This window comes from Neoarius graeffei, chromosome 1 (assembly GCF_027579695.1).
Source record: "Neoarius graeffei isolate fNeoGra1 chromosome 1, fNeoGra1.pri, whole genome shotgun sequence".
Classification (NCBI taxonomy): Eukaryota; Metazoa; Chordata; class Actinopteri; order Siluriformes; family Ariidae; genus Neoarius; species Neoarius graeffei.
Genome location: NC_083569.1, coordinates 123,809,127 through 124,070,291, shown reverse-complemented (window position 1 = coordinate 124,070,291; position 261,165 = coordinate 123,809,127). Strand labels below are relative to the sequence as shown.

At 43.7% G+C, this 261,165-nt stretch overlaps 1 protein-coding gene across 3 annotated transcripts; it reads right to left on the bottom strand.

Annotated features, from left to right (window-relative positions):
• Nucleotides 1-52,461: 52,461 nt before the first annotated feature.
• Nucleotides 52,462-243,663, bottom strand: LOC132889736 (corticotropin-releasing factor receptor 2). 3 transcript variants are annotated; one of them, XM_060926535.1, is made up of 12 exons: nucleotides 243,560-243,663; nucleotides 243,348-243,475; nucleotides 172,467-172,552; nucleotides 172,060-172,166; nucleotides 169,697-169,814; nucleotides 160,051-160,204; nucleotides 125,908-125,968; nucleotides 124,013-124,085; nucleotides 105,585-105,670; nucleotides 71,085-71,220; nucleotides 63,995-64,036; nucleotides 52,462-52,602 (listed from the first exon to the last, which is right to left on the bottom strand). In XM_060926535.1, the coding sequence occupies exons 1-12, from the start codon at nucleotides 243,661-243,663 to the stop codon at nucleotides 52,462-52,464; spliced, it is 1,236 nt and encodes a 411-aa protein (XP_060782518.1). The 3 variants fall into 3 exon arrangements, with proteins under 3 accessions (XP_060782518.1, XP_060782526.1, XP_060782535.1); XM_060926543.1 differs by having other exon boundaries at nucleotides 243,348-243,470; nucleotides 243,567-243,663; XM_060926552.1 differs by having other exon boundaries at nucleotides 243,348-243,470; nucleotides 243,573-243,663.
• Nucleotides 243,664-261,165: the final 17,502 nt, after the last annotated feature.

Sequence of the window (261,165 nt, the reverse complement as noted above, 5' to 3'; positions counted from 1 at the left end):
AAACGAACAGCTGATCACACCGAGGTGCTCGCTGAGCGCCAATATTTATTAGTTTGGTCCTGTGTTTCCTTTCCTTTGTATATAACATAACATCTTTTGTTCTCGCTTTCCGTTACTGTAGTCGCTCTTTCACATTTCATTCGTACACTCACGTCCTCCATTTTTTTCTCCTGTTTCAAACTTGTATCCCAAAATGCCATGCACGAGTGGAGAAAGCCCACAACGTGATGCATGACATAGTATCTTGAATTGGGTCATGGTGAAGCAGGAAAAAATAGTGGAGAATTTTGGGTCACATTGCCCTAAATACATTACCTGTTCTATTAGGGGGAAAAAAGCCTAATAAAATTAGAAGACTGTGATTCGAATTCAGTAGCTTTCAGCCCACTAAACAAAAATAATTGGGTGTTGGGAAAATTCTTTTTACGACCTACACTTGAAAAATCTGAAAGGCAGTATACCTTTAACCTGACATTTATTTCTTGAGCTATTTCTTTCGAAAGTTTTTTAGATTGCATCAAAGTTTTTGTGCTTCTGCCACGTGATTGGCTAATGAAATAACTGCATGAATGTGCAGGTGTTCCTAATAAATTGGAAATTGAGTGAGTGATCATCTTAATAATAAATAACAGCTTGTCTTTTCCAGGTCTTCTAAACACCACCAGATTCAGGATGCACATATTTTGTGTGGACTTTCACCTTGCAGTGAATTTCCCATTCTGCTTTTGTCCTTTGTCAGTAAAAGATTAGACTATGTTAGATTCGATTAGATTTATCTTGATTGTCATTGTGCAAAGTACAGGTAGAGAGCCAATGAAATGCAGTTAGCATCAAACCAGAACTGCAGAATACAGTGTTATTTACAGATAAGTGGCAGAAGTAAGTACTGCAACATAATGATGTGATACAACCCCGATTCCAAAAAAGTTGGGACAAAGTACAAATTGTAAATAAAAATGGAATGCAATAATTTACAAATCTCAAAAACTGATATTGTATTCACAATAGAACATAGACAACATATCAAATGTCGAAAGTGAGACATTTTGAAATTTCATGCCAAATATTGACTCATTTGAAATTTCATGACAGCAACACATCTCAAAAAAGTTGGGACAGGGGCAATAAGAGACTGGAAAAGTTAAAGGTACAAAAAAGGAACAGCTGGAGGACCAAATTGCAACTCATTAGGTCAATTGGCAATAGGTCATTAACATGACTGGGTATAAAAAGAGCATCTTGGAGTGGCAGCGGCTCTCAGAAGTAAAGATGGGAAGAGGATCACCAATCCCCCTAATTCTGCGCCGACAAATAGTGGAGCAATATCAGAAAGGAGTTCGACAGTGTAAAATTGCAAAGAGTTTGAACATATCATCATCTACAGTGCATAATATCATCAAAAGATTCAGAGAATCTGGAAGAATCTCTGTGCGTAAGGGTCAAGGCCGGAAAACTATACTGGGTGCCCGTGATCTTCGGGCCCTTAGACGACACTGCATCACATACAGGCATGCTTCTGTATTGGAAATCACAAAATGGGCTCAGGAATATTTCCAGAGAACATTATCTGTGAACACAATTCACCGTGCCATCCGCCGTTGCCAGCTAAAACTCTATAGTTCAAAGAAGAAGCCGTATCTAAACATGATCCAGAAGCGCAGACGTCTTCTCTGGGCCAAGGCTCATTTAAAATGGACTGTGGCAAAGTGGAAAACTGTTCTGTGGTCAGACGAATCAAAATTTGAAGTTCTTTATGGAAATCAGGGACGCCGTGTCATTCGGACTAAAGAGGAGAAGGACGACCCAAGTTGTTATCAGCGCTCAGTTCAGAAGCCTGCATCTCTGACGGTATGGGGTTGCATTAGTGCGTGTGGCATGGGCAGCTTACACATCTGGAAAGACACCATCAATGCTGAAAGGTATATCCAGGTTCTAGAGCAACATATGCTCCCATCCAGACGACGTCTCTTTCAGGGAAGTCCTTGCATTTTCCAACATGACAATGCCAAACCACATACTGCATCAATTTCAGCATCATGGCTGCGTAGAAGAAGGGTCCGGGTACTGAACTGGCCAGCCTGCAGTCCAGATCTTTCACCCATAGAAAACATTTGGCGCATCATAAAACGGAAGATACGACAAAAAAGACCTAAGACAGTTGAGCAACTAGAATCCTACATTAGACAAGAATGGGTTAACATTCCTATCCCTAAACTTGAGCAACTTGTCTCCTCAGTCCCCAGACGTTTACAGACTGTTGTAAAGAGAAAAGGGGATGTCTCGCAGTGGGAAACATGGCCTTGTCCCAACTTTTTTGAGATGTGTTGTCATGAAATTTAAAATCACCTAATTTTTCTCTTTAAATGATACATTTTCTCAGTTTAAACATTTGATATGCCATCTATGTTCTATTCTGAATAAAATATGGAATTTTGAAACTTCCACATCATTGCATTCCGTTTTTATTTACAATTTGTACTTTGTCCCAACTTTTTTGGAATCAGGGTTGTATGTTTCAGTATATACAGTGATGGACAGTGGAGAGTTACAATATACAAATATTTTGTTTGTAAATATTTAAATGTATTTATTTCAGAGGTAACATGGACTGGATTAGAGTGTCTGTAGGGTTGAATGTACAGTTAGCAGTACTGAACACGTATGTACAGTTGTTTATTTGTACAATTAGGTGTCAGTGTGTGCAGCTCAGGCTTGTAATATTTAAGTCCAACTCGTGCCCTAATTTTAAGGACTTGTGACTTGACTTGGACTTGAGCACTGATGACTCGGACTTGGACTCGGACTTGTGCATTAACTTCATTTGGACTCATAAATTGGAGACGAGGACTTTGATTTTTTCTTTATTTTTTGTAACATGCCATAATAATTTGGCCGAAGATGTTTGTATCTACATTCATTTTTGTACTAATTTCGTGCAAGAGTGTCACACCTGCACACCTTGGCACATGCATCAGATAGACTCTCGGGCACGCTCTGGACAGCACGCATGCCAAGCAGACTCTCATGCATGACACAAACAATTCGCACCTGCACAGGATTATGGTATAATCTGTGCACTGATATAAAATATATGAAAACACACTTACTTTGTGAAGTATTGAGTTACGTTGTTGACACGTTACCAAGCCTTATTTCCTTGTCATTTTCTCCCTTCCCCCTCCCCCCACTCTGTCTGTCCCTCTGAGTTACATGTCAATCCTGGGATTGAGATGCTGAACCTCTTCTGCTCCTCGGACCTGCCTGATCCATCCTGGTGCCCTGTGTCTGGTCGGAGTCTCATCACATCACTCCTGTGGAGGATGGCCCCATGTGGACAGTTGAAAGTCATGCTTGGAGGACGCTCTGGACTCTTACAGTAATGCTTTTATGGCTGAGGACTACAGTTGACTTGCCAATGTTAGGACTGCAGTTGTCATGAACAGTTTTGCACTCAAGTTTCCATCAGTGAAGCGTTTACAACATCAACGAAACACACTTCATATTAAAACTGCTAAAAATTTTAGTATCACATTATCTGTTACCACCCAAATGAGGATGGGTTCCCTTTTGAGTCTGGTTCCTCTTGAAGTTTCTTCCTCATGTCGTCTGAGGGAGTTTTTGCTTGCCACCGTCGCCACAGGCTTGCTCATTGGGGATAGATTAGGGATAAAATTAGCTCATGTTTTTTTTTTAACTTTATTTTTAAGTGCAAAGTTTCAGTGTCTTACACAGACAAACAAGACATATGAACCAAACAAATCAGAACATACATGTCACCGAGGGAAATCAATCATTTTGTCTCAGAAAAAAAAATCCACACTACAAAGTAGGGCCACAATAATCCATAGGTGAGAGGTTAAGAGGAAGGGGGCCTATGTGGAGCCAGCACAGTCCAACCGGTCAGAGGAGGGAGTCCTTCCAGAGTAAGTCCATCAAAACATCAGTCACAGCACCAAGGACAAACAATGCAATATGAAAAGGGGAGAAAGGAACTGCTCTATTCTGTTTTCTCATTTACATACAAAAGCCATTTCGATCAATACTTTTGGGCTTTATTATGGTTCATTCTTAGGCTACATCCACACGACAACGGCAACGAGATTTTATTAAAAAAAATATTGCGTCCACATGGGCAACAGATCAGTAAAATATCAGGTACATATGGCAACGCAACGCTTGCTGAAAACGATGCAATACACATGCCACACCTCTACGTGCGCTGTAAGACGGTCCCATTGGAGACACCAGAACAATAGAAGAAGTAGGACGCATGCGCATAAACCCCTTCTTCTACCCGACGTGAATGAGTGAGTGCTGCTTGTTCTAGTCATGTGGTTGTGACATCATAAACAATTCCGTTCTACTCATCCAGACGACTTCACAACGGCACCGTTGCCAGATTTTTCCACTCTGGAACCCGTTATCAAAAAATATCGTTTTGGGGCACCCAAAATGCCGATGCCGTGTGGACGCCAGGCCGAAACGATAAACAATTTTATCAGATTCACCTGAATCCGTTGCTGCGTGGACAGGGCCTTAGAGAAAAAAGTCAACATCTCCATTTCATGTATATCTTTTAGAGTGGCTGACCACTCTCCCACCGTCGTCGGCTCTCTGTTAAGCCATTTCCTAGTTATTGGTTTCTTGCCAGCTGCCAGTAGTATCTTCAATAAGTATTTATCCTGGGACATAAGGTCAGTTGGTAGATTGCACAGATATACAGTTTGAAAATTATACTCAATGTCAAAACCGAGGATTGAATTTATTTCTTTAACTACATCTAACCAATAATGTTGAATTACTGGACAGCACCAAAAGATGTGATTATGGTCAGCCATCACATTATTACGTCTCCAGCAATGCCCAAATTCTTCTCTGCCACTCTGTAAATATTTTCTTCTTGGGGTTATAAAAAATCTGATAACATTTTTCCATGCAAATTCCCTCCATTTCCCTGAACTGGTGGTGGAGGAGTTTATTTCGCATATGTTTAGCCAGTCGTCTTCTGTCAAGGTTATATTTGCTTCCTTCTCCCATTTACATTTTATATATGATGTTGACATTTTTTTGTGAAGTTGTAGGCATAGGTATATTCTGGAGACTACTTTCTTATGAATTTTACCTTTGTATGCATCCAAGACAATGTTAATGAGGTCCATGTCACCTTCTTTTAGAATTTTTATATTTCTATCAAAATGATGCCTAAGCTGCAGGTATCTGTAGAAATCCTGTTTGTCTAAATCATGTTTTTTCTGTAGTTGTTGGAAACTATCCAGGCCTGTATCAGATGTACACAGTATGAAGTAATACCTTTTCGGGTCAGTTCCTTAAATCTCATATCCAGCTGGGCTGGTAAGAAATCTCTGTCGTGTTCGACCCACCTTAATAGCCGAGCTTTCCTCTCTAATTTTGAGTTGCTGACCTCCTTGAACCAGATATTAAGGGGAGTTTTTGTAAGGTTGCATAATTTACTCAAATATATATTCTTGAGGGTTTTGTCCCCCAGTAAAGATTGAAGAGGAATATCAAGTTGGTTTAACTCTAGCTCCATCCATTTTGCATCATAATCCTCTTTGCACCAATAAACAACATATTGCAGTTGTACTGCTTTGTAGTAGTCCTCCAGACATGGGAGTGACATCCCACCTTTCTCTTTTGGCAAGTGTAATGTTTTGTAGTGTACCCTTGGTTTTTTGTTCTGCCATATGAATCTGGAGATGATCCGATTCCATTTGTTGAACTGTTTAGTTGGTATTTCTATGGGCAGCGATTGAAAAAGGAATAACAGTTGAGGTAATATAACCATTTTTATAGTTTCAATTCGGTTGTATAGATCGAGTGACAGGGGAGTCCATCTGTCCAAATCGTTTTTAATTTTGTTTGTGATGATACCGTAGTTTGCATTATATATACCTTCATAGGTCTTGGGAATGTTAACACATAGATATTTCAAAATTCTGGTTTTCCATATAAATTTAAAGGTTTTATGTATGTTTTCCTGAGGTGAGTAATTAAAAGAAAGAGTCTGAGTTTTCTCTATGTTCAGTTTATATCCCGAATAGAAACCATATTGGTCGAGGCTGGACATTAGTTTAGGGAGACTGGTATCAGGGTCGGACAAAGTCGCCAAAATATCATCTGCGTATAAACATGTCTTATATTCTCTTCCCTTAAATGAGATTCCCATAATTTCTGGGTCTTCCCTGATTTTTTGAGCAAGTGGCTCTATAAATAGAGCAAACAGGATGGGGCTCAGTGGACAGCCCTGTCGGCATCCTCGTTCCAAAGGGATTGTGCCTGAAAGACTGCCGTTTATTCTGATTCGGGCAACTGGTGAATTATATATTGATTTAAAACATCTTATAACCATATCGTTAAAGCCAAAGCGTTGTAGGACCAAATATAAAAATTCCCACCGCACAGAGTCGAAAGCTTTTCAAGCAAGTCCAGTTGCTCTCTTCTACCAACCACAGATTACTATGTACCTGGATGACTGAGTATATTCACAGATATGTTTCTACGCACTTTGGGATGAGTTCCCTTCGACTGGTGCGGGAGTATGAGAGGACTTCCAGAAAACTGGCAGACATCTTAGCCAGAGAGGATCGTTCATTTTTGTCAACCTGGAACGACCATCACTGAACAGAGACAGACAGAACTGAGGATGCCTTTCGGATGAGAGGCGAAACATCTTCAAGACTTTTCAAGCAAGTCCAGTTGCTCTCTTCTACCAACCACAGATTACTATGTACCTGGATGACTGAGTATCTTCACAGATATGCTAGGGACCTCATGTTACTTCTGCTCATAGTGTCTACCAGGTGTATTGCTCACCTAACATTGTATTGTGTGTGCCTGTTTTTAACAAATCCCATCTGGTCCGTGTCAATCAGATCAGGGATAATATTTTCTAGCCTACTAACAATAATTGAGGTAAATATTTTATAGTCAGCATTCAAAACAGAAATAGGTCTGTACGAGCTGCACTCTGTTCTGCCTTTTCCTGGTTTCGGTATTACAGATATTATGGCTTGTCTCCAAGATGGTGGGGTCTCGCCCCCCTTTAGCACATAGTTAAAACATTTTAATAACAGTGGGGTCAAGGAGTCCCTAAAAGACTTGTACCACTCTGCGGGTAGTCCGTCTCCCCCTGCTGTTTTGTTTGTTTTCAGTTTAGAAATGGCCTTATGAACCTCTGCTATTGTAATATCTGCAGTTAACTGCTTGTTTTGTTCTGTGCCAATAGATGGCAAGTCAAGAGATTCCAAAAACTGCTTTACTGTGGTGGGTTCTGCTCATTTGGGTTGAGCATATAAATTCGTGTAGTATATTTCAAATGACTTATGTATTTCTTCTGGTTTAAAACACATCTGGTTGGTGACAGGGTCCTTTAATTTATAAATGGATCTTTCAGACTGCTGTTTCCTCAGTCTCCAGGCCAGTATTTTTTCGCTCGAGGTCCGTTTTCAGACTAAGTTTGTTTGACATACTTCAGTTTGAGTTCCACCTAGTCGTTGAGTTTCTTATTTAGTTCTGATTTTACAGCAGATATTTGTTCTAATACGGCAGGGTCATTAGACTCTATATGTTTCTGCTCCAGTAAGTCTAGTTTATTTGTCAAGTCATTGAGTCTCTTAAGGTTTTCTTTTTTCTTTTGTGATGTCCACATTATAATTTTCCCACGCAATACTGCTTTTCCAGCATCCCATAAGATACTTGGTGACACCTCTGTGTTACTGTTAAACTCGATGTAGTCCCTTGTTTCTTTTTTAATGAAGTCCTCAAATTGATTATCATTTAGTATGGAGGGTGTTAAGTCTCCAAATGGTATTTTTGTGTCGGACGTCCAAATGTATTTTCATGTATACTCCCGAGTGATCAGATATATCTCTAACACCGATGTTACAATCTAGCACTCTGTGTCTGTCTGCTCTAAACATAAAAAAAAATCAATTCTAGAAAAGACTGCATGGGGGTGAGAATAAAAAGTAAATTGTTTAACACATGGATGAAAGTCCCTCCATACATCGATTATACCTATCCCTTTAATCATTTTCTTAATATACTGAGACTTGGAGTTCATTCTCTTTGTCGGGTTTGTGGAATCTAGGGTGGGATGTGTCTGTGAAGATTCTCAATCATCCAGGCCATAGTAAACTGTGGGTGGTAGAAATGGGCAACTGGACTTGCTTGAAGATTCTTGAAAACGTTTCACCTCTCGTCCGAAAGGCTTCCTCAGTTCTGTCTGACTAATAGGGAATATCAGATATTTATCCTCTCCTGGATCAGAATCAGAATCAGAATTCTGATGACCAGCTCATCTAAGGTGTCATTGAGGCATCATGTTGGTGTGGGTCACTGGAGGCTGGGTGTGAATGGCGAGTCATTAGGGTGATCAAAGGATAGCCCGTTAGGGTGATCAATGGCAATCTGACTCTCTCTGTCCTCCTGTGAGTCACCGAAAACAACTGGGTCCTGGCGTACACCCAGCCGTCTGGGAAGAATGTCCAAGACCGCACTGTAGATGGTTGACAAATGATGTCTTAGACCCCCACCTCTGTTCAGTGATGGCTGTTCCAGGTTGACAAAAATGGCTTATTTAACTCCTCGCTCATACCAACGATCCTCTCTGGCTAAAATGTGTACGTTACAATCCTGTGTCCTTTGTTGTTAAGATGAATGTAGACAGCCGAGTCCTGGCCTGAGGAACTGGCTCTCCTGTGTTGAGCCAAGCACCTGTATAGCGGTTGTTTTGTCTCCCCAATATATGAGTCCGTGCAATCCTCACTGCACTGAATTGCATACACTATGTTGTCCTGTTTGTGTCTGGGTATTCTGTCCTTAGGGTGGACCAGTTTCTGCTTCCGGGTGTTACTGGGTCTGAAATGTACCGGAATGTTGTGTTTGTAGAAGATCCTCCTGAGTTTCTCAGATAGACCAGAAATGTAGGGAATGACAATGTCCTTGCGTTTGTTCCTGTTATCATCCTTGTCAGTTATGTTCCTTTTTATGCTCTTTAGGAAAGCCCAGTTGGGATAACCGCAATTCTGAAGTGCTTTCTTGATATGATTCTGCTCCTTCTCTTTTCCCTCTAATGTTGTAGGAATGTTCTGAGCCCTGTGTTGCAAGGTCCTAATGATACCCAATTTATGTTCCAGTGGGTGGTGAGAGTCGAAAAGTAGGTACTGGTCTGTGTGTGTGGGTTTCCGGTAGACCTTGATACTAAGGCTTCTGTCTTGTCTAATGTGTACATCACAATCCAAGAAGGCTAGATTATTCCCACTGACATCCTCCTGAATGAAGTTGATGTTGCTATCCACTGCGTTTATGTGTTTTGAGAAAGCTTCCACCTCATGGATTTTGATTTTAACCCAGGTATCATCCACGTATCTAAACCAATGGCTGGGAGCAACTCCTGCAAAAGTGGTCAAAGCTATATGTTCCACTTCCTCCATGTATAAATTGGCCACAATAGGGGACACTGGTGATCCCATGGCGCATCCATGCTTCTGTCTGTAAAAACTTTCATTAAACTGGAAATAAGTGGTAGTCAGGCAGAGGTCAAGCAGGGTGCAAATCTGATCCATGGTGAGTTTCGTTGTATCCAGTAAGGAGCTATCCTGAAGGAGTCGTTTTCTTATAGATTCGACTGCTTCTGTGGTGGGAATGCAGGTGAACAGAGAAGTGACATCATAGGAAACCATGGTTTCATGTGAATCTAGTTTGAGGTCTGCAACTTTAGTAGCAAAATCTTGGGAATTTTTGACATGATATGGTGTATTCCCAACCAGAGGAGCCAAGATGGTGGCTAGGTGTTTGGCAATGTTATATGTGACCGAGTGTATACTGCTGATAATAGGTCTGAGAGGAGCTCCTTCTTTGTGAATCTTGGGGAGTCCGTATATGAGAGGCACGGCTTCCCCAGGGTACAATCTGTAGTAAAGAGATTGGTTGATGGCTTGGTCCTTTTCTAGTTGTTGCAAACAGCTAACAACTTTCCTTTTGTAACCACTTGTGGGGTCCCTCCTCAATGTTTCATAAGTGGTTGTATCACTGAGGAGACTGGTCATCCTGGAGTGGTAGTCCGCTGTGTTTAGCACCACTGTGCATCTCCCTTTGTCAGCAGGAAGGATGGTGATGTTCCGGTCTCTTTGAAGCACTGTAAGAGCCCTCCTTTCTTGGCTGGTGAGGTTGGAGGGGGGTGCTTTCGCACTGGATAGAGCAGCTGATATCTTCAGTCTAAGTTGTTCTGACTCCGTGTTGGTCAGGTTGTTGTTCCTGATGGCTGTCTCTGTGGCTGTGATGAGTTCTACTACCGGTATCCGCTCAGGTGAAACTGCAAAGTTAAGACCCTTGGATAAGACATCTCTCTCTGGTTGGGTGAGTACCCTGTCGGATAAGTTCTTCACCCATTTCTCTTCTATGTCTGGTTGTGTAGCCTGGTCAGATTTCTTCCTCCAAGTCAGCCCTTCTGTCTTGCCGGAGGAGGTGGTTTTAGACAGCAATTTTTGAAATTTGCACATCTGTCATTCCTTACCTTTGGTGTGTTGTGAAAGCTGTGCCTTCTCAGTGAGATGAGTCTCTGGTGAGGGAGTTGTGGGCATATTCCACCCAGAGCAGATGTTGAGCCCAGGCGTGGGGGTTGCGTGAAGCCACACACCTAAGTGCCTTCTCCAGTTCTTGGTTCATGCGTTCTGTTTGGCCATTTGACTGTGGGTGAAATCCAGATGACAGACTGGCAGTGGCCCCAAGGAGGTGGCAGAATTCTTTCCAGAAACTGGCGGAGAACTGCAGTCCCCGGTCAGACACAATATCCCTGGGCAGACCGTGGACTCGAAAGACGTGTTCTAAGATGACCTGGGCAGTCTCCTTCGCAGTTGGCAGCTTTGGGAGAGGCACAAAGTGGGTCATCTTACTGAAGCAGTCCACAATGGTGAGGATGACCGTATTACCTTCTGAAGGAGGAAGACCAGTAACAAAATCCAGGGAGACATGGGACCAGGGACACATGGGTACTGGCAGGGGCTGGAGTAACCCGGCTGGGGGCTGACTGGGGGATTTGTGCTGGTTGCAAGTGGGGCAGGCTCTCACAAACTCCTGGATGTCCCTCCTCATCAACGACCACCAGAACTGCTGGGACAGCAGATGGAGGGTGCGTGTGACCCCGGGGTGACAGGCCAGGCAGGAGTCATGTCCCCACTGAATCACCTGAGACCTCAGACCGGCTGGGACATAGAGACGGTTGGAGGGGCAAGCGCTGGGGCTTGGCTGGTTCCTGATGGCTTCTCGAACCTGCTCCTCGATGTTCCAGGTCAGGGCAGCAATGACACAGGGGCTCAGGAGGATGGATGTTGATTCCTCCTTGGATGCCTCATCCTTCTGAAACATCTGGGAGAGTGCATCGGGCTTGATGTTGTGGGAGCCAGGACCATAGGAAAGGACAAAGTTGAATCGGGTGAAGAATAATGACCACCGGCGCTAGCAGGAGTTTAGTCTCCTGGCTGTCCGGATATACTCCAGGTTTTTGTGGTCAGTCCAGACCACAAACGGAACCTTAGACCCCTCCAACCAGTGGCGCCACTCCTCGAGGGCGAGCTTGACAGCCAGTAGCTCGCGGTTGCCGATGTTGTAGTTGCTCTCTGCTGGGGTCAGTCTTCAGGAGTAGAAGGCACAGGGGTGCATTTTGCCATCCTCTGCTGCTCGCTGGGAAAGCACAGCCCCGACTCCCACTTCCGAAGCATCTACCTCCACCACAAACTGCCGCTCGGTGTCAGGCATCCGGAGGATGGGAGCTGAAGTGAAACGGGCCTTGAGGGTTTCGAAGGCTTTGTCAGCTGCTGCAGTCCATTGGAAAGGCTGTTTGATGCTGGTCAGTGCGGTGAGTGGGGCTGCCACGGTGCTGTAGCCCCAGATGAATCTCCTATAAAAGTTGGCAAACCCCAGGAACTGCTGCAGTTTCTTATGACTCTCTGGAACCAGCCACGACGTCACTGCTGACACCTTCGCAGGGTCCATTTGAATGCTGCCCTCGGTCACCACATATCCCAGGAACGAGACAGACTGAGCGTGGAACTCGCACTTCTCTGCTTTCACAAACAGCGAGTTCTCAAGCAGGTGGCGCAGGACCAACTGGACATGGTGGGTGTGTTCTGACAGGGTTTTTGAGAAGATCAAAATATCATCCAAGTAAACGAAAACAAACTTATTGAGCATGTCTCTGAGGATGTCATTTACCAGCGCCTGGAACACTGCTGGGGCATTGGTGAGACCGAATGGCATGACAAGATATTCATAATGTCCCGTCGGGGTGTTGAATGCAGTCTTCCACTCATCGCCTTCTCTCACTCACACCAGATGGTAAGTATTCCGGAGATCTAGTTTGGTGAACACTGTAGCCCCTTGCAGCAGTTCAAAGGCGGAGGAGAGTAGTGGCAGAGGGTAGCGGTTCTTAACTGTAATGTTTTTCAAGCCCCGGTAATCTATGCATGGGCGAAGAGAACCATCCTTCTTTCCCACGAAGAAGAATCCAGCTCCGGCAGGAGAGGACGATGGACGGATTATGCCAGCAGCCAGAGAGTCGTTTATGTAGTCCTCCATGGCCTTTCTTTCCGGGGCTGACAGGGAGTAGAGACAGCCCTTCGGGGGTGAGGTGCCTGGCAGGAGGTCAATGGCGCAGTCATATGGTCAGTGTGGGGGCAAAGACATGGCCTTGGACTTGTTGAACACCTCTCTCAGGTTGTGATAGCAGACAGGAACCTTGGATATGTCGGGGGCGAAGCTGGTGGTTTCCTGGTTGGTTGGCAGGACGGCTCCCTTTAAGCAGGTCTGATGGCAGCCCCTTCCCCACTCTTGTATTGTGCCAGTCTCCCAGTCAAGTTGGGGGTTGTGTTGACGGAGCCACGGGTAACCTAGGATGAGTGGTTGGCCGGGTGAGTGTAGGAGGTGGAACTGGATGGACTCCTGGTGGTTTCCTGACAGCAGCATTGTCACAGGGGCTGTGATGTGTGTCATTGTGCCGAGTCAATGTCCACCCAGCACTCGTGCGGGAACGGGTGGAGTGAGATGGTGACGGCCCACACCCAGCTGCCGTGCGAACTCTGTATCCATGATGTTTGCTTCGGCTCCAGAGTCCACCAGGGCGGCCAGGGTATGAGTGGTGTCGGGAAGCTGAAGGCGGAGCTGAAGCAAGGGTTTTCAGATGGAGGGAGACTGGATACATCTTGAGCTCACCTGGATCTCCCCTACGCCTGGTGAGCTCTGGCTTTTGCCAGGCAGGTGGTGACACTGTGACCTTCAACTCCGCAGTAGAGGCACAGGTTTGAGGATAGGCGGCGCTGTTGCTCTTCGGGGGTGAGGGAGGCGCGGCCGATCTCCATGGGCTCAGGCTGATTATGTTGGCTTTGGGGCATGACAGGTGGGAACTGGGCAGCAGAAGACTCACCCCGAGTGTGGGTGGCAGGTTGACTCGGATGCCCCTTCTCTCGTCTGCGGATCTGGATACGGTGATCGATGCGTATGGCAAGGGCAATGGCCTCATCGAGTGTCGGGGGTTGCTCATGGGAAACGAGCTCGTCTTTGACGTAGTCCGCCAAACTGTGGAGGAAGGCGGCCACTTGTGCCACCATGTTCCACGAACTGCGCCTCGCCAGGGTACGAAAGTCAATGGAGTAGTCCGCCACCATCCGGTTGCCCTGACAGATACTCATCAGTGCTCATGACGCCTCTGTTCTTAACGAGCCCAGGTCGAACACCTTTAACATCTCCTCGGCGAAGGCACTGAAGGAGGCACAGGCCGGGGTCTGCCGGTCGAACTCTGCTGTCCCCCACAACCGAGCCCGGCTGGTCAGGTGAGTGATGACATACCCCACATTGGCTCCCTCCGTCGAGAAAGTCCTGGGCTGCAGAGAAAACTGGATATGGCAACTGGTCAGGAATGGCTGGACCTGGTTTGGATCACCATTGAAACGTTCCGGATTACCAATCTTCGGTTCCGGGTCACCGGGAGCTAGAGGCTGTGCTGCCAGGACTGGAGCAACTGGATTTCGAGGGGAGGCCACAGCAGAGGGGCTTGGTGGTGCAGGCGGAGCTAGAGCAGGTGGAGCAGGAGCAGATGGAGTGGTGAGGTTGGTGAGTACTTGCAGGACTTGGGTTAGCTGATGCTGCTGCTGTTGGAGCTGTTGCTGCTGAAACAGTTGTTGCTGCTGGTTGAACTGCTGTCGTTGTTGGTGGCCAAGCTGGAGCAGAGATGCAATGTCGCTGGACATCCAGTTTATGTCTCCCTCTGTGCATTCCAGTTGCTGCAGAGCAGTCATTTCAGGCTCAACTCCCATGCTGGTCGGGAAGGGCGCTGGGTCCATGATGTTCAGATTGTTCTGTCAGGACAGACAGACGAGGACCCAAGAGCCTAAGTTGAATGTTGAGTTTATTGATAGCCGGGGAAAGGGGGTTGGGAAGATGTGTGTGTGAAGCTCAGTGGCAGGGGGACTGAGAGGCGGAGATGGCTGGTGGGAGCATGGATGTGGCATCTGAGGGTTCCCAGTGAGCAGTCTCTCAGCAGGTAGACCAGACAGCACGACAGACAGGAGTTTGGGAACAGGCTGAAACACAGAGTCACAGGTCAGGTAGTGAGAATGGAGACAGAGATACAGGGTCAGGTTACCAGGGCTGAAGAGTTGACAGAGTCAGTTCTTTCAGGGTTGGCAACAGGGAGTCAGATTGGGCTTGCCATCAAGCAGGGGAACCATACTTTGAAGATGATCTGACACTGAAGCTTGGGAGGACTGCAGTTTAAATACACAGAGAAGGCAGCAGGTGATAGGCAACAGCCAATGACAGCCACTGAAAGTCAATGATGGTAAATTGGCAGCAGGTGAGCCTGATAGAGAAGGAGCATGTGGGCGTGGCCGGTGATACTGAGTGGAGTGGAGTGGAATGTTACCTGATGAGAGGAAAACCACAGGTAGGACCATGACAAATTCCCAAGATTTTGCTACTAAAGTTGCAGACCTCAAACTAGATTCACATGAAACCATGGTTTCCTATGATGTCACTTCTCTGTTCACCTGCATTCCCACCACAGAAGCAGTCGAATCTGTAAGAAAACGACTCCTTCAGGATAGCTCCTTACTGGATACAACGAAACTCACCATGGATCAGATTTGCACCCTGCTTGACCTCTGCCTGACTACCACTTATTTCCAGTTTAATGAAAGTTTTTACAGACAGAAGCATGGATGCGCCATGGGATCACCAGTGTCCCCTATTATGGCCAATTTATACATGGAGGAAGTGGAACATATAGCTTTGACCACTTTTGCAGGAGTTGCTCCCAGCCATTGGTTTAGATACGTGGATGATACCTGGGTTAAAATCAAAATCCATGAGGTGGAAGCTTTCTCGAAACACATAAATGCAGTGGATAGCAACATCAACTTCATTCAGGAGGATGTCAGTGGGAATAATCTAGCCTTCTTGGATTGTGATGTACACATTAGACAAGACAGAAGCCTTAGTATCGAGGTCTACCGGAAACCCACACACACAGACCAGTACCTACTTTTCGACTCTCACCACCCACTGGAACATAAATTGGGTGTCATTAGGACCTTGCAACACAGGGGTCAGAACATCCCTACAACATTAGAGGGAAAAGAGAAGGAGCAGAATCATATCAAGAAAGCACTTCAGAATTGCGGTTATCCCAACTGGGCTTTCCTAAAGAGCATAAAAAGGAACATAACTGACAAGGATGATAACAGGAACAAACGCAAGAACATTGTCATTCCCTACATTTCTGGTCTATCTGAGAAACTCAGGAGGATCTTCTACAAACACAACATTCCGGTACATTTCAGACCCAGTAACACCCGGAAGCAGAAACTGGTCCACCCTAAGGACAGAATACCCAGACACAAACAGGACAACGTAGTGTATGCAATTCAGTGCAGTGAGGATTGCACGGACTCATATATTGGGGAGACAAAACAACCGCTATACAGGTGCTTGGCTCAACACAGGAGAGCCAGTTCCTCAGGCCAGGACTCGGCTGTCTACATTCATCTTATCAACAAAGGACACTCGTTTCAGGATTGTAACGTACACATGTTAGCCAGAGAGGATCGTTGGTATGAGCAAGGAGTTAAATAAGCCATTTTTGTCAACCTGGAACAGCCATCACTGAACAGAGGTGGGGGTCTAAGACAGGGGTGTCCAAACTGATCCATAAAGGGCCATGTGGCTGCAGGTTTTCATTCCAGCCATGCAGCAGCACACCTGACTTGGCTCATTCAATCAACTGAACTGTCTTCACACAGTCAAATACTTGCAGCCACACCCACCCTTGATTAAAGGGTGGGTGTGTCAGTTGATTGAATAAGCCAAATCAGGTGTGCTGCTGCATGGCTGGAATGAAAACCTGCAGCCACACGGCCCTTTATGGATCAGTTTGGACACCCCTGGTCTAAGACATAATTTGTCAACCATCTACAATGCGGTCTTGGACACTCTTCCCAGACGGCTGGGTGTACGCCAGGACCCAGCTGTTTTTGGTGACTCACAGGAGGACAGAGAGAGTCAGATTGCCATTGATCACCCTAACGGGCAATCCTTTGATCACCCTAATGACTCGCCATTCACACCCAGCCTCCAGTGACCCACACCAACATGATACCTCAATGACACCTTAGATGAGCTGGTCATCAGAATTCTGATTCTGATTCTGATCCAGGAGAGGATAAATATCTGATACTCCCTATTAGTCAGACAGAACTGAGGAAGCCTTTCGGACGAGAGGTGAAACGTTTTCAAGAATCTTCAAGCAAGTCCAGTTGCCCATTTCTACCACCCACAGTCTAGGGTGGGATGCAACTGTACATTCCAGTCCCCCCCACAGATCAAGACACCAGAGACTTCTGTAGCTATCAAATCAAATATTCTATTAATTAATGTCCTATCCTGTCCTGGTGGTCTGTAAACGTTGAGTAATGTTAGTTCTTTTGAGTCCAGTGTTCCCTTCACCAAGACAAAATGTCCTTCCTTGTCCACAATCTGTTTGGAGAGCTGAAAGTCTACCTTATTTGCAATACATAAGTGTCACAACTCCTCTCACATGTCCATTTGCATATGAAGAAAAGAATGTATTTTTAAAACCTATTTTTTTCAGTTTCTCGTGTTCAGTTTTTACCATATGAGTTTCCTGCCAAAATATTATGTGTTGCTGCTCTCTTTCCATCTTGGCTATGAGCTTTCCTCTTTTAATTGGATTCTGTAAACCATTAAGTGTTATGATTCTATATTCTTGCTGAGGCATTTATCATTAGATACAATTGTCCCCTCCATTATGTCTCCCCATGGTGACCTTAACCATTGAACATAAGTAGTAACAGAAACAAAGTACTTGTAACTTGAGAACACACAGGTAAAGGAAATGAAAGAAAAAGAAGAAAAAACGGCTTCCATAACAGTCTTTCCTCTTAAGAAGGAGTCCAAATTGGAGAGGAAAACCTCCAGAAAATGGAGGGCCTCTCCAGTGCAAAACTGGGATAACTCAGGAGTGAGTATCAGCTCAGTGCATGCCCAGAATAACTAAAACAGGCTCCCAGTCCAATGGTCTGATATTTTGATCTATTAACAGTAAACTAAAGCATTCCTCCCAGATAAGTATTTAGATTACAGAGTACAGGGTTATGAAAATAAAGATGGACACAGTGTCTTAATTTTGAAAGGGGTCAGTTTTTACTCCTGTGCTGGTTTAAGTCGCTGTGTAGGCACGTCTTACCGCGGGGATGACCACTTGTTAGAGTGGTGTTCACCTTGGCGTGGAGGCTGTGTCTGCCATGTTGCGGCGAAATCCGCTGAGCTTTTTCTGCACCCTCTCTCCGTGTGTGTCCGGGTTCTGTCGTTTGGCTTCCACCATCTCCCATGATAGTTTCCTCAGTATCTCTGCTGGTGTCGCAGTGGAGAGTCCCTCTTGGATGATGTTGTCCGGTGCAAGTCCCCTCTTTCTCAGGTCCTCCATGGCTTCCACTGTGCTGTTGTAGATGGCAGGGCTGCTGTCAAAAAACACCCTGAGTCTGGCCAGTGGTGGGGTTTGAAAACGGAGACCCTTTTCCTTTAGAAGCTTTCTGATAGGGGCGTAGGCTCTCCTTTTCTTTTGGATCTCTGTCAGGTAATCTTGGTCAAAGTATAACCTCTGTTGGTCGAGGCGAATCTCTCCTTTTTTCCACGCGGAGCGGAGCACCAGCTCCTTGGTTCTGTACTCCTGAAAATAAATCAACACCGAACGGGGGCTGGCACTCTGTGGTGGTTTAGGACCCAGTGTGTGGTGACAGCGCTGCATGCCCAGATCAGTGTCTTGAAGTGGCAGCTCCGCTTTAATAAATCTTTCAATAAACTTTTGCAAGTTGCCTCCATCCACGTCCTTGGGGATCCCGTAAATGCGAATATTATTTCTTCACAAGCGTGCCTCTAAGTCAGTCAGTTTGGCTTGTATTTGGTCTTGGTTTTTCAGAGTTTGAGCTAGCACCTCTTTTGCCGCAGCAGTCCATTCCTTCATGTCAGCTACTCGCTGTGTTGCCTCCTCAGCTCTGTCTCTGGTTTCTTTCAGATCGGTCACAATTTCATTCAGTTTTTCATTAATGTCCTCTCTGAAACTAGCCAAATCTCTCTTCATATCTCTGGCGAGGTTGTTTATTGTAATTTTGAGATTATCCTAATCTCAAAATTAGCTCATGTTTAAAGTAATTAAAATTCTGTAAAGTTGCTTTGCAACAATGTCTATTGTTAAAAATGCTAGAAAAAATAAACTTGACTTGACTTGTTTGGGTTCCTGATCTCTGATCTCCTGTTTCTCATCTTTGATTCTGCCTAGTCTACGATAGCCTGTTTGTGCCTCGCTCGACCTATTGCCTGTTTGACTGTTTTACGATTTTACCTGCCACTCTGGATTGTTTACCGTCTTCACATGATTTAATAAACACACCTTCTGCACTAACAGAAGATGTACATCCATCTCCCAACCATGTCTGACAGAATATTTCACACTCCCTAACAAAGAGAATGCACATTCATCTGTTCATATGTCATGTTCAGGACCAAACTAATGTTAATGGCTCAAAAACAGACACCGTCAAATGGTGCGGATGGAGTCTTGTTCTCGGACTCAACTCGGATCAATAGTGGACTCGACTCAGACTTGACTCAAAATTTTTTTGAATGACTTGGACTTGACTCGGACTTGAACACTGGGGACTTGTGACTGGACTCAGGCTCGAGGTTTAGTGACTCGACTACAACACTGGTACAGCTACAATGTGCAGGAGTAAGTAACACTGGTAAGATGCCAAGCCTTGCAATGTGAACGCACTGCCATCTTGGGTTGTAAGAAATAAAGGAAATAATAATAATAATAATATTATGCCCCTCCTAGAACTGCCACCTTATTGTGGTGGAGGGGTTTGTGTGCTTGAATGATCCTAGGAGCTATGTTGTCGGGGGCATTATGCCCCTGTTAGGGTTTCCCAAGGCAGACAGGTCCTAGGTGACAGGCCAGACCAAGAGCAGTTCACCAAAAACCCCCTATGGAGAAAAAATCCAGGACTGTGACGTCGCCCGGTAGGACGCAGCCGGGGCCCCACCCTGGAGCCAGGCCCGGGGTTGGGTCTCGTATGCGAGTGCTTGGTGGCCGGGCCTTTGCCCATGGGGCCTGGCCAGGCTCAGCCCAAAGAGGTGACGTGGGCCCGACCTCCTGTGGGTTCACCACCCACAGAGGTAGCAGTAGGGGTTTGGTGCAGTGTGGATTGGGTGGCAGTCGAAGGCAGGGGCCTCGATGACCTGATCCCCGGACACAGCGGCTGGCTGTTGGGACATGGAATGTCACTTTGCTGGGGGGGAAAGAGCCTGAGCTTGTGCGGGAGGTTGAGAGGTACCGGCTAGAGATAGTCGGGCTCACCTCCACGCACAGCTTGGGCTCTGGAACCCAGCTCCTCGAGAGGGGCCGGACTTTCCACTTCTCTGGAGTCGCCCGTGGTGAGCGGCGGCAGGCTGGTGTGGGCTTGCTTGTAGCTCCCCAGCTCAGCCGCCATGTGTTGGAGTTTACCCCAGTGAACGAGAGGGTCACCTCTCTGCGCCTTCGGATTGGGGAGAGGGCTCTTGCTGTTGTTTGTGCCTATGGGCCAAATAGCAGTATAGAGTATCCGGCCTTCTTGGAGTCCCTGGGAGAGGTACTGAGGGGTGCTCAGACTGGGGACTCCATTGTGCTACTGGGGGACTTCAATGCTCACGTGGGCGACGACAGTGACACCTGGAGGGGCGTGGTTGGGAGGAACGGCCTCCCCGATCTGAACCCGAGTTTTGTTATTGGACTTCTGTGCTAGTCACGGTTTGTCCATAACGAACACCATGTTCGAGCATAGGGGTGTCCATAAGTGCACGTGGCACCAGGACACCTTAGGTCAGAGGTCGATGATCGACTTTGTAGTCGTTTCATCTGATCTCCGGCCCTATGTCTTGGACACTCGGGTGAAGAGAGGGGCTGAGCTGTCAACTGATCACCACCTGGTGGTGAGTTGGATCCGCTGGCGGAGGAGGAAGCTGGACAGACCTGGCAGGCCCAAACGTATGGTGAGGGTCTGCTGGGAACGTCTGGCCGAGCACTCTGTTGGGGAGGTCTTTAACTCCCACCTCCGGGAGAGCTTTTCCCAGCTTCCGAGGGAGGCGGGGGACATTGAGTCTGAGTGGACCATGTTCTCTACCTCCATTGTGGACACAGCTGTTCGGAGCTGTGGCCGCAAGGTCTCCGGTGCCTGTCGTGGCGGCAATCCCCGAACCCGGTGGTGGACACCGGAAGTAAGGGATGCCGTCAAGCTGAAGAAGGAGTCCTATCGGGCCATGTTGACCTCCGGGACTCCTGAGGCAGCCGACGGGTATCGGCAGGCCAGGCGTGCTGCAGCTCGGGCAGTTGCGGAGGCAAAAACTCGGAACTGGGAGGAGTTCGGGGAGGCCATGGAGAAGGACTATTGGTCGGCCTCGAAGAAATTCTGGCAAACCGTCTGGCGCCTCAGGAGGGGGAAGCAATACTCTGCCAACACTGTTTACAGTGCGGGTGGGGAGGTGTTGACCTCGACTGGGGACATTGTCGGGCGGTGGAAGGAATACTTTGAGGATCTCCTCAATCCCACCATCATGTCTTCCACTGAGGAGACTGAGGCTGATGACTCAGAGGTGGACTCGTCCATTACCCAAGCCGAAGTCACTGAGGTGGTTTGCAAGCTCCTCGGTGGCAAGGCACCGGGGGTGGATGAGATCCGCCCTGAGTATCTCAAGTCTCTGGATGTTGTGGGGCTGTCTTGGTTGACACGCCTCTGCAACATCGCGTGGCGGTCGGGGACAGTGCCTCTGGAGTGGCAGACTGGGGTGGTGGTCCCTCTTTTTAAGAAAGGGGACCGGAGAGTGTGCTCCAATTATAGGGGAATCACACTTCTCAGCCTCCCAGGGAAAGTTTACTCCAGGGTACTGGAGAGGAGAATTCGACCAATAGTCGAACCTCGGATCCAGGAGGAACAATGCGGTTTTCGTCCTGGTCGCGGAACACTGGACCAGCTCTATACCCTTCATAGGGTGCTCGAGGGTTCATGGGAGTTTGCCCAACCAGTCCACATGTGCTTTGTGGATCTGGAGAAGGCATTCGACCGTGTCCCCCGTGGTATTCTGTGGGGGGTGCTTCGGGAGTATGGGGTTCGGGGCTCTTTGCTAAGGGCTGTCCGGTCCCTGTACGAACGGAGCAGGAGTCTGGTTTGCATTGCCGGCAGTAAGTCAGACCTGTTCCCAGTGCATGTTGGACTCCGGCAGGGCTGCCCTTTGTCACCAGTTCTGTTCATAATTTTTATGGACAGAATTTCTAGGCGCAGCCAGGGGCCGGAAGGAATCCTGTTTGGGAACCACAGGATTTCATCTCTGCTTTTTGCGGATGATGTTGTCCTGTTGGCTTCTTCAAACCAGGACCTTCAGCATGCACTGGGGCAGTTTGCAGTCGAGTGTGAAGCGGCTTGGATGAGAATCAGCACCTCCAAGTCCGAGGCCATGGTTCTCAACCGGAAAAGGGTGGCTTGCCCTCTCCAGGTTGGTGGAGAAGTCCTGCCTCAAGTGGAGGAGTTTAAGTTGGTCATCAGCTTTGGGTAATGACAAAAAGAACAAGATCGCGGATACAAGCGGCTGAAATGAGTTTCCTTCGCAGGGTGGCTGGGCGCTCCCTTAGAGATAGGGTGAAAAGCACAGTCACTCGGGAGGAGCTCGGAGTAGAGCCGCTGCTCCTCCACATCGAGAGGAACCAGCTGAGGTGGCTCGGGCATCTTTTTCGGATGCCTCCTGGACGCCTCCCTGGGGAGGTGTTCCAGGCATGTCCCCCCCGGGAGGAGGCCCCGGGGAAGACCCAGGACACGCTGGAGGGACTATGTCTCTCGGCTGGCCTGGGAACGCCTCGGTGTTCTTCCCGAGGAGCTGGCCGAGGTGTCTGGGGAAAGGGAAGTTTGGGCTTCCATGCTTAGACTGCTGCCTCCGCGACCCAGTCCTGGATAAGCGGAAGAAGACGAGACGAGATGAGACGATAATAATAATAATAATAATAATAGAATGAGCGGCAAAACATTCTAAATTTGGATTCCTTGACTTCTGTGAATGTGTTTAAAAATTTCTTAAACTCAATTCTCATAGAACGGTGTCAGTGTTTCAAATAAGTGTCTCTTTTTTTATCTTTTCCATGGTTCATTTTAGTCATTGACTCCCTTATGTCTCTTGTCTGTTTTGAGATTTAGAATGTTTGACTCTGTTTCAGTCTGTGTTAATGTTACCTGTCTCTCTTTGTATATGTTTATGAAACTTTATTTTATTTGCTGCCATCTTGGCCAGGATGCCCTGGAAGAAGAGATATTGTATCTCAATAGGACCATCCATCCATTATCTGTAGCCGCTTATCCTGTTCTACAGGGTCACAGGCAAGCTGGAGCCTATCCCAGCTGACTATGGGTGAAAGGCGGGGTACACCCTGGACAAGTCGCCAGGTCATCACAGGGCTGACACATAGGTGGTGTTTACATTAGACCGTATCAGCGGATCATCAGATTAACATTTTTAAAACGATTCGCGTGCACACAGCAATGCCAATACACGATTCGCGTGCACACAGCAACGCCAATACACGGATACGCTAATCACATGACTAATTAGACGGCACGTCACATGATCCCAGTGCATATCGGGCATGCGCAAGTCACTCACCACTTGCAAGTGGAAGGATGGCAAGCGAACACCTTCTCCAGCAGATAAACACACCTGGCTGTGATGTTCATGTTCTCACTGAGTTTAAGTGCCTGAAGGAGGTAAATAAGTTGAAATGTGTAAATAAACCTCAGTGCGGCTCAGCGCTTCCTCCTGCACTCCAAATCACTCCGCCCTGAACAGCGAGTGCCCTCTGGAGGGTGCGCACTCCGGCCCTGCGCAGCTCACAGAGCGTGCGAGTGAAGCGCACGAGCAGTGATTCGGGACTGAGCCGCTGTGTGTGTGATCCCAACGCCAGCGAATCAGGAAGGTGGATGTCACAGTGACGTTGTCCAATGACGATGTCAGCTAGAGCTCAGCACAGCGTATCCTCGTTCCTCAATGTTTACACAGCACCGGATCAGATACGTAATGGATTGAATACGTGGGCCCTGGCGGATTCAAGTTGTTCCACCTGTGGAGTCGTTTCCTGGCGTTTTAATGTGAATGGACAGTGCATCTGCGACGAAAACAAGACGGATACGGTCTAATGTAAACACCACCATAGACACAGACAACCATTCACACCTACGGTCAATTTAGAGCCACCAATTAGCCTAACCTGCATGTCTTTGGACTGTGGGGGAAACCGGAGCACCCGGAGGAAACCCACACAGACACGGGAAGAACATGCAAACTCCACACATAAAGGCCCTTGCCAGGACTCGAACCCAGGACCTTCTTGCTGTGAGGCAACAGTGCTAACCACCACACCACCGTGCCACCCCTCAATGGGACCATCCTTGTAAAAAATAAAGGATAGATAGATAAATAAATAAAATAAAAAGGAAATAAATCTTTCACAACAACACACTAAGACTGTCATCTTCCTTTAACACACTCATTACAACTCAGGAAAAGGTCCCTCTGGACAGAAGGAGCAGCTTAACTCTATTGTCTCAACAGGTTTAACCAACACTGGCTGAGCATTTGAGTTAACCTGGTTAACACTAACTATTCTAGCACATGTTATGGCTAGCTTGCAAAAAAAAGAAAAATTGTTCAAATATGGTGTTTCTAATACAGATTCATGAGCAGTCACATCTCCAGTCTACTGTCATTTTAGCTCTGAGTTCTACATTTTTATATTTTTCACTGTGTTTATCTGGATAATATCTGACTACAAGACTTTTTTTTGGTCTGTATTGGCCATGCCCCCTCAGCCAGTAGGTGAGGTGGACCAAAAAAAGCCCAGCAGAGGAGTGAATGTACGTTCTGTGGCAACTCAGAAAGTCTGGTTTGTCACAGGAGCTGCCGACTCAGTTCTCCACCACAGACACTGGACAGGAATAGGCTGCAGCAAACAATTCAGACAGCAGAAAGGATCATCTGGACTCCCCTGTCCAGCCTCCAGGATTTGTCCATCTCATGAACCAGAAAGCAGGCAGAGAAAATTATTCAGGACTCCTCACACCTTGGACACAACCTTCTCCAACTCCTCCCCTCCAGCAGGCTCTATAGAGCACTGCACACCAGAACTACTAGACATAGGAGTAGCTTTTTTCCCACGCTCTCATCCTGATAAATAGCTGATCTGGTCCAGCTTTGCCGTATATTATTGTACCACTTGTGCCATCTCTTGTTTGTACTACCACACTGCACTCTATGTATACTGACTGTCTTATGTGTATACTCTTTGAATGTTGTATCTTGTCTGTAGATAACCTGCATATTGGCTGCATTTTGTATACTGTTTATATTATGTATATAGATGGCATATATAGAGTTGTGGTCAGAGGTTTACATACAGTGACATGAATGTCATCTTGGATATGAATGTCATGGTAGTATTTGGGCTTTCAATAATTTCTTTGAACTGTTCTTTTTCTGGGGCAGAATGTACAGCATACATCTTTAATTAAAAACACTAGAATTTGGTGCACAAGTTTTAATTTTCCTTGGGTTTTCTGAAATCAACACAGAGTCAAAATGATACATACAGGGTCAAAAATATACATACAGCACACCTAATATTTGGGTAAAATGTCTCTTCGCAAGATTCACCTTGACCAAACATTTTTGTTTACCATAAACAAGCTTCTGCACTGTAAAAAAAAAAAAAATCCGTTGTTTTTACGGAAAAATACTGGCAGCTGTGGTTGCCAGAATAATCCTGTTAAAATTACAGTGAAATGTAAACAACATTTAATAATAATAAAACTTGTATGTTTCACTGGGATTCCATGTACAATTAATGATAACTAAATGTAAATTTTACAGGTATTCAATGTACAATAATCAATACATAACTGTTAATTTTACGGATATTCATTGTACAATAAAAAAGCATCTAGGAATGAATTGCGAGTGTTCTCGATTATTGGTTTTTGTGGCTCCAAAATGATGGTTACAAGCAATGATCTACTAGACAGATATTTTATTTGATTTAGAGTTTTACGAAATGTGCCGGAGAGCCTCTACTGACATTTTTTTTTATTTTTTTAACAGGGCAATGATGTAATTTTAACTATCACATTCTGTTTTAGTATTACAGTTTGTCTGTGTTTAAACTACAACAATTTGTAAATTCTACAAAAAATATGATCAATTCAACATATTCTTACTGTTAAATTAACTGTGGTATTTGGTTAGGAGTTTTACAGTATATTGATGTAAATTACACACTGCTTCATTGTTTTTGTATTTACAATTTTTTTATGCCGTGATTTTACATAAATTCACTGTTAATTCTACGGACATTTTTTACAGTGTGGCAGAATTCTGGTTGAATATTTCATGACTCTTCATGGTAGAATTGGTAGAGTTCAATTTTTTTTTTTTTCTTAGCATGAACTCAACTTAGAAGCACGGTCCATATATTTTCAACAGGGTTGAAGTCAGGACTTGTTTTAAGCTTAATATTAGCCTGCTTTATCCTCCACAACCATCTCTTATGTGTGTTTGGGTTCATTGTCCTGTTGTAACTCCCAAGTCCCAAATCGTGTTCAAATTTCTGATGGTTTATACTGAAGAATTCTGAGGTAGTCCTCCTTCTTCATTATTCCATCCACTTTGTGCAATGAACCAGTTCCACTGGCAGCAAAACAGCCCCAGAACATGATGATCCTACCACCACCACCAGCTGGTACAGTGTTCCTCTACAGTGTGACCATCCAAACCAATTTCCTTTCAGCTGAGGGTGACAGTTTGGTTTTCTTGAAGCAAAGTGGCTTGGCAAAGTTACTACACCTCACAATAACTTGGATACAATTGTTTGAACTGATCTTGGAATTTGCAGTTGTTTAGAAATGACTCCAAGAGACATTCCGGAGTTGTGTACATTTGCAATCCTCTTTCTCAGATCTGCACTGAGCTCCTTGGACTTTGCCATTGTATTGTGTGTTGGTCAATCCAAGGAGTGCTGTAAACAAACCCTTTTTATGAAGGCACAGAGAAGCTACCAGCTGTAGTCAATCATGATCACTAACAGGAAGTAAAGAGTCCTCTGCCTTGGCAAGATAAAAGACATTTTGGAAGTTTCAGCACCTCTGACTTAATAATCTAACTGAGCATATGTAGATTTTTGACCCTGTATGTATAATTTTGACCCTGTGTTGATTTCAGAAAACCCAAAGAAATTAAAGCTTGTGCACCAAATTCTAGTGTTTTTTTTTTAAATTAAAGATGTTTGCTGTACAATCATTCTGCCACAGAAAAATAACAGTTCAAATAAATTACTGAAAGCCCAAATATTGCCATATCTATCTATCTATCTATCTATCTATCTATCTATCTATCTATCTATCTATCTATCTATCTATCTATCTATCTATCTATATTGTAATGTCTATATTCCACATTACATATAGAGTGGCAGCTACAATTATCAACAGTCCATAATTATCAACACCTTTTCAGATTTATCAATAAAAACAATTTTACAAAGGTGAGTTTCAGTTACAACAGTTATTATTAGTTAATTAATCAACCGGAAGACCCCCCACTCCACCCTTTGATCTTGTCTGATGACACAGCTCATTACCTGAGATGGAATTTTTTTCAGCACAGTCAGCAATTTGAGGAAAACCCGGATGTTATCATCGCAGGTAAGCATGGTGGAACGATCATGGACATGTTTTTACTGATCAAATTCACCGATATTTCATGATATCCTTGTCAAAACCTACTTTGTTTCTCACTTTTTCATTTGACAGTCGCCATTTTGTATTTAAGCACGCGCTTGAGAAGTCAAGTGAGGTGTCGATAATAGTGATCACTTTCACCAGTGTCCACCATTATCGACACCCTGTGGAATTAAGGGACATTTACAACTGTTATGGATCGATCTTTGTGTAACATTGTTGAAGTAGATGAAGTACTTTAAAAATAAAAGTGCTGTGATTTATAATATTTTTTTTCTGATTCATAACAGAATGGAATGTTAATAGAGTATTTGGAATCCAATTGCAATAAATAGATTTAGACCAGAATTAAATTCCTAACATATAAAAAATTACATGCTTGAAATATCCAGATTTTTCTATTCCATTCAGAAAATATATTTTTTTGTTGTTTGTTGTAAATATCTACCACATATTACAATATCAGTTGTAATACTGCACTGAATCAGCACTGAAACAGCGCTGGTTAGGTTGACCAACGACCTGCTCATGACAGCTGATGCCGGTTCCCCATCCCTCCTCATTCTCCTGGATCTGTCCGCCGCCTTTGACACTGTTGATCACAACATCCTGTTGCACCGTCTTCATACAACCATCGGCCTCTCCAACTCCGTCTTCAACTGGTTTTCCTCCTATCTGTCGGGAAGAACAGAGCACGTTGCCCTGGAGGAAGCCAAATCAGAGACCCACGCTGTCACCTGTGGGGTTCCCCAGGGCTCAGTACTTGGACCAACTCTCTTCACCATATATCTGCTCCCTCTTGGTCATGTCATCAGTAAACATGGACTGTCATTTTCCACTGCTATGCCAACGACACACAGCTCTATTTAAAAACGGATTCTAACCACCCCAACCACTCTGCACTCTCGCAATCTGCCACACTCACCACTTGCCTGGAGGAGATAAAGGCGTGGATGAAGCTCAACTTTCTGCAGCTAAACAGCTCCAAAACTGAAGCCATCCTAGTCGGCACTCCACACCAGGTTGGCACTTCCACCATCACCAGCATCACCTTCTCTGATCAGGACATTCCACTATCCCCAGTCATCACCAATCTTGGTGTAAAAATGGACCCCCACCTTACCTACGACACCCACATCCAACAACTCTGCAAAACCTAATTCTACCACCTCAAGAACATCGCCAAACTCCGTCCGTCTCTCACCCTGGCAGATGCAGAAAAGCTGGTCCACGCCTTTGTCTCCTCCAGGCTGGACTATTGCAATTACAACTCCTCATCGGGATCCCTAGCAAGTGCATTCAAAAGCTCCAATACATTCAGAACAGTGCTGCTAGGATCCTGATGAGGGTGTGAAAATTCAATCACATCATTCCCATTCTCAAAACACTCCACTGGCTTCCTGTCTCATCCCGCATTGAATATAAGGTCTCCCTCCTCACCCACCAGTGTCTCCATGGAACTGCCCCCACATACCTCAAGGATCTCCTTACTCCTCAGACATCCATACGTTCCCTCCGTTCCTCCTCCACCCATCTCCTTAAAGTACCAAGGACTAAGCTCTGCACAATGGGAGATCGGGCTTTTTGCTCTGCTGCCCCCCGCCTTTGGAATGCCCTCCCAGACCATCTGAGGGCACCACAAACTATTGATGCTTTTAAATGTGGCCTGAAAACCCACCTTTTTAAAAAAGCTCATGATTGTTGATTTTATATGTTGAATTTACTCTGTAGCACTTTGAGATTGTTTTCATGAAAAGTGCATTATAAATAAAAAAAAATTATTAATATCAGTAGACATTTTATATTTTGGTTTGAACAATGACATGCGACCTTTGACCTGGATTTTCATGTGATTACAACTCATTTTTTCCAGTGGAAGGTTGAATAATTATTCATGTACAATTTACATATTGAAAGTCTTTTCTACTTTTGCAATGGCCAAAATATCATTAAGGTGTCGATAATTGTAGCTGCCACTCTACATATATAATTTTTTTCTTCTTTTGTTTTCTGTATCACTTGAGACACACCAACTGCCAGAACCAACTTCCTTGTGTGTGTCAACAGACTTGGCCAATAAATCTGATTCTGAGTCTGAAAAGCTCAATTCTTTATCATAATAATAATAATTTGCACCACAGCACTCAGTTTAATTAAAGTTTAACCCTTTAATGTGATGAAATGTGAGTTACATTAAATTCTTACTCCAAGAACAGGCATCCCTGGATGCCATGCACCTGAATGCCACCTCCAAATCTTGATTCGCCCGTTCTGCCTGGCCATTGGTTTGGGGATGGAAACCTGAGGAGAGACTACAGGGGGCCCCAATGAGTTTGCAGAAGGCCCTCCAGAACTGTGCAGTGAACTGAGGACCCCAGTCAGAGGCGATGTCAGTGGGGAGTCCGTGTATGCGGAAAATGTGGAGGATGAGTAATTCGGCAGTTTCTTTAGCTGTGGGAAGCTTTGGCAAGGGATGATGTGGACTGACTTGGAGAAATGGTCAATGACTGTGAGAATGCATGTGTTGCCACCTGAGTTGGGGAGTCCTGTGACAAAGTCCGGGGCAATGTGTGACCAGGGTCAATGAGGAGTCGGGAGGGGTCTTAGCAAGCCAGCAGGGGGTCGATTGGCTGTCTTGTTCTGGGCACACATGTTGCAAACTGCCACAAACTCCTGGATGTCTTCCTTGATTGATGGCCACCAGAAGTGCTGTTGGATGAGCGCCAGGGTCCGAGCAGCTCCCGGGTGACAAGCCAACCTGGAGCCATGACCCCAGCACCTGGGTTTGCACAGAACAGGGAACAAACAGATGGTTACATGGTATGCTGCTTGAGTTACCTTCTCTGGGGTCCTGCTCCAGGGCCTTCTGCACTAATGTCTCTACCTCGAGTAGGGTGGCCCCCACCAAACAGCATGGAGGGAGAATGGTTTCAGGCATTCTAGACTCCTCCTGGCAGGAAGAGAATATCCTGAACAGGGTGTTGGGTTTGCCATTCTTGGAGCCTGGGCAGTAGGAGAGCGTGAAACAGAACCAGGAGAAGAAGAGAGACCATCGGGCTTGCCGTGAATTGAGATGTTTGATGGACTTGAGGTATTCTAATTTTTTGTGGTCGATCCAGACAAGGAAGGGGAGATCCGACCCCTCGAGCCAGTGTCTCCACTCCTCCAAGGCCAGCTTGATGGCCAACAGCTCTCTGTTGCCAATGTCATAGTTTCGTTCAACAGGGGACAGCCGGCAAGAGAAGAAGGAGCAGGGGTGGACCTTGTCACCACTGGCCATCTGGGAGAGAATGGCTCCAACCCCTGACTCGGAAGCGTCGACCTCCACAATGAACTGTTTGGCCAGATCGGGTATGGTGAGAATGGGTGCTGTGGTGAATTTGTGTTTATGCATGGAGAAGGCTCTCTCTGCTTCCTCCCCCCCCCCCCACTTGAACGGGCTCTTGATTGAGGTCAATGCTGTGAGAGGTCCGGCCACCGTGCTGAAGTCGTGGATGAAGCGTCTGTAGAAATTGGCAAACCCCAGGAAACGCTGGAGCTCTCATCGTGAGGATGGAGTGGGACAGTCAGCGATTGCTTCAAGCTTGAGGGGGTCCATCTGGATCCTTGCCAGGGAGATGATGAACCCCAAAAATGAGACAGAGCTCTGGTGAAATTTGCTTTTTTTCACCTTGACAAACTGCTTATTTTCTAGCAGACACTGGAAGACCTGCCAGGCGTGACCCCGATGTTCCTCCAGGGAGTAGGAGAAGATCAGCATGTCATCCAGGTACACAAAAATGAAGATGTTGAGGAAGTCCCTTAAGACGTCATTAACGAGTGCCTGGAAGACTGTAGGTGCGTTGGTCAGGCTGAAAGGGACCACAAGGTACTCGTAGTGACCAGTGGTGGTGTTAAAGGCCGTCTTCCACTCGTCCCCTCCCTGATCCTGATGAGATGGTAGGCATTGTGTAGATCCAGCTTGGTAAATACCTTGGCTCCCTGGAGTAGTTCAAAGGCTATGGTCATGAGCGGTAGTGGGTAACGGTTCTTGACCATGATGGTGTTGAGACCTTGATAGTCAATGCAGGGGCACAGCAACTTGTCCTTCTTTTCCACGAAGAAGAATCCTGCCCCTGCTGGGGAGGAGGAAGGGCAGATGATCCCAGCTGCCAAAGATTTGGAGATGTACTTCTCCATGGCTTGCCTTTTTACGGGAGAGACAGAGTAGAGTCGCCCTTTGGGTGGTGCTGTCCCAGGCAGGAGGTTGATTCCACAGTCATAGGGTCTGCAAGGAGGGAGGGACACTGCTTGGGTCTTGCTGAAAACGAGTTTTAAGTTCAGGTATTCTGGAGGTATGTGAGGGAGATCAGGAAACTCGCTGGCTGAAGGCTGCAGTGGTTTGGCGGGAGGCAGAGCAGAGTTCAGGCAGGAAGCTAGGCAGGACTGGCTCCAGCCTAGGATGGTGTTGTCGGCTCAGTTTAGGTGAGGGTTGTGCTGCGTTAACCAGGGTAATCCTAGGATGATGGGTATGTGGGGGTCATTCATGATGTGAAGTTGGATGGTTTCTGAGTGGTTACCGGAAATCCTCAGGGTGAGCGGGGTGGTAAGGTGGGTAATGGTGGTCAAGCCGGTGCCATTGAGTGTCTGGACAGTGAGAGGAATGTTGAGAGCGAGTAACGGGATTCCCAGATGCTTGGTGGTGGTGTAGCAGATCAGGTTCCTGTCTGCCCCTGAGTCGACGAGTGCCTGGAGGTGGTGATGCTGGCTGTCACGGATGATGATGACAGGGAGTAATGGTTGATCAGCGGGGGGCTGGTTCTGAGCATTGCCCACCAGGGCCCCTCAATTCACTAGTGGGCTCGTCCTTTTAGTGGGCAGGCTCAGCAGATGTGTCCTAGCTGACCACAGTAGAAGCAGGCCCCTGTACTCCACCGGCGCTGTCATTCCTCCGCTGACAACCAAACCTGGTCTACCTGCCTGGGTTCGATGGACGAGGCAGGAGGTGGAGAGGAGGTGAAGCTGGGGCGGGTCTTTTCTTTCCTCCGTTGCTGGATCTGGGTGTCAATATGGTTGGTGAGATCCATGAGGCTGGAGAGGTCCGACGGCAGTTCCCGCAATACCAATTCATCCTTAATGGCATCAGACAAGCCGTGCAGGAACACATCAACCTGGGTGCTCTCATTCCAACCACACGATGCCGCCAACATCCGGAACTCGATGGTGTAGTCTGAGGTAGACCGGGACCCCTGCCGCAGCTCCATGAGTTCTCTAGCCACCTCCTAGATGGACAGAGAACGGTCGAAAGTTCACCTCATCTCCTTGGAGAAATCTTTGAAATTGGAGGAAAAGGGTGCATCGGCATCCCAGACTGCTGTTCCCCACTCCCTGGCCTTGCCAGTGAGGAGCACGATGGTATATGCTACCCAGGAGCATTCTGTGGGGAAGCCCAGAGGTTGCAGCTCTAGGATCAATGAGCATTGAGACAAAAACGATCTGCAAGTACCTGGTTCTCCATCGTAGGGCTGAGGCGCTGGGAGTCTCGGCTCTCGGAGAGAGGCAGTGGCAGGCGCTGAAGTAGGAGACGGCTGGGCAGGGTTAGGCATGACTTGATAGTGCTGCATCTGCATGGTGAGGAGGTTGAGTGAGTTGGACAGGGTAGCGAGGTTCTGAGTAATTTGTTGTAGGTCTTGTTGGTGGGTCCTGAGGAGAGTCCCTTGTTGCTGGATGGCCGTTCTCAGATGGGCAAGTTCTGCTGGATCCATGCTGGCCAGAACATACTGTTAAGGATGCTGGAGGTGTGGTGAAGTTTGGATCCAGAAGCTGAACACATACACAGACAGTAATCCAATAAATAAGGTGGGTTTAATCCAGGGAAAGGGCATGGCAAAAAGGTAAACAAACTAGACAATGAAACAATAGTAAAAATAGTCCAGGTAAAAAAAGGAAGCAAAAACTTGACAAAAAATGAGGCAGGCAAGGACAAGAAAAACACTAGTGCAAAAAAACATGAACAAGAAAACGCTAGAGAGAAAAACCATGACAAGCATACGAGGCACAGAAACAGCTAGAGTAAACAAATGAGACATTCTGGCAAAGTCTGTTTCTGAGAACGGCATTTATAAAGGCAGTAGTGAAAACCAGGAAGTGAATTCAGGTGAGCGCTTGCTGAACGGGGAAGCAGGCAGGATGGAATTCCCATCCCGGATCCGGATCGGCGTTGACGCAGGAGATACACAAGCTCTGGAGCGGATGTCCGGGGCGGAGCATGACATCATCAGGGGACTCATCAGATTCCACGTCTTCCTTTCCAGTCCTCTTCAACTTCCTCAGCAAATGTGGTTCTGAAATGAAGAGCATCGCAGCGACACTCACACAGGCAGCCACCAGGAAAACTTTCTGGAAGGGTCTCATTGGGATGAATTATTCACACTGTTCAGAAGTACAAAATGTGCAGAGAGAGAGAGAGAGAGAGAGAGAGAAAGAGAGATGCCCTATATTTATACCTTATCCGATGACTGACGTCATCACTATTTGTTGTGCCATAGTCTTTTGCAGAGGTGGACAGTAATGAAGTACATTTATCAGAATACTGTACTTAAGTACACTTTTTGAGTATCTGTACTTTACTTGAGTATTTTTTTTAAACTTATGACTTTAACTTCACTTCATTTGAAAGGCAAATATCGTACTTTTTACTCCACTACATTTTGATCAAGGTCCTCATTACTCGTTACTATGAAGCGGCTTTAAAAGTGGATGTTTTTTCTTTTCTTTTCTAAATTTTTTTTTTTTTTGCAGGTGACACTGAGACAGCCTATCAGTAATCACTAGGGTCACGTCACGCCCACAGATTGGATAAAATCAAGTTCAATGTTTTCTCCGCAGCATTATTTAACATGATCAGTTGATGGCAGAATGGAAGGAGGTGGTTCTTCTGGAGAATGCACACACCCATGGCCCATGAACCCATGTTTCAGTTTTCTGAAAGGATTAAAGATTCGTTTCATTTTAAATGTTTGCTTTGTTTGCTGAATATGAACCACATCACGGCCTACAAAAACTCGCCATACAACCTGTGGAAGCATATTGAGATATATAAACATTTTATTTCAAGAGAAAGCTTGCAATGAAGTTGTCTGTGCTTTTAGAGCTAGCGATAACATTGCAATAGCTATGCAGTCTGGTTAGTCAAATGACTTTCTATGGATTTGCCCACCAAGTTGCCATCGCCTTGTCCACGGCTAACATTTACACATAGCAAGTTAACTTGGACACTGTTAGTTAGCATGTAAAAATGGAGTTACGCTAACATGGATAATGTTAACTTATCTGAAGTGGTTTCAGAAATATTTTAGCATAATCTTGCCAAATAAACAGGATGTAGAAATCTTTCTTTTCTAATAACATTAGCTACCCAATATGATTTTGAGTTTGAAAAGAGTTTGCTAGCATGTCAGGTGGAGTTTCACTGACTATCTAGCTTAACATTAAACCACCATGATGGCACAGCATGCATTCATTTTGTGAATTCACATTTCTGTCTTTGGTAACGGCATTAGGTTTTGTAAGCACTGTGGCAACATGTTGACAAAAAACATACTTTTAATACTTAACTATGTTTAAAAGCAAGTACTTCAGTACTCGAACTGAAGTAAAAAACTGACTGGACAACTTTCACTTATGGTGGTGTAGTGGTTAGCGCTGTCGCCTCACAGCAAGAAGATTCGAGCCCAGTGGCTGGCAAGGGCCTTTCTGTGTGGAGTTTGCATATTCTCCCTGTGTCTGTGTGGGTTTCCTCCGGGTGCTCCGGTTTCCCCCACGGTCCAAAGATATGCAGGTTAGGTTAACTGGTGACTCTAAATTGACCATAAGTGTGAATGTGAGTGTGAATGGTTTTTTGTCTCTGTGTCAGCCCTGTGATGACCTGGTGACTTGTCCAGGGTGTACCCCGCCTCTCACCCATAGTCAGCTGGGATAGGTTCCAGCTTGCCCGCGACCCTGTAGAACAGGATAAGTGGCTACAGATAATGGATGGATGGAACTTTCACTTGTATCGGAGTAACATTTGACCAGTGGGATCTGTAGTTTGACTTAAGAAATGAAGTTGGGTACTTTGTCTACCTTTGGTCTTTTGTGGCATCATTGCGCTTAGGATCACTGACAAGCCTAAAGTTGAAATTTGTTTCGGAAAAGGGAGGAGCTCCTGAATGTTATTCTTTAATCAGTGCAGTTCTGTCAATGTCCAGTAGGAGGCAGTGTGTGATTTACTAAAAGCACCGTGAGCAGCTTAGGAGCTCAGATCTGCTTCAGTTTGAGGAAGGGGTAGACTTTTATCTCATCTTCACATCATCATCATCATCCCTCTTCAATCCAGTATAATACATACAGTGGACTTTTTATTTCCAAACTGCAGGGTTACAAGTTAGTTATTTTCACATGTAAATCTCTTTCATGAATAATTTATTTCAGTAAACACATGGACATAACGGGCGGCACGGTGGTGTAGTGGTTAGCGCTGTCGCCTCACAGCAAGAAGGTCCGGGTTCGAGCCCCGTGGCCGGCGAGGGCCTTTCTGTGTGGAGTTTGCATGTTCTCCCCGTGTCCGCGTGGGTTTCCTCCGGGTGCTCCGGTTTCCCCCACAGTCCAAAGACATGCAGGTTAGGTTAACTGGTGGCTCTAAATTGACCGTAGGTGTGAATGTGAGTGTGAATGGTTGTCTGTGTCTATGTGTCAGCCCTGTGATGACCTGGCGACTTGTCCAGGGTGTACCCCGCCTTTCGCCCGTAGTCAGCTGGGATAGGCTCCAGCTTGCCTGCGACCCTGTAGAACAGGATAAAGCGGCTAGAGATAATGAGATGAGATGAGACATGGACAGAACAAAATGGACAGTTGAGGACTGTTGCACTGAAGCGGCTAATCTTCAGTTAAAACAGTTGTAAATAAAGCTGAGGCAGTCACTGGAGTCAGTGATATTAAGAAACTCGAGTAAATAAAGTCTCAGGTTCCTGATAACAGCAGTGAATCATCGTTTACTGAATAAACAATTAGAATCATTGGCTTGTTTGATTCACTTGAGGAATCGATTCAGTAAAAATGATTCTGGAGGCTGATAAATGTAACACATGAATTAATAAGTATAACGCACATTTACTTGAAACTATTGAGTTATAGAGTGCAGTTTGTGATGTGGGGTAAAAATCTACAGCAGGTATTGAATATTATGAAGAAAAACACATTCATCACAGCCCATGCTGAGGGAAACCCACAGGAAACCGGTTCTGTCTGGTTCTGTGGCAGTGGCGGCTGCTGGTTTTTAAAACAGGGGAAGCCCATTTTACGCATTCATCGTAAAACCTGTAGGCCGGATATCAAAGCATAGAAAAGTGTGCCCCATTAGCACAGTGAACTAGACAACCCTACCTAGTGGCAGAAAGTATTTTTGCTTGTACATTTCATGTTATAGTCTGGCTTGCCAGGCTAGTGCCTCATATCCTTAATCAAAAATATCAAACATCCAAAAATCACTGGCTATTCAACGAAGAGCCTTGAACATCATACCCTGATATGCAACACAGAGTATTTAACACATCACCCAGCTGTGCAACACATCCTTGAACATCTTCTGCAACACAGTCTGGAAATTCATAACCAGGTAGGCTATGCAACACACAGAACCTTGAATATTATACCCAGGTATAACCTATAACACAGAGCCCACCATTCTCTTAACATTACTGAACAATATACACACTTCACATTCATGAACATGAACACTATTTATACACAAATTCTGCACTCCGCTCCTTTTCCAGAAAATGGTCTGTGACCCTGTCATACCAGCTGGTTGTGCTTTCCAGAGACTTTACCAATTTCTGTTAGCAGCTAGCACTGCAGATCCCAATAAGGCTCAAGCTAGCCTACAACCAGATTGAACTACAAATGAAATAAACAAGTGAATTCATGAATGATCAAACTGATAGAATGGATGAAAGTTAACAGAGCACAACGAGTAATATTTACATTTATTTACAGAGTAATGTACAGAGACATCAATGAGAAGAAACGTTTATATGAAAAGAAATTCGGACAGCACTTTGGCACACGACTACACTTTCTCGACATCCGCTAGAGACTGACTGATCATACTTCCGTGTTCCTCGCCGAAGTACCGCCCTCCTCATGTCTTTCAAACACTACCTCCAATAATCCTTCATCAGCCCGGCTTCTTGTCCCTCCCACTGTCTCATTTAGTCCCAGAGAAGCCCGGCTTCCCTGGAAGTGACAATTTTGTTGATTTTAACCAATAACAACTAGCCAAAATTGGCTGTTCAGAGCCGTCTCGTAGACTGCAACGGACACCCGGCTGCCAGTCAGTGTTGCCAGATACTGCTGACGTTTTCCATCCCAAAATATATTCAAAACCCGCCAAAATGCACTTAAAACCGCCCAATCTGGCAACACTGCTGCCAGTCCATAGAGCCCATTGAAATAAGAAAGGTTACAGCCTGGCAGCAAAGGTGATTCTCGTAGCGAACTGCAAGTTCGTCAGACATCACTCAAATAAGTTACAGGATAGTTATGAACATAAATACAATCTTGGGCATATATTATGTTATGCAAGTTATTGTTTTAATGAGAATTCAACGTCGTAGACGCCGCAGTTTGGGGAGAGAATTTTAGGAGAAGCTCGGCTTCCCTTGTTATCTCTGAGAAATCGCCCCTGTTCTGTGGGGTTCTGGTTCTGTCTGGTTGTTCAGTTGGAGTTTTTGGGTACACCGGATGTTCACGGGACATGACATTCAGAAATCTGACATATTTTCCTTCTGTGAACAAAAAAAAAGCTTCATTTCATTTGTGAATGTAAAATTAAAGCTAGCTAAATTGTTGCTAAGCTAATAGGAACTTGGTGGTTCGTGCTAGTTTGGTGTACATTGTGGTTTTGTTTAGAGAAATAAATGTAGCAACCTCTTCTGGAGCTCTGCAACTCAGATTTATGTGAACGTTACGAGTCAAGCACAATCATACACTCCTTGCCACTTTACTAGGAACACCCCTACATCCACCTGCTGTTTGATGTCATTCTTTAATCAGCTGATCCCTCAACAGCAGCATGATGCATCAAATCATGCAGAGACAAATCAAGAGCTTCAGTTAATGTTCAAAATATTGAAACATCAGAATGGGAAAAATTGTTTGGTTTGTGTATTTCAGAAACTGCTGATCTTCTGGGGTCTTCACACACAACAGTCTCTAGAGTTTACACAGAAAAAAAATGGCACGAAAAACAAACATCGAGTGAATGAGCGATAGTTCTATTGGTGGAAACAAATGCCTTGTTGATAAAAGAGGTCAGAGGAAAATGGCCAGATTGGTTTAAGCTTTATTGCCAGGAAGGAACTCACAGCACCTCATATAATCATTCTTTACAACTGTGGTGAGCAGAAAAGCATCTCAGCATGGAACAGTAGAAAAGAAGAACAAATTGGGTTCCACTCCTTCAGCCAAGAACAGAGATCTTAGAATCAACAACAAGTTCCTATTAAAGTGGCTGGTGAGTGTACACATACTTCTAAATAAATTGCGAATGAGTTTTTTGTAAAATAGTGAACTAACATAATATTTTGTGGCTGACTCAGTCATGTCTACTACTGATCAGAAGGTCATGAGTTCAAATCCCAGCACTGCCAAGCTGCCACAGCTGGGCCTTTGGGCAAGGCCCTTACCCCTCAACAAGACATAAATGTAAATCACTGTGTATACAGTGGTGCTTGAAAGTTTGTGAACCCTTTAGAATTTTCTATATTTCTGCATAAATATGACCTAAAACATCATCAGATTTTCACACAAGTCCTAAAAGTAGATAAAGAGAACCCAGTTAAACAAATGAGACAAAAATATTATACTTGGTCATTTATTTATTGAGGAAAATGATCCAATATTACATATCTGTGAGTGGCAAAAGTATGTGAACCTTTGCTTTCAGTATCTGGTGTGACCCCCTTGTGCAGCAATAACTGCAACTAAACGTTTGCGGTAACTGTTGATCAGTCCTGCACACCGGCTTGGAGGAATTTTAGCCCGTTCCTCCGTACAGAACAGCTTCAACTCTGGGATGTTGGTGGGTTTCCTCACATGAACTGCTCACTTCAGGTCCTTCCACAACATTTCCATTGGATTAAGGTCAGGACTTTGACTTGGCTATTCCAAAACATTAACTTTATTCTTCTTTAACCATTCTTTGGTAGAACGACATGTGTGCTTAGGTTCGTTGTCTTGCTGCATGACCCACCTTCTCTTGAGCTTCAGTTCATAGACAGATGTCCTGACATTTTCCTTTAGAATTCGCTGGTATAATTCAGAGTTCATTGTTCCATCAATGATGGCAAGCCATCCTGGCCCAGATGCAGCAAAACAGGCCCAAACCATTTAGATTAGATTAGATTAGATTAGATTAGATTAGATTAGATTAGATTAGATTAGATTAGATTAGATTAGATTAGAGTAGAGTAGAGTAGAGTAGATTCAACTTTATTGTCATTGCACATGTCACAGGTATAAGGCAAATGAAATGCAGATTGCATCTAACCAGAAGTGCATAGCAGTAAATAACATAAGTGTAATATACAAATATAAATGTACAGGAATTACAGGGTATGGAATGGTATAATGACATGATAGATATTTACAGTATGTACAAATGTGTGATATGAATGTACTATAGTGCAATGGTATGATATGTTATTAGGAATTACAGGGTATGGAAAGATATTACCACCACCATGTTTCACAGATGGGATCAGGTTCTTATGCTGGAATGCAGTGTTTTCCTTTCTCCAAACATAACACTTCTCATTTAAACCAAAAAGTTCTATTTTGGTCTCATCTATCTACAAAACATTTTTTACAATAGCCTTCTGGCTTGTCCACGTGATCTTTAGCAAACTGCAGACAAGCAGCAATGTTCTTTTTGGAGAGCAGTGGTTTTCTCCTTGCAGCCCTGCCATGCACACCATTGTTGTTCAGTGTTCTCCTGATGGTGGACTCATGAACATTAGCCAGTGTGAGAGAGGCCTTCAGTTGCTTAGAACTTACCCTGGGGTCTTTGAGACCTTGCTGACTATTACACGCCTTGCTCTTGGAGTGATCTTTGTTGGTTGACCACTCCTGGGGAGGGTAACAATGGTCTTGAATTTCCTCCATTTGTACACAATCTGTCTGACTGTGGATTGGTGGAGTCCAATCTCTTTAGAGATGGTTTTGTAACCTTTTCCTGCCTGATGAGCATCAACAATGCTTTTTCTGAGGTCCTCAGAAATCTCCTTTGTTCATGCCATGATACACTTCCACAAACATGTGTTATGAAGATCACACACCTGATTGTCATCCCATTGATTGAAAACACCTAGCTTAAATTTCACCTTCAAATTGCCTGCTAATCCTAGAGGTTCACATACTTTTGCCACTCACAGATATGTAATATTGGATCATTTTCCTCAATAAATAAATGACCAAGTATAATATTTTTGTCTCATTTGTTTAACTGGGTTCTCTTTATCTACTTTTAGGACTTGTGTGAAAATCTGATGATGTTTTAGGTCATATTTATGCAGAAATATAGAAAATTCTAAAGGGTTGGTTCACAAACTTTCAAGTACCACTGTAACAGCGTCTGCCAAATGCCATAAAAGTGCCAAGACCAATGGGTTTATTTTGGAGGAAGTGGGAAATGATGAGTTATGACCTTAAGTCGAATGCAGCACATCCCAAACTCCTGTTTTATAGACTACAGGAGAAAACACTCTTGTCTTATGTAAATAATGTCATTGAAAAGGATTCGGAACCACCAAGCTATCGACAGGTCTCTGGGAATGTGAATAAAAACCTTGGTTATTTGAATTTTTATTTATTTATTTATTTATTTATTTAAAACAGCATCGGTTCTTTCTTGTTTTCTTATGTTTTCCAGATATTTGCTCACGATTTGTGATGTCACAATCCATTATTGTTATAACTGATTAATCGACCATTTCTTTTATTAATAACAATCGAGTAATTGATGTCATATGCTGCCTTAAAACCTCATCTCATCTCATCTCATTATCTGTAGCCGCTTTATCCTGTGCTACAGGGTCGCAGGCAAGCTGGAGCCTATCCCAGCTGACTACGGGCGAAAGGCGGGGTACACCCTGGACAAGTCACCAGGTCATCACAGGGCTGACACATAGACACAGACAACCATTCACACTCACATTCACACCTACGCTCAATTTAGAGTCACCAGTTAACCTAACCTGCATGTCTTTGGACTGTGGGGGAAACCGGAGCACCCGGAGGAAACCCACACGGACACGGGGAGAACATGCAAACTCCACACAGAAAGGCCCTCGCTGGCCACGGGGCTCGAACCCGGACCTTCTTGCTGTGAGGCAACAGCCCTAACCACTACACCACCGTGCTGCCCCACCTTAAAACCTACTTGGACAAAATTTTTTTAATATTTATTGTTGTTGTTGTTATAAAGAAAGTAGACCCTCCTTCAATTCTGTGGTTTTTTTTATTTTTTTTATTATGCATCAGAGCCGAAATAACAATCATGTTGTCTTCAGTAACTTCTAGAAACAACCAAATAATCTCAGGTGACAATAATAATAATAATAATAATAATAATAATAATAATCCACAACAGATTTCAATATGGAGTCATTTCTCCCCAGAAAGTAAACTGACATTCAGAAAAAATAAGTACACCCTTCCGACTTCTATAATCCTTAAGAGACTAATTAGCAGCTAGGTATTTCTAATGACATGCACAAGGTTTTAGAGAGAGAGAGAGAGAGTCTATTCCCAGTATTTATATTTTAAAATATTAGTTTAAAATATGTAAAAATACTCAGTATTTAATATTGATGACCATATATTTTTTAAACCAATTTCCATTTTCATGAAATATGATAAAACATGAAATCACCCTGATCAAATTGGATTATACTTGGTCAATTATTTATTAAGGAAAATGATCCAATATTACATATCAGTGAGTGGAAAAAGTATGTGAACCTTTGATTACACTGTCTGGTGTGACCCTCTTGTGCAGTAATAAGTGCAGCTAAACGTTGGTGGTAACTGTTGATCAGATCCTGGAATTTTAGCCTGAATATTTTGAGGAATTTTAGCCCGTTCCTCAGTACAGAACAGCTTCGACTCTGGGATGCTGGTGGGTTTTCTCATGGGAACTGCTTACATATTTTTGGATTAAAGTCAGGATTTTGACTTTTTTCCATGTTGTAGATCATATTTATGCAAAAGCATAGAAAATACTAAAGGGTTCACAAACTTTTAAGCAGACACTGTAGAAGAGCTTCAGTGAGGTCTGGGGTTCAGTCTGTGTTCCAGTTCATCCCAAAGGTGTTCAGTGGGGTTGAGTTCAGTCAGGGCTCTGTGCAGGACACTCAGGTTCTTCACTCCAGCCTTCACACACCATGTCTTCATGGAGCTTGCTTTGTGTACAGGAACATCTTCATGCTGGAACAGGTTTGGACTCAGTTCCAGTGAAGGGAAACTGTAATGTTACAGCAAACAGAGACAATATGTGCCTCCAACTTTGTGGTAACAGTTTGGGGAAGAACCACATCTGGGTGTGATGGTCAGGGGTGCCCAGTTTTTTGGCCACAGAGATTAGATTAGATTAGATTAGATTAGATTAGATATAACTTTATTGATCCCTTTGGGAGGGTTCCCTCAGGGAAATTAAAATATTGATATAAACACCACCAGGGATTGGCCAACATGACTTTAAATTGCAGAAGAAAGTAAATAAAGAAATAATATTTCAGCACATTTGGGCTTTCAGCTGAGAAATTAATAGTAGGACCAAACCTTCTAAGCAAGATGCACCATTGGGAGATGTATGCTATTCTTTCCATATACCATTATTTCCCAATAAATACTTTCCTTTTCACTGATTTTGCTTAAAAAAAAGTTCTCCAGCTTTTTCTTCAGCACCATCATTTGTTGTTGCTTGAATGACAGCATGATAAAGACAGGTCTGATTTGAGGACGTCACTGTTTCCTGAGACCTGTCAGGGTGTATAATATCAACATGTCCTTACCCATAACCTCACATTCCAGTTTATTCCACATTCCTCTTGTTCTGTACGATACAATAAACAATAATGTCTACAAGAACACCAGCAAAGAAAAAAAAAAGAAAATCTGGAGACTGATTTACTTTGTATAAAGATTGATCTCACCCTGGAAAAGTCAGAGGCATTTTTTTTTCCAGCAAGAATTTGCCCAGACCAGCTGCTGAATCAGTTCCTTTTAAGTCTCCTCTGAGAGATGTTTTACTTGATCATCTACTACAGTTAGACAAATTGCTTTTCTTTCCAGCAATTTACACTTTGTGAGGACATGACCTTATGTTGCTGAGTTTTGTTCATCAGTTATATGATTGGTGTAGCACTCAGACAAGGAACTTTCCCTGGATTCTTTTACTGATTCCAGATCATTATGATGCAGCTACCTGGAAACAACAACAACTGAGTTTAGAGCCTCCCCAGCAAATTGCTGACCATCTTTCCAGTAATAGAATTTAGTCTTTGAGTGAATGTTTTTGTAAATGTGCATGAGGCAAATGCAGTAAAAGTTCACCATGCCTTGGGAAGGAACATCTAAAAGATCATCAGTGTCATCATTAAGATTTCCACATCTTCCAGTATGTCTCTTCTATTATTGTCATATGACCTAAGTTATGGGATGGATCTGTTCATGAACTCTGGGTGGGAATATACCCTGGGTGGATGGCTGGAGCCTGAACATGGGGATATTCACCTGTAGGGTCTTGACTTAAGAGATAGGGTTGCATGGTGGTGTAGTGGTTAACACTGTCACCTCACAGTAAGAAGGTCCTGGGTTCGAGCCCAGTGGCCAATGGGGGCCTTTCTGTGCGGAGTTTGCATGTTCTCCCCGTGTCTGCGTGGGTTTCCTTCGGGTGCTCTGGTTTCCCCCACAGTTCAAAGACATGCAGGTTAGGATAATTGGTGGCTCTAAATTGACCATGAATGTGAATGGTTGTTTGTCTCTTTGTGTCAGCCCTGCAATGATCTGGTGACTCGTCCAGGGTGTACCGCCTCTCACCCATAGTCAGCTGGGATAGGCTCCAGTTTGCCCCGTGACCATGAACAGGATAAGTGGTTATGGATGATGGATGGGTCTTGCCTTAAAGGGTCTGCTTTAATTAATGGAGGTTTATTATTATTATTATTATTATTATTATTATATGAGATATTTCTGATTTTCCACAATGCAAGTTGTGGACAGTCACACATCATTGACAATGAAAACTCTTTCCTAACATGCAAGACTGATGAACAGTTACTGGAAACGTTTATTTGCAGTTATTGCTGCAGAAGGGGGTCACACCAGATACTCAAAGCAAAGGTTCACATACTTTTTCCTCTCACTGATATGTAATATTGGATCATTTTTCTCAAAAAATAAATGACAGAGAATAATACTGTTGGATCATTTGTTTAATTGGGTTCTCTTTCACTACCTTTAGAACTTGTGTGAATGCAGAAATATAGAAAATTCTAAAGGGTTCACAAACTTTGGAATGGGATCTTTAAAAAGCAGCATGATAATCAGGTGTCCACAAACTTTTGGCCATACAGTGTACATAACTGAGCACTTCTCAGTGACTTATAAGTGTATAAAAATCACTGTTCCCATGACATCCAGCAAAGTTAGAGTATTAACAGCAGAGTTGGCACCTCATGACCATGATCCTAACCTCAAGTGTGAAGCCTATAAATGGTCCCCGCTACATCACACTCATTCCCTTGGCCAACCTCCTCAACTCGAGAGAGCCAGATGACCTGATAGTCCTCCAGTTCATCATAGAACCATGCATTCATACATAACCTACTGTATTCTGATGCTGTGAAGATCCAGAACATGTTCAACTGAAATTGGACTAAGGGAAGGGGACAAAAGGATGGATGAAAAGTACAGTGCTCAGCGTAAATGAGTACACCCCCTTTGAAAAGTAACATTTTAAACAATATCTCAATGAACACAAACAATTTCCAAAATGTTAACAAGACAAAGTTTAATATAACATCTGTTTAACTTATAGCATGAAAGTAAGGTTAATAATATAACTTAGATTACACGTTTTTCAGTTTTACTCAAATTAGGGTGGTGCAAAAATGAGTACAGCCCACAACAAAAACTACTACATCTAGTACTTTGTATGGCCTCCATGATTTTTAATGACGGCACCAAGTCTTCTAGGCATGGAATGAACAAGTTGGCGACATTTTGCAACATCAATCTTTTTCCATTCTTCAACAATGACCTCTTTTAGTGACTGGATGCTGGATGGAGAGTGATGCTCAACTTGTCTCTTCAGAATTCCCCATAGGTGTTCGAATGGGTTCAGATCAGGAGACATACTTGGCCACTGAATCACTTTCACCCTGTTCTTCTTCAGAAATCCAACAGTGGCCTTAGATGTGTGTTTAGTCATGTTGGAAAAGTGCACGACGACCAAGGGCATGGAGTGATGGTAGCATCTTCTCTTTCAGTATAGAGCAATACATCTGTGAATTCATGATGCCATCAATGAAATGCAGCTCCCCGACACCAGCAGCACTCATGCAGCCCCACATAAGGACACTGCCACCACCATGTTTCACTGGAGGCACCATGCATTTTTCTTTGTATTCCTCACCTTCGCGACACCATACAATTTTGAAGCCATCAGTTCCAAAAACATTTATCTTGGTCTCATCACTCCAGAGTATAGAGTCCCAGCAGTCTTCATCTTTGTCAGCATGGGCCCTGGCAAACTCTAGGTGGGCTTTTTTGTGCCTGGGCTTTAGGAGAGGCTTCTTTCGTGGACGGCGTCCATGCATGCCATTCCTCTGCAGTGTACGCCGTATTGTGTCACGGGAAATAGTCACCCCAGTTTGGCTTTCTACTTCTTTAGATAACTGCAGTGAACTTGCATGCCGATTTTCTTCAACCCTTCTCATCAGAAGACGCTCCTGTCGAGGTGTTAACTGCCGTGGACGACCTGGATGTCTCTGTGAGATGGTTGCAGTTCCATCTTTCTTAAATTTTTGTACCACTTTTGCTACAGTATTCTGAAAGCTTTGCTGATCTTCTTGTAGCCTTCACCTTTGTGGTGGAAAGAAATTATTTTCTTTGGGGAATTCTGAAGAGACAAGTTGAGCATCACTCTCCATCCAGTATCCAGTCACTAAAAGAGGTCATTGTTGAAGAACGGAAAAAGATTGATGTTGCAAAATGTCACCAACTTGTTTATTCCATGCCTAGAAGACTTGGTGCGGTCATTAAAAATCATGGAGGCCATACAAAGTACTAGATGTAGTAGTTTTTGTTGTGGGGTGTACTCATTTTTGCACCACCCTAATTTGAGTAAAACTGAAAAATGTGTAATCTAAGTTATATTATTAACCTGACTTTCCCATTATACTGTAAGTTAAACAGATGTTATATTAAACTTTGTCTTGTCAACATTTTGGAAATTGTTTGTGTTCATTGAGATATTGTTTAAAATTTTATTTTTCAAAGGGGGTGCACTCATTTACGCTGAGCACTGTGTATCAAAGACAAGACCCCAGAGGAAATTACTACTTGGGAGAAGTGGGAGAATTTGGGAGGAATAGGATTAACATATTTTAGTTTAGAGCATGTGTAGAAGAAGGGTTTTCCCCTGGTGCCACATGTCCTGTAAATGTACATCAAAAATAATGTTCTTTTATTTCATACTCTAAAGCCTTTTAGGCATGGGTAAAGCTACCCAAGGAGCGGCCGACGCAGACCACTTTCCATGAATTTTTATGAACTATGTAAGCTTATCAAAAGAAAGGACTGGAATGCTCTCTCTCATTCAGAGAGCGTAATTTGAGGAGGGGAGTCATTCAAAGGGAGCAGTCATTGAGAGTTATTCAGAATTCACATACAGATTTTTTTTTCTACCGAGAGAGCTAACTGTGGTGATTGTCACAGCTGTGTATATTCCACCTGACGCCTGTGTAAACACAGCGCTCTCTCTCCTGCTGAACACTGTTAACAAACAGCAGCGAGCCCACCCCGACGGTGTTCACATAATCGCAGGAGACTTTAATAAGGCCAACTTAAAGACTGTACTGCCGAAGTTTTACCAACATGTTAAGTGTTCCACTAGAGGGGAGAACACTCTGGATCATGTTTACTCCAACATCAAGCACGCATACAGAGCCATACCCCTCCCCCACCTTGGCCAGTCAGACCATCTTTCCCTCTTGCTCTCCCCAGCCTACACCCCCCTCAGACGCAGAGCCAGGCCCACCACAAGGACTATCACAACCTGGCCTGACAATGCACTCTCCAAACTACAGGACTGCTTTAAACAGACAGACTGGGACTTATTTGAACACCAGGAGCTGGAGACATTCACAGGAACGGTGCTGGACTATATCAAGTTCTGCATCGGGAATGTGACAGTGGATAAAAACATCCGGGTCTTCCCAAACCAGAAACCCTGGATGACCAGCCAGGTCCGCTCACTCCTCAGGGCTCGCGACGCTGCCTTCAGGTCAGGTGATAGAGCTCTGTACAGAGCCACTCGAGCTGATCTGAAAAGAGGAAGAAATAAAGCCAAGGCGGACCATAGGCTGCGTATAGAGTCCCACCTGTCTAGCAACAACACACGGGAGGTGTGGCGGGGCATGCAAGACATCACAAACTTCAGAGACTGTGATACATCAACTGGAGACTGGAGTGCGCTGCTGGCAGAGGAGCTAAATTGCTTCTTTGCTTGCTTTGAAACATGTCAGGAGCACTCATCTGCTCCAGCCCTGCTCCCACCAACACACAGTTCCTTCACCACTCCTTTCACTGTACAGGAGCACGATGTCAGACGAATGCTCCTGACAGTGAACCCCAAGAAAGCTGCCGGCCCAGATGGTGTACCTGGTAAGGTACTCAGAGCGTGCGCCCACCAGCTCGCCCCTACCTTCACCAGGATCTTTAACGTCTCCCTGGCTCAGGCAGTCATCCCGCCCTGCCTAAAATCTGCAACAATAATCCCAGTGCCGAAGAAGTCTCCCGTCACCAGCCTGAATGATTACTGTCCTGTGGCCCTCACCCCAGTAATCATGAAGTGCTTCGAGAGACTAGTTCTTCAGCACATCAAGGACCACCTCCCCCCAGACTTCGACCCCTACCAGTTCACATAGCATGCGAATAGATCCACAGAGGACACTATCGCCGTAGCTTTCCACTCTGCGCTGAACCACCTGGAGCAGCAGCAGAGGTACGTCTGCATACTCTTTGTGGATTACAGTTCAGCTTTCAACACAATAATCCCGGACATCCTTATCAGTAAACTGGACACTCTCTGCCTCCCCCCTCTCACATGCGCCTGGATAAAGGACTTTCTTACCAACCGGCCCCAGACTGTGAGACTTGGCCCCCACTTCTCCACCTGCACGTTAAGCACCGGCTCTCCACAGGGCTGTGTGCTGAGCCCCCTCCTGTACTGCCTCTACACCCACGACTGTAGTTCGACCCACAACAACAACCTTATCGTCAAGTTTGCTGACGACACCACAGTGGTCGGACTCATCTCAAAGGAAGATGAGGCAGCCTACAGAGAGGAGGTCCTGAAGTTGGCAGCCTGGTGTTCAGAGAATAACCCTGCTCTGAACATCAAGAAAACCAAAGAGCTTATCGTTGACTTAAGGAAGCACAGCACCGACCTAGCCCCCCTTTACATAAACAACGAGTATGTGGAGAGGGTCCACACCTTCCGGTTTCTCGGCGTCCTCATCTCCGCCGACATCTCCTGGTCAGAGAACATTACAGCAGTCATTAAGAAGGCGCAGCAGCGGCTACACTTCCTGAGAGTCCTCAGGAAGCACAACCTGAGCCCCAACCTGCTGCTGACCTTCTACCGCTCATCCATCGAGAGCCTGCTGACATACTGTATCTCAGTATGGTACGGCAGCTGCACTGCTACAGACAGGGAGAGGCTCCAGAGAGTAGTAAAGGCAGCACAGAAGATCATTGCCTGCCCTCTCCCCTCCCTGATGGACATTTACACCTCCCGCTGCCTTAGCAGAGCTAACAACATTATCAAGGACAGCTCCCACCTTGGCTTTGATCTGTTTGACCTGTTGCCCTCAGGGAGGCGCTACAGGTGCATCAGGACAAAAACAAATAGATTCAAAAACAGCTTCTTTCCAAAAGCCATAACCACCCTGAACTCGAATATGCTCTGACTTTATAGTCTAACCCCCCGTGCAATACTTTATTTTATAATGTGACTATCTTCGTGAAATAATTTATAATGTGCAATACTTTATAATATGACTCTCTTGTGCAATACTTATAATATACAATACCTCATTCCATAATGTGAAACACAACACATACGCCTCAGGACTGTGCACCTTACACCCTGTGCAATACTTTATAATGTGCAATACCTCACTCCATAATGTGAAACATAACACATACGCCTCAGGACTGTACACCTTACACCCTCTATTTATTTATTTATTTATTTATTTATTTATTATTTCTTTCCCCACACACACACGCTGTTTGCACTGTTATTGGAGTTGCTTTTAATCTCATTGTACATGGGTATAGTGACAATAAAGGCATTCTATTCTATTCTATTCTCTAAATAGTATGGAAGTGTAGAAATGAGTGAGAGGTGTCATTCAGGGAGGGGAGACATTCAGGGACAGGAGTCCTTCAGAATGAGGAGTTGTTCAGACAAGAGAGTCATATACAGAGTGAGATATTCAGAGGAGACATTCCAAGTAAAGAGTCGTCCAGAGAGAGGAGTCATTCAGAATTCACTCACAAATTAAACTGTATGGCAGTGTAGAAATGAGGCTAGTGCTAGGTTTATTACAAAAATCTGCTAGATGAGTAGTTCACAAATTATTCTCTATATTTTCTCTACATCATGTATCTGTAATAATTTTGTGAATTCTGTACAATTATTCTCATTGTAGAATGGTGAATTTCAAACTGTTTGGAGATGGCCTTATACCCCTACCCAGATTGATGAGCAGTATCCGTTGCCTCTCTGAGGTCATGGCTAATGTTCTTACTTCTTGCCATAATGTACACAACACCTGAGTGCTCCAGAACACCAAACTGAGAAAAGTTCTGATTTAGAGTTGGTCACACTTCTTGAAGCTGAACTAATCTTGTGCAATGCATTAGTTACTCCAAGCTGCTAATTACTCTCTTAATGACTGTGGAAATAGGAAGGGTGTACTTATTTTTTTCCAATCTGGTTTCTGTTTCAGAGTAGTTGAGATAGAGAGAGAGAGAGAGATTTTATCCGATTTATTTTACCAAGTTTATTTTATAATCGTCATTTTTTTGGTTTGTCTCTTCTACTATTTTTACACTGTAGCACTTTGCCTCAAATGAAAAGTGCAGTATGTACATAATATACTGTATATGATTATTATTGTTTACTTCAGCAGATTTAGTTTAGAAAAATGGAGACTGAAGACAAGGAAAAAGAAAAAAGTATATTTACAATTGTATATATTGTATGTTTTATATATACATTTTAACAGTTGCACAAAATGACTTAAAATATGACTGAATCCTTTATCATAAATGTCCACAAAATGACACATGAATCAAAACTGATCACAGAGTCACACAACTGCCATGTGACCAATTTACCTGTTCCAGCTTTGTAATTACATGTTTTGTTTTGTTTTTTACCTGTTCCAGGTGTGTAATGGTATGTGTTTCCTCTTCCAAGTGTTCAGTTCTATGGGTTTTTACCTGTTCCAGCAGTGGAATTGCATGCACTTTTTTTTTTTACCTGTTCCAGATGTGTAATAGTGTGTGTTTCCTGTTCCAGGTGTATACTGGTGTGTGTATGTGCATGTTACTTATTCCAGGTGTATATGAGTGTGGGTGTCTAATGGTGTGTGTGACCTGTTGCAGATGTGTAACTTTCTGTGGTTCCTCTTCCAGGTGTGTTAATGAGTGCATTAACTGTTCCAGTTGTAGAAGGGCGTGTTATCCATTTCAGGTGTGTACAGATGTGGGTTATCTACTTCAGGTGTGTAAGTGTGTGTGTTATCTGTTCCAGGTGTGTAAGGGTGTATGTTATCTATTTCAGGTGTGTAAGGGTGTGTGTTACCTGTTCCAAATGTGTAAGGGTGTGTGTCACCTGTTCCAGGTGTGTAAGGGTGTGTGTCACCTGTTCCAGGTGTGTAAGGGTGTGTGTTACCTGTTCCAAGTGTGTAAGGGTGTGTGTTACCTGTTCCAAATGTGTAAGGGTGTGTGTCACCCGTTCCAGGTGTGTAAGGGTGTGTGTTACCTGTTCCAAGTGTGTAAGGGTGTGTGTTATCTATTTCAGATGTGTAAGGGTGTGTGTCACCTGTTCCAGGTGTGTAAGGGTGTGTGTTACCTTTTCCAGGTGTGTAAGGGTGTGTGTTACCTGTTCCAGGTGTGTGAGGGTGTGTGTTATCTATTTCAGATGTGTAAGGGTGTATGTTATCTACTTCAGGTGTACAAGGGTGTGTGTTACCTGTTCCAAGTGTGTAAGGGTGTGTGTCACCTGTTCCAGGTGTGTAAGGGTGTGTGTTATCTATTTCAGATGTGTAAGGGTGTGTGTTAACTGTTCCAGGTGTGTAAGGGTGTGTGTCACCTGTTCCAGGTGTGTAAGGGTGTGTGTTATCTATTTCAGATGTGTAAGGGTGTGTGTCACCTGTTCCAAGTGTGTAAGGGTGTGTGTCACCTGTTCCAGGTGTCTAAGGGTGTGTGTTACCTGTTCCAGGTGTGTAAGGGTGTGTGTTACCTGTTCCAGGTGTGTAAGGGTGTGTGTTATCTATTCCATATGTGTAAGGGTGTGTGTTATCTACTTCAGGTGTACAAGGGTGTGTGTTACCTGTTCCAGGTGTGTCAGGGTGTGGGTTATATATTTCAGGTGTACAAGGGTGTGTGTTACCTGTTATTTGTGTGTAAACATTGTTTGCGTAACAGTGTGTACTTGTGTGTATGTGTATTCTAGGTGTGTGTGTGTGTGTCACACAGCAGTAGTATGTTTAATGCTGTGGAAGCTGATGCGAGTTGGTGATGTTGGGATAGACATTGCCCTGGCAACCCGAACACGGAGGGCGTGGTTATCCTGCCATCGGTGCCAACGTTTTCTTACTGCAGAGCGTACCTGAAAAACACACACACACACACACACACCACACACAGAATTACATCAGGGACACGTGTAAATATAACACACAGTTTAAAACAGGAAGCACAGAGGAGTCAAGCTGGCAGAACAGCTCTTTTGGAATTTAATGTTCTTTAAGAAAATACATTCACATGTATGCAGATGCACACAGAACATATTTATTCAAGTGTGTGTGTGTGTGTGTGTGTCTGTGTGTGTGTTGGCTATTTTCACTGTACTTTATTGATTAGCTCAGGGATCAGAAACATCCTTGCTGATTCTAACTCATAACATACATACAAATGAAATTTGTGATCTTAAACCTCTTGTGTCAGAAAGCAGGGGATATCTAATCAAACACACACACACACACACACACACACACACACACACACACACACACACACACACACACCTAATCACAGAGCCAGGATTCCTCTTGAGTTTGGCAGGATTTAATAAGTGAAGCTGCATACTAGTTTTTTTATTATTATTCATTTCCGCTGGTGTGTGATTGTAAAATAAAACATTTAGAATCATTTATCCATCCTCTGAATTTCAGATGTTTTATCATTTTACACACGAGATGTGAAAGCCAATTCCTCGCTGTAAAATAATAAACCTGTAATGTAAAAAAACTGCTCAAGCACTGACACAACAATCAGCCATTACATTATGACCACTGACAGATGAAGTGAATAACACTAATTATCTCATTACACAGGTTGGATGTGAGAATGAAGAGAAAGAGTCTTTCTGGGAAAAGATGGATGAAGTGGGAGAAAGCATACTGAGGGAGGAGCGCGTGCTGATCGGAGCAGATTTCAACGGACATGTTTGCAAGGGAAACAGAGGAGATGAGGGCGTGATGGGCAGATATGGTGTAAGAGAGAGAAATGTGGAAGGGCGAATGGTGTTTGATTTTTCAAAGAGGATGAATCTGGCAATAGTCAATACATACTTCGAGAAGAAAGAGCAGCACAGGGTGACATTTAAGAGTGGAGGAAGATCTACACAGGTGGACTACATACTCTGCAGAAGGGGTAACCTGAAGGAGATTGGAGACTGTAAAGTGATGGCAGGGGAGAGTGTAGCTCGACAACATCAAGTGGTCGTGTGCAGGATGAGCTTGAAAGTGAAAAAGAGGAGGCGTGAAATAGTGGAGCCGAAGATTAAGTGGTGGAAACTAAAAGAGGTTGAACATCAGAAGGAGTTTAGGGAAGAAATGAGACGAGCATTGAGTGGTCATGGAAGTCTGCCAGAAGATTGGGATACTACTGCTGTACTAGTAAGAGAAGCAGCAAGGAAGGTGCTAGGGTGGTCATCGGGAAGAAGGAAGGAAGACAAGGAGACGTGGTAGAACAAAGAAGTGCAGGAAATTATAAAAGAGAAGAAGCTAGCAAAGAAGAATTGGGACAATCAGAGAGACGAGGAAAGCAGGTGACAAGAGATGAGACAGAAGGCAAAAAGAGGTGTAGCGAAGGCGAAAGCAGATGCATACCAGGAGTTGTACAAAAGACTGGAGACCAAAGAAGGAGAGAAAGACCTGTACAGACTAGCTAGGCAGAGAAACAGGGAAGCGAGGGATGTACAGCAGGTAAGAGTGATGAAAGATGGAAATGGAAATGTGCTGACAAACAAAGAGAGTGTATTAAGAAGGTGGAAAGAGTACTTTGAGGATGTATTAAATGAAGAGAATCCAAGAGAGAAAAGGTCAGATTCATTGGAGACAGCAAATCAGGAAGCAGAGTTGGTTAGTAAGGATGAGGTGAAGGCAGCCATGAAAAGAATGAAGACTGGGAAAGCAGTCGGACCAGATGGTATCCCGATTGAGGCTTGGAGCTGTTTGGGTGAGACGGCTGTGGAGTTCCTAACGAGATTGTTTAATAAGATCCTAGAGAATGAGAAAATGCCGAATGAATGGAGAGTGTGCTAGTCCCAATATACAAGAATAAGGGAGATGTACAGAGCTGCAGTAATTACAGAGGGATAAAATTGATGAACCACACCATGAAGCTATGGGAAAGGGTATTGGAGGCAAGATTGAGAAGAGCTGTAGCAATCTGTGAACAGCAGTACGAGTTTATGCCAAGGAAGAGCACGTCGGATGCAAGTTTTGCTTTAAGAATGTTAATGGAGAAGTACAGAGAAGGCCAGAGAAAGCTACATTGTGTGTTTGTAGACCTGGAGAAGCCATGCGATAGAGTGCCGAGAGATGAGTTATGGTATTGTATGAGAAAGAGTGGAGTGAATGAGAAGTATATCAGAGTGGTGCAAGACATGTATGAGAACAGTGAAACAGCAGTGAGGTGTGCAGTTGGAACGACTGAATGGTTCAAGGTGAAGGTGGGACTCCATCAAGGATCTGCTTTGAGTCCTTTTTTGTTTGCCATCGTGATGGATAGCTTGACGGACGAAGTGAGGCAAGAGTCACCATGGAACATGATGTTTGCAGATGATATTGTGATATGTGGTGAAAGTAGAAAGGAGGTTGAGTTGGGTTTGGAGAGATGGAGGTATGCATTGGAACAAAGAGGAATAAAGGTGAGCAGGAGCAAAATAGAATACATGTGCATCAATGAGAATGGGGATGAGAGTGTAGTGAAGATGCAAGGAGCAGACGTAAAGAAAGTTGGTGAATTCAAGTACCTGGGGTCAACTGTGCAGGAAAATGGGGGCTGCGATAGTGAGGTGAGAGAGAGAGCGCAGGCAGGGTGGAGCAGTTGGAGAAGGATTTCGGGAGTCATTTGTGATAGGAAAGTCCCAGCAAAAGTGAAAGGTAAGATGTATAAGACAGTAGTGAGACCAGCTGTGATGTATGGATTGGAGACCGTACCCTTAACGAAGAGACAGGAGGCAAAGTTGGAGGTGGCGGAGTTGAGGATGTTAAGGTTTGCGATGGGAGTGACAAGGTTGGACAGGATAAGGAATGAGCACATCAGAGGGACAGCACATCAAGTCAAGTCAAGTCAAGTCAACTTTATTGTCAAATATGCTATACATGCTCGACATACAGCACAGATGAAATTTCAGTCCTCTCTGACCCACGGTGCAAACAGGCAATGCAATAAATAAAAATAAAAATAGAATAATTGAAAAAACAAACAGCATAAACACTCTAGATAGGAACTAGACATAGACTAAACACTCAGACAAACAATATAAACAGTATAAATAAACAGTATAAACACTAGATAAGAACTACCGTATTTTCTGGACTATAAGCCGCTACTTTTTTCCTAGGTTTTGAACCATGCGGCTTATACAAAGGTGCGGCTATTCTGTGGATTTTTCTTCCACCGCTAGGGGCGCTCTAACCGGAAGCAGAATCAAAAATAAGATAGACAAAAAATCAATGCAAAGAAGAATTAGCAGATCTTTAGCAGATAGAACACGCACGACAAATTACTTACTGGTAATTATTTTCAAATCCAGCGAAGATGATTAAAGTGACTTGTGGTTTCAAACACAGGAGAAATGAAGGTAAATAAATACCGGTTATTTTCTCTTGGTTCTGTTCCGTTTTAATCAGCAAAGTTGCTGCCTGTGTTAAAAGGCACTGTTCGGAAAGAATCTGTTCAGGTACATACATGTACATTTACAGTACAAAATCGTTCTGTACATGCAGTAAATATCTAATTTTTCAACATAGATATCTGCGGCTTATAGCCCGGTGCGGCTTGTATATCTTTTTTTAAATTTTTTTTTAAAAATAGAGCGGATGCGGCTTATATACAGGTGCGCTCTATAGTCCAGAAAATACGGTAGACATAGACTAAACACTCAGACAATATAAACAGTGCAAACACTAGATAAGAACTACACACAGACTAAACACTCAAACAGACAATATAAACAGTATAAAACACTAGATAAGAACTAGACATAGACTAAACACTCATATATACATACACACACACACACACACAAAACACACACACACACACACACACGTAAATTGGTGCAAATAAACAAACAGTCAAGGGCACTTGAGGTATAGCAGGTAAACATGAAATAAGCAGTATAAACAAACTAGCAGCTGTTAAGGTGAGGTCGTGCGGAATAGTGCAAATGAGCGAGGTAAAGTGAGATGTGCGGTCCCTGAGTTCAGTGTGTTAATGAACGATGTATGCATGTATGTATGTATGTATGTGTGTGCGTGCGTGTGTGTGTGTTGGGGGGGAACTGTGAGGATGACATGTCAGATGCTGAAGGGGGGGTGGGGGGTGTGTGAGCAGAATCTGTGGCAGGGGGCCCGGGGGGGGAGGAGGAGCAGAACAGGGAGGGAGTTGAGCCTCCTGACTGCCTGGTGAAAGAAACTGTTCTTGAGCCTGCTGGTTTTGGCCCGGAGACTCCGCAGTCTCCTCCCCGACGGCAGCAGACTGAAGAGGCTGTGAGATGGGTGGGTGGGGTCACCTGCAATCCTGATGGCTTTGCGGGTGAGGCGGGAGTTATAAATATCCATTAGAGAAGGGAGAGAGACACCAATGATCCTCTCAGCTGCTCTCATGATGCGCTGCAGAGACTTGCAGCAGGACACGGTGCAGGCGCCGTACCACATGGTGATGCAGCTGGTCAGAATGTTCTCGATGGTGTCTCTGTAGAAAATGTGCATGATGGGGGCCGGGGCTCTTGCTCTCCTCAGTTTGCAGAGGAAGTACAGATGCTGTTGGGCTTGTTTGGCCAGTGATGCGGTGTTGTTGCTCCAGGACAGGTCTTCAGAGATGTGCACACCCAGAAACTTGGTGCTGCTCACCCTCTCCACTGCAGCACCATCGATAGATAGTGGAGCATGCTGGGTGTGCTCTCTCCTGAAGTCCACAACAATCTCCTTCATCTTCTCCACGTTCAGACGGAGATTGTTGTCCTTGCACCACATGGCCAAGCGGCTCACCTCACTCCTGTAGATTGTCTCATCGCCATTGTTGATGAGACCCACCACAGTCGTGTCATCCGCAAACTTAATGAAGAGATTTGAGCTGGATGTTGGTGTGCAGTCGTGGGTCAGCAGAGTGAAGAGGAGGGGGCTCAGCACACATCCTTGGGGGGCCCCCGTGTTAAGTGTGATGGTGCTGGAGGAGTTGCTGTCGACCTGTACAGCATGTGGTCTCCCCATCAGGAAGTCCAGCAGCCAGTTGCACAGGGAGGTGTTGAGTCCCAGCTGGTCCAGTTTGTGAATGAGCTGCTGAGGAATGATTGTGTTGAATGCTGAGCTAAAGTCTATGAACAGCATTCTGACATATGAGTCTTTTGTCTCCAGGTGGGTGAGGGCTGAGTGGAGGGCAGTGGAGATGGCATCATCAGTCGAACAGTTGGACTGATATGCAAGCTGGAAAGGGTCCAGGGCAGGGGGGAGGGCAGACTTGATATGCCGCATGACTAGCCGCTCGAAGCACTTCATGAGGATGGGAGTGAGTGCGACAGGGCGGTAGTAGTCATTGAAGCAGGAGGGAGACGGCTTCTTCGGGACCGGGATGATAATGGTGGTTTTGAGGCACATGGGGACAACAGCCTGGCTCAACGAGATGTTGAAGATGTCTGTAAAGACATCTGTGAGCTCCTCGGCACAGTCTCTCAGGACATGACCAGGAATGTTATCAGGGAGAGCTTGGGAATTAAGCTAAGAGAGATGAGACTGAGATGGTATGGGCACATCCTGAGAAGAGATGCAGAGCATGTGGGAAGGAGAATGTTGAGGATGGAGCTGCCAGGCAAACGAAAACGAGGAAGGCCAAAGAGAAGATACATGGATGTGGTGAGAGAGAGGACATGAAAGTGGCAGGTGTGGTAGAGAAGGATGCAGAAGACAGGGAGCAATGGAGATGAAAGATCCGCTGTGGCGACCCCTAATCGGGAGCAGCCAAAAGAAGAAGAAGAAGAAGAAGATCTCATTACAGTGGCACCTATCAAGGGGTGGGATATATTAGGCAGCAAGAGAACAGACAGTTCTTGAAGTTGATGTGTTGGAAACAGGGAAAATGGGCAAGCATAAGGATCTGAGTGACTTTGACAAGGGCCAAATTGTGGTGACGAGATGACTGGGTCTGAACATCTCCAAAATGACATCTTGTGGGGTGTTCCTGGTATGCAGTGGTTAGTATCAACCAAAAGTGGTCCAAAGAAGGACAACTGGTGAACCGGTGACAGGATCATGGGTGTCAAAGGCTCACTGATTTGTGTAGAGCATGAAGGCTAGCTCATATGGTCCAATCCCACAGAAGAGCTACTGTAGCACAAACTGCAGAAAAAGTTAATGCTGACACCTTTTGGTTTTAGGCAACATTCACTTTTTCAAGCTCACACGTCCTGTTAGAGCAATGACTCTCATTTCTGTTCATGCTCTTCTGAAGTGCAAGACTTCCATCATATTTAAAGAGAAACAACAACAGCAAGTCAAATGAGTCGAAAAGCTTGATGTTGCCAAACCCTCAGTGCCAACACCTCAACTGCCTTAAGAGGCATCTTAAACACCAACTACGATTCAGTAACCAAGCACTGGGGAGACCTACATGCAAGAGTCTTTTGAGCTTCAGCCGATTTGAATGGATTTGTCAAAAGGACCAATAAAGACTGGTTCGATAAAAATGATGACTCAATCAACTCTGTTCAAAGAACTCAAATGCTCCACATCGAATAAATAGATAATAAAGACTCACCATCAAAGAAAAAAACAAATACAACAAAGCAAAACAAAAGACACCAAAGAAGCTCCGAGAAACGAATGGTAGTCTAATAGATCTAATGAGCTACAGGCAGGTGCTGATGCCAACAACACAAAAAAGTCCTTCAATGTACTAAAGGCTGTTTATGGGCCATCATCAAGATGGACTACTCCATTATTTGACCTTGAAGGAAGAATTCTGATTAAAGAGCCAGTGGTCATAACGGAAGGATGGGTGCAGCAGTTTAAAAATCTTCTCAACTGCCCATCGACTATCTCCATGGATGCAGTAGATGAATTACCTTAAAGTCCATTGATTCAAGAACTTGATACAATCCCCATGACTGAGGAAAAGCTATAAAAGCAGCTATCATGTGGAAAAGCACCTGGCGATAATAGTATTCCTCCTGAGATTTTCAAACATGGTGGTGATATGCTCACTGAAGAACTAGCCCAATTTATGAACAGATTTGGATAGCAGCAGAAGTTCCACAAAACTTTAAAGATGCTTCAATTGTACATCTTTACAAGAACAAGGGTGATCGGTGGATATGTGATAATCACCGTGGCATAGCCCTTCTGAGCATTGCAGGCAAAATCCTGGCCCAAATTATCATAAGTCACCTCATCTAGTATGTTGACAAAACCTTCCCTGAAAGCCAGTGCTGCTTCAGATTTGGTCGGGAAATGACTGATATGATGTGTGCATCCAGACAAGTTCAAGAAAAATGCAAAGAACAAAATCTTGACCTGTACATGGTTTTCATTGACCTCACCAAAGCATCTGGCTCAGTCAGTCACGAGGGTCTTTGGAAGATCCTTGCAAAGACTGGATGCCTACCCAAAAGTGATTAAGATCATCCATTCTTTCCATGAGGGCATGAAGGTACAAGTACAAGACAATGAGAAAACATCAGAAACATTTCCGGTGACAAAGAGAACTAAACAAGGGTGTGTTATGGCTCCACTGCTATTTTGTGTTGCTTTCTCAGCAATGCTCTATGAAGCCTTCAAAAACTGTGATAGCGGTATCATGATCCGGTTCAGAATGGATGGGGACGTATTCAGCATTTGCCACCTCAAATCAAGTACCAGGGTCATGCTGATGCTCATAAGAGTGCTCCTCTTCATGGTTGATTGCTGAAGAGTACCTGCAGAGCATTTTGAACAACTTTGCCAGAGCAGCCAATCACTTTGGCCATACCATCAATATCATGAAAACCGATGTAATCGTTCAACCAAGACCTGGCCATATGCTTCAAGACCCAGTCATGACAGTTGGTGATAATCAACTGAAGGCAGTTGTTGTCATCAGCTATCCATCACTAGTGAAGATGACTGTTCATTAGGAAGCACAGAAACGCAGATGGGCTGCGAGGCCCACACCAGAGCGACAGAGTTGCCCGCAGCAGCAGCATGAACTGCCCGGCCAAGCTGCCATGGAATGTCTGGTCTTGTGAGCTCTCACATACAGTGGTGCTTGAAAGTTTGTGAACCCTTTAGAATTTTCTACATTTCTGCATAAATATGACCTAAAACATCATCAGATTTTCACACAAGTCCTAAAAGTAGATAAAGAGAACCCAGCTAAACAAATTAGACAAAAATATTATACTTGGCCATTTATTTATTTTGGAAAATGATCCAATATTGCATATCTGTGAGTGGGAAAAGGATGTGAACCTTTGTTTTCAGTATCTGGTGTGACCCCCTTGTGCAGCAATAACTGCAACTAAACATTTCCAGTAACTGTTGATCAGTCCTGCACACCGGCTTGGAGGAATTTTAGCCCATTCCTCTGTACAGAACAGCTTCAACTCTGGGATGTTGGTGGGTTTCCTCACATGAACTGCTCACTTCAGGTCCTTCCACAACATTTCAACTGGATTAAGGTCAGGACTTTGACTTGGCCATTCCAAAACATTAACTTTATTCTTCTTTAACCATTCTTTGGTAGAACGACTTCTGTGCTTAGGGTCATTGTCTTGCTGCATGACCCACCTTCTCTTGAGATTCAGTTCATGCACAGATGTCCTGACATTTTCTTTTGGAATTCACTGGTATAATTCAGAATTCATTGTTCCATCAATGATGGCAAGCCGTCCTGGCCCAGATGCAGCAAAACAGGCCCAAACCATGATACTACCACCACCATGTTTCACAGATGGGATAAGGTTCTTATGCTGGAATGCAGTGTTTTCCTTTCTCCAAACATAACACTTCTCATTTAAACCAAAACATTCTATTTTGGTCTCATCTGTCCACAAAACATTTTTTCAATAGCCTTCTGGCTTGTCCACGTTATCTTTAGCAAACTGCAGATGAGCAGCAATGTTCTTTTTGGAGAGCAGCGGCTTTCTCCTTGCAACCCTGCCATGCACACCATTGTTGTTCAGTGTTCTCCTAATGGTGGACTCATGAACATTAACATTAGCCAATGTGAGAGAGGCCTTCAGTTGCTTAGAAGTTACCCTGGGGTCGTTTGTGACCTCAGCGACTATTACACGCCTTGCTCTTGGAGTGATCTTTGTTGGTCGACCACTCTTGGGGAGGGTAACAATGGTCTTGAATTTCCTCCATTTGTCCACAATCTGTCTGACTGTGGATTGGTGGAGTCCAAACTCTTTAGAGATGGTTTTGTATCCTTTTCCAGCCTGATGAGCATCAACAACGCTTTTTCTGAGGCCCTCAGAAATCTCCTTTGTTCATGCCATGATACACTTCCACAAACATGTGTTGTGAAGATCAGACTTTGGTAGATCCCTGTTCTTTAAATAAAACAGGGTGCCCACTCACACCTGATTGCCATCCCATTGATTGAAAACACCTGACTCTAATTTCACCTTCAAATTAACTGCTAATCTTAGAGTTTCATATACTTTTGCCACTCACAGATATGTAATATTGGATTATTTTCCTCAGTAAATAAATGACCAAGTCTAATATTTTTGTCTCATTTGTTTAACCGGGTTCTCTTTATCTACTTTTAGGACTTGTGTGAAAATCTAATGATGTTTTAGGTCATATGCAGAAATATAGAAAATTCTAAAGGGTTCACAAACTTTCAAGCACCACTGTACTATTATTCTCTATTATCAAAACACCTTGCACAGTAAGGTAAGACAAACAATGTCATGCCCCCATCGTGTTGTCTCTCTGGACCTCCAGACCTGATGCCAAGCAATGCACAAAAGTGCCACAGACCTGACGGGTATGGAAGTTGCCCCGCAGTGACAACTGACTTGCCGAATGATGCCATCCATTGGCCATTTGATTGGCTTTTCCACATGCCATCATGTGGTGTGCCACTGACCCTGTTGGGTTCATCTGCCACATTGCACCGAACAGCGCCCTGCTGCCAGGTGATGTACCGTATTCACTGAAGGTAGTACAGAGATTCCGCTACCTAGGTGGGCTCCTGTCTCAGAATGCTTGCTGTGGCAGCAGGGGTGTGGCCTAGTGTCAGTTTGTGAATGGAGGGCGGGACCAGGGAAGGTGAGTGGCAAAGTCAATGCACCTGTTGTTAATTAATGTTGTGTGTCTGTGTTGTTGCAGTGACAGAGGATCGAAAAGGAGGGAGAGAGCAGAGAGAGGGAAGCTCTTCTGACCAGAACACGTGTGTGTTACATGTGTGAGCAGCAAGTGAGTAAAGCTGAAAAGCAGGAAGATAAGGAAAAGAAAGTGTGTGTGTGTGAACATCAGCTCCCGCCTGCCATGCTTCTGTACTCCACCCACATCAAGGACATATTACACTCGCATTGACGATGAGATCACAGCTCAGATTGGCAAAGCTAGTCCTGCCTTTGGCAGACTAGAGCACAGGCTTTGGTCAGATTGAGGAAGCTGTCTCAGTACAAAGATCACTGTGTAACACACAGTCATATAGCCAACGCTTCTTTATGGGAGTGAAAGCTGGACTTGCTATCGTCGTCTCATTCAACAGCTCTGACGCCTTCGTAAGATCTGTGGCATCTTATCGAGGAACAGGATACCAAACGCAGATGTGCTGGAGTGATGCAAGATAGAAGGAATAGAGGATTTTCTGATCAAAGGGCAACTCCGCTGGGCAGAGCACCTTGTGTCAGAATGGACGACACCCATATACCATATACGCTATATGGTGATCAGTGCATGTTTAACATTTGGGAAAATAACAAACATGGTTTGCTAGTTTGAAAACAAAGCAAACACAACTAATGCCACAGTTCCTCATTAGTTACTGTGTGATGGCTTATATAGATGATAAAGCAACGTCGTCATGGAAATGGAGAGTACAGTTCGTACTTGTGTGATATTACACCACACATTCGCATAAGATTTTTTTGGCAGCCAACATTGCAGCCATCTTGTGTGTGTATTGTTAAAAATATGTATAAAGTAAAAAGTTTGAAAGTGAAAGTGCAAAAGGCTTTTATTCCCTGTTTCAGGTTTAATAGCAGGCCACATTCATGACCAAAATGTGTCTCTAATGTCATTTCTAATTGCATTATAAATATTCCAGTTCTGCTGACATTTGGTTATTGTTATTAGTCTGGAGATAATTAGAGACTCTGCACCTTGGCGTGTGTGTGTGTGTGTGTGTGTGTGTGTGTGTGTGTGTGCGCACGCACATAAGTAAATATCCTCCCCTGGTAATAATGAGTGTTGCCCTTTGGTAATGGTGTGGCTTTTTTTTTTTTAAACCGGAGCAGCCACCGCAGCGTGAAATGAACTTCAGTGTGGACTCACCTCACCGTTGAGGAAGCAGTAAAACACAGAGACGAAGAAACCCTGTAGAGAAACACACACACACACACACACACACACACACACACACACACAGCTAAACAACTGTAACATTTATATGTAAAATTCTGCAAATCATCTTCTAATCGTCTGATCAATAGAAACGATCCCGATGGAAACAGAGCCCTGCATCCCTCCATCTCTAACGCTGAGCCCCATATGTGAATCAATGCAAAATCCATTTTAAAAAATATCCTTAAAAAGTTACTTTTTGTGGAACTGGCTCATTACAAGCTAAAATCTGTCTGTCTGTGTCTCTGTCTGTTTTTCTATCTGTCTGTTTCTCTGTCTATCTGTGTGTGTGCCTCCGTCTCTGTATGTCTATCTGGCTATCTCTGGCTATTTCTGTCTGTCTGTGCCTCTGTCTGTATTTCTGTCTGCGCATCTGTCTGTCTGTTTCTATCTATAGCTCTGTCTGCCTGTCTATCTATATCTTTGTCTCTCTGTCTGTCTCCATCCATCTGCCTTTCTGTCTCTATATCTGTCTCTACCTTTGTTTAACAGCACAGTCCAAAGTGTGTTACATCATAGGCATTTGCCTCTGATCACATTTTTAAAACTTGTTTTAATTAACATATTTAATGTTGTATAAACAGTCATTGGGCAGCACGGTGGTGTAAAGGCCAATTTATGCTGACAACGCAGTCCTCGCAGATGGCGTCGCAGACAGCGTCTGCGTAGCCCCCCCACCTTTGCAGACGCTCTGCGCGCACCTCCCAAAAATTGTGACCACCGCAGAAGCCTCGCAGACAAGAGGGCTCCGATTGGTCCACTCTACATCCGCTGTACACGCACTTCCGCTTCCCTACTTTCCCAGTTTGTTTTGTTTTCACGACCGCCATTTTTAAAAACACGAGCGAAGATGGAGCAGCACGAAGAGCGGTTGATCGAGGAAGTGAGGAAGTACGTACATCTATACGACTCCAGTTCTAGTCATTATAAGTAACCGGAGGATAAACACTCCACTAACCACACCCACCAACTACTCCTAGCGATTTCGCGACTTCGTGCCCCCTTGCGTTGTGTCGGTGAATAACATCGCGCACGCCTATTACTCCCCGCTCAACGATAAATTACAACTGTCTGCGAAAAGCTATCTGCAAAAGCCTTGTTGCAAGAGCATGCAGAGGCCTTAAGTGATTAGCACGGTTGCCTCACAGCAAGAAGGTTCTGGGTTCGAGCCCAGCAGTCGGCAGGGGTTTTTCTGTGCGGAGTTTGCATGTTCTCCCCGTGTCTGTGTGGGTTTCCTCCAGGAGCTCCGGTTTCCCCACAGTCCAAAGACATGCGGTTAGGTTAATATAGGATGGCCTTGGGCTGAGGTGCTCTTGAGTGAGGCACTGAACTCCCAGCTGCTCCCCAGGTGCTGTTAGCATGGCTGCCCACTGCTCTGGGTATGTGTATGTGTGTGTGTTCATTGCTCACATGTGTGTGTTCACTGCTTCAGATGGGTTAAATGCAGCGAGGAATTTCACAAGTGTGTGATGAATAAAGTTGTTGTTGTTGTCATGCTACAGAGAAACTGCAAAGAAGTGTAAACTCCTTTGTCCTGAAGATCTCATAAAGCCTAAAGTTCCAGGTTCACCTCTGACTGTTACAGCAGTAACACTGGAGACTCCTTCCAGAAACATTACATGAACACGTTTCTCCTTACAAAAGAGTTTTTTAGTCCATTTAAAACAGGCTTTGGTGCTCTCACACAAAGAACAGGAGTGAATTTGTTAAGTCTGTGATGACTGACCTCCCACATGGCCTTTTACCAGTGGCCATGGCAGTCAGCCACAACACACACACACACACACACACACACACACACACACACACACACACACCCTGTCTCTGTTAATATGAATTATTATGTCATGAAATTCGCTTCATGCATCATCTCTGTCCAAAGGGCATTTCATATCCCTCAAACAATATTTCATCATTCTTTATTAATAAAGTCTGACACAGTGTTTTTTTTAACCTAATTCTCAGTTCCATATATGTTCTAGTAAAAATTAGGATGAAAAAGCTAAATCTCTTCCATATTCAACAGCCAAACCGAGTCCTACCAAGGTTATACCCACTTTCATTTTGTGTCACCTCACACTGACCTCCACGACCCACCTCTTAAGACCAGAAAAGGGTCGACTTCAATGTGAATGGGATGACACAATTCTCACAGGTTCTCATTGTCCATAAACAAAGGTGCGATGCAGGCAGGAATGTTTTTAAATACATTATTGGTGAATGATCAACATGGAGATCTGGCAAGATTTCAAAGTGCAGGAGCCGCATGATTATGGCTACAGATATAATTTTCTGCACCAGACGACACACAGAAAGGTTTTGTGAGTGGTGAAATTACTGGATTTTTATCACTGGTAATATGGAGGAGACGCATTTCACACATTTGGTTTCAGGCGTCAGTAGGTGCTATAATAAAAGAACACAACTGTGTGACACAGTGTTCTAAAGAGACCTGCTGAAAAACCAGCGTGATTCTGCTTTATTTCTGTTAATGAAGCATGGGACCAAAACTGGATACGGTGCGCTGATATTTTTGGTCAGTGTAGTACAGTATGTGTGCAGGTTAGAAGGCGTATATATCTTATTGTACAAAAGAAAATAACATACTAGGTTTAAGTCTTGATTTGTATTTATTTGCATTTGTGCAGGAAGTAGATAACATTAGCTGTCCTGTGAATATGCTGCGTAAACCCCACTGAGCTCGATATAAAATCTGGAGAGCTCAGAGACTATTCCCCACTGTAGAGACGAGTAAAACCATCTGGCCGCCATCTTACCACTCACATCACGTGTATTTGACTCGTGTTAAACCGTCATATCCTATCAAACTTGCCCGAAGAAAAGTGACTCCTGACTTTTTTTCCCCCTTTCATTCCCATTCATTCACTCTTATTTTCTCCACTTTACCCCCATTCCTTACATATCTTTATAGCGCTCCCCTTCACTGTTATTGGTTTTTTTGTGTCTGAGGGAGTTTTTCCTTGCCACCGTCGCCACAGGCTTGCTCACTGGGGATAGATTAGGGATAAAATTAGCTCATGTTTTAAGTTGTTCAAATTCTGTAAAGCTGCTTTGCGACAGTGTTTATTGGTAAAAGCGCTATACAAATAAACTTGACTTGACTAAAAGTAGATAAAGAGAACCCAGTTAAACAAATGAGACAAAAATATTATACTTGGTCATTTATTTATTGAGGAAAATGATCCAATATTACATATCTGTGAGTGGCAAAAGTGCGTGAAACTCTAGGATTAGCAGTTAATTTGAAGGTGAAATTAGAGTCAGGTGTTTTCAATCAATGGGATGACAATCAGGTGTGAGTGGGCACCCTGTTTTATTTAAAGAACAGGGATCTATCAAAGTCTGATCTTCACAACACGTTTGTGGAAGTGTATCATGGCACAAATAAAGGAGATTTCTGAGGACCTCAGAAAAAGCGTTGTTGATGCTCATCAGGCTGGAAAAGGTTCCAAAACCATCTCTAAAGAGTTTGGACTCCACCAATTCACAGTCAGACAGATTGTGTACAAATGGAGGAAATTCAAGACCATTGTTACCCTCCCCAGGAGTGGTCGACCAACAAAGATCACTCCATGAGCAAGGTGTGTAATAGTCGGCGAGGTCACAAAGGACCCCAAGGTAACTTCTAAGCAACTGAAGACCTCTCTCACATTAACATTAGCCAATGTTCATGAGTCCACCATCAGGAGAACACTGAACAACAATGGTGTGCATGGCAGGGTTGCAAGGAGAAAGCCACTGCTCCAACAAAGATCACTCCAAGAGCAAGGTGTGTAAGAATTGGCAAGGTCACAAAAGACCCCAGTGTAACTTCTAAGCAGCTGAAGGCCTCTCTCACATTGGGTAATGTTAATGTTCATGAGTCCACCATCAGGAGAACACTGAACAACAATGGTGTGCATGGCAGGGTTGCAAGGAGAAAGCCACTGCTCTCCAAAAAGAACATTGCTGCTTGTCTGCAGTTTGTTAAGATCACATGGACAAGCCAGAAGGCTATTGGAAAAAAAATGGTTTGTGGACAGATGAGACCAAAATACAACTTTTGGTTTAAATGAGAAGCGTTATGTTTGGAGAAAGGAAAACCCTGCATTCCAACATAAGAACCTTATCCCATCCGTGAAATGTGGTGGTGGTAGGATCATGGTTTGGGTCTGTTTTGCTGCATTTGGGCCAAGACGGCTTGTCATCATTGATGGAACAATGAATTCTGAATTATACCAGTGAATTCTAAAGCCACTGACCGGGAATTGGCCTAGTGGTTAGCGTCTCTGCCTCTCGTTTGGGAGATCGCAAGTTCTACTCACGGTTGGGTCATACCAAAGACCATCATAAAAATGGTGCCTTCTGCCATCTGGCAAGGCACGCTGCAATACAGATGCGTGTGAGGAGTCAAACTTTCGTGATTACCAGAGGACTAGCCCCCCCCACTCTAACCCTAGCTATGTAATATAGGTGAGAGGGCTACGAAATGGAGATTGGTGCCACCAAACGCACCATGAATGGTGTGGGAAGGACTTTGACTTGACTTTGAATTCTAAAGGAAAATGTCAGGACATCGGTTCATAAACTGAATCTCAAGAGAAGGTGGGTCATGCAGCAAGACAACGACCCTAGGCACACAAGTTGTTCTACCAAAGAATGGTTAAAGAAGAATAAATTTAATGTTTTGGTATGGCCAAGTCAAAGTCCTGACCTTAATCCAATCGAAATGTTGTGGAAGGACCTGAAGCGAGCAGTTCATGTGAGGAAACCCACCAACATCCCAGAGTTGAAGCTGTTCTGTATAGAGGAAAGGGCTAAAATTCCTCCAAGTCAGTGTGCAGGACTGATCAACAGTTACCGGAAATGTTTAGTTGCAGTTATTGTTGCACAAGGGGGTCACACCAGATACTGAAAGCAAAGGTTCACATACTTTTGCAACTCACAGATTTGAAAAAGTAATGTTGTCCCTTTTTTTTGCCTGATATACAATTTCAGTTGCTCAACAATTTGGGGTCTCCTTTGTCATATTTTGTGCTTCACAATGCACCACATGTTTTAGACAGGTCTGGACTGCAGGCAGGCCAGTTTAGCACCTGGACTCTTACTATAGAGCTGTGCAGTTTTAATATGTGCAGAAAGCGTTTTGGCATTGTCTTGCTGAAAGAAGGAAGGCCTTCCCTGAAAAAGATGTTGTCTGGGTGGCAGTGTGTTACTCCAAAACCTGTATATATCATTCAACCTGGATGGACAGTTCCTCTCCTCTTTAGCCTGGAGGATGTGGTGTCCGTGATTTCTAAAAAGAATTTCTACTTTTGATTCATCAGACCTCGGGACAGTTTTCCACTTCACCTCAGTCCCTTGTAAAAGAGCTCGGAGCCAGAGAAGGTGGTAGTGTTTCTGGTTATTGTTTATATCTGGTTTTAACTTGCATTTGTGGATGCATTAATGAACTGTTTTCACCGATGATGGTTTCCTGAAGTGTTCCTGAGCCCATACAGTGATTTCCACTACAGACATGTGTCTGCTTTTCATGCAGTGTCTCCTGAGGTCCTGAAGATCACAGGCATCCAATGTCAGTTTTCAGCCTTGTCTCTTGCATGCAGAGATTTCTCCAGATTCTCTGAATCTTTTAATGATATTATGGACCATAGATGATGTGATCCACAAATTCTTTGCAGTTTTACATTGAGAAACCTTCTTTGTAAATTGTTGCACTGTTTGCCCATGCAGTCTTTCACAGAGCGGTGAACCCCACCCCATCTTTACTTCTGAGACACTCCGCCTCTCTGGGATGCACTTTTTATACCCAATCATGTTACTGACCTATTGCTAATTAAACTAATTAGGTTTTTTTTAGCATTACACAACTTTTTCAGTCCTTTGTTGCTCCTGTCCCAACTTTTCTGAAATGTGTTGCTGACATCAAATTCAAAATGAGCATAGATTTTTCAAAAAACAAATTTTTTCAGTTCAACATTTGATATGTTGTCTTTGTACTATTTTCAATGAAACACAGGGTTTCCATGATTTGCAACTCTTTACACTCTGTTTTTATTTATGTTTTACACAGCGTCCCAACTTTTTTGGAATTGGGGTTATATTTCAACCCATCCTATGATTTTATTTATTTTTCATTTGTAAAGTGTCTCTTTCTTTTATGTTAAAACAATCACTACAAAAAAACATTAGTTACTTCTGCAGTCTCCATTTTTTTCCCCCAGGTGTAAAGGTGCATGTTTGTGTTTAAAGGCAGTGGTCTAGACGCTTGTGAAAAACTCCAACTCAGATGCTTCCAGTCAAGAAAAACCTCATGACCTCGGAGGTGTGAACTCTGTACAGGAGATTTTAATAATCTGAATGCAAAGACCAAAAATCCTTTAAGTAGCTGCGTAACCCATCTCTGAGCACCAGGAACTTCTCATCTCATCATCTCTAGCCGCTTTATCCTGTTCTACAGGGTCGCAGGCAAGCTGGAGCCTATCCCAGCTGACTACGGGCGAAAGGCGGGGTACACCCTGGACAAGTCACCAGGTCATCACAGGGCTGAGACATAGACACAGACAACCATTCACACTCACATTCACACCTACGGTCAATTTAGAGTCACCAGTTAACCTAACCTGCATGTCTTTGGACTGTGGGGGAAACCGGAGCACCTGGAGGAAACCCACGCAGACACGGGGAGAACATGCAAACTCCGCACAGAAAGGCCCTTGCCGGCCACGGGGCTCGAACCCGGACCTTCTTGCTGTGAGGCGACAGCGCTAACCACTACACCACCGTGCCGCAGCACCAGGAACTTTCCCCACTTAAATAAGTCTCTGATTCTAAGACTAATTGTTCTCTAGTCTTCTTCCTATTGGCTGTTTGCAAGGAGATATTTGGTTGGTGAACTGTTTATAAACCCAGCACTGACACCGAGATGTTTTAAAAAATCCTAGTATGATGTATACTGTGTGTATTCTGTGAATGTGCACACACACACACAATGGTACATCATTGTGTGTGTACATCATACCTGAAAGGACTGCAGGAAGGAATTGAAATAAATAAAGACGATCTGTGAGATGTCATCATCTCCAGGATTCACAAAGAACAGCATGTATGTGATGCCAAGCAGAGGAAGCAGCACTAACGTTGCCTTCACTGCTTTCCTAGAGAGAGGGAGAGAGAGAGAGAGAGTTAATTAGATTAGCTGTCAATCTGACAGACTCCAATTCAATAACTAATAACCAGCATTAGACTTAATGAGGAACATTACATCTGATAACATCAGAGTTTATGTTTAACCCACTTCTGCACAACGTTGTCCTAAAGCAACAGAAAGAATACTGGGGTCCAAGAATTAATGTTTTCTGAATGGATTAGTGCATGGGCTGATGGATGGATGAATGAATGAATGAATGAGTGGATGAAGTGGATTAGTGCATGGACTGATGCATGAATGTATGGACTCATCAGGGAGTTGATGGATGGATGGTGGATAAACAGAAGGATGGATGGAGGCATGAATGGATGGACTAATAGGTGGGTGGATAGATGGATAGACAGATGGGTATATGGATGTATGGATTAAAAATGTCATGGAATCTAAAATGTTATGAATCATGTATTAATGTTCTGTTAATGGATGAGTGCATGGTTGGATGGAACAATACTTCAATGGGTAAATGGTAGTGAAAAATGCCATGGGGTCTACATGTCATGGATGCGATGAACTGAGTATTAATCAGTTGTTCATGGAGAGATACACAGATGGATGGATGACTATCCATTTATAACCCCAAATCAGAACATTTGGGACAGTGTGGAAAATGCAAATAAAAAATGAAAGCAGTGATTTGTAAATGTACTTTGACTTGTATTTCTTTGCAGACATAATGAATCCAAGATATTTCATGTTTTATTGGTCAACTTCATTTAAAAAAAAAAATGGAGAATTCATGACGTCTTTGAGATGTTTTTAAGACAAAAAGTTTTAATTAACAGGTTCATTTTTATTTATTTAGGCTCTGAGAACAGCAGATGTCCCTGTATGTGACCTTTATTGACCTCACTAAGGCGTTCGATCTAGTCAGCAGAGACAACCTGTTCAAGAAGCTTCCAAAGATTGGCTGCCCATCAAAACTGCTGAGCTTGATCGTATCTTTCCACTCCAACATGAATGAGACTGTGCAGTTCAACAGCAGTGCCTCTGAGCCCTTTGATATCTGCAGTGGCATCAAACAGGGTTGTATCTTTGCTCCCACACTCTTTGGGATCTTCTTTACTCTACTAAAGCATGCATTTAACGCTACAACAGAGGGACTCTACCTGTGGACTAGATCAGATGGCAGGCAGTTTAATCTTGCCTACCTCAAAGCCAAGACCAAGGTATGTGAAGTCCTCATCAGAGACATGCTTTTTGCTGATGATGCGGCTGTTGTGGCCCACTCTCAGCAGGAACTGCAGTCACAAATGGACTGCTTCTCCCAGGCCTGTAAGGACTTTGGATTCATCATCAGCCTAAAGAAGATTAACGTCCTTGAACAGGATACAGAGGGACCACCAATCATCATTATTGATGACTATGAACTTGATGTTGTCCATCAGTTTACCTACCTAGGCTCCACCATCACTGACAATCTTTCCCTGGACACTGAAATTGACAAGAGGATTGGGAAGGCAGCTACAACACTCACACGCCTTACAACTAAAGTATGGACAAACCCCAAGTTGATGGTGAAAACAAAGATGGCAGTATATAATGCTTGTGTCATCAGCACACTGCTCTACAGCAGCAAGACATGGACCACATATGCCAGACAGGAGCTTTCATCTGAGAAGCATTCATCACATCCTGTGTATTACCTGGCAGGACAGATTGTCCAATGCCAAGGTCCTGTCCTGTGCTGTGCTAGTCTCCCCAGCATGCATACCATGCTCATAGTGCAGACTCCGCTGGAATGGGCATGTCCACCGAGTGGAGCATGGCCGTATCCCAAAAGACATCCTTTACGGCAAGTTGGCAGCCAGGAAGAGAAGCACTAGCTGCCCAAAGCTGTGATACAAGGATGTTGTGAAGAGAGACATGAAAGCACTGGACATCGATACCGAATCCTGGGAAGGCCTTGCAGCTGACCCCACAAGCTGAAGAAGCATCCTGAAGCAGCACCTCAAGTTCGGGGAAGAAAAGTTGATGAGTGCGGCGCGAAGAAAAGAACAAATCAACTCTAACAGACCAGCGACCACACACACAGATGTGACCTTTGTGACAGAGACTGTTACTCCCGTATTGGTCTCTACAGTCACAGGCGGCATTGTTCTACCCATACAGACAGAACAGACAAGACATGACAAATACAGACAAGAATCGACAGAATGGACAGAAACGAAGATGTATTCCATGGTCATCCTTGACTGACGGAGGCCCACAGAGATGTGAGAAGGAATGGAAACATTATAAAGTGGTAAATGCTTCACCATCCCAACTTTTTTTTTTTAAATGTGTTGCAAGAATCAAAACTGAAATGTGTTTATTTTGAAAAAACAATAAAATTCATGAGGTAAAACATCAAATAATGTGCTGTTGTATTGTTTTGAGTGCAATACAGGTAAAAGATTATTTACAAACCATTGTTTTCAGTTTTAATTTCAATTTCAATACCATCGCATGGCATAATTTTAATTTTAATACCATCCCAACTTTTTTCTGATTTGGGGTTGTATAAAGAAATCCTAAAGCAAAATTGTTATTTATAATATAAAATTCTTTTTGTTTATTAACCTAAAGATGGTCACCCGGGCGGCACGGTGGTGTAGTGGTTAGCGCTGTCACCTCACAGCAAGAAGGTCCAGGTTCGAGCCCCGTGGCCGGCGAGGGCTTTTCTGGGCGGAGTTTGCATGTTCTCCCCATGTCCGCGTGGGTTTCCTCCGGGTGCTCCGGTTTTCCCCACAGTCCAAAGACATGCAGGTTAGGTTAACTGGTGACTCTAAATTGAGCGTAGGTGTGAATGTGAGTGTGAATGGTTGTCTGTGTCTATGTGTCAGCCCTGTGATGACCTGGCGACTTGTCCAGGGTGTACCCCGCCTTTCACCCGTAGTCAGCTGGGATAGGCTCCAGCTTGCCTGCGACCCTGTAGAACAGGATAAAGCGGCTAGAGATAATGAGATGAGATGAGAAGACGGTCACCCATAAAACTGATGACACATCTCATTATGATAATTAGGTTACTTTAGGTCATCCTGCTCACTCATTAAGCCAAAGTGCAGTAAAACTATTCAGTAAATCAAACTGTTTATAAAGACTGAGTCACTCATCCTTTCAGCCACACGGGCATGATGCCAAGCTTTAAAACATACTGCATGAGGACCTCACTCACTTCATATATTTTGTCATTAAACATGGAGAAGAATGAACTACTTTAATTGAACAAGGTCAGTTGATGGACATTTTAAACAATCAAACAGACATTTTCCCACAGTTCTTTGACAAATGTGAAGCAATCTTATTTACTTGTAATGGGATGTCATTACTTTTTTTTTTTTATTTCCATGACTTTTGTGCACTGAAAACTCTTTTTTTTGACAGTTTTCAAAGGTCTGCATGGAGAGCCAATCAGATTGCAGCCTGCCAAATTCTGAAGACTGTGGCTGAAGCAGTGTGCAAAAGTTATTAGATGTTCTGTGGCCAGTGGGTGGAGTCTGAGACTAAAACTATGAAGATGATGTTTGAGCCTTTAGCCAGCTTAAGCTAGAAAGTTTCACAGCATCAAGTCTGGAACAAGGTTCTGGGAAAAATCTCATCTCATCTCATCATCTCTAGCCACTTATCCTGTTCTACAGGGTCGCAGGCAAGCTGGAGCCTATCCCAGCTGACTATGGGTGAAAGGCGGGGTACACCCTGGACAAGTCGCCAGGTCATCACAGGGCTGACACATAGACACAGACAACCATTCACACTCACATTCACACCTACGCTCAATTTAGAGTCACCAGTTAACCTAACCTGCATGTCTTTGGACTGTGGGGGAAACCGGAGCACCCGGAGGAAACCCACGCGGACACGGGGAGAACATGCAAACTCCACACAGAAAGGCCCTCGCCGGCCACGGGGCTCGAACCCGGACCTTCTTGCTGTGAGGCGACAGTGCTAACCACTACACCACCGTGCCGCCTCTGGGAAAAATATTAATCAATAAAGTTCAATAAAAATGTTTTTTTGTACATCTTGCCAAACAATAAATCTATTAATAAAAAAATTAAAAGAAAATGGCACAACTGTGACTCTGCTTAGAGAAGGCTGTTTATCAGATATGAGTGACCAAGTAAAGACGGACTTAGTCATAGAAGCAACCAAGAGGCAAAGCGTAACTGTTAATGTGATGCTACCATCACCATGCTTCACAGTACAGATGGTGCTTTCAGGGTGATGAGCAGTTCCAGGTCATTACACGACAACATGTGGAAATGTTCAAAGTGGGTGTGAATGCAAGGTGCTGTAATCTTATAAACACCAGCAAAAATTAAAATGTTTCATTTGAATCTGGTATGCTTCTGATGGCTGTATGATAGAGCGGGGCAGCGGGGTATGATGGTTGCGGCAACCTCCACTCCAGCGGCAGGAGCTCAACACCACCATGATCAAAACAATAAGGAAGGCACATGCTTGACAGGAAGCACACATGACAGGTAGACACTAATTGCCCTGGCTCTCAGTGTACAGCAGCTCATCGTGTGGGTGGATAAGAGAACTGTATGGTGGGCTGAGGGACAGGAACAACAAACACTTTTCTCTGCTTTCTCCTCCCTGTCCTACCAAATCCTTTCACAACCATGGATACACTTGCTTAACACATGGATACACATGGATACACTCGCTTAACACTCAAAGCAAATTATTGAGTTATTAGCTGAAATAAAGTGATGTCTGTAAACTAGCGCAATACTGAATCACAGTGCAACATGGCAGACAACATAGAAGGATCATTGTTCCCACTGTAGAAGTTTTAGTTTCTTGGGCACATACTGTACATTAGTTTCCACATACTTACCAACCCCCAGAGAATGAAAAGCAGTAGATCAGATAGCGTGATGCAGTCATGGCCTTCTAGGGGGGTCTAGGGGCATGCTCCCCAGATAATTTTGAAAAAAAAAAAAAGACTGTAAAATGGTTCATTCTTGTGCATTCTGAGTGTCTTATTTGAAGAAAATTGACCAAGAAATTGGACTGACATACTTGATAACATTCATGCTTCTCTCCTTGCCTCGATGCTTTGATACATGGACAATCCGATGACCAAGTTGCCTTGAACTTGTTGTCATAGCAATTTTTTTTTCTTTGGCATTTTCATTGTTTGTCATCACCAGAGCATGCATGGTTTTTTACAAATACTGGCATGATTTGTTGTAATATGTGAGCTCGTTGCCGACTGGCCAGAACCATAACGAGAACCAATGGAATAGCATGATAGAGAGAGACAAAATTTAGATTCAACATCATTATTGCACTGTTCCAGTGGCTCTCGGCTTCACTTAATATACATATTTGATGCTATATACAGCCCTGGAAAAAAGAGACCACTTCAGTTTTTCTTAAATCAGCACCTCTATGTATGGCTGCTATTTTGAGCCAGTATCTGTGCTGAAATTCCAATACAAGCACACCTCATTTTACTTAATGATGTACTGATTAGGTGATCACTGGAACCAAATTTTATTTAATGAGGAAAAGTATAAAAACCACTGCTGTGGTCCTCTTGCAATAGAACCAATTTACAGTGCTAGTAGTAGTACCTTAAATTTAATTGGAATACAAAAATATCTATTCATCATACCAAAAGGGTGAAAAAGAAAAATTTTGAGTGAGAAAAAGAAGTCAGAAAAAGAAGGGTGGCTTTACTGGCAGAGGGATACAGCAAGCATCAGGTTGCTTCCATCCTCAAAATTTCAAAGACGGTCGTAGATAAGAATAAAGTCAAGCAGTAGACATTAGGGACAACAAAGTTACAGACTGGCAGAGGGCAAAAACGACTCTCCACTGAATGGGATGATCATCAACTACTTCAAATGTCACTCACCAACTGTAGGATGACATCAAGTGACCTGCAAAAAGAATGGCAAATGGCAGCTGGGGTTAAGTGCACAGCAAGGACGGTTCGAAACAGGTTCCTTCAGGCGGGGTTGAAGTCATGCAAAGCTTGAAAAAAGCCCTTCATTACTGAGAAGTACAGAAGAGCCAGGCTGAGGTTTGCTGAAGACCATAAGGACTGCAGAGGACTGGAGTAAGGTCATCTTCTCTGATGAGTCCAGTTTTCAGCTTTTCCCATCACCTGGTCATCTAATGGTAAGATGGAGACCTAGAGAGGCCTACAAGCCACAGTGTCTCACACCCATTGTGAAATTTGGTGGAGGATCGGTGATGATCGGGAGGTGCTTCAGCAAGACTGGAATGGGGCAGAGTTTTGTTTGTGAAGGATACATGAATTAAGCCATGTACAAGGTTATCCTGGAAGAAAACTTGCTTCCTTCTGCTCTGACAATGTTCCCTAACTCTGAGGATTGGGTTTTCCATCAGGACAGTGCTCCATACCACACAGCCAGGTCAATCAAGGTATGGATGGAGGACCACAAGATTCAAGTCAAGTCAAGTTTATATGTATAGCGCTTTTAACAATAAACATTGTTGCAAAGCCACTTTACAGAATTTGAACGACTTAAAACATGAGCTAATTTTATCCCTAATCTATCCCCAATGAGCAAGCTTGTGGCGACGGTGGCAAGGAAAAACTCCCTCAGATGACATGAGGAAGAAACCTCAAGAGGAACCAGACTCAAAAGGGAACCCATCCTCATTTGGGCAACAACAGACAGCATGACTATAATATTAACAGTTTTAACATGAAGACAGTTTTGTTGATGTTATAAACTCTTCATTGATGGAAACTTGAGTGCAAAACTGTTCATGACAACTGCAGTCCTAAAGTTAGCAAGTCAACTGTAGTCCTCAGCCATAAAAGCATGACTGTAAGAGTCCAGGGCGTCCTCCAGGTGTGACTTTCAACTGTCCTCATGGGGCCGTCCTCCACAGGAGCGATGCAATGAGACTCCAACCAGACACAGGGCACCAGGATGGATCAAGCAGGTCCAAGGAGCAGAAGAGGTCAGCATCTCGATCCCAGGACCAACATGTAACTCAGAGGGAGGGGGAGAGAGGGAGAGAAAACACAGGTTGTTAGGTATGCCCAATGTCACCTGAATAAGTAGGAACAGTATACATATTGCACTGAGTACAAGCAGGGACTCCGGCAACTAACTATGACAGCATAACTAAAAGGGGAGAGCCAGAAGGTAACACAGGCATGAGGGAGCCCCGGGACATAAAGCAGCCAGCCACTACACCGTCAACAAACTCGAGTGAGCAAGTGAGTGGGGGACTGACAGCATCCATACATCCCAGTTTACCAAAACACTCTATGTCTGAGGATCCTCCAGATCTACACCTTTACCTCATAAACACCATTAACACAAGGCTTGACTAAACAGATATGATTTCAGCCGAGACTTAAACACTGAGACTGTGTCTGATTCCCGAACATTACTTGGAAGGCTGTTCCATAACTGTGGGGCTTTGTAAGAAAAGGCTCCGCCCCCTGATGTAGCCTTCACTATACGAGGTACCAGCAGATAGCCTGCACCTTTTGATCTAAGTAGGCGTGGCAAGTCATAGAGAACCAGAAGTTCACTCAGGTACTGTGGTGCAAGACCATTCAGTGCTTTAAAGGTCAATAGTAGTACTTTATAATCAATACGAAATTTGATTGGGAGCCAATGCAGTGTGGATAAGACAGGGGTGATGGGGTCATATTTTCTGGTTCTAGTAAGGACTCTTGCTGCTGCATTTTGAACTAACTGGAGCTTGTTTATGCACTTATTGGAACATCCAGACAGTAAGGCATTACAATAATCCAACCTGGAGGGAACGAAAGCATGAACTAGTTTTTCCGCACCATGTAGTGACATTAAATTTCTTATCTTAGCAATATTTCTGAGATGAAAGAAAGCTATCCGGGTGATGTTATCAATGTGAGTTTCGAATGAAAGACTGGGGTCAATAATCACTCCGAGGTCTTTTACTGCTGCACGTGAAGAAACAGAAAGGCCATCCAGAGTTACTGTGGAATCAGAAAACTTACTTCTAGCTGCATGTGGTCCGAGTACAAGTACTTCAGTCTTGTCAGAGTTAAGCAGAAGGAAGTTAATAAGCATCCAGTGTCTAATGTCCTTCACGCATTCCTCAATTCTATTAAACTGATGTCTCTCATCAGGTTTTGCAGAAACATACAACTATGTGTCATCAGCATAACAGTGGAAACTAATACAATGTTTACGAATAATATCACCCAGAGGTAACATACAGTTAGGTCCATAAATATTTGGACAGAGACAACATTTTTCTAATTTTGGTTCTGTACATTACCACAATGAATTTTGAACAAAACAATTCAGATGCAGTTGAAGTTCAGACTTTCAGCTTTAATTCAGTGGGTTGAACAAAATGATTGCATAAAAATGTGAGGAACTAAAGCATTTTTTAAACACAATCCCTTCATTTCAGGGGCTCAAAAGTAATTGGACAAATTAAATAATTGTAAATAAAATGTTCATTTCTAATACTTGGTTGAAAACCCTTTGTTGGCAATGACTGCCTGAAGTCTTGAACTCATGGACATCACCAGACGCTGTGTTTCCTCCTTTTTAATGCTCTGCCAGGCCTTTACTGCAGCGGTTTTCAGTTGCTGTTTGTTTGTGGGCCTTTCTGTCTGAAGTTTAGTCATTAACAAGTGAAATGCATGCTCAATTGGGTTGAGATCAGGTGACTGACTTGGCCATTCAAGAATATTCCACTTCTTTGCTTTAATAAACTCCTGGGTTGCTTTGGCTTTATGTTTTGGGTCATTGTCCATCTGTATTATGAAATGCCGACCAATCCGTTTGGCTGCATTTGGCTGGATTTGAGCACACAGTATGTCTCTGAATACCTCAGAATTCATCCAGCTGCTTCTGTCCTGTGTCACATCATCAATAAACACTAGTGACCCAGTGCCACTGGCAGCCATGCATGCCCAAGCCATCACACTGCCTCCGCCGTGTTTTACAGATGATGTGGTATGCTTTGGATCATGAGCTGTACCACACCTTTGCCATACTTTTTTCTTTCCATCATTCTGGTCGAGGTTGATCTTGGTTTCATCTGTCCAAAGAATGTTCTTCCAGAACTGTGCTGGCTTTTTTAGATGTTTTTTTTTTAGCAAAGTCCAATCTAGCCTTTTTATTCTTGAGGCTTATGAGTGGCTTGCACCATGCAGTGAACCCTCTGTATTTACTTTCATGCAGTCTTCTCTTTATGGTAGATTTGGATATTGATACGCCGACCTCCTGGAGAGTGTTGTTCACTTGGTTGGCTGTTGTGAAGGGGTTTCTCTTCACCATGGAAATTATTCTGCGATCATCCACCACTGTTGTCTTCTGTGGGCGTCCAGGTCTTTTTGCATTGATGAGTTCACCAGTGCTTTCTTTCTTTCTCAGGATGTACCAAACTGTAGATTTTGCCACTCTTAATATTGTAGCAATTTCTCGGATGGGTTTTTTCTGTTTTCGCAGCTTAAGGATGGCTTGTTTCACCTGCATGGAGAGCTCCTTTGACCGCATGTTTTCTTCACAGCAAAATCTTCCAAATGCAAGCACCACACCTCAAATCAACTCCAGGCCTTTTATCTGCTTAATTGAGAATGACATAACGAAGGAATTTCCCACACCTGCCCATGAAATAGCCTTTGAGTCAACTGTCCAATTACTTTTGGTCCCTTTAAAAACAGGGTGGCACATGTTAAGGACCTGAAACTCCTAAACCCTTCATCCAATTTTAATGTGGATACCCTCAAATGAAAGCTGAAAGTCTGGACTTTATGTCCATGTCCATTATATAACTATAACTTGAATATGTTTCAGTAAACAGGTAAAAAAAAAAAAAAATTGTGTCAGTGTCCAAATATATATGGACCTAACTGTATATAAAGAAAAAAAGCAGTGGACGCAAGACAGAACCTTGTGGAACACCAAACTTTACCTCAGTACATCTAGAAATATCACCATTTACATCAACATACTGATAGCGATCAGTTAAATAAGAGCTGAGCCAGGAGGGGGCCGTTCCCTTAACTCCCACAACATTTTCTAGTCTATCCAGAAGAATGGAATGATCAATGGTATCAAATGCTGCACTAAGGATCAAGACCCTGTTATGGCCAGCCTAATCTCCAGACCTGAACCCCATTGAAAACCTCTGGAATGTGATCAAGCGGAAGCTGGATGATCGCAAGCCATCAAACAAAGCTGAGCTGATTGAATTTTTGCACCAAGAGTGGCATAAAGTCACCCAAAAGCAACGTGAAAGACTGGAGGAGAGTATTCCAAGACGCATGAAAGCTGTGATTAAATGTCAGGTTTATTCCACAAAATATTGATTTCTGAACTCATCCTAAGTTCAAACATTAGTACTGTGTTGTTTAAAATTGAATATGATCTTGATTTCTATGCATTATTCAAGGTCTGAAAAGACTTCATCTTTTTTGGTATATTGACCAGTTGTTATTTTCTGCAGTTAAATGGTCTAAGTGACAATATTTTTATGTGGAATTTGGGGGAAATGTGGTCAGTAGTTTATGGAGTAAAACAAAAAATATTCATGTTCCTCAAATACATACTTATAAATAGTAAAACCAGAGAAACTGATAATTTTGCAGTGTTTTTTTTTTTAATATAATGTGGTAGTTTTTAGAACAAAAGGCAGTAGGCGGTATTCACCTGTCAAAAGTGCTAGACTACCGCATGAATTGGTAGAATTAGCAAGTATGGTTTCCATGCAGTGGAGCACGTTCACAAACATGATGCGGTGGTCGTGTTAGCCAATTTATTTTTATGTCCAGCTTCACATTTATACCCGGACCTTCAAGGTTATCACGTTATATCTGCCTCGCCCAGCTGATGTGCATCTCTCCCTGGCATGGTCCAGTGAGTTTCACGCTCCCATGCACCTGACTCAAATTATAAAAGGTTCAGAAATGGTTCTAATTACACATGGATGGATAGATAATTAGCTAACGAGTGGAATCAGGTGTTTTGAATTCACAAAGTCATTAACATACGAGTTGAAGCCTGAGACACTGCATCTGATGGTGTTATAGATAATCTTCCGTTCACACTCGGTCACTTGGTGTTTATCACTTGTGGGCATATTATTATTATTATTATTAATTTATGCTCATGGAGCATTTTTTTTTGTTCTTTCCAACACATTTTTAATAAAATGTAGTCCTTCTATCCCAGCACATCTGAAATAAATGTTTTACCTGTCAGTCAACAGAATTGCATATGAGAATTATTAAAAAAAAAAAAAAAACCTGCAGGCACTAAAAGAGCACTTGTGTTCACCACTCAGCAGTGGCTGTGCATGCTTTTAGATGATACAACAATGAAACCAGGATAATTATCTGTAACTTTGTGGTCAGGTAAACAGCTTAAACAGTGAAATGTGAGAGAAAAGAGGTGAGTGATTAAAATAATTCTTGAAAACAGACGTTTGTCACATGTTCTGCTGTTATAGTAAAATACTAAGTCAGTGGATGGAAGTTGATTATTTTCCCATAACAACATATCCCCAAGTGTTTTATTCTTCTTACATCACAGCAATGTGCCAACCATTACAACCTTTCTACTTTTTTTTTTATAAAGCACATTTATAGTGCACAGGCTGCATGAATATATGATCGCCTGCGCATCACAAGATTGACTATAAAGCAACTATAAACCAATATCTACTTATTAAAAGCTAAAAATATACAATAACATAAAAATGAGCTAAAACTACAATAAAATATAATATAGGGGGAAAAAGATAAAATAAGTCTTATTAAATCTTATTTATAAAAGCTAACTTAAATAAATGCATCTTCAACATATTCTTAAAATTGTCCAAAGTTCTACAGTTATGAATACTACTTGGTAACGAGTTCCATATTTTTAGGGTGGCAGCATAAAAAGCTCTGTCCTCCAATGTCCTCTTTGTTTGCTCTCTTGGCAATTCAAGGAATAGCCCATTATTTGATTTCAAAGAATAGTGCGATGCACCCTTAATGATAATTAAGTCATTAATATATTCCAGCACTAGCCCATGAATAGCCTTAAATATAATTACTAGTATCTTAAATTTAATTCTAAATTGCACTGGTGGCCAGTGAAGCTTAAAAAGCACAGGCGATATCTGATCAAAATGGGAAACATTGCAAATAAAGTGCGCAGCTGTGTTCTGGACACGCTGTAACTTAGACAACTGTGTTTGCTGCAAACCATAAAATAAACTATTGCAGTAGTCAATTCTACTAATGACTAGAGCACACACTACCTTCTTAGTTGATTCAGTTGATAGAAACTTTCTAATGCAACTAATGTTGTGGAAATGAAAATGACACACTACAAATCTTATTGATGTGTCCCCATACTAAGTTCCTGATCAAACCAGTAGCCCAGATTCTTGGCCTCTTAAGCTGGAATAATCTGCTGATCACCAACAGTAAGAGAGCCTGTGCTGACCTTAGACAATTGTTGTCTTGTTCCTATAAGTAAATATTCAGTTTTATCAACATTAAGCTTGAGCCGGTCAATCAGCATCCATTGACGTACGAGTATGTCCTCTGTTAGGACTGAGACTGTTTTGGCCTCTAGAGGTCACTGTTATTTCCTTTTCTGGTCATGTTTGTTTTGGGCCTCTAGAGGTCACCACTGTGTTCTGTGTTTTGTTTTTGTCTTATTGCCTGTTTCCTGCCCCGCCCTGTCCTTAATTAGTTTGTGTATTTATACCCCTGAGTTCAGTCCTCTTGTCATGGAGTCTTTGTGCTGTTATGTTTAGCTCCAGTTACCTCTGTTCCGATTTCCTCGCCCGTGGCTTTGTGGTTTTTGTACTTTGCTTTCTTTTGGGCTTTGTGTTTACCATTTTGGATCCTCTGAGCATTTGTATTTTTGCCTCTTCTTTTCTGTTTTTTTGGCTCTTTGTTTCTTTGAACTTTTGTTTTTTTTCCTGGTTATCTTCTGAGCGTTTGGATTATACTTTTGTTTTTGCCTTGGATTGTAAATAGTGTAAATATTGTAAATAAACCTTTTGATACTTTTTCTACTTCCGCCTCACACCTCTGCATTTGAGTCATCCCCCTGGTGGCCTAGTGGGGGTTTGCTGGATTATCACACCAGCGAACCAGGTTTGAATCCCAGCAAAACCCTAACAGTCCTCTATACAATGCTGCATTGCCGTAACTGCCTCATCTTGACTTGCTTGCGAATCAGGTTTAAATGAAAGATAAAGCTGACAGTCATCCACGTAACAATGAACGCTAGGTAGATGTGCGTTTACAATCTCAAAAAGCTTGGATGCAGAAATGATAAACAATACAGGACTGAGGCAGGATCCCTGAGGAACACCATACTGCACAGCAAAACTATCAGAGAGTGTCCAATTGACCAAGACTCATCATGGACATGAATGTCAGGGTAATATTGGGCTTTCAATGATTTCTTCGAACTGTTCTTTTTCTGTGGCAGAATGATAACAGAAACAAAAACAGCAATTTGGTGCAAAGGTTTTGATTTATTTGAGGTTTTCTGAAATAAACACAGGGTCAAAATTATACAAACAGGGTCAAAAATATACATACACGTACAGATTATTAACTCAGTGGTGCTGAAAGTTACAAAATGTCCTTTAACTTACTAAGGTCAAGGCCTCTTAAATTCCTGTTAGTGATGATGATTGACTACAGCTGGTAGCTTCTCTGTGCACAACATAAAAAGGGTTTAATTGACACTCATTGGATTGACCAACACACAGAACAATGGGAAATTCCAAGGAGCTCAGTGCAGATCTGAGAAAGAGGATCATAGATTTACACACTCAGGAACATTTCTTGGAAACATTTCTAAACAACTGCATGTTCCAAGATCTTCAGTTCAAACAGGTGTACATAAGTACAAGTTATTGGGAGGTGGGAGTGTAGCCACTTTGACAAGCCACTTTGCTTGAAAAAGACCCAAACTGAGAGGAAATTAGTTCAGATGGTCAGGAACAACCCAGGAACCACCAAGGCACAGACCTGCCATGAACTGGAAGCTGCTGGAACACTGACTCCAGTCAAGAGAGTTTTACATCACCATGGATTGAAAGGCTGCTGCCCAAGAAAGAAGTACCTGCTCCAAAATCCATACCTTCAAGCTCAACTATAGTTTGCAGCTCACCACTGGGGCAAAGAAAAAAGCCTTCTGGAGGAAAGTTTTATTGTCAGATGAGACAAAGATTGCACTGTTTGGCCACAATGAGCAGAGGTACAGAGGAACACCGTACCAAATGTTAAACATGGTGGTGGGAGCATCAGCTCTGGGGCTGTTTTGCTGCCAGGGGAACTGGTGCATTGAATAAAGTGGATGGGATAATAATAAACCAAAATCCTTCAGCATAACCTCAAACCATCAGATAGTTGGACACAATTCGGTGTTCCAACAGAACAATTACCTCAAACACACATCAAGAGCTGGTTGTGGAAGATAAAGCAGGAGAACATTAAGCTTAAAACATTAAGTTGAAAAATAAGTCCTGACCTCAACCCTATCAAAAATATGTGGACTGTGATTAAAAGTTGGTTCCATGCCAGGAATCACACAAATTTAATTGAACTCTCCCAGTTCTGCCAAGAGGAGAGGAGAGGAGAAATATCCAACCAGAATTCTGCCAGAAGCTTGTTGATGGCAAACAAAAGCATCTGGTCAAGGAGAAACTTGCTTGAATGTGAGCTGTATGTACTTGTATAATTTTAACACTGTGTTGAGTTCAGAAAATGCAAAATAAATTAAAACGTGCACCAAATTATTTTTCTTTATTAAAGATATATGTTGTACAATCATTCTGCCACAGGAAAAAAAAAATCAAACAAATCACTGAAAGCCCCAAATTACCATCACATTCATGTCCCTGTATGTAAACTTCTGACCCATTAAATATTCCATAAACATGTCTTCAATTTAAGAACTTCACCATATCAGTGACTGCACATTTATGTGGATCATCTGCTGTACACATCCCTGTGAATGATCTGTGGCTATAGAAACAATAACGTATTAGAATGAGTGCATTAATATCAACCTGTGATTTGCAGCTGCACTACTATCAGTGCTGCTGTTATAGAGAATTAATCAACACCTTATCTTCTGACCAATCACAATCCATAACTCAATGGTGTTTGACATAAAACAGGACTTTAGTCTCTTAAATAAAGCTCTGCAGTTAGTAGAATAACATTAACACCAATCCATCTGCACTTGCCCCCCCCCGTTACTGAGAAATTCAACCATAATTATGAAACTGATAAACATAGGACTCCGACCTGAACTGGTGCTATGGGTAGCTGATTTTATCTCCAATAGAAAACAGCATGTACGTTACCGCGAGTCCCTTTCCAACTGGGAATATTTGTCTTGTGGTGTGGTGCAAGGAACCTTACTTGGGCCCATCCGTTTTTCTTGTACTTATTGATGATGCCGCAGGTAATGCCACCAATCCAGTGTGGAAATACGTGGACGACATGAACCTGCTGGAAACAAGAATCATGTGCCAACCTTCCACATTACAGTTTGACCTAGACGAATTGGTTCTGTGGTCAGATAGGAATCACATGCTTTTAAATATTAGTAAATGCTTTGCCATGCACGTTACTTTCTGTCGGAATACGCCATCACTGCCACTATTACAGATCAATAATATTCCTTTAGCTGTCATTCCATGTCTGAAGATGCTCGGTCTTTATGTCCAGTCAAACCTTCAATGGGACAAACAAGTGAAACAGATGGTTGGGAAAGCCTCCAGGAAACTGCATCTCCTCAAACAAATTAGGAAGTTTCATATCTCTCAAGGTGATTTGATAACCATCTACACAGCATATATTGGACCAATCCTAGGGTATGCAGTCCCTGTCTGGTCTTCTGGAATTACAAAAACTCAAGCAAACAAACTTGAACGTATCCAGAAACGGGCTTGTAGAATAATCTTGGGTATGACATACACAGGGTATGCCTCAGCATTACAACATCTTGGATTGACATCACTAGTTGAGAGAAGAGAACAGTTGTGCCTGAAATTTGCTAGATCACTGCTGAAGTCGGACTTCAGAGACTGGCTGCCGCCAACCAGATCACAGATAACTAATCGGAACACTAGAAATAACCAGAAACTGGACTGTCTCAAAATATAAACAAATAGATATAATAATTCTCCCATAATGGCGGCACGGTGGTGTAGTGGTTAGCGCTGTCACCTCACAGCAAGAAGGTCCTGGGTTCGAGCCCCGGGGCCGGCGAGGGCCTTTCTGTGTGGAGTTTGCATGTTCTCCCCGTGTCCACGTGGGTTTCCTCCGGGTGCTCCGGTTTCCCCCACAGTCCAAAGACATGCAGGTTAGGTTAACTGGTGACTCTAAATTGAGCGTAGGTGTGAATGTGAGTGTGAATGGTTGTCTGTGTCTATGTGTCAGCCCTGTGATGACCTGGTGACTTGTCCAGGGTGTACCCCGCCTTTCGCCCGTAGTCAGCTGGGATAGGCTCCAGCTTGCCTGCGACCCTGTAGAACAGGATAAGCGGCTAGAGATAATGAGATGAGATGAGATATAAAAAGAATAAGATATGGGGAAGAGAGGAAGGGGGGAAAAAGGTGGGGGGGGGGCGGCAGGAGAGACATTGCACATTATATCGCACATTGTCCAGTATTGCTTTTTGTCAGGCTACGCTACTGCTCCTTCCTGTCCTCTGTCCTCCTGTTACCCCTCCTCCCCCCCAGAGAGGAGTTGTACAGTCTGATGGCGTGAGGGACAAAGGAGTTTTTAAGTCTGTTAGTCCTGCACTTGGGAAGGAGCATTCTGTCACTGAACAGGCTCCTCTGGTTGCTGATGACGGTGTGCAGAGGGTGACTGGCATCGTCCAGTTTGTTCTTAATATTGATTTTAATGTAAATTGATCGCAATTCAGTGTTAACTCACTGCGATGTATCAATAAAGGCATCTTGAATCTTGAGAAATAATAACTCACACTAATGAAATGGAGTAATGTTTCTCCAGAGGGGTGGCAGTTAATCACAGATAAACTCAGACACTCTACACCTGGATTCATTTAGCTCATCTTCGACACAACACACCATTAACAGGAGTCAGAAATCAATCAGTTCCACTACGACACATTTCTCTCGCACCTCGAGGAAATTAGTTTTAAATATTAAATACACAATGCAAATTTTAACAGATGTTTCACGGAAATATAAACTGTTGAAACATCACTGGTGTCCCATGAATCGCATAAACGAATAAATCTGAGCTACATATTGTCAGAGAACTGTATTTAATGGTGCATTTAATTTATATCCTTCATTTGAGACAAGGCATCAACAGCAAACAGGAAGAACAAGCAGAAGGAGGACAGTAATCAGCAGATCATTAACAACGTCTCTGTAATTTGATGATGGAAAATAACAAAAATAATAAGAATATACAGTGTCCAAAACATTTTTTTTTTTAATTTTGGGTTGTTTGTAGAAGCTCCGAAACACTGATTTTACATCAGAAAGAGTGGACACTGTGTGGAAAGCCTGTCTGTAAGGTATAACTGCATCTTCATCTCATCTCATTATCTCTAGCCGCTTTATCCTGTTCTACAGGGTCGCAGGCAAGCTGGAGCCTATCCCAGCTGACTACGGGCGAAAGGCAGGGTACACCCTGGACAAGTCGCCAAGTCATCACAGGGCTGACACATAGACACAGACAACCATTCACATTCACACCTACGCTCAATTTAGAGTCACCAGTTAACCTAACCTGCATGTCTTTGGGGGAAACCGGAGCACCCGGAGGAAACCCACGCGGACACGGGGAGAACATGCAAACTCCACACAGAAAGGCCCTCGCCGGCCACGGGACTCGAACCCGGACCTTCTTGCTGTGAGGCGACAGCGCTAACCACTACACCACCGTGCCGCCCCATAACTGCATCTTTTTTTGGATAATATATGGAGAACTACTCCATATATTTTTGAAACCATACTTTATTCTTCCTGGAAATGAAGGACTGGTGAGGTTGTATGATACATTCAGGTTATTTGTGGTTACTGAAGCCTAAAGAGCAAAGTTGTTTTTTGTTCTAATCATTCTGAGAAATGACTACAGAGACACGCGAGTCGCGGAGACACATCACGTCTTCAGAAGAGCCTGGTTACAGAGTGTGTCAGAAAGGATGAGTTTACAGTGCTCCAAGAAAACTTGAGTCTTGAAAAATTCAGAGAAGTTTATTTGTGATTAATTATCAATGGCTTTGGTATTAAAGACATGATGGAAAGCTTGACTGGTCTATAAAGCTAGGGAAGACCACAAAAAATGATTTATTTCTGTTTCCAGTAATTTCCTCCTCAGTCTTCCTCTTGAGAGATGCAAATCCCACATGACTACATGACTAAAAATCATCCAAGTCAGGGCACGATGGGGAAAATTAACATACAATGTTGAATTCTGGATTCTGATTGGTCAGAAGGTGTTGATTAGTTTTCTATAACAGCAGCTCTGACAGTAGCGCAGGTTTATATAAATGTGCTTCTTCTAATACGTTATCGTTTCTATAGTAACAGATCTTTCACAGCAGACACTGTGACATGCTTAATATGTTTTCCCACAGTGCCAACATGGAGAGGCTCAGGGATGCCAGAGGGAAGCCAAACCAATCAGCCGCGTCCTGCTGATCAGCACCTGTGACCAACACCTGTGACCATCGTCATTAACCATATGCTCTGGCACAGAGCACGCATGATTTCTCTCAACACTGGCTCTGATTCAAGACACAACTCAAAGAGGAGGGCATTTGGGAATCGGAAAACAACTCACGAGCCGGGCATCATCAGCAGACAAAAATTCTTTGAGGTCCCTAAAATACTTTTACACTGCTTTTGTATACACCACGCTTATATACACCACATTTATATACACAATGTCAGTGTGGGAAATAAGGAATTTTAATGAGACCGTCACAGGACACACAAGTCTGAAATGTTGTCTGTCCGTCTAAATTTCAGCCTGTCTGAATGATGGGCCAAAGGCCTGGAACAATGTGGCTGGGGGTCCGGGGCCCATCTTTAGGGCCCCATGCCTGGAGATGGCTTCTCAACTATTTCCAGACATATTTTTGTGATCTTCAAAGGTAAATAACACTAGACATTAGTTGCTAATTACAACTTCCATGTCCATGTCTTTTCCATGTCTAGAAAAAAGTATGAGGGGCCAAGGATGGTCCAGTTGGTTACAGCTTACTGGTACTCATATATTGGTACTATAATAACACTCATGAAACATTATGTTAATAATGGGTTAGGGTAACCCTAACACTCCTCCTCCACTTCAACACATCCTCCTCCATGCATTACTGCAGACCAGGTCAGAGGTCAATTGAGGAAGCTTCACCCCAGGAAAGCAGCAAGCCCGGACAAGGTGTGTCCCCGACTACTGAAGACCTGTGCTGCTGAACTGGGTGAACCACTCCAATGCATCTTCAACCTTAGCCTGCAGCTGGGGAGAGTGCCCACCCTCTGGAAGACATCATGTATTGTTCCAGTTCCCAAAAAGAATCGGCCCAGCGAGCTGAACGACTTCCGACCAGTGGCACTCACTTCACATCTGATGAAGACGTTGGAGTGGCTCTTCCTCAGCCTCCTCAGACCCCAGGTACAACATGCCCAGGACTGTCTGCAGTTTGCGTACCGGGCACGTGTCAGTGTGGAAGACGCCATCCTCTACCTGCTAGACCGAGCCCACTCGCATCTTGATAAGGGAAATGGCACAGTGAGGATCCTCTTCTTGGACTTCTCAAGTGCCTTCAACACCATCCAGCCCCTATTGCTTCAGGATAAACTGAACAGGATGTGAGTGGACCCCTGCCTGGTCACCTGGATCTCCAGCTACCTCACTGACAGGCCGCAGTATGTCAGGCTGAAGGACATCACATCTGACACTGTGATTAGCAGCACCGGAGCACCCCAGGGCATGGTGCTGGCCCCTCTTCTCTTCACCCTGTACACCGCGGACTTCTGCTACAACTCGGAGCTGTGTCACATTCAGAAGTTTGCTGATGACAGCTATCGTTGGGTGTATCAGTGATGACAGAGAGGAGGAGTATAGGAGCCTGGTGAGGGACTTTGCTGTGTGGTGCAACAGGAACCATCTGCAGCTCAACACCTCGAAGACCAAGGAGCTGGTCATTGACTTTGGGAGGTCTAGACCAAGGTCATGACCAGTTCTGATCGAGGGAGTTGAGGTGGAGGCTGTGGATTCCTACAAGTACCTCGGGCTGTGGCTGGACAGCAAGCTGGACTGGACTTGCAACACCAATCACTTATACAGGAAGGGACAGAGCAGGCTGTACTTCCTTAGGAGGCTGCGGTCCTTTAACATCTGCAGGAAACTCCTGTGGATGTTCTATCAGTCTGTGGTTGCCAGTGTCCTGTTTTACACCGTAGTGTGCTGGGGGGGCAGCACATCCAAGGAGGACACATCCAGGCTGGACAAACTGATCAGGCGGGCCGGCTCTGGACTCTCTGGTGATGGTGGCAGAGAAGAGATCTATGGACAAACTATTGAACATCATGGACGATGCCAGTCACCCTCTGCACACCGTCATCAGCAACCAGAGGAGCCTGTTCAGTGACAGAATGCTCCTTCCCAAGTGCAGGACGAACAGACTCAAAAACTCCTTTGTCCCTCATGCCATCAGACTGTACAACTCCTCTCTGGATGGAGGAGGGATAACAGGAGGACAGGGGATGGGAAGGAGCAGTAGCCTAGTCTAACAATAAGCAATACCGGACAATGTGCAATATAAAGTGCAATATCTTTCCTGCCCCCCCCCCCCTTCCCCATATCTTATTCTTTTTATATCTGTATATGTAAATACTTAATTTATTTTAATTTATCTAGAAGTTCTCTCTATTTCTTTTCTCTGTTTATCTGTAATGATGCTGCTTGAATCTTAATTTCCCTGAGGGAACCCACCCAAAGGGATCAATTAAGTTTTATCTAATCTAATCTAATCTAATCTAATCTAATCTAATCTAATCTAATCTAATCTAATCTAATGACTATTTTTTAGACTAAGTTTATAATAAGTCTATAAGAAACTTAACAATTAATAATACAACTATTCTTACATGTCAGTGATAGTGCTGAAAACCTGAGTTCAGAGCAACCTCCAAACATGGCCGCTCTGGATTACAACTCCCAAGGATCACAGCGCCCCTCATCTCTGGAATACTAGGAAGTGCACCTGTTTCCTATTTGCCAGTAATCACTTCCCTATATAAGCTCACCAGTCACAAACACCCTTTGTGAAGTAACGTTCTGTGTCTCCGTACCTGATCATACCAAGCCTTCTTACGGTTTGTCTGGCTACTCGTGTTTTGACTCAGTTTACGTTTATCCTCCGATTCCATTTTATCGCCTGCCCTTTGACATCCTGTTTGCTGATCGACTGACCCCTGCCCGTTCCCAACTACATCTTCTGCTTGCTGACTTGGATTTGTGTACAGTTTGCCTGCGCTTGCATCCGTAAGTGCCTGCACCCTGAAATTACATAATGGAGTTAAAATTTTGAGGATGAGATCCCAAGTAATTTGTAACAAAATTACTTAAAATGACTCAAAACTAGACATGGTCATATCATTTGGCATTCAGACTAAAATCTGCTGGACTAGAACTTAGAAAATAGAAGAAAAAAAACTATTAAAATATAAACCTACATCCTATAAAGCATATGACTATGACTGTTGCTCTTATTATGAATAACAACCATTGATTGGCAGTTTGGCACTTAACATAATACTGTACTGCAAAGTTTCATGTAAACTGAACTCTTAATCAACCGACTGGATCAATCAGATACTTTCAACCCTAAAACACTAGCTCAACTGCATTGTGCAATAAAAACAAGAGTGAACACTGAGTGTATTATTATTATTGTCTTATTTAGTGTGCCACTCGGGGAGAGGGAGGTACCTGTAAATTTTGGCAGGGCTAGGACCTTCGGTGGCCAAGTTATGAATTTTTAAATCCCCGCTCATGTGAGCAGCTGGAGCTAGGGCTCGTGTTAAAGTAGTTCGCAATCCACACTCGCGCCTAATGTTGGATCAGGCCAAGCCTGGGCTGCTTTGAAAGGTCTCGGAGAGAGGGGTGTGCCTGTAAATTTTGGCAGGGCTAGGACCATCACTGGCTGAGTTATGAATTTTTAAACTCGTGCCTACAGGGGCCTCCGTTTCACAGGCCATGTTATGACAATGTGTAACGCAGCTATGACAAACCAGATGCCCGCGGATTATGAATGAACTCAAGGTTTTAATGAGAACAATGCAAAAAGACAACGTACAAAAGCCAGGCCAGGTCAATACATTAAAGTGGTGTTTTATCTACATGGTGTATATATGGGTCTAATCTACTTCTAATTTTCTTCCAAAGGTTACAATGGGTGAATACATTGTGGCACGGTCCTGGGCTCACCCAACACTCAGGACTCCACTTCCCACAATCCCTCTCACACACCAGTCACTACCACGTGCACTCCGTCAGCCAACCCGGAGCCACTGCCTAGGAGTGGTTCCCCCGAGTTCTAATCATCATCACCTGTACCTTTTTGTTTCCACTTGTATTTATACCCCTTAGTTTGTTTTGTTCGTCGCACAGTATTGCCTCTACATTTCATGAGCCTACTGAGCATTATTATTCTGATTGTTTGCCAGTGTATGACCCTTTTTGCCTTCCGTTTTTTCCCGTTTTGCCTAGCCCCTGTGTTTGTTTGCCCGTTTCTCTTGCTTCCCGGTTTTTCGATCCTCGCCTGTCTTCCGATTACGATTTGCCTAGCCCCTGTGTTTAGATTGCCTGTGTTTACTAATTCCCGGTTCTTGGACTCTTGCCTGTTTCCTGATCACGATTTGTCTAGCCCTCGTTACTGTTTTGGATCTTTTGGTACACTATGTTAACACCAAATTTTATATACACTAAATTTATCTTCATAACATTTAAATATAACATTTTTATATGCACTACATTTATGTACACCACATTTATATGTTTATGCACACCATGTTTAAATACAACACTTTTATATACAACCCTGATTCCAAAAAAGTTGGGACAAAGTACAAATTGTAAATAAAAACGGAATGCAATAATTTACAAATCTCAAAAACTGATATTGTATTCACAATAGAACATAGACAACATATCAAATGTCGAAAGTGAGACATTTTGAAATCTCATGCCAAATATTGGCTCATTTGAAATTTCATGACAGCAACACATCTCAAAAAAGTTGGGACAGGGGCAATAAGAGGCTGGAAAAGTTAAAGGTACAAAAAAGGAACAGCTGGAGGACCAAATTGCAACTCATTAGGTCAATTGGCAATAGGTCATTAACATGACTGGGTATAAAAAGAGCATCTTGGAGTGGCAGCGGCTCTCAGAAGTAAAGATGGGAAGAGGATCACCAATCCCCCTAATTCTGTGCCGACAAATAGTGGAGCAATATCAGAAAGGAGTTCGACAGTGTAAAATTGCAATGAGTTTGAACATATCATCATCTACAGTGCATAATATCATCAAAAGATTCAGAGAATCTGGAAGAATCTCTGTGCGTAAGGGTCAAGGCCGGAAAACCATACTGGGTGCCCGTGATCTTCAGGCCCTTAGATGGCACTGCATCACATACAGGCATGCATACAGGTATTGGAAATCACAAAATGGGCTCAGGAATATTTCCAGAGAACATTATCTGTGAACACAATTCACCGTGCCATCCACTGTTGCCAGCTAAAACTCTATAGTTCAAAGAAGAAGCCGTATCTAAACATGATCCAGAAGCGCAGACGTCTTCTCTGGGCCAAGGCTCATTTAAAATGGACTGTGGCAAAGTGGAAAACTGTTCTGTGGTCAGACGAATCAAAATTTGAAGTTCTTTATGGAAATCAGGGACGCCGTGTCATTCAGACTAAAGAGGAGAAGGACGACCAGAGTTGTTATCAGCGCTCAGTTCAGAAGCCTGCATCTCTGATGGTATGGGGTTGCATTAGTGCGTGTGGCATGGGCAGCTTACACATCTGGAAAGACACCATCAATGCTGAAAGGTATATCCAGGTTCTAGAGCAACATATGCTCCCATCCAGACGACGTCTCTTTCAGGGAAGACCTTGCATTTTCCAACATGACAATGCCAAACCACATACTGCATCAATTACAGCATCATGGCTGCGAAGAAGAAGGGTCCGGGTACTGAACCGGCCAGCCTGCAGTCCAGATCTTTCACCCATAGAAAACATTTGGCGCATCATAAAATGGAAGATACGACAAAAGAGACCTAAGACAGTTGAGCAACTAGAATCCTACATTAGACAAGAATGGGTTAACATTCCTATCCCTAACCTTGAGCAACTTGTCTCCTCAGTCCCCAGACGTTTACAGACTGTTGTAAAGAGAAAAGGGGATGTCTCACAGTGGTAAACATGGCCTTGTCCCAACTTTTTTGAGATGTGTTGTTGTCATGAAATTTTAAATCACCTAATTTTTCTCTTTAAATGATACATTTTCTCAGTTTAAACATTTGATATGTCATCTATGTTCTATTCTGAATAAAATATAGAATTTTGAAACTTCCACATCATTGCATTCCGTTTTTATTTACAATTTGTACTTTGTCCCAACTTTTTTGGAATCGAGGTTGTACACTGTCAGAGTGCAGACACTTACAGATGCAATTGCAGGGCAGAGCAGGTGTATCGCAAACTGGTGAACAAATCCAAATTGTAAGACGAGAATCAGAGTAACGTTCATGCCAAAGATCAGTTGAGGTATGAACAGGATGTCAAAGGTAAACCACAGTCTCAGAGTTGGTAAATCTGTAGCGAATAGTCAGAACAACTAGAGTCAGGTCAAAACAACAAAGGGCTCAGTATGACCAGGTACGGAAACACAGAACAATACTTCACAAAGGCCTGGAGTGTTTGGTGTGTCTATATATGGAGTGTGATTTGCAAAAGGTGTACTCCCAATAAGGACTTGGAAGAGGGAGGGCGCTGTGGCAGTTGGGAGTCGTAGTCCGTTGCAACCATGTTTGAAGGCTGCCACAAACTTGTGCTGTCACTGATATACGTCACTGATATTTTGGGGACTGGCGCCAATGGAACTCCCTCCAGATCAATACAAGTAAAACCAAGGAACTGGTGGTGGATTTCTGCAGAATGAGGTTCTCTTCACCTACCCCAGTGAACATTCAGGGAAAGGACATTGAGAGTGTTAGGAGCTACAAGTACCTGGGTGTTCATCTGAACAATAAACTGGACTGGACTGATCACACACCTGTCCTGTACAAGAAAGGCCAGAGCAGACTCCACCTGCTGAGGAGGCTCAGGGCCTTTGGAGTACAGGGTCCACTTCTGAACTCTTTTTATGACTCTGTGGTGGCATCAGCCATATTCTATGGAGTTGTCTGTTGGGGAAGCAGTATCACAACAGCAGAGAGGAAGCAACTTAATAAGCTGATTAGGAAGGCAGGATCTGTCCTGGGCTGTGCACTGGATTCAGTGGACATAGTGGGGGAGAGAAGGATGTTGGCCAAGTTGTCATCCTTAATGGCGAACACCTCCCATCCACTGCAGGAGACAGTAGCAGCACTGGGCAGCTCCTTCAGTGACCGGCTCCTCCATCTGCAGTGTGTTAAGGAGAGATACAGCAGCTCCTTCCTCCCTACTGCTGTGAGACTGTACAACCGGCACCTCACCAAGCACAGCACCAGACGCTCCTCACAATAATCAACAATACTGTCCAGATCACTTCTACCGTACATCCATAGAGACCCCTCTGAATGTATACTGTGTTCACTGACTATCAGCATCAGTACTTTACAGAAAACTGCTAGCTACACATTGTTAAAATGGCTTCTGTGCAATATATCTACTTACTTGTGCGATACTACCTGTGTAATACTGGTAATAATACCTGTGCAATACTTATACGGTACGTGCAATACCACCTGCGTAATACACTTATGTTAACTGTATATCTGCAAACCTGTTAATTTATGCAAATTTGTTAATTTTTATCTTTAAATTTGTAGTTTATTTCTTTTGATACAGTATATACCCTTTTTTGTATACTTAGTACTTTTGCACTACTCCTTCACTGCCTTATCTTTTTCTCTTTCTATATTTTGCTGCTGTAACAATGTAAATTTCCCCTTGTGGGATAATAAAAGGCAATCTTATCTTATCTTATCTTATCTTATCTTATCTTATCTTATCTTATCTTATCTTATCTTATCTTATCAGGTCATATAATGCAACATTTTTATATACATACATTTATACACACTGCATTTAAATACACTACATTTAAATCCACCACTTTTATCTCCACTAGATTTATATACAGTACATTTATATTACTTATATACAGTATAGTTATATACAGCACATTTGAATTCCATTTTCAGGAGCAACAATCCTCTCCTTTTTGAATATAACATAAAATGTATCATTGATATTTATGACAGCATGGCCCCAAGTGATTTATTCCTGTCACCCCACAGCATTTTGCCAACAACTAGAATCATTTACTTATTAAAGGTCAGGACTTCTTCTTCTTGCTGCTCCCATCTGTTCCGCACATTTGATTTGACATAGGGTTTTATACCGGATGCCCTTCCTGATGCAACCCTCCCCAATCTATCCAGGCTTGAGACCAGTATGTACTGGCTTGTGCAACCCCACTGGCTGGGTATTTTTACCTAACCTGCATGTCTTTGAACTTCAGGAGAAAACCGGAGCACCCGGAGGAAGCCCTGACAGACACAGGGTCCCCAGTGGCCAGATTTGGTCTCCTAGTCAATGCCAAACCAGCTTCACTGGGAGACCAAATTTTAAACCAAGTTATGTCTTATCATTTGGTTCAATCAGTTGCAATTAATTAACCAAGTACCATGTAAGTATACATTTAACAAGGAAAACGAAGATCTATGTTATAAGATATACACACAAGATCATGTTGGTTAAGAAAAACAAAACTAAAATTTGGTTACTGAGATGGCTGATGTCAGAATCCGATGTCATTACTTTGAGTGTCTTTGACATACCATTTGTGCTTGGTAATTGCTCTTGATAGCTGTGTAGTCACTGTAGTGTGTTTGTCTGTATGGTGATTGGTGAACCATTTTGCATCACAGAATATGCCGCAGCGGTGCAGCCGCATGGACTCTGGAGCCTGTGATTGTATTGCCCAGACCAGTTGGTCTCCTCGTGGAAAATCCTTAAAAAAATGCTCTGCACAGGGAGAACATGCAAACTCCACACAGAAAGACCTCATCGGTCATGAGGTTCGAACCCAGAACCTTCTTTCTGTGAGGCATCAGTGCTAACCACTGCACCACCACCCTATTAAAGATCAGGACTAACATGTCATAACTTTTATCCAGTTGTTGTTGCATTTAAGTTACAGATTTCAGACGTGACAGGTTTTTTTTTTTAGGAATAGGGGTAGTACACTTCAAAAAAAATTTCATATCAAGTGAAAATATTGATTTTATCCAATAGCTCTTATTATGGTATTAAAATAAAATCTAAGCTTATATAGGATAATTGTAGACACTTTATTAATTTCAAGATTATTTCAATTAAATTACATTATCTTACGACCCTCACTCCTCACTGGCAAAACAATCCTGATATTAACTTGAGATTTAAAAAAGGGGGGGATTGTAAGAGAAAAGTCACGATGTGGAGGAAGTAAGTCCAGGAGAAAAAAAAAAACAGAAATCCAGTGAACTGAGAGATTGATATAAAGCCATCAGTGAAGTCAGATGGAAACAAAAGTGGTTCCTGATTTCATTCATCTAATGCATCAGAGATTAGTCATTAGAGCTGATGATAAAAATAATCACAAAGCAACTGCATTGTCCTCTGGTGACAAACAAATAATAATAAATCGCGCTAATATCTGCTATGCAGATGACACCCAAATTTATTTTGCTCTATCGCCTAATGATTAGGGGCAGCACGGTGGTGTAGTGGTTAGCGCTGTCGCCGCACAGCAAGAAGGTCTGGGTTCAAGCCCTGTGGCCGGCGAGGGCCTTTCTGTGCGGAGTTTGCATGTTCTCCCCGTGTCCGCGTGGGTTTCCTCCAGGTGCTCCGGTTTCCCCCACATTCCAAAGACATGCAGGTTAGGTTAACTGGTGACTCTAAATTGACCGTAGGTGTGAATGGTTGTCTGTGTCTATGTGTCAGCCCTGTGATGACCTGGCGACTTGTCCAGGGTGTACCCCGCCTTTCGCCCGTAGTCAGCTGGGATAGGCTCCAGCTCGCCTGCGACCCTGTAGAACAGGATAAAGCGGCTAGAGATAATGAGATGAGAGAATGAGACCTAATGATTATGCCCCCCTTGAATGTCTCTACCAGTGTATCGACCAAATCAACAGCTGGAGGTCACAAAATTTTCTCCAGCTGAACTCAGATAAAACAGAAGTAATTCTATTTGGGAAAAAAGATGAAAGACTCAGGATTACCACTATTCTTGACACAAAGGGGATTAAAACTAAAGAAATGGTTAAAAATCTTGGTATTTTCATTGACAGCGAGCTAAACTTTGACAGTCACATGAAAGCAATCACTAAATCGGCATTTTATCACCTAAAAAACATTTCCAAACTAAGAGGACTTATGTCAAAAAATGATCTGGAAAAACTTATCCATGCCTTCATCTCTAGTAGGGTTGATTACTGCAATGGCCTTTTCACAGGCCTGCCAAAAAAAGACCATCAAACGACTTCAGCTGGTTCAAAATGCAGCGGCTAGGGTTCTCACACGAACAAAAAGAACAGAGCACATTACTCCAATTCTAAGGTCCCTTCACTGGCTTCCAGTAAGCTACAGAATTGACTTTAAAGTATTGCTGCTGGTGTACAAATCTCTAAATGGTACAGGGCCCAATTACCTCTCTGATATGTTGCAGCGGCCTAACCCAATCAGATCTACCAGATCGCAGCAGCAAAATTTACTATTAAAACCTGTTGTTAAAACAAAGTGTGGTGAAGCAGCTTTTAGCTACTATGCAGTACAGCTCTGGAACCAACTGCCAGAGGACATCAAAAATGCTCCTGCTGTTGGCAGCTTCAAATCTAGACTACCAAGCTGTTTTCAGATGCTTTCTGCTAACCGATAAATAACATCTTTACATGTTTTAAACTTTACTTAACGTTTACAGTCTTTGCATGTTTTAAACTTTACTTAACTTTTATTCTATTTTATTCTGCTGTTTTTTACTGAACTTTTACTGCATTTTATTACTTTATTTCTACTATTGTTTAATTATTATTTTTTTCTCTCTTCTGCCCCCTTTATTTTATGTAATTTTATTTTCTATCGTTTACTGTTTTGCTTTTATCTCTGTAAAGCACACTGAACTGCCACTGTGTATGAAATGCGCTATAGAAATAAACTTGCCTTGCCTTGCCTAATACGATGGAATAATATTTCTCAGGAGGAACAGAAGTCAATCGTAAATAAATGCTTTGAGGTGCTACGTCTGTCCATGCAGAACTGCAGAAAGCTGTGGGGAAATTTACCTCTTACACCTTTAATCACCAGAAGTTTGGGAGGAAATCACATTATCTCAAGTGTACAGTGGTGCTTGAAAGTTTGTGAACCCTTTAGAATTTCCTACATTTCTGCATAAATATGACCAAAAACAACATCAGATTTTCACACAAGTCCTAAAAGTAGATAAAGAGAACCCAGTTAAACAAATGAGACAAAAATATTATACTTGGTCATTTATTTATTGAGGAAAATGATCCAATATTACATATCTGTGAGTGGCAAAAGTATGTGAACCTCGAGGATTAGCAGTTAATTTGAAGGTGAAATTAGAGTCAGGTGTTTTCATTCAATGGGATGACAATCAGGTGTGAGTGGGCACCCTGTTTTATTTAAAGAACAGAGATCTATCAAAGTCTGATCTTCACAACACATGTTTGTGGAAGTGTATCATGACACGAACAAAGGAGATTTCTGAGGACCTCAGAAAAAGCGTTGTTGATGCTCATCAGGCTGGAAAAGGTAACAAAAGCATCTCTAAAGAGTTTGGACTCCACCAATCCACAGTCAGACAGATTGTGCACAAATGGAGGAAATTCAAGACCATTGTTACCCTCCCCAGGAGTGGTCGACCAACAAAGATCACTCCATGAGCAAGGTGTGTAATAGTCGGCGAGGTCACAAAGGACCCCAAGGTAACTTCTAAGCAACTGAAGACCTCTCTCACATTAACATTAGCCAATGTTCATGAGTCCACCATCAGGAGAACACTGAACAACAATGGTGTGCATGGCAGGGTTGCAAGGAGAAAGCCACTGCTCTCCAAAAAGAACATTGCTGCTCGTCTGCAGTTTGCTAAAGATCATGTGGACAAGCCAGAAGGCTATTGGAAAATGTTTTGTGGACAAATGAGATCAAAATAGAACTTTTTGATTTCAATGAGAAGCGTTATGTTTGGAGAAAGGAAAGCACTGCATTCCAACATAAGAACCTTATCCCATCTGTGAAACATGGTGGTGGTAGTATCATGGTTTGGGCCTGTTTTGCTGCATCTGGGCCAGGATGGCTTGCCATCATTGTTGGAACAAGGAATTCTGAATTATACCAGCAAATTCTAAAGGAAAATATCAGGACATCTGTCCATGAACTAAATCTCAAGAGAAGGTGGGTCATGCAGCAAGACAACGACCCTAAGCATACAAGTCGTTCTACCAAAGAATGGTTAAAGAAGAATAAAGTGAATGTTTTGGAATGACCAAGTCAAAGTCCTGACCTTAATCCAATCGAAATGTTGTGGAAGGACCTGAAGCGAGCAGTTCATGTGAGGAAACCCACCAACATCCCAGAGTTGAAGCTGTTCTGTACGGAGGAATGGGCTAAAATTCCTCCAAGCTGGTGTGCAGGACTGATCAACAGTTACCGCAAACGGTTAGTTGCAGTTATTGCTGCACAAGGGGGTCACACCAGATACTGAATGCAAAGGTTCACATACTTTTGCCACTCACAGATATGTAATATTGGATCATTTTCCTCAATAAATAAATGACCAAGTATAATATTTTTATCTCATTTGTTTAACTGGGTTCTCTTTATCTACTTTTAGGACTTGTGTGAAAATCTGATGATGTTTTAGGTCATATTTATGCAGAAATATAGAAAATTCTAAAGGGTTCACAAACTTTCAAGCACCACTGTAGTTAGCATGCTACGTGTCTGATTTATGCTAGTTCTGTGGGATGAGGTTTACACATGTTGTAAGGAACTCCAAACACACCTTGGCAGAAGTGAATTAAATTCAGTGTTTCAGAGCTGTTTGTATCTGTTATAGACACCAGTATGACAAAACGTTTTGGAGATATTCCTCCTAAAACAATAGAGAGGAGATGACTGGGCGCTCTACAAACAAGAAGAATCAGTTTGGCCCACTGGGAATTGTCGTCAAGCATGGATTGCATGGATCCAGGTTTTTACTGAGTCAGTTGTGAGGTATGGATCACTAGTCAGCTTCCAGGCTATGCTAAAACCTGCGTGAGGTCCTCCATGAACTTTACAAGCAGTGCTGCTATTACTGATGCCTCCATGGATATTCCTGGTCTGAACCTGAGCCAGCAGGAATATTACCTCTCCATATAATACCAGATTGACTGCAGGCTTCTTGATTATAAATAAACCATACCATCATGTTTTCGTTCACAACACTGGCAGTTTCTTTCTCCTCTCCTTGCTTTAATATTATAGTTCAATACTTCTATGACATTTTTGTGATCCTGTACTCCTCTTGTGTTTGTCAAATTAAATATGCCCCACCCCTGGGGGTGTGTCTTGCTCTACAGTACAATATAGTTTCAGTCTTCGGTGCATTTTTCAGCTGTGTGTCTTCACACACATTATTCCCTTTTACAACAAAGGATAAAGGTTGGATAAATGTTTATTTGCATGGAAGAGTTTTGGAGACTTCTCTTACAGGAACCAGGAATGCTCAGACTGATGAAGAATTCAATCTCCAACAATAACACAGGGTGTGAAATCCTCCACAGCTGGAAAAAAACCCACTCTTCACTCTTCCATATTTAGCTCACTCGCTAAGCTATAGAGATCTTGCAGTCACGTGACCGGAAAGTACACAACCACCATCTTGTCGGTCAAAAACACCACTGAATACTGCTGCACTCGTGTACAGAATGGATCAATTTCAACCGACAGACTACACGGCTCATTTTTCTAATGAACAGATAACTAGATATATGTCTAAAATAAACGATCTACAGATTTGTGACCCTTATGGCTTTCCGGACGGAGTTTTCACGACCAGATTTTGAACTGCCAGCGGAATACCCGGACATGTATAATTACCTCATTAACTTTCTCTCGCTGTTCAGTGATGAAGCACTGCGTGCTTATAAATCTCTGCACAGTTATCTTTACAGAAATTCAGGATTTGTCAGCGACTCAGATGTGGCATCTTGTAAACAAGAATCCTCATTGGATGGGTAAGTCACTTAAGTATTGAGTATAGCACTGACCAGCCGATTATAGAATAAGGTAATTCCAAATCGTCCGTGTTGTTTACATGGATCTGGCGTTGGAGAGGTAGAGGCTTGGCAGTGGAGATTTGAGTAGCTGTTTTCTGAGCTTAGTCAACAGGCCGGCTCTGCAGCCTCGCTTTTGCTTCCGCTCCTGGCACCGCCTCCTTCGCTTTGCTTCCGATAACAATCCACGGAGACCCTGCTGGTCTCGCTATCTCGTCCGGAATGTTTTTTTTTTTTTCTCGTCCGGAATGTTGTGCATGCGATGGAAATCGCTACAAACCGTCATTTTCTGCTGGAAACCAATGTCCAGTAAGTCCATACGGTTGTAGTGGATATTGAAGTCCGGTACAGACGAACAACACGCAAAAATACACACAAAAAACATAAAAAACATGCACAGGTAGGGAGAGCTTGTAGCCGCAGCCGTTGTAGTAGAATTGTATATAGTAGGGTTTTCCAGAAGAAAAGGTAGAAGTAAAAGCAGAAGTAGAACCAGAAGTAGAAGTAGAAGGCGGAATATGGCGTTTGACCGACAAGATGGCGTCTGTCACAATCTGGATCGGCTGTGACGTCACATGCAAGTGCTCCATTGTGAGGTTTGTTCAGTTAGGGTAGGAATGTGGCTTATCGCTATTGGTTGTTCAAGCACTTCAACATTTCCTGTTTCTGAAGGAAGCATGTCAGCATATAGAATCCAATCACAGCTCTCGTGCAGATGTTACAGTAGTGTTCTCTTCAAACCATATTGAAATCATTTCTATGGATTATTAAATATTAAAATATAACTTCATGGGAGAGAAAAAAAAATGTCCCGAAGATCAACTTTCATTTTTCAACTTTCCATGAGACGTGAAATATGTCTAGACTTGCCGCTGTAGTGTCCTCATTATCGCAAGCAAGTCTCAATCCTCAAACCTCAGAAGTTTATTTATTTATTTATTGATTTATTTATTTTCTGAAAGCTCCCAGGACTCTGAAATGCCACAAGGGAAGAAAGACAAAATGCCAACTTTTCAGTCTGGCATACGTTAGAGAACGTTGAAGCCAAATCAACAGCGGTGGGTGAGCATTCGCATGCACGTGAGCTTTATTTATGAGATAATGAAGGAAAGAAAGACACACTGTCACACTCAGCAGGTGCAGCACTGCTTTATTATTCAGAGCTGAGATGCTGTTTTTCTCTGACTGCCACAGATAAAACGAAAAATAAATCACTAATCGAGTGACCTTTACTAATATCGATTAGGCTGTCCTCAGAAACATCTCTTTATGCTTCTTATAATGATAACTCCATAACACTGTACTGTAAATTACCGTCAAAATCATTACACCTGGGTTTATCATATCCCCAAAAACAGACTGTTCTGAAAAGGCTTATCATTATTTTTAAAAAAAAAGAGTTCGCTTGTCTTGAACTGATTTTATTTTCAGTTTTAAAGATTTGTGCATTAATATGCCAACATGAACATAACTAATGCACTCGTTCTAATTCATTATCGTTTCTATGGTAACAACTCATTCACAGGGACTTGTACAGCAGACACTCCACTGATAATAAAAAAAAGTGTGTAATTGTTGACACGATGCAGTTTTCTTCAAGTAAGGAGATGTTTATGTAACGTTTATGGATTGAGACTACACTGCCAGTGCTTTGTAAAAGTCAGACCTAAAGCTGGACCGAGGAGTTTACGCTCCCTTGCATTTTCTCAGTAATGTGATAAGCTGGTGAAGAAACTCATTATGAAGTGTATGTCATTTCTCCGAGACGTACCTGTACTGTATGGTCTCTGATGTGGTGGAGGCTCGCAGCTTCGTCATGAGAATGCGGACGATGTTGAACAGGAACACGAAGTTTATCTACAGCAGAGAAAAAAACATCACATAACATCACATATATCATGTTCACATGTGTACGGAATGTATATTTTACACACACACACACACACACACACACACACCAGTTATATAATGATTTTTTTTTTTCCAGGGCAATAATGTAAAGCTTTATCTAATTAAAAATGCATACATTTGCATACTTAATAACCAAATTCAAGTTTGTTTGTTTACACTGTTAGACTGAAGATATTTATTTTACAGTGAGGACATGTCCCATGGAAAAATTTTTACAATAATATATAATTTAATGTCAACTTTTCAGCATAAAATCAAACACCAATCCAACAATAACTGACATTTTGGGAAATTCTTCTGGAATAATATTCTAATTATGGATGCAGCAGAATGTGGAATATATCATGAACACAGCTATCTGGAAAATTTTGGTTCTAAATTTTGGGGAAAAAAACAACAAAAACAAAAAACACTAGTTATAAATAAAAATACACAATGTGTTTGTAATCTAGTCAGTCATCATCATCATCATTAGCCATCATCATGTTTTCCCCACGTGGCACAGTATGGGCCTTGGGGCGCTCCTAGTGGGATAAGGGTAGAAATATGACACCCATCAGGTCCTTTGAGGCTATCTTGTCCATCATCACTCTCCTTGCCTGTTGGGTATCCATACCCAACAGCACCTCAACTCCTACTTTCCTAGGAGTTCTGATATCAAACAACACCTGCTTTTGAAGTGCACTGTTCTCAAGTTACCAGATATATCGGATATACTTAAGATGTTGGCCGTAACAGAAGTTGTGGATAGGAAGCATGTTGGTGATCTCACACAGTTGTTTGTTTGATATTTTAAAGCTCCAGTCCAGCTTTCCATCTGCTTGAGTTTGTGGATAAACATTTTTCACCTGTTCTTTCCTGCTAGGTACATTTTTACACACATATCCACCTTACACCATCCTTCTCAAGAAACCATGCCATATGGTGTCAACTTTATCCAGTTCACTTTCCATTAAAGCCCAAGCCTGTATACAATACAGAATGCAGGAATGCACACATGTTGTGAAAAATTTCACTCTTGTTGATAACTGGATTCGATGGGCTAGTCCTGGGTATGACTTTAAACTGCAACCAGTAGTGAGTCTCAGGTCTGGGAGGACTTGATTATTGGGGACAGTGGAGTTACCGCTTAATCACCGTTGCTCCCAGGTCTGTTCTGACCCAGAGTCATAGCGCCTGCCTGGGTTCCAGCTATGGGTTAAATAGTATATCACCAATAATGTGCTGGCAGCAGGGCGCTTTTCGGTGCAATGTGGCAGATGAATCCAACAGGGTCAATGGCACACCACCAGATGACATGCGGAAGAGCCACTCAAATGGCCAGCAGATGTCATCACTTGGCAAGTCAGTTGTCACTGCGGGGTAACTTCCATACCCGTCAGGTCTGTGGCACTTTTGTGCACCACTTGGCATCAAGTCTGGACGTCCAAAGAGACAACACGATGGGGGCATGACATCATTTGTCTTACCTTACTGTGTAATGTGCTTTGTTAGGTGAGGACAGGAGCTCATGAGGCCAGGCATTCCAAGACAGCTCTGTCAGGCTGTTCATGCTGTCACTGTGGACAGCTCTGTCACTCTGGTCTGGGCCTCGCAGCCCATCTGCATTTCTGCACATCCTAATGAAGTAATCATCATCGCTAGTGATGGACAGCCACTGCCAATGATGACAATGACAATTCAGTGGTCTGTCAGCACATGCTTTAGCTCATTCCACCTGGACAACAAGTTGTGCTGACGCAGAGCTGCGGCCTCTCTAGTAGCTCTGTCTGTATCATCTTTCTTTGATTTTAGTACTTTCTTTTAGCATTTTTCTTTTAGTCTTTTTACAACTACACACATCTGGTGTGTATTATTATTATATCTTATGGATATTTCTGGTGTCAACATGCAATGCAGCAGAGATTTTTGTGTTTATACTTGGGAATAACTGCTCACCCTATGACCGAGGGGACGTGAGGGCATTGTCCACTCAATACCTGCGGAATTGAGGAGGAGGTACCGGGGTTGCAGAGCTGGGGCCAAGCACAAGGCTAAGAAGATGGAAGGGCAGTGGAGGTACAAACCCTCAGTTCCGTTGGTGCTTATGGGGAATGTGAACTCACTAACCAACAAAACTGATGAGCTGGCAGGACTGGTGAAAACCCAGAAGCTCTACAGGGAGTGTAGTTTGTTGTGTTTCACGGAGACGTGGCTTAACAGCGACACACTGGATTTTAATGTAGAGCTACCTGGATTCACTACAGTGAGAGCAGACAGGGATGCGAAGCTGAGCGGCAAACGCAAAGGTGGGGGACTTGCACTGTTTATTAACACCAGATGGTGCAACCCGGGACACATAAACATTAAGGTGATCATCTGCTGCTGGGACATTGAACTGTTAGCGGTGAGTCTCTGACCATATTATATGCCTCGGGAGTTTACACACGCCATTTTCACCTGTGTTTACATTCCTCCGCGTGCGGATGTGCAGGCAGCGTGTGGCGTCATTCACTCCACCATAACAGCGCTGCAGACACAACACCCTGAGGCTTTCTTTGCAATCTCTGGGGATTTTAACCATGTCACTCTGGACTCCACTCCCCCTGCCTTTCATCAGGTTGTGGACTGTCCCACTAGGAAAAACAGGACCATAGACCTATTGTATGCCAATGTAAGGGACACATACAGGGCAATCCCACTACCACCGCTGGGGAGATCTGACCATAATCTGGTTCTCCTACAGCCTCAGTACAAACCAATGGTTCTGAGGCAGCCCACCACCATGCGTTCATTCAGGACCTAGTCTCCCAAGGCAGAGGAAACTCTTAAGGACTGCTTCGAGATGACCGACTGGAATGTACTGTTAGACCTGCATGGGGAGGACATTGAGGAGGTGACACACTGCATAATGGACTACTTGAACTTTTACAGGAACATTGCTGTTCCCACAAAAACTGTATGCTGCTTTACAAACAAGCAGCCCTGGATTACCCGTGAAGTCAAGGGCCTCCTCAACCAAAAGTAGAGGGCGTTCAAAGATGGAGACAAGTCAGAGCTGAAGCACATACAAGGGGAACTCAAAGTCCGGCTAAAAGAGGCCAAGGAGTTATACAGGAAAAAGGTGGAATAGAAGCTGCAAGAAAACAACATGAAGGAGGTCTGGGATGGGATGAAAACCATCACAGGCTGCAAGAAGAACAGCGGCAGCTCAGCAGATGGGGGCAAGGACATGGCAAACCAGTTTAACCACTTCTTCAACAGGTTTGATTGTCCTGCTCCTGCTGCCCCCTCCTCCCCTCCTCCTGCAGCAGTTGTCACCTCGTCACCATCACCGGCAGATCAGCCCTCACCCCCACCACCAACATCATCATCATCAGAGCCATCAACACCTCCTGCAGATGGAATACACATCCACTCCCCCAGTCCCCCCATCTTCACCGCAGACCAAGTCAGGAGAGAGCTGAGGAGACTCCACCCCAAGAAGGCAGCAGGCCCGGACAAGGTGTGTCCCAGGATGCTGAGGGCCTGTGCTGCCCAACTGCTGGAGCCTGTCCAACATGTCTTTAACCTGAGTCTTTGCCTCGGGAGGGTTCCTGTCATGTGGAAGATGTCGTGCCTCATTCCAGTTCCCAAGAAAATACATCCAAAGGAACTGAATGACTACAGGCTGGTCGCTTTGACATCACACATGATGAAGACCATGGAGCGACTGCTGCTGAACCTCCTCAGACCCCAGGTCCACCATCCTGAGGACCCACTGCAGTTCGCGTACCAGGAGAAGGTGGGAGTGGATGACGCCATCCTCTATCTTCTACACAGGAACCACTCTCATCTGGACAAGGGGAGCGACACAGTGAGGATCATGTTTTTTGACTTCTCCAGTGCCTTTAACACCATCCAGCCCCTTCTATTGAGAGACAAGTTGCAGGAGATGGAGGTGGACACACATCTGGTCTCCTGGATCACAGACTACCTGACCGGGAGACCACAACATGTCAGGATCAGGGACGGCATTTCTGACATGGTGATAAGCAGCACGGGAGCACCACAAGGGACTGTGCTCTCTCCAGTTCTGTTCACTCTCTACACATCAGACTTCAAATACATCTCGGAGTCTTGCCACATGCAGAAGTTCTCAGACGATACTGCGATTGTGGGATGTGTTCATGATGGACAGGAGGAGGAGTACAGGAGCCTGATACAGGACTTTGTGTTGTGGTGTAAATCCAACCACCTGCAGCTGAGCATTGGCAAAACAAAAGAAATGTTTGTGGACTTTAGAAGGTCCAGGCCGACTCTGCAGCCAATCTCTATTGAGGGGGTCGATGTGGAGATGGTCAGGACCTACAAGTACCTGGGTGTACATCTGGATGACAAGCTGGACTGGACAGTGAACACTGATACCCTCTACAGGAAGGGTCAGAGCAGACTCTACTTCCTGAGGAGGCGTGGGTCCTTCAGGATCTGCCAAAAGCTGCTGCTGATGTTCTATCAGTCTGTGGTAGCCAGTGTCCTCTTCTGTGCTGTAGTGTGTTGGGGAGGCAGCATTAAGAAGAGAGATGCTGGACGGCTCGACAGGCTGGTGAGGAAAGCTGGCTCTGTGCTGGGAACTGAGCTGGAGTCCCTTACATCAGTGGCAGAGTGAAGGGCCCTGAGCAAACTGCTCTCAATCATGGACAATGTTCACCACCCTCTGCATGGCACCATCATCAGGCACAGGAGCTCGTTCAGTGGCAGACTGTTGTCTCTGCCCTGCACCATGGACAGATTCAGGAAGTCTTTTGTCCCTCAGGCCATTAGACTGTTCAACTCCTCCTGGCTCAGCAAAAATAAAACTCTGTGACTCTGCTGTACTCAGGACTAGTTACACTGCTCATTTCACGTCCATTGCACTTTTCTGCTGCTTACATAGATGTACATTATATGCATAGATGGGTATATACAGATATTTGTAGATAAGCCAGTATGTTATAATGTACCTACACTTATATATTATACATACTGCTATATATACTGTACTAACTTAATATTTACATATTAATTTAATATTATATAGCGTATACTATCACACTATTACATGTACTATATGTACTGATATGTACTTTAACTATGCCTATTATGTAATAGACTATGCTTTTTTATTTATCATATACCACTAAACACACTGCACATGTATGTAACTGTCCACAAAGTATTTGCACTGCTCATTACACTCTTATTTGCACTGTGACTGGTTACTGCCAACTGCACTACCTCACTAATTCCGACACTGACAGCTGTATATTCTATTACTTGCTCTTATTGGTAATGTTTTATTTCTTTAGTATTTTGTATTTTAGTTTTTTATACGATTTCCTTGTATAATGCTACAGTAGTTAGTTTTGTATTGATCTTGTGCAATGTGGAAATGTTACTGGATACCTTGAATTTCCCTCTGGGATTAATAAAGTATCATCTAATCTAATCATTCCATTTCTGAAAAGTGGCCCCAATCCTGGCATGCAAGAAATGTGAGGTATTCATTTTATTGTTTGTCATGGTATATCCAAGGTATTTGAAACTTTGTATGTTCTTGATTTTATTATTTCCAACAGTTATCAAGTTTAGTTTAGTTTATTTGTCACAACTGCAAAATGTTACAGACCAAAAAGATTATCTATATACACAAACAAAAATCAAACATAAAAAATACTATGAAACAAAAAATTAATTTTTGTGACTGGAAAAGGAAACAGGACTCTCGTCCCAATTGACAACCCTTCCCACAAAGGGAAAAATGTATATATACACTAATTTAAAGGAATAAAAAAAATTGTACTTTAAAAGGAGTTCATTTAGGCTAAAAAAAAGTCAATCTTAATTTGGTTGTCAAAATATATAATAATGAGATATATAAAATGTCTAAACAACCTACATATAATGACTAATACAGTTTATGGGGCTTGATAAAATGCTTGTTTCATGTAGTAGAAAGAGTTAATGCAGGTTTTGAATTTGTACAGAGACTGTTGATATTTCATTTCGCTTGGGAGGCTATTCCACAGATCGATCAATCTTGGAAAGAATGAAGACCTGTAGTAATTCTGCTTGAACTTCACCATTGGAACAAGATTATTCTTGTCAAAGTTTCTTGTTTGGTACCTTGTTTCATTAGGAACCAGGAGATAATTTCCTTCTTCTGTGATAGCTTGTACATTCTTAAACTTGTATAGTTGGACCAGGTCAAATATCTGACATCTGTGTTCCAGTGGTTGGAGTTCCAGTATGAACAGCCTTTCATTGTATGTCAAGTCCTTGGGATAATTAAGGACGAACTTGGTGGTTCGTCGCTGTATATTCTCAATGAGCCGCTGATGTTTGACAGTGCATGGTGACCAAACACAGGAAGCATATTCAGGCTGTGGTCTCACTAGTGAGCAGTAAAGATGCTTCCTGGTTCTTATATCAGTGATGTATCTTCCACATGTACGCTTCACCAGGCCAAAGGCCTTGCTTGCCTTGGCACACATATTTTCAATATGTTTGGACCATGACAGATCACAGGAGACTGTAACACTGAGGTCTTGGGTGTGGTCATCCTTTTCAAGAATTTCGTTGCCCAGATGATACTGTACATCAGGTGAGCATTCAGATCTCTTCTTGGTCATGTGTAAGACTTTGCATTTGCTCATATTAAATAGCATGTTGGAGTCGACGCTCCATTGATGAAGATTACTGATGTCATTTTGAAGTGATGGCTTGGACAATTCAGTCTGGATGATCTTATAAAGCTTGGAGTCATCAGCAAATAGTGCAAAATTGGAGTCGCCTTGGATATACGGTACTAGGGCATATCATTGATGTACACAAGAAACAGCAGAGGACCAAGAATGGAGCCCTGTGGAACGCCAGATGTTACAGGTAGCCAGTCAGAAAATGCACCATCCAAGACAACATGTTGCTGCCTGTTGGACAAGTAACTTTTGAACTATTCAAGCAGAGGTCCTGATACGCCAAAGGTATGGAGTTTGTTGAGGAGGATATGATGGGAGACTTTGTCAAATGCTTTAGATAGATCAAGGTAGACAGCATCAACCTCTTTACCAACTGCAAGATTCTCAAGGAGCGTCAAGCTCTCCTGGTTCTTGATTTCATCACCAATGTTAAAGGCCATTGTCTCAGTTTTGCTAAATGGCATCTGTAATCCAAACCATGTGAATGCTCGGTCATAGAATTTGAAGATGTTCTTCAGTTCCTCGACAGAGTTGGCAAGAAGAGCCTCATCATCTGCATACAGGAGTTCGGTGACCTGGGTAAAACCAACTGCTGGAGCTTTCTTACGATATTTGCTTGGTGACACTTCATTCGGAATGCAATATTCCATTCTGAAGCCTGCCTCTCTGTACTTCTTTAGTACTTAATGACATGCAATTCGTACCACAAAGTCCATGTACAGTGTTTTGCAAAAGTATTCATTCCCCTTCGTGTTTGTCCTGTTTTGACGCATTACAAGCTGGAATTAAAATGAATTTTGGGGGGGTTAGCACCATTTGATTTACACAACATGCCCTACCACTTTAAAGGTGCAAGATGTTTTATTGTGACACAAACAATAATTAAAATGAAAAAAAAAAACAGAAATCAGGAGTGTGCATAGGTATTCACCCCCTTTCGTATGAAACCCCTAAATAAGAGCTGGTCCAAACAATTCACTTCATAAGTCATATAATTAGATGATTAAGATCCACCTGTGTCCAATCAAAGTGTCATATGATCTGTCACATTATGTCTGTATAAAATCAACCTATTCTGGAAGGACCCTGACTCTGCAACACTACCAAGCAAGCAACATGAAAGCCAAGGAGCCTCCAAACAGGTCAGAGACAAAGTTGTGGAGAAGTATACATCAGGATTGGGCTATAAGGAAAAAAAAATCCCCAAACTTTGAATATCCCACGGAGCACCATTAAATCCATTATAGCAAAATGAAAAGAATATGACACCACTACAAACCTGACAAGAGAAAGCCCCGTCCACTAAAACTCACAGACCGGGCAAGGAGAGCATTAATTAGAGATGCAACAAAGACACAAAAGATCAAGTCAAGTTTATTTTTATAGCACTTTTAACAATTGACATTATCGCAAAGCAGCTTTACAGAATTGAAATGACTTGAAACATGAGCTAATTTTATCCCTAATCTAGCCCTAATCTAGCCCCAATGAGCAAGCCTGTGGTAACGGTGGCAAGGAAAATATAACACTGAAGGAGCTGCAAAAATCCATAGCGGAGACAGGAGTATCTGTCCATATGACCACTTTAAGCCATACACTCCACAGAGCAGGCTTTATGGAAGAGTGGCCAGAAAAAAATATATAATTACACCCCCACAACATATAAAGAGACAGACAGAGAGCAGCAGACATTGATCAATTTGCTCTGAAGCCAAATTATGATTGTAAGAGAATGCATTCATAAGCTTTTTTTTTTTCCTCCGTGCTCTCACGGAAGGCGGTTGCATCTCTGCTCTCCTCTCCTACACGTGTGGTGTGGACGTGTAAAGACTGCATCTGTTTGAAAGACTAAACAATCTCTATCTTATCAACATTCGGCTCCCTGAACAGCACTGGCCTCGATCAAGGCCGTTGCTGGGATAATATTTCCCCCAGAAGGTCACTGCTGGGAGACACTCTCACATTTCTTCCCCAATTTTCCACGGTTGCCGTTTTTCACCCCCAGTGTGACAAGCGGGTGCGTGACCAGCGCCGTTTGCATGGCTGCAGGAGCGGACGGCTGCTTGCTTGCGCTGGGTTACCTCTACCTCCTCCCCTCCCCTCCTACCCCCTTACCCCTTCCCCCTACCCCTGATTACCCCCTCTTTCCCCCCTTTCCCCCCCTCAAATCCCATGTTTCAAAGTGTACTTGTGTTATTGTGTGCTTTTGCGGAGGTTTTTAAATGTTCCCACACTATACTCCTGATAGGAGCATAGTGGGGGGTGTTCTTTTTTTCCTCATCTTTCCTTTTTTTTCTTTTCTTTTTCTTTTATCCCTGTCTTCCTGTCCTGTTCCCCCTCTGTAAGGACAGGTTGATGGTCAATTTCACTGGTAACAGTGACAATAAATGATTCATTCATTCATTCATTCATTCATTCATTCCCTAATCTTCTCAATGACAATCCCAGATAGCACTTTAGAAATGATTGTGACTATACTCAGCCCTTTGTAATTCTCCATGAGTGACTCACAGCAAGAAGGTTCTGGGATCAAGCCCAGTAGCTGATGGGGGCCTTTCTGTGTGGAGTTTGCATGTTCTCCCTGTGTCTGCATGGGTTTCTTCCAGGTGCTCCGGTTTCTCTGACAGTTCAGAGACATGCAGTTTGGTTAACATGGGGCAGCCTTAGGTTGAGGTGTCCTTGCGTGAGGCACCTGACTCTCAGCTGCTTCCCAGGTACTGTATCATGGCTGCCCACTGCCCACTGCTCTGGGTATGTGTGTGTGCTCATTGCTCACATGTGTGCATGTGTGTGTTCACTGCTTCAGATGGGTTAAATGCAGAGAAAAATTTCACAAGTGTACATCTGATGAATAAAGTTGTTCTTCCTCATATGTAGACATGTTATACGAGCTATCAGACACTTGGATGGTACTTGAATACATAGCCATATTAGTCCTATCAGAAACATGATACAGTTCAACAATCTCGTCAATATTGAGTATTTCAGTTGTTCCACATATATCTTATCTGTCCCCTGACATTTGCCATTCTTAAACCTCTTCATGCTTTTCTCAATTTCTGTGCAGTCAGATGCCATGATGCTTATGGTAGGCAGATCATCCAGTGGCAATATATGCTGATAGTTCATAGATTGTTCTAATTCAGGTTGTGGCTCATACACACGATTATTAAAGTGTGAGGAGAAATGTTCCTCTAACTTTCGAAGTGAGACCAATGGTCTGTTAAGCTGCAACAGTAACAATGAGACCCAATATAGGGACTGGGTGGACCAGTTTGTAGACTGGTGTAAGTCCAGCTGTCTTCTTCTTAATACAAAAAAAAACAAAGGAACTGATTATTGATTTTAGAACGGGGGACCATACCCACCAGAATATGGTAATAAACGGGGAAGGTATTGAGGTTGTGATGAACTACAAATACTTGGGAACAATAATAGATGATAAATTAACATGGACATGTAACACTGATGACATCTACAAGAAGGGGATGCAGAGGCTATATTTTATGCGAAAGCTAAGGCAATTTAGAGTTGATGGGGATATGATGCGGCTCTTTTACCATTCTTTTGTTGAGAGCATTTTATGTTTCTGTTCTGTGGCCTGGTATTCTTCTCTATCTGTAGCAAACAAAAATAAGCTGCACAGGATAATCAACATGGCCAGCAAGATTGCTTGCCAGCCATTAAGTAGTATGGCCATGACTGTAGAAACAAGGGTGGCAAAAAAGGCACATATTATTTGTGATGATGTGTCACACCCCTTACATCGGGTATATGAGTTGTTGCCTTCAGGCAGGAGGTTCAGGTTGCCTTCATTCCAGACAAATAGAGCCCGCAGATCATTTATACCCACTAGTACAGCCCTGTTAAATAAGGACCCAACTGTAAGATTGTACCAGAATAATCCATTGCACTTGGTCTCTGAGTAACTGCACTTTACCATTATATTGTATGTAAGACATGAGGGGGTTTTGTCCTATGTTGTCTTGTATTTTGTCCTGGGGGGGGGGGGGGGGGGGGGTTGTGTTTGTATATTGTGTCTCTTTGTGTTTTCATAACAGTTTGTATCAGACGTACTGTAAATGGCACAGAACAATTTTCCGAAAGGACAAATAAATATCCTATCCTATCCAACAGTGATGTATGTTGTTTCATCAGCCTGAATTCCTCCCCAACATCCCGTTGCTCACCTGCAAAGTTCAGTTGGTCTGCCTTGATCTTGAAATCGGCATTCTTTAACTTCATTTGCAATTTTCTTACTTCACAAAAAGTGGTTTGTCCACAGTGTGGTGTATAAGGTTTATAAACTGAGCTTTTGAGGGATATATGATGTGATGTGATCGTGAAGTCAGTGGGTGGAGCTTAAAGCCTCCTTCAGATCAGATAAAATAATTCAGCGAAATAATTTTCCCATGCTGAGTTTTTGTTTTTCATTACAAAGTTCAAGAGAAGCTCTGTTGTAGATCTGAAAAACCAAATATATCAGCATGACCAAAATATAAAATTCTATATTTTACTTTTGACAGAAAGATGTTTCTGTGAGTGAGATCTGTTTATTAATGTTATTTTATATTTGCACTTTTTCATGCATGATGTGTTTCATTAATTTAAGCTTATTTTTAACAGATTTATTATTGCTTCAGTTGCAGCACCTGTGTGATCAGTGTTTACAACTTCATTTCCCTTTTTGTCTGCATCTTTAAGTAAAAACAGAACAAAATAAATACACACACTGTTCAGAATTGCGGTGCCAGGTCTTAATTATTTTGACCTTTAAAAGTAGTAAACAGGCACCCTTGTCAGACATAGTGGCTCCCAACTCGTTAGTTGTCAGGGCATGTTACAACATGCCAACTTCAGACACCCTGGCGCCACTGTCCATCACACGCCAACTTCAGACACCCTGGCGCCACTGTCCATCACACTGTGCTGCGTGGACTATATAAGATGCGCACAAACATCGAAGAAAACACAGCACACATCAGACGGGGACTCCATGCAACACCTGCTTCTCATCAGTGAATATTTGGATCCGTTTCTCTCTTTCTTTCTCGGTTTCATTTCTTTCTTGCTTTCTGTCTTTCTATCGCGGACGTGTCAGGATCCAACGTCCATCATTCGTGCCGTGTGTGCATTCCGTGCGTCCTTGAATGTAAGTTGTTTATTGTTGCGTAGCTACTGTGTTATGTGTGTACTCGCTATCTGTAACTGTTACATGTAGCGGTAATGCTAGCGAGTATTTCTTCTCTTATTCTCTCATCCTGTGTCTGTCTATTTTCTTACGTGTTTGTTCTGTTCTGTTCAGTAGCCATGTAATGATAGCGCTTGTTTTCTCGACCACGGTTTGTTACGGGAGCACATTTCATTATTAGCCATTGCCGTGTTGGGAGTGTAGTGGTGGTATGTACAGTTCATAACCGCGCCACATATTCTAACCTTCTATGCGCAATACAGCGCGGGGCAGCGCTTAAAAGAGCCACGCTCCCCTTCATTCAGCCGACACACTCTGTGTCTTCATGCGGGTGTAACTCGCTGTAAGCAGTTGCACCACGCACCTTGGTAATGATAGCTGCTGTAGGCAGCTATCCTCATCCTCCGTGTACGTTGTACACATTGTACATATTGTGTACATATCGTGTATATAGTCAGTATCTAGTGTGTTGTGTTATTTATTATGGGGTGTAAATAGCATTCATTGGGCTTTACATTGTTTTACTTATATAGTATTCATTTGTGTGTTTTACATTTGTATTACATTGTATATAATTATTATTCATTTGCGTTAATATATATTTAATGCGATGTGTATTTGTATTTATATCATTGTTATTATTTACATTATTGCTTGTGTGTATATTATCGCTCATGTCTTGTTGTATTTGTATTTTATTCTGTTTTCTAGTAAAACCACGGTTTACACGGTTTCTCGTGAGTGGACATCCATTAATTCCTGTTCTAACCGGACAGCCTGGGTAGCTCGCTGTATACCTGATCCAGTGTCCCTCTTATACAGTCCTTTACCCTGTCCATCACCGGACACCCATTTTTATATGGTCCTTCGAGCCGGATACAGCGTTCTACACAGTCAGGATGTCCACTCATGATGGCAGTGCCCGTCCTCGCCGTGAGCACCACCACCCCAGGCACCTGGATGACTACGTGGTGACCCAGGCTCAGCGACGGCTGCCACAGGACGGCGCACACACCCAGGATGATTCTTCCCACGTGGGAGACAGCAGGCCCCGGGAGCCATCACACACTCCCCCTGCTGGGCAGACTCCCCTGGACACGTCAGCAGCTATCCTCCTCACCCTTCAGCAGATACGGGAGGACAATCGGCAGCTGCAGCGGGATGTGCAGTACCTGTTGCAACAACACTATGCATCACCTCCACGCACTCCAGCGAGGGACATCCAGGTTCCAGCCGTCACGCCTGGAACCCCCCCAGCAGTCCTATCATCACCACTGCAGCATGACAGAACATACAGCCCTGCTGACTCAACCAGTGGACATCGCCGCGCCCCGGTGGCAGAGCAGTCGTCACCTCTACCTCAGCCACACATCGCAGGAGCTGAGGCAGCGACGTCCACACCGCCACACGGAGGAGCTCCCCATCTGCCAACACTACTGACGGCAGAGCTGACAGAGCACCTGAGGAGCATGAATCTGCCACGGGGTCACTCATTCACGTCATCCTCACCCTTTCCTGCCACCCCACAGTACTCAGCGCCATTCAGCCCACGGCGCCCTTCGTCTGCTCAGAGACAGCGGACGTCATCACCGGTGTCGGCCGGTCAGAGGGCAGTGGCACCAGATCATCACAGGCTGTCACCTGTCCCACAGCGACTGACATCTCTTCCCCCTCAGGAGCTGACCTACCGCGGGCCCAAGATGAGAATCCCAGCGTTCACCGAGGACGACCCACGGCAGTTCAACAGGATGCAGCTGGCGCTCGACAACGTCCTACCACCCGACGCGACAGAGCGCTTCAAATATCAGATCCTGCTGGACCACCTGAAGCTAGAGGATGCTGTCCTGGTAGCGGATGCTTACTGCCACAGCAGCCATCCCTACAGTGATACGATGGCAGCCCTCACGAAGCTCTTTGGGCAGCCCCGCAAACTGGCACTCAGGCAGATCAACCAGGTCCTGGCTGAGCCCCCTGTCAGGAGCGGTGACCAGAGAGGCTTCAGGAACTTCGCCCTGAAGGTGCAGTCCTTGGTGGGGATGCTGGATAAGATGGGGACCCAGGAACAGCTTGAGCTACGGTGTGGTTCGCATGTGTCTCGGTTGCTGCCCAAGCTGCCTCACGAGCTGCGTACTGCCTTCAGGCGGTACATCGACCCAGACCGTGTGCCTGTCCCCACACTCTTGGACTTCGCCGCATGGTTACAGCACGAGGTTGGTGTGCAGCTGGACGAGACCAACGACCCGCCAAAGGCAACAGCGAGCCAGGCAGAGCGGCAGCGGAGCACCAGAGGCAAGCAGCCGGCAGCCACACGCTCCACCACGGTCCTGCTGGTAGACCCCCCCAGCCAAGTCAGCTCAGCAGCCATCAAAGTCAGCTCCACGTACACCCGCCAAGGTGGAGCCTCCAAAGAAGTACTGCCCCTTCTGCAACAGCACGGAGCACTACTTCAACCAGTGCACTGCGTTCAAGAGTATGTCACTGGAACCAAGGCTCCAGTGGATCAAGACCGGGAAGAAGTGCTGGAGGTGTGGACGCAACCATCAAGCAGCTCAGTGCTACCTCAAGGCACGGTGCCCGAAGTGCAATCGCCTGCACCTCGAGGTACTGCATGAGGTGAATGCACAAAGCAGGCCGGAGACTGCGACACTGTCTTCACCCAGCCAGCCATCCACCTACTACCTCGACCCAGCACGGAGAGGTAGTTGTGTGCTGCTGAAGATGGTGAAGGTGCTCCTTCATCACGGGGGCAAGAAGATGGAGACCTACGCCATCCTCGATGACGGGTCAGAGCGCACCATGCTCCTCCCCCAAGCAGCGCAGCAGCTTGGCCTCAAAGGACAGAGTGAGAATCTGGCCCTCCGCACCATCCGTCATGACATCAGAACGGTGCCGGGGAGGTCAGTGTCCTTCTCTGTGTCATCCCTCAGTCAACCGCAGCAGCAGTACAAAATACAGCAGGCTTTCACCTCACCCGAACTGGGACTGTCCCCTCATTCACACCCAGTTGAGGCTCTCCAAAGGACCTACCGCCACCTCAGAGGGCTGCCTCTTCACTCCTTTACTCAGGCCCGTCCGCTGCTCCTCATTGGGTCTGACTACCCAGACCTCCTCATCCCCATCGAGCCTGTGCACATAGGCCCACCAGGTGGACCCATTGCCCTGAAGACACGCCTTGGGTGGACACTTCAAGGCCCCGCCAAGGCTGTCAAGCATCGGTCTTCCACCCCAGCGTGCCTGTTCATCAGTGCACCGTCACCATCAGTGGAGCTGCTGCAGGACGCCACCGAGCTGCGGAAGTCCCAGTTCTGCGGCCACATCACCGTGACCTCTGACCCTGCGTTGCCTGATGCAGGGACCTTCAGTCAATATCCAGAGCTGCTGGAGGCCACAGTCAGAGCGCGTCACGGGGCGGCCACATCCGCCATCACAGCTGAGGACTACAGGCAAGCGGAGATGGCACTCCTCAGGAAGGCACAGAGTGACTCCTTCCCCGAAGACCTCACCCTGCTCTCAGCGGGGAAGCCAGTCTCCACTGACAGCAGGATCCTCACATTGTCCCCGGAGTACGACGCTGAGACACAGCTGATCCGGGTCGGAGGTCGTCTGTGCAGGTGTGACATGGTTGAGGAGGAGACTCTGCACCCCATCCTGCTTGACCCTCAGCACCCCATCACCCAGCTCATCATCCGAGACTTCGACAGCCACCTGGCGCACCCAGGACCAGAGCGAGTGTTTGCTGAGCTGCGCCGGCGGTACTGGATCGTGCGTGGGAGAGCGGCTGTCAAGAAACATCAGCACAGCTGTCCAGAGTGTCAGAAGTGGCGAGGCACACCAGTGATCCCCAGAATGGCTGACTTGCCACCATCAAGTTTGCGCTTGCACAAGCCAGCCTTCTATTCCACTGGAATGGATTGTTTCGGGCCGTACCTCATCAAGATCGGCCGACGCACTGAGAAACGGTGGGGCATCATTTTCAAGTGCCTGACAATCCATGCAGTGCATCTAGACCTCCTCACCAGCATGGACACTGATGCTTTCTTGATGGCCCTGCGGCGCTTCATCGCACGCCGAGGGAAGCCACATGAGCTGCTCTCCGACCAAGGCACCAATTTCAGAGGGGGTCAGTCTGAACTGCAGGAGACGTTCAAAGCCCTCAGCCCAGAGCTACAGTCCCACTTAGCCAGTCAACAGATTGACTTCAAGTTCAATCCTCCACATGCTCCGCACTTCGGTGGTTCCTGGGAACGGGAGATCCGTTCCATCAAAGCTGCCCTACACACTACACTCGATGCACAGACAGTCACTGAGGAGGTGTTGAGGACAGTGCTGATCGAGGTGGAAAGCATCATCAACTCCAAGCCCTTGGGTTACACCTCGTCAGACATCGCAGATCCAGATCCCATCACTCCAAACATGCTGCTGATGGGGCGGCACGACCCCTCCATACCACAAGTGGTCTACACCGACTCCGACATCCTGAGCAGGCGCAGGTGGAGACAGTGCCAGGCCCTTGCGGACCAATTCTGGGCTAAGTTCATCAGGAACTACCTGCCCTCTCTTCAAACCCGCTCCAAGTGGCAACGAGACCGGGAGGACCTCATCGTTGACAGCATCGTGATGATTGTCGACCCTCAACTCCCACGTGCCCTGTGGCCTGTGGGCAAGGTCACTGCTGTCATCCCTGGAGCAGATGGCAGGGTACGTACTGCACAGGTGCAGGTCAAGGACCGGACCTACACACGCCCAGTCTCACGCCTGGTGAGACTCCCTTCACTCCCTCAGGACACCTCTGCCTGACATCATGGACACAACTTTGTTCCACAAAGTCGGGGGCGGCTGTTCAGAATTGCGGTGCCAGGTCTTAATTATTTTGACCTTTAAAAGTAGTAAACAGGCACCCTTGTCAGACATAGTGGCTCCCAACTCGTTAGTTGTCAGGGCATGTTACAACATGCCAACTTCAGACACCCTGGCGCCACTGTCCATCACACGCCAACTTCAGACACCCTGGCGCCACTGTCCATCACACTGTGCTGCGTGGACTATATAAGATGCGCACAAACATCGAAGAAAACACAGCACACATCAGACGGGGACTCCATGCAACACCTGCTTCTCATCAGTGAATATTTGGATCCGTTTCTCTCTTTCTTTCTCGGTTTCATTTCTTTCTTGCTTTCTGTCTTTCTATCGCGGACGTGTCAGGATCCAACGTCCATCATTCGTGCCGTGTGTGCATTCCGTGCGTCCTTGAATGTAAGTTGTTTATTGTTGCGTAGCTACTGTGTTATGTGTGTACTCGCTATCTGTAACTGTTACATGTAGCGGTAATGCTAGCGAGTATTTCTTCTCTTATTCTCTCATCCTGTGTCTGTCTATTTTCTTACGTGTTTGTTCTGTTCTGTTCAGTAGCCATGTAATGATAGCGCTTGTTTTCTCGACCACGGTTTGTTACGGGAGCACATTTCATTATTAGCCATTGCCGTGTTGGGAGTGTAGTGGTGGTATGTACAGTTCATAACCGCGCCACATATTCTAACCTTCTATGCGCAATACAGCGCGGGGCAGCGCTTAAAAGAGCCACGCTCCCCTTCATTCAGCCGACACACTCTGTGTCTTCATGCGGGTGTAACTCGCTGTAAGCAGTTGCACCACGCACCTTGGTAATGATAGCTGCTGTAGGCAGCTATCCTCATCCTCCGTGTACGTTGTACACATTGTACATATTGTGTACATATCGTGTATATAGTCAGTATCTAGTGTGTTGTGTTATTTATTATGGGGTGTAAATAGCATTCATTGGGCTTTACATTGTTTTACTTATATAGTATTCATTTGTGTGTTTTACATTTGTATTACATTGTATATAATTATTATTCATTTGCGTTAATATATATTTAATGCGATGTGTATTTGTATTTATATCATTGTTATTATTTACATTATTGCTTGTGTGTATATTATCGCTCATGTCTTGTTGTATTTGTATTTTATTCTGTTTTCTAGTAAAACCACGGTTTACACGGTTTCTCGTGAGTGGACATCCATTAATTCCTGTTCTAACCGGACAGCCTGGGTAGCTCGCTGTATACCTGATCCAGTGTCCCTCTTATACAGTCCTTTACCCTGTCCATCACCGGACACCCATTTTTATACACACCGTTATGAGGATAAAACTAAAATCTATAAACACTGTTATGTTCAACAGTAAGCATTAATGTGAATCTGGAACAAACCGAGCCACATAATTGCGGCAAGTCCCAAGTGCTCACGGACATGCATACAGTCACCTGAGTATAATTACAGTGCATTAGCAGCAGCTGGCAGTTTCAGGACAAAGTACTGGTTCCTTCATCAGGAATTTCTATAATCAGTTCAAATGAAATGTGTTGCACTGCTTACCAGAAGAACAACAATCACAGGACCCTGATAAATGTAGTCAATGTATTTTCCAGGTTCTTTTCCAAACCAGCACCTTGAAGTGGGTAAAAATAAAACAAGTCAGATGTCAGACTACTATTTAAAACCAAATGCAGGTTTATAAAAGTAAAAAATGCAATAGTGGGGGGGGGGGGGGGGGGGCATTTTCTCATTTATAAATTACTTTCAACTCCCAGTTCTGCACTGATATTTCACCTCATTAACACTATAAAATTAATTATTTTTCCACATCGGGTGTAAGAAAGCCAAGCTGAACTGCCATAAACAAACGTTTACACAGGTTCACTGCTGTGTTCTGGCCTTAAATTTGCAACAGGGTCAAGTTTTATTCACATAGAATTAAGAAATGCAAAATGTTGTGAAATAGAATCCACGCTAATGTACATGAAGACTTAAATTAATTGAATTTACTTTTTGTCTATAACTGTAACGTTGTTAGTCAATATCGCCATTGTTTTTAAAAAGTCACAAAAAAAAACACCAAGAAGAACTTTTCTTGCTCTTTTTTCCTTTGGCTGATGCAACTTCCTGTTGATCATTGTACAAACTACAAATCTACAAGTTGTGACCTCAAGTCGAACACATTACATGAATGAATTTGACCTTTTCAATATGGCGGACACACTGGTGCATCACAGTGCCTAGCAAAAATGGTTAATTTTTCTGGAACAGTTTTTCTTCATCAGTGTTATCACTTTGTGACTTACGGCTTGATTAACTGATATGGATTCAGAGTTTGGGTGAAAATACCATTCTTTAACAGGATTGTGTGACCAGGCAAACAGTAGCTAGCTAAACCACTTACTTTATGCTAACCAACTTTGATCATTAATCACAGCAACCTTTCTATAATACATCACATTCTATTTCAACAGCAAACTTTTATTTAATTTAATGTCACCTTCCTCTATCATATGTTAGCATGCTAGTTAAGTTAGCTAGCAAACTAACATCAGACCAAAAACACAAACATGTCATTAATACTTACTTTACTGAGTATGTAACATAAAATATATGTTACACCACTTGTGTAGTTTCTCTTCAAGTGGTGAACATATTCACAAGTGAGTGAAATGAGCAAGTGAAAATATTTAACACGAGAAAGTAAACTTCATATCTTTGGGCCACCGTGTAATGTTCTTTATATTTATATTACATACACACACACACACACACACACACACACACAAAGCAAGTTAATCAAAAGAATTTTAATTTTGAACTGGTTCACCATTTTGACAACACATGTCGTCAGCAGGAAAACACTGGGAGTGATGTCATTAGAGTGAAATAGCAAGAAATACATCATTCAAATCCATGATGTATTGCACATGAAAAATGCAAGTTTTTCAAAACAAGAAGATAAACTTCATATTTTCAAGCCAACATGTCATTTCCTTTTTTATATAGACACATTCACAAATAAAAAGTACCCAAATTTATCAAAACACTTCATCAATTTCCTCATGAGTGACATATAGAGATTTATGTCACAGTTTTGGTTCTCGATGTCCCGGATGGAGCTTGTATGAAATATTTTCCCAGTAAAATACTCATGTCCATATAATATAACTATGTAAGTCATGTTTATTTTGATGAATGTTTGAACATTTTTTGAACAAATGTCCAGGTTCCAGCTAGCGGCCATAGCACAGAACTGAGATGTGAAATGATGTTATCTGCTCCCCAGAACAAAGAAGCAAATTGATGACTTCCTGTTCTAACACACAGCTGTACTGAATTCTTTCATTCTTCCCTGCTGAAAGTAAAATTACTCTGTGGACTCAAATCATTGTCACATTCCTTTGGCATTCCTCATGGTGATCATTTATTCGCTTATTCAGAAAAGCACTCACTGTTCATTTTCGTTGTACAGCTTCCCAACGGCCCAGGCAATGATGATTGGACACGGAATGCCTTCAGAAAAATAGAGAAAACAGATTACAGATGAGAATCAAAGGTGAGAATTGAGACAAGAATCAAAGCCAAGTTAGTGCTAGAGGTCGGTTGATCAGCAAACAGGATGTCAGAAGTAAACAACAGAGTCAGGGTCAAGAGAATAACAAAGCTGGGTCAGAAAGACAAGTAGTCAGGTCAAACCAATAAAGGCTCGATATGATCAGGTACACAAATACAGAATGATACTTCGCAACATGCTAGAGTGTTTGCCGTGCATATATAGGGAGTTGCATTGAGAACAGGTGTACTCCCAATCAGTACTTGGGAGAGGGTGGGCGCTGTGGTGCCTGAGAGTTGTAGTCCATAGCAGGCATGCTTGAAGGCTGCCACGAACTCATGCAGTCACTGACAGAAACCCCACCCGGAGGCGCTCACTCTGGGAGCACTATCCTTCCTGAGGCACCCATGCTGTTTTGGTGCTGGTCTTTCAAGATGCTGACTATGGTATTCTTGGGTTAATAGAGGGTTGAAAATGTCCTTAGCAGTTACCCAACTGCACTCCTCTGGAACATAACCCTCCCAATCCAGCAAGTATTCCAGGGTTCCCTGTCTGCATCGGAAGTTGATGATCTTATGCACCTGTTACACCGGTCCTCCCTCTCCTCCCACTGGGGCTGGGGGTTCGATGGCAGGCATGTTCTCAGCTAATGGTCCCAGGATGGCAGGTTTGAGGCAGGATACGTGAAATGTGGGAGCTAAGCGGCAGTGTGGTGGCAGCTTCAGTCTGTAGGACACATCGTTGATCTGGTGGAGAACTTTGAAGGGACTAATATGCCTGGCACTGAGCTTTTTGCATGCATTGGGGTTATGTACAGTGGATATAAAAAGTGCACACCCCCCAATAAAATGATAGGTTTTTCTGATGTAAAAAAAAAATTATACTATGCTAAATAATTTCAAAACTTTTCCCACCTGTAATGTGACCTATAACCTGTACAATTCAATTGAAAAACAAACAAATCTATTTGGGGAAAAACATAAAAAATAAAAAACGTACAATAAGCTGGTTGCATAAGTGTGCACACCCTTAACCTAATACTTTGTTGAAGCACCTTTTGATTTAATTACAGCATTCAGTCTTTTTGGGTTCACACCTGCCATCAATTAAAATGACTCTGATTAACCCCAAATAAAGTTCAGCTGTCCTAGTAGGATTTTCCTGATATTTACTCAGTTGCATCCTCCAGCAGAAGCCATGGTTCACAGAGAGCTTACAAAGCATCAAAGGGATCTCATTATTGAAAAGCATCAGTCAGGAGAAGGGTACAAAAAAAATTCTATGGCATTAGATATACCATGGGGCAGCACGGTGGTGTAGTGGTTAGCACTGTCACCTCACAGCAAGAAGGTCCTGGGTTCAAGCCCAGTGGCCAGTGAGGGCCTTTCTGTGTGGAGTTTGCATGTTCTCTCCATGTCTGTGTGGGTTTCCTCCGGGTGCTCCGGTTTCCCCCACTGTCCAAAGCCATGCAGGTTAGGTTAATTGGTGGCTCTAAATTGACCGTAGGTGTGAATGTGAGTGTGAATGGTTGTTTGTCTCTGGGTCAGCCCTGCGATAACCTGGTGATTTGTCCAGGGTGAACCCTGCCTCTAGCCCAGGGGTGTCCAAACTGATCCATAAAGAGCCGTGTGGCTGCAGGTTTTCATTCCATCCATGCAGCAGCACACCTGACTTGGCTCATTCAATCAACTGAACTGTCTTCACACAGTCAAATACTTGCAGCCACACCCACCCTTGATTAAAGGGTGGGTGTGTCAGTTGATTGAATAAGCCAAATCAGGTGTGCTGCTGCATGGCTGGAATGAAAACCTGCAGCCACACAGCCCTTTATGGATCAGTTTGGACACCCCTGCTCTAGCCCATAGTCAGCTGGGATAGGCTCCAGCATGTCTGTGACCCTGTAGAACAGGATAAGTGGCTACAGATAATGGATAGATGGATGGATAGATATACCATGGAGCACAGTGAAGACAGTCATCAAGAAGTGGAGAAAATATGGGACAACAATGACATTACTAAGAACTGGACATTCCTCCAAAATTGATGAAAAGACAAGAAGAAAATTGGTCAGGGTGGCTGCCAAGAGTCCTACAGCAACACTGAAGGAGCTGCAGGAATTTCTGGCAAGTATTGGTTGTGTACTACATGTGACAACCCGTATTCTCCATATGTCTGGACTATGAGGTAGAGTCAAAGAAAAACATCCAGGCCCAGCTAAATTTTGCAAATAAAAAACATTAACTCTCCCAAAAGCACATGGGAAAATGTGTTATGGTCTGATGAAACCAAGGTTGAACTTTTTGGCCACAATTTCAAAAGGTATGTGTAATAACTTTTTAATCGCGGGAAACAGAGGAGCAGGAAGCAGGCTTCAGAACAAGTGAGTTCTTTTATTTGCACACACTTTTCAGTGACAAACACATATGATGGGGTGGCACAACCCTCTCTCTCTCTCCGGACAGTCTGAAAGACACACAGAGACATAGTTTAATAGACAGCCAGTAATTTGACACAGGTGCACCTCATCACATGTTACCTGCTGGTTCAACTTGCCTCCTCACCATTCACAGCTGACACTCGACCACACCCCCACCGCCCGACTCAGGTCGGTGAGCTGTCCAGCCTGCAGCTGACTCCCCGCCCCAGTGGGAGAGGTAATCTGCCACCACCATCTGTGCCCCCGGCCTGTGGACCACCTTGAATTTAAAGGGCTGAAGGGCCAGATAACAAAGAGTGATCTGCACTTTGGCATCCTTCACACAGTGGAGCCACTGGAGCGGGGCATGGTCGGAACAGAGGGTGAATGGGCGTCCTAGCAGGTAATAGCGGAGAGTGAGGAATGCGCACTTGATGGCCAGACACTCCATCTCTATTGTGCTGTCCTTTGACTCTTGCATGGAGAGCTTGTGGCTGATGGGCAGCACCGGATGTTCCTCCCCCTCCATCACCTGGGACAAAACAGCCCCCAGCCCTCTGTCTGATGCATTGGTCTGCAAAACAAAAGGGAGAGAAAAGTCAGGAAAATGCAACAGCGGGCCCCCACATAAAACCGCCTTTACCTGAGCAAAAGCCCATTCACACTGCTCTGTCCACTGGACCGGATCTGGCACCCCCTTTGTAGTGAGGTCAGTCAGCGGGCTGGTGACATCCGAAAAGTTAGGCATGAACTGCCTATAATAGCCAGCCAGTCCCAGGAACTCCCTCACCCCCTTTTTGGTCTTAGGTCATGGGCAGGCCACAATCACTGCAGTCTTATCAATTTGGGGATGCACCTGCCCATGTCCCAAGTGGAAGCCCAGATTTTGTGCCCAACTTCCACCCACCCAACTGCACACTTCTTCGGGTTTGCTGTGAGCCCAGCACACCTCAGTGACCTCAGAACCGCCCTCAGATGTTGTAGGTGCTGCTCCCAATCATTACTATAAATGATTATACTGTCTAAGTATGCCACCGCATACACATTGTGGGCATGGAGAATTGGGTTCATGAGATGCTGAAACGTCACTGGAGCCTCAAAGAACCCGAAAGGAAGGGTGACAAATTGATGTAAATCAAACAGAGTGGAAAAGGCCATTTTCTCACAGGATAATGGAGTCAAGGGGATCTACCAATATCCCTTTGTCAAATCCAATGTTGAGTAAAAGTGAGCTGCACCTAACCGATCAAGCAGTTCATCAATACAGGGCATTGGATATGCGTCAAATTTAGACACTGCATTGACTTTTCTATAGTTCACACAAAACCGGACTGACCCATCGGACTTGGGAACCAAGACCAGTGGGCTGCTCCAGTCACTGTGTGACTCCTCAATTACGACCATCTTAAGCATAGCCTAAAGTTCATCCCGAACCACATTTTTCTTGTGTTCGGGAAGCCGATATGGGCGGCTGCGCACCACCACCCTGGGGAAGTCTCAATGTGGTGCTCTATGTGGTTAGTGTGACCAGGGAGGGGCAAGAACACATTGGAGAATTCCTCCTGCAACCTAATTACCTGTTCTCTCTGGGACAGTGAGAGGTGGTCTCCACAGGGGACCGGGGTGAATTGGGCCGCAAATTTTGGACTTACCTCCAGGCCCAGCTCCACCCTCTCTGGAACTACTGTCACCAGAGACACAGGAACCTCCTCTCTCCGTGGTTTCAGGAGATTGAGGTGGTAAATTTGACATGTGTCACCCCTATCTGGCCATTTGACCTCATAGTCGACATCCCCAATTCACCGTGTGACCTCAAAGGGCCCTTGCCGCTTGGTGAGGAATTTTGAGCCTGAGGTAGGCAATAAAACGAGGACTTTATCTCCCGGTGCAAATTTCCTTAGCTGTGTTCCTCTGTTGTACAGGCGAGCTTGACGTTCTTGGGCCTGTAGCAAATTCTGCTGGGTTATGTGACTCAGTGCATGGAGTTTTGTCCTCAGGTCAAGAATATAATGAATTTCAATTGTGCTTTAAGAAGGCCCCTCCTCCCAATTTTCTTGAATGATGTCTAAGACACCATGGGGCTTGCACCCATACAAGAATTCAAATGGGGAAAACCCAGTGGAGGCTTGTGGGACCTCGTGCACTGCAAACAACAGAGGGTCGAGCCACCTGTTCCAATTTTTAGCATCTCTGTGAATGAACTTACAAATCATGTTCTTACATGTTTGGTTAAATTGTTCGACCACCCCATCCGTTTGCGAGTGATAAACACTAGTACGAATCGGTTTAATCCCCAATAATTAATATAATTTGCACTGTGTGTATGACAAAGTAGCGCCTTGATCAGTCAGGATTTCTTTTGGAATCCCGACTCGGGAGATAACACGTAAGAGCACCTCTGTAACACTGAGTGCTGAGATATTGCGGAGAGCCACTGCTTCTGGGTATTGCATTGCATAATCCACAATGACTAATACAAAGCGATACCCATGTGAAGATTGAGCTAATGGCCCGATGAGATCCATGCCAATTCTTTCGAAGGGAATCTCAATTAATGGCAATGGGCACAATGGCACTTTTGGTGTGGCCGCTGGATTCACCAACTGGCTTTCACAGCATGCCGCACACCACCTGCGGACATCAGCACAATTCCCTGGCCAATAGAAATGGGCCATGAGACAATTCAGTGTTTTATCCTGCCCTAAATGCCTAGCTTTAGGATTATGATGAGCTGCATGGAATAAAAGTTTCCTGCGGCTTTTTGAGACCAACAAATGTGCCATCTTTTCTTTAGTTTGAGTGTCCTGTGTCACTCTGTAGAGCCTATCTTTAATAATATAAAAATATGGGAAGGAAAGCGCAATGTTAGGCTGGAGGATTTGACCATCAATTACTTTCACTTGGTCAAAGGCGTGTCTCAGAGACTCATCACACACCTGCTCCAATGGGAAGTCCCCTAAGTGGGCTCTCCCCACTCTCTGTGTCATCAAGATACAGAGCTTCATTAATATTTTAAACCCTAGCCAACTGGTCCCCAGGATCGGTGGGTGAGAGAGACTTTGACTAACCGCAGTCTCTATGCTATGCTTTTCTCCCAGGAAGTGGATAGTGACGGGCATCAGCGGATATTTGTGTAGGTCACCGTGCACACATTTAACCTTCACCACAAGTGCATTTCCCAGTGCCCCACATTGAGTCAGGCTTTGATGTATGGAGGTCTGATTACAACCTGAATCCAACAAAGCCTGACATGTACCCCCTTGAATACTCAGTTATCCTGTTTGCCCCCACTCAATCAGGGGAAGCTTGAAGTACACTGGGGACACAAACAAGTAGCCCTGCCTCCTTGCAGAAGCACTGACTCCCCTTCCCTTGGCGCTTACAGACCTGCCTGGGTTTGCTTGCAGTTCTGGTGGGCATGGATGAGTTCATCTGTGGAAAGAGAAGGGGATAATGGCGGCACAGACACAGGAGAAGGGAGAGTAGAAACACAAGGATAAACACAGGTGCAAGGAGGGGATTTCAGGGGAATTAGCCCCCATTTCCATGGGGCTGGGGTAGGGGAGGGGTGAGGAGATGGAAGGGAATAAGGAGAAAGTGAAAGTGAGACAGAGGAAGTTGCAGCACAGCCTGCTTCCAGATACACCATCAGATGATCCTTGACCAGTCGGACCACCTCCTCCAGTGACATCGGTTGCTGACACCGGGTCCACGCTGATGTCCTGCTCTGCAGCTGGGCAGCGAATTGCTCCAGTGTCACTCGCTTGGTGATAGAATCAATGCTGCCCTCGCCAGCCAACAGCCACTGCCAGCAGGCATCTCTGAGCTGTTGGGTGAACACGAATGGCCGGCCTACTTCACCGTAGGTCAGCGAGTGGAAGCACTGGTGCTGATCTTCTGGGCCGCATCTGACCCACTGTATAATGGATCGCTTCAGGTGTGGGTACTTCAGCATAGCGGTGACCAGGAGTTGTTGAGCTGGGCTTCCCCCAAAAGAAGCAGCACTAGGCAAGCCACCCACTGAGAGGTTGGCCACGAGCTGGCCTCCGCGACACACTCAAAACAGCTTGAGGAAGGCATTGGAGTCATTCTGCGGGCCCATCTTCACCAGCTGGATGGGCATGTTGGTTGCAGAAACAACTGCTGGAGCACCCACAGACTGGATCCAGCTCCATATCACCTGCCAGTCCTCTGCTTGGGCTTTGAGCAGAACCTGGAAGCGCCAGCCCTGATCTACTGTCAGTGCAATGAGGGCATGCTGCTGGCACTGGAGGTCTTCAGCAAGCATTTGGAGGAGCTCTTTGACTGGTTCAGATCCCAGTGTACGTTCTTCAGTCCTGGGTTTCAGCACCAGTGTCAAAACTTTTTAATTGCAGGAAACAGAGGAGCAGAAAGCAGGTTTCAGAACAAGTGATTTATTTGCACACACTTTTCAGTGACAAACACATGCAATGGGGTGGCACAATTCTCTCATTCCTGACTATCTGAAAGACACAGAGAGACAGGTTAATAGACAGCCAGTAATTTGACACAGATGCACCTCATCACATGTTACTTGCTGGTTCAACCTGCCTCCTCTCCATTCACATCCGATGCTTGACCACACCCCCACTGCCACAGTATGTTTGGCATGAAAACAACACTGCGCATCACCAAAAGAACACCATACCCACAGTGAAGTATGGTGGTGGCAGCATCATGCTTTGGGGTTGTTTTTCTTCAGCTGGAACAGGGGCTTTAGTCAAGGTGGAGGGAATTATGAACAGTTCTAAATTCTAGTCAATTTTGGCCCAAAACCTTCAGGTGTCTGCTAGAAAACTGAAGATGAAGAGGAATTTCATCTTTCAGCATGACAATGACCCCAAAAAGTTTTGGAATGGTCACCCATACCCTGTTGGACACCCATACCCTGTTCCCTGGTGCATATATGAGGGTCTCTCCCCTGTACCCATCAGCAAATTGCTTGTACTTGCTGGCCACAAACTCCAGACGTTGGTGAATTCTCTTCCATACCTGTTCACTCCTCTTGAACCAGGTGTCGACTGCAAGGATATATGTAGGTGAATCACCCCAAGCGAATAGTGAAGGTTGATATCCAAGAATGCATTGGAAAGGTGTGAGTTGGGTGGCTGAGTACCTAATGGAATTCTGGGCATATTCTGAAAGAAACTGGGTCCAGTTCTGGATGTTCTTGAGGCAGAATACCCTCAGAAAACAGCCTATTTCTTGATTGACACATTCAACTTGGCCATTTGACTGAGGGTAGTCTGTCCTAAGGTCAGACTCACCGAAACTCTGAGCTTATTCATGAAACTGGCCCAAAATCTGGATGAGAACTTGGGTCCCAGATCACTCACAATGTCCTCAGGGATCCCAATGAACCTGAACACCTGGTCAAATACAAACTCTGTCATTTCTAGGGTTGTGGGTAGACCAGGCAGAGGAATTAGTCTGAGTGCTTTCGAGAACCGGTCTGCTACTGTACCATCATGATAACTGTATTGACCTGTGATCTGGGTAAGTCAGTGGTAAAATCAATAGCTAAGAGAGACCATGGTCTCTGGGGTATGGACAAAGGCATGAGTTACTGGGCAGAGCTCTCAGGACCTTGGCTTGAGTGCAAACTGAGCAAGATGATATGAACTGGTTGATATCTGTTCGCATGTTCTCCCACCAATACTTGGTTCTGAGGAGTTTATACATTCGTCTGCTATTCTGGTGCCTTGTAGCAGGCGAGGAGTGAGCCCAAGTGATCAGGTGACCTCGGTACTGAGGTGGGATGAATATGAGTCCCAGGGATCTCCAGGCAGATGACAAAGTTGGTTACGGGTCAGTTCCTTATCAATTTCCCAGGAGAGAGCATTCACAAAACATTTGAGCATCAGGATAGGTGTGGATTCAGGACTCATTATGGTGGAGGTGTGGAGGCATAATAGGGCAACTGCCTTGGTACTTTGGGAACCCAGACAATATGCAATGGTGAACCTGAACTGAGTGAAGAACAGGGCCCATCATGCTTGTCGTGAATTCAGGCATTTTGCAGATTTGAGATACTCCAGGTTTTTATGGTCTGTGAGTATAATGACCAGGTGAGCAGCCTCCTCCAGCCAATGTCTCCACTCTTCCAAGGCTAGCTTTATAGTCAACAATTCTTGGTTCCTGATGTCATAGTTTTGCTTGGTGGGTGTGAGTTTCCTGGAAAATAATGCTACTAGATACAGTTTAGGGTTCTTTCCAAAGTGCTGGGAGAGCATTCCTCCAACCCTGGTCTCAGATGCATCCACCTCGACAGTGAAAGGTTTCGAGGGGTCTGGGTGCTTCAAGGTGGGTGCTGAGGCAAAGTTGGGCTTGAGTCAGGAGAAAGCGCCGTCTGCTCCCTGGTTCCACTGTAGGCATTTAGGACTCGTAGAGATGTGAGAGGCATGGCAATGGTACTGAACCCCTGATGACTCATCGGTAAAAGTTTGCAAATCTGAGGAATCTTTGGAGTTTTTTGACAGAGGTGGGCGTGGGTCAGGAGGTGATGGTGGAGACTTTGTGGGAGTCCATACTAACCCTATTGGTGCTTATGCTGTACCCTAGAAATGAGATCTTGGACACCTGGACCTCGCACTTCTCTGTCTTCACATATAATTGGTTCTCTAAGAGTTTGACCAGTAATGTCTTGACGTGCATGATGTAACTTCTTGTAGGTTGTGATAGCAGGCTGGGACCCCCTTGATGCCTCCAGGTGCAGGGCTTTTAATGGAAGTGGATGCCAGAGTATGCTGGGATAGTTGAAGACACTTCAGATGACATGACGCAAACTACTTCAAGATGTTCTGTTGCCAGGAAATGAGGGGATCATGAAGCTGTAACCAAAGAAACCCTAGAATGATAGCATGATTCAAGGTGTGAGTAACATACAGGGAGAGGTGTTCATGATGCAGAGCCCCAACCTGGATTTTGAGTGGGTTCATCCTTCTGGTGACCAAGCTCTCTCCGATAGGGCCACCATTGACAGCACAGAGGCTCACTGGCTACTAGAGTTCCTCCATGGGCAGCTCAAGCTTCTGAACAACCTTGATGTCAATGAAGTTGCCCTCCACCCCAGAGTCTAACAGAGCAGAGAGAATATGGGAGGTCTATGAGATAGAAAGCAATATGTTGAGTTTCAGGAAAGTGTGAGAGAGAAAGTGTTTGCAACTCACCAGAGTGTCTGGGTGGTACACCTGCCTGGGATTGGCAGGTCTTTTGGATATTACTGGCCAGACAGGATGCTAGGCCAACAGGTGGCTGGGATCTCCACAGTAGAAGCACAATCCTTCCCTACGTCTCCTCTCTCTTTCAGAGCAGAGTGTGCGAGTATTTGAAATTTCCATGGGTGTGGGTAACTGTGTGGGCAGGGTTAGTGCTTGGGTTGTTTGCAAGGAGGGACAGTTTCTGAGGAGGTGATCCAGTTTGATAGCCAGGTTGATTAGAGAGTCCAGAGTGTGCTGCTCATCATAGCATGCCAATTCAGTAAGGATAATGGGGTCCAAATCCTCACAAAAAATGGCCTTTAATGCAGGCTTGTTCTATCCACTGTCAGCCACCAATGTGCAAAATTCCAGTGCATACTCAGCCATGGTCCTTTTCCCTTGATGTAGGTTGAGCAGCTTTTCCTCAACTTCTACTTCTGCTGGCTGATGATCAAACACTTTCTGAATGAGTTCAACAAAGTGATCATATGTTGTGGTGGGTTCTCCTCAGTGGGTCCAGATGGCCGTGGCCCATTGCAACACATGGCCAGTCAGCAGGTTTTGTTGTTCAAACACTCCTGTTATAGTGGTGAAATACAGAGAACATTGCAGAAGAAAATTCTTACACTCAGATACTTCCCTGGAATCCTTGTCAAGTCAATATAACTGTAGCGGGCCTTCTGGCTGATGCAGGATGTGTTAGAAAGGCCTGCAAAACAGCAGCAGTGAGTTGAGGGAGGTGAATATCAGTCTCGCTGAGCATCTGCGGATGTTCACCTAAAAGGCATCCTTGAGCTGAAAGCAAAGTTTGCTTAGCCTCATCCGCTGCGTCCATGCTGGCGAAGTATTCTGTCAGATTGCAGGCATTTGTGGGTGCATCGCAAACTGGTAAACAACTCCAAATCATGAGAGAAGACTCAAAGCCAAGTTCATGCTAGGGGTCAGTTGATCAGCAAACTGGATGTTGGAGGTAAACAACAGAGTCAGGGTCAAGAGAATAACAAAGCTGGGTCAGAAACACTAATAGTCATGTCAAAACAATAAAGGCTCAGTATGATCAAGGACGCAGAACGATACTTCACAATATACTGGAGTGTTTGGCATGCTTACATAGGGAGTTGTATTGAGAACAGGTGTACTCCCAAACAGTATTTGGGAGAGGGAATTGTAGTCCGTGACAGCCATGCTTGAAGGCCACCACAAACTCACGTAGTCACTGACAATTGTAACAAAGTTACTTTTTTGTGTACTTATACTTTGAGGGATTTTTTAAAACCGTAATTTTACTTAAGGATGTTTATTTTGCAGTATTTTACTTTGCTACAATTTTAAATTTCCTCCATTACAGGGTAAAACAAGAACAGTCTCCATAAACTATGTGCCAGGAAATTATGTGATCTGCTACATGTCATGGTGTGGTTACCACCCCATTTTGGTGGCAAACAAACCTTTGAATTTGACTGGTTTTACTGGAGTCTGCAGGTGTTTGACAAGGAAATAAATCAAAATAATAATATAAACAAAATGGTAAGCATATAGTTGCAGTGACATATCAGGAGATTAACATTAACACGTACAGTGTCTGACAAAAATATTCATCCCCCTTGGTGTTTGTCCTGTTTTACCATATTACAGGCTGGAATTAAAATGGATTTTATGGGGGGGTTAGCACACACAAAGTGATTTACATAACATGCCTACCACTTGTGGCATGTTCAATGGGCTGGTTGAATGGTTTAATCAAACACTTAAAAATTACTTGTAAGTTTGTTCATGGGGATGCTAGAAACTGGGATAAGTGGCTAGACCCTCTGTTGTTTGCAGTGCATGAGGTCCCACAAGGACAGATCCCCTTAACTCCATTGTCCCATGAAAAAAAACAGCCTTTTCCACTCTGTTTGGTTTACACCAATTTGTCACCCTTCCTTCAGGGTTATTTGGGGCCCCAGTGACTTTACAACATCTCATGGACTGAACCCTCAGCCCGCACAGTGTGTATGCTACAGCCTATTTCAATGACATTATTTATATTGTCATAAATGATTGGCAGCAGCATTTACAACATCTAAGGGCTCTCCTGAGGTCGCTGAGGCATGCAGGACTCACAGTAAACCTGAAAAAGTGTGCAATTGATTGGGTAGAAGTACAGTATCTGGGCTTCCACTTGGGCCATGGCCAGGTGTGCCCCCAAATTGATAAGACTGCAGCAATTGCAGCTTGCCCAAGGCCTAAGACCAAAAAGGGGGTGAGGCATTTCCTGGGGCTGCCTGGCTATTATAGGCAATTTGTGCTGAACTTTTTGGATGTCACCAGCCCGCTGAATGACCTCACTAAAAAGGGGTCACTGGATCCGATCCAGTAGATGTAGCTGTGCAAACCGGCTTTTGCTCAGGTTAAAGTGGTTTTGCGTGGGGACTGCTGTTGCATTTTCCTGACTTTTCTCTCCCTTTTGTTTAGTAGACTGACACATTGGACAGAGGGCTGGGGGCTGTTTTGTCCCACATGGTGGAGGGGGAGGAGGGCCCGGTGCTGTACATCAGCCACAAGCTCTCCATATGAGATTCAAAGTACACCACCATAGAGAAGGAGTGTTTGGCCATGAAGTGGGCAGTCCTTACTCTCCAGTACTAACTGCTAGGATGCCCATTCACCCTCTGTTCTGATCATGCCCTGCTCCAGTGGCTCCACCCCATGAAGGATACCAACACATGGATCACTCGTTGGTATCTGGAACTTCTGCCCTTTAAATTTGAGGTGGTCTACAGGCTGAGGGCACAGATGGGGGTAGTGGATTACCTCTCCTGCTTGGGGGGGGAGAGTCAGCTGCAGGCCAGATAAGGGGGGGTATGTGACAGAGAGGGTGTGGTTGAGCATCAGCTGTGAATGGTGAGGAGCCAGGTTGAACCAGCAGGTAACGTGATGGGTTACACCTGTGTCTAATTACTGGCTGTCTATTGATGTGTCTCTGTGTGTCTTTCAGATAGCCAAAGAGAGAGAAAGCTGAGTTCCCCAACACATGTGTGTGTTGTTTGGAGTATTCACTGAAAAGTGAAAGTTAGAATAAAGTACACCTTGAATTCTCACACCTGTATCTAGTTCCTCATGAAGTCATGTTACTTTTTTGAATGGATTTTTAGACAAGTAATTTTACTTTTACATGAGTACAATTTCACTGTAGTAATCATACTTTTTAAGGGAAAGCCATTGCCTAATGGTTAGAGAAGTAGCTTTGGGACTTAAAGGTTGCTGGTTTGATTCCCTGGACCAGCAGGAAGGGGTAATGTGCCCTTGAGCAAGACACCTAACCCCCAACTACTCTGGGTATGTTGTATGTTGCTCTGGAGATGAGTGTCTGCTAAATGCCTGTAATGTAATTTTTACACCTCTGATTATAGCACTATAGATGCAGTAATATACTGGTGACATATGAGACTTCTATTGGATTTATTTCAGCACTCACCATCTTCTCATTCACACATCACCACAGTAATGTTAGGAATAGTTTTTCTCTATATTTTATGTTTCATCATATTACACATGATGGCAAAAGAAAAAATGGGCACAATTGGAAGTGTGTTTTTAAAGTGCATGCGAGGTTATGATTCTGCATTTGTGCATGAATCTCAGTCGAGTGGGATCTCCTCCTGCTCTGACAGTGTGTGCGTGTGTGTGTGTATGTGCTGGGTCTTTATCTTGAATGGTCACTAAAGCGGTCACGTTTTACAGCTAAAGGACCTCATTTCCTTCTAAAAACCCAATTTTCTTTCTGAGGAATCAAGGTCTATAACAATCTCTTCCTCACAGTTATCGATCCATTCACAACACCTTGCACCTCCTACACAGCAGAAAGCATCCAATTACCAGAGAACATATCAGCCTGTGACAGAAAAGGCTGAGTTTATCATAATCTCTGTCTGTGGATTATAATGTTAATGTTCACCCCCCACACACAATCCTGTGATACAGCTGTTTACATGAACTTTCAAAAAACATTTCTGAGAAAAGATAATCAACACAACTGCACAGTAACAGCTCCACAACACCCATAACATTACTAGCATCGCCGGTCAAGTCACCTTTACTTTATACAGCACTTTTAAAAGACAACAAGCATCTTTACTGCCGCTAAATTCAAACAACAGCAACGAGATACAAATACAATGAAATAAAACAATAAAGGAATAAAATTAAAGCAATAAAAGCAAGAGGGGCGGTACGGTGGTGTAGTGGTTAGTGCTGTCGCCTCACAGCAAGAAGGTCTGGGTTCGAGCCCCGTGGCCGGCGAGGGCCTTTCTGTGCGGAGTTTGCATGTTCTCCCCATGTCCACGTGGGTTTCCTCCGGGTGCTCTGGTTTCCCCCACAGTCCAAAGACATGCAAGTTAGGTTAACTGGTGACTCTAAATTGAGAGTAGGTGTGAATTTGAGTGTGAATGGTTGTCTGTGTCTATGTGTCAGCCCTGTGATGACCTGGCGACTTGTCCAGGGTGTACCCCGCCTTTCGCCCGTAGTCAGCTGGGATAGGCTCCAGCTTGCCTGCGACCCTATAGAACAGGATAAAGCGGCTAGAGATAATGAGAATGTATACAATCTGTCTGACTGTGGATTGGTGGAGTCCAAACTCTTTGGAGATGGTTTTGTAACTTTTTCCAGCCTGATGAGCATCAACAACGCTTTTTCTGAGGTCCTCAGAAATCTTTGTTCGTGCCATGATACACTTCCACAAACGTGTTTTGAAGATCAGACTTTGATAGATCCCTGTTCTTTAAATAAAACAGGGTGCCCACTCACACCTGACTCTAATTTCACCTTCAAATTAACTGCTAATCCTAGAGGTTCACATACTTTTGCTACTCACAGATATGTAATATTGGATCATTTTCCTCAATAAATAAATGACCAAGTATAATATTTTTTGTCTCATTTGTTTAACTGGGTTCTCTTTATCTACTTTTAGGACTTGTGTGAAAATCTGATAATACTTTAGGTCATATTTATGCAGAAATATAGAAAAGTATAAAGGGTTCACAAACTTTCAAGCACCACTGTATCAAAAAGGAAAGACTGTTGATTGGAGCAGACCTAAATGGGCATGTTGGAGAAGGGAACAGGGGTGATGAGGAGGTGATGGGTTCATATGGAGTGAAGGAAATGTGGAAGGGCAGATGGTGGTGAATTTTGCAAAGGGGATGGAAATGCCTTTGGTGAATACATACTTTAAGAAAAAAGAAGAGCACAGAGTAACGTATAAGAGTGGAGGAAGGTGTTCTGAGGTGGACTATATTTTATGTCGGAGATGCAATCTGAAGGAGATTGGAGACTGCAAAGTGATAACAGGGGAGAGTGCAGCTAAGCAGCATTGGATGGTGGTTGGGAGGATGACCTTGGCAGTAAAAAAGAGGAAGAAAGAGAAAGCTAAACCAAAACCCAGATGGTGGAAGTTGAAGGAGGACGAATTGCAAGTCAGAATTTAGGGATATGGTGAGACAGGCATAAGGTGAAGAGGTATTAGATGATAGGATAACTATGGCAGAAGTTAGATTCAAGATGTTTATTTGTCATATACACAATAACAGACACAGCGGTTTATTATTGGGTAATGAAATTCTTATTTTGCAACTACCTGACCAAACTATGCTTACCAATATAAAAAGAAATATATATATAAAATACGGAATATAAAATATAAAGTGCATAGGCAATGCAAAATATAAAAGTAGAATAAAAATAAAGGAAGATAACATAAAAAAGGCAATCAAACAATATGCAAACATAGAGGTAGATATACTGTGCAATGTGCAATGTCTTGTGCAAAATTGCAAATATAGAGTTAGATGGTGATTATAATCCGTGGTTCAAAAGCCTGATGGAAATATAGAGGTAGATGGTGATTATAATCCGTGGTTCAAAAGCCTGATGGCCTGGGGGTAAAAACTGTTTGTCAGTCTAGTAGTCCTTGCTTTCACACTCCTGTACCGTCTGCCAGATGGTAGGAGCGTGAATAGTCTGTGTTGTGGGTGTGTTTGGTCCCTGATGATGCTCTGTGCCCTTTTTGTGACCCGGGTGTTGTAAATGTCCTGTAGTGGGGGGGGGGGGGGGAGGACAGCTCCACAGATGAACTGTGCCATTTTAACGACACACTGGAGAGCCTTTCTGTCCTGAGTTGTGCAGTTCCTGTACCACACAGTGATGGAATTTGTCAGGACGCTCTCCACTGTGCACCTGTAGAAGTTACTGAGGAGTTTAGTGGACAGTCCAAAATTCCTCAGCTTCCTCAGGAAGAAGAGTCTCTGTTGAGCCTTCTTGATGGTCTGCTGTGTGTTGTGCATCCAGGTGAGATCCTCACTGATGTGAGTTCCGAGGAATTTAAATGTTTTCACCCTCTCCACCTGTGTCCCGTCACTGTGCAGCAAGGCGTGCTGGTCTCTCCTCCTCTTCCTCGGGTCAATAATCATCTCCTTGGTCTTCTCAGCATTCAAGGAGAGGTTATTTTCCTGGCACCAGGAGACCAGCCGAGCCACTTCCTCCCTGTAGGCTCTCTCATCTCCGCCGGTGATCAGCCCAATGACAGTGGTGTCGTTAGCGAACTTGATGATGGAAATGTTACTCTGGGAAGGGGTGCAGTCATAGGTGAAGAGGGTGTACAGGAGTGGACTGAGCACACAGCCTTGGGGGGGTCCCTGTGCTCACTGTCTTGGTGCTGGATGTTCTGGTACCAACTCTGACAGCCTGGGGTCTGTTTGTGAGAAAGTCCAGGACCCAGCAGCAGAGAGAGGATGTCAGTCCAAGGGTGGAGAGCTTCTCAGTCAGTCTGCTGGGGATGACAGTGTTGAAGGCTGAACTGTAGTCCACAAACAGCATTCGAAAATAGGTGTCCCTGTGTTCCAGTTGTGACAAGGCTGTGTGGATGGCTGCATTGACGGCATCGTCAGTTGAACAGTTCTGATGATATGCAAATTGAAGGGGGTCTATTGTGTCTGGGATGCCCTTTTTCATGTGTGACATGACTATCCTCTCAAAACACTTCATTACAACTGAAGTGAGTGCAATTGGGCGATAGTCATTCAGGCATGTTATATTGTTTTTCTTTGGGAGGGGCACTACGGTGGTGGTCTTGAAGCATGTGGCCACAGACGACATGGAGAGGGACAGGTTGAAAATGTCTGTGAAGACCTCCACTAACTGTGTGGAGCAGGCCCTCAAAGCACGGCCGGGGATGTTGTCAGGGCCAGCTGCCTTTCGGGGGTTAGTCCTCCTGAAGATCTTGCTCACCTCGGTTATGGTCACAGTAGGTGAAGAGCTCTGTGCTGCCTCTGCTGGTAGAATCCCTCTGCATTGGTTGGTGTTGAGGATGTCGAAGCGAGCATAGAACTCGTTCAGCTCATCTGGTGATGTGTTGTGGTTGGCTGTGACCCTGCTGTTCTTCTGCTGGAAATTGGTGATGTGTTGCAGGCCCTGCCACATTCATCTGGAGTCTGAGGTGTTGTAATATCCTTCCAGCTTTAGTCTGTACTGCCTCTTGGCTTCCCTGATGGATCTGCGTAGGTCATATCTGGCCTTTTTATATCCATCTGCGTCAACAGAGGCAAAAGCAGTGGAGTGTGCATGTAGCATGGAGCGTACTTCACTGTTAATCCAAGGCTTTTGGTTTGGATATATTTTGCAGCGCTTGGTGGGGACAATGTCATTAATGCATGTGCTGATGTAGCTGGTGACCACAGATGCATATTCCTCTAAATCCACAGAACAGTCTTCTCTCAAAGCAGCAGTGTTAAACACATCCCAGTTTGTAGAATTGAAGCAGTCCTGGAGCACCAGCTCAGTCCCTTCATTCCAAACTTTAACAGTTTTACTCACTGGGGGGGGGGCTTGTTTGAGAAGGGTCTTGTAAGCTGGGTAGAGGAACACAGAGATGTGGTCAGACTGTCCAAAGTGGGGGCGGGGCACAGCCTTGTAGCCATTTCTCACGTTGCTGTAGACATGGTCCAGGATGTTGTTGTCCCTTGTTGGAAAGCTCATGTGTTGATGGTACTTCGGTAGCACAGTCCTGAGGTTGCAATGATTAAAATCCCCAGCCATGATGAACACGGCATCTGGGTGTGTGGTCTCGTGTTTGCTGATGATGTCATGTAGTAGTCCTAGCGCTGTAGTCAGGTCGGCCCACGGCGGGATGTAAACAGCCAGCATAAACACAGCACTGAACTCCCTCGGTAGATAAAAGGGTCTGCACTTCACCATCAGCACTTCAATGTCCGCACAACAGTGTTTTTCAACCACCTGTATGTCCGTACACCATCTGTTGTTAACATAAACACACACACCGCCACCTTTGTTTTTACCGGAAGCAGATGTGCGGTCTCTGCGGTGCATGGAGTGGGTCTGTAGTTCAATGGCCGGATCTGGCAGGCTTGCAGTAGTCCAGGTTTCCGTAAAAATCAGGGCACAACACTCTCTGATCTCACATTGAGATGTTATCCTGGTTCTCAGCTCATCCATCTTATTCTCAAGCGAGCGAACGTTAGCTAGCAGAAGGCTAGGTAGCGGTGGTCTTGTAGCTCTAGCCTTTAGCCTAGCATATAGCCCGCCTCTCTTACCATGCCTCCGTCTTGGGTGCGTGGATCGTCGGCCGTTTCGCCTACTCGAGTCTGGTGATGATGCGGCCTGCTGGATGGTGTCGGTGTGGCTCCAGTCAGTGTCAGCAAGGAGAAGAAAGCTACAGTCCAGAAGGACTGGACTGGGCCTGTGGTGAATTTTGTCAATGTCGAGAAGTGTGTCTTTGCTGTAGGTGATCCTAGTGTACAAGCACTGAGCATTTGTCACAATCAAAAGTACTAAAACAATAAAGACAATTGGTGTCGGGAGCGTATCGCAAACACGTTCGCCACGGGGTCGCCATGATTAAAATAAATGAGGGAGGTAGAGGGAATGTGCTGGGAGTCACATCAGGACAAAAAGAGGAAGAAGTTGGCAAAGCAAAACTGGGATAAAAAAAGAGAGCTCAAAAGAGCAGACAAGAATACAAGGAGATGCAAAGGAAAGCAAAGAGAGCAGTGGCAAAGGAAAAGGCATAATATGACCTATATGAAAGGTTAGAAACTAAGGATGGAGAAAATGACCTGTACTGATTAGCAAAACAATGAGATAAAGCTGGAAAAGATGTGCAGCAGGTTAGGCTGATAAAGGATGCAGATGGAAATGTGCTGACAAGGGAAGAGTGTGTTGAGAAGGTGGATGGAGTCTTCTAAGAAGCCAGTGAATGAAAAAAATTAAAGAGAGAGAAGGTTGGCCGAGGTGGAGATAGTGAATCAGGAAGTAAAGCAGATTAGCAAGGAGGAAGGAGAGCTACGAAGAGAATAAAAAGTGGTAAGGCAGTCGGGCCAGATCATATACCAGCGGAGGCATGGAAATGTTTAGGAGAGATGGCAATTGACTTTATGACTAGATTGTTTAACAGGACCTTGGAACATGAAAGGATGCCTGAGGAGTGGAGAAGTAGTATACTGGTACCAATATTCAAGAACAAGGGTGATGTCCAGTGCTGCTATAGATTCATAAAGTTGACCAGCCATAGCATGAAGTTATGTGAAAGAGTAGTGGTTCTTGGCTCAGCTAAGAGGATAGGTGGAAAATATGTGAGCAGCAGTATGGTTTCATGCCAGGAAAGAGTACTACAGATGCAATATTTGCTTTGAGAATGTTGATGGAAAAGTATAGAGAAGGCCAGAAGGAGCTGTATTGTGCGTTTGTGGATTTAGAGAGGCATATGACAGGGTGCCAAGAAAGGACTTGTGGTACTGCATGAGGAAATCAGGAGTGGCAGAGAAGTATGTGAGCTTGGTGCAGGATATGTATGAGGACTATGACAGCAGTGAGATGTGCAATGGGAATGATGGAGGCATTTAAGGTGGATGTTGGATTGCACCAGGGCTCGGTCCTAAGCCCTTTCTTGTTTGCAGTGGTAATGGACAGGTTGACAGACGACATCAGGCAAGATGCCCCATGGACAATGATGTTTGCAGATGATATTGTGGGCTGTAGTGAGAACAGGAAGCAAGTGGAAGAAAACTTAGAGACATGGAGGTATGCAGGTGACATAGAGACATGGAGGTGGGCGGTGTAGTGGTTAGCACAGTCGCCTCACAGCAAGAAGGTTCTGGGTTCGAACCCAGCGGCCAGCGAGGGCCTTTCTGTGTAGAGTTTGCATGTTCTCCCTGTGTCTGTGTGGGTTTCCTCCGGGTGCTCCGGTTTCCCCCATAATCCAAAGACATGCAGTTAGGTTGACGTGGGGCAGCCTTGGGCTGAGGTGCCCTTGAGCAAGGTACCTGACCCCTGACTGCTCCCCAGGTGCTCTGATGTGGCTGCCCACTGCTCTGGTGTGTGTGTGTGTGTGTGTGTGTGTGTGTGTTCACTGCTTCAGATGGGTTAAATGCAGAGGATGAATTTCACTGTGCTTGAAGTGTGCTTGTGACAAATAAAGGTTTCTTCTTCTTGGTATGCACTAGAGAGAAGGGAAATGAAAGTCAGTTGGAGCAAGATAGAGTACATGTGTGTGAATGAGGATGAGGACCGTGGAATGGTACAGCTACAAGGAATAGAGGTGGTCAAAGCAGATGAGTTAAAATATCTGAGGTTAACTGTACAAAATAATGGCAAGTGCAGAAGAGAAGTGAAGAAGAGTGTAAGCAGGTTGGAATGGATGGAGGAGAGAGTCAGGAGTGATTTGTGACAGAAGATTGCCAGCAAGAGTGAAAGGGAACGTGTACAAGACAGTAGTAAGAGCTGTGATGATGTACAGTTTGGAGACAAAAGGACAGGAGGCTGAACTGGAGGTAGCAGAGCTGAAGATGCTGAGATTTTCATTGGGAGAGACAAAGAAGAAGCAGAAGAAGCCTTTATTTGTCACATGCGCACTCAAGCACAGTGAAATTCATCCTCTGCATTTAACCCATCTGAAGCAGTGAACACACGCATGCACACACACATACTCAGAGCAGTGGGCAGCCATGCTACAGCACCCGGGGAGCAGTTGGAGGTTAGGTGCCTTGCTCAAGGGCACTTCAGCCCAAGGCTGCCTCGTGTTAACCTAACCACGTCTTTGAACTGTGGGGGAAACTGGAGCACCTGGAGGAAACTCATGCAGACACAGGGAGAACATGCAAACTCCACACAGAAAGGCCCCCATCGGCTGCTGGGTTCAAACCTAGAACCTTCTTGCTGTGAGACGACAGTGTTAACCACTACACCACCAGGCAGCACTTTTTTTAAGAAGAAGAAGTTGGGCAGGATTAGAAATGAGTATATTAGAGGGACAGGACATGTAGGACAGCTTGGAGACAAAGTGAGAGAGGCAAGATTGAGATGGTTTGGACATGTACGGTGGAGAGATCCAGGGTATATTGGGAAAAGAATGCTGGAGATGAAGTTGCCAGGTAGAAGGAAAAGAGGAAGACTGAAGATAAGATTTATGGATGTGGTGAAGGAGGACATGAGGACAGTTGGTGTGACTTGAAAACATACAGAGGATAGGAGGGGATGGAGGGACAGTATCTACTGTGGCAACCCCTAACAGGAACAGCTGAAAGAAGAAGATGATCAAGCTGGAAGGTGAATTTCCAGCTGTCTAACAGACGCCTACAACTTTTGTGCAAAAAAATAGATTGGTAGTTGAAGATATCCATGATCCCCTGTATCTTGGTGAAAGCCACAGTCCCAGCTGAAGAGAAGCAGAACCATAGTGTGATGCTCCCACCACCATGCTTCATCATGGGTATGGTGTTCTCTGGATGATAATCTGTCTTGTTTTTGTATCAAACATATCTTAGAATTTCACCCAAATATCCTATCTTGCTTTCATTAGGCCAGAACACATTTGGCCACATGGTTTGGGGTGATTGAGGGCTTAGATGACTTTTTTCATGAGAAAGCATTTCTGTCTAGCCCTCCTACCCCATCACCCAGACATGTGAGGAATACGAGAGACTGTTGTCATATGCCAGGAGTGACCAGTACTCACCAGATGTTCCTGCAGCTCCTTTAATATTTCTGTATGTCCTTCAGCAGCCTCCCTGATACATTTCCTGCTTGTCCTTTCATCAGTTTTGGATGGAATTCCAGTTGTTGATGATGATTTGATGATGCTCCGTGATACATCTAATTCTTGGGAAATTCTTCTGTACCTCTGCTCTGATCTGTTCCTTTCCACAGTAAGATCCTGTAGATACTTTGTAAGCTCTTCAGCAATTGGATGGAAGCAAGAAGATGTGAAGAAACTCATACACAAAGAGCTGATGTTTATGATTTATGATGAGGTTTATATGTATGATAATCACTTTTGAACATGACTTTGAATGTGAGTGGTTCATTCTGACAGCAGTCCCATGTGGAAAAAAGATCGGAGATGATTTATTGTGTTTAATTGTTGACATCATAAAAACCTGTAAACAGACTTCCTTTCTTTCCTGTTTGCTCATCACTTCAGTCCTCTAAATTAAACCAGCTCCTGAAATATATGCTAAAATGTTTTCTCTCTCTCTCCCTCTCTCTTGCTTTGGTAAAGCTCCTATCGCTTATCAGAATTTGTCAGATTTGTCCTTGAAGCTCAGTGTTAGTTTAGGTGATGAGCTGTTCATATCGGTTGGGTCTCAGTGAATATTTACTTTAGTTGTAGTGATTAGCTCTCTCGCTAGGAGCAGCAGCAAATGCATTTCATCTGATGTGAAGAGACGGATAATCCTGCTGTTACAAAACATGGGAAAATAAGAACAGGGTAGAAATGAGAGAGAGTGAGTGAGTGAGTGTTATAAACAGCTGAACGTGAAATAGAAGTAGATATACAGTATGCTGCAGTCATCACCTTCTCCAAATCATCATCATCTCTCTGTCTGTCTGTCTGTCTGTCTCCCCGTCTTTCCAAGTTAGCTGTCAACATTGTTCAGTGTGTGTGTGTGTGTGTGTGTGTGTGTGTACTTGTTACATTGAGGACCAGAATAAATTTTTTACCAATAGATTGTTGGGAAGTGAGGACACTTTGTCTGGTCCTCACTTCTTCAAAGGGCTGTTTGAGGGTTAAGATTTAGTTCTCGTGTTTAGGTTAGAATGAGGTTTAGGTTAGGGTAAGGGGTGGGGTTAGGCGTTTAGTTGTGATGGTTAAGGTTAGGGCAAGGGAATGTATTATGTCAGTGAGAGTGCCCACAACGACAGAAATACAAGAATGTGTGTGTGTGTGAATGTTTGACGGCTGACTCAACAGAACAGAATAGTGACAGGATGAGCATTAAATATCCATGCTGTAATAAATATAAAATGGTGAGAGTCATTAAGCATGAAGAGGTCACTTCCTGTTACACGGTTCCTCTTATGGAACAGCGATGAGACGACGTTACTGTATTCCAGCAGGGAAAATGCTTAAACACACTTAGGCTTTCTTTTTATTCCTTACCTTTTCATTTTGACCTCCACAGTACTCATTACAAAATCTCAAATGCTATGAGAAGTTTCCCATTCTTTTCTCAGTAAGACAGCATTTTTTTAAGCGACTCCTACAGGAATGTGCCAGCCACACAAAATGAAATATCTGCCTTCATAAATCAGCTTGTTAATTTAGCTAGCTGTCAGAGAAGGGTGTTGGAGACAGATGTAGGTGCAGAAGAGCTTTATTAAGAAAATAGAAATCAGACAAACAGTCCAAAATGGCAGGCAGAAATCATAAACCGTAAACAAGTAATAGGTTGGGCAAGGCACAAACAGACTATCTAAGGCACAGACAAAAGCAGAATCAAAAGACTAGGAATAGGAATCAGGAAACCAGGAAAACAATACTAAAGCATGGCTGTGTAATGTGTCTCAACAACTCAATATGTTGCAAAATGAGTGTGCATTCAGAGTCCTTATAAGCATGCTGATTGCGCCTTAATCTGCAGCAGGTGTGTGTCATTCACAGCGCATACGTGCGAGTCAGTCCATAGATCATGCTGTCCAGAGCGCACGTGAGAGTCAGTCTGTTGTGTGCACCAATGCACACAGGTGTGACAGAACCTCCCAAGACCTCCAACTGGGAGTGTAAATTAATCTTTAATGGCCCCGGGAATGAGGGCCTGGTGCTGGACACTGTGCCATCGGTGCTCTGCTCTGTGCCAATGTGGCACCAGATACTCATCTCAGATGGGGCCTTAGGCTTGGGCTCTAGACAGGACCTGGACTCTGGACTGGACTTGAGCATGAGCTTGGACTCTGGACTGGACATGGACATGTCCAGAGCTCAAGCCCATGTCCAGTCCGGAGTGCAAGTCCTGTCCAGAGCTTGAGCCCATGCCCATGTCCAGTCTGGAGCTCAAGCCCATGCCCATGTCCAGTCCAGAGCCCAAGTCCTGTCCAGAGCTCAAGCCCATGTCCAGTCTGGAGCTCAAATATTGTCCAGAGCTCAAACCCAAGATTTCACTATCAAAGCCTCCTGGCGGAAGGACCATAAACGCAGGCCAGCATGGATCTACCACTCATCCAGATTGCTGATTTACTGGATATCAGCACGGCCCCGTTCACAATTCAGGAGCTCCGTGATGTGGTTAGGACTATGAATGCCAATAAGTCACCAGGTCTAGATAACATACCTAGCCTTATCTGGAAAGATCCTTTGTTCCATGATCTCCTACTTAAGATCTGTAATCACACTTTCCTTACATTAACATCGCCATCAGCATGGCAGAAATCTGGAATTATACCCATCCCAAAGAAAGGTGACTTGACACTCGTGCCAAACTATTGAAGCATTTCTTTAATGTCAGTTGCTGCCAAAATCTACAACAAGCTTCTTCTAAATCACATTGTGCCCGCTGTGGATCCCCTGCTGTGCAATAACCAGAATGGTTTCAGACAAGGACGATCAACAATCTTTCAAATATTATGTCTGCATTGAATAATAGAGGAAATGATGAGGCTGAATAAGGAATTCACCATCTGTTTTGATTCTTATTTCATTATTAATTGTTTATATTGATTTATTGTTATTATAGCAGTATTGTAACAATTAATTTATTACATTACAGGCATTTAGCAGATGCTCTTATCCAGGACGATGTACAACATACCTAGAGTAGCCTGGGGAGCAGTTAGGGGTTAGGTGTCTAGTTCAAGGGCACTTCAGCCATTCCTGCTGGTTTATTTGTACAGACATCATGTGACAGATCATGTGACACTTTGATTACACACAGGTGAATCTTAATCAACTAATTATAAGACTTATGAAGTGAATTGGTTGGACCAGCTCTTATTTAGGGGTTTCATATGAAAGGGGGCAAATACCTGTGTACACTCCAGATTTCTGTTTTTTTTCATCTTAATTATTGTTTGTGTCACAATAAAACAACAATTTTCACCTTTCAAGTGGTTGGTATGTTGTATAAATCAAATGGTGCTAACCCCCCCAAAATCCATTTTAATTCCAGCTTGTAATGCAACAAAACAGGACAAACACCAAGGGGGATGAATACTTTTGCAAGACACTGTAGCTATTTAATACTCAATAATTAACAATAATTATATCAGTTCTTAAATTAATGGTATAATTAACAATTATGCATTATATCATATATTAATACTAATTATGTAATTATGCTCATTTTAATTACCTTGCCTGGGATGGAGTCCACCAGGCGGCGAGGTATTGTTTTCGGTCAGGTTTGTTTGTTTGTATTGTAAACAATATTACGGGAAAATGGCTGGATCAATCTTCATGAAACTTTCAGGATAGATGGGCATCGGTCTTAGATAGAACCTCCAACATTTTGTGGGTCATCCGGTCAAGGTCACAAAAAAAGAGCTCTGAGCTCAGACAGCAGGAGTGCTGCCTTGGAAGGACTCCTCCCACAAACACACTGATTGGATCACTACCTGCCTCATTTGCATACACTGTGCTGTCATTGGATGGTTTCTTGTTTTGTTTACATAACCAAAGGAAGGGGGTTTGGTCACGCCCACTTTTAAACCCCAGTGATAAAAACTTCCCCACTCTGTTGATTTTATTATTGTGGCAGTGGGGGCATGGTCAAGCGTCGGCCTGTGAATGGAGGGCGGAGTCAGGGAAGGTTAGTGGTAGAATCACTGCACCTGATGGGAATTAACCTGTGTTTGTGTGTCTTCCCCAGTGACTGTGCCCTATAAGAGGAGAGGGAGAGCAGAGGAAGGGAGCTCTCCCCCAACCAGAACACTTGTGTGTGTGTGTGTGTGTGTGTGTGTGTGTGTGTGTGTGTGTGCGCGTGTGCGCGCGTGCCTGGGAGAGTAAATGTATAACGCTGAAGAGTGAAGAATAAAAGAGGTTTTTGAGAACTCAGTTCTGGCCTGCCATGCTTCTGTGCTCCACCCACCTGGTCTGATTTTACAGTGGTGCTGAAACCCGGGAATGGAGTGCAGAAGGGAACAGCCCCATGGAGTCCTCCCCCTTCAAGGACCTGATCCATGCCCTCGCCATGGCACAACAGAGCCAGCATCAGGTGCTGATCGCCCTCTGGAAGGAGCAGGAAAGGTTTGAAGCCCTGGTGCTGGTGTAGCAGGAAGATCGCCAGGCGTTCTGGCACCTGCTCACATCGGCAGGGTCCATGATCACCACCGCCGCAGACCCTCCCCACCTCACCCTAACAAAGATGGGTCCACATCATGACCCCAAAGCCTTCCTCGCTCTTTTTGAGCAGGCAGCAGAAGCATGGGGTTGGCCAGTGGAACAGCGCGTGGCGCGCCTCCTCCCCCTGCTAATGGGCGCGGCACAAATGGCCACGCTACAGCTCCCTGCCAACAGCCGGCTGGTCTATGCGGACCTCCACAGGGCCGTCCTCCAATGTGTGGGTCGCACCTCGGAACAGCAACGGCAGTGCTTCCGCACGCTGCATCTGGAGGAGGTCGGCCGGCCGTTCGCATTTGGCCAGCAACTCCGGGATGCCTGCCAGTGGTGGCTGAGGGCCGACAACCGCGACGCCGAGGGAATCGTCGACCTGGTGGCACTGGAGCAATTCATCGCCCGACTTCTGGAAGGAACAGTGGAGTGGGTCCAGTGCCATAGCCTGGCATCGCTGGATCAGGCCATCGATATACCATATGGCGGCCGTTCCGATGGCAGGACAGCATGTCTCCTCTTCTCCCCTCGATCAGGCTGGAGCTTATCGCATGCTGGTGAGTATCCAAGGGGATACGTATCAGGCTTTGGTGGACTCTGGCTGTAATCAGATCTCAATCCACCAAATCCTGGTGCAAGACGAGGCATTGGGGAGAGCACAATTGGTGAAGGTGTTGTGTGTGCACAGGGATGTTCACAACTACCCTTTAGTGTCAGTCCACATTCTATTTTGAGGGGAAAAATTTAGAGTAAAGGTGGCGGTTAATCCTCGCCTTACCCACTAGATAATTCTGGGGATTGATTGGCCAGGATTTAGGGAATTAATGAAGCATTTAGTGAAGAGTGGGGCCTGCCATAGTTTAGCGAGGGGAGGTCCCGGAGTGGCATTGGCAGGAGCAGCTGTCACAGAGCCGTCTACGTCACCGCGTCAGAGTGAGGAGCAGCAGGCTCCTCCTCCCTCTCTCGGGGATTCCCTTGCAGATTTCCCGTTAGAGAAGTCACGAGACGAGACTCTGCAGCATGCGTTTGACCAAGTGAGAGTAATTGATGGTTAAACTCTCCAGCCAAATGCCACAACGTCCTTCCCCTATTTTTCCATTATTAAGGATAGATTATACCGAGCAACACAGGACACTCAGACTAAGGAACCAATAACACAGCTTTTAATCCCAAAGAGCCGCCGGGAATTTATATTCCCGGTGGCTCACTTTAATCCCATGGCCGGACACTTGGGGCAGGATAAGACACTAGCCCAAATAATGGCCCAGTTCTATTGGCCAGGGATTCATGGCAATGTCCGTAGGTGGTGTACAGCATGCCGCGAATGCCTGTTAGAAAATCCAGCGGTAATTTCAAAAGCATCTTTGCACCCTCTGCCATTAATCGAGACCCTGTTCGAAAGAATTGGGAAAGCACTCTTCTGCGTCATCTCCCAAGTCAGAATCCCCCAAAGAGGTTCTGACTAATCAAGACACTACATTTATGTCATGCACACTGTGCGAACTGTACAGGTTACTGGGAATTAAGCCTATCCGCACCAGCATTTATCACCCACAAATGGATGGCTTAGTTGAACGGTTTAATTGCAGCCTGAAAAATATAATTAGAAAATTTGTAAGCAAAGACGCATGCAACTGGGATAAATGGCTTGAGCCCATGTTATCCACAGTGCGAGAGGTCCCGCAAGTCTCCATGGGGTTCTCCCCATTCGAATTATTATACGGGCGTAAGCCGCATGGCATTCTGGATATGCTACGTGAAAATTGGGAGGAGGGACCTTCAACCAGTAAAAATGAAATTCAATACGTTCTCGACCTGCGCGCCAAACTCCACATACTCACGCACCTAACCCAGGAGAATTTGAGGCAGGCCCAAGAACGTCAAGTCCATCTGTACGACAGGGGCACGTGCCTTAGGGAATTCACACTGGGAGATAAAGTACTCGTGTTGTTGCCCATGTCGAGCTCCAAATTGATCGTCAGGTGGCAAGGACCCTTTGAGGTCATACGGCAAGTCGGGGACGTCGACTATGAGGTGAGGCAAACGGACGGGGTGGGGCATTACAGATTTACCACCTCAATCAGCTAAAATGCTGGAACAAGGAGGTCCCCATGGCATTGGTGTCGGTGGTTCCGAAGAAGGTGGAGCTGGGGTCAGAGGTTCAAAAAGGAAAATTGACATTGCCCACTGCTCCGGTCCCCTGTGGAGACCACCTCTCCCCGACCCAGCTCACGGAGGTCGTCCAGTTGCAGATAGAATTTTCTGACATGTTCTTGCCCCTGCCCGGCCACACCCACCTCATAGAACACCACATTGAGATGCCCCCAAGGGTCGTGGTGTGCAGCTGCCCTTACAGACTGCCCGAACACAAAAAAAAGGTGGTTCGGGAAGAACTCGTGGCCATGCTTGAAATGGGCATCGTCGAGGAGTCCCAGAGGTGACTGGAGCAGCCCGGTGGTCTTGGTTCCCAAAGCCGACGGGTCGGTCAGGTTCTGTGTGGACTATAGAAAAGTCAACGCGGTATCTAAATTTGACGCATACCCAATGCCTCGTATTGACGAGTTGCTCAATTGACTAGGCACGGCTTGTTTTTATTCGACACTGGATTTGACAAAGGGATATTGGCAGATCCCCTTGACTCCTCTATCCCGAGAAAAAACAGCCTTTTCCACACCGTTTGCCTTACACCAGTTCATCGCACTTCCTTTTGGGCTGTTTGGGGTGCCTGCTACGTTCCAGCGGCTTATGGACAGGGTCCTCCGCCTCCACGCCACCTACGCAGCCGCCTACTTAGACGATATTATTATTTACAGTAATGACTGGCCGCAGCACTTAGAACACCTAAGGGCTGTCCTTAGGTCGCTGAGGCAAGCGGGTCTCACAGCCAACCTGAAGAAGTGTGCAATTGGGTGGGTGGAAGTACGGTATCTGGGTTTCCACTTGGGCAATGGGCAGGTGTGTCCCCAAATTAAGAAGACAGTAGCGATTGTGGCCTGCCCGAGGCCCAAGACCAAAAAGGGGGTGAGACAGTTCCTGGGGCTGGCTACTATTGTAGGTTTATACCTAATTATTCGGATGTCACCAGCCCGCTGACTGATCTCACTAAAAAGGAAGCACCAGATCCGGTCCAATGGATGGAGCAATGCCAGCGGGCTTTCTCTGAGGTAAAGACTGCACTGTGTGGGTGGCCACTATTACACTCCCCTGACTTTTCTCTCCCATTTATTTTGCAGATGAATGTGTCAGGCAGAGGACTGGGGGCTGTTCTGTCTCAGGAGGTGGAGGAACACCCAGTGCTGTACATTAGCTGGAAGCTGTGGGTGCACGAGGGCAGGTACAGCACAATAGAAAAGGAATGCCTCTCCATCAAGTGGGCGGTCCTCACCCTCCGCTACTACCTACTGGGGCGCCCTTTCACCCTCTGTTCGGACCACACGTCCCTGAAGTGGCTTCACTGCATGAAGGATGCCAACGCGCAGATCACCCATCGGTATCTGGCACTCCAGCTGTTTAAATTCGAGGTGGTCCACAGGCCGGGGGCGCAGATGGTCGTGGCGGATTTCCTCTCCTGTGGGGGGGTTGGAGGGAGTCGGCTGCAGGCCGGATGGCTCCCTGGCCTGAGTCGGGTGGTGGGGGTATGTGGCAGCGGGGGCGTGGTCAAGCGTCGGTCTGTGAATGGAGGGCGGAGTCAGGGAAGGTAAGTGCACCTGATCACTGCATCTGATGGGAATTAACCTGTGTTTGTGTGTTTTCCCCAGTGACCACGCCCTATAAAAGGAGAGGGAGAGCAGAGAAAGGGAGCTCTCCCCCAACCAGAACCTGTGAGAGTAAATATATAACGATGAAAAGTGAAGAATAAAAGAGGTTTTTGAGAACTCAGTTCTGGCCTGCCGTGCTTCTGTGCTCCACCCACCTGGTCTGATTTTACAATTATTATAAATATAAATTATAACTAAATGGACTAGGCTAAAGAAATGGCTTTCAGACATGTTTATGCTTATTACAGAGGGAAAATGCGTTCCACTGAGCTCTAGCACTGGGCCATTTCCAGGAAATAAGAGTTTGGGTCATGGCGACAGCGTGTGTATGTCAGCCTCGGTTCAGAGGTTTCAGGTTCGAAAACTGTAAGAGGTAAGAATAGAATAATATAAAGTACAGACACTCGGTATATTTTACTCCTTTGATTTTTAAATTGTTCATTTTTGCATTACACTTCATTTTTGTGGCTACTGCCTCAGAGTAAATGTATATATGCTATATTTACTGTATGGACATGGGATCAGAAAACTATTTTGTTTATAAGCAGTAGCCACATGGACCCACGGGGACCTTTTATTTTTTTCACGATATCTTCCATCATATTCATCATAAGTGCTACTGGGTGAGGTTTGTTTTGCCTGGCAATGCTTGGTAGTAATTGTATTGATATAAATAGCTAATTATTATTCATTATGATTTGGTAGAACTGAGGTTTTACTTAAGAAAAGTTTTTTTTTTTGTTGTTTGGGGTTGTTTTTTGTAATTAAATGAAACGCCACACCTGCACTTTGCTAACAGAGTTATTGCGTCTTCTTCACAACCTCACTGTTGGTTTTTCAGCTCTGAGATGTCACAGAACTCACAGCATATCTGTTTGTGTTTTTCTGCTACTGAATGTTTTATTCATGGCTTGGTGACTAGTGGCGTGGATTACTGTAATTTTCCCCTGGAGCAGTGAACATGAGCTCCATCTGCCAGGCCACAAAGACGATTTCACTTCACGTGGAAGAAAAATCGAAGTGTTGCAGGGAAGGAAACGGGAGAAATAAAGGCAATTTTAACCCTGAAAAATCACAAAGTAACACTCTCTCTCTCTCTCTGCTTTCTCATAACCCAAAGTATTTCAGCTCTTCCAGCCACATAAAATTGCTCATTGTCAATAAAAGGGGAAAACAAGGAAACTAGCTAGCCCTGCCCACAACCACCTCATATTTGCAGACTCCTTCTGTTAGATAGATAGATAGATAGATAGATAGATAGATAGATAGATAGATAGATAGATAGATAGATAGATAGATCACACACTCAAAATTTAGCTCTGCTTTTCACTGACACTCACACTGTCAACTTAAAAAATATTGGCACCCTGCAATAAGCCAAGCAAAGACGAACTCTCTCTATTTGTATAATTAACCCTTGGTCCTCAACAACATCCAAGATTTATTTATTTTATAATCAAATCCTGAGTCGAACATCTTTCACAGACATGCTGCACTATTTTCAATACGTTTCTTACATTACAGTGCTGATAGCAGCGCAGTGTGATTTACCCCTCGATTTGCATATGTGATGCAGCGGCGCTTCAGTCCTTGAGTCTGTCCAACTCTCTCACCTCTTCATCTGTATACTTTAAGGTTCCAGGTTCGAACCCGGCGGCCAGCGAGGGCCTTTCTGTGTGGCGTTTGCATGTTCTCCCCGTGTCCGCGTGGGTTTCCTCTGGGTGCTCCGGTTTCCCCCACAGTCCAAAGACATGCAGGTTAGGTTGACGTGGGGTGGCCTTGGGCTGAGGTGCCCTTGAGCGAGGTACCGAACCCCTGACTGCTCCCCGGGCGCTCTGGTGTGGCTGCCCACTGCTCTGAATGTGTGTGTGTGTTCACTGCTTCAGATGGGTTAAATGCAGAGGATGAATTTCACTGTGCTTGAAGTGTGCATGTGACAAATAAAGGTTTCTTCTTCTTCTTTATTCAAACACATCAGCTTCCAAAGCTTCAACTTTCAACTAACGGGCAATAAAGCAACAAATCACCACCAACTCAGAAAACACATCATGAATATTTCAATATAAACATATTTAACATGTTTCAGATTAAAGTTTAGCTTATAGTTTTATTTTAACACTAGCCATTTCTTAAGAACTGCTGTTATCTGGAGAAGTGTGTAGAAGACACCAACATTTTCATTTAAATTCTCGTGTGTGTGTGTGTGTGTGTGTGTGTGTGGGGTCATCTAATTTATTTCACACCACAGGGTTCGCAGTCGGAGATGCTCGTCACAAAACATTGATTGTGTTTCTGTGAAAATTAATGTTTTGGTTTAGAATACAGACCTGCCTCGAAATCTTTCAGAGCTCCTGTACTAATGAAAATACGATGTATTAACTGTCAGTCATTCCACATTCACAGAAACCTGTTTTTTTTTTTTTTACTCCAGTGTTAAAATGCAGAGTTCCTATGTAAAAAGTATTACCTCTGCTAGGAGGATATGACTTGCTAATATATAGATTTACCTGTACGGTATATACATCTAGACCTGCGAACCTGAAGTAATCATAACCTCCTGGCAGAAGCAAGCTGGTTTTGGATTAAAATATCCTGGCACTTGTGATGATTCAAGATTCCATCAAACTTCATAAGAGCCCCAAAACCAGCTCCAGTGCTTCATAGATCCACCTCCAGGTTTCACACTAGGTGCTTTTCCATGTACTTCTTTTTAGTTTAATCTGACCACAACACATGACTCTAATCATAACTTTTTTACTTTTTATTTATTTATTTTTTATTATTATTATTTATTATTATTTTTATTTATTTTCTTTGTCTATAATTGTAAAGCGTCCTTGGGTTTCTTGAAAGGCGCTATATAAATGTATTATTATTATTATTATTATTATTATTAATCGGAGCATCAGTCAGGGCTTGATGAAGCTCAGAAGCTGGTTTTCTGTTATTCAGGGAAAGGAGATTGTTTTTGTGGGGGTATGAGGAGTCCATAAAATAAAATTCAATATGCACAAAAATTAATAAAATGGAGGAAACCATCCCTTGCAGAGAAAAAGATAAAGATAACTTGTAGAATATTCACTAGGAGGGAATCTCAATTGGAGCTTCAGTCAAGGTCTTTCTCCTAATAATATTTCAGTTATTACAGAAGTGAATTAAAATAAATAGCTTCAAAAAATAAATATTAAAGCTGCTTTATGTTCACTGTAATACGTAAAATGTACTCTATGTTAACCGTAGCATACATAAAATGAAACATTGGTTTTAATGTGTCTGTTTTATACTTTTGCCATCCTCTCGAAAGATCAATCAAAACTACGAGCATATCGAGTGTAATTAAGGTACCAGGTGTGATATCAGTAATTGCTTTTGGGTCCCTAAGGACATATCGCATTTACAATCCAGACACAGATGTCAGAGACTCACTGACTCCAATTTCACAAAAAAAACTGGAACCAGAACAGAAAGGACCTGTCCATTTTAATTCATCACAAATCTCAAGAATTTGACATTAAATCTGTGTTAATTAAACAACATTGAGTTAAACTGTCTAAAGCATGTTTAATATCCAATAGTTGAACAAACAACATAAAAAAAAATTGAGGCTAAAAAGTTAAAAACATTTAACATAAAGTTAAACTAAATAATATAGATAATTACAGTAATTAATTATAAGTAATAATTATTTTACTTTAAAAAATACAATTTAAAACATTTTAAACTAAAAATAATAATACAAATAAAAATGAAAAGCTATTATCAATACATTGGAATACACTGGAAGATTGGGCACCAATGTCACCAAGTGTGTAAATTTACACATATTAGTTTGTAACATACTTTAAAAAGCAGCACATCGTTTAAAATAAATCAAATAAATTTGAAAAAAGAAAGAAAAAGGACTCGACTGACTCACACTCACACGTCTCTACACACAGAATGTGTCATGATGTTTCACATATTTAATTTAACTTATAATTGTATTGTTTAGCACTTAGTACTAAAACTTGGTGTAAAGCGTAACCATAGCAACAGAAAAGAATGTACTCACACCACCCGATGAAGAGGAAAACCCACTTTCGGAGTTTGTCGGTGGAGTAGGTCATGACGATAGCCGTGTGAAGATAACAGCCTTCCACGAACATCCAGAAGAAATTCGTCACCACGAAATAATTATAGATGGTGGTTATGAGGCGACACCATGGCTGGGAAAAAAAAAACAAATAAAGCATTATATAAGGCTGAATGGTTCATGTGAGGATATTGATAAACGTTAACTAAAAGGTATTCATGAGAGTCCATGCCTCCGCCAAGACACATATTATCAACATCAAAATCAAAACACTTGAACCTAGGATAACACTAAAGCTGTCCACCAAATTTCATCCAAATCCATTCACTACGTTTTGAGTTACACTGGGAACAGACGAACAAACAGAGATGAAAGCACAACCTCCTCCAACACAGTCAGTGGAGGTAATAATAAAGACATGTATGGAGAAGATTTCTGTGATTTATTTAACATTTATTGAAGGAGTCTCCAGTGTCAGTGGTTAAAGATTTAACATGTTTCTTGCTATCACGTACCTGAGAAATTGTTTCACAGAGCATTAAATGAAACAATCAACAGATTAAAAAGTATGACGACTTTAAATGAATGAATAAAATTGCCTCAATGAAGCTTGAGCTCATACCGGCCACTGTTGTTGTGTGCAAGTTTGAAATTTGATCAATCCTGTGGGAGGAGTAGCGATTTTTGTGAAATTGCATATGACCCCTGTGTAGCTGCATCCATGGCAGGTGGCGCCACCTGGTAAACAATTCTTGTTGGAATATGTTTTTCGAGTCTTCTGGGTGAGTTTCAGTGAAAACATCCTAGCAGTTTACGAAGAGTAGCGTTTAATGTGATGAGTCACCCAAAAATTTCAGACACCCATAAAATGTTAAATATGGTAGGTGGTGCCACCTAGCCTGGGCCCGCCCATCCTAAGCGTGACGCAACATGAGGGCCTGTTGCGAGCTTAGTCTGGCCAGGCAAGCTATCTACAGCTCTTCCAAGCTCCCGAAAAATAGGGAACCAATCAACTTTGAGCATCTCCAACGGCCCTGGGTAGAGGCGTGTTCAAGGCAGTGACGTAGTAGAACTGCGACCGGAAGCCATAGATTGTTTACAGAATCTATGCCGGAAGCGCTTCATTCACGAATGCTGTATTGAAAGCATTCAACAGGACGTTCTCATTGAAAACGGAGCAAAGAGCAGCCCTGGAGGTATTTATTGAAAGGAAGGACGTTTTCGCCTTGCTCCCGACCGGCTTCGGTAAGAGTTTAATCTACCAGTTAGCCCCGTCGCATCGCATACGTCAGAGAAAAGAGTGATGTGATTGGTTTAAGCTTCGTCACAGCCTTTTCTGGCTTCGACCAGTAGCAAACTGAGGCATTTCAGGGAGGCAGGTCAACCACGGGCTCTGGGAAACGGTTGGGCTTAATATCTTGGCCAGACCAATAGCTCATAGAGCTTTGCAGTCGCGTTAGCCAGACTAGGTGCCACCGTCTGTACAACTTTATGCAACCCATCCTGGGGATCATTCCATATGAGTTTGATCAAAATCTGATCAATCCTGTAGGAGGAGTAACAATTTTCATGAAATTGCACATGGCCCTTCTGTCGCCTCATCCATGGTAGGTGGCGCCACCTGGTGAACAATTCTTGTTGGTATATGTCTTTAGAGTCTTCTGGGTGAGTTTCAGTAAAAATGTCCCAGCTGTTTACGAAAAGTAGCATTTAATGTGAGAAGTCACTGAAAATTTCAGATGCCCATAAAATCATAAATATGACGGGTGGCGCCACCGTGTTGACAATTTTTATGCACGTCCACCTGGGGAACATTGTATGTGAGTTTGATCAAAATCCAATCAATCCTCTAGGAGGAGGAGCAATTTTTGTAAATTGTGGACAGACAGCAACAGACAACGCATGATTACATAAGCTCATCCAGCCTGGCCTGCAGCTGGATGAGCTAAAAATGGTAATTGTTATGTAAAAAAAAAAAACTGCTGTGGTGTAAAAGGAATAAAACACTCAGGGATGTGCTGTTATTGGAAAATGTCAAGATAGAAACATCACACTCTTGTTGATTATTTTCCTATAACAGCACAACATAGAGCATTTTACTCCTTGCTCCACACTCTTTTGCATATTTTTGTTACCTCCGCCAAGGAGGTTATGTTTTTGGTAGCGTTGGTTTGTCTGTTAGCAACATTATGGAAAAAGTTATGAACGGATTGCTCTGAAATTTTTTCCAGACTTGGCACAAGTAACAATCCATTAAATTTTGGCGGTGATCCGGATCACCTTCTGGATCCCGGATTTTTTTTAAAGGATTCTTGGCGGAGGTCTGCGCTCTCCGAGTGCTTTTCTAGTTTTATTTGACATTCCCATCCTGAATCATTACAGTATATCCAAGAATCCAAGTGGAGATCCACTTAACATGCCCAAGAGCCTGAGTCTCCTCCTGCTTTATCAGGCAGAAAGAGAGAATTCTACAACATACAGTTAGCATAATTACACCAAATTCAGAACTATCAGGTACCAGACAAGGTTTCGCTGAGTTTTTTTAAATCATCATTATAAGCAGAGGTGGACAGTCACGAAGTACAATTGTGCTTGAAAGTTTGTGAACCCTTTAGAATGTTCTATATTTCTGCATAAATATGACCTAAAACATCATCAGATTTTCACACAAGTCCTAAAAGTAGATAAAGAGAACCCAGTTAAACAAATGAGACAAAAATATTATACGTGGTCATTTATTTATTGAGGAAAATGATCCAATATTACCAGAGAGCTGCGCTACCTCTGGTTCAGTGTTTATAATAATAAAATACTTTTATTCATTTTCATCTATTCTAAAAACACCATCAATATGAGAGTTCGTCAGTAATGATTTAGACCAGGGGTTTTCAAAGTGTGGGAGAGTCAGCCCCCCCTCGGATTTTTTTTTTTTTCCGGAATTTTTGTTGTTGCTATACAGTGGCGTGCACAGATAGACACGAGGTGGTGCTCAAGCACCTGCCCCTCTGCCCTCTGTCCAAAAAAGTGCCCTTTTGAATTATTTTTTTTTTTACAGTTTACTGAGGCCAATGTCGACATGATCTTTTAGAAAAGCCGCGGCATTAAAAGCGTGTGTGAAAATAATGTCCCGATGTGTGCCCCCTCCGCACACACACCAGACCTCTGTCTCTCTTGCTCTGTCACGTGAATAAGCGTGCAGTGCATTCAATGTGAGGTTGCAGCAGCATAGCGTCCTGGAAGCCACGGCCTTGTCGTAGCGCAGACAACACATCGGGCAGTCAGTCAGCTCTTCCCCTGCCCCACCAGCCAGGTAACACATGAATCGAGTGAAAATGTATTGTTTGCCCTCTAAGCCCAAGCTGTAATTATTTTGTCGTGAAGTAGCCCGTCGCATACAGAAACAACTGCACATAAGTATTATATTTTTTGGTAGACCATTTTCAGATTTAGGAAAACAAAAATTTCTTTTTCTATTTTGTTCAAGTAGAGATTCCTGGCAAAGTCAAAAAGCCTTGATGTAATAAATTAACATTAAGTGGTTGTTTTACACCTTTAAAAACTAAAACGGGTCAGTGGCGACCCGAACACAAGAGGAGGGTTAAATCTCAGACTTTTATAATAAGGTGTTCCACATGCGCACAAAAGTGCCCTTTTTCCCCCCAGAGCACTTGCCCCCCAAAATGTCTGTGCACGCCACTGTTGCTATACTTAATGTTCCATTCGTATTTTTAAAAAATGGTTGTTGTACACATTTTTATTTTTTTCTTTTACACATTTTAAACATCTGTGCTTTTTAAAACATCTTTTTTTTTTACATATTTTAAACATCTCATAGCATCGTTAGCTAGCACCTCTTGGCAGACGACACACTGTGGCAGTGGAGCATCTTCAGATCCAGTCCATGAAAATCCAAACTTTAAATAATCGTGGTCATACTTCCTTCTTTTTTCAGTCCCCCCAGGATTCCGCAGGCCTTTTTTGTGATTGTTGCGGGTTTTTTTTCCAAAAAATTGTGATGAAAGGTGCGGTGTTTTTTAGGTTTTTGTTGCGATTACATTGCGGGAGGAAGTGAAAGTTGCGAGAAATTGTTGCGATTTTCTATTTTTGTGATTAAAATTGAGTGATATGTTAAATATTAAAGTTATTACTGAAAAACTATTGATTAAAAAACAAAGACACTGAGAAATGGTCCTATAAACAACTTTACAAATATAAAAGATTACCAGGACTACAAAAATGCAGAAAAATAGGCTTTACTTATCCAAATGCACCTGTTGGTTCAAAAGTTAAAGTGCACAGAACCTCACAGCACAACATGAAGTTACCTTAAAATATAATATAAATGCCTCAGCTTTCATGTAAGAAAAAAATATTAATACTAGTACTGTGTGCAGGCAGTCTCTCCTGAAGACTAAATTAAACAATAATTATAAACTAATAAAATAAATGGCTCAGGCTTCAGAGAAGAAAAAAAACAATTTGAACAGAATCTCACAGTATGATGCTGAAGCTGCCTAAACAATGGAAAATAAAATACCATTTTGGCAAAAATGTTGGCAGCCAATAATTTCTTGTATTAAGTAAAAAAATAATGTAAAGTGCACACAGTCCTTCACTGTAAACATAACACACTTTCAGTAACAGAATTTATGCCTATATAAACACTGACTCGCACATGCAGTGTTGCCAGATACTGCTGACGTTTTCCAGTCCAAAATATGTTCAAAACCCGCCAAAATGCACTTGAAACCGACCAATCTGGCAACACTTCGCACATGCTGCTTCTCTTGAATGTATACACAGAAGTAAGGCGGAAGTTAGTTTGTCGACGTCACCTCAAGACGACGCCAATAATTGGTCAAATTTGAGGGAAAGTTGCGGTGATTGGATATAATTGCAACACCGCCCTGAATTCGCGGGGATTGGTTGAATTTGCAAATCGCAACATCGCGAAATCCTGGAGGGTCTGGTTTTTTGCTTGGCCCAGACTCTGTCTCCTCACTCACTGTAGCTTTAGGTACTAAAAATCGATCCATTTTGTCTCTGGTAAAGGCGAGCTGAAGTTCGCTAAATGTCCGCAATAGTAACTTATTCTGGTTTATTTTTCCTCATGTTGCGCCCCACCTGAAGAACTCTGGCGCCCCCTGGGGGGGGCACGCCCCACACTTTGAAAAGCCCTGATTTAGACAACAAAAAAAATAAGCTAAAGCGAATTACACCCATCAATTTTTAAAAAAACATTTTTCATTGGAATTATCACTGAATGCGCATGCGCTGCGAGAATGCGTGACATCACACAGCATCATCATACGTTTAATGTTAACGTTAATGGACTTCAGCTCGAGAAACTGGCGCCATTGTTTTCTATCAGTCCATCATACTTTATATTTTATGAGGATTTATGTCGTACGAAGTTGTAACTATCTGCTAAACACGATGCCTTAGCAAAGTAGACAGCGGTAAGTCATGGTTCTTTTGTTTATTTTGTCTTTAGTTGAGAAACTTTCTCAGGCAAAATATCCTAGTGCAGCAGATGACATGAGTAACGTTAGCTAACACTGACAGACAGGATTCTAGTCGAAAAATTCACGCCTCCATTTGCTGAAGTTCAGATCTTTTTGTCTGTAGTTCTGTCATATTTTATCTTCATTTACTAAGTTGTAGCTGTTTTCTGTGTTTTTAGCTTTTAGGTAAATATCAGAAAATTGAGTTAGCTAATTTAATGGACGCCCGCTAACCTGTCTTTGCGCATGGAACGCTAGCAAACCTCCTTCATGATAGTGAGAACTGGCAGCCTGGACTTTTCCATTGGCTCGCGCGCTCCATTCCCAATCCAATGCTGCTTTGGTCGGCCAAAGTTATGAGGTTGCTGTGGGACACTAAGACTAGACTAAATAACAAAATTAAACGATTCAGACATCCTGAGTCTCCCAGACGCTCTGGGAGCCTCCCGTGTTTAGACAGTGGCCCTCGCACGCCCGCGAGTGATATAAAATTTGCCGTAAGTCGCTTTTTTTTGCATTCGCGCTAAAGAAGCTATCATTTTAAAGACGAAATGATTTGATGATGAGAGAGATAGAGGTCATCTGTTAAGGTATGCATCTGCAAAAATACTACACGGGACTGATCACACTCTCTCTCTCCCTCGCTCCCCCCGTCTCACCGGCAAATTTCATTTGCGAGTGGGAGGAGCTGTCAGAACAAGTGGCAGAGGCAGCGTGAGTGAATGACCGTGAGACAGGGGGAGCGAGGGAGAGAGAGTGTGAGCATCAGTCCCGTGTAGTAGGCTATTTTTGCAGTACACAACTATTGTTAATATGTGAATTGATGGTGTGAGATGTAAATAACTATTGCGAATATGTGAATTGGTAGTGTATATTGTGAATAAGTTTTACAAATTACAGTGTAGATTGATGGTGAAATGTAGGCTTAATAATTTACCAATATGTGCATTGATATGAGATATAAATAAGTAGGCCATAAGTTGATAAAATATGTATATGGCAGCGGGGGCGTGGTCAAGCGTCGGTCTGTGAATGGAGGGCAGAGTCAGGGAAGGTAAGTGGCAGAATCACTGCACCTGACGGGAATTAACCTGTGTTTGTGTGTCTTCCCCAGTGACCATGCCCCCGCTGCCACAGTTCGGTTCTGTGTGGACTATAGAAAAGTTAACGCGGTGTCTAAATTTGGTGCATACCCAATGCCTCGTATGGACAAGTTGCTCGATCGACTAGGCACGGCTCATTTTTATTCGACACTGGATTTTACAAAGGAATATTGGCAGATCCCCTTGACTCCACTATCCCGAGAGAAAACGGCCTTTTCCACACCGTTTGGCTTACATCAGTTCATCACACTTCCTTTTGGGCTGTTTGGGGTGCCCACTACGTTCCAGCGGCTTATGGATAGGGTCCTCCACTCCCACGCCACCTATGCGGCTGCATACCTAGACGACATCATTATTTATAGTAATGACTGGCCGCGGCACCAAGAACACCTAAGGGCCATCCTTAGGTCGCTGAGGCGAGCGGGTCTCACAGCCAACCCGAAGAAGTGTGCAATTGGGCAGGTGGAAGTATGGTATCTAGTCTTCCACTTGGGCAATGGGCAGGTGCGTCCCCTAATCAATAAGACAGCAGCGATTGCGGCCTGCCCGAGGCCCAAGACCAAAAAGGGAGTGAGACAGTTCCTGGGGCTGGCTGGTTACTATCGTAGGTTCATAGCTAATTATTCAGACTTCACCAGCCTGCTGACTGATCTCACTAAAAAGGGGGCACCAGAGCCGGTCCAGTGGAAGGAGCAATGCCAGCGGGCTTTCTCTAAGGTAAAGGCTGCACTGTGTGGGGGGCCACTGTTACACTCCCCTGACTTTTCTCTCCACTTTGTTTTGCAGATGGACGTGTCAGACAGAGGGCTGGGGGCTGTTCTGTCTCAGGAGGTGGAGGGGGAGGACCATCCAGTGCTGTACATCAGCTGGAAGCCGTTGGTGCATGAGGGCAGGTACAGCACCATAGAAAAGGAATGCCTCTCCATCAAGTGGGCGGTCCTCGCCCTCTGCTACTACCTGCTGGGGCGCCCTTTCACCCTCTGGTCATACCACACGCCCCTGCAGTGGCTCCACTGCATGAAGGATGCCAACGCGCGGCTCACCCGTTGGTATCTGGCACTCCAGCCGTTTAAGTTCGAGGTGGTCCACAGGCTGGGGGCACAGATGGTCGTGGCAGATTTCCTCTCTCATCTTAAAACAGAGTTACACTAACATGAATTACATTAACTTATCTGAAGTGCTTTCAGAAATGTTTTAGCATCTCATCTCATCTCATTATCTCTAGACGCTTTATCCTTCTACAGGGTCGCAAGCAAGCTGGAGCCTATCCCAGCTGACTACGGGCGAAAGGCAGGGTACACCCTGGACAAGTCGCCAGGTCATCACAGGGCTGACACATAGACACAGACAACCATTCACATTCACACCTACGCTCAATTTAGAGTCACCAGTTAACCTAACCTGCATGTCTTTGGACTGTGGGGGAAACCGGCGCACCCGGAGGAAACCCATGCGGACACGGGGAGAACATGCAAACTCCACACAGAAAGGCCCTTGCCGGCCATGGGGCTCGAACCCGGACCTTCTTGCTGTGAGGCAACAGCGCTAACCACTACACCACCGTGCCGCCCATGTTTTAGCATAATTTTGCCAAATAAATAAAATGTAGAAATCTTTCTTTTCTCGTAGCATTAGCTAGCCAACATGATTTTGAGTTTGAAAAGAGTTTGCTAGCATATCAGGTGGAGCTTCACTAGCTTATTGTTAAACTACCATGATTCCACAGGCAGATTCATATGTGCATGAATACATACACTTGCAAGTGCTCACACACACACACACACGACCTGTGAGATGGACAGTATTGTACTAGTCAGTCACAACAACTTGTTGGCATTTTTTTGTTTTGATGTCACATGATGGTCTTGCATTTTTTTTGTCTTGCTTAAAGCAGTGTTGCTGTTGGGCAGTTATTAAGCTCAAGGTGCAGATCTGGGTTTTAATCAGGTTGGATTGTCATTTTCTGAGCAAGCTGCATTTACAGCTATTCCACTGTCTTCCTGATTAACATACGCATGCATGTGTGCACACACTGCCAGAGCCGGGTCAGAACACGACCATGCTGCTTTGTGGGGGTGGGGAGGAGGGTTACAATTAAAAAAAAATGACAATGGTTCTTTTTCAGTTCAATTGTGTTTCATTTTGTAACATTCTACCAGACGTTTATTCTACAGGTTCTACAAGTTAGTCAGTAAATCCAGTCAGTTGCTTCAGAGGCATTAGGTTTTGTAAGCATAATGGCAATAATAGAACAATGCGTTGACAGAAAATGTACTTTTAATACTTAAGTATTTTTAAAAGCAAATACTTCACGACTTTAACTTAAGTAAAAAAATTGACTGTACGACTTTCACTTGTATTGGAGGAATATTTGACCAGTGGGATCTGTACTATGACTTAAGTAATGAAGTTGGGTACTTTGTCCACCTCTAATTATAAGTTTTGTGATCAAATTCACGCTGCATGAGAACGAGAGCGAGTCAAATTGTGCTGTGTCGGAAAGAAACGAGTTTCTGTTCCACTCGGTCAGCAGGAGGGCTGGAACACTCCAGCAGGGTTACAAGAGAACACATCTCTGCTGCAGCTTCAGCTCCATGAAATGCAAGCCATGCGTGTTTTTATAAAACGTTAATAGGATTCTACGGCATGCACTGAGATAACATAGCGTGTATACTTCTGTATGAATGTGCGTCCAAAGCAATCCAAAGCTGCTTTAAGTGACAGTTTTAGTAACAGTCATCAGATGAAGTGTCCCGGTATCAAATAATAAAGGATGGTGGAAGTGAAAAAAAAATTCAAACATGAAATAAAAAAAAAAAAACATCCTAAATGGTTCTCCTGGTTGTTGCCATGGTTACGTCTCCACTGGCTTTATGTAACTTCAAAACTAAAGCAAGTGTTTATCATTTTAAGGTTTCAAAATGTCTTCCTGTAGTACGTAGTCGAATGAGTTAAAATACACGCACATGCACATGTACACATGACCACACACACGCGCGCACACACACATGCACACACCTCATTCCTTTCGTGAATGTTGTGGTCAATGAGCTGTAGCAGAAGCCACATGATGTTCCTCAGAATGAAAGTGGTTATTAAATTCCAGTGAATTACATTTCGCAAACACCGGATGCTCCTGCAATCAACGAAACACAAACACACAAAGTTCCACTTTACAACTTCTGTTAGAGAGACTATACATCTTTTCCTTGCTTTGGAGTCAGAGACAAAAGTTATGTCACTACTGGCATGAGGAAAGTTTCTGGTATTCAGAGTCAGGTTACGCAGCTGCTTAAGTGGATTTCCTGATCTCTTCTTTCAAATTATTTAAAACAACAGTGTGTAATTCACACTTCTAAGGTTTTTGATTAGAACTAGTGAAATACAATGGTGCTTGAAAGTTTGTGAACCCTTTAGAATTTTCTATATTTCTGCATAAATATGACCTAAAACATCATCAGATTTTTACACAAGTCTTAAAAGTAGATAAAGAGAACCCAGTTAAACAAATGAGACAAAAATAGTATACTTGGTCATTTATTTATTGAGGAAAATGATCCAATATTACATATCTGTGAGTGGCAAAAGTATGTGAACCTCTAGGATTAGCAGTTAATTTGAAGGTGAAATTAGAGTCAGGTGTTTTCAATCAATGGGATGACAATCAGGTGTGAGTGGGCACCCTGTTTTATTTAAAGAACAGGGATCTATCAAAGTCTGATCTTCACAACACATGTTTGTGGAAGTGTATCATGGCACGAACAAAGGAGATTTCTGAGGACCTCAGAAAAAGTGTTGTTGATGCTCATCAGGCTGGAAAAGGTTACAAACCCATCTCTAAAGAGTTTGGACTCCACCAATCCACAGTCAGACAGATTGTGTACAAATGGAGGAAAGTCAAGACCACTGTTACCCTCCCCAGGAGTGGTCGACCAACAAAGATCACTCCAAGAGCAAGGCGTGTAATAGTCAGCGAGGTCACAAAGGACCCCAGGGTAACTTCTAAGCAACTGAGGGCCTCTCTCACATTGGCTAATGTTAATGTTCATGAGTTCACCATCAGGAGAACACTGAACAACAATGGTGTGCATGGCAGGGTTGCAAGGAGAAAGCCACTGCTCTCCAAAAAGAACATTGCTGCTCATCTGCAGTTTGCTAAAGATCACGTGGACAAGCCAGAAGTCTATTGGAAAAATGTTTTATGGACGGATGAGACCAAAATAGAACTTTTTGATTTAAATGAGAAGCATGATATTTGGAGAAAGGAAAACACTGCATTCCAGCATAAGAACCTTATCCCATCTGTGAAACATGGTGGTGGTAGTATCATGGTTTGGGCCTGTTTTGCTGCATCTGGGCCAGGACGGCTTGCCATCATTGATGGAACAATGAATTCTGAATTATACCAGTGAATTCTAAAGGAAAATGTCAGGACATCTGTCCATGAACTGAATCTCAAGAGAAGGTGGATCATGCAACAAGACAACACAAGTCGTTCTACCAAAAAATGGTTAAAGAAGAATAAAGTTAATGTTTTGGAATGGCCAAGTCAAAGTCCTGACCTTAATCCAATGGAAATGTTGTGGAAGGACCTGAAGCGAGCAGTTCATGTGAGGAAACCCACCAACATCCCAGAGTTGAAGCTGTTCTGTACAGAGGAATGGGCTAAAATTCCTCCAAGCCGGTGTGCAGGACTGATCAACAGTTACCGCAAACGTTTAGTTGCAGTTATTGCTGCACAAGGGGGTCACACCAGATACTGAAAGCAAAGGTTCACATACTTTTGCCACTCGCAGATATGTAATATTGGATAATTTTCCTCAATAAATAAATAACCAAGAATAATATTTTTGTCTCATTTGTTTAACTGGGTTCTCTTTATCTACTTTTAGGACTTGTGTGAAAATCTGATGATGTTTTAGGTCATATTTATGCAGAAATATAGAAAATTCTCAAGGGTTCACAAACTTTCAAGCACCACTCTAAATCTAAAAGGAGTCTTGTATGTCATAATATATTACTGCATAGATAGTCCTCATTGTAATTCTCACATTAATCACTGCAAAACAAAACATTTTCCACACTCATTATTCAGCAGCACATAGAATAGCACTTCACCCAGCATGGAGTTATTTTATTTATTTATTTATTTATTTACTTTTAATATCACACTCTGATGGTTACTCATGGCCACTTTTATGAAGCCACAAGACACTGAATTGAGATTATAAAATGGTAATGTGTGTGTGGGATGTAGGGCATTTTATCAAACTTATAATTCATTATTTTGATGTGCTCTCCTTTAAAGAAAGCATGCCCCAAGTTTGAGGGATAAGCTGACTGAGCAGCTGTGTGTGAGAGTGTGTGTGTGGTGACTTTACCTCAAGCACAGGAAGAGAATGAAGGCAATGATGAGAGCACCTACAGATATGCAGTGTCCCAAATAGTTGATGATGAGAGCAATCTTGTAGTGAACTGGATACTTCCTCTGGAGAAGCAACATACAAACATACACAATAGGGCACTTCTACTGTGACTGAAACAGCAGAGAATAAATTACGCTGTAGAGCTAGTGCACTAATAAAGCGAATTAAAACGTGTAAAAGATTCCAATTACCAAGGTTATGGCATCATACAATAATTTCTCATTCACAGGCATTGTTACAGGGATTACCACAGAGATCATTTTTTCCTTGTTAAATAAAATATATTTTTCCTCATAAGTCTCAGGCAAATAGAAAAACACAAGAAGCCAAATTTAGTCAGAGACAGCTAAGTCATCACTCACCTTTTCCTCTAAAATGGGCTCACAGCTAGAGTAGTTGATCTTGAAAGCCCATGTGCCATTCTCCAGGCATTCTCTATACGCACTCCCTGCAGGTCCAGAGAAAAAACGTACATCAGCAGGTCATATTTATTCAAGTCAAGAGAGGAAAAAAAACAGTCATCCAAAAATAATAAAACAGAAGCCATGAGAAACAGAAAGGCAAGACACACACTGAGCTGGAAAAAAAAAGACAACAAGATGAGTGCACTACTGAGAACTGTGTTTATTTCATCAGGCAGTAAACGGAAATCTGTAAATGAAATGCAGAAACTATTTTATAGAGTTATTTTTCTTTTTATGAATGAATCTATTGTTTACCATGACCATACCTCCATTTAAAACATAGTATTTCTCTGTCTGCATACAGAGCTAGCAGAACCACCACCACTATCAATCACCAACATCACTACCGCTACTGTCACCACTGCCACTACTTTCATTACCACCAACACTACTATCACTACCACCACTACTTTCATCACCACCACCACCACCACCACTACTATCAAATCCTCCACTACTTTAATCACCACCAACACTACTATCACCACCACCAACACTACTATCACTACCACCACTACTTTCGTCACCACTATTATGACTTTCATCACCATCACTATTATCATCACCGTCACCACACTATCATGACCATCAGTACTCTCATCACCACCACCCACACTACTATCACCACTACTACCACCACCATCAGTCTATTTTCACCACCAACAACACTACTATCTTCACCACCACCATTACCATCACCAACACCACTATTATTACCACCATCACTACTATTATCACCATCACTAATATCATCCACACCATTACTATCATCACCACTACTACTATCACCACCATCACCACTATCATCAACCCCATCACTACTATCACCACCACCACCACCACCACCATTGCTATCATCACCACCATTACTACTATCACCACCACTATCATCACCACCACTACCATCACTACTGTCACTACTATCATCATCGCCACCACTACTATCACCACCACCACCATCATTATCTTCACCACCACCATTACTATCGTCACCACCACCACCACTATCATCACCACCACTACTATTGCCACCACCATTACTATCATCACATCATTGCTATGACCACTATCATCACCACCATCACTACTATCACCACCACTAATATCATCACCACCATCATGACCTTCATCACCATCACCACTACTATCACTAACACCACTGCTATCAACACCACCATTACTATCACCACCACCATCAACCCGACTATCACCACCAACATGAATTTCATCACCACCATCATGACTTTCATCACCATCACTATTATCATCACCACCATCATCACCACTACTATGATGACCATCACTACTATCATCAACACCACCTCTATCACTAACACCATCACCACCATTACTACATCACCATCATCACTATGATCATCACCACTACTGTCCACCATCACTACTATCACCACCACCATCATGAATTTCATCACCATCATAACTACCACCACTACTATGACCACCATCACTGTTATCACTACTATCACCACCACCATGACTAACATCACTATGACAACCACCATTACTATCTTCACCACCATCACTACTATCACCACAACGACTACTACTTTCATCACCACAATTACTTTCATCACCACCACCACTATCACCATCATCATTTTTATAATCACCAGCATCACCACTACTATCATCATGTCCACTATTATCACTACAACTACTTATCACCACCACCACCATCACTACTATCATTACAACCTCTACTTTCACCACCACCATGATCACCATCATCACCATCATCACTATTATCACCACCACCATTATCACCAACTTTTCAATCAGCTTAGCTGTCTCTTCCTTCTTGAAGTTCATGATGGCATCAAAAACTTTGAAGATGGGGTTCAGGATGAGCTGAGCAAAGGTCATCAAGGGATATTGTGTAATTTATTCTGTAAATGGTTTAATTTTGTGTGTATGGATGTTTGTATTGGCTCTATGTTTTATTAACTGCAGTTGCTGCCTGTCTTGGCCAGGATGCTCTTGTAAAAGAGATTTTTAATCCCGATGAGTCTTTCCTGGTTAAATAAAGGTTAATAAATAAAGCACTACTATCACCACCACCATTATCACCATAATCACTACTATCACCATCATCGCTATTATCATCACCAACATTACCACTATCACCATCATCAGTACTATCATCACCACTATCATTATCATTGCCACCACTATCATCACCACCACCACCACTACTATCACCATCATCGGTACTATCATCACCACCATCATTATCACCACCATCACTGCCACCACCGCTACAATCACCACCACTATGATCACCATCATCAATACTATCATCACCACCACCACTATCATTACCACCATCACTGCAACCATCACCACTATCATCACCACCACCACTATTATCACCATCACTGGTACTGTCATCAACAGTATCACCACCACCACGAACATCACCAGCACTACTGTCATTACCACCATCACTACTCTGGTGCTCTATCATCATGACCACTACCATCATTACCACAACCACTACTATCATCACCAGAACCACTACTATCACCATCATCAGTACTATCATCACTATCATTACCGCCATCACCAATACTATCACCACCAGCATCACCACCACCGTCATGAACATCACCAGCATCTTTGTCATAACCACCATCACTACTCTGGTGATCTATCATCATGACCACTACCATCATTACCACAACCACTACTATCATCATCACCACCACCACCACCACCACTAATATCGCCACTACAAATATCTTCACCACCACTTTGATTGTAATTAAAAAGCTCCTCCATGCTGTCCAGTTAAGCACCAATACTGTACACACACACACACACACACACACACACACACACATACAGTGGTGCTTGAAAGTTTGTGAACCCTTTAGAATTTTCTATATTTCTGCATAAATATGACCCAAAACATCATCAGATTTTCACACAAGTCCTAAAAGTAGATAAAGAGAACCCAGTTAAATAAATGAGACAAAAATATTATACTTGGTCATTTATTTATTTATTGAGGAAAATGAGCCAATATTACATATCTGTGAGTGGCAAAAGTATGTGAACCTCTAGGATTAGCAGTTAATTTGAAGGTGAAATTAGAGTCAGGTGTTTTCAATCAATGGGATGACAATCAGGTGTGAGTGGGCACCCTGTTTTATTTAAAGAACAGGGATCTATCAAAGTCTGATCTTCACAACACATGTTTGTGGAAGTGTATCATGGCACGAACAAAGGAGATTTCTGAGGACCTCAGAAAAAGCGTTGTTGATGCTCATCAGGCTGGAAAACGTTACAAACCCATCTCTAAAGAATTTGGACTCCACCAATCCACAGTCAGCCAGATTGTGTACAAATGGAGGAAAGTCAAGACCATTGTTACCCTCCCCAGGAGTGGTCGACCAACAAAGATCACTTCAAGAGCAAAGCGTGTAATAGTCAGCGAGGTCACAAAGGACCCCAGCGTAACTTCTAAGCAACTGAAGGCCTCTCTCACATTGGCTAATGTTAATGTTCATGAGTCCACCATCAGGAGAACACTGAACAACAATGGTGTGCATAGCACGGTTGCAAGGAGAAATCCACTGCTCTCCAAAAAGAACATTGCTGCTTGTCTGCAGTTTGCTAAAGATCACATGGACAAGCCAGAAGGCTATTGGAAAAATGCTTTGTGGACGGATGAGACCAAAATAGAACTTTTTGGTTTAAATGAGAAGCGTTATGTTTGGAGAAAGGAAAACACTGCATTCCAGCACAAGAACCTTATCCCATCTGTGAAACATGGTGGTGGTAGTATCATGGTTTGGGCCTGTTTTGCTGCATCTTGGCCAGGACGGCTTGCCATCATTGATGGGACAATTAATTCTGAATTATACCAGCGAATTCTAAAGGAAAATGTCAGGACATCTGTCCATGAACTGAATCTCAAGAGAAGGTGGGTCATGCAGCAAGACAACGACCCTAAGCACACAAGTCGTTCTACCAAAGAATGGTTAAAGAAGAATAAAGTTAATGTTTTGGAATGGCCAAGTCAAAGTCCTGACTTTAATCCAATGGAAATGTTGTGGAAGGACCTGAAGCGAGCAGTTCATGTGAGGAAACCCACCAACATCCCAGAGTTGAAGCTGTTCTGTATGGAGGAACGGGCTAATATTCCTCCAAGCCGGTGTGGAGGACTGATCAACAGTTACTGGAAATGTTTAGTTGCAGTTATTGCTACACAAGGGGGTCACACCAGATACTGAAAGCAAAGGTTCACATACTTTTGCCATTCGCAGATATGTATATTTGAAGAATGTGTGGCCTTTTGAAAGTGTATACCTCTTAAAACAGAAAAGGGAGAAAATCGCCCTCAAAGTTTTCCATCTCAGCTACTCTGGGTGTAGGGCGGGCACATAATGGTGCTCATTTGCATGATATTAAGGAAAGCCCCACCCCCTACTAGCTAGCACAATGCTACTTTCATGTAAACAAAGATCACCACGTCAATTTTCCTTCCATGCAAAGTATGCCCAAAACAATTATGAAGTACAAAAATAAGTCCTAAAGTATACTGTAACGTTTTGTGGTTGAAAAATTACTCACATCGTAAGAAAGAAAGATAGCACAATGATGACACAACTAACACAACGCTAGTTTCATGTAAAGCCTCGGTCACAACCGGCCGTACAGTACGCGCTCCTACGGCCGGTCTACATGCAAAAAACGCAAGAAACGCACGGAAAGCGTGCATGAAATGCACGAGAGCGTGCGTGTGAAACGCACGAGAGCGCGCGTGTGATGTGCTGATTTTCGAGCCGCAGACCAGCCGCAGAGGTTCTTTGTCATGTCAAACAAACTCTACGGGCGCTTACGTTTTTTTCAGGTTGCAAGACAAACTTACGGCCAACGCGCGTCTTTCTCCGTGAACAAAAAAAAAAAACGCAGCGATTTGGGAAACGCCAAAGATTGCACAGCCAAAAAATTGTACGTCCGGTTGTGACCTAGGCTTAACCAAACCACAACACTCTCCGTTACATGCAAAAATAACCACACAGCCTTAGATTAATAAACTCACCCCATCAGAAAGAGAAACGGCGCCTTGCACACACCAATGCCTCCGATGGAATGTAATCCTAGAACGGTCTGTGTATCATCCGATCATTCAAGTATTCCATTCAATCTGGAAAACGAGGTTGCGGGGTTTTTTTTGCTAGAAATGGTTATCTCCGATGTAAATACCGTGTGTCTGTTTGCTTCGCGGTGTTTCAGCTCCTCTGCGCTCTGTTTAGCTTCCTCATTCCATAGTGAAATCACACGCCTGTATGCAGTTAAGTAGCCACGAGCTCAACTCGCATCATACAGCTGATTCGCAAAAAAAAAAAAAAAAAAAAAGACTTAAATTTTCATGTGAATGGCCCATATGGTAATTTACCCACACCCCCCAGCAGGCTACAGTCCTGACAAAAACGAGACAATTTGCAACAAAAAATGTATGCTTTTCCAACAAAACAATCTATTATCTGAAATACTGATTGCATTCTTCAAGATCTCAACTTGCACATGATGGAAAAAAACAAAAATCACAAATTTCGAAAAAAAAAAATGCTTCTTTTGCGATTATCTCAGATTCGTTTCGGCCAACATGTGTCCCTGGATTCGGTGAGGGGTCACATATTGGATCATTATCCTCAATAAATAAATGAACAAGTATAATATTTTTGTCTCATTTGTTTAACTGGGTTCTCTTTATCTACTTTTAGGACTTGTGTGAAAGTCTGATGATGTTTTAGGTCATATTTATGCAGAAATATAGAAAATTCTAAAGGGTTCACAAACTTTCAGGCACCACTGTACACTCAGACACACCACTGACTGAAACAGCTTGGTTAAATGGAGCTCAGCAGCTTTTCTAGCTGAAAAAAGCAATCTCTCTCTCTCTGCACCAGAAGAATCAGAGCTGATTGTAGTCCCTGAGCTGAAATTCCTGGAACTTCTTAAGTTCCTGCCCCAAATACTTTTTTTATTGCCCAGGAACTACAATCAGCCATTTTTTCCTATTGGGAGAACTTGCTGAAATTTACTCTCTCACTATTTTCACATCAGCGGTATCAGGGTCAATTTCAGTTTCTGGGCTGAAGTTACTGGAACTATTTTAGTTCCTGCACCAAAGGATAATACATTTCTCTGGACCAGGAACTACAATTGGCCTTGGTTCCTCTGGTGAAAATGTACCTACTTTCTCAGGTAACTTTTCACCAGTGGAACTGAGGCTGATTGTAGTTCTGGGCTGAACTTCCTGAAACTGTTTTTGTTCCTTTTCCAAAGGGTAAGAAATTTCTGTGTACCAGGAACTCTGGTTCTTCGAGTGAAACTGTACCTAAAGTAACTCTGTCATTATTTTTAGATTTAGTTTATCTCCTGGGATAAAGCTCCTGGACCCTTTCCTGCACCAAAGGTAATACATTTCAATGGCCCAGGAGATACAGTCAGCTCTGGTTGCTCTGGCGAAACACACACACACACACACTTCTGTCCAGTTTGTTTATTTCCAGTAAATGCACTTACATCAGTGATGTAGCAATCATTCTCTTACTGCTGCTTTTTATCACCTTGTCCTTAAAGTTCCTCACTTACATTTGAATTCTTTTAAGCGTTTGGTAATTTCCAGACCACTGATTTACAGACCTTTTTAATCCCCAGGAGTGTTTAAAAGCCCATGTTCTCGGGCATGCACTTTGAGCTCACTGTTATGCCCCTTGTCAAGCTAAGACATTATATCTTGCCTCCTACAGAAACACAGAACTCTTCCAAATCCTCTTGATTACATTTCTTTAAGTTGACTGCAGAAGTTCCTGAGGTCAGTTGAAATGTGCAGGTCTATTTCAGACACAGTCCTATAAAAAATAGCATAATTTAAATGTGTTTTTCTTTAAAATTTTAAAAACGAACTCTTGCAGAAAACAAGCCAACACACACACACACCTCACTTACTTTAATTACACAGCAGGAAGCAAAAAGGCCCTGCTGCAATTTTAAATAAATATGTATGTTTTTAAAAAGTATACAAAACCACATACCATTAGCACCCATCCATCCATTACCTGTAGCCGCTTATCCTGTTCTACCAGGTCACAGGCAAGCTGGAGCCTATCCCAGCTGACTATGGGTAAGAGGCAGGGTACACCCTGGACAAGTCACCAGGTTATCGCAGGGCTGACAAAGAGACAAACAACCATTCACACCTATGGTAAATTTAGAGCCATCAATTATCTTAACCTGCATGTCTTTGGGTGAAACCAGAGCACCTGGAGGAAACCCACACAGGCAACATACATACAAACTCCACACAGAAAAAAACCATCGGTCGTGCGGTTCAAACCCAGAACCTTCTTGCTATGAGGCATCAGTGCTAACCACCACACCACTGTGCCACCCTGCTAGCACCCTGAAGTTGATAATTTTCCTATAACAGCACATCCATTTATGTTTTTTCTTCATATTTTTGATAATCTCTTTAATGTTTCATCTTGTTTTTTTTTTACAATCCCAATTCCATAAAGTTGGGACACTGTGTAGAATGTAAATAAAAAAAAACACCAGAATATAACAATTTACAAATCATGGAAACCCTATATTTCATTGAAAATAGTACAAAGACAACATATCAAATGTTGAAACTGAGAAATTTGATAGTTTTTTTAAAACAATATTTGCTCATTTTGAATTTGATGTCAGCAACATGTTTAAGAAAAGTTAAGACGGGCGTGTTTACCACTGTGCTGCATCACCTCTACTTTTAACAACACTCTGTAAATGTTTGGGAACTGAGGAGACCAATTGCTGCAGTTTTGAAAGAGAAATGTTGTCCCATTCTTGCCTGATATACAATTTTAGTTGTTGAACAGTTCAGGGTCTACTTTGTCGTATTTTCTGCTTCATAATGCACCAAACGTTTTAAATGGGAGACAGGTCTGGACTGCAGGCAGGCCAGTTTATATAATAATAATAATAATAAAATATTATTATTATTAAGTTCAATTTATATACGGTAGCACCTTTCACAAACCCAGGGATGCTTTACACAGGAGTTACCCACAAAAAAAAAAAAAGCCACACTAGGAAGAGTAGTGTGAGGTAAAGAGAAAAGTTTTCAGGTTAGCTTTGAAGGAAGAGAGAGTGGAAGAGTCACGAAATGATCGTGGTAACGAGTTCCAAAGTTTAGGAGCAGCAACACTGAATGATCTGCCACCCATAGATGCCAGTTTAAAACGTGGGACAGTCAGAAGTCCACACACAGAAGATCTGAGGGAGCAGGAGGGACAGTACAAATGAATTAGCTCACAGAGATAGGAAGGGGCGAAACCGTGAAGAGCTTTATAGGTTAAAAGCAAGATTTTGTATTTAATCCGAGAAATAACTGGGAACCAATGCAGCTGCTGTAAAACAGGAGTGATGTGAGCAGTGCGCTTGGTGAGTGTGAGGACTCTTGCTGCTGAGTTTTGGATGGACTGCAGGCGATTGAGCAATGTGGCAGGGAGACCATAAAAGAGAGAATTGCAATAGTCAAGACAAGAAAACATAAACGCATTGACCAACATTTTGGCATCAGTTTCCAAGAGAAAAGGGCCGAGACGTGCAATGTTGTGGAGGTGAAAGAAAGCATTCTTAGTAATTAGTTTAAAATGGGGTTCAAACATAAGGGTGGAGTCAAAGAGAACGCCAAGGTTTTTTATAACTTGGGAAGGACCAATAGACACACCATCAACATCAATAGTGAAACTGGAGAAATTCAGAACCTGTGTTTTGGTACCTACTAACAGAACCTCTGTTTTGCTAGCATTAAGGCTACATCCACACGACAACGGCAACGAGATTTTTTTTTTTTTAATATCGCATCCACATGGGCAACAGATCAGTAAAATATCAGGCACATATGGCAACGCAACGCTTGCTGAAAACGATGCAATACACATGCCACACCTCTACGTGCGCTGTAAGACGGTCCCATCGGAGACACCAGAACAATAGAAGTATGACGCATGAGCATAAACCCCTTCTTCTGTAGCATCAGCCACATAAAGTTTTGATTATTAATCAGTAGCGTAAAATAGTATCTATTGTCTAAGACACTTATTTATATTTCATATTAAAACATCTATGTAAATTAATACATAGAAAGCCTGGCCAGGTGCTGAACATTCTTCTGCCTTCACTTTAAGAGAAATTCAGGGCGAGCATAAGCCTAGGTTCTTCCCTGTCACTCACCCTGTCACTGTCACACGCACACAGCTTCTCACTCCCTATCCTATGGATATCTCATCTCATCTCATCTCATTATCTCTAGCCGCTCCATCCTTCTACAGGGTCGCAGGCAAGCTGGAGCCTATCCCAGCTGACTACGGGCGAAAGGTGGGGTACACCCTGGACAAGTCGCCAGGTCATCACAGGGCTTCCTATGGATATAGTCCCTTTAAATCATGTGCTCGTTTTTTGAATGGAGATGCGGAAAGAGGAATGAATGGGGGTAGATGGAAGCCGGTACGCCAACATTCTGATATCCTCCAGAATTCTTTAATGGTCCGGAATAAATTGAATGCTACACGTTTATGGATTACTTTGTTCTTCTACGCCCTTTTTGAGGAATGTATTGTCGAACTTAAACCAACATCTGAAGAGGTGAGATCGCTCCTTTTTTCCTTTTTTTTCCTTTTTATTTGTTGACAACTCGCATCGAGTTCATTACACTCACAGTCATGTGGTTGTGACGTCATTGTAAACAAATCTGTTCTACTCATCCAGATGACTTCGCAACGGCGCCGTTGCCAGATTTTTCCACTCTGGAACCCGTTCTCAAAAGATTTCGTTTTGAGGCACCCAAAACGCCGGTGCCGTGTGGACGCCAGGCCGAAACGATAAACAATTTTATCAGATTCACCTGAATCCGTTGCCGTGTGGACAGGGCCTTAAACTTAAGCCCTGTCCACACGGCAACGGATGTAGTGTTTAGATAAGCATGTCCTCTAGGAGGCACTGTCTTGTGAACCACACCAGAATTTATTGAATTACACAGTGAAGAAAATTGAAAAACAATGAGTTCCATGTTTCACTCTAGAAATAATACATAGTGTCCTGATCCAGCCCAGAATTTCCAAATCCTGACCTGCACATTTGTTCTCCACTCTGGGCTTTCACCATTCTCCCCACACTGTGCTATTACACCTGCTATGCATTTCATCTCATCTCATTATCTCTAGTCGCTTTATCCTGTTCTACAGGGTCACAGGCAAGCTGGAGCCTATCCCAGCTGACTACAGGCGAAAGGCAGGGTACACCCTGGACAAGTCACCAGGTCATCACAGGGCTGACACATAGACACAGACAACCATTCACACTCACACCTACAGTCAATTTAGAGTCACCAGTTCACCTAACCTGCATGTCTTTGGACTGTGGGGGAAACCAGAGCACCCGGAGAAAACCCACGCGGACACGGGGAGAACATGCAAACTCCGCACAGAAAGGCCCTCGCTGGCCACGGGGCTCGAACCCAGACCTTCTTGCTGTGAGGTGACAGCGCTAACCACTACACCACCATGCCGCCCGGAGAATTACACGATGCAGAAAAATACTCATCACATCACATGTAGTTCGCGTTTGTTTTGATTTTTTTCTCCCTGGTTTTCTGACTAGATCATGTTTCTTGGATTATGCATTTGTCTGCTGTTTTTGGACTTTTTGTCTGTGACTCGGGACTCTGTTTTTTCCCCGGTTACTAATTGCCAGCTGTGCCTGGTTTCCCCCTGGATTATTGTGATTGTTTATTATGGGTCTGCACTGCAGTTCTCGGATTCTCGCCAGGATATCATTGACTGTGCTGCTGCATCTGCTTCCAGTCTGTGTGCCTCTCCACTCCACTCATCAGGTATGCCTCAGTCTTTTCTCTGTCATTTCTGTAGTTGCTCTTTGGGTCCTGTTCTGCACCCACAACCTTCAGGCCATGACATGTAGAACATGGACATATTGTTCTTTGGAAAAAGTAACTTCATGTGATTAATTAATATAAATATTTGTCATGGCCTAAAAGCAGAGCTCCTGATGAGTATATGAGCAAAATGTTTGCAAGGGCACAAAATCAACCTGAATATAAGCGTGCAGCCGCAGACTGCAATGTGCATGCAGTGCCATTAGGACTAATTACCATGTACCTGTTCCTGAGTAGAGCGCAATCACAGTACATGCATATAAGGACTCAAGGATATAAGGACAGTAACACAGACTTTGTGAAGTATACGCTCTGTACCCTGCATCTGGAATGATCAAGCCTTGTATTTTGTATGGCTTTTCTGGTTTTTACCCTGTTTCTGTTTTTGGACTGTGAGTATTATATTCTCTCTGATATCCTGTCTGTGCCTCACTCCACCGTTGCCTGTTTTTCAACTCTGCCTTTGTCTCCACTTTGGATCTGTTTCCTCACATGTTTTCAATAAAACCCTACCTGAACTTACATCTGTCTACAAACTGTCACCTGTCCGACAAGTTAGTGAATTAATAAAATGGTTTTAACTAGTTTTATATGAAACTGTGGTGAATATTTTCCATAAAATGTGTTCATAAATAATCCCGCATTATTATTTAAAAAAATGCAAATTAAAAATAATCACTGGATAAAAACCCATCTTCTTCATCTTCTCCTTTTGGCTGCTCCTATTAGGGGTTACCACAGCAGGTCATCATGATCCACATATTTGATCTGGCATAGGGTTTTCACCAAATGCCCTTCCTGACGCAACCCTCCCCAATTGATCCAGGCTTGGGACTGGCACCAAGTATGCACTGGCTTGTGCAACCCCAGTGGCTGGGTATTTTTTACCTAATCTGCACGTTTTTGAACTGTGGGAGGAAACTGGAGCACCCAGAGGACCACACACATATACAGGGAGAACATTACATAATATTACATTCCATTACATGGCATTTAGCAGATGCTGTTATCCAGAGTGACATACAACGAGTGCAAAAGTCAGGTACATGAACTGCTGAACTTCTAGACAAGAAAGTTCTAGTGCCAACTGAACAAGTAACAGCAATACCTAGTATCATATTCTGTTGAGGTACCAATACTCAAACAGCCAAGGAAACAAACCAACCATATAAACTACACTAAATAGAGAATTCAAATGGCTAACCCTAGGATAGACAGTACACAGCCTGGGTTGGTCTAGACCAAAGTGCGGTTACACAGTGGATAGGGAAGAAGTGGAGAGGTACAGCCTGAAGAGGTGAGTCTTCAGTCTGCACTTAAAGGTGGCCAGGGAGTTAGCAGTTCTGACCTCAATGGGAAGGTCATTCCACCAACAGGGAACCAGGACAGACAGCAGTCCTTGAGCAGGCTGGGCAGGAGCAGAGAGGAGGAGGGGCCAGGTGACCAGTAGTAGCAGAGCATAGGGATCTGGCTGGAGTGTGGGGGCAGATGAGACTCTGGAGGTATGCTAGCTCTAACCCCTTGACAGCCTGGTAAGCTTGCACCAATGTCTTAAATTTAATACAAGTTGTGATAGGGAACCAGTGCAGGTCAGCAAGCAGAAGGGTTACTTGTGAAGGATGAGGGAGGTTGTAGACCAGACGAGCTGCAGTGTTATGGATGAGCTGCAGGGGTCTGATGACAGAAGCTGGAAGGCCAGCAAGGAGAGAGTTGCAGTAGTCCAGGTGGGAGAGGATCAGTGTTTACACCAGGAGCTGAGTAGAGAAGGTGGAAAGAAAAGGGCAGATCCTTCAGATGTTGTAGAGGAGGAATCTACATGTCCCAGTAAGTGCAGTAATGTTCACTAAGGAGGAGAGTTTGTCATGAAACATGACCCCTAGGTTCTTCACGCTGGGTGAAGAAGACCTGGAGATGTACCCTGGGGAGATGATGATGCCTGGGGTGGAGAGGATGGAGCAGGAATGTAGATTACCTCTGTCTTGCCTGGGTTGAGCTTCAGATGATGGTTGTCCATCCAGCTCTGGATGTCATGCAGGCAAGCAGAGATGTAAGTGGAGATGTGTGTGTCAGAAGGAGGAAAAGAGAGAAACAGTTGAGTGTCATCAGCATAGCAGTGGAAGGATAGACCATGAGCAGAGATAATCAGGCTGGGAGACTGGGTGTAAACGGAGAAGAGAAGGGGATCAAGGACTGAACCTTGAGGGATGCCAGTGGTAAGTGGGCATGGTGCTCATAAAGTACCAGACCAGGTAACCTGGAAGGGGTTACCAGAGAGGTAGAACTTGAACCAGTCTATGGCTGTCCCATAGATTCCTAGAGCTGATAAGGATGACAGGAAGATGGTTGATCAACTGTGTCAAATGCAGCATAAAGATCAAGGAGAATCAGGACTGAGGAGAGGGAGGCAGCATGTGCTGGATGAAGTGCCTCACCGATGAAGAGAAACACCATCTTGGTTGAATGTCTGGCTCAGAAGCCAGACTGGTGAAGATCTAGGAGGTTGTTCCATGAGAGAAAAGAGGAGAGTTGGTTCACAACAGCACATTCAAACATCTTTGACAGGAAGGGGAGAGGAGAAATGGGGTAGTAGTTCTGGATGACAGAGGGGTCTAAGGTGTTATTTTTTTAGCAGAGGAATGATGTGGGCCTGTTTGAAGCTGGAGGGAAAGTATCCAGAGGACAAGGAGGAGTTGACAAGGCAGGTGATAAAATGGGAGGATGTCAGGAGTGATGAGGGGATAGGGTCAAGGGCATAGGTTGTCAGACAGTGAGAGAGCAGGTGCTTGGAGATATCTGAAGTGGAAAGAGGGGAAAAACAGAGAGCAAGGAGGAAGAGACAGGGAGGATCAGGAGGGGTGGGATGGGGAGTCAGGGATGGTGAACAAGTTGTGGATGATGATCTTTTCCTCAAAAAAGACTGCAAAGTCCTCTGCAGTAATGGAGGACTGAGTTGCAGCAGGTAGAGAGTTGAAGAGAGAAGAGAAAACAGAAAACAGCTGATGAGGGTTGGAGATGGAGGTATGAACTTTGGAGTGATAAAACTTGATTTTGGCTGATTTGTGCAAGGCTGTGAACTCAGCAAGGAGGGACTGGTAGTGGGAGAGGCCAGCAGGGGCCCTAGATTTTCTCCACTTCCTCTCTGCTGCATGGAGACCGATTCTGTAGGAGAGAAGTGTTGCAGATATCCAGGGACTAGGAGGGGAAGATCTTGCTGGCCTGGAGACAAAAGGAGATAAAGTGTCCAGTGATGAGGAGAGAGAGAGGAGAGCAGGGAGGATGCAGCAGATTCAGTGGGGAGACTGGCAAAGGATTCAAAGGGGGAGAGGGAAGCAGTGACAGAGGAGGCAAGAGAGAAGGGAGAGAGGGAGTGGAGGTTACAGCAGACTAACAGTGGAGGTAGGAAGGGGGATGATGGGTGGAGAGGAAGAGGGAGGGAGAATGAAATGAAGTGGTGGTCAGACAGATGGAGAGGGGTAACTGTGGGATCTGAGGCAGAGCAGTTTCTGAGGAAGACCAGGTCGAGAAGGTTGCCAGCTTTATGGGCTGGAGGAGAGTGCAGCAGGGAGAGATCAAAGGAGTGGAGCAGGGGAAGGAAGGCAGCAGAATGTGAGGCTTCTAGGTGGAGGTTGAAGTCTCCTAGGACTATCAGTGGAGTGCCATCTTCTGGGAATGAGCTGAGGAGGATGTCCAGTTCATCAAAGAAACATCCCATAGGGCCAGGAGGGTGATAAACAACAATGGCAAAAGGTTAACAACAGAAGAGACTGAAACCAAGGGAAATTCAAAGAAGGAGATGGAGAGGTGGGAGAGTGGAAGACACGAGAACTTCCACGACTGAGAGATCATACAAGCTCAATACAGAAAGGTTTCCGTCAGCTGTGAGGTTTGAACACGGAACCTTAGGATAAAACCCATCTATCTCATGTAAGTAAAGATACAGACTTTGTTGTCCGGTGGTCAAGTTTTTATGAGATATGTTGCCTTGCAATTACAATCAGGGTTCCCTGTGGTGGTACAAGTACAGTTAGGTCCATATATATTTGGACACTGACACAAATTTTCTTTTTTTACCTGTTTACTGAAACATATTCAAGCTATAGTTATATAATGGACATGGACATAAAGTCCAGACTTTCAGCTTTCATTTGAGGGTATCCACATTAAAATTGGATGAAGGATTTAGGACAGGGGTGTCCAAACTGATCCATAAAGGGCCGTGTGGCTGCAGGTTTTCATTCCAGCCATGTAGCAGCACACCTGACTTGGCTCATTCAATCAACTGAACTGTCTTCACACAGTCAAATACTTGCAGCCACACCCACCCTTGATTAAAGGGTGGACGTGTCAGTTGATTGAATAAGCCAAATTAGGTGTGCTGCTGCATGGCTGGAATGAAAACCTGCAGCCACATGGTCCTTTATGGATCAGTTTGGACACCCCTGATTTAGGAGTTTCAGGTCCTTAACATGTGCCACCCTGTTTTTAAAGGGACAAAAGTAATTGGACAATTGACTTAAAGGCTATTTCATGGGCAGGTGTGGGCAATTCCTTCATTATGTCATTCTCAATTAAGCAGATAAAAGGCCTGGAGTTGATTTGAGCTGTGGTGCTTGCATTTGGAAGATTTTGCTGTGAAGAAAACATGCGGTCAAAGGAGCTCTCCATGCAGGTGAAACAAGCCATCCTTAAGCTGCGAAAACAGAAAAAACCCATCCAAGAAATTGCTACAATATTAGGAGTGGCAAAATCTACAGTTTGGTACATCCTGAGAAAGAAAGAAAGAAAGAAAGAAAGAAAGAAAGAAAGAAAGAAAGAAAGAAAGAAAGAAAGCACTGGTGAACTCATCAATGCAAAAAGACCTGGACGCCCACAGAAGACAACAGTGGTGGATGATCGCAGAATAATTTCCATGGTGAAGAGAAACCCCTTCACAACAGCCAACCAAGTGAACAACACTCTCCAGAAAGTAGGCGTATCAATATCCAAATCTACCATAAAGAGAAGACTGCATGAAAGTAAATACAGAGGGTTCACTGCACAGTGCAAGCCACTCATAAGCCTCAAGAATAAAAAGGCTAGATTGGACTTTGCTAAAAAACATCTAAAAAAGCCAGCACAGTTCTGGAAGAACATTCTTTGGACAGATGAAACCAAGATCAACCTCTACCAGAATGATGGAAAGAAAAAAAGTATGGCAAAGGCGTGGTACAGCTCATGATCCAAAGCATACCACATCATCTGTAAAACACGGCGGAGGCAGTGTGATGGCTTGGGCATGCATGGCTGCCAGTGGCACTGGGTCACTAGTGTTTATTGATGATGTGACACAGGACAGAAGCAGCTGGATGAATTCTGAGGTATACAGAGACATACTGTGTGCTCAAATCCAGCCAAATGCAGCCAAACTGATTGGTCGGCGTTTCATAATACAGATGGACAATGACCCAAAACATAAAGCCAAAGCAACCCAGGAGTTTATTAAAGCAAAGAAGTGGAATATTCTTGAATGGCCAAGTCAGTCACCTGATCTCAACCCAATTGAGCATGCATTTCACTTGTTAAAGACTAAACTTCAGACAGAAAGGCCCACAAACAAACAGCAACTGAAAGCTGCTGCAGTAAAGGCCTGGCAGAGCATTAAAAAGGAGGAAACACAGCGTCTGGTGATGTCCATGAGTTCAAGACTTCAGGCAGTCATTGCCAACAAAGGGTTTTCAACCAAGTATTAGAAATGAACATTTTATTTACAATTATTTAATTTGTCCAATTACTTTTGAGCCCCTGAAATGAAGGGATTGTATTTAAAAAATGTTTTAGTTCCTCACATTTTTATGCAATCATTTTGTTCAACCCACTGAATTAAAGCTGAAAGTCTGAACTTCAACTGCATCTGAATTGTTTTGTTCAAAATTCATTGTGGTAATGTACAGAACCAAAATTAGAAAAATGTTGTCTCTGTCCAAATATTTATGGACCTAACTGTACATCGTTTGTATGTACAGATGTCATATGATCAAGCCATCAAAAATCAGATCGATGCATTTTCTTAAGTATGGGGCTCTGCTCTACATGCAAAGTGTGTGCAAGGAGCACACACTTAGTTTACAGTGAAGTAAACTATGGTAAGTGAATTCTGACTGAAAGCTTTTGTGCAGTGTTTTAACTTGTATGTATTCAAGAGGATGAGCAGCTCTTATATCGAAGCACTTCAGTGTAACTCATGTTTAAATCCACAATTCTATCCATCACTGACTGACAATGATTTAGATTTTATTGTTATGGACTTGCTGTGTGTGTGTGTGGGTGGCACGATGGTGTAGTGCAGTGTTTCCCAACCTTTCTTGAGTAACGGCACATATTTTACATTCGAAAAATCCCACGGCACACCACCAAACAAAAATGTCACAAAAAGTATGTATCATGAAATACAATGATCATCTAGTCTCAACTTACTCACAATTTACTTACTCAGTGTGAACCCTGGGCCTGTTTAGTTGAACACAAAGTTGATATACTCGCAGGAATTGAAGAAAGACAAACACGAAGATCTTCCTCAACAGCTCTGAGTCACTCTCCTTTTTTAGTTTTTATAGCAGTCATGCTTGAAAAGCCCAGCTTGCATAGATAGGTTGTGGAAAATCATCTTTTTTGCATTCTTCTGACCTCTACTCATACTAGGGCCTTCATCTGGGTCAGATTTTTCTCCAGGACCCAGTTTGGATTGTGTACTTTTTCTTTTCAAATATTTATCCCTCACTATCACCGCTATCACACCTGAAGCATTACTAAATCTACTGTTTGAATGGCAACAGGCAGATACACAGGTTAATTAGCTACCTGCTGCCATGTAGTGTAAGAGTATTTAATTGCTCTGCCTGTCACGATACATCGCTAGCATAGACAAACAAAGACAAATTATTTGCAGTAAATAAATAATTTTTGGAACAATTAAGTGAAATTAGATAATTTCCCACGGTACACCTGATGATCTCTCACGGCACACTAATGTGCCACGGCACAGTGGTTGGGAATCACTGGTGTAGTGGTTAGCGCTGTCGCCTCACAGCAAGAAGGTCCGGGTTCGAGCCCCGTGGGCGGCGAGGGCCTTTCTGTGCAGAGTTTGCATGTTCTCCCCGTGTCTGCGTGGGTTTCCTCCGGGTGCTCCGGTTTCCCCCACAGTCCAAAGACATGCAGGTTAGGTTAACTGGTGACTCTAAATTGAGCGTAGGTGTGAATGTGAGTGTGAATGGTTGTCTGTGTCTATGTGTCAGCCCTGTGATGACCTGGCGACTTGTCCAGGGTGTACCCCGCCTTTCACACGTAGTCAGCTGGGATAGGCTCCAGCTTGCCTGCGACCCTGTAGAACAGGATAAAGCGGCTAGAGATAATGAGATGAGAGATGAGACTTGCTGTGGTTTGCATCGCCTACACTCTGTTTATTGTGAGTCTGTTAAAAACAAAAAGAAAGTGAAATGTGTGATCCTGTGGGAAGAATAGAAATCAACTTATTCAACATTTTCAATCAGTATAAACAAATTAATTACTTTTTTACCCTCACTCTGTTATATGATTAGTCAGAATACTGATGGGATTCTGTGTGGAGAGTATCATGACACTGTGTTTAGCTGCTGATGAGCAGGGAGATGGGAAACGGGAGGGTGTGTGTAAGCCCCCTGCTGGGCAAACAGTTCTCAACCTTTCCACAACAACACTGGTACAGAGATAAAACAGACACCACAACTAAAGTTTTTTTGATAATAAAACAACATATACAACTACCACAATACAATTATAACATTTAAACCAAGTAAGCTAGGTAAAGAAAAGAAATACTTATAAATCTTGGCAAATTCTTATAGCTCTGAGTGTCTACTTTCATATGAGCTGCTAATAGGATTGTGAGGTCACAAATAAATTCAATGCTGAACAAGGCCACACCCAAAAAAATAGGTGCAAATTCCATTTCTTTTGGTCCTCTGGTAAAAAAAAAAAATGGATGTATAAATTCTCACATTCCATATCACATACTGCATTGTGATCATATGGCCATGTAAACATGGGAAAACTGATTTATACACAGTGTGCTTCATCTGTTTCTGTGGCCAACTGTTTTAAGGTTTATAACAGATGACACTTTCAGAAAGCGGTTTCAGAACACAAACTCGTCTATAGAATATGGAACTTCACTCTGATTTAAACAATGTTAACTGAATTTGATTAAACCTGCAGAAGAAATCTCACATCTCATCAAAGCTTTTCTGTGTACGCAATCAGACACGCCTCCCAGTCAACCAATCAGCATTAGCAGAGACGTATCAACCAGGCTTAAGAGGAAGAAAGGACTTGGGGACGTGCTGTAAAAAAGAAAATAATCAACATCGAAGTGGTAACAGGAACCCTGCTTCATCACACCATCACATACAGCCTCAGTTCTTTGGCTAAGAACCATTAATTATCCAATACTAATTATCCAATACTAATTATCCACACAACCTCTTGTTCTGAGTGTTTTTCCCAACACATTTAATGAAACAATGGCAGAATTTCAGTGCTGAAGTCTTTAACCTGAATCGACTACACACACACACATCCCCCACAATTCCACCCTCCATTCCTCAGCTGAGCCATTCTAACAAAGTGGGTCAGAACAGCGAGCTGAAGGTCAGACTCAATTTTGGAGAAGTGAGAGGAGGATGATGATACATGGGGTTTCTGTCCTTGTTTCAGCTCTGCACCACGGCGACCATGCTAACGAAGCTAACAGGCAACGGAAGTGTATCGCCTCCAGTTTAGCGCTGCGTGTAAACAGCATGTCACTGATCTCAGGTCAGCTTCAACCACAACAGAAAGGACTCAGTAAAGTTCACACCAAGGTCATGTTTGTGCTAATCACATGACACACTAGTGATGACATCATCGCTGTAAATAATTACACAATTAATCGTTGTTTTCTTTAATTCTTTAATCATTCATTCTCTGCTCTTTCTTTCTTCCTTTAGTGTTTCATTTCTCATTTTCTCTTTCTTTCTTCAATTATTCTTTCTTTAATCATTCATTCTCTGCTTCTTTTTCTTTCTTTCTTTGATCATTACCTTCACTGACTTTGTTGGAGGAGATTATGTTTCACCTCCACTTGTTTGTTTGTTTGTTTATCCCCAACGTAACTCAAAAAGTAGTGAATGGATTTTGATGAAATTTTGAGGAAAGGTGGGCCATGGGCCAAGGAACAACTGATTAGATTCAGATGCAAATGATTTGGCGGAGGTGTACACTCTACCGAGTGCCCTTCTAGTTCATTCTGTTTTTCTTTCTTTCTTTGGAAGTGTGAGCTTATGTTGGATTTCATATTACTTCCAAAAAACCACCAGACCTTATGATTTTCAAAACACAGAACTTCTACCAGGGTTTAGAGAACTCTGTAGTGTGAGATAGAAAAAAATTAATTTGATTTTATTTGCATATGCAAATTCACACCTGGTGCAGTAATTATGGGCTCATTAATGAGATAACGAGTTTATCAGTTACTTTGAAAGCAGACAGACAGAGAAAGAGAGAGACAGGTGGAGTAAAACACACACAGTGGACATGAAATAATGAAATAAAACTGCAGACTGGCTCCACCACTCACTCGATCGTTATGACTCAGACACTTGCATATTTTAAACTCTGCCATTTTTCTGCCCACTTTGTTCAATTAAGCAGTGTTTTAAACCTTTTAAAGCCATGCTCCTGCTGCAGTTCGACTTGGCCGTGGTCCAAACACAATTGCTGCACATGAGCGCTCTGATTATAGTTCACTGTAAAAGGACCACCAACGCATTCCACAGGAGAAGTGTGTCAAAGAGAAAGGCCTGCCAGCTAATCAGCTCATTAACATGTGAGGCAGTTTTACATATTACACACTGGATGCTTATTAACTTCCTTCTGCTTAACTCTGACAAGACTGAAGTACTTGTACTCGGACCACCTGCAGCTAGAAGTACGTTTTCTGATTACACAGTAACTCTGGATGCATACCTGTCAACCCTCCCGTTTTTCCCGGGAAATCCCTTATTTTGACTTATTTCCCGCTGTCTTCCCGTTTTTTTATTTTCCCGAAAATATCCCGTATTTTCACATTATATAAAAGTCGGTAGGTCCAGAATTCATGACGCGCCTCTGACAGGAGTTTACAGCAGGAAGTCGGGCCATGAATTCACGTCCCCGCCCTCTCCAGTACAGCAGGTGGCAGTCTAGTAATTACACATTGATTTTAATTGCATGTCTGTGAAGAAGACTGTCAGAACCATAGCGCTAGTCTGACCAAGGTCACTGCTCGGAACCTCTCACAAAACTAAAAGATGGTCGTAATTCTTTCCTCAGGCAGGGCTTGAAGTGGGCCGGAAGGCACCGGAACTGCGTTCCTGCACTTCTTTATTTTCACCGGAGTGGCAGCGCAGTTGTGTGCGAAGTTTCCCCATTTGTTTGTCTGGCACTGCCTCAACCACAGGCTTGAATTAGCAGTTGGGGATGTTTTAAAGCAGATCAATGGCATGAACAACTTTAAGATCTTCTTCGACAAGCTGTACAGCCTTTATCATGCTTCGCCAAAAAATCAGCGCGAGCTGAGCAGCTGTGCGCAGCGCGTTGAGCAGCGCCTTCTTGTTATTGGCCGCGTCCTTTCCGTGCGCTGGGTTGCATCCAGTGAGCGCACCGTGAGAGCGGTTTGGTGATTAGTGAACTTAGTTAAACTTAAAGGTGTTTATGTATGTGATTAATAAACTTAAAGGTGTTAAACCTTCTTTTGCTTTTCTTTTAGTGCAATACGTGCACTAATTACTCTTTTTTTTATTTTTGAAACTTAAAGTAATGTGATGACTTGTTTTTATTAGTTTAAACTTAATATGATGCAATGTTTTTCTGTTGTTCTTAAGGTTATCAACCTAATCAAGCCCTAATCAACCCCTTCATCACCTTTGAACTTCAATAAAAAACAAAAAAGGGGAAAAACTGAGTGTTCCTTGTGTGACCAAAGCTCTTTTGAAGTTGGGGCACAAAACTGGGGGAAATCATCCACAACTTGACAATATGGTTGTGGTTCTTAGTTCTGATTTGTTTTTACTCCAGCTGTCTACAAACTAAGACACTTCGTTCAAAAATAATATCTCAGAGAGTCATTGTGAAAACACATCTGTTCAAACAACAAATACTGTAGCACAACAACAGATGAAAAGAGTAGAGCATTGTCCTTATGAGCCAAGTTTTGCAAAATGCGTGAAGGCAATACAAAAACTGTGAAGTTTTCAATTAAAAAATTTGAACTTGATTTGAACTTATTTGAATGACCGGGATGGCATTGTCAGAAAATCAGGGTTCCTGCACTTCTTTTTTTCCACTTCAAGCACTGTCCTCAGGGAGCGAGTTTCAGTAGACGGCGAGACTAGAGACATGAATAAAGAAAGGAGCGAGGCAAAACCAAAAAAGGTGTATTGCCGCTACTTGCCCAAATGGCAGGACGAATTTAATTTTGTGAAGAAAAGTCAGTACGATTACCGACTTTCCGAAATTTTCGGAAATTTCGACTTTCCGAAATCTCATCTCATCTCATTATCTCTAGCCGCTTTATCCTGTTCTACAGGGTCGCAGGCAAGCTGGAGCCTATCCCAGCTGACTACGGGCGAAAGGCGGGGTTCACCCTGGACAAGTCGCCAGGTCATCACAGGGCTGACACATAGACACAGACAACCATTCACACTCACATTCACACCTACGCTCAATTTAGAGTCACCAGTTAACCTAACCTGCATGTCTTTGGACTGTGGGGGAAACTGGAGCACCCAGAGGAAACCCACGCGGACACGGGGAGAACATGCAAACTCCGCACAGAAAGGCCCTCGCCGGCCGCTGGGCTCGAACCCGGACCTTCTTGCTGTGAGGCGACAGCGCTAACCACTACACCACCGTGCCGCCCTACTTTCCGAAATTTTCCCTTATTTTGAGTTAAAAATCTGGGAAATATCCCTTTTTTTCAAACCTCAAAGTTGACAGGTATGTCTGGATGGCGTTTCTGTTTCTTCACATGCAGCAGTAAAAAACCTTGAGGTGACCACTGACTCCAGTCTTTCATTTGAAGCTCATGTAGATAACATTTCCCGGATAGCTTTCTTTCATCTCAGAAATATTGCTAAGATAAGAAATATAATCATGACACGATGCAGAAAAACTAGTTCATGCTTTCGTTACCTCCAGGTTGGATTATTGTAATGCCTTACTGTCTGGATGTTCCAATAAGTGCATAAACAAGCTCCAGTTAGTTCAAAATGCAGCAGTGAGAGTCCTTACTAGAACTAGAAGATATGACCACATCACCCCTGTCTTATCCACACTGCATTGGCTCCCAATCAAATTTTGTATTGATTATAAAGTACTACTATTGACCTTTAAAGCACTGAATGGTCTCGCACCACAGTACCTGAGGGAACTTCTGGTCCTTTATGACCCACCATACCTAATTAGATCAAAAGGTGCAGGCTATCTGCTGGTACCTCGTATAGTGAAGGCAGCATCAAGGGGCGGAGCCTTTTCTTATAAAGCTCCACAGTTATGGAACAGCCTTCCAAGTAATGTTCGGGAATCAGACACAGTCTCAGCATTTAAGTCTCAGCTGAAAACATATCTGTTTAGGCAAGCCTTGTGTTAATAGTTTTCATGAGGTAAAGGTGTAGATCTGGAGGATCCTCAGGCATAGAGTGTTTTGGTAAACTGGGATGTGTCCACCCCCAACTCTCACTCGGGTTTGTTGGCTGCTGCTTTATGTCTAGGGGCTCCCTCATGTCTGCTGAGGATGGCTTCACATGGACAGCCAAAAGATCAGTGAGATTACTGTGGATGAATCCATGAAGCCATAAAACCTCTTCGAAATCATAAATATTGCTGTGGATTTTCTCCCCTAGACAGCCTTTGGACTGTAATTGCAGTGAACGATTTACACCTCAATTCTCCATCATTGAACAGTTAAAATATCAGAGCAATAAAATCAGACTAATAAAACTGGAATGAATTTAGAAATGACTGAAACTCGTACGTAGAAGTTCCTATTACACTATTGTAATTTTTGATGATATACAGAGGGGAAGTTATTCATAATCACAATCACCCAGATGAGGATGGGTTCCCTTTTGAGTCTGATGTGTTCCTCGTGTCATCTCAGGGAGATTTTCCTCACCACTGTCACCTCTGGCTTGATCATTAGGGACAAATTTATACATTTATATCTTTCTGTAAAGCTGCTTTCTGACCAAAAAATAAAAAAAAAAAAAATCGAGAAACAAATAAAACTGAACTGAATGTGTTGATAAATGACTCATAAAATTAAATTTTACTGTAATTATACACAACTGGGTTTCAATACTGTATTTAGAGACATTTATATTGTATTAACTGCAATATGCAATAAATGGACAAGTGTGTGCGTGCACGCGCAGACACACAAATGCATTTGTTATGAAGCACACATACAATGTGACACACAGAACAATTATTATAAGACAGATGAAATGAGGCCAAGTAATTATCCAACCTTCACTTCCTGTCATGAATCTTGGAGAAGGCTGAGAGGAAATATGACTCTCCGCACAACGAAATGTTTAATTTAGTGTGATAGTGTCTTAACATTGACCACACTGGGATTATTATGAAAGAACGAAACAAATGCAACATTCTAAACTTTTTTTTTTTGCTCAATGATTTTACTCCATTAACAGAACACTATTTATTCAATTTCAAATTTCAATTATGGCTTTACACATCCAGCCTCTCTGAGAGAAGATCTCACATTGGCTGATGTCAGAACCTCTGCTCTAACGAGATTGTTGAAGAACAAAGGCTTCTCCAACAGCCACAGGACTGCTGCAGGAGCAGGGTCTCTGGTTACCTTTTGTACTCTCCAACACTCTCTAAAACTGAAGAGTAGAAAGGGGTAAAGCCAGTCAGGTCAGCTTCCTCCTGCCTCAGCAAGAACAGCTGCTTACTGTAGCCCAGACACCCAGCGTTCTGCAGGAGAGCCCTGACCATTTCCAGCCACCTCACACCAATCTGGTACAACAGTCTCTGTGCAGTCTGCAGCCTGAAAGCCATCACCCGGGCGGAGATGTCTATGAGGCCTTGTCCTCCCTCCTCCAGTGGCATGTACAAAGCTGAAGCCTAAATCCAATGTTGTCCTGTCCAGAAAAAGTCCACAGTGGTTCACTGAATGTCCTCACTCAAACCTCTAGGTGGGGAGAGAACAGTCAGTCTGTGATACAGCATCAAAGCGACCAAGTTATTGACAACCGGAACTTAACCCCTATACAGTGGTGCTTGAAAGTTTGTGAAACCTTTAGAATTTTCTATATTTCTGCATAAATATGACCTAAAACATCATCAGATTTACACACAAAGTCTTAAAAGTACAATCCTGATTCCAAAAAAGTTGGGACAAAGTACAAATTGTAAATAAAAACAGAATCCAATAATTTACAAACCTCAAAAACTGATATTGTATTCACAATAGAACATAGACAACATATCAAATGTCGAAAGTGAGACATTTTGAAATTTCATGCCAAATATTGGCTCATTTGAAATTTCATGACAGCAACACATCTCAAAAAAGTTGGGACAGGGGCAATAAGAGGCTGGGAAAGTTAAAGGGACAAAAAAGGAACAGCTGGAGGACCAAATTGCAACTCATTAGGTCAATTGGCAATAGGTCATTAACATGACTGGGTATAAAAAGAGCATCTTGGAGTGGCAGCGGCTCTCAGAAGTAAAGATGGGAAGAGGATCACCAATCCCCCTAATTCTGCGCCGACAAATAGTGGAGCAAAATCAGAAAGGAGTTCGACAGTGTAAAATTGCAAAGAGTTTGAACATATCATCATCTACAGTGCATAATATCATCAAAAGATTCAGAGAATCTGGAAGAATCTCTGTGCGTAAGGGTCAAGGCCGGAAAACCATACTGGGTGCCCGTGATCTTTGGGCCCTTAGACGGCACTGCATCACATACAGGCATGCTTCTGTATTGGAAATCACAAAATGGGCTCAGGAATATTTCCAGAGAACATTATCTGTGAACACAATTCACCGTGCCATCCGCCGTTGCCAGCTAAAACTCTATAGTTCAAAGAAGAAGCCGTATCTAAACATGATCCAGAAGCGCAGACGTCTTCTCTGGGCCAAGGCTCATTTAAAATGGACTGTGGCAAAGTGGGAAACTGTTCTGTGGTCAGACGAATCAAAATTGGAAGTTCTTTATGGAAATCAGGGACGCCGTGTCATTCAGACTAAAGAGGAGAAGGATGACCCAAGTTGTTATCAGCGCTCAGTTCAGAAGCCTGCATCTCTGATGGTATGGGGTTGCATTAGTGCATGTGGCATGGGAAGCTTACACATCTGGAAAGACCCCATCAATGCTGAAAGGTATATCCAGGTTCTAGAGCAACATATGCTCCCATCCAGATGACGTCTCTTTCAGGGAAGACCTTGCATTTTCCAACATGACAATGCCAAACCACATACTGCATCAATTACAGCATCATGGCTGCGTAGAAGAAGGGTCCAGATACTGAACTGGCCAGCCTGCAGTCCAGATCTTTCACCCATAGAAAACATTTGGCGCATCATAAAACAGAAGATATGACAAAAAAGACCTAAGACAGTTGAGCAACTAGAATCCTACATTAGACAAGAATGGGTTAACATTCCTATCCCTAAACTTGAGCAACTTGTCTCCTCAGTCCCCAGACGTTTACAGACTGTTGTAAAGAGAAAAGGGGATGTCTCACAGTGGGAAACATGGCCTTGTCCCAACTTTTTTTAAGATGTGTTGTCATGAAATTTAAAATCACCATTTTTCTCTTTAAATTATACATTTTCTCAGTTTAAACGTTTGATATGTCATCTATGTTCTATTCTGAATAAAATATGGAATTTTGAAACTTCCACATCATTGCATTCCGTTTTTATTTACAATTTGTACTTTGTCCCAACTTTTTTGGAATCGGGGTTGTAGATCAAGAGAATCCAGCTAAACAAATGAGACAAAAATATTATACTTGGTCATTTATTTATTGAGGAAAATGATCCAATACTATCTATCTGTGAGTGGCAAAAGTATGTGACCCTTTGCTTTCAGTATCTGGTGTGACCCCCTTGTGCAGCAATAACTGCAACTAAACGTTTGCAGTAACTGTTGATCAGTCCTGCACACCGGCTTGGAGGAATTTTAGCCCATTCCTCCATACAGAACAGCTTCAACTCTGGGATGTTGGTGGGTTTCCTCACATGAGCTGCTTGCTTCAGGTCCTTCCACAACATTTCGATTGGATTAAGGTCAGGACTTTGACTTGGCCATTCCAAAACATTAACTTTATTCTTCTTTAACCATTCTTTGGTAGAACAACTTGTGTGCTTCAGCTCATTGTCTTGCTGCATGACCCACCTTCTCTTGAGATTCAGTTCATGGACAGATGTCCTGACATTTTCCTTTAGAATTCACTGGTATAATTCAGAATTCATTGTTCCATCAATGATGGCAAGTCATCCTGGCCCAGATACAGCAAAACAGGCCCAAACCATGATACTACCACCACCATGTTTCACAGATGGTTTAAGGTTCTTATGCTGGAATGCAGTGTTTTCCTTTCTCCAAACATAACGCTTCTCATTTAAACCAAAAAGTTCTATTTTGGTCTCATCCATCCAAAAAACATTTTTCCAATAGCCTTCTGGCTTGTCCACGTGATCTTTAGCAAACTGCAGATGAGCAGCAATGTTAATTTTGGAGAGCAGTGGCTTTCTCCTTGCAACCCTGCCATGCACAACATTGTTGTTCAGTGTTCTCCTGATGGTGGACTCATGAACATTAACATTAGCCAATGTGAGAGAGGCTCTCAGTTGCTTAGAACTTATCCTGTGGTCCTTTGTGACCTTGCCAACTATTACACGCCTTGCTCTTGGTGTGATCTTTGTTGGTCGACCACTCCTAGGGAGGGTAACGATGGTCTTGAATTTCCTCCATTTGTACAAAATGTCTGACTGTGGATTGGTGGAGTCCAAACTCTTTAGAGATGGTTTTGTAACCTTTTCCAGCCTGATGAGCATCAACAATGCTTTTTCTGAGGTCCTCAGAAATCTCCTTTGTTCGTGCCATGATACACTTCCACGAACATTTGTTGTGAAGATCAGACTTTGATAGATCCCTGTTCTTTAAATAAAACAGGGTGCCCACTCACACCTGATTGTCATCCCATTGATTGAAAACACCTGACTTTCATTTCACCTTCAAATTAACTGCTAATCCTAGAGGTTCGCATACTTTTGCCACTCACAGATATGTAATATTGGATCATTTTCCTCAATAAATAAATTACCAAGTATAATATTTTTGTCTCATTTATTTAACTGGGTTTTCTTTATCTACTTTTAGGACTTGTGTGAAAATCTGATGATGTTTTAGATCATATTTATGCAGAAATATAAAACATGGCGGCACGGTGGTGTAGTGGTTAGCGCTGTCGCCTCACAGCAAGAAGGTCCGGGTTCGAGCCCCGTGGCCGGCGAGGGCCTTTCTGTGCGGCGTTTGCATGTTCTCCCCGTGTCCGCGTGGGTTTCCTCTGGGTGCTCCGGTTTCCCCCACAGTCCAAAGACATGCAGGTTAGGTTAACTGGTGGCGCTAAATTGACCGTAGGTGTGAATGTGAGTGTGAATGGTTGTCTGTGTCTATGTGTCAGCCCTGTGATGACCTGGCGACTTGTCCAGGGTGTACCCCGCCTTTTGCCCGTAGTCAGCTGGGATAGGCTCCAGCTTGCCTGCGACCCTGTAGAACAGTATAAAGCGGCTAGAGGTAATGAGAATGAATATAGAACATTCTAAAGGGTTCACAAACTTTCAAGCACCACTGTACAACTGGACTAGCAACTATTTCCATTTAGACAATTTTGCACACACCTTCTCCCTCACATGCTCCCAGTTCTGTTGTTGGTAACCTTCTTTGCCCAAGTACACCCCCAAGACCTTTAACCCCCTACTTCCCCACTGTAGACCTACAGGAAGAACCGGTAATGTTCCCTCTTCCCACTGGCCCATCTGAAAAGAGCCCATGTCCTTGATGTCCTGGAATCGCAATCTAACCAGAGCTCCCTTCACCCTCTCCTCCAAAAGAGTTCTAAGTGCTATCGTTTTATCATTCAATGAATTACTCACAGCAGAAGTTGGTTTCAGATGTAAGTCACTCTCAAATGTCATGGATACTGTTCTCTAAGTGATGAATGGACATTTTGAGCTGTGTTGTAGAGAAGGATGTGCAATGCTGACAAAAAAATTCGTATCGGAGACTTTCCAACCTCCCACCACTGCTTCAGAGATATGAAGTTGGCTTTCTCAGATCTCCACCTTAACCAGAACTGTTCAAAATTGCTGCAGAAGATGTTGCCTTTCAGCAGCCTGTTGTTAAAGTGGCAATAAGATTTATGTTTTCGTTCAGAGGAGGTAATTAATTCTAAGCTGATAAGTTGATGATCTGTGAAACCAACTGGAATAACTGTTAACTGTAAATAACTGAACTGTTAACTCACCTGGACCTGAGTGACTATGAGATGTAGAAGCGATCTAATCTGGCTGCACTTACCCTGTTGTCATTAACTTTAACCCATGTGTACTGTCTAACTGTTGGGTGTTTGAGTCTCCAATAATCCACCAAGTCTAAATGTGAAATTATCCTCCCCAAAACAGGAGATGAATGAAAATGTGGTTCCTTACTAGTTCTGTCCAGAGTGAAGTCTGTGTTGCAGTTCCAGGCCCCACCTAAGATGAGGTGGTTGAACTGAACTGGTCGAATTCGTCTTTCAGTTGGCTGAAAAGAGCAATTCTTTCTTGTCCTTCATTGGGTGCAGATATGTTAACTGACTCCCAACTGCTCCCCGGGCGCTGTTAGCATGGCTGCCCACTGCTCTGGGTATGTGTGTGTGCTCATTGCTCACGTGTGTGCATATGTGTGTTCACTGCTTCAGATGGGTTAAATGCAGAGAGAAAATTTCACAAGTGTGTGATGAATAAAGTTGTGCTTTCTTTCTTCTTTCTTTTCTGAACAACAAAAAAATCCCTCTACTTCCACCCTAACAATCAGCAACCTTCCTTTAACAATTTCGAAAGTTGACAAAATTTTAGCATTACTACTTTTCCTGAATACCCCCCCCCCCCCGCGCACACGCACACACACACACCAGTTAGTACCATGGCTGAGTGCAGGGGCGCCGCCAGAAATTTTGGGCCCCATGAAAGATTAGAATTTTGGGCCCCCCAACTTTGCCCACCCTCGTCACAATTGCACTATTGTCATTATTTGACTTTTGATAGCCCATGGACCTTGAGTTTGTGACTTTGTTATTACATTTTATGTATTAACCAATGGTTTAGAACGTGTGAACATTCCACACACGTAACCATGTCAAACACTTGACTGGTGTCCGTTATTAGTGTAACGGGTTTATTTTTTTCCACTTGCCATTGTGTGTAGTGGTGGGGAAATTCTGCGCTGGCCCTTTAAGAGCACAGGTAGTTATGGGAACGAGGCGCTGGCCTCTTTCAGTTCGTTTTGGAAATGTAAGCGCCAATGCCACTGGACGTTTGCAGCCCGTCCTCAGCAGTGTATTTGTGTCTCATTTCTTCAGAATAAAAAGACTGGTGAACAACACAACGCAACGTCTGTTACATTAGCAACACTTTAATCTAGCAAACTGTATATGGCGCTCGCTCATTAAAAACTTCAATCCTAAAGCATTTATGGGCTGTATTGCTGCTTACCTCCTTCTCCAAAGGGGGGTTCAGTGGTTTGGTAGGGCGGAGGTCCCCCTGAGGCTGAATCTGTGCATATTTAGGGCACCCCATTAGTTATGAAACTGGTTATTAGCACTAGTTATTAGCACCAGCATAACGTAATAGTTCATCTTGTTTATCACACAAGTCAGTTCAGTTATTAAAATGGAAAAAATGTCACTGTACAAACTGTAAAAGTGTTCTCTTGATAGGCTAATCCAACCACGTTCATACTGTTCATTTACCATTCGCTAATATTTTGAACACACATGTGAGCGATAGCTACCTTTCTTTGGGAAAAACTGAGTGACCAGTTGCCTGCCTCTCCGGTCCCTCTCAGCTTTCAGCTGCCTTTCTTTACGTTTTTGACAGCCACTCTTCATATTTAGCGATCGTAGACTGTACGCACTCCACTGCTGGCTGGCTGGCTGCTGCACCGCGACACAGCAGCAAGTAGCGTTGCACTGATCAGCACACAGATTTAACGCATCGCGCTTCTACCAGAACTGGACCGTACCATTTCGCAAAAGGGGGAGGGTTAAATGACAATATGTTGAAGAACTCAAGAAATAGACAACCTTGTTCAATTAGCTCATTTTACCAGATGGAATATTGCATTGTTGTTATTTCAAAAGTCTTATTAAAATCATTAAAAGCATATTATCAGCCCCTTAAAGGGCCCCATGGCAGTGCTGGGCCCCTAGAATTGTTCTAACCTTTCCCCCCCTGGCGGCGCCCATGGTTGAGTGTGTATAAACCCTCCCACCACAGTTCCCAGCCTGTCTCATTTTCCCTGTCACTATGGGTTTCCTGCAAAAGAAAAAACAAAACAAAAAAACCCGTGTCTATTTTTTCTGTTGAATTACTTCAGCAACTAGAGCTCTCCTGTCCATCCCTGTCACAGTTTATATTTAAAGAGGCTACCCTGAGTGTATGCATGGAGGAGTTGGAAAAGGAGAGATGGAAACAGGAGGAGACAGCAGAGAGAGGAAACACACCTGGTGATGCATGATCATAAAATCATTTGGATAGTTTAATCCTTTCACTAGTTCTTCCCTTTGCCATCTTCCTTAAAGCTGTGATATGTTTGTTAAGACGGTAATGTTTCTTTGCACCCCAACACGTTTTCACCAAGTCACAACTGATCTAATAAATTTGGCTGTGTCGCTAAAATAATCCTTAATTTTTACAGTTTTTCCAAAAGAATAATTTAAAAAGTCATCAATTTCTTCCAAGGAGTATAAATCATTCTGCTGTGAGCTTTCACCAACAGAACCATACTCTGACTCCGTCTCATACTCCATATTCTCCACCTCCCCTCCACACTGACTGTTTAAACCATCCTCCTCCTCTATGTCACCCACACACGCCGCTACACCTGCAGGCACAGCCACCTGCCCGTGATCAGCAGGTTCACTGGTACCCACAGAGATATTCGCCTCCTTGGCGACAATAACAGGCTCTCTGGTACTCGTGGAAGTATTCGCCTCAAGGAGTACTCACAGAGGTATTCGCCTGCCCGGTGGCAACAGCAGACTCGCCGGTACTCGCGGAGGCATTTGCCTCCTCAGCGGCAGCGGCAGGCCATCCGGTATCCATGGAGGCCTCTGCCTCCCTAGTGGCAGCAGTGGGCTCCACTGCTCCTCTCCAACATTCTCTTCATGGCGCACCACAGTGTTAGCTTCCTGTTATTTATGTGGATACCATTTACGGTATGGCCAACATCTTCACACTCAAAACACTTCATTTGGCCTGTGCTCCCATACACCATGGAGGAACCATCACCAAATTTCACTCTAAATGAAACCTCCAATGTCTGACTGGGAGAGTCCAGAAACCTAAAGGCTTGTCTCGTCAGAGACTGAACTTGTCTCAACTTCGTGTCTTTACAGCCCAGACTGACCGTCCGAAACCCACTAGCAAACTTACCAAACCTTTTTAGCTCGTTCTAACAGTGCATTGGGAATAAATGGAGGAACACCCGACGCTGTTACATGGGTAGAGAGAACTGCTAACGAGGAAATTTGGGTAAACAAATCAGTAATGGGGCGGCACGGTGGTGTAGTGGTTAGTGCTGTCGCCTCACAGCAAGAAGGTCCTGGGTTCGAGCCCCGTGGCCGGCGAGGGCCTTTCTGTGTGGAGTTTGCATGTTCTCCCCGTGTCCGCGTGGGTTTCCTCCGGGTGCTCCGGTTTCCCCCACAGTCCAAAGACATGCAGGTTAGGTTAACTGGTGACTCTAAATTGAGCGTAGGTGTGAATGTGAGTGTGAATGGTTGTCTGTGTCTATGTGTCAGCCCTGTGATGACCTGGCGACTTGTCCAGGGTGTACCCCGCCTTTCGCCCGTAGTCAGCTGGGATAGGCTCCAGCTTGCCTGCGACCCTGTAGAAGGATAAAGCGGCTAGAGATAATGAATGAATGAATGAATGAATGAAATCAGTAATGATTACACCACTTGCTATTGGATCACTGACATGTTTCTCCACTTTGAGAAACACCACCACTGCCCTATTCATCCGAGAAGCATAAAGTACATTTTCATGTTCTATATTCCTGCCTATGGCCAACAAAACCTCCTCCACTGTCACACCAAGATCCGGCAGTATGAGCCGAACACTGTGACGGATGTATGGAGGAGGCATCTCAGGGGACGCCATTCCTCCTGAAACAATCCACAAACTTCACCCTACTTACCACTCAACAAACAGCAATAAACAAGAAAAAAAAACTCACCTGATCACGCATGTAAAAGGGAACAAATAAAAGCAATAAAAAAAAGAGAGAAATCAAAAATACAATTCATACTCTCCACCAAACTCCCACACATAATGTACCTCTACCTGCAACATGCTTCACACACCCAACTCCCAGCATGCAACAGAGAGAAAGAGAGAGAATTACAAAACCATTTAAAGCACATTCACCTTAGAACAATGCAGCAGTGAAATTAGCAGAGGATCAAGTACAATAGAATTAAAAGTAATGAAACCTATTTTTACTCAAACACACACAGACACCTCACTGAGGTTTGTCTCAGCCTTTGCTCTTCAGATGGAGCTGAAATTTAAAGGTCTCCTTGCATCGTTTTTTCATTAATTCTGTGGTGGTCTCTAGTATGAATGAATGCCCTGTGAGCCGGTTTTGGTGAAAAACATGCTGTGGTTCTCCTGTTTCAGGCTGTTCTAGTTTGCTGGAGGAGCAGGTGGCGGGAGAACGACAGGATTTCAGGTCTTACTCATTAATATTCATGACATGTTACGTGTTACCTCTGATTGGCTAACAGCACTGTGATGCTACCTCCAGTGGGTCAGAACAAGCGGACGTGGGTGTCTTACTACGGCGAGAGAGAAGGAACAAACCGCGAAGGGAAAAATACCACGCGCTGACGTCATTGAGGTGCAACGCGAGGAAATAAGAAAATAAATTCAACAAATTTGGTTGAGAGTACGTCGTGTGCGTTCTGGCTGCCGCTTCTCACCAGAGCTTTTTTATTTTATTTTATTTTATTTCCTTTTCTATTTCTTTTTTTTCTGTGTGTTTGTGTAGTTTGATGTTTGTTTGAGTGTTTTGTCCGCCGGTGGTGTAGCTCCGGACCTAGTTTTGGGCGTCGGTTCCCTCCAGGCCTTGGTTCGCCGTGGGTGATGCCTGCGCTCCCAGCTGTGGACTGCAGTGAGCTCGTTGCTCATTTTACATCGTGGTTGTCCAGCGCTCTGCACTTTAATGCTTGGTGTGATGTTCCGAGCGATGTTGTTCGGTGGTGTCGCGGCGGCTGTGCAGGCGGTTTGGGACACACCAGCGCTCTGCGTGGCGGAGCTTCTCTGCTCGCTGTGTGGATCCATGGCGTGGTGTTCGAGCGATGTTGCTGACGGCGTCACGGCGGCGGTGCTGGAGATGTGGGACTTGTTTTCATGCGCCTTTTGGTGGGACTGTGGCTGCTACACCACAGGAATTACATTCTGACCCCTACTTGGTGGACTTTTTACTTTTTTTTTATTATCTTTTTATTTATTTATTTTTCTTTCCTTGTCTATAATTGTAAAGCGTCCTTGGGTTTTTTGAAAGGCGCTATATAAATTTAACTTATTATTATTATTATTATTATTATTATTAAATGTTTGGGGTTTAACTGAACAAACAAACGAATAAAATGAACAAGCGACTTAAAAAAAAGAATGTGGTGTCTTTGTAAAAACTGTTTTGATTGGCTATTATGGTCTCGACGTCGATGTTTTGACCAATAACAATGTAGATAACACGAATTTTACATCACATTCAACGAGACTAAAGATGGCGACTTAGAAATAATGTGTAAACATCGCTGGAGTTAATAAAGTTTGAGCAGCATGAAGGAACATACCCCAACCCCCCGAAATTAAAGGTGCCCTTCCACCAAAAACATTTAATACTGGCTCTTTTTGAAATACCATAGTTCACTCCGAGTTGCATATGCATGCTGCATGTGAAAATGTAATTCTACTCCCATTCCCTGTATTAGCTTATGAAAGAAAATATTCAGAAAAACGAGCGGATCTGAAAAAGCCATACGATCTTACATCACTACGTAAATTAGTATTCATGGCCTTGCCCACCTTGGCTTGCGACCACCCACAGGAAGGAAGTTCGGATTTAAGCACGAGGAGAGATAGCAGAGCCAGTGTTGCCAGATTGGGCGGTTTTAAGTGCATTTTGGCGGGTTTTGAACATATTTTGGGCTGGAAAACGTTAGCAGTATCTGGCAACACTGAGCAGAGCCCATCTCATCAGTAGCTAACGAATACCCCTTTTCCACCAAAGCAGTTCCAGGGCTGGTTCGGGGCCAGTGCTTAGTTTGGAACCGGGTTTTCTGTTTCCACTGACAAAGAACTGGCTCTGGGGCCAGAAAAACCGGTTCCAGGCTAGCACCAACTCTCTGCTGGGCCAGAGGAAAGAACCGCTTATGTCAGAGAGGGCGGAGTTGTTAAGACCAACAACAATAACAAGACCACGAAAGGTCGCCATTTTTAAGCGACGAGAAGCAGCAGCTGTACAAACGCGAAGTCATCCATTATTATTGTTGTTGCTGCTGCTGCTGCTTCTTCCGCGTTGTTTTTGCTTCTATATTCACGCCAAGGTTTATGCAAACGTAGCGACGTAACTGATGTATACAGCGACGTAATGACGTGGCTTCCCTTAGCACCGCGAGCTATGGAAAAGCAAACTGGTTCTCAGCTGGCTCGCAAGTTGAACGAGTTGTGAACCAGCACCAGCACTGGCCCCGAACCAGCCCTGGAACTGATTTGGTGGAAAAGGGGTAGAAGAGGACGTAACAGCAAGTTGAAAACATGTCTGAACAAGTTCGTGCCTGTGTTATTTGTGGCAGTAAGACATCAATGTTGCATTTCTTGCCCAAGATAGAAGAGCTGAAGAAGAAATGGTTGGAATTTATCTTTGGAACACCACCAGCGAAGTATAATGCAGCGTTAGTACTGTGTTCTGATCATTTCAACCACAGTAAAAAACGACCTTTTTATATTATGCCAAATCCGTTGAGAATTTTTTTAAATTAATTTTGGGGGGTTGGGGTATGTTCCTTCATGCTGTTCAAACTTTATTCACTCCAACGATGTTTACACATTATTTGTAAGTCACCATCTTTAGTCTCGTTTAAATCTCATTGAATGTGATGTAAAATTCGTGTTATCTACATTGTTATTGGTCAAAACATCGACGTCGAGACCATAATAGCCAATCAAAACAGTTTTTACAAAGACACCACATTCTTTTTTTTTAAGTCACTCATTCATTTTATTCGTTTGTTTGTTCAGTAAAACCCCAAACATTTGTTGTATTTATTTTCTTATTTCCTCGCGTCGCACCTCAATGACGTCAGCGCACGGTATTTTTCCCTTCGCGGTTTGTTCCTTCTCTCTCGCCATAGTAACACACCCACATCCGCTTGTTCTGACCCACTGGAGGTAGCGTCACAGTGCTGTTAGCCAATCAGAGGTAACACGTTTACATGTCATGAATATTAATGAGTAAGAGCTGAAATCCTGTCATTCTCCCGCCACCCACTCCTCCACCAAACTAGAACAGGAGAACCACAGCATGTTTTTCACCAAAACCAGCTCACAGGGCATTCATTCATACTAGAGACCACCGCACAATTAATGAAAAAACAATGCAAGGAGACCTTTAATAAAAAAAAATTCTCAACGGATTTGGCATAATATAAAAAGGTTGTTTTTTACTCAGAAAAAGTGGAAAACTCTCATCCCTGCCTATGTGACCATGTCATGCATGCTAACATGGAGAATATGAACATGCTATTTTGTAACAAAAACCTTCGAACAAAAAGTTCATGTTTTACTTACAGCTTGTGAGCTGGTGGTCGATCGTCTTAACGGCACAGATCCAGGGATTAAAAACAACCTCGAAGCAAAACCACTACTGAAGGCACCGAAGTTTGAAAAGTCCCTGTGGTTGAAATGATCAGAACACAGTACTAATGCTGCATTATACGGTACTTTGCTGGTGGTGTTCCAAAGATAAATTCCAACCATTTCTTCTTCATCTCTTCTATCTTGGGCAAGAAATGCAACGTTGATGTGTTACTGCCACAAATAACACAGGCATGAACTTGTTCAGACATGTTTTCAACTTGCTGTTAGGTCCTCTTCATGAGCTACTGACGAGATGGGCTCTGCTCAGTGTTGCCAGATACTGCTGACATTTTCCAGCCCAAAATATGTTCAAATCTGCCTAAAATGCACTTAAAACCGCCCAATCTGGCAACACTGGCTCTGCTATCTCTCCTCACGCTTAAATCCGAACTTCCTTCCCGTGGGCGGTCGCAAGCCAAGGTGAATACTAATTTATGAAGTGAGGTAAGATCGTATGGCTTTTTCAGATCCGCTCGTTTTTCCGACTATTTTCTTTCATAAGCTAATACAGGGAATGGGAGTAGAATTACATTTTCACATGCAGCATGCATATGCAACTCGGAGTGAACTATGGTATTTCAAAAAGAGCCAGTATTAAACGTTTTTGGTGGAAGGGCACCTTTAAAGGTATTCAGAATGACTGCTTTTACTCAGCACCATGAAAACACATTGGTGGACTCAACTCTTCTGATGTGTCGCTCGGGCATACTGTCAGTGACGTTACCTGGGGTCCTTGGGTGTTTCGGGTCTGATCAGAGGCTGATCAGGGGTTGATCAGACCTCAGCGTGTGCCCTCACAGCAGCTTCCAGCAGATTTACCATATAGTATTAATCTCTCTGCAGCCTCTGTGTTGGTGTAAATGGTGTTTCCATTCCTTTCTCCTGCAGTGGTGAAAGCACTGACTGACTGACTGCCATGTGAAACCCCTGCACACAACCTCCTCTGAGAAGCACCTCATGTTCTAACCCTGACCAGGCCTTCATACCTCTCCATTTTTACTCTGAGCGCCAGCATAATGCTGCTTATTTGTGCATAATGAGTACTTTTTTTGTTCTATCCCAGCACATGCAGAACCATGAGTGACGTAAGTGTACGGTGATTGGTCAAACATGCAGCACTGGAAACCACCATTTTTTTAAAAAAACCTGTATAAAACACAAGATATGTAAACAACAGCTCTTAATGTGAGCATTAAAAATGGGAAAAAACACAGACAAATGGACCAACAGTGAAATCCGGGCTTTATTGAGTGGTTATGTGACAGAGGAAATTCAGCGTGGTTTTGATGCAGCTGAGCAAAACAGAAAAGTTTTCGCTAGCATTTTCTGCTAACAAACACGCTACCAAGCCGGCTTACGTCACTTCAGCATTCCTACTGGTGGTGCAAATGCAAACAGAAAAAAGCCCCTGAAGGTATGTACAGTGGTGCTTGAAAGTTTGTGAACCCTTTAGAATTTTCTATATTTCTGCTTAAATATGACCTAAAACATCATCATATTTTCACACAAGTCCTAAAAGTAGATAAAGAGAACCCAGTTAAACAAATGAGACAAAAATATTATACTTGGTCATTTATTTATTGAAGAAAATGATCCAATATTACATATCTGTGAGTGGCAAAAGTATGTGAACCTCTAGGATTAGCAGCTAATTTGAAGGTGAAATTAGAGTCAGGTGTTTTCAATCAATGGGATGACAATCAGGTGTGAGTGGGCACCCTGTTTTATTTAAAGAACAGGGATCTATCAAAGTCTGATCTTCACAACACATGTTTGTGAAAGTGTATCATGGCACGAACAAAGGAGATTTCTGAGGACCTCAGAAAAAGCGTTGTTAATGCTCATCAGGCTGGAAAACATTACAAACCCATCTCTAAAGAATTTGGACTCCACCAATCCACAGTCAGACAGATTGTGTACAAATGGAGGAAATTCAAGACCACTGTTACCCTCCCCAGGAGTGGTCGACCAACAAAGATCACTCCAAGAGCAAGGTGTATAATAGTCGGCGAGGTCACAAAGGACCCCACGATAACTTCTAAGCAACTGAAGGCCTCTCTCACATTGGCTAATGTTAATGTTCATGAGTCCACCATCAGGAGAACACTGAACAACAATGGTGTGCATGGCAGGGTTGCAACATGATGGTGATAGTATCATGGTTTGGGGCTGTTTTGCTGCATCTGGGCCAGGACGGCTTGCCATCACTGATGGAACAATGAATTCTGAATTATACCAGCGAATTCTAAAGGAAAATGTCAGGACATCTGTCCATGAACTGAATCTCAAGAGAAGGTGGGTCATGCAGCAAGACAACAATCCTAAGCACACAAATCATTCTACCAAAGAATGGTTAAAGAAGAATAATGTTAATGTTTTGGAATGGCCAAGTCAAAGTCCTGACCTTAATCCAATGGGAATGTTGTGGAAGGACCTGAAGTGAGCAGTTCATGTGAGGAAACCCACCAACAACCCAGAGTTGAAGCTGTTCTGTATGCAGGAATGGGCTAAAATTCCTCCAAGCTGGTGTGCAAAACTGATCAACAGTTACTGGAAACGTTTAGTTGCAGTTATTGCTGCACAAGGGGGTCACACCAGATACTGAAAGCAAAGGTTCACATACTTTTGCCACTCGCAGATATGTAATATTGGATAATTTTCCTCAATAAATAAATGACCAAGTATAATATTTTTGTCTCATTTGTTTAACTGGGTTCTCTTTATCTACTTTTAAGACTTGTGTGAAAATCTGATGTTGTTTTAGGTCATATTTATGCAGAAATATAGAAAATTCTAAAGGGTTCACAAACTTTCAAGTACCACTGTGGTTCTCATGGGGAGAGTCCCAGGGGGTAGTTCCTCTCACTAAGTCCCTCAAACTGTCTGAAATCACCTATAGACCACCTGGATGATGAATTTTACAATCTCAGACTATATGATTCTCCTCTCCACTGTCTTGTCCAGGCACCTTGTTGCCTCATCCCCACCGTTCTTCTGGATCTCTCCTCCTGGAGGGCTGCCTGCACCTGTTCTTAGACTAATTTTGCCCTTTGCCTTGGTTGTGTTGTGACAGTTCCCAAGCCAGCCCTTCCACTGGCTCCTTTCCACACCAGGGCTGAGTGCCACAACCTGGACTCGGCCTCATCCACTGCCCTTTACTTCCTGCCAGTTCTTATTGCTATTCCTGCCCCCAGGACTTTTGGGTTAACTCCTATATGAAGCGAATGTTATCATCAGAGGAAGGTCATGCAGGCTGAAAAACACAGGCTCATTGCAGAAACACTATTCCTGCAGAAGTACAAGGATAGGAAACTATTATATCCATGTGTTCTAGTCTGCCGTTAATGCCAAAGGAGGAGGAAAAAGAAGAAGAAGAACTACCAACATGGAGAAAAACAACACATGGAAGATGGTGACAAGTGCAGCTTCACCTCGACTCATTGAGAAGAAACATGGAAGTATTTTGCATTCAGCAGAGGGTAATAAAAGATTCACAAAAGCCAATATCAGACCCTCCAGGATTTCGCGATGTTGCGATTTGCAACTTCAATGCAAATTCAACCAATACCCATGAATTCAGGGCGGTGTTGCAATTATATCCAATCACCACAACTTTCCCGCAAATTTGATCAATCGTTGGCGTCGTCTTGAGGTGACGTCGACAAACTACCTTCCACCTTACTTCCGTGTATACGTTCAAGAGAAGCAGCATGTGCGAGTCAGTGTTTATGTAGGCTTAAATTCTGTTACTGAAAGTGTGTTATGTTTACAGTGAAGGACTGTGTGCACTTTACATTATTTTTTACTTAATACAAGAAATTAATGGATGCCAACATTTTTGCCAAAATAGTATTTTATTTTCCATTGTTTAAGCAGCTTCAGCATCATACTGTGAGATTCTGTTCAAATTGTTTTTTTTTTCTTCTATGAAGCCTGAGCCATTTATTTTGTTAGTTGATAATTATTGTTTAATTTAGTCTTCAGGAGGGACTGCCTGCACACAGTACTAGTATTAATAGTTTTTTTTTTTTCTTACATGAAAGCTGAGGCATTTATATTATATTTGAAGGTAACTTCATGTTGTGCTGTGAGGTTCTCTGCACTTTAACTTTTGAATCAACAGGTGCATTTGGATAAGTAAAGCCTATTTTTCTGCATTTTTGTAGTCCTGGTAAGCTTTTATATTGGTAAAGTTGTTTATAGGACCATTTCTCAGTGTCTTTGTTTTTTTAATCAATAGTTTTTCAGTAATAACTTAATATTTAACATATCACTCAATTTTAATCACAAAAAGAGAAAATCGCAACAATTTCTCGCAACTTTCACTTCCTCCCGCAATGTAATCGCAACAAAAACCTAAAAAACACCGCACCTTTCATCGCAATTTTTTTGGAAAACCCCCCGCAACATCAGACATTTTAGCCCGCAACAATCACAGAAAAGGCCCGCGAAATCCTGGGGGGACTGCAATATGCAAATGGTGCCATTGTACACATTGTTCAGACCAAAGGAGGAAACACTTCCAAATTAGTAAATCACCTCAAAGACAGGCGTTCGGATCGAGTCAATGAAGTCAAGGTGACTGAGTTTCAATTCATGTTAATGTCACATGAATAACATATCCAAAGTGTTATCATCCTTATCATTAGATACATGTTCCCACTATTTTTGTTTGAGACAGATGGCATCACTGTGTAGCCAACGATAAAGGCTACTATGTTTATACTCACATAATGTAACGTAAAGGCATGCATGTTGAAGTACATGGGATTTATAGATTTGTTTTTTACCATGGTATTGAGAATTGTGGAATTTCACTGATATTGGTATTAGTGTTGTAGGACTCGAGACCAGTCTTGGTTCAAGACCACTTTTTGAAGGTCTCGGTCTCATCTCGGCTCAGAATCGACCACATTTTTACTCTGTCTTGTCTCAGTTTCAGACATAGAGGACTTGGGATTTTATTTTAAGACCGGATGTAAAATCTCCTGCTTCAAATGTGACCAAGAACATAACTTGTTGTTGATTTGAAAATTTCATTACTGTTAACAGCTGTCACCCCTCCCCTGTCCCCTTCACACACACTGGTCTGGTCCTGGTCTTGACTTTGTCTCAACTCCTCAGAGTCTTGGTCATGACTTGGTTTTGATACACTCTGGTCCTGGTGATGACTTGTTCTCGACACACTCTGATCCTGGTGATGACTTGGTCTCGATACACTCTGGTCGTGGTGATGACTTTGTCTCAATACACTCTGGTCTTGGTCACTACTTTGTTTCAATACACTCTGGTCTTGGTCATGACTTGGTCTCGGTTTAAGTGGTCTTGACCACAACACTAATTGGTACTGACTCATGAACATGCCGAAAACAATAGGGTATTGCACCCAGGGCCAAACCTCTATCCCTGAGTAGCAGTGGCATGGACTGATGTGTGTACCAAATTTCATGAGTCAGAGTTTTTCAGCAATGGAATCATTACTGTCCAGGTCCAAATGGTGGCGCTACACAAGAGGCTCACTTTAGGCATGGGGATATTGTCAGAACCCTGATGTCTTATAACCTGTGAGGTTTTAGCTCTATCAGGCAATGCATGGTGAATTTATGACAAACTTCCTATTTGCATGGTGAAACATACAAATTTATTGGTTCACCATTTCAACATCATGCAAGATATCACAAATCCTGTCACAAGTCAATTGACTAAAACAATGTGCATTTCAGTTTTGTTCATCTTGGGGCACCCCACACACCTACCAATTTTGACACTGATAGGTGAAACTATATACCGGGCAGAAGTCTCAATGACATGTGGGGCATTATGGAGTCCCCTGGATACACCTGGGGTCAAGCCTCTATGGATGAGTTTTGGTGCGTATGACTGACGTGTACCAAATTGCATGAGTTTTTGAGTATGTACAAGGTGTCAAATCTGTATTTTTGAACTAGGTGGCACTGTGGAGTTAATGAAGCCCACCTAGACTAATTTACCATATCAACTCAAATTGTGGGCGGCACGGTGGTGTAGTGGTTAGGGCTGTCGCCTCACAGCAAGAAGGTCTGGGTTCGAGCCCCGTGGCTGGCGAGGGCCTTTCTGTGCGGAGTTTGCATGTTCTCCCCGTGTCCGCGTGGGTTTCCTCCGGGTGCTCCGGTTTCCCCCACAGTCCAAAGACATGCAGGTTAGGTTAACTGGTGACTCTAAATTGACCGTAGGTGTGAATGTGAGTGTGAATGGTTGTCTGTGTCTATGTGTCAGCCCTGTGATGACCTGGCGACTTGTCCAGGGTGTACCCCGCCTTTCACCCGTAGTCAGCTGGGATAGGCTCCAGCTTGCCTGCGACCCTGTAGAAGGATAAAGCGGCTAGAGATAATGAGATGAGAACTCAAATTGTATCATAGCACAAATGTATGTGCAAAATTTCATGAGTTTTTAGCCACTGTAAGCCCCTCAAAACAGCACGGGGAAATTTCAAAATCCCACATTCCATCCAACATGGCTGACTTCCTGTTGTGCAGAGTCAAATACAACTAAGTGAACTTTGTCCTGTATCAATCACACCAAATCTTGTGCCGATCCGAGCAACTTCATCTCAACCATAGTTTGTTCTTGGGGGCGCTATAGAGCTTTGGAACCACGTCCAGTCCCTTGCTCAGTGTAACTTTGTGATTTTACGCACATCAGTGAGGATCTCACCAGGTCTCACAACACTCAGCAGCTTCTGAAGAAGTCACAGCAGAGACTGTATTTCTTGAGAAGGCTGAGGAAGTTTGGCATGCCAACCAAAATCCTCAGCAACTTCTACAGATGCACAGTCGAGAGTGTCATCACCAGCTCCATCACAGTGTGGTATGGAAACTGCACTGCTCAGGACAAGAAGTCTCTCCGGCGGGCGATAAATAATAATAATAATACACTTTATTTGCCAGGTATGTGAACACACACGAGGAATTTGACTCCGGTTTCACTTACTGTAGCTCTCTTAGTACAAACAGATAAAAAGCATAGACAAAAACAAAAAGCTACGTACATGTAGAAGGGTAAATACAGTGTCTTGCAAAAGTATTCATACCCCTTGAACTTTTTCACATTTTTCCACCTTACAACCACGAATTTAAAAGTTTTTTATTGAGATTTTATGTGATAGACCAACACAGAGTAGCACATAATTGTGAAGTGAAATGAAAATGATAAATGGTCTTCAAAATTTTAAACAAATAAAAATCTGAAAAATGTGATGTGCATTAGTATTCAGCCCCCCTGCGTCAATATTTTGTAGAGCCACCTTTTGCTGCAAGTACAGCTGCAAGTCTTTTGTGGTATGTCTCTACCAGCTTTGCACATCTAGACACTGAAATTTTTGCCCATTCTTCTTTGCAAAATAGCTCAAGCTCAGCCAGATTGGATGGAGAGCGTCTGTGAACAGCAATTTTCAAGTCTTGCCACATATACTCAATGGGATTTAGGTCTGGACTTTGACTGGGCCATTCTAACACATGAATATTCTTTGATCTAAACCATTCCATTGTAGCTCTGGCTGTATGTTTAGGGTCATTGTCTTGCTGGAAGGTGAATCTCCTTCCCAGTCTCAAGTCTTTTGCAGCCTCCAACAGGTTTTCTTCTAGGATTGCCATGTATTTACTGTAGCTCCATCCATCTTCCCATCAACTCTGACCAGCATCCCTGTCCCTGCTGAAGAAAAGCATCCCCATAGCATGATGCTGCCACCACCATGTTTCACAGTGATGAGCAGTGTTAGTTTTCCGCCACACGTAGTGCTTTGCATTTAGGCCAAAAAGTTAAACTTTGGTCTCATCTGACCAAAGCACCTTCTTCCACATGTTTGCTGTGTCCCCTACATGGCTTCTTATGCCTGTCTTTCAACAATGGCTTTCTTCTTCTTGTGCACAGATTCTCCCACCTGAGCTGTGGATTTCTGCAGCTCCTCCAGAGTGATCATGGGCCTCTTGGCTGCTTCTCTGACCAGTGCTCTCCTTGCTCGCTCTGTCAGTTTAGGTGGATGGCCATGTCTTGGTAGGTTTGCAGTTGTGCCGTACTTTTTCCATTTTTGAATGATGGATTGAACAGTGCTTCTTGAGATGTTCAGAGCTTGGGATATTTTTTTATAACCTAACCCTGCTTTAAACTTCTCCAGAACTTTATCCCTGACCTGTCTGGTGAGTTCTTTGGTCTTCATGATGCTGTTTGTTCTTCAGTGTTCTCTAACAAACCACTGAGGCCTTCACAGAACAAGTGTATTTATGCTGAGAGTAAATTACACACAGTAGGACTCTATTAACTAATTAGATGACTTCTGAAGGCAATTGATTGCACTGGATTGTATTTAGAGGTATCAGAGTACAGGGGGCTGAATACTAATGCACACCACATTTTTCAGATTTTTATTTGTTTAACATTTTGAAGACCATTTATCATTTTCGTTTCACTTCACAATTACGTGCTACTCTGTGTTGGTCTATCACATAAAATCTCAATAAAAAACTTTTAAATCCATGGTTGTAAGGTGGAAAAATGTGAAAAAGTTCAAGGGGTATGAATACTTTTGCAAGGCACTGTATATGTATAGACAATATAGTGCAAGGATGAATTAGTAAATATAAATATAAAGACTGCCCAGTCCATCTCTGGAACAGCCTTCCCATCACTACAGGGCATTTACAACACCAGGGTCATCAGGAGGGCCCATAACATTATTAAAGGACAACAAACACCCACAACACAGTCTCTTTACACTCCTGCCATCAGGGAGACGCTACCGGAGTGTCAAATCAAGGACTACAAGACTTACAAACAGTTTCTATCCACAGACTATCAGGCTCCTGAACAATACAACACACTAAATACTGCACTCCCCACTGCAGCTACCTGTTTGCACAAAGCACAGGGTCACTTTACAAATTAACTCAGGTTTTTTCTGGCTCTTCTTTTACCTATTTAGTTTTACTACATTTATCACTTCAGTTTCAGTTTTTTTTTCCTAAGAAGAAGCATGCTGAAAACAATAGGGCTTTGCACCTATGGTGCAGGCTATAGGTCTGCACCTCGGTGCTCAGGCACTAATAAGTTGACAGTGTTACAGTCAGAAGAATAAAGTCGGAGACCTGTCACGTCACCTGCAGCTTCCACGTTGAACTCTGTTTTCCAGAATCCACAGCTGCAGTGCAACACGTACATATCTAACTCTGATCAGCATCATGAACTACAGTACAAACCACGTCACATGATTGTCACATGCTCAAATTCAGCTGATGTCTAATTACAGATATCTGCATCCAATCACACCCCCTTTCGTTCAGTAATGAAATCTCACTCCCATCCTCGCAAGTTCCACTGACAATGCCAAGCCTTTTGACTCATGGTTTTGACATACAGTATACAAAAACATACAGTATGTACAATAACCATAACATCGCTCTCGCTGCATACTACATACTGCTTTTGGGTGGGGTTTAGTGCGAGTGTTGTACTCAGTATGCAGCAGCATTAAAAAGAAGAAAGGAAGAAATGCATGCAAGATATTTTCTTTCCTTCTTGACTGACCCCTAATGCTTGATCTGTGCTTGACATACTGAACAACTTGAGAGGAAAAAGAATGAGAGAAAATTGAGCAATAATGCAAAACAAAATACGAGCATTACTTCAGAGCTTTTTAAAGTGCAGGCATTGCGACCCTTAAGTGAGCTGACCTAACTCGGAATAAGTGCTGCTATTACACAACCACACATTACACGAAATACCTGAAAAAACTTGGGGGAAAACTTTCAGTCTCACATGAGCAAAATAGCATGTTCATGTTGTTGTGTGTTGTGTGTCACCTTAATGAATTTGTAATTAGAGTCATTTTTTATGAAAAGAAAGGAACAAAGACTGGATGCAAATTAACAAAACTGAAGGACATGCATTAAATTTGTATTAGGCCATTTAGATAAGATTTCTTGCCTAACCCTAATGCAACATTTACAAGTTTTCACATAGGAATTGACATTCAGGTCATATTTACCTCACCTGGGACGGAGTCCACCAGGGGGCGAGGTATTGTTTTTGGTCCGGTTTCTTTGTTTTTTTTGTGAATGATATTACGGGAAAACGGCTGGATCAATCTTCATGAAACTTTCAGGGTAGATGGGCATTGGTAGGGCTGCTCGATATTGGAAAAAATCAATATCATGATTTTTTCAGTAAATATCGATATCGCGATTTTTAAAACGATATTTATACACCTTTTTTTAAAGCCCTGATCATCAACACCCGAGGCACCGGGCCACATTTTTATAGTACAGGCCTCATAGGCTACCTGTCAACCCTTCCCGTTGTACCCTGAAACGCCTTTTACTTAAACTATTTACTGTGCAAGCGCGTACTTTGCATAGGTCCTATAGCCTGCACAAGGCTCACGTTCTCCTCACTCAACATTTCCGATCACAGAGGATGGAGCCAGCGCTGGTATTACCAGTGATTACTGCGTAACGTCCACACTGGCTCGTAGCCAGCCAAGGATAAAATCTCTCTCTCACACACACACTACAACGTAAGCTTGTGTGTTGTTAAGACACCAACATTAAACACGCACAATATAGAGACAAGTCCTTAAGAATTAACATACATGAAAATAGGCTTCTCTTCCTTCATCTTCCAAATGTGGACTCCGCTATCTTTTTGGCATGTCAGCATTGAAATACCATTTGCAGAGATATTTCACTCGCCATTAAGAAAAGTAAAAGCAACACATGATTAGGGCTACATGATTAGCAGGGGGACACCGTTTTAAGCGCACGGAATTTTAAAAACAATGTAATTACATCTGAGTCCATCTACATCGCGCAATAAACCCGTCCTTAGCAGAACCTACTTCAAAGCATGATGCTAGCTGCAGATGCACAAGTCAAAATCAAATGAACCCAAGTAAACATGCCGCGGCGGGCAACATTAATAACCAAATTGCCTTACCTTAAAACGCTGCCTTGACCACAGGATGACTCGCAATTATTCCACTTAAATCCACACGGTTTAACACATCTAACACAGCTAGCAAGCTGGATATGTGCTAATATTGTTGTGCTTGTTTTCTTCCGTAGATGCCATTTTTACATTACCCAGTCCCACATCCAAAAATATGACGTAAATATATGTTAATTGTATTATTATAACTATTAGCAAGCAAATCAAACAACATATTAAGAAATCAATATATCAAATCACCCGACACGTATGAAAACAGAAGAACTGATTTTTTACTGTTGCGGAGATATCGCGGGAGTAGAATGGATGACGTATGCAAGGCTACGGTGTGCCTTAGGGGACAGAAGGGTTCGTTTTACCTTACTGTCACGTCAATGTTATTGTTATTTTATTGCCATTGTAGAAATATTGTGCACGTCCCTTTCGACAAATGACAAAAAATCGTTTCATATCGATATTATGAATTTTGATATCGTTTGACACCAATATCGATATCGTGATAAAAATACGATATATTGCACAGCTCTAGGCATTGGTCTCAAATAGAACCTCCAACATTTTGAGGGTCATCGTCACCAAAAAGGTCAAAATTGTTTTTGTTGTGTCTACTGCTTCATATAGAGGTGCTAGCCACTATGTCAGCATACTGTAAGAATGTAATAGTGTAACAGTCGCGCACTGTGTATGTGCATGTGTTCCTATTAAAATGGCCGGTGAATGTATACAATTTGGTTCACCATTCGAAATAAATAGACTAAAGAAATTGCTTTCAGACATGTTTATGCTTATTACAGAGGGAAAGTGCGTTCCACTGAGCTCTAGCGCTGGACCATTTCCGGGGAAATAAGAGTTTGGGTCATGGCGACATCGTGTTCACAAAACATTTTTCCCAATAGCCTTCTGGCTTGTCCACGTGATCTTTAGCAAACTGCAGACAAGCAGCAATGTTCTTTTTGGAGAGCAGTGGCTTTCTCCTTGCAACCCTGCTATGCACACCATTGTTGTTCAGTGTTCTCCTGATGGTAGACTCATGAACATTAACATTAGCCAATGTGAGAGAGGCCTTCAGTTGCTTAGAAGTTACCCTGGGGTCCTTTGTGACCTCCCCGACTATTACACGCCTCGGCCTTGGAGTGATCTTTGTTGGTCGACCACTCTTGGGGAGGGTAACGATGGTCTTGAATTTCCTTTATTTGTACACAATCTGTTTGACTGTGGATTGGTGGAGTCCAAACTCTTTAGAGACGGTTTTGTAACCTTTTCCAGCCTGATGAGCATCAACAACACTTTTTCTGAGGGCCTCAGAAACCTCCTTTGTTTGTACCATGATACACTTCCACAAACATGTGTTGTGAAGATCAGACTTTGATAGATCCCTGTTCTTTAAATAAAACAGGGTGCCCACTCACACCTGATTGTCGTCCCATTGATTGAAAACACCTGACTCTAATTTCACCTTCAAATTAACTGCTAATCCTAGAGGTTCACATACTTTTGCCACTCACAGATATGAAAAAGGATAATATTGGATCATTTTCCTCAATAAATAAATGACCAATTATAATATTTTGTCTCATTTGTTTAACTGGGTTCTCTTTATCTACTTTAAGACTTGTGTGAAAATCTGATGATGTTTTACATCCTATTTATGCAGAAATCTAGAAAATTCTAAAGGGTTCACAACCTTTCAAGCACCACTGTTTTTTTTTTTTTGTGATATCTTCCTTCATATTCATCAGAAGTGCAACTGGGCGAGGTTTGTTTTGCCTGGCAACACTTGTTTTGAACGGTTTTCCAGACTGTCAAAATGTCGCTGCCTTTAATCAGCTTGCATTTCAGCTTCACTCTTAAAGCCTCTTTGAAATCCTAGACCAATCAAAAGCACACAAAAAAATTATACTTTTAATATTGTTTCCTTTTTATTGCAAAGTTATTCTTTGTAAATCACTGCAACACGTCGAACACACAATTTATCAGACTGTACACACGTTTTTGTTCGAGATCTTAGTAAATTAGGATCTCACTGACCTGACGTTCTATTTCTCAATTTTATCCAAAGACAGCACTGCCTTTACAGTGGCTTCCATAAGTATTTGCTCCCTTGATCCTTTCTCCCATTTGTAATGTTATATTCTGGAACGGAAATGAAATCCCACTTAGGTCCAGATCATGAAATTACACAAAAATAGCTTGTGATATGGAAGTGGAGAAATGTTGTGAAATGTTGTTGTGAATGAATTAGTTTTGGTGCCATCAGAAGTCATGTGGTCAGTTGAATAGGGAAAAAATAATTCAGCTTTGGTTTGGTTTGAAAAAACAAGCACAAAACTGAACATGATGCTCCCACCACCATGCTTCACAGAGCGGATGGTCTGTCAGGGATAATGAGCAATGTTTTTTGCTTTGTTTTGTTTTATTTTTTCCAAATGTAGTGCTTTGTGTCAAGAGCAAAAACTTCGGTTTTGTTCTCACCAGACCAGAGAACATTTGTATGCAACCTCTGCATGGAATTTTATATGACTCGCCCTATAGTCTCAAGGCCAATTTATGCTGACAACCCAGTCCTCGCAGACGGCGTCGCAGATAGCGTCTGCGTAGCCCCCCCACCTTCGCAGACGCTCTGCGCACACCTCCCAAAAATTGTGACCACTGCAGAAGCCTCGCAGACAGCGTCACAGACAAGAGGGCTCTGATTGGTCCACTCTACATCCGCTGTACACGCACTTCCGCTTCCCTACTTTCCCGGTTTGGTTTGTTTTCACGACCGCCATTTTTAAAAACACGAGCGAAGATGGAGCAGCACAAAGAGCGGTTGATCGAGGAAGTGAGGAAGTACGTACATCTATACGACTCCAGTTCTAGTCATTATAAGTAACCGGAGGATAAACACTCCACTAACCACACCCACCAACTACTCCTAGCGATTTCACGACTTCGCGCCCCCTTGCGTTGTGGCGGTGAATAACATCGCGCATGCCTATTACTCCCCGCTCAACGATAAATTACAACTGTCTGCGAAAAGCTATCTGCGAAAGCCTTGTTGCAAGAGCATGCAGAGGCCCTAACTCTGTAGAGTGTCTGGGGCTGTGGCTTCTCCCAATCGAGCTGTGGATTTGTCCAGCTCTTACTGACTTATCCTTGGCCTCTGCAAACACACCAAACATCTCATCTCATCTCATTATCTCTAGCCGCTTTATCCTTCTACAGGGTCGCAGGCAAGCTGGAGCCTATCCCAGCTGACTACGGGCGAAAGGCGGGGTACACCCTGGACAAGTCGCCAGGTCATCACAGGGCTGACACATAGACACAGACAACCATTCACACTCACATTCACACCTACGGTCAATTTAGAGTCACCAGTTAACCTAACCTGCATGTCTTTGGACTGTGGGGGAAACCGGAGCACCCGGAGGAAACCCACGCGGACACGGGGAGAACATGCAAACTCCACACAGAAAGGCCCTCGCCGGCCCCGGGGCTCGAACCCAGGACCTTCTTGCTGTGAGGCGACAGCGCTAACCACTACACCACCGTGCCGCCCCACACCAAACATGTCTTGTGGTAAAAGAACCAATAGCTGAAACTGACTCAGCTATTTACAACTCCATGCTGTCTGAAAATCTATACATTTCCTCTTCTGGTGTTTGACGAGTCTGAACGTGACACTCATTACAGCACCTTTCACTCTTCCATCACCATATAAGAGCATCACAGATGTTTTGAAGGACTCTTTGAGTCATTCACACCCTGAGAAAAAAAAAAACACTTCTCACCCTGCTCCAAATCTCATGCGATGGAAAGCTCTTTGCTCCTCTAAGAGACACATGGCACGTTCACGCCACATCACAGGTTATTTTTTACCTTCTTTATGCAGCGTGATTTAACTCTTTCCCTGCCACTTCCATATACATGAAGGGAAGGTACAGTACAAAGACATGGTGAGCATTTGTTATGTTAGCTTAGTCACATTTACTTAAAAAAAGGAGTGGATCAGCCAAAAATTGTGTGTAGTCAATTAAAAGAAATGTGTCCAGTGTGTTAGTCTGAAATGTCTTATTATTTACTCACTTTATTCAAAATAAAATCAGGAGCAATTTCCAGCCAAACAGCGAAACTCTGCCCTGAAGTTTTCTCTGTTGCATTAGGGAGTTGCTTTTCTTGCAAACACAGCATTACCATTTATTCAAACACTTTCAATAGGTATCATGGTATGTGGCTGAAATTTTCTCCTTACGCTGGCATTTTCCCATCAGGCCTTGGGTCAACCCTAACAATATGCAATAATATTGCTGTCACTTTCAGCACACAGTTCAAAACAAGAAGCGACACCGATGCTAAATTTGCTGATGCTGAGAATCCTGCTGAACTCTGCGCTGGAGAATGTTATAAAAGGTTTGAGATGAATGTGCTAAAAAACTGTGAAGTGCCCTGAAGGAGGAAACCCAAGCGGTCCAAGTGTGTCACATAGTACAGCTGTGTCAGTGTCATCACACATGAACACACCCGAGGTAAGGATTGTGAAACATGCTGCTTATCAGAATCAGGGCCAAACTTTAAGAGCAGATAAAATATTCCTCATGTAGGCAAAGAATTGATGGAGTAAGGGAGCGAGGGAGGGGTTCTTCATTTATAGCACTCCTTATCAACTCCCTCGTCTATTTTTACTTGACAAACAGAGTGTTAATTCACACCTCACACTAATCGTGAGAGAATGTTGCATGTGAGACACTGCAGAAGCAAAGCCACAGATAAAGAGAGAGAAAAGTACAGAGAGGGAGATTATAGAGATAAAAGACTGGAGAGAAGACAAAGAGAGAGAGAGCATAGCGAGAGAAGAAAGAGATAAAGAGAGAGGCTTAGAAAGAGGGCTCAGAGCAGCTTTACAGACATCAGAGTTTTAATCCCGAAAGAGAAAGCCAAGGGCAGCAGCGCCGAGAAAACTCCCAAAGATACTCACAGAGAATGCACCTTATGGTCCTCAGGATGGCAGGAGGAGGAGCATTGTAGGTCTCAGGATGGCAGGAGGAGGAGTTTATAGGTATCAGGAATGAAAGAGGAGGAGCTTATAGGTACCTCAAATGGCAGGAAGAGGAACTTATAGGTATCAGGATGGCAGGAGAAGGAACTTATACAGTGGTGTTTGAAAGTTCATGAACCCTTAAGAATTTTCTATATTTCTGCATAAATATGACCTAAAACATCATCAGATTTTCACACAAGTCCTAAAAGAAGATAAAGAAAACCCAGTTAAACAAATGAAACAAAAAATATTATACTTGGTCATTTATTTATTGAGGAAAAAGATCCAATATTACATATCTGTGAGTGGCAAAAGTATGTGAACCTCTAGGATTAACAGTTAATTTGAAGGTGAAATGAGAGTCAGGTGTTTTCAATCAATAGGATGGCAATCAGGTGTGAGTGGGCACCCTGTTTTATTTAAAGAACAGGGATCTATCAAAGTCTGATCTTCACAACACATGTTTGTGGAAGTGCATCATGGCATGAACAAAGGAGATTTCTGAGGACCTCAGAAAAAGCATTGTTGATGGTCATCAGGCTGGAAAAGGTTACAAAACCATCTCTAAAGAGTTTGGACTCCACCAATCCACAGTTAGACAGATTGTGTACAAATGGAGGAAATTCAAGACCATTGTTACCCTCCCCCGGAGTGGTTGACCAACAAAGATCACTCCAAGAACATAGTCGGCGAGGTCACAAAGGACCCCAGGGTAACTTCTAAGCAACTGAAGACCTCTCTCACATTGGCTAATGTTCATGAGTCCACCATCAAAAGAACACTGAACAACAATGGTGTGCATGGCAGGGTTGCAAGGAGAAAGCCACTGCTCTCCAAAAAGAACATTGTCGCTCGTCTGCAGTTTGCTAAAGATCACGTGGACAAGCCAGAAGGCTATTGGAAAAATGTTTTGTGGACGGATGAGACCAAAATAGAACTTTTTGGTTTAAATGAGAAGCGTCATTTTTGGAGAAAAGAAAACACTGCATTGCAATATAAGAAACTTATCCCATCTGTGAAACATGGTGGTGGTAGTATCATGGTCTGGGCCCGTTTTGCCGCATCTGGGCCACGATGGCTTGCTATCATTGATGGAATAATGAAATCTGAATTATACCAGTGAATTCTAAAGGAAAATGTCAGGACATCTGTCCATGATCTGAATCTCAAGAGAAGGTGGGTCATGCAGCAAGACAGTGACCCTAAACACACAAGTCGTTCTACCAAAGAATGGTTAAAGAAGAATAAAGTTAATGTTTTGGAATGGCCAAGTCAAAGTCCTGACCTTAATCCAATGGAAATGTTGTGGAAGGACCTGAAGCGAGCAGTTCATGTGAGGAAACCCACCAACATCCCAGAGTTGAAGCTGTTCTGTACGGAGGAACGGGCTAAAATTCCTCCAAGCCGGTGTGCAGAACTGATCAACAGTTACCGCAAACGTTTAGTTGCAGTTATTGCTGCACAAGGGGGTCACACCAGATACTGAAAGCAAAGGGTCACATACTTTTGCCACTCACAGATATGTAATATTGGATCATTTTCCTCAATAAATAAATGGCCAAGTATAATATTTTTGTCTCATTTGTTTAACTGGGTTCTCTTTATCTACTTTTAGGACTTTGTGTGAAAATCCGATGATGTTTTAGGTCATATTTAGGCAAAAATATAGAAAATTCTAATGGGTTCACAAACTTTCAAGCACCACTGTACTGTAGCTATCAAGATAGCTGGAGGAGTTTGTTGATCTCAGGAAGGAAAGAAGTGGAGCTTACAGTTATCAGGACAGCTGGAGGAGGAGCTTGTAGGTATTAGGAAGGAAAGAGGAGGAGCTTATAGGTCTCAAGATGGTAGGAGGAGGAGCTTGTTGGTCTCAGGAAGGAAAGAGCTGGAGCTTATAGGTATCAGGACAGCTGGAGGAGGAGCTTGTAGGTATCAGAAAGGAATGATACCTTCAAGGTTTTTCACTCCAAAATTCATACCTCCATCTCCAACCCTCATCAACTGTTTTCTGTTTTCTCTTCTTTCCTCAACTCTCCACCAGCTGCACCTCAGTCCTCCATCACTGCAGAGGACTTCACAATCTTTTCTGAGGAAAAGATTATAGCCATCCACGATTTCTTCACCACCTCTGCCTCCCCATTCCACTCCCTCCCCACCCTCCCTGTCTCTTCCCCCTTACTCTCTGCTTCTTCCCCTCTGTAAAAAAAGAATAGTCGAGAATACTTGAAATTTCAAGGCAACAGTCTGCATTAAGAATTTTATGTTTTGCCAACGATGTATGCCCATGATAATCCAAACTATGATAACACTGTTATCTTTATTAAGAATTCTTAATTAAGTCAATTTTCAATTCCTCATTCTGCCAACATAGATTTCTCTTTTTGCTGAACAGTGGCATTCACAGTAGTACAAAAAGGCAATTGAGGTTCTCACAATTTTTGGGGGGGCTTTTTTTACCTTTATTTGGATAGGACAGTGTAGAGACAGGAAATGAGCGGGAGAGAGATCGGGAAATGACCTCAGGTCGGAATCGAACCCGGGACCCCGGACTTATGGTATGGTACCTTATCCACCTGAGCCACGACAACATGAGCTTCAACCAGAGAGAGAACCACATTGCCCAGCCCTTGCATTTGGGAGAGGAAACCCCGTGTCTTGGTCATTAAGAGCATGCGCTGAATAAACACCTGTGGCAATTATGTATTTTCAATTCAGATTATTCACTATTGCATATTTACACATCATTGAGGTGCACCCTATCAGTTTGATGTGGATTTTTCTGTTCGTTAATAATTATTCATATTTTCTTGTCCATTCAATTGTGAATATGGAATTACTTGAACAAAGCATAATTCTATTTTTTAGAATTATCCACATCAAGAAAAATCCACATCAAACTGATAGGGTGCACCTCAATGATGTGTAAATATACAATAGTGAATAATCTGAATTGAAAATACATAATTGCCACAGGTGTTTATTCAGCGCATGCTCTGAATGACCAAGACACGTGGTTTCCTCTCCCAAATGCAAGGACTGGGCAATGTGGTTCTCTCTTCGGTTGAAGTTCATGTTGTCGTGGCTCAGGTGGATAAGGCGCCATACCATAAATCTGGGGGCCTGGGTTTGATTCTGACCTGAGGTCATTTCCTGATCTCTCTCCTGCTCATTTCCTGTCTCTACACTGTCCTATCCAAATAAAGGTGAAACCCCCCCCCCCAAAATTGTGAGAATCTCAATTGCCTTTTTGTACTACTGTGAATGCCACTGTTCAGCAAAAAGAGAAATCTATGTTGGCAGAATGAGGAATTGAAAATTGACTTAATTAAGAATTCTTAATAAAGATAACAGTGTTATCATAGTTTGGATTATCATGGGCACATCGTTGGCAAAACATAAAATTATTAATGCAGACTGTTGCCTTGAAATTTCAAGTATTCTCAACTATTCTTTTTAACAGTGCCCCTTTCCACTTCAGATGTCTCCCAGCTCCTGCTCTCTCACTGTCCAACCACCTGTACCCTTGACCCTATCCCCTCATCTCTCCTCCAGACTATCACTCCTGACATCCTCCCATTTTTCACCTCCCTTGTCAACTCCTCATTGTCCTCTGGATATTTTCCCTCCAGCTTCAAACAGGCCCACATTACTCCTCTAATGATGTGGGCCTGACCCCTCTGTCCTCCAGAACTACTGCCCCGTTTCTCTTCTCCCCTTCCTGTCAAAGACACTTGAATGTGCTATTGCCAACTAACTCTCCTCTTTTCTCTCATGGAACATCCTCATGGATCCTCACCAGTCAGGCTTTTGAGCTGGCCACACAACCGAGATTGTGTTTCTCTCCAACAGTGAGGCACTTCATGCAGCACGTGCTGCCTCCCTCTCAGCGGTCCTGATTCTCCTCGATATTTTTGCTGCATTTGACAGTGTTGATCACCCCATCCTCCTGTCATCCTTATCAGCTCTGTGAGACAGCCCTAGACTGGTTCAAATCCTACGGGTACATCTCCGCTCGGTCCTTCCAGGTTACCTGGTCTGGTACTGTATCAGCACCATGCCCACTTACCACTGGTGTCTCTCAATGTTCAGTCCTTGGTCTGCTTCTCTTCTTCCTCTACACCCAGTCTCTTGGCCTGATTATCTTTGGTGGTCTATCCTACCACTCCTATACTGATGACACCAGTTGTTTCTCTCTTTTCTTCCTTCTGACACAGAGATCTCCACTCACATCTCTGCTTGTCAGATCTGGATGGACGACCATCACCTGAAGCTCAACCCAGGCAAGACAGAGATAATCTACATTCCTGCTCCATCTTCTCCACACCTGGACATTTTCATCTTCCTGGGGGACATCGCTAGGTCTCCTTCACCCAGTGCGAAGAACCTAGGAGTTGTGTTTGACAATAAACTCTCCTCCCCAGCAAACATCACTGCAATGACCCAGACGTGTAGATTTCTCCTCTATAACATCTGAAGGATCCACCCTTTTCTTACCACCTACTCTACTCAACTCCTGATCCAAGCACTGATCATCTCCCACCTGGACTACTGCAACTCTCTCCTTGCTGGCCTTCCAGCTTCTGCCATCAGACCCCTGCAGCTCATCCAGAACACTGCAGTCTTGTCTACAACTGGTCTACAACCTCCCTCGTTCTTCCCATGTCACCCCTCTACTTGCCGACCTACACTGGCTCACAGCTCGCATCAAAATTAAGACCTTGGTGCTAGCTTGCCAGGCTCTCAAAGGGTTAGTGCCAACATACCTCCAGGGTCTGAGCCACCCCTACATGCCAGCCAGATCCCTACAGTCTGCTACAACTGGTTGTCTGGCCCCTCCTCCACTCTGCTCCTACAGAGCCCACTCAAGACTGCTGTCTGTCCTGGTTCCTTGTTGGTGGAATGACCTTCCCATTGTGATCAGAACTGCTGACCACCTTCAAGCGCATACTGAAGACTCACCTCTTCAGGCTGCACCTCTCCTCTGCTTCCCTCCCCACTGTGTAACTGCATATCGGTCTAAACTAACCCAGGCTGTGTACTGTCTAGTCTGGGGTTAGCTGTTTGAGTTCTCCATTTAGTTGTTCCTTATATGGTTGGTTTCTTTCCTTGGCTGTTTGAGTATCAGTACAGAATATGACATTAGGTATTGCTGTCACTTGTTTAGTTGGCACTAGAACTTTCTTGTCTAGAAGTTCAGCACTTTTTCTACCTGACTTTTGCATTTGTTGTACGTTGCTCTGGATAAGAACATCTGCTAAATGCCATGTAATGTAATTATAATGTAATGAATGAGGTGGAGCTTGTAGATATCAGGAAACCAAGAGGAGGAGCTTATAGGTCTCACGATGACAAGAGGAGGAGCTTGTAGGTCTCAAGATGGAAGAAGCAGCTTAGAAGTATCACGAAGGCAAGAAGAGGAGCTTATATAGCGATGCTTATAGCATCACCATGCTGTCACATTACATCTTGAGACCTACAAACTGCCTCCTTTTTCCACATCACAGCACTATGCTGCAGTACTTACTTCTGGCACTTATCTATCAATAATACTGTATTCTGCGCTTCTGGTTCGATGCTAACTGCATTTCTTTGGCTTTGTACCTGTACTCAGCACAATGACAAAGTTTAATCTAATCTAATCTAATCTTATAAGTATCAGCATTGCAGGAGGTGGAGATAATACATATCAGGAAGGCAAGAGGAGGAGCTTGTAAATCTCAGGATTCATAAAAACCTGCAGTGTATTATAAATGCCATACTTTGGATTATGTATCTGTTCAACACAAAAATGACTAAAGAGGATAAATCTTCAGAAGCAGTTATAAAGAGTTAGAGCAATGTGAAAGATTTCTGAAAGAGATCTGAATCTTAAAATCGTAGAGATGGTCAGTTGAGGGTGAGACTGTCATTTTGCAGATCAGCACCCGTACATCTCAGGCTGTAATTTTCCACTTAATGCTTTTCCACAGACTGCTTCTTAAACAGACGGCTGACTTCCTGAGGTATGGAAAGAATGCAGGAGTCTTCTGGATAGCAAGTACAGAAAGAACTGGAAAAGTAGTCAAAAAAAAATCAACATTTATCATACCACTATGTTAATTAATTACACCTGATCAATGAAAGAATAAAAAATAAAGACGTGAAGCTGTTTACAGATTTGCATATTCATGGGTCCTGGTATTTTGTAATGAGGGTGTAGGATGTTCCCCATCCATTTTTAATAGATGTTTTTAGGGAATAAATTAAACATTTTCCATCTGAAAGTTCAGTTTGTACTCGATCTATTTATATATTTATTTTCCCCACTGCGTTGAATTCTGAGTTGTGATTAGTCAGAAGGTTTGATTAATCTTCTAGCAGAAGCTGTGACAGTAGCATGGGTTTATATTCATGTGAACATTTTAAGACATTATTGTTTGCTCGTTCACAGGCAGGCGTACAGCAGATGCGCCACATAAACGGATTAAAAAAAGTGTAATTGTGGATATGGTGAAGTTTTCTGTAAGGAGATGTTACATTTATTTGACATTTATGGAAGGAGTCTCCAGTGTTAGAAATCTGTAACTTTTGTTTTGAACAGAGTCTGTCTGTCAACATGTCTCTCTCTCTTTCTCACCTGTTCATCCATGTCTGTCTTTACATCCACTTTTCTCTCCATCTTTTAACACATCCGCAGGTCCTTATATTTATCTCTCTGTCCATATATCATCTATCTCTCTATCTATCCACCAGAAGGTCTTCAGGACAGACTTTGCGGTTTCTCAGTACCATGACGTGCTCCATTTTTTGATCTCATTAACTTGAAGAGAGAGAAAAACAAGAAGCTGGTGAGGGAAAGACAGTTTATAGCTGCTATAGCATCATTACACTCTTTGTAGTGTGGTACGGAGAGGCGGTGATGGAAGCCTCCTGAAGTCCACTGACAGCTCCACAGTATGCCAGAAGTTCACTGTTGCATCGTGGATCATAACGATGATGGTTGTGTCATCTGCATACAAGGAGAAGAGCAATGTGGACTCTCGTCCTGTTCACAGCACTGGTTCATCTGCTCACAGTTCTTCAGAACGCTTACAGTGGAACCTGCGTCATAATTATTCTAATAAGTAAAAAGGTTGTGTTTATGCACTGCCTTGCAAACAGTCATAAAAAGTCATACAAGCAACTCAGATTTTGCACAAACAAAACCACACACTGGGAAGAGAACACAACTTCCAGCTCATTAACAGGAGTGTGTGAAAACGGTCATTATGGAGGAGCGCTGCGATGCAGCAAATCTGATGAGTAACACACAGATACAGCAGATTTATATTTATCACTTTTATAAACACTTTCTCTATATATATCTCTAGTGTGAGGAGAAAGAAAGAAAGCTCCAAACCATCCAACAAGACCTCCACCTTTTCATCTCCATTATCTCCAATCTGCATCCTTAGCATATGGTCATGTACTGATCCTGTCCTGAAGAAAGCTACTCTGGCTACCTCTAACATCAGCAAATATCAACTGTGCTTTATACAAATCAACTGTCTTTCCATCTCACACAAACAACCTCCAAGATCCTAACCAGTTGTGGCAGTCACTGACTACGTTTACATGCACATCCAAATCGAGCTGCTGTCGGTAATCGAGCTGAAGGTCCCAGCAGGGTGCCAGAGAAATCCAATCCTACATGCACACAATGAAATCGGGCTATTGTGTGAGGTGCATTGTGCACCCGAGCCACAGGTGGCGCAACACGCCCCATCGTGTTGGTACACTTCCGGTTGTCGTCATGAAGAAGAGCTATTCAAGAGTGTAAACAAAGTTATCAGTTCCGTGTTCTCCATTACGCGTTTTTCTCCCGTCCATGAATTTTAATATATTCAACTCCTTAAGCTGAATGAGCATGAACTCTGTCTCCTCATTGCTCCAGAAGTGCACGTTTCTGCTTGCCTGTGGCAGTGGGGGCGTGGTCAAGCGCCGGTCTGTGACAGGAGGGCGGAGCCAGGGAAGGTGAGTGGCAGAATCACTTCACCTGACGGTAATTAACCTGTGTTTGTGTGTCTTCCCAGTAACCGCGCCCTATTTAAGGAGGCAGAGGGAGAGCAGAGGGGACAGCTCATCCCGGGACTAGAACACAGCGCGCGCATGTGTGTGTGTTTTTCTCTCAAGAATAAAAGTAGGCTGTTAAACTGAAAAGTCTGACAATAAAAAGCCTATTAGTACCAGAAGCTTTGTCCTGCCGTCCTCTGTGCTCCACCCACACTTCAGAGAGCTCTACATCGCCATTTTCTCTTCTTTGTTTGTTCCTCCTGACCTCTTCTGCTGCTCGCTACTACTGTTGTCATACCGACCGAGGCTGTTGTGTTTCCCGCTTGTGGTCTCGTCACTCGTCACTTCCGGAAGTAGCTCGACAACTAGCTCGATAGGGTATACATGCACAAAGTAGCTCGGCAGAAATCGCATAAACTAGGTCGTGTAGCTCGATTCCGAGAAATCAAGTTCGGTTCAATTTCAGCCGAATTAAGGTGTATACATGGCATTTTGAACTTCGATTTCAGTCGAGCAACGGCAGAAATTCGATTCTCTCTATGTGCATGTAAACGTAGTGACTGAGAAGCTCCATGTAGTTAGATCAGCCAAACTGTCATCAGTCCTCATCCTCTCTGCAGCCGTCTGACATGGGAAATCGTATGCCTCTCTCGTCCATCCTCATGAGTCCTGGAATTCTCCACAATGGTTTGCTTCCTGCCTGGAACATCAGGTGTATCAGGTGACATGGAGGAGATCCACTTCTGTGCCATGCAGACTCTCCACTGGTGTCCCACAAGGCTCAGGACTTGGTCCACTTCTGTTCTTCCTCTATACCCGATCTCTTGGTGAGGTCATATACTTTATACCTGCTCTCTCAGTAGCTGGGGTTCCATTGCGACAAAACCAAACAAAGTGATTAAAGTAGTGTTTCTCCTTTCATGATAGCTCTTCCAAAGTGCTCTCTCTTTTTCAGAAAGATAGGGTTTCCATTTGGGAAATACAAAAAAAAGTGTTTCCATTTTAATTTTGCAAAATACTTCTTTATTGAATTGCCTGAAAAGCCACCTCATGCGAGCATAACATTTTTTTTTACACTATTTGAGAGGTTTTTTTCTGAAATTCATGTTCCCATTGCTCGTTTTCTTAGTTTGCAGTTTCAAGTTGCAAATTAAGCAGGTTAATGGAAAGATAGCTCGCGAGGTCACATCCTCACATGGGTTTTCACATCACTGCTATGCTGATGACACTCAACTCATCCATCAGACGCTCAAGGTTCTGCTCGAATCTCTGCAAGTCTCTCATCATGGATGTTTAATCTCAGCAAGTCTGAGCTGCTCTTCATCCCTGGAGATGAGTCCTCACATCAGGGCCTTGTGATCTTTCTGGACAACTGTTCTCAGCTTTCAACATCTGTCACTGCACACAACTTTGAAGTTATCAAGGGGGGTTTTAATGCTTGTCTTATGGGTTTTTTGGTACTATACTAACCTCCTCAACAGGTTTTTGGTACTCTGATGGTACTCTTAATCCCTGACTAGCATGGTGATGTATCTTTCTTTGAGAGTCTGCATAAGGGCACCTGCTAAATTCTGTCATTGTGAAGAAAGAAAGAAAGTGTAAAGGCATTATGTAAAACAAAAGTTTTTTTAAATAATGATATTGAATATGTGTCAGATCACAGAATCCAGGGACACATGTCGGCCCGGGGGCATTTTGAGTTATTGACAGATTCAGAAAGTACAGTTTCTAAGCTTTCCAATGATGCCTTCCATGTGGAGATCTGACAATATTTGAAGAATGTGTGGCCTTTTGAAAGTGTATACCTCTTAAAACAGAAAAGGGAGAAAATCGCCCTCAAAGTTTTCCATCTCAGCTACTCTGGGTGTAGGGCGGGCACATAATGGTGCTCATTTGCATGACATTAAGGAAAGCCCTACCCCCTACGAGCTAGCACGATGCTACTGTCATGTAAACAAAGATCACCACGTCAATTTTCCTTCCATGAAAAGTATGCCCAACACAATTATGAAGTACAAAAATAAGTCCTAAAGTATACTTTAACGTTTTGTGGTTGAAAAATTACTCACACCGTAAGAAAGAAAGATAGCACGGTGATGACACAACTAACACAACGCTAGTTTCATGTAAAGCCTCGGTCACAACCGGCCGTACAGTACGCGCTCCTACGGCTGGTCTACACGCAAAAAACGCAAGAAACACACGGAGAGCGCGCATGAAACGCACGAGAGCGCGCGTGTGACGTGCTGATTTTCGAGCCGCAGACCGGCCGTAGAGGTTCTTTGTCATGTCAAACAAACTCTACAGGCGCTTATGTTTTTTTCAGGTTGCAAGACAAACTTACGGCCAACGCGCGTCTTTCTCCATGAACAAAAAGAAACCGCAGCGATTTGGGAAATGCCAAAAATCACACGGCCAAAAAAATCGTACGTCCGGTTGTGACCTAGGCTTAACCAAACCACAACACTCTCCGTTACATGCAAAAATAACCACACAGCCTTAGATTAATAAACTCACCCCATCAGAAAGAGAAACGGCGCCTTGCACACACCAATGCCTCCGATGGAATGTAATCCTAGAACGGTCCGTGTATCATCCGATCATTCAAGTATTCCATTCAATCTGGAAAACGAGGTTGCGTTTTTTTTTTTGCTAGAAATGGTTATCTCCGATGTAAATACCGAGTGTCTGTTTGCTTCGCGGTGTTTGCTCCTCTGCGCTCTAACTCATTCCATAGTGAAATCACACGCCTGTATGCAGCTAAGTAGCCATGCGCTCAGCCCGCATCATACAGCTGATTCGCGGAAAAAAAAACAAATGACTTAAATCTTCATGTGAATGGCCCATATGGTAATTTACCCACACCCCCCAGCAGGCTACAGTCCTGACAAAAACGAGACAATTTGCAACAAAAAATGTATGCTTTTCCAACAAAACAATCTATTATCTGAAATACTGATTGCATTCTTCAAGATCTCAACTTGCACATGATGGAAAAAAAAAAACAAAAATCACAAATTTCGAAAAAAAATGCTTCTTTTGCGATTATCTCGGATTCGTTTCGGCCGACATGTGTCCCTGGATTCGGTGAGCGGTCACATGTATCAATGAATATTCATTAGCAGTTCTCAGAGCTGGCGTGTGATTGGCTGAGAGCAGTCAGTGTTGCTCAGATGTCTGTCCTCAGGTTATGTCCACATCACACATTCACATCACATTATCTCTAGCCGCTTTATCCTTCTACAGGGTCGCAGGCAAGCTGGAGCCTATCCCAGCTGACTACGGGCGAAAGGCGGGGTACACCCTGGACAAGTCGCCAGGTCATCACAGGGCTGACACATAGACACAGACAACCATTCACACTCACATTCACACCTACGCTCAATTTAGAGTCACCAGTTAACCTAACCTGCATGTCTTTGGACTGTGGGGGAAACCGGAGCACCCGGAGGAAACCCACGCGGACACGGGGAGAACATGCAAACTCCACACAGAAAGGCCCTCGCCGGCCCCGGGGCTCGAACCCAGGACCTTCTTGCTGCGAGGCGACAGCGCTAACCACTACACCACCGTGCCGCCCCGGTTATGTCCACATTAATACATTTTCGTTTGAAAATGGAAATGTTCTCCATCCAGACGAGCATTTTAGCTTCATATTTGAAATAATCTCCGCCCACACTAAGATCTGAAAATGCAGATCACATGACTATTCATGTACACCGGCCATGCACGTGACCGTATATACAGCTGATGCCATTTGTTTTGTTCTGGAAAACAGTCACATGATAGGAGTGTGATGAATCAGTGGAGGATATGTCGTCATTGATGAAGCCCAAACAGGAAGTGAAATTGGGTGTCTGAGTCATCGTTTCCAAATGTCTCTGCTTTTCCTGTCTGCACTGGAACACTACCCTGGAGTTTTCACACCAAAACACGGTCAGGAGCATTTCCAAAACACTCCGTTTTAAGAGCTTAAACTCCTGAGTCGTGTGGATGCCAGGTGTAAACGTAACAAAAGTGATGCGCTTCAAAACTTAAATGTGGTGATGTGGCTGTAACCTGGGCTTTCAGCTCTATGGCGATGTTTCTGACTCCAGAAAATGAAAAAAGAGAGAGAGAGAGAGAGAGAGAGATTCTTCTTGGTCATGGTGTTCTGCACAGACCTGAGAACCGAGCAGGGTTCTCACCGCTCACGGGTTCTACACCCACGACTGGCTGATAAATGACAGTTAGATGGTCGCCAAGCACATATAATGTGACACTGACATGAGAAATGTCACTGTCACTATTGCACTGAGCTGAAGAGGTCATCTGAAAAGAAATGTTACTGAGATAATGGATCAGAACTTCAGCTAGTACTGAACGCTGAAAATGGCTTCGAACCATCAACATGGACAATTTTCCACTCAATTATTTTGACAAGCTGCCAGAAAGAACCCTGCTCACCAAGTTCAGGTGTTTAGTGTAATCGCTCGATGTAAGATTAGCCAAGAAACAATCTACCACGTTAAAAAAAAAAAAATTCTGCAAAGAAAATAAACTAATCTATAAAATGTCACTGAGAAAGCACCAATACTTTAATCAACCTCAGTGGAGCTTTAGATAAACCAATGAAGGAAGAGAAGGAATGAAAAGAAGATGAGAAAAAAACCCAAAGAGAGGAACGTGAATGGATAACACGGGTGCAGTAACGGCGTGTGTTATACTCACTGCGCCAAAGATATGCACTAATTATACAGCGGTGCGTGTGTGTGTGTGAAATGAAAGGCAGATATCAAAGCACTCATCACTTACGTTCACGCACATCTGTACAGATACAGTATCTCTCTCTCTCACACACACACACACACACACACACACACACTTGTTCATGGATGTTAATAAGCATGTGTCAGAATCAGTCTTATTAGTACTATGAGTGAAGTAGGACACACACACACACACACACACACTGCCCTTGGTACCTTCTTTATTTAGCTTTAGTGTGTCAGGCATCAGTGCACTCGGATAACACACACACACACACACACATGCGCATGTGTTCGTTCATGCATGGTGCATCTTTGCACGTATGTATTTGTATTTAAATGCGTATTTGTATTTATTTTTTTGCAGTGCGGGTTCCATCAAATCCTGTGCTCTGATTGGCTGGCGAGCGGGTCCATATCCTACGGTACGGACCCCAGTTACGGACCTCTGGCGACTCGCTCGTTCACAACAACAACAAACTTAGAATCATTGGGGTGGCACAGTGGTGTAGTGGTTAGCACGGTCGCCTCACAGCAAGAAGGCTCCGGGTTCAAACCCAGCAGCCGGCGAGGGCCTTTCTGTGTGGAGTTTGCATGTTGTCTGTGTGGGTTTCCTCCGGGTGCTTCGCATACCTGTTAACCCTCCCGTTTTTCCCGGGAAATCCCTTATTTTGACTTATTTCCCGCTGTCTTCCCGTTTTTTTATTTTCCCGAAAATATCCCATATTTTCACAATATAAAAAAGTCGGTAGGTACCGAATTCATGACGCGCCTCTGACAGGAGTTTACAGCAGGAAGTCGGGCCATGAATTCATGTCCCCGCCCTCTCAGGCATCAGTAATTACATAACTCCGTCCGGAGGCGAGGCTGAACAAGTGATTAGGTCCAGTGTTGCCAGATTGGGCGGTTTCCCGCCCAAGTTGGGCGGTTTCAAGTGCATTTTGGCGGGTTTTGAACATATTTTGGGCTGGAAAACGTCAGCAGTATCTGGCAACACTGATTAGGTCTGAGGTGAAGATGGCGATGCTAATAGCTAAGAAAAACATTAGCCTCTCTTTCTTTGATGATTTCAACAAGTGCGTGGCTGGAATGTTCCCAGACTCTTCCCTCGCAAAGAAATTTTCCATGGGGAAAACAAAAGCCTCCCAAATAATCAAAGGTAAGCTACACATGTTTACATTAAGTATGTCCTGGCTAAGACCTCATAAATAGCCTAGTGTAAACTAATTGGTGTATTAACTGTTTTATCCACTCATTGTCTATTTTATTTTCTATCTGAAACTTACCCATTTTAAATCACTCTTGGTTTAATATCTTATATTACTCTTTATCTCTTTATTACTCTATCTATCTATCTATCTATCTATCTATCTATCTATCTATCTATCTATCTATCTATCTATCTATCTATCTATCGTTCCGAGGCCATGACTATGGTAAAACCATAATAAATTGCAATGGAATTGAATTTGACTGGTTATATAATGACCTTTCTTATTTTAACGTAAGATACGTATTTTAGCCCTTAATTTGGGAAATAACTGGTACCACTGAAAGCAAATAAAAATAAATGTATAATTTATTCACAAATGCACTCTATAAACCATAAGCATATTGAGTTTGGGTCTTGGCTATCACCAACATGCACCAGAGTACAGGAAATCACAAATACTAGATAGAAAATTGCCCCCCATTCAACTACACACCCACTTTTGGTGAAGGGTATGACTTTCCAAAACTTTCCCTTATTTTGAGTTAAAAATCTGGGAAATATCCCTTTTTTTCAAACCTCAAAGTTGACAGGTATGGTGCTCCGGTTTCCCCCACAGTCCAAAGACATGCATATGGGTTGACGTGGGGCGGCCTTGGGCTGAGGTGCCCTTGAGCGAGGTACCGAACCCCTGACTGCTCCCCGGGTGCTGTGTGTGGCTGCCCACTGCTCTGGGTGTGTGTGCGTGTGTTCACTGCTTCAGATGGGTTAAATGCAGAGGATGAAGTTCACTGTGCTTGAAGTGTGCATGTGACGAAAAAAGGTTTCTTCTTCTTAAACTTAGTAGAATTTCTCATTTATTTACATTTCTCATTTATTTATAAGATTATCAAAAACCTTATAAATTTTTGCCAGCATTTCTCAGGAGAACAGCATTAATTTTACAGCATGGATAGCGATAACGACAGTGTTCACAGCGAAAGCGAGTTTTACTACCCTGAGGAAGAAGAAATAAAAGAAAACATTTCAGGAGAAAGCTAAAAACCTCTAACTATTGCTAACGCCGAGCAAAAACATGGCTGAATCCTGAATGACTCCTATTTGTATAAATAGGGGACTACATAGGCGGCAAAATGCAGTTTTTTTTCCTGCCATGGAAGTGCACTTGTATACCGAGGAGGAAGCCATTTGCATTACAGCCGTGAATGAGGATTCAAAATGGTGGCTCGGCTCGGTTTTCCCTTTCGGGCGCTCTCGTTTTCTGTTAGAATTTGGTAAAGAAAAAAATAAATATATTATTTACCAGCTTAAGTTCGGTCTGTATGATGAAATACCGTGACCTCGGCCTTGAACACTGACTTCGGCCCAGAGGGCCTCACTCAGTACTTTCAAGACCTCGGTCACAGTATTTCACCATACGGACCTCCCAGCTGGTAAATAACAAATATGTACTGTATGTACATCCAGGTATCTATATTAGCACCCCCGCCACGCCACGCCACGTCAGAGCGCGCGCTCCAGCTTGAGTTGATCACTTGAGCGATTTTAAAGCGCTGCACTCTCATGTCTACGTCTCAAAAATGCTAATTAATGCTAATAGCCTCGAAAAGCATCCTTTAATCATCTCATTTCATTATCTCTAGCCACTTTATCCTGTTCTACAGGGTCTCAGGCAAGCTGGAGCCTATCCCAGCTGACTACGGGCGAAAGGCGGGGTACACCCTGGACAAGTCGCCAGGTCATCACAGGGCTGACACAGACACAGCAAGGACGCGTTATCCTAATGGGCTTCATGGGCAGCTGCACAGGGCCTCGGCCACTATGGGGCCTCGGAGGTAGCGAGATCGGAAAATATGAAACGATATTTTCAGAAGTTTTGATCATACTGATAACATTTTTGATGCATTTCGCCACCTGTAAGGAAGCCCACCTTGTCCTGTCACATAAATCACCCGTCATTGTCAATATGATCACTGTCCACCATGTCTTCACACGCTACGCCAGCTTGAGTTCAATGATTTAATTAATGACTTCGCTTTCCAGAAAAGTAGGAAAGTGCCCTTGTAAGTTGACCCATGGCTGTCAAACTGAATGTGCAAAGCTGTGTGCCGCTGCTGTTTGGGACATTACGTGTGTGAAAGGATGAAATGTTTCACACAGCCTAACATTTTGAGATTTATTTCTGAGAAGCAAGATATTTTTCCTTTCTTTGTTATCGCTCTTTGTTTTCACAAGTTAAAAGTCGCCTAGATTCCAAAATGAAAACGAACGGTTATATACCAAATGAATGTTCTTGTTCTGAATACTAAAGAAACTGTTGTAGGCCTCGGTTATGTTCTTGACATGTTGTTCATTGACTCACTCATTCAAAGGCTAAACTTTAGTTAACCAGACTTGTTAACCGTGATGTCTGATGGATTTTTTCACCATGCAGTTGCCTATTTCACCATTGCTTTTTCTCGATTAAATAGGTGTTGATGGATATAAAGTTTTATCGTTCAATAGTATTTCTAATTGTGCCGCTGTCATTATTTAAGTTTATGTGTTTAGTTAGACAGGCACGTCTGAGGAGGTGAATTTGCTGAGCGCAGTTGACAACAGGCGGGTGTGGGTCCTCGGCAAGGGTTAACGCGGCCCTGAGACACAGACAACCATTCACACTCACATTCACACCTACGGTCAATTTAGAGTCACCAGTTAACCTAACCTGCATGTCTTTGGACTGTGGGGGAAACCGGAGCACCCGGAGGAAACCCACGCGGACACGGGGAGAACATGCAAACTCTGCACAGAAAGGCCCTCGCCGGCCACGGGGCTCGAACCCGGACCTTCTTGCTGTGAGGCGACAGCGGTAACCACTACACCACCGTGCCGCCTGTCCTTTAATCATCATGCGCTAAATAAGATAGATAGATTAAAAAAAAAACTTGCAAAAATGCATTTTGTCCAGAGGTTTGGACGCACGAGGAATCTGTCGTACACATACAGACACAGAGATGCGCGCGCGTTCAAACTTCCTAATCGGTCTGGTGTGCTTATGCATGCATGTGATTTTGTGTATATATGTATGCATGCGGGTGGCACGGTGGTGTAGTGGTTAGCGCTGTCGCCTCACAGCAAGAAGGTCCGGGTTCGAGCCCCGGGGCCGGCGAGGACCTTTCTGTGTGGAGTTTGCATGTTCTCCCCGTGTCCGCGTGGGTTTCCTCCGGGTGCTCCGGTTTCCCCCACAGTCCAAAGACATGCAGGTTAGGTTAACTGGTGACTCTAAATTGAGCGTAGGTGTGAATGTGAGTGTGAATGGTTGTCTGTGTCTATGTGTCAGCCCTGTGATGACTTGGCGACTTGTCCAGGGTGTACCCCGCCTTTCACCCGTAGTCAGCTGGGATAGGATCCAGCTCGCCTGCGACCCTGTAGAACAGGATAAAGCGGCTACAGATGATGAGATGAGACGTATACATGCATGTAAAGAAGAGACAGCGCGCGAAGACAAAAAGATGTGTGCACATGCATGTGCGTGAAACACAAAGAACCGCACACACACGCGCTGAAACTTGCTCCTTACTGGTGCTGTTGTACTTGACCCCGTTGATGAAGTCGGGACACGGCCGCGCCACCAGCCGCCCCGCGCCGCTCCTCGGCCAGCACGTGCCGATCTCATCCGCCGTGGCGTTGCAGTACAGAGCGTCTGAGCAAAACAATTATATGCACAACATTAAGCAAAAATCATTTAAGAACTCACTCAAAGCAAAACACCATCATCATCATCATCGGACTGAAAGACGCGCACCTGACGCGTTTCCGGACGCAGCGTCTCCAAACGCGTCCGCGAGGCTGCAGTTGAGCTCCACACTGAGCAGCTCCAGCAGACTGACCTCCATTAATCCCTCACTGCTGCCTGGGATCAGTTTATACACAGATACTGTAGAGCCGGGACTCGGAGTGTTCCTCCTCCTCCTCCTCCTCAGCGCGCAACTCCGCTTTAAGTCTCCTCCAGCGCGCACACGCACACGCACACCGGTTCCATCCCAAACGGCGTGTGAATGATGAGTGCACGATGCAGGGTGGAGCCGACGTCACCTCACAGTGTGGCTTCAGCACACCGGAATGGCAGAAGATCTGAGATTCAGGCCACCTGAAAGTGCGCTGCTGTGCTGAGAAAATCGGAACATCATTTCACTGTGGGTCCCCAAGTGAAGCTGTGGAGAAAGTTCCTGGTATTCTGATCTCCATATTCAGATTATTAACATCACCTGTGTGGAGTTAGTCACGTCCACCACCTTGACACACAAGCACACACCTTTCTACCAGAAAACAGCATACATGTCAACCCCTTTGGGCGTCCACCTGTAGTATCATCTCATCTCATCTCATCTCATCTCATTATCTGTAGCAGCTTTATCCTGTTCTACAGGGTCGCAGGCGAGCTGGAGCCTATCCCAGCTGACTACAGGCGAAAGGCGGGGTACACCCTGGACAAGTCGCCAGGTCATCACAGGGCTGACACATAGACACAGACAACCATTCACACTCACATTCGCACCTACGCTCAATTTAGAGTCACCAGTTAACCTAACCTGCATGTCTTTGGACTGTGGGGGAAACCGGAGCACCCGGAGGAAACCCACGCGGACACGGGGAGAACATGCAAACTCCACACAGAAAGGCCCTTGCCGGCCACGGGGCTCGAACCCAGGACCTTCTTGCTGTGAGGCGACAGCGCTAACCACTACACCACCGTGCCGCCCCGCACCAAACTTCATAAATAAATAAGTAAATATTGAGAACTTCGTCCAGCATGTCGAAAATCGCCTCGCCCGTGCCGATATTGCACACGGGCATGTCTATGATTCTTGACTTCGCCCCTCTGTTTATGTCGAAGATCCACACCAAAACGGCCAGTCGCTTGTCCGTCTTTTTGTCATTGGATTTGTCGATCATCAAGGAAAATGGCGACGTCCGGCAGTGCTGGATGATCGGTAGTGTAGCTTCGGGGGCCAAGCTCTTTTTGATTATTTGCATTGTTTTGGTGCGCCTACAGCTGATAGATTTCGCAATCGTACTGTCCGTGCAAATTCGCGGCAACAGTTCTGTCAGGTGGTCCGCAACGGCTAGCGGCAAATTGTGCTGAGCAATAAAATTACAGATCGTAACTTCTGCTCTTATTACACTTGTTGGTTGATCATCGGTCTTAGGCTTTGCAAACATCGTCATTTGCGGCTGATTCTGTTTCTGGTGCAAATTTCGCTGATGTAGTTTGGACCTCATGTGTTCCCTCACGTCGTAAACTCCAGACGCCGCAACTTATATATCTCGCACACAAACTGTGCAGTGCGCGTACTCCTCATTTTTCGCCTGAACAACGACACCATTAAATGTCTCCTTCCATTCAGGAAGATACCGCCCGCCGTATCTCATTTTCTTTCTCGGTGTTCCCATTCTTTCACTCAGCAGACGCTATTCAAAATCTCTCAGGTGTAAACAATGAGAAAATCGTTCGAACAATGACCATTTGGCGCGTTTAAATGCAGATTGTGCGCATGACCGGAACGAGCGAAGTCTCGCAGTCGCGATACTGCACGAGGCTTGAGGAATAAACATCCGGTTTCACATAGTCTGGGTTATCTGCCCCTGTGTACACGCTGTTCTTTGTCTACAAATCGAGCTTTTGTATGTTTTTGCGACGATCAGCTGACGATGTTCAAGTAAGATACACAAAATAAATTTAGGTCAGAAAATACTGAAAATCCGTAAGACTTTGTTTATACGCCTGTACGCCCTTGAAATGAGCTAAAATCCGTATAATTTCCGGACAATCCGTATAGGTTGACATGTATGTCTGTGTGGAGTTAATCACGTCCACCACCTTGACACACAAGCACACACACCTTTCTACCAGAAAACAGCCAAGAGTAGAAAATACGGACTGCAGAAGGAAACAAGTGCTTTCAAATGTAATTTGATGAAATGTAAACACGAGACATTCATCCATCCCGTTCATTCATTGTCTATGCTGTCAGGGTCGTGGAGGAAACTGGAGCCAATCCCAGCTGACTCCAGATGAGAGACGGGTTCACTAATCTATCACAAGGCTACACAGAACCATCACACTCACACTTCGACACTTTTCCATGGGTTCTGGACTCGGTTCTTTCAGGATTCTGAACCTTGGCGCGAGTGATCCAGCCTGCGTTTCCGCCAGTACTGAGCAAAACCACTGTCGTCAAGGACACATCAGGAATGGATGGTGGGCCACAATGTGCAACGGGCAAGATGGTGGGTAAGATCGCATTGATTACCTGCAAGCTTTTGTTCCGTTATTGCAGATATTAGTTTTCATCCAAAGAACAAGCATGGAGCAAATACTAATGATAAGAAAACGTAGAAACTCTCCAAACTAATGACACGCCCACTGATGTCTTCACGGTTCGACATCTTTCCGTTCAACTTTTCAGGTTCTGAACTGGTTTGGAAAAGGAGCCCGTTCCCTGCTGGTGGAAAAGGGGTACAAGAGCAGCCAGTTGACCGAACTGGACTGTGGGAGGAAACCGGAGCACCAGGAGGAAACCCACATGGGAACGAGGAGAAAACAGAACGAAAAATAAACACAATGATGCGTGTGATGATGCACGAATGAAAAGATTCAGGTGAGCTTTGAAATAAATCAAACAGCAGTCTAATACACTCCACGGTCACTTTAATAGCAACTTGTTGTTGGTTCTAAGATCCCTGTTTTTGGCTGCAGGAGTGTGTACTTCTGTTCTGTTGTTGCATTCTGAGATGCTTTTCTGCTCACCACAGTTGTCTCATCTCATCTCATTATCTCTAGCCGCTTTATCCTTCTACAGGGTCGCAGGCAAGCTGGAGCCTATCCCAGCTGACTACGGGCGAAAGGCGGGGTACACCCTGGACACGTCGCCAGGTCATCACAGGGCTGACACATAGACACAGACAACCATTCACACTCACATTCACACCTACGGTCAATTTAGAGTCACCAGTTAACCTAACCTGCATGTCTTTGGACTGTGGGGGAAACCGGAGCACCCGGAGGAAACCCACGCGGACACGGGGAGAACATGCAAACTCCGCACAGAAAGGCCCTCGCCGGCCACGGGGCTCGAACCCGGACCTTCTTGCTGTGAGGCGACAGCGCTAACCACTACACCACCGTGCCGCCCCACCACAGTTGTAAAGAGTGATTATATGAGTTACTATATCCTTCTTGTCAGCTCCAACTGCTCAATCTGGCCATTTTCCTCTGACCTCTCTTATCAACAAGGCATTTGTTTTGTCCATCCACAAAATGTTTTTTTGTTTTTGGCACCATTCTGTGTAAACTCTACAGACTGTTGTGTGTGAAACCCCCAGGAGATCAGGAGTTTCTGAAATACTCAAACCAGTCCATCTGGCTCAAACCAACACCCATACCACAGTGAAAGAAAGTCACACAAAAATTGAGATCATCCCATTCTGATGTTTGAACATTGTGAACATTAACTAAAGCTCTTGATTTGTATCTGCGTGACTTGATGCATCGTACTGCTGTCGAGGGATCGGCTGATTAGGGAACTGCAAAAAGCAGAACAGCAGGTGGATGTAGGGGTGTTCCTAATAAAGTGGCCAGTGAGCGTATATCACCACCAGGGGCGCCGCCAGAAATTTTGGGCCCCATGAAAGATTAGAATTTTGGGCCCCCCAACTTTGCCCACCCTCGTCACAATTGCACTATTGTCATTATTTGACTTTTGATAGCCCATGGACCTTGAGTTTGTGACTTTGTTATTACATTTTATGTATTAACCTACCAGGGACTAGATGAAAACTGGTCAGTGACTAATTCTGGTGCATTTACAAGCACAAATGAAAATTCAAGATTTTGCCACATGCCTTCTTGTGCTAGGACAATTGGTAGTGAAATGTCTGATGTGACTGCTGTCCGTTATTAGCAACACTTTAATCTAGCAAACTGTATATGGCGCTCGCTCATTAAAAACTTCAATCCTAAAGCATTTATGGGCTGTATTGCTGCTTACCTCTTTCTCCAAAGGGGGGTTCAGTGGTTTGGTAGGGCAGAGGTCCCCCTGAGGCTGAATCTGTGCATATTTAGGGCACCCCATTAGTTATGAAACTGGTTATTAGCACTAGTTATTAGCACCAGCATAACGTAATATTTCATCTTGTTTATCACACAAGTCAGTTCAGTTATTAAAATGGAAAAAATGTCACTGTACAAACTGTAAAAGTGTTCTCTTGATAGGCTAATCCAACCACGTTCATACTGTTCATTTACCATTCGCTAATATTTTGAACACACATGTGAGCGATAGCTACCTTTCTTTGGGAAAAACTGAGTGACCAGTTGCCTGCCTCTCCGGTCCCTCTCAGCTTTCAGCTGCCTTTCTTTACGTTTTTGACAGCCACTCTTCATATTTAGCGTTCATAGACTGTACGCACTCCACTGCTGGCTGGCTGGCTGCTGCACCGCGACACAGCAGCAAGTAGCGTTGCACTGATCAGCACACAGATTTAACGCATTGCGCTTCTACCAGAACTGGACCGTACCATTTCGCAAAAGGGTGAGGGTTAAATGACAATATGTTGAAGAACTCAAGAAATAGACAACCTTGTTCAATTAGCTCATTTTACCAGATGGAATATTGCATTGTTGTTATTTCAGAAGTCTTATTAAAATCATTAAAAGCATATTATCAGCCCCTTAAAGGGCCCCATGGCAGTGCTGGGCCCCTAGAATTGTTCTAACCTTTCCCCCCCTGGCGGTGCCCATGATCACCAGTATACCTGTTATTACAGGTAGCTTCAATTCCCTTTAAACATGATGTGTACTCATTGGATACGAGTACCCCATTCCATATTTTTTCTGCAAAATGATTACATTAATCTTTACACAATTATCTACGGATCAATAGCCGAAACATCAGGCTGTAGAGTTTCACAGAGAAATGCACACAACCTTCTACTGTGAATAAATTAATTCAAATGGTTGGCATTCTACAGGAATGAGCAAATGTTGTGAATTAAATCTGAAATTTTCTCAACCGGAGAGGAACAATGGAGAACTTGGTGCATTATGGGGTTTTTTTGTATCTCTGTTTATATTAAAGAACAGTTCCGGAGTTTAATGTGATGTATGAGATGTGATGATGTGGAAGGCTGTGTGTTTCAGGGCGAAGCACAGAAACTGCAGGAGAAACATTATTCACCCGCTGTGCCAGCAAAGTGCTTCGGACCGGTGCTTTTCAGTATTTATTTATTTATTTATTTATTTACTTATTTACATATTTATTTATTTATTTGTTTATTTAGCTTTTGAAAACAGGATTACACTGACTCGTGATATTTTCTCTGGAAGCCTGACATTTTATCTACAATTCATATTACGCTGTAAAAGAAACAATTTAATTAATTAATTAATTAATTAATTAATTAATTAATTAAAGAAACATAGCATATTTCACATATTCATAGATTTAATGTAACATTTTTCATATAAAAAGTTGATTCATATCTCATATAATGATGATCCTGACTTTAAAGCTATACTGCCTTTCAGATTTTTCAAGTGTAGTTATAAAAAGAATTTTCCCGACACCCAATTATTTTTGTTTAGTCGACCAAAAGCTACTGAATTTGAATCACAGACTCCCAATTTGATTTTTTTTAAATAGAACATTTAAAGGGGTACCAAATCTAATATATACAGTTGCTGATGTGACAAAGTAACGTATTCTTAAGTATTCTATCAAATTTATATACTAGAAAACAACAAAATATCTTGGTAATTGTAAATATAATAGTCGGTACGCTAAACGGCACAAGAGTCGCCATTTTTAAAAGATTGTGATGTCAGCCCTACCCACTGCACTAGGAGAGAAGCGTGTAATCATGGCGTCGGGCGCATCAAGTGAAAGCGACAGCTCTGTCGAATCATACGAAGAGATCCCGCAAGACACACTGCAAGCAGGCTATGGCTTAGAAGGGTACCAGTTTGAACCTAGGAGAGGTACTCTCGACTCCGGTGATGAAATAAGAGAAGAAAGCTCGGATGACGGCGAGGATGAGACTGATGCTGACCATGGGCGTGGCAAGCGTGGGGCAGAGCGTCTGCGTGCAGGTGACACGGCGTGGTGCTCGTGCGGAAAATGTAACGTGGAGTTGCTCACGAGTCCAGCAGAATTTATTTGCTGCAATGAGATAGGCGCCACCCGTGGACTTGCGAAATCGTCGCAAGAGGCAGAAACAGGTATTTATTATGTATTATTACACCCGAAAGCAACACACTGTGGCATTGTGTAGCCGATCACTTACAATTCATCCTACTTTCCGATTCACACGTGCTAGTCCCAACCTCAATGAGCCAACACAACTGGGCACATACATACGTCATGGGTGTTACGCAGCGAAAATGAACGTGCATTCTGATTGGATAAAATTAATATCATGGCGGGCTGTTCAAACTGCGGAAATAGTTTGCTCGAGCTACTTTCAAAACTTTCCAACCTTAGAACAAAAAACTTTTGTAAGTCTTGAATAAGGTTCGTTAATGTGTGTTTTATTGTTATATTTACTCTATATATTGCCCTCTGTTCCCCTTTAATGAATTTAGAACCACATGGCTCTAAATTCTCCGCTATTTTTTCCTGCTTCACCATGACCAAATTGTCATGCATCACGTGGTGGGCTTTCCCTGTTCGCTCAAGGCATTGTGGGATACAAATTTGAAACAGGAGAGAAAAATGGACTTCTCTTATGGAAATCTATAAATCCCGCCTCACCCGCAAAGCCATCAGGATTGCAGGTGACCCCACCCATCTCACAGCCTCTTCAGCCTGCTGCCGTCGGGGAGGAGGCTGCGGAGTCTCCGGGACAAAACCAGCAGGCTCAAGAACAGTTTCTTTCACCAGGCGGTCAGGAGGCTCAACTCCATCCCTGTTCTGCCCCTCCTCCCTCCTCTGCCCCCTGCCACAGATTCTGCCCGCACACCCCCCTGCCCCCCCTTCAGCATCTGACATGTCACCCTCACAGTTCCCCCCCAACACACACACATACGTACATATATATAAATATACATACTTCAACGCTCATTAATACACTGAACTCAGGGACTGCACATTTCACTTTACCTCGCTCATTTGCACTATTCCGCACTACCTCACCTTAACAGCTATTAGTCTATTGTTTATACTGCTTATTTCATGTTTACCTGCTATACCTCAAGTGCCCTTGACTGTTTATTTGCTCCAATTTATATGTGCGTGTGTGTATGTTTATGTATGTGTGTGCATATATATGCATGTGTGTGTGTATATATATATATATATATATATGAGTGTTTAGTCTATGTCTAGTTCTTATCTAGAGTGTTTATACTGTTTATATTGTTTATTTCAATTATTCTATTTTTATTTATTGCATTGCCTGTTTGCACCGTGGGTCAGAGAGGACTGAAATTTCATCTGTGCTGTATGTCGAGCATGTATAGCATATTTGACAATAAAGTTGACTTGACTTGACCTGCGCATGCACACACGGACTTCCTCTGTCTTCTTGACTGCGCAAAGCGAGCGATTTCATGCACATTATTTGCTTTAATCCCCTCAAATTAAATAACTTCCCAGCCACAGAATGGCCTGATATTTTGTGAGATATTACAGAAACAAACAGATATCACAATCACCACATTTCAGACGGAACTAAATTTCACCGATTTTATGAAATCGAAAGGCCGTCTAGCTTTAAACTGTAGTCTTAACATTTCGTTTATATTTATAGAATGAAGTGACCACTCTGTGTGTGTGTGTGTGTGTGTGTGTGTGTGTGTGTGTGTGGTGCTATTACAGAAAAATAAGCAACACCAAGGTGTGACGAAGTAGACCTCCTGTTACCTCTGCAAAGTTGATTAGTTTCCTATAACAGTGTGTCCTGAAGTATTTTATTCCTCTTATGCCACAGCAAGCTAACAGTTAACACAATTTTGTATTTATTAAAGATTACATTAAATTAGGGGGCGGCACGGTGGTGTAGTGGTTAGCGCTGTCGCCTCACAGCAAGAAGGTCCTGGGTTCGAGCCCCGGGGCCGGCGAGGGCCTTTCTGTGTGGAATTTGCATGTTCTCCCCGTGTCCGCGTGGGTTTCCTCCGGGTGCTCCGGTTTCCCCCACAGTCCAAAGACATGCAGGTTAGGTTAACTGGTGACTCTAAATTGACCGTAGGTGTGAATGGTTGTCTGTGTCTATGTGTCAGCCCTGTGATGACCTGGCGACTTGTCCAGGGTGTACCCCGCCTTTCGCCCGTAGTCAGCTGGGATAGGCTCCAGCTTGCCTGCGACCCTGTAGACGGATAAAGCGGCTAGAGATAATGAGATGAGATGAGATTACATTAAATTACATTACCGAAGCCATGGCCTAAAGAGAAACAGCTTTGGGAACAAAAGGTTGCTGGTTCGATTACCTGAACCAGCAGGAATGGCTGAAGTGCCCTCAAGCAAGGCACCTAACCCCCAACTGCTCCCCAGGCTGCTCTGGGTATGCTGTATGTCACTCTGGATAAGAGCGTCTGCTAAATGCTATTAATGTAATGTATTTATTAAAGATCATTTGTATCTGTTTATTGAGACGTTTAATATTCTCCTATTTTACAGCTGGTACGTTACAACTTTACATCTGACTGCTGTTTTCTTACAAATTTGTGACTTTTTGATCTCAGAGAATATCTGAGTTGTTCCTGGTAAAATTATGACTTTAATCTCAGAAATCCTGAGGTTTTTTTTTTTCTTTTTCTCCGAACATCACCTCCATATTTAAGGGTCTACTTATGAACATTTCTAATGATACTTGTAAATGTTTTACTTCTGTTTGATTCATTAGCCATTCTTCTTTGCTTCGTCTCTTTTGTGGGTTTGTTCTTTTGTTTCCTCGTCACTACAAGTGTCTTCTGTCATTGTACATTTGGAGCTGTTCTTAATGCCTTGCCTGGTTTAAAAAAAAAAGAGGTTAGGATTAAAAATAAATCAGGTCACAGAGACATAGAGCCAAACATCCAGACACAGTTAACCCACGACTATCTTCCACAAAGCACGCTGAGCTGAGCATCATTAAATCCACTGCAGTCTGAGTCTCTTTCACACACGGTGGGATCAGACACAAGGTCGCACTGAGGGGAGAGTTAATCACGCAGTGAGGACTTAATACTGAAATTACACACAGCAGTGTTCAGATGTTCAGACATGCTGGGAAAAGATACCTGTGCAGATTAAACCCTTAGGTGAAAACCCTTGTCTCGGAGGCATGAACTACGCACTCTGATGGTGATGGTAATAATCTGAATATGGAGATCAGAAAATCCTCAGAAGCAGCTGCATAACCCGACTCTGAAAACCAGGAAATTTCCTCACATACACACTGATGTAACTTTTGGACTGAGATGAGATGCTGTGTGAAATCTGAGCTCGATCCTGACATCCATAGACACCCAGAATAAACAAAGAATGCACAAAATCAATGTTTTCAGTTTATCTTATATCTAATTGATGTGTTAGTAGACTAGAGTATGTGGCTCGGTCAATCTTTGAATTGGACAAAGAGTGACAATGATGTAAAATACTAAAATCCCAATAAAAATGCCCACATCTGATGTTTGTCCTGCTCTCGTTTCCTCAACAGCGAATCTGAATGGTTCCCTGATGGCAGTTATCTCTCTCTCTCTCTCTCTCTCTCTGTGGATTATTCATTGAGGTGCGAAAAGATAACAAGGTGATGAAATTTTTTTCAATGCAGTGCAAATGTTTCAGTCCATGACGATTGTCGGTGGTAATGGTTTCATGGCTTGTGTTAAATAAAACACATTTTTATATCCACACGCAAGCCAAATGACCTCAAGCCAGTAAATTTAGTTTCAGCCAGAAAATATATCACAATTATTTGCTGAAGGTGAAGTGAATATCGGTGAATAATAACTGAGACGAAGTCGAGGTTATTATATAAATAATATTTGCTGGCGGGCGGCACGGTGGTGTAGTGGTTAGCGCTGTCGCCTCACAGCAAGAAGATCCTGGGTTCGAGCCCCGGGGCCGGCGAGGGCCTTTCTGTGTGGAGTTTGCATGTTCTCCCCGTGTCCGCGTGGGTTTCCTCCGGGTGCTCCGGTTTCCCCCACAGTCCAAAGACATGCAGGTTAGGTTAACTGGTGACTCTAAATTGACCGTAGGTGTGAATGGTTGTCTGTGTCTATGTGTCAGCCCTGTGATGACCTGGCGACTTGTCCAGGGTGTACCCCGCCTTTCGCCCGTAGTCAGCTGGGATAGGCTCCAGCTTGCCTGCGACCCTGTAGAAGGATAAAGCGGCTAGAGATAATGAGATATTTGCTGGCGTTGAGTGGTCTATCAGATATATTCCATTCAGCTAGCATGATATTGAATGAGTCGATGATGAGTAGCTGAGTGGAATATATCTGATATACCATGAAAAAAAGCCAGCCAATATTATTATTGTTATTAGTAGTAGAAGTAGTAGTAGTATGCACTCTCTGCATACCAGTATTCTCGAATACCAACACTAGCTTACCCATGACTCGGCACTGTTAGCGTGGCAGTGAAGTAACCTTCCAGCTGGTGTAGCATTCATCAGTAGTGTTAGCGAATGCTAATAAAGCAGTGTGTAGAAATAGTTAAGGTGGGTGGAGCACAGAAGCACAGCAGGCCAGAACTGAGTCCGCAAAACCCCTTTTTTTTTTTGCTTTTCAGCTTTACATTTTTCTCCCACGCACGCACACACACACACAAGTATTCTGGTTGGGGAGAGCTCCCTTCCTCTGTTCTCCCTCTCCTCTTATAGGGCGTGGTCACTGGGGAAGACACACAAACACTGGTTAATTCCCGTCAGGTGCAGTGATTCTGCCACTTACATTCCCTGACTCTGCCCTCCATTCACAGACCGATGCTTGACCACACCCCCGCTGCCACATACCCCCACCACCACCCGACTCAGGCCAGGGAGCTGTCCGGCCTGCAGCTGACCCCCCCGATGGGAGAGGAAATCCGCCACAACCATCTGTGCCCCCGGCCTGTGGACCACCTCGAACTTAAACTGCTAGAGTGCCAGATAGCAATGGGTGATCCGTGTGTTGGCATCCTTCATGCGGTGGAGCCACTGCAGGGGCGCGTGGTCTGACCAGAGGGTGAAAGGGCGCCCCAGCAGGTAGTAGTGGAGGGCCTCGAGTTCTTCCAGAACCACCTTTTTCTTCTGTTCGGGCAGTCTGTAAGGGCGGCTGTGCATTACTACCCCTGGGGGCATCTCAATGTGGTGTTCTATGAGATGGGTGCGGCCGGGCAGGGGCGAGAACACATCAGAAAATTCCGTCTGCAACTGGGCGACGTCCGTGAGTTGGTTTGGGGAGAGGTGGTCTCCACAGGGGACCAGAGCGGTGGGCGATGTCAATTTTCCCTTTTGAACCTCCGGCCCCAGCTCCGCCTTCTCTGGAACCACCGACACCAATGCCATGGGGACCTCCTCGTTCCAAAGTTTTAACAGATTGAGGTGGTAAATCTGTAACGCCCCACCCCTGTCCATTCGTCTCACCTCATAGTCGACGTCCCCGACTCGCTGTGTGACCTCAAAGGGTCCTTGCCACCTGGCAATCAATTTGGAGCTCGACGTGGGCAACAACACGAGTACTTTATCTCCCAGTGTGAATTCCCTAAGGCGCGTGCCCCTGTCGTACAGACGGACTTGACGTTCTTGGGCCTGCCGCAAATTCTCCTGGGTTAGGTGCGTGAGTGTGTGGAATTTGGCGCACAGGTCGATAACATATTGAATTTCATTGAAGGTCCCTCCTCCCAATTTTCACGCAGCACATCTAGAATGCCACACGGCTTATGCCCGTATAATAATTCGAATGGGGAGAACCCCGTGGAGGCTTGCGGGACCTCTTGCACTGCGAATAACAGGGGCTCGAGCCATTTATTTGCCTGTGTCCTCGCTTACAAATTTCCGAATTATGTTCTTGAGGGTGCGGTTGAACCGTTTGACTAAGCCATCCATTTGTGGGTGATAAACACTGGTGCAGATAGGCTTAATTCCCAGTAATACAGTTCCCACAGTGTGCATGACATAAACGTAGTGCCTTGATCAGTCAGAATCTCTTTGGGGATTCCAACTTGGGAGATGACATGGAAGAGTGCTTCTGCAATACTACGTCCTGAGATGTTGTGAAGATGCACTGCTTCCACATATCATGTTGCATAGTCCACCAGAACTAAAATAAAGCGATATCCTCATGTTGACCGATCTAATGGCCCAACGAGATTCATCCCAATTCTTTCGAACGGGGTCTCGATTAATGGCAGAGGGCGCAAAGGTGCTTTTGGAATGGCCACAGGATTTACTAACTGGCATTCGTGGCATGCTGTACACCACCTATGGACATTGTCGCGAATCCCTGGCCAATAGAACTGGGCCATTATTCGGGCTAGTGTCTTATCCTGCCCCAAGTGTCCGGCCATGGGATTAAAGTGAGCCACCTGGAATAGAAATTCTCGGCAGCTCTTTGGGATTAAAAGCTGTGTTATCGGTTCCTTAGTCTGAGTGTCCTGCATCACTCGGTATAACCTATCCTTAATAATGGAGAAATAGGGGAAGGACGGGGTGGCATTTGGCTGGAGCATTTGACCATCGATTACTCTCACTTGGTCAAACACATACCGCAGAGTTTCATCTCACGACTGCTCTAACGGGAAATATGCGAGGGATTCCCTGAGAGAGGGAGGAGGAGCCTGCTGCTCCTCACTCTGATGCAGTGATGACATAGACAGCTCTGTGACAGCTGCTCCACACCAGGATCTCCCCCGCTAAATTATGGCAGGCCCCACTCTTCACTAAATGTGCCATTAATTCCCTCAATCCCGGCCAATCAGTCCCCAAAATTATCGAGTGGGTAAGGCGAGGATTAACCGCTGCCTTTACTCTAAACTTCTCCCCTCAAAATAGAATGTGAACTGACACTAAAGGGTAGTTGTGAACATCCCCATGCACACACAACACCTTCACCAATTGTGCTCTCCCCAGTGTCTCATCTTGCACCAAGCTTTGGTGGATGGAGGTCTGATTACAGCCAGAGTCCACCAAAGCCTGATACATATCCCCTTGGATACTCACCGGTATGCGATAAGCTCCGGCCTGATCGAGGGCGGTCCCTGGCGCATCGGGGATCCAGACCACCACGCCCACCCCCATCGCTGAGCACTGATGCTGGAGGTGCCCCAGCACCAGCAAACCAGCCCAGGCTCTCCCTCTGCACTGGTGTTCCAGAACTCACTCACCTGAGGGGGGGAAGACACAGACATGGAAGTAGGAAACAGTAGGGCACCACAGGTGCAGCGGGCCGGCTGGGGTGGAGCCGGCCCCTGCCTCCACGGTGGGGGAATGGGGTGAGGAATAGAAACAGAAGGGGAGAGAGAGAGAGAAGAGAGGGGAGAAGAGGAGACATGCTGTCCTGCTGTCGGAACAGCCGCCATATGGTCCTCCGCCAGCTCGATGGCCTGATCCAGCGACGCCAGGTGATGACACTGGACCCACTCCGCTGTTCCTTCCAGAAGTCGGACGATGAATTGTTCCAACACCACCAGGTTGATGATTCCCTTGGCATCGTGGTTGTCGGCCCTCAGCCACCGCCAGCAGGCGTCCCGGAGTTGCTGGCCAAACGCGAACGGCCGGCTGACTTCATCCAGGTGCAGCGCGTGGAAGTGCTGCTGTTGCTGCTCCGGGGTGCACCCCACACATTGGAGGACGGCCCTGCGGAGGTCAGCGTAGACCAGCCGGCTGTTGGCAGGGAGCTGTAGCATGGCCAGCTGTACCTCGCCCATTAGCAGGGGAAGGAGGCGCACCGTGCGCTGTTCCACTGGCCAACCCCATACCTCTTCTGCCTGCTCAAAAAGAGCGAGGAAGGCTTTGGGGTCGTCATGCGGACCCATCTTCATTAGGGTGAGGTGGGGAGGGTCTGCGGCAGTGGTGATGGTGGACCCCGCTGACGCGAGCAGGTGCAGGAATGCCTGGCGATCTTCCTGCTGTGCCAGCACCAGGGCTTCAAACTGTTGTTCCTGCTCCTTCCGGAGGGCAACCAGCGCCTGGTGCCGGCTGTGTCGGGCCGAGGTGAGACCATGGACCAGGTCCTTGAAGGGGGAGGACTCCATGGGGCTGATCTCTTCTGTACTCCGTCCCGGGTTTTGACACCACTGTAGAAATAGTTAAGGTGGGTGGAGCATAGAAACACGGCAGGCCAGAACTGAGTTCGCAAAACTCCTTTTTTTTAGCTTTCCAGCTTTACATTTATTCTCCCACGCATGCACACACACACAAGTGTTCTGGTTGGGGGAGAGCTCCCTTCCTCTGCTCTCCCTCTCCTCTTATAGGGCGTGGTCACTGGGGAAGACACACAAGCACAGGTTAATTCCTGTCAGGTGCAGTGATTCTGCCACTTACCTTCCCTGACTCCGCCCTCCATTCATAGACCGATGCTTATCCACGCCCCCACTGCCACACAGTGCTATCAAGAGCAAGTAGCACAAGCTAATGCCCGAGAAACTAAGATTTCTGTCTCCAGACTCTTCTTCCACGCTACACACTTGTCACAGTATTTTTCATTCAGACTTAAGTATTCATTTCCCGTTGTAATTTACTGAGTTACTTTTAAAATCAACATCAACAGCGACACACAACGGAGCGACTTGGCAGCCAAAATTCTCTCAAAATCTTCCATTTTTAACGAAGCAAACCTTGTGGCCATGTTTGTTTCCAAATTGTCACATACTTGCAAATTGTTTGCATCTCCAACCTGTCTCTTTTCCATTTTTTTTTATGTCCGTTGGTATGTTTTTCTCTTGTAAATATGCATGGAGAACATCTAATGAAGTTTTGGTAGCCTTTTGGGTGTTCAACACGTTTTTCTCTTTCCTGGCGAACACAGAAATGCTTGTGCTCATGTGCAGCAAAAAAGTTTCTCATTGGATATTCCCATCAGCTCTGACATGTGACATCATGTTGTCTTGGCAACTGTGCAATATCGTAAACCATATTCAACGCTCATTCTCCATTGGCTAGAGTGATGTAATACACGTTGGATAAGCGATATGTTAACAATATTGCATGCTATCAAACCAAATGAATGAAACCCGCTAGAAGGGAATAGAACACATTTTTTTTATTCCATTGATAAAGAGTCCTGTATGGATAATAATCACCGATATTCACTGAGCCTGAGGTGGATAATTGTTTTAGTATAAATACACAGGTGATTCTTTTAAAAAATAAAATAAAATTGTATTTAAAAAAAACATTTATTTCAAGCTTCAAAAGCGGCATGTAAATGTAATAACTTTGCGGCGCAGACTTATGGCACTTATCTAGACTGAGTCACATAAAATACTTTGTTTTCAAATCGATAAAGTAAAATCACAATCCCATCTTCCCTTTGAATAGTTTTAGACCAAACTTCAGAGCATCTTTAGTACTTTTAGGAACAGCATTTTCTTTCATCATTTGTAATTCTTCCTCACTTACAGTGACAAAGCGATTGGCTGCCATTTTGCCGAGTCACTTGAGGTGATTATCGAGAAATAGTCCAAATTTTTCAACCAATCAGCACAATTGATTTTCTATAATTACAGTGGTGCTTGAAAGTTTGTGAACCCTTTAGAATTTTCTATATTTCTGCATAAATATGACCTAAAACATCATCAGATTTTCACACAAGACCTAAAAGTAGACAAAGAGAATCCAGTTAAACAAATGAGACAAAAATATTATACTTGGTCATTTATTTATTGAGGAAAAAGATCCAATATTACATATCTGTGAGTGGCAAAACTATGTGAACCTCTAGGATTAGCAGTTAATTTGAAGGTGAAATTAGAGTCAGGTGTTTTCAATCAATGGGATGACAATCAGGTGTGAGTGGGCACCCTGTTTTATTTAAAGAACAGGGATCTATCAAAGTCTGATCTTCACAACACATGTTTGTGGAAGTGTATCATGGCACGAACAAAGGAGATTTCTGAGGACCTCAGAAAAAGCATTGTTGAAGCTCATCAGGCTGGAAAAGGTTACAAAACCATCTCTAAAGAGTTTGGACTCCACCAATCCACAGTCAGACAGATTGTGTACAAATGGAGGAAATTCAAGACCATTGTTACCCTCCCCAGGAGTGGTCGACCAACAAAGATCACTCCAAGGGCAAGGCATGTAATAGTCAGCGAGGTCACAAAGGACCCCAGCGTAACTTCTAAGCAACTGAAGGCCTCTCTCACATTGGCTAATGTTAATGTTCATGAGTCCACCATCAGGAGAACACTGAACAACAATGGTGTGCATGGCAGGGTTGCAAGGAGAAAGCCACTGCTCTCCAAAAAGAACATTGTTGCTCATCTGCAGTTTGCTAAAGATCACGTGGACAAGCCAGAAGGCTATTGGAAAAATGTTTTGTGGATGGATGAGACCATAATAAAACTTTTTGGTTTAAATAAGAAGCATTATGTTTGGAGAAAGGAAAACCCTGCATTCCAGCATAAGAACCTTATCCCATCTGTGAAACATGGTGGTGGTAGTATTATGGTTTGGGCCTGTTTTGCTGCATCTGGGCCAGGACGGCTTGCCATCATTGATGGAACAATGAATTCTGAATTATACCGGTGAATTCTAAAGGAAAATGTCAGGACATCTGTCCATGAACTGAATCTCAAGAGAAGGTGGGTCATGCAGCAAGACAACGACCCTAAGCACACAAGTCGTTCTACCAAAGAATGGTTAAAGAAGAATAAAGTTAATGTTTTGGAATGGCCAAGTCAAAGTCCTGACCTTAATCCAATGGAAATGTTGTGGAAGGACCTGAAGTGAGCAGTTCATGTGAGGAAACCCACCAACATCCCAGAGTTGAAGCTGTTCTGTACGGAGGAATGGGCTAAAATTCCTCCAAGCCGGTGTGCAGGACTGATCAACAGTTACCGCAAACGTTTAGTTGCAGTTATTGCTGCACAAGGGGGTCACACCAGATACTGAAAGCAAAGGTTCACATACTTTTGCCACTCACAGATATGTAATATTGGATCATTTTCCTCAATAAATAAATGACCAAGTATAATATTTTTGTCTCATTTCTTTAACTGGGTTCTCTTTATCTACTTTTAGGACTTGTGTGAAAATCTGATAATGTTTTAGGTCATATTTATGCAGAAATAGAGAAAATTCTAAAGGGTTCACAAACTTCCAAGCACCAATGTACCTCTGTATTTATGCTAATTGTAATTAATGCAGCATTATCAAAAGAAATTATCTTTTCAGGGTAATTTATTGTAAGGTTAACATATGATAAAAAAACAACA

What these genes read in the sequence shown, in the direction of transcription:
- LOC132889736 (XM_060926535.1), bottom strand. Translation starts at nt 243,663, where the DNA reads ATGGAGGTCAGTCTGCTGGAGCTGCTCAGTGTGGAGCTCAACTGCAGC. An exon ending in GCGTCAGGTGCGCGTCTTTC is followed by an intron (nt 243,476 to 243,559) that starts AGTCCGATGATG and finishes ATAATTGTTTTG; the next exon opens with CTCAGACGCTCTGTACTGCA. An exon ending in GGTCAAGTACAACAGCACCA is followed by an intron (nt 172,553 to 243,347) that starts GTAAGGAGCAAG and finishes CTGGACCTGCAG; the next exon opens with GGAGTGCGTATAGAGAATGC.